Here is a 281292-nt window from a genome sequence, read left to right on the forward strand (position 1 = left end):
TCCCTTTCCCTTGCATTACTTTATTTTAAAATCATGAAAATATGGCACATTACCTCCATGTCAACATTTCATTTCCTTTTGAATTTTAGTTTTTATTAAAATCTGCTGCTAATGTTAGGAATGTCTCTCCATTCACAAGAAATTCTATTTTTCTGGGTCAAGGTTTTGTGCTGATGAAGATTGTTTGAACAAAGGCCTGGGTATTTAACACAAGTTGAATACAGCAGAGTGTGTGCCCCCCCCCCCCCCCTCTCTGTATTTGGACAAGGTTTTTGAGATGAAATGACAGCAGGCAATGGCAATAAGTTAGAAAAGGGACTCCTGGAGTCTTTGTGTGCACATTTGATGGTACTGGATCATATTCATTGTGCTGAAACTGTTCTTCGAAGAGGCTTACATTTGTATTTTAACATATTTAAGACTCTAATCTGTTATTCTGGAAAAACAGCCTGCAGAGGCTATTCTAATTTACCCAATACACAGATTGTCAATGCAAGTTAATACAACTATTGTTTCATTGTTTTATTAGCTCCTAAAAACAAGAAAATACAGTTATTTCCACATTTCCTTCCTGCATCTGAGACTGAGCTTTTTCATCTGATCCTCTTCATTTGCCAAGGCCGTGCACTGCCACTGACAAATGTTCTCTCTAGAAGACGGTATTGAATGTACTTTAGCACAGCTGCCCAGAGAGAAAATAATGATATTTAGTTGAAATTCAATTGCAGATTTATCGGGTGTTGCTTCAGGGGAGTAATAAAAGAATCTCATCAGAGCTCATATAAACATGGCATTTCGACTACACGCCAGGCCAAAGAAAAGGATGTGAATGTACGAAGCAAGGCACAGGGCATTTACTCAGAGTCCTCACATGTTTCAGGGCCAGTTGGTCTTTGTTTGCTTTTTTCACTCTTTTTTTTCCGCTCAATAGATTGCAAATGGCACACAGGTATGACAGATGACGTTTGAATTCTGAAGAGACACATAGTCGAAATTCAATTAAACATTCCTGAGATTTCTGTTGTAAACAAAGCCAAGGTTTCTGATTGTACTAAACATTTCATTTCAACATATTCCTCAAAGCGATCCACGTAGGCCGTGGTTGTGTGCATAGATATATATAGAACACATATATCTATGGTTGTGTGTACATCAGACATGCGTATCAACATCATTACTGTCTGACTCTCACAATAACTGAGAATAATCATATACTTGACATTTTCAGAGTGCCATATTTAAGAATGTTTTTAAATTATAAATGCAACAAGAAAAAAAAGCAATATACAAAGTGTTTTGTTTCTTTCTCCACTTAGCTGAAAAAACACTTCTAAAATGAGTCCTGTTTTGGCTTCTAAAGACAAGGACAAAATGACTAATGTGTTTTCTATTGTGAAGTGAGCTACTGCAATGCTTCTGCGCGTGACATCACCAAGCTTCTGCAACTCAGCCGCAGTTGCAATGCTGCAACTTAACAATCAGGAACAAAATGTTCAATGTCACTTTTTGATGTAATGTAACAGCACAGGGTATGGAATCTCAGGTCGGACCAAATTCGTTTGAACACATAGCCTATACACAGAAAATAATTTATATCACTCGAATTATCTAGTCACACGTTAAGGTCACTTCAGGGAGTTCATGCAACTACATGTCCTGAATCATTACTTCCAAATCATTGTGATAATTGTGTTTACTTTTGTATGAAATATTATTAGCATTTTGTCCTTTGTCTCTTTTTACTTATCTTGGTTTAAAATCAGAGCTCAAGGCCATATTCAAACAGTAAATGCAACTGCAGTATCTTTTGGTTTCTGTCCTGCTTGCTACGAAATACAGGCAACTGGACACCGGATAAAATATTGATTTAATTAAGGTTGAGGTAGAGAAGAAAAGATTGATATCATATGGATGAGAGGAAAACAACTCTGTAAGCATCAGCCTATGTCCTAAGCCATTAGAAAAGGGACTGCTCATTATACACCAGAAAAAAAAAAAATGGTTGGTTTAGGTCCTTAACCAACAATTTGGTTTGTTTTAGGACAAGAGTCCTGTGTTTTATTAACCTATTTCTCCAAGAAACCATGTGATGAAAACGTGTGTGTGTGTGTGTTTTGTTATGCCTTGTGGTTCTTTCTGGTTTGATCACTTCCTCCTCCTCCATTTCAATATATGGGGGGAGAATATATTGGGGAGAAATTAAGGACATTTTAATGAGACCAATGTGGCCTCACTTGTGGCTTAAAAATAAGAAGTTATTACAATCTGGAGTTCAAGCTTTTATTTATTTATTCTTTTTTATTTAGTGTACATAGATTGACGCCTTCCTGGTTCTATGAGCACTAATCATGCATGTTTCCACAAATAGTCTTTTTTAGCGCACACAAGATGTCCTGCTTAAAGGTGAAGTGAGCCGTGATTTGCTGTGTTTACAGTTTACCCAAACATCCGTCTGTGATTTTTTTTTAGCTCCTTATATGTGTCAGGGTGCTAGGGGCAACAAGCAGAAGAGAAGCACAGATGTCCTGTTTTCCCAGCATGTCTCCCTCCTCCAGCCTCTCTCTGGGAATTTGAAGGAGGCAGAGGCGGTAATGAGTCCAGAGTGAACAGCATGCTTCTTCCAGGTGGGCAGCGTCATTAATAGGGAATGTCTAGGAGGCATCTTTTTCTGAGTGCTTGCACCACCTTATCTAACCTCAAACTCTTCTCTGTGCTCAACGCCATGTGTCTTGACAGTGAGCTCCTCCCTGGACTTTTTATAGCCGGGTGCTTTGCCTTATTGCAGAGCAGCAAACTGTGAGAGCTTGGCTTTGCTCTCCATCGTCACCAACCAATCTCATGCATTTCTTATAACTAGAGATACATGGTGTCGAGCTGTATTTATTGTGCCCATGTGTGAGACATGGGGCTTTTACTGTCCATCGGGAAAAAGGTACAGTGATTCGAAAATGAAACATTGTGTTGTGCCTGATCTCCTCACAAGCTCGTCATAATTAGCAACAAACCTCTCCTAATGTAACGAGGACCCTTCTGCAGACACCAAAGATGCACCTTAGTGGCAGTGAACTAAACACTGTCTAGACTTCAAATGCACCTTGATTAAAGCTTGATTAAGTTGTTGACATCTCTAATCAGGAACAAGCTGGATGTAATTAATACCAAGCATACATAAACAGCTCTGATTGGCTTTGAGTGTTTAATCAAAGTTCTGCTGTCTAAATACTGTCCAACTAACGCCCATAAACACAACATTTTAATTTCTTACCCATCGCAAGATCGCATCAGTTCATCTGTATTGCTTATTTACTACATTTTGATTTTCACTTAGCCCTCCCCTTTTTTTATGTCACAGTAACATTGTTCTTAGTCGGGCCAGGATTAATATTTTACACTATTTTACATAGACACAAAACAATGGCTGTTCTTTAAGCAAGACTCAGCATACCCCCAAAATCTCAATTTCTAGAGCACTTACACTTTCCATAATCCTTCTTAACACTATTCTGAAGGTTGTTACAGAAGTATTTGTTCATACCTTGTTAATTGTCTGATTTATGATACATGTTCTTGTTCAAAAATAAAGATTTTTAACTCTGGCTTTATCCAACATCTAGATTTTTGTTTTTTAAAGAGATGCAAATACATGCATAATAAGTTAAAACTGTTTACCCTATTCACCTGCAGTGTATCGCCCTGTGGCTGGCAGTAATTTAATGCACATGAATTACAGAAAATTAAATATGGAGGAAGAGACAAGCGTGGTCCTTTTTAAAATGAGAGAATAATTATGGCATGTTCCTTTTCTGCCAAAAAAGAGTAAATGGTATTGATGCACTGCAGACCACTTATGTTCACTAAAGCTGGGATCGATCCCACATCGACAGAGGTCACAGTGCCAACAATTTCACACTGGTCCGATGGTTTCATCCATAGTGTTTAACAGTACCATTAGCTGTGGTTGCCCTGATGGGGATTATAGCCAACACTTAACAATGAATGTGAGTGTTCCCAAAGCAACATGATAGTGATTTATTTTTTTACTTTAGTTCCTAATGACTGGATGCAGGAACACCATGAGAAGGACTGGATGCTCTCAGCCTCGGCTGACATATGAACGTACTACTCAAGCTTAGACCCGCTGAGTCAAAGTGACAGTGATTTTCAGCTATGGAATAGGTAAGAAAATGAAAAATTAAAAACAGTGGCATTTTACATGTCATGCCTGTTCTTATACGCTGACATCATTTGAGCAATTTGTGGAGTTGTTTTTTCTGTCAAGGAAATGCGCAGTGAAAGTGCGCGTGGGGCAAAACATAGTGGATGAGCCATCAAAGGTTCTAAATACCCTGCGGTACCGACAAATCACTGTGGAGGAGGAACAACCACCCAACCACCACATAGATAGACTGGACTTGCCTGGAGAGAGAGAGAGAGAGAGAGAGAGAGAGAGAGAGAGAGAGAGAGAGAGAGAGAGAGAGAGAGAGAGAGAGAGAGAGAGAGAGAGAGAGAGAGAGAGAGAGAGAGAGAGAGAGAGAGAGAGAGCGAGAGAGAGAGAGAGAGAGAGAGAAGCTTTGTGGGTAGCTCATAGATAGACTGGACTTGCCGAGAGAGAGAGAGAGAGAGAGAGAGAGAGAGAGAGAGAGAGAGAGAGAGAGAAGCTTTGTGGGTAAGCCAATGTTTGCCGTCGAACTAGAGCAAATGTGAGGATGGATAGATAATGGCCCACACTGAACAGGATGACTGAACCTCCGCAATGATCAATTTGTGTCCTTTTAAAATGTATTCTGACAAAAGCAAACCTCAAGAAGAGACTCGGGACAGCAGAGAACAAAGAATCGTGTATAGTTTTTGGACATATCCAACCATTCCTCACACCATCCTGATGTTTTTGAGAGGGGATGGTCATTGAGTCCAGTTTGACATCTTCCTGAAAGCACTGGATCTAACATCTCCATGAAGGAATAACTGGAGACTTGTGCGGTGAGTGTGCGCGCCCAGAGATGCCGTAGCTCTACGTGGAACGTGATAGATTGGGTACTTTTGTGCAAATTGCTTGGAAATTCAGCTGAAAGACATACGGCCTGCAATAATACAACACACCACACACGCACACAGAAAGGAGCCAGCGCCGGCGAGCTGTGTGTCTCTGCAATAAGTGGCTGATAAGAAGCAATAAATTCTCTAAGATAAATACAGGCATCCGGCCGTGCGCCATGGGCGACGAGGCGTCAAACTTCAGGGGAAGCAGCAGCCGGACCGGCGTCTCATCACCTAAAGCCAGGACTGCTGAGGACCACGGCAGAGCGGAGATTCTGGGCTGAATTAAAACTGACCACGAACTGAAAAAGAATGAGTTTAACGATTTTTGGACGACTTGTGAGGATACCACTGTGACAGCTTTTTCCATGTTATTCAGAAAACAAGACTCAGATCTGGGCTGTGAGCTGGACTTGGTCACTTTGATTTGTTCGCTCGGAGATCAAGTGGCAGAGAGGAGGGACATGCACCGTGTTTTGTGCTTGAAATAAACGAATACAGCCATATCATTCAATCAATAAGTTATAAATATAATTTTATTATTTTCCTTCTTTTTTTTGCACTATGATGGAACCACCACCATACCCGAAGAAGAAGAGCCTGTCTTTGTCGCTCCCGGTTCCCAGGGAAGGACAAGCGACCCTGAAGCCTCCGCAGCATCTTTGGAGGCAACCCCGGACCCCGATCAAAATCAAACACCGGGGCTACTCCGACACAGACCGGCATCACGTACGGCACATGGAGCGCTCCGACGCCGTGGATACGAGCGACCGACCGGGGCTGAAAAAGTCACGGATGTCCTGGCCGTCCTCCTTCCACGGGACCACAAACACCTCCATTGGAAATTGTGTCGGGAATAGACGGTAGGCGAGAGAGAACGGTGCATCATGTGCATTCCAACCATCCCAATAAAAGCCTATGACAGCCCACAAGGCATGCGTAAACAGGAGGTGTGTGTGTGTGTGTGTGTGTGTGTGTGTGGGGCTGTTGGTGCATTTTAATGAGTGCGTAATAACGCAGTGTGCCTTAAGGGTTAACCGAGATAAAGCGCTTTCTATCGGGAGAGGCGGGACGCGTGGGCTTTTCGGTGCTGATGCGCTATGCGTCTTTGGATAGACTCTAGATGGGTATAAAGCGCAAAACCAGTCCGCCCACTCCAAGCGCATGAGCAGCATCTGTAAATACCAGTGACAATTCTAAAGAGCGTCCACACATGTTACACGTAGTTGATAAGGGGACACGAGGCGCAGTCGTTTTTTTAATGGCACCAAAGGTCTAGTGGGTGCGTTGGAGCGTGCAGCTCTGAGATATTGCCACCCAGGCCAGGCCTTTATCAGCTTGTTTGCAAGGGGGAGGTTTGGGGGCCCTGTGGGCGGAAGGACCAAAAGTTAAAGCTCCATCTTTTTACTAGAATTAACCTGGGTGAAGTGCCCCTTTAGCAAGGCAGTACGTGTGTAACTCCAGGGGTTTTGATGCTGACCTCTGACCCACTATAGACGTGGTGGATGGGTTTGAAAAGCCTACCTCTCCCTGTGGTATAAATAAGACGTGACAAAAGTACTAAGTGTTACCTGCTTGGACTGTCACACAGGAGGCTTCATACAGCATCTAATTGGTCCAGCGTTGGCTGCTCTCTGGTCACATCGGACAGTAAAATATTCACACTGTTTAAAGGAAGTGCACATGGACTGACACTGGTGACCAACAGCCTAAATTACATGATACTTAAAAACTCTTCCAGCACTGAAATCAAATTACACGATGCATGTTGATCAAGCAGATTAGATTAAAGATTCCATTTCATTAAAGGACTCATGGAACAATACCATTTTTATGCGATTACTACCTTACACATCCTTTATCCTCTTAAGAAGACAAGTGTGAATGCAGCACCTGGCTTTTTCGGGGAGAGCGGGTACCCCCTGATGAGTCACAGGGAGATAAAAAGTCAAGGCTATAGTATAGTTGCTGGTTTTCCCTGTCGCCCCTGCATACACTTTGTCCTTTTTGTGACCTGAAATCCCCAGATGGTCCTACGAGTGTAAGAGTTTGTTCACATGTTGGACTGTTTCTGACTCTCTCATTATCTCCCTAATAATCCCACCTTCCAAAAATGTGCTTCTTCCACACGAGCGACACATTAATACAGGGGGATCATTAGACTAATATAGGCTAACACATCCCCAAGAGTGTTGTGGGTCTCAAGGGGACTGCTGGGGCCCTGTATTTTTTTAATTTTTAATTTTATTCCTGTTATTGTATGCCACAGAAGGCCTTCCCCACAGGCCCCTGGGACAAGGGCCAACTCCAGCTGACTGCAGGAAGGGCTGATTTGTATTTTAGTCCTCGGGACATGCTCTGAGGGCCGTCCAATCTCGAGTGCACTGGGACTGACTGACTCTGCGTGCCCTTCTCCTTCTGTGGGCGGCAAACCATGAGAGGGCAGAGAGAGAGAGAGAGCGAGAGAAAGAGAGAGGGATAGAAAGATAATTTGAGTCTGACAAGAGAGAGTACACCAAGCTGGCTCCAACTGTGTGTTTGTGTGTGTGTGTGTGTGTGTGTGGGTGTGTGTGTGTGTGTGTGTGCCTGCGTGCGTGCGCGCCTCAGCAAATCCATGAGGCTATGTGTAAGATGAGATCTGTGGGTGTTTGTACTACACACTGTTCAGGAAGGAGGGTGCATGGAAGAATGGAAGCTGGTGGATAAACATGTGTCATGATGAGTGGTGAAATGCCGCGTTCACAGTGAGTGTAGGTATTTCTGACTAGGTTAGTGTCTGACCTGTAGCCGGTATGTTTTTCAATAGGCTTTGTTCTATCTGTTTTTCATATCAGTGGGATTTCCGTGGTGTTGATATTTTTCTTCATTCGTTTCACATATTAGAGTGTATTTGGCCTCCTTACTTATGTCCGAATGCCTCGTCTCCTCGCTGGGGTTTATCAGGCTTTATTAACATCTATGTGGATCCAGCAGCTTTGTGTTTGTAGCTCAAGGCGAACTTGTGTTTGAGTGCGGTCCATGGAAGGCAGATTCATGCACGCTTGCTCTCACTACTGCTCTGAAGGAAATATAATTTGGCTGAACCCGATATGGAAAGAGACAAGCCATAACTAGGAGTTGCCCCAAGGTCCTGCTCTTATTGTCGCCAACAGTTTCAAGCAACTAAAACAAAATAGGCTGAATTCTTTTCCTGAAGAGGAAAATGAAGCAACTCTGTTGTTGGAGAGTGGAAAAAAGTAATTGGTCTTTGATTGGTTGGACACCGATCGACCCGGTGTGTGACCTCAGTGTCTCAAGAAGGCAGAGCGTTCAATCACTGAGGAGTCAGTCAAGACCTCATCTAGTGGTGCCAAAGATCAATCATCTGGAGAGCTGCTGGGGAAATTAATTGAAAAAAACAGATTCTACCCTCTTACTTTAATTGATCTCTTTGCTTTGGAGAAAATGGAGCCCTGAAAAGTCAAAAGTCTAGGGACGGATGTCAAACAAGAGAATTTCTGGGTGTTTTTTCCTAAAAATGTATGAAGAAACATTCTCTCGGCTGTTTTCACTAGTCTATTTTTGTTAGTATGTCCTATCCCACAAAGTGGCAGTCTTAGTGGCAATCAGCTTCCGCCCCCCAAGAGTGTCAGTGTGCCTCCTCTTCACACCCCCAGAGTCTTTTGTCAGTCGGCCTTTTGTAAGATGATGCTAATATGAGCGTATCAGTCATCAGGTCCCATGCCCAATGCACTCTGGGAAGTTCCAACGCAAATATGAATGACTGACACTGAACAAGTAACAGCTCTTCCCTCAATTCTGTTGCTATGGTTACTTGTTTTGTGGTTTTATAGAATCGATTTATAGAATCGACCATCAAGAGCCTTAAGGCACTTGATGGTCTTGACTGTATAATCTGTCAGTACGTAGCGGAACCCACTGGATTTGCATCCTGACATCTGTATTTATGAGGAGAAAACATGAATGCAAATACACCTCTGCTGATGGCTGCAGTCTGCTGATACTTTAATCACAGCACAGAGACGGTTCCCTGTTCTGGCCACTGCAACAGTTTCAAACCAAAGCCTCCCTCGCTCACCTACCACTTCATACATTCTTTACACCTTGTGTTCCCCCCCACAAGCTGGGATCCAGGGCTGATTTGTAAGCTGGAGCTACTCTCTTGCCTGCCTGCCTGCCTGGCCGGCTGCCTGCCTGGCCGGCTGCCATAATAATTTAATTCGTAATGAGTTACAGCTCCAGTTAATTACCGCAACAGCTGTATTTTGTTGTTGATCATACACATTTCTTCAGTCTATAAACGAACACGTCACAAGCAGAGAGCTTTCAGGAATTATCCCGACAAATGTGTTTTAATAGCGTTAAGTAATAGACCTCTTATCTCATTTGTGCAGCGGAACCATCTGTTTAAAAGCTACAGATTGCGCCCCTCTGTGAATACATTGTGCTTTTTCTCACTCCTCTTAGAACTAATTAGTATATCTGGAGGCAGTTCATGTACTAGAACGGTGCTCACCATTGGTTGGCTCAGTAAAAATCCCAGATTGGTTACCTGAGGCAAATCCCGCTACGAGATCTTTTAGCAATGACACCAAACAGGTTGTTCGCTTGCAGGGTTTTGAACGCAGCTCTCATGCAAGTTTCCTCTTTGTGTGTGTTTCTCTTTTCCATCGCGTTGTCCCATTTGGTGGACTCACTAGGATGACGCCAGTTTGTAAAGGAAGTTCTTTCGAGGTTAGAGGTCAACTCAGGTGGAAAAATATTTCAGGAGACTTGGATGAATTTATGAAGCAATATTTATTACAGGCTTGGCCAAGCAGAACCAGACTGCAACTCGGGTGACTTGCGATTCAGTTCTGACAGACACTTCCAAAAAGCAGTGTATTAACCTTGTGCTATCTCTACCACCTTCCCGGTGTTTTGGGTCAGAGCTGAACACAGTGAACCATAACATTCTGGAGTCTAAGGAGATGAGACTTTATCTATACAGCTGGTCGAAGTGTCTCCTAACAGGCTACAAGGCTGACCTAGTGTCTGAGAGATAGACAGACACACAAGACAGGCTAAAATTAACTTTTAATCCTTTACATTAATATTAACTATACTAATGGCCGAAAATTCCCTCCCAAGATTCTCAGGCCAGTGGTAACTACATTTGGCACAGTTGGTTGCTTCTTCATGAATCGACTGGAGACCTTGGGCATTTTTTGCATTTTAATTAATTTCACACCGAATCCTTTCGAAGTGGTGATAGGCTAGTCAGTCATTTCTTGTTTTTCCTTTTGTTTGTTTGCCAAAGGTTCCCAGCAAGAGAATGCGAAATGAGTTGCGGCATGAACAATCCAAGTTGCCCAAACAAGTCCACCTGTTACTCACGGATATCTCCCGGATTGCAGGAATAAGTCTACTTAACATTGTGTCAAAACCCAGCCCGTGTTCCATTTTTTTGTACATAAGATCCCCTTCTTGGAACCTTTCCAGGGCAGTTTATTGCGCAACAGTTCATCTGCCTCTCTCAAGATGTTCAGTGTGATTGTAATAGGCCTCATGCTGGCCAATTCTTTAAACATTTTTTCAACCCTTCTGATCTAATAATATTACTTGAATAGGTCTTTTCTTCCATAAAAAATTGCAGTATTTCATCCTTTATCCTCACAGCACTTCATTTCATCCCAGTGCAAATGGAGAATATTGATTTCCTCTCTATTTCTGTTCTCCGCTTTGTTCTTCTATTGTACAGCCCGTCTCGCTGGTTCCCTGTAGTTTCGGGGGATCACTCTGATAGCATTGTGCTTGCTTACAGCAGCATTACGAGCACATCTTCTCTATCACAAATCTTTTGTTTCAACCCACTCTCAGCTGCTTGCACAAGTCTCTTCACCCTCAAAGTCATATCTGAATCTCAAACCTTCAAATTCCCACTGGTGGAATGCACTGCCCACCCACCACTGACGGTGTGCAGTGTGTCATCTCTTTCTATATACACCTCTCCTAACAAGGTATTCTACACAGATGTCATTTTTCGTTTTTCATGCTCTAGCTACTGGAAAAATCACAGACTTCAAAGGAACACATTTATCATATAAAGTAGCTGGCACTAAGTTGCCATTTAATAATCATGCTGTGTATATTCAGAATTAACCTTGGATTTTTTCAAGGTTTTTCCTTCTCCTGACACAAAAATTAAAGCTTTTTAGAAGTACTTATAGTCATTTATTGACTTGGACAAGCCCATGGCTAGAGGAACTAAAAGGAAAAAAGCGTTTTAATGTTATAGAGTCGCATCCCCGCACAAACTGAGGAAAAAGACCTTCAGTGCTGAGACTCGGGAGAATTTGAATGTGAAAATGTACGACGCAAACAGCTCTGCTGGAGTGTAAACTCCAATATGGTTTACGTTCCGCTCATTTCCTCAAGGTGGACGTGTGAAATAGGTATTTTCCGGGAGTTGCATCCCGAGTACACAAGACAAATCACAATTCGTGTGATGCGGTGGACCAGAGTGACCCCACTGAGAGGACGACCCTGCTAAAATGTGCTTCAGGATGCTGTCTGAGCGCAAGGTTGACTGACACACACACACACACACACACACACACACACACACACACACACACACACACACACACACACACACACACACACACAGTGGAGCAGAAAGAACAAATAGCATACAGCTGTCGAGCAGCAAAGCACCATGTCAGACGAGGTATGTCAGGGGTTCATATCAGTAACTCCCAACGAATCAGAGATAGAGAGGATGGAGGAGTGCACTCGTAGACCAAACTTGCCACAGAAGGACAATGTTGATCCTGCTTGCTCATTCAACTGCCTGCTGCAGCCCGCTGTCGGTGCCAACAGCTCATCTGAGGTATCACTCTCAGACCTCCTGCCCCAAGACAGTGACCTTGCCAAAAAGTGCTGGCAGAATGTCACATTCGCTGGCTGATAATGAAAGAGTGACAGTCCTGTGTAGTGGAAAGCGACAGATGGGAGTAATAGAGGAGGAGCTCCTTAGTGTAGACTGTACCTTGGTCCCAGAAAAATCAGACAAAATGCTTTGTTCAGACCTTCATTTTTATTCTGTTCACAATATTTATCATACCCGAGATATGCCTGTGCAATATATCATTTCATGGTCAGTGTTGACAGGCATAGAGTGCACCAGAGATGACTACAGAATGGTTGCGTTTTGCCCTTTTCTGGGTCTGACTCAGCTCCACTTCTCTTGTGTGTTTTATTATTAGAAGAAACATGCCGCAAACCACATCAAACGGTATTCAGTTGCTATCAAAACAACAACAGCACAGGGCTTGCTAAATAAGCCAGTAAATATTTCATAGTGTGCTCATTTGGAAAAAAAGAAAACCAAATCAGCCAGCAGCAAATAAGCACTATCAACTGCTGTTGGAAACAAACATGTTTGCAGTGATATTGCAACTTTTACCAAAGTAAAAGTTGCAATATCACAATACTTTTTCAATACTCGATTACCAGTAGGGGAGAACGGGGTAATTTGTCACACGGGTTGGTTGTCACAATCGTTATATCTCGGAACCAGAAGGCGCTGTCTGTGAAATTTTGGTATGCAAATATCCAGAATTGGGATCAGAGGTCACCTACATAGTCTTCCTTGGAGTTAGACTGCTGAATTTGAGGTGAGACGACTGTTTGTGTTTTTCATGTCAAATTGAAAATATTTAGCTCCTCAGTATTTTTCTTCTAGGCTTTTACACAATGGGTTTATAACAAAACACTTGTTACCCATACAAAGTGTGAAGGGTAAACTATAGTTTAGATTGTGGTTAGCAAGCTAATTAGTTGTCAGATGGTTGTTGGCCTTGATGCTAGCAAGAAATTCAAGTTGGGGTTGGTCGTCACATTTTTTGGGGGGTTGGTTGTCACATGTTATCTCAAGGCTGCAGCCAGAAAAGGAACCCAATAACGAAAGAAATTGTCAAGCTGTATCCTCACTGACACCCCAGAGAAGGAAAGAATAGAGCAGGAAAAGGCAGCTAGCATGCAAAAGAAAAAAGGGCAACAAAATCAAAACAACCCAGTGCATCCCAAACTAGACCAGCTGCCAAGGCTACAGTAAGTTATGTAGGCCTATTTATCAACTTGACAATGCAATTAAACTTTCAAATTTAGTTCTACTTTCTTGCCTTCTTTTTAAGATTATTCCCATTAAGATAACATTGTGACAAACAACCCCATAGTGTTTGACAACCGACCCCTTGATGGGGTTGGTTGTCACAATGTGTAAGGGTGTCTTTGATGATTAATTTCTTCTTTATTACAATAAGATAGAAAAAGTGAGGGGTACACATTTCAAGCCAACACCTTAAGCTTCAATTTAATGTAGGAATGACTATTGAAAGATGTTGATGGTGATGAGCAATTCTCACTAGAGTAAAAAGTGTGCCTACTTACCCCGTTCTCCCCTAATTGAGGCCTGCAATCAAATAGTAAAAGTGCGTAAATGTTATTAAAAAATGGCTCCTGTGGGTGTTATATTATTATGTATTATATTAGTAATACTGGTGATTTAATGAGTAAGCAACATTTTATTGTTGCTTATTTTATTGGATAATTTTATTAGCTATTTTTAGTTTTACGACAATAAATTATATCATATGAGATATTTGTTAATAAAAATATACATTTTTAAAGTAACTCCAGTTGTCAAAATGTAGTGGAATAAAGAATACTATATATTTGATATTTACCTCTGAAATGTTGTGGAGTAGAAGAATAAAGTGTGCAGGAAATAACAAAAGTAGGCTTCTATTTTAGCTTCATGACATAGCAGCTTTGTAAGAATCCAGAGGATTTGGAAAGAGGTTTGAGAATCCCCTCGGCCAATAGACCAGCATTTCATTCTGCAAGTGTTTCAAATCTTTTTCCCACGATTGAAATTCTTCAGTCCCTAAAATTAGTGAAACTGTGTTGGCTTTAAATGAGAGCAACATGTATGTGCAATGCACGGTGCACGTGTGCTCACCACAGTGTATTTTTCTTCTTCTTCTTCTTCTTCCTTTTTTTTTACAGTACATTGCTGTTGATATGTTGATGCCCTATGGGGCTTGTCCTTAGGAATGCTTTTTGCATGTTGCCTCCTGCCTTAAGTCAGGGCAAAACCATTTGTTTTACTGCTACTGAAACAGAAAGATCCAGTAGCCAACACAAATAGAATAGATGCACTAGGTTTGTGTGAGGAATATATACAGTATATAAGAAAAATAACTACAGCCGCAAAGAGGTTGGTGTGTACACTGGAGGACTTTACATAATGCATGAAGCAGCTAATGATTTATTTGCACACCTTAGTCAGAAAGAGAGCTGCCGTAATAGCTCCTGACCTCCGCCAGATCAATGTGTTAACAGAGCCTGTCATGTCAAAGCAGTGAGCCTGTTTGTATGCCATGTTCATGTTCACACATTAACCACTCACATTAAGACTGTTGGAGGGCAGAGAGGGAGGGGGAGAGGAGGCGTATCGAGGGTTCAGGTACTTAGTACTTCTATTTGATGCTCTACTTTTCAGTGTGAGATCTGGATGTTTTTTTGTAAGATTGCACAATCATTGCATTTATTTCCTATTGAGCCAGGTCCACAGCAAGAGGTTTTAAGTAACAACATCATCAATTATACACTCTGCCTAGATGGGATTTCTAATGAAGCTGACGCAGACATATATATATACAATCATATGAAAAAGTTTGGGAACCCCTCTCAGCCGGCATTATAATTGACTCTGCTTTCACAAAAAAAATATAAAAGTGGTATGTCTTTAATTTACCAGGAACAGCTAAGTACTGGGATGTTTTCCAAACAAAGATTTTTTGAAAAGCAGTATTTGGTTGTATGAAATAAAATAAAATGTGAAAAACTGGCTGTGCAAAAATATGGGTACCCTTGTGGTTTTGTTGATTTTAATGCATGTAACAGCATGTAAAACTGATGAATTTAAACACAAAGTTGGTTGGATTATGTTGTTAAGCCTTGAACCTCATAGAAATGTCTGTTTAATCATGAGAAAATTTATTTTAGGTGCCTAAATGCAAGTTGTACTTCTCTTTGACTCTCTGCTGAAGTGAGACAGAATGGGATCATCAAAACTGCTCCCAAAAGATCTTAAAAACAAAGATTATTCATTATCATGGTTTAGGGGAAGGCTACAAGAAGCTTTCCCAAAGGTTTCAATTGTCAATTTCTACTGTAAGGAACGTTGTCAGGGAATGGAAGGACACAGGCACAGTTGCAGTTAAACCCAGGTCTAGCGGACCAAGAAAAGTACAAGAGCGGCATATGCGGCGGATTGTGAGAATGGTTGCACACAACCCAAAGATCACCTCCAAAGACCTGCAAGAACATCTGGCTGCAGATTGTGTATCTGTACATGGTTCAACAAATCAGTGCAATTTGCACCAAAACATCTGTATGGCCAGGTGATGAGAAGGAAGCCCTTTCTGCGCCCACGCCACAGATACAGTTGCATGGAGTATGCAAAAGCTCATTTAGACAAGCCAGATTCATATTGGAAGAAAATTCTTTGGACTGATGAGACAAAAATTAAGTTATTTGGTCTTTATAAAAAGCAGATGTTTTGGTGCAAATTGCGCTGAATTGTTGAACGATGTACAGATACACAATCTGCAGCCAGATGTTCTTGCAGGTCTTTGGAGGTGATCTGTGGGTTGTGTGCAACCATTCTCACAATCCTCCACCTATGCCACTCCTGTTTTTTTCTTGGTCTGCCATGCCTGGGTTTAACTGCCACTGTGCCTGTGTCCTTCCATTTCCTGACAACGTTCCCTACAGTCGAAATTGACAATTGAAACCTTTGGGAAAGCTTCTTGTAGCCTTCCCCTAAACCATGACAATGAACAATCTTTGTTTTTCAGATCTTTTGGGAGCTGTTTTGATGATCCCATTCTGTCTCACTTCAGCAGAGAGTCAAAGAGAAGTGCAACTTGCATTTAGGCACCTAAAATACATTTTCTCATGATTAAACAGACATTTCTATGAGGTTCAAGGCTTAACAACATAATCCAACCAACTTTGTGTTTAAATTCATCAGTTTTACATGCTGTTACAGGCATTAAAATCAACAAAACCACAAGGGTACCCATATTTTTGCACAGCCAGTTTTTCACATTTTATTTTATTTCATACAACCAAATACTGCTTTTCAAAAAATCTTTGTTTGGAAAACATCCCAGTACTTAGCTGTTCCTGGTAAATTAAAGACATACCACTTTTATATTTTTTTTGTGAAAGCAGAGTCAATTATAATGCCGGCTGAGAGGGGTTCCCAAACTTTTTCATATGACTGTATATATATATATGTCTGCCTCATATATATATATATATATATATATATATATATATATATATATATATATATATATATATATATATATATATATATATATATATGTATATATATATATACATATATATACATATATATACTTATATAGGTGTATTTTACCCGCCAATCAAAGGCAAAGTAATTATCACCATTGAAGCCCTATTTCAAGTTATCTATCTCTTTCGTACCAAGGCCGTTTTCCACCATTATTATGGTAACACTTTAAATGAACACCATTTACTAATTACCTGACACCTCAGTTAACTGTTAACTAATGGTGGTTATTATGCTTTTGTTTGTTTATTTAGGACAACCCCAGGAATTCTCTCTCTTTCATTGTTGTTGTTGTTGTTGTTGTTGTTGTGTGTATTTAGGGGCATATTGGCTAATGTCTTGTGTTAAATCAATTAATAAGTCAGCCTACTACCACCTTAAACACATATCAAGAATTAAAGGGCTTATGTCTCAGCAAGATTTAGAAAAACTGGTCCATGCATTTATCTTTAGTAGACTTGACTACTGTAACAGTGTCCTTGCAAGCCTTCCAAAAAAATCTATCCGACAGCTTCAGCTAATTCAGAACGCTGCTGCTCGAGTCCTCACCAGTACCAAAAGATTGGATCACATCACCCCAGTTCTGAGGTCTCTAAACTGGCTTCCTGTCACTCAAAGAATTGATTTCAAAATATTGATGTTGGTTTATAAAGCCCTAAATCTAGGGCCAAAATACATTACTCATCTGCTGATACGTTATGAGCCGTCCAGAGCCCTTAGGTCGTCTGGGACAGGTTTACCTACAGTCTTCAGAGTTAGGACTAAACAAGGAGAAGCAGCTTTTAGTTTTTATGCACCAAAAATGCATCAACTTGAGGTCTGCTGCAACTCTCAGCTCTTTTAAATCAAGTCTGAAGACTTTTCTTTTTCCATTTTAGCCTGTAATTTTAATTTTATTTAAATGTTCTATTTCTATTCATTCGCTCTTAAATGTTTTATTCATTCACTTTTCTAATGTGTATTGTGTATTTTAATCTTGCCCCTATAAAGCACTTTGAATGGCCTTGTGTCTGAATTGTGCTATATAAATAAACTTGCCTTGCCTTGCCTTCATTGGGGGTTTTGTTGTGAGAGGTTTCCTTAAAGATATTCGAAAGTGAGTGTTCTGTCACTCCCTGCAGCCTTCCAGCAGAGCTCCTCGTTGTTGTAAGCATTTTTTAAGAACCTCAAGAGGATGTTGGTGCAATCCACAGAACTCACAGTTGGCCAGAATTATTTTCAAAATATCCCTGAGAAAGAGTATTTGTATCAACATACTCTTTAGGCACAGTATACAGTGGCAAAAATGTGCCAAATCCATCCATCCATTTTCATCCTCATCCTTAGTTTAGGTACGATAGAATATGAGTGAAACATCACTTAACACAGCAGAAGAAGAAGAAGAAGAAGAAGAAGAAGAATCAGAATCAGAATCAGCTGCGTCCCCTTGCACACTGACACATCTCCTGCTTGACTAGAAGACAACCCCATTCCTTTGCATCACACAGGTGGGACTGAGGACACCAGGGAGAAGGTGCGACGATGAGACAGCAGAGGAACAGAAGGTAAATGTGGCAAACGAGTAGGCACGCATGTGTCAGGAGAATAGAGAATGAGGCCGCTTGTCTTCACAGATCACTGGCAATTGTGTATTTTGTCACATCAAATTTGATGCGAGACCTGCCTGTGATTGGTCCATGTCCCTTGCCACTCGCGGCCACAGTTGCACAAGCCAGTGAGCTTGTGTACGGGAAGGCCAGCCCTCCTCCCTCACAGGGTGCTATAAATAGGGGGAGAGAAGCCTCGGGCTCTCGCTGTAATGAGATTAAACCAAACCAGCCTCAGCACCCAGTGCTTTATTGAGCTTTATTTCTCACTCTGTATTTCAATATGTAGCTATAAGGCAGATATTGAGTGTGGCTGCTTCTGCGTGCTAGACCGAGTCCATGCACGAACATTATGTGAACACAATGTGAAAGACTAGTGTGAGTATGTGTGTGTGTAATGTCCTCATTTTGCTCCCCGTAGGGCATGGCACATCTCCTAAAGACGTGTTCATCATGATGGTAAAGCGTTTGTCACCATAATGTCGTGCCCGTCACGAAGCTCCAACCGCTGGCTGGAAGTCATCCAGAATTCCCTTACTTTTCTTCCCCAACTTTTCCAGCAGTTTCCATATTATGCACGTGAGGCCCGGCTGTTGCTGCCAGCGGAAAAATGAGAGTTAACCGCAGTGCACAAGGCTTGTACGAACGCTATTGTTCAATCCGGGTCTGTGAAAAAAGGCAAGAGATGGAGCCGCTGACACTGGCACAGCAAATGTGGCTGAGCCGTCATGTGCATCAGAGCATGTGTGCTCGTGAGAATGCTTCTGCGAGACGGACTGAAGTGTCTGGGTACATGCAGGAGTGAGAGACGTCCATTCTGTTTGGACATACTGCCGATTCTCACAGCCCATATTACCAGACTCTCTTGTTTCGGAACGGTCCGCAAGACTCGGCTCAGGCCTCATTACCCAATCACAGCTTCTTCCGCCATCATTTTGCCATCAGTTAGGTAGCACTTGGCTCCCCCAGGTTCACTCAATTTTCTGCTGCATAACATATCGGGCATACTTCTCCTGCTACTGTTTCCATTAACATAACATTATTGACATCGTCTGCACCTCTCACACTCGTCCTATAGAAACACATTCATCGGTGATCAATAAAAGAGAAAAACAGAAGTTGATGATGAAAAACAGCAGTAGCACATCCTCTTTGCGTTTACTACGGAGGGTGTATCACATACATCCAAAAGCAGGATGCATCCATCCTTAACAGTTTTGCTGACACGTCATCTTAGTATTCATGTCAACACAGCAGCCTTTACAGATGCCTTTAACTATTGAATAGAGTGGGGTAGGACATGTGATTTCTTTAAAGTGGGGTCTGGCCTCTGCAGTGTGTAAAACCAGACAGAATGCCGAAAAAGTTCAGGCTGCTGCTGGCGTGACTTGTCGTGAAGGAAGCTAAGGGGAGACAGAAAGGCTGCATCTGAATTGGTGGAACATTTCTGCAGTCTTCAATTATACTGCTTAGGTTTTTTTTTCTAAACGAAGCAGAACGTGGGGGACGAGAGGGCGAAAAATCACATACGGAAAGAAATGACAGAGTGACTGACTCATCAGACAAGCAAGTCGCACTCACTGTCCCGCTGCAAGGCTGTGGCCCTGAGGCAGGATCAGGGCAAATTCCTGCGTGCGCAAGACATTCGGGCATTTTTCTCACTAATGGTATCCAACTGCTATCGAGGATAATCACACTGATTTTCTCATTGTGTTACATGATTCTGCGGGTTAGCGCCTATTATAATAGCACTATAATTGGAGTACAGTTTTGCCTCGTTCTTCCATATGTATAATTTAGGGATTTCTTTTCCTCCTGGGATGTCATTCACTTAAACATAAAATACTCAGCTTTTGATTCTGCAAAATTGATATTATCATCACTGGTGGTATAATCTTCGGTGTGCATGATAATATAATTGTTATCAAAAAACGAGGTAATTGAAGCGGATATATCTGATTGTTCTATTATAGTTGGTAAAATGACTATGTGTAATGTGAAAGAGCTAATTTGACCTGCCCTCTGAGGTGCTTTATGGTGTTTTTATCAGATGGTCGTTTTGGGTTTCCCAGGCTGGTTTCCCCCCAGCTGTTCTCATGGCATATTTTTATTAGCCGCAGCTGTTTTAAACAAAAAAAGCCTCCAGAAGGCAAACTGAGTGCCCCCTTCTAGTCATATCCACTATAGTGCGCCCACTTTTGTTCAGCCAGGCTGTGAATGCATTACAGTGCAAATTCAGAGCATCAAGCTAATTGGACCATTTCACTGTGTTACACTCCCTCTCCCCTCTCACTCAGCTGCACCGTGCTCAGCATTTGTCTTTGCACCACATTATATCTGTCATTATCTATCATTCCAGAAAAACACACAGCCAACCGTCTTTGTGCTGGGCAATATGTATTACGAATTGGATGGCAAGACTGTTTATTAGTCTGCATTTCACCTCTAGATTGCATTAAATATGACAGAATTTTAAATAAAGGAGAGTAGATAGATAGATAGATAGATAGATAGATAGATAGATAGATAGATAGATAGATAGATAGATAGATAGATAGATAGATAGATAGATAGATAGATAGATAGATAGATAGATAGATAGATAGATAGATAGATAGATAGATAGATAGATAGACTCTTACATTAGATGGAGATGATGGAGGGAAAGATAGTGTGATATTGGCAAGATACAGAGCCACAGTGACACAAAGGTAGCTCTGGATGACTCACACTTCTATTTCTCTCTTTCTCTCTATCTCTCTCTCTGGATTAAAATAAAAGAAGCCCAACAGCCCCAGAGAGAGAGAGAGAGAGGGAGAGAGAGAGAGATGTTCACTCCATCTCAGAGATAGGGTTATGCACTAAAAATACCACTCCTTGTGTGGGCTTGTTGGGGAGGGAGGGGTTGTCCACACCACGGGGAGGGAGTTTTCATGGATTTAGTAGGGTGTAGTAGAGATGCCAGTACTTTCCACAGTCCAGCTCGCTCGCATTTCAAACTCTTTCTTTTCTCACCATCTCTGCTCCCCAGCCGACACTAATTGGGTTTTTGTGAGAGCTTTCTAGGAATGGTGCTCAGTCAGTGCAATTAAAAAATCTAGTTCATTAAGCAAAATTCAGCTGGATAACCTTCTTATGGTGTTGACCCTATTTCTCCTTCTACCCATCACACCCAACTCTGCAAACATCTCCCGTCTGAGAAACTCCATTAAACATCAGAAGCGAATCAATATCATTCTTCTATTACACACCCGCGTTGAGGAGTGTGTGTCTCTCAACTCCTAATGTATCTGGATGCGTGCGGCAGGAAACTAAACAGAGCAGCAATTGAACACGTCTCCCCATCTGTCAGCTCTCAGGACGGTTCGCTGTGTCAGCGGATCCATCTGTTTAAAAACCAGCCTCAGTTTCCTCAACAGCAGAGGGGAGGAGAAAAATACACCGGAGCTCTGGCAGCTCAAACCTAAAAGGTGCTTTTTTAAAAAGGGGTATCAATGTTCATTAAACAAACAGTTCCTCTGGTTCCACCCCCCTGATGTGTGAGAATTGGAACTCTGTTTATAAAATGAGTTTTGGGAGTAAGGATTCTTAAATTCCTACTTTCTTCACACTGAACTGCCTCTGGGGTCCAGGAGGAATTAACATATTAAAGAGTGAGGAGATCCGGGGAGCAGGAAGAGTGAAAAAGAGGAAGAAGAAGAAGAAGAAGCCGGAGAAATATTGGTTTCTGCTGCTAGCACCGTGTCAAATCTCAGTTGTAATTAATCATTTTGCATGTGAGTTAGACAGTAGAGAGAATGAGAAAAAAAAACACTGAGATAGGCAGAGGGATCCATGACACAAAAGAGAGTGAAATTGAAAATAATACAAGCTGTGCTGACCTCGTTGCTCCCTGTTTCTAATACAGTACACGCTGCGAAAGTGCAGCCGACAACAGCAAAATACTGTGCAGAGATAAAGTGGAGTTGGAAAGAGGGTTTTCATTTTTCATTTGGATGTATTTTGGGCAGTTTAAAAAAAGTTTTAAACTAAGGCCTGGCCACGGCATTCATCTGACATCAGTCCAACTGAGCATGTGATTGACTTTCCCTAATCTCAGATTGAAGGCAAAAAAAGCCATAAAACAAGCAAGAAGTGAAGATGGATGCAATAGGCCTGGCAGAGATTTACAAAGGCAGAAGAGATTTGCATCAAAATGTAAATTACTCTGATGGTTTATTCTGACCAGTTAAATGACTTTCGGCCCCCTAACATTTGAAGAAAATGTAGGACTGTTTGTTTGATACATGATGTAGACACCCAGATACTGATGCTTGCAGTTGAAACGCATTGGTCACTGTTTCAAATTCAAATATAAGTAGAGAACCCGCACAATTCAAAGTGGATACAATGATTCTGGAGAATAATGGATGTCAAAATCAGTAAATATCTCCTCACATTACAGAAAAATCTGGTGTTTAAACACAGCCTAGGCTTTGTAAACAAAGGGGACCGACCGTAGCTAGCAAAATACCCGTTTACTGAGCCTTAGCTGTGTATTAATACTGGATTCCTTTGTTGCGCACACAGAGTACGGAGAGGTGGGGGTTTGTGAGGAGATATTCGCTGATTTTGACAAAAAGTGATTTTTAAAACAAGCCTTCTCCATAACTGCTGACTCCACTATTAACACGTGACTGTCCTGTAATACATTCCCACAGCACAGTGTTGTTGCATTTTAAACGTACTATAGATCAGCCTTGTTGTGCAGCAGGCCGTGTTATAAGGTCGCATCAAAACAGAGTGAAAAGTCGAGCAACACGAATAGCAGACATGGCATTGACAGAATGAGTCTTTCTGCACCTGAAGAGAGACTCCTGTGATGGTGATGTGAACTGACGGGCGCCTGTAATGGTTCATGAAGAACACAAATGTAAGACAATCCACTACGCAGCAGAGCCCAAAAATTCCTCAGGTGAAAGAAAACACGGGGCTAAGAGCTCTGAGTGCCTAACGTGAACCACTCAATCCGGGTGGAATGTATTTTGTACAGTGCATTAATAGATTAAAGAGGGCTGGCCCTGGCTGTCCTTTCACAAGGCCTTTTGCCGTGTGGAATAAAGGGCGGCTCATCCTGTCTAGTAGAGCTAGAGCCCATAAAATAAATCCCTTCCTGCGGTATTTGCCAGGTGTGAGGTTTCGGCCAATCCCTCCGGGCTTTTCCAAAAAGGCATGTGTTCTGCACTTCAGAGGCTGAGGCCAGTTCTCTCTGTGTTGGTCTACTCTGAGTTGGCTTGGTTATCCTGTGAGGCAGGATAAAACGCTGTAATCCCCAGCTCTGTGATCAGACCACAACGTGGCAAACTGCTGGATGGGTGGCAGAGGCGATGTGGAGAGGAGGGGGGTAGCAATTAACGCAACCCTCCCGAATTAAAGATACACCTGGCCTATAAAATGCAGCCAACCAAAGTTCAGTCATTTTGTTTTGAGACAAATTTGCTTTATAGTTGCATCCGTCCTTTCAGTATGGATGGAGTTATTGCTGATGCACAGTAGTAAGTTGTTTATATTTTCTTATAGTGCACGGCCACGTTTAGTCCAGTATCAGTAGCCTACTTCCATCTGGATCTCTCTGCAGCTCCAGTGACTTGAGAGTGTGGGGGGTAGGGGCTGTATAGGATTGGAATTTTCATCGCATTCATCATTGTTTTCCTTTTTATCTGAGAAAATATCGGTGACTCATCCGAGACGCATGCATGAAAAGACTCATAACAAGCTTCCGTTGTGCCACTGTTTTCAAATGGGATAGAGGAAGAGCTTAACATAATGCAGGCTGGGAAGTATGCTAATACGATAACAATATTTCATCATTTGATGAGTTAGCAGAGCGTTATGCAGCCAGGTTGCAAGAAGTCACGAGGCCTGAATTCATAAATATGAGTTCTGAAATGGTTCTGATTGTGATTGACAGCAAAATTGAGTGTTGGCCAACCTGTCACTGTCGCATCGGCAGTTTTCTCACAGCCCTTTCCATCAGTTCATTCTTGCTCCAGCATCCTGTCTTGTATTTTCTCCCTCCTCCATGTATGTCATTGCATTATCCTCATCCAGGCTCTGTGAATCCGGTGGCCAGATGCTCTCTTTGCCCATGTGGCGTGGTGCCAGCTCTTTCCCTCCAGAGCTTGGGCTTCTTGTGCATCCTACTGTAAATGTCGACATTAGAGTGGAAGCAGGCTCGAGCGTGCCTCTATCGTTCTCTCGTTCTCTCTTTCTATCTTGTGATTGCCTGAGAAGCGCAAGGGGGCAAGCTGAGGCAAGCGGAGATGGCAAGTCCGCTCTGGACATGTCATTTGAGATGTGTCAGTTATGGGCACGTTGCCCTACAAGCATGCCCCAGCCTAAGAGTGCTTCATATTAATAAAAAAAATGCCTTCAATAGATCTGTGGATGATGCAACCGCAGCATCGAGTACAGCTGTGATTATATGGTCAGCCTATAAAAGTATATCACCCTTTTACCAATTTGCAAGTCCCAACTTCTCTTCCCTTAATCTCCCCTCGCTGCCACCCCCACACTGGTAGCAATCAGCCAGGTGCTAAATGCCTGGGTGAGGCACAGCTCATGGGTGGGTGGGGGGGCCAGTAGTATAGTGGATGGGGGTTTGAAATTGCACGTGGAAATAAGCATCTGTGCTTGCTTGGCAGAGGAGGAAGCGGGGGCAGGAAATAACTGTCATTCTCTACTGAGGCTGAGAGAGAGAGAGAGAGAGAGAGAGAGAGAGAGAGAGAGTGTGTGTGTGTGTGTGTGTGTGTGTGTGTGTGTGTGTGCGCGTGCATGTGTGTGTCGTTGGGAGGGAGAGGGAGAGGGTGATGGAGTCAGGCAGGTTAATCATTAACTTTGTGAACTGAAGGGGTCGAAGAAAAAGGGATCCTGGGAAATGGGGTTGGCTGGAAGTGTTTTTTTTTTAGCTTGAATGAATGATGGTGGTCTCAACCTCCCTTCAGAATGGATAGATAAACAGCAGAATGGAGGAAGAGTTGAGCTGACACCATCCAGACTGTTGGGAAAAAATGCTGATATGGCAGCAGCTAGCCCCCAGCCAGCGGCTTCCTCGTCGTGATGACTGTTAATGAATAATCGATGGCAAGGGGGGGTCAACGGAGGAAACGTGTCTAAATCTCCTCTACACTCTCATACCGACTTATAGGTTTAATTAAACTAATCTCTGCATTGACTCGGGGCTGCGAAAGGCCTTTGAAGCCTGCCGTGCTAATGACACAAAATCAAGCTCCCCCTTTTGTTGCAGGAATCTGTGCAAAGAAGACAGCAAATGAAGAGCTGTAGCAGAGCAGCCATATTCCCCCGGCTTATTCTGCACCCATTGACTGTCTGTGAGGAGATGAACAGTTCTAATTTAATGACCACACTGGTACTTCGGTTATACCTTTGTACTCTATTTCCTGACCAAATTTCATTTCAGCTTGACGTTACACAGCCACTGCACATGCAATAAATGAGCTTTACATTTTCCGAGTCAGTGGCCACATCTCCCAGTCATGCAAAATGAATCATAGTCGGGTTGTTGTACATTAAATTAGGTATAGTCCAGCATTCTTAAATAACCTCTTGTCCTTCACGTTTGTTCATTGCACAATGCGATTTTTTCCCCTGTTAGTTATATTGTAAAACCAAATTGCTTTTATTTTGAAGGAGGCGAAAAGACACCTTGACAGAGTAAAAGTTTGTAGAGAAATGGATGTCTGTCAGTTCAGTTTCTGAACAACGGTAGACCCAGGCACGTAAAGCTAGAGAGCACCTAAAGATAGACAATCTCGAAAACCAAATTGCATGTCTTATAGACAAAATATATATATATATATACAGTATATATAAATTCTCCTCACTCCGTCTAGGGAGACAAGACAGCTGCTTGAAAGTCTCATCTTAAAGTCTACACAGTTCCCGACAAACACTCTGATGCTTCATCGCAACAGCTAAAAGAGCAGATGCTGCAGCAGCAAAGGAAGCAGAGCATGAGGTGTTATTGGAAAGAAACAAAAGTAAAGGGTCCTCGGGGAACGGCAAGAGAGAGAGAGAGAGAGAGAGAGAGAGAGAGAGATCTTAAGGCTAGACAAAGCGTTCAGCAAACAGGCACTCTGGCCAAAGAACACTGAGGGATTGAAGCCTGATTTTCTACATGCATGTCAGGCGGGAGCCATGCTTTCACGTTAAAGGTCTTGACATTTGAAAACACTGTGAAGAAAATATGTAACCACCAAGTCACTCACGCTGTATAAAGAAAAGCAGTGAATTTCAGAGCTTCAAGGATTTTGCTGCCTTCTTCGTGTTAATGAAATTTGAGTTTGCATGTAATCCTGTAATCCCCTTACACACTCTTCGCTTATCTGAATAACCTACAGAGAAACGCTATACCTTAAAGAAAATAGGAATAAATCCAGTGGTCAAGATACACAGACAGTGACATAAGACTGCAACGTTAGAGCAGTGAAGTAGAGATTACATGAAGAACATGATGATTATTTAAAATAATTAAAAAGTTGACTATTAGGGTAGGAAGGTATTCCCCCTGCTGCAGAGTTTACTACTCGAAGAAAACAGAGAAGCTCTGTGTTGTTTTTATTTCTCTGAAAGAGGACTTGAGCCAAAATGACAAGCTACTCTCGGGCCCAGACATGATATAAATCTAATCAGATTCAGGCTGCACTATACTGCTAATGTGCGAAGATGTTTCTTCAGACCCGTTGACAGAGACTCTTTGAACTCGCCTGCCATGAGTCTATATTGGAGAGAGCTTTAAGGATCTATTGGCTTATTACATTTGACACCTTCAGATATATTTTATGACTGAAAGATCAGCCAGCAACATGACCTGCCGTGGCATTGTATTGACAGTCGCCTTCCTTATGGTCAATGGGATTTTTTTTATAACCCTAAGTAAAGTTTTTTGCCTTTATTTCGATTGACTGACTTAAGGTACATGCATGGTGTAAGTGTCAACACGGTAACAGTATGACACTGTTTGTCAGTATTTTGTTTCATGTTGTGTGCAATATTGAGCCAAATTTGAATTCCTTCAAGTTTTTTCGGGCGTGGGTAGGGTAGTTCCAAACCGCAGTATTATCCTAATTCATGACTCATTCCCTGATTAAATGGATCCCCTCATGGGAATCACTGACTCCACCTTCAAGTTCAATTAAAACTTCATGAGTCTGTAAACAGTTAACTCACTTTCAATCTAAGGTTTATAACACACGTCCCAGAGTTTAGGTTGGATATTGATGGAGGCTTTTTCAGGCTATAGTGATATACAGTATATTCCATCAGGATGTCAAGGGAAGGTAATATGTTGTTTGTTTGTTTGTCGTCTTAACTCTTACGACGTGTTTTTCGAGCAGTAGCGTGCATCACCAATAAACCTTCCGTGAACCATTAGCTGAAGGGTACGGCCATTATTCAGGCTTCAGTTGTAAACATATCCATTACAATAGGTTAGTCTGTGGCGTGCTCCAGTGAGTTAACAGCGCGGGGCAGTTCAGGTAGCGCGGCCTCGTGAGGGAGAAAACAGCTTTAATGTACTGCTCTACATGCACAGACAGAGAGACGGTGTGTTATCTTCCACAAGAAGAAGGAGTCACTCGGCTGGAACAAATCCCCATTCCTCTGAACCCTCTGATCATCACGTCATTGTCCGCAGTGATACACTCCAGGGACTCTGCTTTCACATAATGAAACAGAGAGATGCCCACAGCCCGCCTCATAATCACCCTGTGTACTGTGTGCGTGGTGTGTGTGGATCTGTGTGTGTACATGCATCTGGTTTGCCTCTTTATACTGTTTGAGTGAGTGTGTGTCTGTGTGTGTGTGTGTGTGTGTGTGTGTGTGCGTGCGTGTGTGTGTGTGTGTGTGTGTGTGTGTGTGTGTGTGTGTGCGTGCTTGAGTGCAACATGGGGGTGTGTTTCTGCTAGTGTGTGTGTGTGTGTGTCGACATGTGTGTGCGCATGAGTCACTTTGAGAGGTTCCACCAGCTATTATTGAGCTGCGAGTCTGTATTTAATAGGAGCCAGAATAATTGTCTCTTCATCAGCTCTCCAGAGATTTCAATAGTAACTGTCGTGTGAATTCGAAATTTCTTGATTCTTTCCAAAGTCTGTCTTTCAAAGGCGCTGTTCAGGCAGGCAGTTTGTGTGTGACTTTTCCAAGAGGAGCTCTACCATCCATCCCCTGTGCGTCATAAACAGATAGTTAGTCTCTTATCAGGTTAAGCAGGGAGGGAAAAAAAGATTCAGAAGAAAGAGTAAACTACATGCGGAAGGCAAGAAACAAGGAGGAAAAACAGCTTGACAAGGCATCTTATCTTCACTGTGTTCTCTGCTGTGCACAGACTTTAAGCTGCACGCTGAGAGATGGAACACTGAATTCATGCAGCAATTTTTACTTTGCTTTTTTAAAATATTTGCTAGCCGCTCTTCAGGCTGAAAGGTTGAAAAAAAAACTGTTACTATTCACAAGTTGTCTTATTTGTGCTCTCATTTGGTATGTGCAGCGGGTGTATTATTCCGACAGTGAAGAAAGTTTGAATATCTTTCCTGTTTGTGTCTCACGACAGTCGCTAATAAACACACGAGACGTGCCAGCACACAGATTCCATCTCTCTCTCCCTCACACACACATGCACAAACACACACACACACACACACACACACACACACACACACACACACACACACACACACACACACACACACCCACACACACACACACACACACACACACACACACCAGTTAGTATTCCAATCTGTATTCCAAAACGGTGACAAAGGTTAGCCCAACTGCCAACAACACAATTTGTTTGGAGTGATTTTTCCACTCAGACGAGCAGAAATTAAGAATTAGATTTAATTAAGAAGCAGCCATGATGTGCTGCGGAGTGTGATCTCTTCATATTTATTTTTCAAACTTCAGAAGCACATCATCAGGCAGTGCTGCAGAAATTAACATCATCCGAAGTGTTCTGTTATACGCTTACGGGTTTGAAATGCTGCACTGGAACTATACCTATAATTAATAGTATTACTATTATTCAGATTTTGAGGCCAATCAAGACATATTTGTCTTCAAATGACATCTATGACTCGAACACAAATGGACTATTTGAAATTGAACTTACTCAGTTATGTACCTATAATAACTATATGAAGTTAGATCTTTTATTAGACAGTGCTATGGCAATGTAACACGGTGAGCCTTGCAATCATTACTGAGAGTTTCTGAAGCAGTACTTCAATAACTTGCTAACCACTTCTTCTTCATTTCTCTCTTCAAGGGAAATTGCCACACCTGGCAGTGTTGTTTCCAAATGCCGTTTAGGTCATGCAGAGGTTAATGAGGTATAGTTTCAGTGCTTATAATCTAAACCTCCTTTTATAAAAGTGATAAATGAAACCTAAGGAACTGTCAGCGAACCTGCAGTAGTTCAAGGGCTCCGACACATTTTGAGTTGCAGTGTGTTAATACAAAACAAAACAGCCATGTACTGTTTGAGAGACCATATTATGTGTAATGTTGAGGCTGTCTTACATTGCCATCTCAGATGATATCACTGAATTAGTTGTTGTTGACCTAACATGCCGTGTTTGAAAGATTTTTAATGGTCTTATTGTCGCTCGTGGAGAATATTACGGAGCCCCTAAAGGGACATGGAAGAAAAAAAAATTTGGTTGAAAAAATTAATAAATAAAAAATATGATGAAAAAAATATATCGCAAAACTCTTTGCGAGATAACGCAATCCAACTTCCGGGTAAGATTTTAACTTCCTGGTCAGAGGAATAACTAACAACCATAACAATGGAGCGCACACACCCGTGTGGGAGATTTATCGATGTTTATTTTGAGCTTGAGCTCAAATATTCGGACATTAAATCAATTCTAATTGTCAATACACACACGTAGGCTACACACACACGCAAAATAATATAATTTTTAAATTTTTTTATTTTTAACCAAATTTTTTTTTCTTCCATGTCCCTTTAGGGGCTCCGTAGAATATTAAGGTAACACTTTCTGCTCACATCTAAAGGCCAAGGGAAGTGCTGTTGGAGGCTGTTGATGTCAAAATACTAAATGTTTTGGGCGCAAACTTTCATGCTCTTTAGCAGTACATGTAAACATTTACACACGGGTATGAGTCAAGCCGTTTCAGCCTGCCTTCTTTCCCTCCCTTTTCTCCCCTTTTTTTCTTCTTTTTTAGCTTTTCTTCAAGTTCTCATTACACAGACTCTGGGTGTTGCTCCATAGTAGCGTGTGTTGTCTGTTGGTCATATTGATTAGCCTTCCTGTTGCTGCAGAGGAACTGTGTGTGCAGTGCGATAAGGGCAGTGAGAGTACATGCTCGCATGAGGCAGGCCGGTGGGGGGAGGAGAGAAAAAGTAACAGATACAACGTGAAGGGCGAAAGGCTGACTACCAAGGCCATCAACAGAGATCATAACAGGTCTATCAGTTGCTTTCTGCAGCCCGGGTGTCACCAGGGTTGTGACTTGAGACGTCATTGGCCATATCAACCAGGAGGCCGGATGGGGACAGAGGTCTAGTTTGGAGGCGGGCCAGTCCCAGACTCAAAACAGAGCTGAGGTGGTGACATATCAGAAGAGCTCTGCTCCGGAAGGATGCCAGTGCAGAGGAATAGACAACACCAAAAGGGTTTAGGAGACCTTCGTAAATCCAAGGGAACAAAACTGAGGATGTGAGGGGTGAACTGGAGTTCAAGCATCCAGGATCACTGCACAGGACATGCATGCCGATGCACTTTTAACTCTCCGGGCATGAGACACGTGCAAGAGGAGGAGGATCAGGAATGTGTTATTAGCTCTGCTTGCTCTGGATTGTGGACAGTTTGCAACACGCCCGTCAGGTGCTGCAGCTCTGCGAGTGCCTTGGACGCTAGTTTTGAGGTTCTAAAAAGTCGACGAGGGGGACTGCGTGGGAGGGAGACAGCCAAACACAGCGAGACAGACAGTTTTAAGTGGAGTCTGGGGGAATTCTCTGGTTAACCTGGTCGGCTCCATCAGGGCCAGAGCTGGCAGCCATGAGTCAGAGGAAGCTGACACGACAGCTGACGTTGCCGGAATGTCCCGAGGGTCCACCTCCGGCGCCCTCACTCACCTCACCGGTGTCGCCGGTCGATCAGTCTCGAGCAAATGTGGGCTCTGCTCTGTTTCGCCGTATGAAACTCAACCGCAGTATTCAGGAGCGCAGACGCTCGTCCCACTGTATTCACAGGTACACTTCTGCATCCAAACCACTGATCCTTAATCTGGCCAAATCCTGGGACAGATTATGCTAAACAGGGTTAGATAGATTAGATTTTGGGCAGTGCTGGATTTTGAATGCTAAAGTGAAGTCTCATAATTTTCTTTTTAATATTGCAGAAAAAAAATGGGATAAGTGCATGCAGCTTGCCGAAGATCCCCTTGGCAAATATTTCTGATGTGTTTTTCATTACTGGGGAAAGTTGTTTGATGATAATTTGATCTGTAGCCATATTCACAAAGCCTTCTGGGGGAGAGGAGTGGCTTGTAATTGGCCAGTCTACTGTAGAAGTACATTCTAAAAATACCAAACTTCACGATGAATTTAAAGAAGTCAAACTGAAAACTGTTCACAACCGTCTTGACGACAAAACTTTGAGCGGCGGGGAGGTGTTGTAGAGATCAAAGTGATCCTACATTAAAAATAGATAGCTGCGGGTGCACTCTGCAACCTGCTTCTTTATTGGTACTTGTCATCCAAACATTTGACTGCAGCCTGAAAGTGACAACCCTTTAATCCAAGTAGCATACCTCTTCCCCCATATGTTGTCTGATAAATTGGCATCGGCCTGTACTGTTTCTGCAAAATGGGTCATCATTTCCTTTTTATATGCTGCCAAACGCTGAAACCCTATTCAATCAGTTTTTCTTTGCTGCAAGATTCTTTTCATCTCAGAAAAAAGTTGGTCTGAGTAGTTCTGTTCGAGGGCTGCTGCAGAGTAGAGGCGTCACGACGGCAGGTGTTGGTGAAAATGAGAAGAGTGTAACCTGAGTAGTGTGTTGCTGTGTCCCCTTTGGCAAAGCTCGTCTCTGAATGGATCTGGCAGTTTAGTTTCAGGCCGTGTGTTTTTGGTTTAATGTTCAGCTTTTTACTGAATCTTGTCTGTTTGAGTATGTATATTTCTCCTATACACTCATTTTCAACTGCCTTCATCTCAACATTAACTTTGTAATACTCTGAACCAAAATTCTCAACTTCTAAAACAGCTATATCAACTAAACTTTCCATTGTCATTCTTAGAAATGTTTTTGAGAGATAAAGATTTGAACTCTGGCTTTATCCAACATTAAGACTTTTGGTTGTTAAAAAGATTCAAATGTAGACATTATTAGTTAGATATTGCCAAATTTGAACAATCCTGAAATAATTTTAATACAAAAAACAATTGTTTTAACATAAATAATCAAAGTTTCACAATGATATCTATACGTTAAATATTTTACCCTATTCACCTGCAGTGGTCTTTATAATGGTTTAAACACAGTTTGGATTTTTACTTCAAATAGATCTGAATCCATATCAAAAATCCTGATCATTCACTTTGTCAGACAAACAGCTTTGGCCCTGAGATAATCTGCCGTTCACGTGGCTTATTTTGCTCACTTAAACACCACTTCCTCTAAAATATGTCTTGTCAGTAAAGTGTGATTCTCAGGGCTGTCTGGTGGCAGTCTGCCAATCCACCATAGCATCACGGCTGCATGGGTGTATGCTGTAGCATCTGTCACATCTCTCTTTCTACAACTCCCTCTCTGAGAAGCTAGAAACACTAAAGGAGGAATGGTGTTTAGGAAGATTTTGATGCTATTTGTCGCCGCTGTGCGATCGACAAAGCAGCAGCAGCTAAGCAAATGCCCAACTGAAATGTACAAGATTTAAAAACCTGATTTGCTCCCTGTCTTCTCCAACCCCTTCAGCTTTGATTCGGAAAATGGTCCCTCTCCAGGACGCAGCCCCATGGATTCGCAGGCGAGTCCTGGGCTGGTGGTCCACCCTTCGTTCCCCCAGAGCCAGCGCAGGGAGTCTTTCCTGTACCGCTCAGACTCTGACTACGACACATCCCCCAAAACCATGTCACGCAACTCCTCCATCAACAGTGAGGGGTAAGCATGAAGCCAGCATCCTCAATCCAGCACACACGGCAGATGGATTTTAAACATGTTTTTTTTAATCCTGGCGTGTCCACTCACTCACTCACTCACTCAGTCACTCAGTCACTCACTCAGTCACTCACTCAGTCACTCAGTCACTCAGTCACTCAGTCACTCACTCACTCACTCAGTCACTCAGTCACTCAACCACTCAACCACTCACACACACACAAACACACACACACACACACACACACACACACACACACACACACACACACACACACACACACACACACACACACACACACACACACACACACACAAACTGTAAGTGCATATTCTCCCAATCAACACAGCAGCGGAAGTGATTGTAATTATACAATCATTATGCAAATGAAATCATGATGAATCCCTCCTAGTATTGGCAGTTTTTCCTCGGTTATCTGGGCTGATTTTTTTTCTGTGTATTTCAGGACTTAGTCTCTGTTTAGATAAACATAGGTCTTTGTAAACATCCAGCTCACAGATAGAGCCTCTCACATAAACACTAATACCGTACACCACAGCTGCCAAATATGCTCACAATCGTCTCATTTTCCGTTATTTTATTATTTCCATCTATGGTCCTGTAGGCACGCCGAAGACATGATCGTCACCCCTTTCGCTCAGGTAAGTTTTCCCTAGGGCACTGTGTTTGACATGTTTAATTGCTGTAAAAGCTTGTAATGTAAATGTAATTGTAGTGCAGTAAACTTGTCCCCCCCCCATCTCTCCTGCTCTCTCCCTCCCTCCCTCTTCTTCCTTTACCTCCTACGCTGTCCATCCATCCCCCAGGTGTTGGCCAGCCTACGAACCGTAAGAAGCAACTTCACCATCCTCGCCAATGTCACAACACCCACTAACAAGTCAGTATCATACTGTCAAACACCCCTCCCCCCTCCCTCAATTTACACTCGTCACGACTGCCCGCTCAGTCAGCAGTGTGTGTTTGCAAACGTCTCCCTCTCAGTGCTCCTGTGGGAAACACTTTGGCCATGATAGATAACCAGTTTATGATGGTCAGACTATATGCTCAGGGAAAATATGATCTGCGTTATTTGGCAAGTCTCCAACTCACTGGCTGAGGACTGACTGAGTGCAGAGAACACAGATGTATGTCCCTGACTCTGTACTCAGACGGTGGGAACGGTCAATAATACTAAAATTATTCTCCTTTGTATTGCTGCAGACAGGAGAAGCTCGAGTTGGCAGGCTTTTAGCTCCACGTCAATACGATATTTAAAGCAATGCACCACAGAATAATCAGCCTCTATAATTATGCATTGTTGTGCCCTGAAAAGGCCCCCCTCGTCAAAACAATTACGAAACCTCGAAGGCTACTTGAAAGAGAGCAGTGCTCATCCTTTGTCTTTAACTATTTTTAGATACTTGAATATTTGAAGTGAATCAAGGGAATTTTTATGCACTTTAAAAGCTGCACTTGCACTAACCCCTTTGTCTCTTCCTAGGGGCATATAAATGAATAACATACATAAAAAAAAAGTATAACCCCTCTATGAGCGAAGCCTTCTGTTGCCTTATCATGCAGTGCTGAATCTGTGTTGAACTCCAGCAGATGGCAGCCGTGTGAGCTTCTCCCTCTGATGTAATGATGTGTTTGTCCACAGGAGGTCACCAGTGACAAGCCAACCCACTGTTCCCCAAGCTACACTCTCTGGTATGTTGTCTGCTAATTAAAACTCTTAGTCCAAAGATCCCCAAAGTCCCCTCACACGGCTGTAAGGACTAGCAAAAGCTCCCATGCTCCCCAAATGCATCATCAGTAAGAAGAAAAATGAATGCAGAAAAGCACAGAATATTATGTGGCTATTGCAAAAAATATACTGTCATATACTGCATAAAGCAAAGCAATATGTCTAACTCTTTTAATTAACCCTGCAGAGTAAGATGTTTCAAGTGTAGACCACCTAACATGACAATTCTCATTTAGTTTCAACTGAATGCTTAATATTTGGTATAATCACTAATTTCTTGACCATACAATTAATTAAAGAGTGCGATCAACAGATACACTGTACAGTATATGTATACATCATACATATTTTTGTTACTCAGCATTTAAAATGTAGCCCAATTTTACTGTGCACTAGAGAACACATACAATAATAAATAAATAAAAAGATTAAGGGAAGAACAAGTGTAAAGAAAATATATTTTATGTCTTAAAGGGTCTGTTGATCAATTTGAGACGGAAACCTATTATATTTTGTATTCAAATGATAATTTTTGTGTTAGTTAATCATAATCTGAAATAGACCCAATGAACTTACTTAGTTAAATTAAATGTTGAGGTATCAGAAAATACAAATAACTTAAATTGTTATCCAATGTTATTGTGTCAATTTAAACCGGTCAACCAAGAGTGAAAGCTATATGTTTTAAATTTAAATTACAATTGATGTGCTTGTCATAATTTGAAATATAGATACTATATTTTTATTCTTCTACATAACATATGACCAGATCAAAAAAACACAAAAAAACTTTGACTCCATACAACATTATAAATGCACACACTTGCTGCCATAGGTGGCCAGCTACTGTAAGCTAACTGGGTTACAGAACGGGACCTTAACATTTCATTCTGAATGGAGGATGATCTATCAGGTCATCTGTGCTTTTACACCTTTTTTTAAATTTGTTATTTATTTGTGTGTGTGTGTGTGTGTGAGTGTGTGTGTGTGTGTGTGTGTGTGTGTGTGTGTGTGTGTGTGTGTGTGTGTGTGTGTGTGTGTGTGTGTGTGTGTGTGTGTGTGTGTGGGGCTGTCCTTCCCAGAGGAGACATACCAGCAGATGGCTCGGGAGACTCTGGAGGAACTGGACTGGTGTCTGGACCAACTGGAGACCATCCAGACGCACCGCTCAGTCGGCGAGATGGCTTCAAACAAGGTCCACACCTGTCCACACAGTCACACACACAAACATATTAATTTTTTACTTTCACTGTAAACCTCTAGCTCAAAGTGAACTCTTCTAGATAAATTGTTAACTGTTTAAAACCTATTACATGCCTTTATAAGAAATGATTATTACTGGGTTGTCGTTGTGTCCAATAGTGTAAATAATGAATTGCGTCAATTTGTAGAGAGGTTTTAATAAGAAGTATGTAATCCTGAAAATATTGTGTCCTGGTTTAATTTGCAATCCTGTGGTAGTAACAGTATTAAAGAATAATGAATGTGGGTGGTGCCACATGTGTGGTCAACCAACTCTGGGCTTTTAATGCTGTGGTTTGTTCGTCTAAATCCATGATTATGGTTTGTGAAGCATTTGTGTTCATAACTGAAAAGGAGAACCCAGTTGTATTACATTTTGTGTGCATTTTGCAGTACTACATCGACATGCCTGAATTTGTCCACATGGCTAGGCTTCTTATGCACGTGTTGTGTATTTTTTGGGGCATGGTGACAGATAGTGAGAGAGAAAGGAGGCAGGTTGATGGTCTCTGTGTGTATGGAGGACATGAGAGGGAGGGGGAATGGGCCCTGATGCTGATGTTGCTGCTGTAACCTTGGTTGCTATCGAACAGCAGCAGGGTCTGCCCTTCCCTTTTTTCATTGGCTTTCCACTCTGACCACAAGCCATGTGGTTTGGGCAACAACCAATGAAAGACAAGCGATGCTCCTTTAATAGTTCTCTGTCTTAAAGAGACAGCATCGTGTACCCTGTTTGTTTAATTCCACCATTGCTATTATTTAATGGCAATGTTATTCGTTTTTAAGTTCAGTCAGGCTTATGATGAAAGGACTGAGGGAGAGATAACAGCTCAAAGGACATCATTTATGTGTGTGTGTGTGTGTGTGAGAGACGTCTCCTTGAGAGACACAGAGAGTCTCAGTGAATATGTCGCTGCCTTTTTAGCAGCCACCACCAAAGCCACAGAAATCCTCCACACTGTGCCAACATGAAGGGTACACAAGAATATTCCCACTCTCCAGTTTCTCACTCTTACTCACACCCTCGCTCACACACATATTTTCAACAGACGTACATGCGGTCTTGTTGCACATGCGCACTCAGGCGGCGAGCAGAAGCAAGCAGAGACACACAGACACACACACAGACACACACACATGCATGCGCCTGCAGCCACACTGCCTGATTAGCTTGCGAGAGCTGTCTACAGCATCCAGGGAAATGGCGCAAGAGGCAGAGCAGTGGAGGAGGAACGGCAGCCTAAAGCGGCAGGATTAGACCTCTGGCATTTTGGCCAGCTGAGGCATGGATTGACTTGGAGCAGGGGGGACAGGGCTACGGAGCTATCGGGGCGGCAGCACTGACTGACTGTGGACTGACTGTGTGTTGCCGGGATCGGGGTGAAATGGCACAGGCAGGCTGCTGATGCACCGGTAGGGTCTCGGCCGGGCCTCTGGATCCGTACCGTGGGGGAGGGGCAGTCGACGCAGGGACAGAGGGAGCCTGTTTTTCCAGACCACAGCTCTGGTGTGATTCTTCAGCCTGACCGTCTGCTACAGGCCTGCCTGCATCGCTGTCTGTCTCTTTCTCTCTCTTCCTCTCCATCATTGTTTTTCTCTTGCTATTATCATTTGCTTCTTCCTCTCCCGATGTTCCTGCTGTCATCCAAGCAGCCTTTACCTCCATCACTTCAAACTACGGTCATCTCTCTGTCCTGCCATCACCATCACTCCATCCCTCTCACCTCCATCACCTAAATATTTGACAGTTAATCAAGCATCTTAACTCACTCTCACAGTATTGTCTACATTGTTTACATCTCTCTCACATTCCCCCTCATTTCCTCCATCGGCTCCTCTCCGTGCCCTTCAGACGGTCTCTCTCTGTTTCCCTCCATCTTCCTTCTTTTTCGGCTGCCTTCCACCTCTACCCTGCAGTGACTGTACTTCTGGGGTCAGAGTGCTCAGCAAATGGGATGAGATGTAGTCTCCACAGTAGCCGGATCCAGGGGGGGCTCCTGGTCTGCCCATCAAAGGGGGGGGGACCCTCATCCCTTTGGGACCACATTGAGGCTGGAGCCTGACTCTGGACTGACTGGGTGGCCTGATTTGGGGTGCTGCATGTAGGCAAGGACAGTCTTTACCAGCAGCCCCCTACCCTCACCCTCTTTCCCCTGTTCCCCCCCTCTCCCCCCCATCGAGGGGCAGCCGTCACTCTGGAGTGTCCCAGCTTGACTGGCTGTGGCCTCTCCCAACACGCCCTGACGACGCCCTCATGCCACTGGGACACCCACAGCGCGCCCACCCCGCTCCACTACCGCACCTCCTGCCTGTGCCATCGACCCAAACCCCCCAACAGCCTCAACATGGGTGTGGTGGAGGCCATCGACCCTGTGCCGTCCCCCTGCCCCTCGCCTGTACCAGGGGGCTACAGGCTGCCCCGCTCCTCCAGCTACAGCCCGCTGCAGGGGAGGGCAGGGGCAGAGCTGGACCTCGGTGCGGCCACCGGAGGGGTCCTGGAGGGGGGGGTGACAACAGCGGAGCGCAGGACGCCCTTTGTAGACCTCTTCTGTGAAACCTGCTCCAGGCCCTGGCTCATTGGCTGGTGGGACCAGGTAGGGGCTCCAAGGCCTGACAGAGGCCATCCTGGATAGATGTTGTAGTAAACTCTTCCAAGTGTTACTGCAGCATTAAATCATGCATTAACAATTCATCCATTTGTGTTCCCAATTTATCTATGTGTGCTTTCTCCAGGTTATTATGTTTCTTTCATGGGACTAGCTCATGATATACGGAACTGATGTGGTGAGGGAAGTTTTTTGTCGGCTTGTTTGATAGTGGTTTTGTGAGAAATTGTGAGGCAGAATATTGGGGAGTGTGTTCCTGTACATAATGTATATACAAATCCAAAGGAGTGGTACAGTGATAAAGACACAGAGTTTATTGACTCCACTTGTTGTTTTCTAAATTGCAGCAGCACTGTACACAAAAATACAATATCAATCTCATTCCATCTTCTCATACCTCGGCTATGTATCTTTCCTTTGAGAATACACCAAGCTGCTAACATTTTGAAAAATAGCGTTGGGACTTCAAAAGCTATTTCTCGTCGTTATTGCAGGTACGTTTCAGTGTCACATAATGTCCGTTTCTATTCTCCACACCTGCGTCCCACATCCCTCTCTCTCCCTCTTGCTAGCTTGATGCTGGCCTCAAAACACACTCAAGGAAGCCAAGCCTATTGTCACTGAAGGACAATGTTTATTGTCTCAGGACCAAGTAGATGTGCTAACATGCTACATACATAAAAATGTCCAAAGTTTTCTTTGATATGTCAGGTTTGCATTAGCTGTACGCTCTCACCGTGATACCAAAACAAATCCTGGCCTGTCTTTACTGTTCTCTTGAATGACATTTGGCACATTTGGGTAATCAAGTTGCTTCTCCGTTGTTTCAATAAAATATTCATGTTATTGTTCCGAGGAGGGTCACATTTAAGCATGTTTGGTATTTGGCCATTAATGTATGTCGTTCATGATCAGACAACCCTCCTGGGTCCCTTGCATATGCAGGTGTATCAGTGTGTGTGTTTGTGGTTTAGTTGTAATGTCGGTGCAACGTTCACATGTTTGCTTCATTATTCAGTGTCAGAGGAAGAGTGTTGTTTGTCCTGGCACTTGGACTGGCACCGTGGAAGTGTTAGTTGGCAGCTATGACTCAGCGTTACAGCATTAGTGAAGGAGAGAACGAAAGACAGAGAGAGAGGAGGAGGTTTGGGCCCAGCCTGCTGCCTAAGTGAGCCACTAGGCTTGACTTGCTTTCCCTGGATCATGATGACTGATTCTGCTTGTCTGCTTCTCAATTTGCTGTCAAAGTACCAATTTGTTCGGCCTATCGTGTAACGAGCGACAGGTTGGATGGGGCCGAGTGGACAAAGAGAGATAACTGAGAGGAAAAGAGTGAAAGATCGGGGGGAATGCATGAAGCGGGTGAGATGGCAGGAAGGCAAAGTATAGCCTGTGGCAGAGGAGGATTTTGGGGGCTGGAGGGCAACAGAGAAGAGTGTTGTTTACCTCGAGAAGGAGGGAGGAGCAGATAGGAGTAACAGAGAGACGTAGGGAGGAAGACAGCAGACGAGGGGAGGGTTGACCTTGGTAAAGGTCAGAGACACCTGCCTACTCCCTCAGATTGTCACCGGAGCCACTGCTCTCACATCAAGCTGAAGGACTGACTGTGTGAGGAGGCAGTTGCCATGGCAACTGCTCCGGTTGCCATGGAGATTGTTATGTGTGAAAGATCAGTCAGTAAGACACAGACAGAGGGGTCTAGTCCGAATCACATTGTCCCTTTACATGCCTTGTGCGACAGGTAAATAGCAATCCTCTGAACGCCACCTTAATCCATAGGGAAAAAAGTGCATGAAAGCAAAGAGAATGTTCAGGAGCAGTGTTTTCAGTCTGCAGGGAATGTATTCACTGAATCACATCTGTGCTTGTACGGTAAGGACCTGTAGACTGGTTGTACGTGATTGCCACTGTAGATTTGAGGAGGAAAATATGTATAAACACATGCCACGTGACGTTACTGCAGCATATAAAACACAAGACATCAAAATGCAGGCACACTAAATTGGTGTAATGAACAGTATGTTCTCACAAAGAGGAGTGATTATTCAGAATTGATTTTCTCATCCTTTAGAGAATGAAACCAGACCAGACACCCAGGGGGTGATAATTAATTTTCTCATATTTTACTCATTTGAATGTTTCGATAAAGGTGGAATATTAAAGGTGCACTATGTAACTTTGGGTGTGTCACAGAGGTTAAAATTTTCTTAAGTATTTTCTTATCACTGAATAAAAAACTTTCTTCACAGGAAAATGTGACAGTTTTGTTTATAAACATATTCCAGTCTCACGTTTGGTGCCAGGTGCCTCAAATAATTTTATTTTGGTAAATGAAAGAATTATTCAATACTAAGAATTGCATTTAGAGAGGTTTTTTAAACTGTCTACAAGCTCTGCAAATGTAAACAAATTCCCCTCCCCAGAATTGTAAAGTGCACCTTTAAGTAATATGTTATTCATTCTTATGTCAGTCTCTGTATGTTTCTGCTTTGTAACTACCATTCAAATCACTCAGGTTCTGTTTCTGTCTCTCCTCCCCTCAGTTCAAGAGGATGTTGAACAGGGAGCTGTCCCATTTGTCAGAGATGAGTCGCTCAGGGAACCAGGTGTCAGAATACATCTCCACTACCTTTCTAGGTAAAGCAAACCTGCCCTCCATTTGTGATCGACCACTGTAGCAAGTCCCCTTTAAACTTGTATCCTAGGTCAGGCACAACCTATAACTCTCCATCCTGGCTGAACTCTGACTCTTGTATCCCCCCCTAACAGACAAGCAGAATGATGTGGAGATCGAATCCCCCGAGAGGGAGAAGCCCATGTGTCACATAAGCGGCGTGAAGAAGCTCACGCACAGTTCCAGCCTTTCCAACTCCGCCATGCCTCGCTTCGGCGTGAAGACAGAACACGAGGATGCATTAGACAGGGTAAATATGTCTGTAATTGTCGGACTTGTAATGTACACATTGATTTCTGAACACATTTCCGTTGCTTTCTTTGACAGTTACAGGGAAAGACACTTGTCATACACTACACAATGTGATAACACTAATGTCCGTTGTTCTTTCAGGAGCTTAATGACTTGAACAAGTGGGGCCTTAATATCTTTAGCGTGGCAGAGTTCTCCAACAACCGACCCCTCAGCTGCATAATGTTTTCAATCTTCCAGGTGAGAAACAGAGAGACTGAGCTTTTACTAGCAATGAATGATATACTGTAGTTTACCAAGTACCGTAACCTTAAACCATGACCCTTGTGGACTGTCTCTGGTACAGGAGAGAGATCTACTGAAGACCTTTCGGATCCCTATGGATAAATTTGTCACCTATGTGATGACCCTGGAGGACCACTACCATGCCAATGTGGCCTACCACAACAGCCTCCATGCTGCAGATGTCACTCAGTCTACTCATGTACTGCTATCCACGCCGGCTCTAGATGTAAATACCTCTACTAGTCCGCCAATAACAAAGACACAACATCACTACAAACACCTAATACACATCTAACTCCACGTGCACACACTTCACAAATACTAGGCCCGCAACAATGTGAAAGGCAAACTGTAGACTTAGTTTGACTGATTATTTTCCTCTTTTCTCATTTATTCTTCTTTTGACAGGCTGTGTTCACTGATCTAGAGATACTAGCTGCGCTATTTGCTGCTGCCATCCATGATGTGGACCACCCAGGAGTGTCCAACCAATTCCTCATAAACACAAGTGAGCCAAAATGAGATTAACAGACACACAAACACACACACACAAACAAACACAAACACAAACACAAACACACACACACACACACACACACACACACACACACACACACACACACACACACACAAAAGTATGTTTTTCCTGAAAATGCATATGGTTCAGGGTTGAGTACACCTGATATGTGTTGCATTTAACCAATACAATTAAGTCAAAGGAAGGTATGAAGCAGTAAAGAAAATAGTATAATAATGATAAATAATAATAATAATAATAATAATAATAATAATAATAACAACAACAGGTGTCATCTATAAATGTCTCTGATATCAGAAATAGCCTAAAGACAAAACCACTAGTAAACAAATCTATGTTTTTTTTTAAAATCATGTATGTATGTATTTTTCTCTTTATTTGCACAGATTTTTCCTTTCATCAACTTGACAGTGCAACCAGAGTCTGATTGTAACTCTCGTTCTAGGAGCATGGTGATGCTGAAGAGGTGATACATTTGCCTTATGTGTTTTTGACTTGCGTGTGTTGTACGGTGCTTCCCTCAGACTCAGAGCTGGCCCTGATGTATAATGATGAGTCTGTGTTGGAGAACCATCACCTAGCTGTGGGCTTCAAGCTACTTCATGAGGACAACTGTGACATCTTCGAGAACCTCAGCAAGAGGCAGCGACAGAGTCTGAGGAAACTTGTTATTGATATGGTGAGTGCTGCCTGTATCATAAGGACACTATACCTTCCTCAATAGTTCTGCCTCATTTCCCACCACTTTTCTATAGGGGAAGGTGGGGTGATTTGTGCAACTTTTTACTCAAAGTGATTTTAAAGTGAGGCCTTGACAGTTATGTCTCCAACTCAAATATGTACATATATTTCAGGATGTTGTGCATCCCTGGCAATAAAAACTTTGGATCTGGAATAAACTGTTTAAGAAATATGGCTTTCGGAAAAAAAGTTGTCTTGTCGCACAAATCACCCCACGTAGTGGGGTGATTTGTGCGTCATTGTGTCACAATGACAAAGTCACCATCATCATCTTTCTGGCCATCTGAACTCTCATCAGTGGTGTCGTTAAGTGGAATTGAGATGTCACTCTCTTCTGAGCTACTGTAGACAATCACTTTCTTTTGGTGACCAGCGTATACAGCCATGCCACTGGCACAACTCTCAGAAATGTACTTTGCACTAGTTGCTCCGTGCTTGTGGAACCAACTGCCACCTGACAAATGTGATTCCCCCTACATTTCTGCCTTTAAATCAAGGCTCAAAACCCATATGTACACCCTGGTGTTTCCTCCCCATTAACTATCTTACCTCTGCACTACTATCTGTGTTTATGTGGATGTATGGGCTTTACGTCTTTTATTTTGGTTATTGTTATTGTACCTTCATTGTTTACCTACTGAATGCACTATGTACAGCACTTTGGACAGTGCAAACTGTCATAAATGTGCTTTTATAAATACATTTTACTTACTTACTTACTTATAACTCACCCAGGCCCTTGCGCACAAATCACCCCATCCCCAGAATTTTGGATAATAGGCATGATGCAGCAATTTAGGGTTGACATTGTGCTAACTATATAGACTCAAAGTGTAGCATACCAAAGCACTAAAACATGTGTCAAATGTTTTCAAACGTGTCTATAATTGTTCAGACACAATAATCGAAAAACCTTGATCATGGAAATTTTACTTTGAAAGGCAAAACACAGTTTTTTGAGCTTAAATGTGCTTATATCTTATTCCTTGTGTCTCCCTTCTTTACAGGATGAGTCAAATGGATGGCTCTTCTTAAATATGTGGTCACATTTCCAATTTCTTCCACGGTTTTCTAGAAACAAGGGGTTTTGCAACTTCCAAAATGCACAAATCACCCCACCTTCCCCTACGTGTTTTTCTCAAATGCATTATTTTCAAATTGCCTTCCCAGGTTTTGGCAACAGATATGTCGAAACACATGAGTTTGCTGGCAGACCTCAAGACTATGGTGGAAACCAAGAAAGTGACAAGTTCTGGAGTACTGCTGCTCGACCACTACAATGATCGGATACAGGTGAGATGTCGTCGTCCAGATAATTTACAAGTGACAATTAAGTCACTTGTAAATTTATGTTCCATTAAGAACTGAGCATAACTGTATCATGTATAGGACGTATTCAATAAATGAACTGTACCTAAAAAGCAAAAAGGAGTATGGGTTTTGGAGAGGAAAGTTAAGTAGGTTGGAAACGTTTCAGGACATGGTAATCCAGCATTATGCTTAAGTATTTGATGGATAAAGCCGATATTACTTCATTTTGTCAATGAAGACAGTGGGATTTTGTGTGGGGCAAGATTTTGAAAAAAGATAACATATGCCCATTTAACACAACCTGTTACATTTATATAAACTCACAAAAAAATATATAGGATTTTAACATTTGATTTCTTAGCCCTTATTTAAATGTTTGCATCGACACCATTTCATCTTTAGCCAATGAATCGATATATCAACCTTTATCAATGTATCCTTAAACCCCTAGTTAGCATGACCTCCTTTCAACTTCTAAATGTTATTTTGTTTCAAACACCTTCACACTTGACTTTGAATTCAGTGTTTATAACTTTGCGTTTGCATAATATGGTGTGTATGTATGTATGTGTGTGTGTGTGTGTGTGTGTGTGTGTGTGACACGTGTGATTGTGTGTTGGTGCAGGTGTTGAGGAACATGGTGCACTGTGCTGACCTGAGCAATCCTACCAAACCCCTGGCTGTGTACCGACAATGGACAGAGAGAATCATGGAGGAGTTCTCCAGGCAGGGTGATAAGGAGAGAGAGCGGGGGATGGAGATCAGTCCCATGTGTGACAAACACACTGCATCTGTGGAAAAGAGTCAGGTACATAATTCAGCCCGGACATATATACATGTATGGATATCTATATTCTAAATACATAACTGGATACATGCTAATGCTGTGGGTGGGGGGTGATAACTACAGTGCAGAGAGTGATCTGTTATCTCTGATTCCAGTAGTTATCCTCTTACATTTTTAATGTGACCTGTAGGAAGTGAAATGACACCACTGTGCTAGTTCATATGATGTCAGTCATACTCGTTTTCCCCCCTGTATGCAGGTGGGCTTTATTGACTACATTGTCCATCCGCTGTGGGAGACTTGGGGGGACCTTGTGCACCCGGACGCCCAGGACATCTTGGACACTCTTGAGGACAACAGGGACTGGTACCAGAGCACTATCCCACAGAGCCCCTCGCCACCACCTGTGTGCCAGGACAAGGAACTAAACGCCTGCATTGACAAGTTTCAGTTTGAGCTCACCCTGGAAGACAGCTCTCCAAGAGAAACAGGGGACGAGGAGGGGAACGGGCAAATGCTGAACCACGTGGAACAGGACTGCAGTCAAGGGGAGGAGGAAGAGGAGGGTAAAAAAGAAGAGGAAGATGAAGAAATAATGGCGGAAGAGGAGAATGACATTATCGAAGAGGAGGATGAGGTGGCAATGGAGCAAGAGGAGGCGGAGGAGGAACTGCCCAAAGCTCATTTGGAGGTGAGATCGGACAAGGAGAGACTTTCTGACACAAGTCCTGTAGAGGAAGAGGAAGATTCTTCTTCCCAAGCCGAAGATACATGAGTTCTGCTCCTGTTTTTCTCCCTCTTCACTTGCACACATTACCTTGTTCATCCTCTCAATGGCCAAAACCAAGAACAAATAAGACTGCAATGACAATACAGACCTTTAAATATATTTTTCAAAAAGGGAATAAATTAAAAAAATCGCTTAAGGGAGATGGCAATTACACAGCAACTGTAGATTTGGAGCGGTGACAAGTCCTCAGAACCGATTTCATAACAAACTTTAGACTAAGAGGAATTACGGAGAGCATTGAGGATGAAGACATCGTAGCACTCTGGGACTGAAATGCACACACATCAACACATACAAAGTGGCACACACACCAACAATGCAATGTGTATGTGTATGTGTCAGTTATGCAGTATAATTGGAGCCAAAAGGAACCCCCCTCCTTTTCTTGCAAACACAACGGCACACCAACACACACTTTACTGTATGTTTTGTGTGTGCATTTACATGAGGGAAACTGATCAGTAAGGAATCTCTTTGGAAAAAGCCATCTCTTAATGGAGTATTAACTAGTGTTCAGTCAGTATTAGTAATTCATGCTCGTTAGATCCTCGGCAGAAACTGTTCTTCCTCAGAAAAGCTACACATCAGTCAGAGTGACTTTTTTTTCCATTTCTGTCGGAAAGAAATTTAGGGAAATCAACAGAGTATGAGGCGGAGAGAGGAAACTATCGAAAGGATGGAAGATGCTGCGATGTAGGGACCGCCGGGTCCCATACCCCCTTTTCCCTTTACGAGGAGAGTGCTACTGGTGCAAGATGGCTCGGTGCCTTTCTGAAACATCAGCTTCCTGATTGGAGCTGTCGTGAAGCAATGCATTGTGGGACAGGAGTGTCTAATTTTGTTATCATTTTTGATTGTCTCTTGTTAACGATCTCTCTTTACTGTTCATGGTATTGTGGTGTGTATCTCACACGTACAGTTTTTTTTGTGGTGATATGTTTTAAGCTGTAAGTCTTCCTTTGTTGCTCTTCTGAGAATATAATAACTCAGAACTCTAGATGCAGAGCAATCACTACCACCGCCACAGCCGCCAGTGGGCTCTTTTCAGCTTGTGGTTTTTTCTTATTAGAAGGATTTTGTTTTTTTAACTTTCTGAGAATAAGCCATGTGATGCTTTGAAGCATAAGTTTTGCCTATTTTCTATTTAACAGTTGCTTAATATGTTGAAGAGATACTGTATCATTTCATCAGCAGAACAAATAACTCTTGCCATCTTACACTCACTTGCACTGTGCGTTTATGTCTCCTCATACATGATTCTCACCAAAGTAAAGGAAGAGGAACTGCAGTGGGTAAGGGGATATGTAGGAACCCAGACTAAAGAGAAAATCAGGGAGGCAGAATGTCAGGGGAAAGATGTGTGACTTGACCAGTCCCTAATCATCCTTGTTATGTTTGATGCTTTTTTGCCTTAATGTCAGATGCAGGATACACACCTGCCAGTATGTAGATTTATAAGATATATAATATATATCCTAGTATATTTATATCATGTCCGTATGCTTATTTCTGTGAGTATCAGTGCGTCTATACACAATGTATCCAGCATTGCATTTGGAGGGGAAAGGGAAACATTGCTGCCAATTAGTTGTTATGTTGTTGCTGTGCTTGGACCAACATAAAGAATGTGTTGTTTTTTTAATCAGGATGGTAAATGACCATCTTACAGCTACCTGGAAGCATGCAGAGGAAATAAGAAATGGGAGTTTTGCAGGTGATGAGAATGAATAAGGGTGTCTGATGATATTGATTTGTTGCGTATGTGTGTGTGTGTGTGTGTGGGGGGCTTAATGTGTGGTGACGAGTAAGCGAGTGAGTAACAGAAAGAGAGGGCAGGATGCTCAAGATGTCGTCATTTGTGTCATTGTTCCCTCGCCGGCATTGGCACTTCTTTCTGTATGTTGTTCAGGATTTTGATCGGCACAGCTTAAATAGGTCACGGTTTGTTTATGTGTTTGTTTTTTTCACAGGGTAAAAAAAAAAAAGAATTATAAACAAAAGAACATGGGTGTGGTTCTTTTGAAGGTAAGAGCAAGTTTCTGCAGGTCAGTAACATGAGCTTATCTGAAGACACCACAGCTCGGTGCAACAGAAGCCTGTGTGTTTGACCTGCTCTGTCGCAGGATGGAGCAGAGCTGCGGGGCCACCACACAGGCTTTCATCTTACCGAATGGGAATCCAGGAATACTATCGAAGTTACTTAAATAAAAAGATTCCCATATGCATCGGCCTTTTACGTTTGAGATGTTGCTTTGTTTTTGTGGCTTCTTGTTATGTCATAAGCTATAAAAACATCAATATTTAATTGCCATACAAACACAATACTGTAGCAATTGTTTCTTATTAAAGAAATTATACAATTGATTGATTGCTGCCATTCTTTTTAAATGACGAGAAGAAAACCATTAGAAGTGTTTTCTTTGAACAGTTTGTGTACAGTTTATTTTTATATCATTCTGGTGGAAGGTCTGGGAAATGAATCATGTGTTGATGATATAGCTATAGGCATTACCACTCTTGTACATAATGTAATATTTGATTGTAAATGATAAAGTTACCCAAGTCATAATAATTTGACAAATAACAACTTAAGGTTATTAACTGAACCACTTAGGCACAGCAGGCCACATCCCCAGCTTTTCATTCTCTGATTATGTTTTTGCTCATTTGTGCTAAGATTCTGTCACATTTTTTAAATTGTACACATTTATTGTGAAAACAAAAAAATATATATATTTGTACCAGCACTTTATTTCATCAGGTTTTGCAGCAGACAGTGTGTTTCAGGTTGTGTACAGTCTGTGCTGGTGGTTTGGTCATTGGCAGTCACCTATTGATTATATTCCATTGGGCCAAATCACTTAGAAAAACATTATTGTGCAGTAGTCTATGTAAACCCCTTTTTTAGAGGCATAATAAAAAAAACTATAGTCATTCTCTATTATGGTCCATGTAAGATTGAATTTATTTGACTGATACAGTCAACTGATGTAGTCACATAGGATGTGACAAATTCAAAGGAAATAAGTGTGTCCTTATCTAACTTGGCCATTTATATTACTATCCTCACTTCTGTTTCTTAGCAACGTTAATCACGAGCCTGACAGCCTAAATGTCCGTCCTATGGTGACCTAAATAGCTGGTTCCCAACAGGTTTTTGTCGGGTGACTTTGTCGCAGACTGACTCCCTCTGTGAATAATTCTCTGGGCTTTAATTCATGTGTTTGTTCACAAGTAAGAACAATTATTCAAGGGAAAAAAACAACATGAAATGATTGTAATATTTGTAAATGATCTTGCTGTAATGTGTAAAATGTGTCCAAGTTATTTTTTATTATATTATTTTTATGAAAGTTTTACCTCTAACAGAGATGAGGTGTCATTTTGTGAATAAATGCATTTAATAAGCAAACATCTATATATAAAACAATATTATAGTATATAAGTATATTTTCTTTTATTTCACTGTTCGGTACTGTAAAGTGTGTTAAGAATACCAATAAAGTAAGTTTTTTATATTAAATGCAATAGTCATGTTTTTTGTTATCAGTTTGGTGGTATAGCAACTGTGAGCATTATGTGTTTAGACCTACTGTTTGCATTTATAGCCTACTAATAGGGACTTATTGTGTAATCTTACTTCTAACTGTAGAAAGTTGTTAATCGGTCCTGGTTTCTAGCTGTTTTTTTTACCACTCTTCAGTCTATATCTATTATTTACTATCTATGGTCTATATGCAAGTAGCCTAAACTTCATGTAGCCTAAAAAAAAGAATATTATATAAAGGCTACAAAGACTTATCACATTTGATTTAATTAATAGTAAGCTATGTTCAAAGACCACGCACGGATGGTTGTTTAAGCAATTTTTGTGACATTTAAGGTCAGTATTGAAATAACATTCGTCCACTCGGACGTTATAGATATGTTTGAGTTGACGATAATATGAAATGCGGTGTAAGGATAATAGTGTACTGTAGAGAGTGGTGGATAGCTACCTGCACCTGTGACTTTGGCATGAGATGGCTGCATCCCAAAGTACACCGAGAATAGGCTCGTTCGACCTGTCGCCGTCTTGCTAAGACCTGCGCAATTATGACGCTCGTCTTGCTGAGCGCACTGCATTATGGTTAGACTTTTTGTCCCACTTGCACCCGTGGCTGGCTGCGGCTCGGCTGCTTGAGACTTTGAAGTCCCGCGGTATCAAGACGGACACAGACACTGGAGCAAGTCGCTGCAGTTGCTCCCCACGGGCTGCGGGAGCGAAATGTCTGATGGGAAACGTCTTGCTGACAGGCGGAGCTGAGCGCTAATTGGGAGTTTAAACCCCGTGCCTTTGATGCGTTTCCCCAATTGGTTAGGCAAAAGTCTGACATCACCGCTCAAAATTAAATTACGATCCATTCTTTTTGATTTTAATTTATGTTTAATCATTAGGCCGCCACAATATGCATTTAAGCAGAAATGTACTTAATCAGAGTTAAACCTCCACTGATCTGAACCCTTGACATAGAAATAATTTGGATGTGTAACTCTCCTGTATAGATATATTTAAAAGTGAACACAAACTTGAGTCACATAAGATCTTGGTGAAGTGATTTTTATACCATTAAGATTAAATCATAGGCTTATTTCAAGTGATCTAAATGGTCTGGGAATTGTATTTTACATGTAGCCTAGTTTTGCAAAGCCAGACCAAAACTACAACAAGTAGTTTGTTTGTTACACATCATAATACAGTTCATCATATCCATCTCTACAATAATAATAAGGGATCTTTTCTTAGACCTTCTTTATTTAGGCCGATCATATTCGTTATGTGAAGGGAGAAATACTAAACCTCCTTTATTTGGATTTGTAAATTATTCGTAAATTAGCCTATTCAATATCACTTAAAAGTAGGTGTTCTAGTAAAGTAACAAGAAAGATAAAGATGTGTGGGGAATGGGGATATTAGCTTATATCTCGTTTCTTGTTTTGAAAATGCCCCTCGCTTTTAAAGTGTTTACTCGTCTTTGTGTTGTGTTCTGCTTCTAATCGGTTGTAGCATGTGTGACTCTCCTGCGAATATGTTTTTAATAGGCCTTCAAAATAAAACTAGAAAACGAACTGCATCCGCAACAAGGACGCTACTTCCGACTCGGAGCTGTCCGGCTTCAGTCAGGCATTTTAGTCACTCCCCCGACTGCACTCGGCTACTCTCGTCTACTTTCCAGACGAGCTGAAAGTTAGGTCGAACGAGCCTAATGACTTCCGAAGGGGGCTCTCAGCCAATCAAAAAGGCTTAACCAAAGTGTCGTCCAATCAGAGTGAAACAAGACAGCGGGTCTAAATATACGCATGCGCATTTCATTATTACGGAAGAAGACATCGAATTGACCGGTAATGATTAGCTTGTTAGCTCGCCTGGGCTACGATGAAAATACAAACAAATTAAAATATCCTTATTTCTTTGCTATTTACCTTGTACAACAAAGGTTATCTGATGTTATTGTAACGACAGGGATAAACGTGGTATTTTCTATTTACCTTTTAAGTTATGGTTTGCTCTTAGCTACATTTCATTCGTTAGCTTTTGGCTAACTAACAAGAAGTTGTATCCTGTTCAGACGTTACTGATAAGAAATTGCGTACTTAATGTATATATTATTCATGTCGCTTTTCTGAGTAATAACGCCTACAGCCCTCTCTCTACGTGGATATAGTTGTTCGAGTGTGATATTTTACATTCATGCGCTCATACTGTATAATTGAATGTCGGTTTCTGTGCTGCAGTGCAGCTCATTTTTTGCTCAATCTTGAACCAGTGTTGAGCTGTGCCACCATGATGTCCTGTCACTACCTCCTCCATCTCCTGCTGCTGTCGCTGCTAAGTGTTGGAGTCTCTTCGGTGGAAATCCAACGTCCTCGCGGTGTTCCTCTCTCAAGTAGGCAATGCATGGTGTAATCACATCTAATAAGACGAATTCATGAGCAGTATGGCTGTGTATTGTGCGCTTTGGTGAAGGTTCACAGTTACTGACTCGTTTCTTCTGTTCAACTTCAAAAGAACGGCAGTTCTATGAAGAGGGCAAGTCTTTTACTTGCCTGGATGGCTCCCGCACTATCACCTTTGACAGAGTGAATGATGACTACTGTGACTGCGAGGACGGCTCCGATGAGCCAGGTGTGTTTAACTGTCCAGTACTATTTATTTTTCCATATTGCATTGATATAAATAAAGTAACCTAACCAATTATTGATCTCCTGTTTTTTTTATATTTGCAGGCACTGCTGCTTGTCCCAATGGCAGCTTCCACTGCACCAACGCAGGTTTCCGACCGGCCTTCATCCCTTCCTCCCGAATCAATGACGGAATCTGTGGTATGACTTTAAAATTGTCTATTTCTTTTCAGATTCATTGTGTGGTTTAAGATCGTGTTTAATGTCTGTGTTTTCTGTGCAGACTGTTGTGACACAACAGATGAGTACAACAGTGGTGCTGCCTGTCAGAACACCTGCAGGTGGGAATATTTTTTTGATTATAACTTTGATAACATACAGTTATCTTTGCAGTTATGTGTTTCCATAGAAGCCTATGCTTGTGCTTAAAATACAGATTAAGGTACCAGAGAATATAAGCAAAATTGAGAAGGGATGTCTTTTTTTTTAAACATAATGTGTGATTTGCAGGGACTTGGGTCGCAAAGAGAAGGAGAGCCTGCAGAAATTGGCGGAGATCTCCAAGGAGGGCTTTCTGCTCAAACAACAACTTATACAGGAGGCCAAGAGAGGGCTAGAGGATAAGAAGGTGTGAATGACAAGTAATATGTTTGTGTAATGATCAAGCTCTACCCACTGCACAAGTGCCCCTTGAACAATTTTTTCTTCTTTTTTTTTATACATTTATGAAAGATATTAGGTCTTTAAATTGACAGTAATGTTGTTGTTTTCACACTGTTATTGTTCCCTGTTGCCTTTGTGAATTATGTTACAGTAGCTTGTTTTGTGACCAGTGTCTTGACTGCTTCTGACAGTTGTTTTTCTCTGGAGTAGATGTTAACTTGAGGCATAATTTCAAAAAAAATCTCCGGTGTTTTGGATATCTTATATGGCTAGATTGTATTATTTTGATTTGTTTCAACAGACCAAGCTTGCAGAGGTTCAATTGGGTAAGAAGGATCTGGAAGAGAAGGTGGAGGCTGTGAGAACTGTAAAGGAGACTACAGAGCAGCCAGAGAAAGAAGCCAAAGAGCGCCATCTGAAGGCCTGGGAAGGTAACTTACGATGTGAAAGTATATGACCATCTACTGTTAGTACAAAGCATCACAGACAGTATAGAATTTTTACATGATTTATACTCAAAAAAGACTTCTTCTGACCCAAATTGATTCTATTTAAACAGTTAGTGACACTGTATAGATGAATGTGTTTGATCAAAATCGTTGATAACTCAACAGAAAGTAAAACGTAATTTTTGTTTCAGATGAAAAAGCTGTTATTCGCACGCTGAAAAACCAGGCTAAAATGAATGAGGTGTTTCTTGAGCTGGATGATGATACAGATGGCTTGTGAGTATCAGCACCGGATTGAGATGTTCAGTCTTGTTAAGCTTATTAAGGGCAACCTTAAGAACATAGTTGAATAAAAACTAGTGCGAAGAAGTATTGCAGCATTTGTAAATCTCAACCCATATTTATTTTAGATGCTCTGTTCCTTCTGTAATGGGAGTTCAAAATGCAACAACAGAACTTAACATTTTTTCTGGCTCTGGTTTATCTCAGCGTCTCAGTGGGTGATCTTCTGTCCCATTCTGAGCTCGATCCTGATTCAGATGGTTCATTCACAGAAGCAGAGGCTCAGGTAAATGTTTGAATTGTTCCTTCCATGAAACGCCGCTGTTTAAGTTTTTAATAATCAATAAGTAAAAATTGTGACACATCCTATGTCCCATCCACAGTGCTGTTTGAAAGTTTGTGGACCCCTGGAGCATTTTGGAATGTTATTGTGTTTAACCATTATTAATTCATTTTTATCAATACCAGTATTTTTTATATGAAATAACAGATGTTTGTTTATCAATTAAACATTTTTCTTTTCCAGAAATCAATTGTTAAAAGAGATAAAACTAATTATTTGCCAACTGTTGTATCTGCAAAAGTTTGTGAACCCTGAGCTGCATTGCTTAAATCGAGCAGGTAAACACAATCAGATGGGCCAAATTGAGTGATGAAATGGATCAATGTAGCGAGAGATCTTTAGGGAAGAAATTGGGCGGCACTAGATAAAACCAGGTCAGTTTAGGCTCACCAAAGTGAACCCATACAGGTCAGACATGCTGAAAGGGAAAAAAATCTCTGAGGATCTCGGGAATAGAGTTGTGATGCTGCACATTTGTCAGGAGACAGCTATAAATTAATTTAAAAAAATTTGAGCTCCATCGGTCCACTGTGAGGCAAATCATCTACAAATGGAGAGCTTTAAGAGTGACTGAACATCTGCCTAGAAGTAGACTTCCTTCAAAAATATCCACAAGCGCCACAAGAAAAGTGATTTTTCAGTTAAAAGCCAACCCAAACATTACATCTAGTGATTTGCAGACCTCTCTTGCAGCATCTGGGACAGATGTGCATGGTTCCACAATAAGAAGAAAACTCAGTCAAAATGGCTTTCATGGGAGGGTTGCTGAAGAAGCCTCTGCTCTCAAAAGAACAAAACTGCTTGTCACAACTTTGCCAGAGAGCACATGGAGATACCTGAAGTCTTATTCTGTGGACAGATTAGTCCAAAATTTAACTGTTTGGTCATAACCAAAACCACCATGTTTGGGCAAAAACGCTACTCTGCCTACCACCAAGAGAACCTTCTCCCAAGTGAAGAATGGTGTTGTCAAATGGTCTGCAAATCTCCAGATGTAATTTTTGGGTTGAAAAATCACTTTTCTTGTAGCGCTTGAGGATATTTTTGAAGGAAGTCCACTTCTAGGCAGATGTTAAGTCACTCTTAAAGCTCTCCATTTGTAGATGATTTGCCTCTCGGTGGACCGATGGAGCTCAAATTTTTGTATATGAATTTATAGCTGTCCCCAGACAAATGTGCAACATCAAAACTCTATTCCTGAGATCCTCTGAGATTTGTTTCCCTATTAGCATGTCTGACCTGTATGGGTTCAGTTTGGTGGGCCTAAACTGACCTGGTTTTATCTCTGTTTTATCTAGTGGCGCCCAATTTCTTCCCTAAAGATCTCTCATTACATTGGTCTATTTCATCAATCAATTTGGCCCACCTGATTGTGTTAACCTGCTCGATTTAAGCAATGCAGCTCAGGGTTCACAAACTTTTGCACATACTACAATTGGCAAATAATTTGTTTTATCTCTTTTAACAATTGATTTCTGGAAAAGAAAATTTTTTAAATGATAAACAAACATCTGTTATTTCATATAAAAAATACTGGTATTGATAAAAATGAATTAATAATGGTTAAACACAATACAATTCCAAAATGCTCAAGGGGTTCACAAACTTTCAAACAGCACTGTATGTGGCTGAACAAAAATTAAACAGGAATATTGTGTGTTGTTTGTATAGGGATTGTTGGGAGGAGTGGACAAAGTGGACAACATAGCATTTGAGGCTGTTTGGAATAACATTAAGGAAAAATACATATCAGAGGTGAGAAGGTGATACTTTTTCTAGCCAACTCAATGCGGGAAAGAGTCTGCTCCTCTAAATGTTCAACTTTCTTGGCGTCAGGTCAACGCTGACACCCCAGCACCAGTGGAGACCCCACAGGAGGAGACGAGGGAGCCAGTCCCCGACAATGACTCCGAGCAGTACCCTGAAGATGACATCCCAGAGGAAGAGGAGGATGATGAAGAAGAGGATGAAGATGAGGACCCAGATGAGAGCGACTATAAAGTAAGCCCACTGGGTTTCTCCATCAAACTTAATGCTGGAGGGTTATCCAGTTGATTTTAGTGAGTCACTCTTCTCTGTGTTGTATGTGCAGAGCCCTCCCACACCACAGACTCAAGAAAAGAAGGATGACGATGAAGAGGGAGCTATGCCACCCTACGACGAAGAAACGCAGAACCTCATTGATGGTAAGTGTGTGAATAAGGAAGTGACTCAGCTATGAGTGAGTCATGCTGTGAAATACCAAAAAACTAAACAAAGCACAAATGTGAGTGCATGCCTATTAGTTTGAATGTTAATAAAAGTATTTAAGTCTGGTTGTGCAAATATATTGTTTATCAACAGAAGAGTTATTCATTGAACAGCTGTGTTGCTTTTATGAAAGAGGCATATTACTAGTACTTGCCTATTTAGAAAAGCTTCAACAGGAAGGTGTGTGTGTGTGTGTGTGTGTGTAAGCCCATTTATGCTTGCTTGAATTTGGACTGAACTTACTTTAATGGTGTATTTTATTGCCAGCTGCTCAGAAAGCCAGAGATGAGTTTAATGAGGCTGAGAGAGCGCTGCGGGAAGTGGATGATCAAATCGGGTAAGTACTAAGCTTGAAAATAAGGGAGCTTCTTTGTCAGTAATGAAATCAGTGTTTACCAATCTTACATTCAACCATTACAATGGATGATTGACAATAAAAAATAAATAAAAATTATTACATTTTGGCTTTGCCTTATTTGTCTGCAGGAACCTTGAGAAAGAAATCTCCTTTGACTTTGGACCCAATGCTGAGTTCGGCTACCTCTATAACAATTGTTATGAGTTGTCTACTAGCGAGTATGTTCATAATCTGACTTTGATAAAAAATCTATTTTTTTTGTTAATTATTGTATGTTCCTACTTCTGAAGAACTAAGTTCTTTGTTTGTTTTCAGATACATCTACAGGCTTTGTCCGTTCAACAGAGTATCCCAGAAACCCAAGTTTGGAGGATCAGAAACTAATCTAGGGTAAGAGAATATGCAAGTTTGTCACTGTTATGAGTTTTGTGTCATATTTTTTTGTCCACACTTGACTCATGTACTTTTTATCATTTTATTTCTGTAGAACATGGGGGAAATGGTCGGGTCCTGAGGACAATATCCACTCTATGATGAAGTATGAACAGGGAACTGGGTGCTGGCAAGGCCCCAACAGATCCACCACGGTGAGTCTCAGTCCTGATCTTTTACTTCACCTGATTTTTCAACCCAGTTTCGGTGGAAAAAGCATACAACAAAGATATTCTTTATCTCTCAGATTAAGTTAACTTGTGGAAAGGAGACAGTTGTGACATCTACCTCAGAGCCCAGTCGCTGTGAATACTTGATGGAGTTCACCAGCCCTGCTATCTGCCAGGAGCCCCCAAGCGGTTCACTTCCTGGCCACGAAGAGCTTTGATCCACTTGATTAGTGAGTAACACCTAAACACTAAATTAATTCAGATAGTCTCTCAGTGTGTAGTGTAGGGTGCATTTAACAGTATGTTCAGCTGCAATATATTTTCCCAAATAGAATCTTGAATTGGTCCTCTAATTGGGCCACGATTGCTTAGAAGAGTCCCAGGTTTTTGAGCAAAGAATATACTGCACCTGCACTGAACAACTGATCAACATATCTAAATGGTGCTTGCTCAAGCAAAATAAAATTCAGTGACAGTTAGAGCTGCATAATGTGAAGGTTTGGCGTTTCAACGTTTGGCGAGGGAGAATCCTTTTCTGCAGCTTCAGCCTCCATTTTATAAGAAGCGCAGGACAGCTGAAAGAGCAAGGTAACTTAATTTGAGATAATTAATGTTGGTAAGTTACTTTAGGATTTAAGAATGAATAAATCATCAATAAAAATGTTATGATGCAGTAGACAGGTGACACAAATGCATACAGCCATATATTTTGGCTTATTTTCTGTGGATATAATATTGATAAACTAACCACAATGTTATGATGTATTTTTTTTTTCTTAATGGTGCAGACATCTTAACTTTTGCAGGCGTTAAGGTGTTTGCAACCTTTTTGTTGGATATTTTGACTCGGCACAGACTCCTCAATGAGGCTATTTGTATAAAGTTGGTAAATAAAAAGCATTTGATAATTGTAGATATAATATTTAGAAATAACAATAGGTTGATATAGTAAGAATCAGTAGTATAAATGCTTAGTTCTGGGAAAATAAACCTAAAGGGATTAATTTCAACGAAATTGCCCTTCCCTTTAACAAATAAGTAGTCCTGATACAGCAAACACGCCATTGTAATGAACGTATGCACTCACTCTTGCAGGTTGATCTTCAGGGACCACAGTCACTGCAGCAACAGGAAGTTGCCATGTTGTGAGCGGCACCTCCTCTGCATGGGTTAACAATCAAGAATAACTTGTGGAAATTCCAATGAGTGGTTATGTTGTCTGCACATCCAATATCCACTGCTACCTATTGTGTTGTTTCTTTTAAATGTTGTGTCAAATGCAGTCATTCCATTGTTTAAAATAAAGTTAATTTTATCATTTAACAAACTTGTGTCCTTTTTAATTTTAAAGTCCACTATAGCCATTTTGTTTTAACTTAGCTTTTGATCAACACTGGTAACTTCAAAATAAGGTACATGCAGTTTGTTAATTATAGAATTAGTAGTAATAGAACAAGCTTCTAAAACATACAGGAATATAAAACGTGTAGAAAAGTATGTTATTTTTGGAGCAGTAATGTATTCCTTATTTGGTGTTTACTTTCTCTCAAACCATTTAACCGAGTTCCTAATCTGCTTGAATTTTATGACTATAAAGTAGATGGTAAAGAAACATGCGGCAGTGGCGAAGTGGGTAAGGAGATCGCCTCTGGAGTGCAGGGTCGGAGGTTCGATCCCCCGTCTCCCCGCCACATGTCGAAGTATCCCTGAGCAAGACACTGAACCCCAAATTGCTCCCGATGGTTCAGAGAGCGCCTTGCATGGCAGCTACTGCCTTCGGTGTATGAGTGTGTATGAATGGGTGAATGTGGTAAGATATGTAAAGCGCTTTGGGGCTGAGAAAATCGGCTAGAAGGCGCTATAAGTCAAGTCCATTTATCATTACCATTTACATGTTGGTATTGTAATCTCTGTACCAACATTGTAAAAGTGAATACATGATGGAAAACATTCAAAAGTGTATCAATAGTCAATAAAAAGTTAGTCACTCAATATTTGTAACTTTTATTTTATTTTTTTCTGGCATGTAAAGTACAAATAATTAAACAATTCCATGAAAAAGTCTTCAAGCGTCTTCAGCTGAAATCCCAGTAATAAATATCCTAGACTAAACTGAAAGGTTTATTTTTTTTCTTTGTTCAATTTTGTCATTGTTCATTTGGTCATGTTTGGAAGTATGAGATTTTGTATTTCTTCCACTAACATTGGTGTCAGCAGAACTGTTTAGATAATTTTCACCTTTTGATTTGTTCTACCATTCCAGGAAAATGTAAGAAAAACATCACTAAGTTACTGCATCCCCTCTTCTAAATAAATAGACACAAAATACAGTTGGTTGAGAAACAGAAGGACCACTCACCCCTACTACCCTAGGGACTCCCAAGAAAACCTTCCTGCAGCTTTTAGGAGCTCTGCTATATTTTGCCGGAGCTATTGGCTAGGTTTCCAAATGCCAATTGGTGCTAAAGATCCTCTTTGTGTCAATAGCCCAAATTGATATTGAAGTTGATACAGATCTCTCATTACAATGCTTTCACAGAAACAGAACCCTTAGTATATTTTCTTTTTATATTTCAACCCATCAGCATTAACAGGAAAGCGTCTTGTGAGTATATCAAACCTAGGACATCCCCTCTATTCCTGGCTAATTCCCGGACCTCAAATGGGCCAACACCTTGCTACAGGGGCTGTCCCACGTCTCAGGGGTTCACAGAGTGGTTAAAAAAAACAAGACTGTGATTAGATTAAATAATTAAAAGATTTTCATTTAACAAGACAAACAGAACACAGGCAGTAAAGGCATAACATCTAGCACACAGCATGTATGTTTATACACTTCAATTAGTTAAATATAGCAGTGCATTCTTTGACTATGGAGAACGTTTCCAAATCGTACTTCTAAAGCTGTTTTCTATTTGTCCCCCTTTTTAAGAAACAAAATGGTGTAACCACAATTTTGGCAAACTTAAATCTTTTAAACTTGCAAATATAATGAAAGAAACCATAAATATACACAAAACATACTTTATACGAGGCAATAATAATAATAATAATAATAAATAGTTTTTAAGTTAACAATAAGTTAAAACTACAAGCTTAAAGTCGCCCAAATAATACAAGTTTGTTGGCGCTATTTTGAATTTTTTCTGTTTAAATTATTTTATGTTGCAACAAAAGCTACCACAGACTTTTACAAACACAATTGAACACAGTTTGATTGAAATAAAAAAATCTAACTAAGTCTAAAATATGCATACACTGTAAAAACTGCAACTAATTAAATAATGGAAGTAAAAGAAACGGTACCCAATCAATGCAACCAAACATAATCTTTGACCCATGTGTGTTCTCTATGGCAACATCAACAACACAAATACGCTAATTTAACAAGTGAGTCTTGATATGTAAATGAAATCAATAATACAGGAAAAAAAATATTTTAAATTGACATGGGCTAAAACTGATGATATATTAGACAGTATTCCTTTCAAGGTCATTGACAATTGCTCTATTATGTCAGCCAAATATGCAGTTTGTTTGAGCTTGCATGGTCAGAGCACAAATTAGGGGTTGATGTGATCATGGGAATTTATACATCAGAGCTCTCATTTCTAGTTTGATTTTCTTAATGAGTCTGTTCATTTGAATGTTTTTGTCTGAACTTTTGCTCCTTTCACCATTCCGCAAACTTTTTCAGTGTGACGTTTAATTTCTTTTTTTAAAAATATATATCATTTGTTCTCAGTCAATATAAAAACAAAGCACATTGCACTTACTGTTCCATAGGAAAGTTTTTTTGTCTTTTTAAATGATTATTGTTGTTGCTCAAGCAGTGTAGTACTGTTTCCTGCCATGGTCCTTGGCTCTCTACTGTACATCAGGTGTAGTCTTTGTATCGACTGTGTGTGTGTGTGAAAGGTCATTACTGGCTGTGGGTATGGTTTGTGGGTTGACTGTACTACATCGGACATGGCTGGGTAAACATCTCCAGCTGCAGTTCATCCTGGCCTGTTATCTTAGATATTCCTAATGTCTATCACTAATCTCACCAAGTGCTCCGTCCTACGGAACTATCACTTGCAAATTTCTCGACCCAAAATAGCTAGATTACTCCATTTTATGTGGTCAGCTCTGGATGCAAAAGCAACAATCATTCAGTTTATTTCAGGGGCTGAAACAGTATTTCAGATCGAAAAAAATGCCAGAGTAAGTGGTGCAGCGTTAACAGTTTTAAAAGATTAAATTGGTCGCAAGACAAAGCAGATGATATAAATGTTGGGGGGAAATAGATGATAAAGATACGTACAAAGTTTCCTTTGTGAAGAGGTGAACTGATTAATAATTTATTTTTGATATGCATTTTCATTGTTCTGTGTCTGCATTAAATGTGTGCAAATGGGATCGCTTGCAGCGGTTTCATTTGAGCATTTGGTTCAGTCGTTTCAGAAAATTAACAAATGCAAACTGATATGCGCAACTTAGATATTCAAAAAAACAATAACTGAAATTGTAGAGGGTCCTCGTTCAATAAATAACATAGATTTGTACAGCAATTACTCAGGGAATAATATAGTTAGTCTTAATTTATCCGTCTTGGTACTGACTTGCAAAGCAATTCTTTGGCAAAAATCAAATCTATCTATTCATAGAGTCATGCTCAGTGTTCGTCATAAATCTGCATCACTTTCTCAATCTGTTTTTTACCTTTTATATTTGCAAGCAGCTATTCAGTTTTTCAGCTGGGCAATGAGTGAATGAATTCACTTCAGCTTTGTCTGGGATTCTCAAGTCAAAGAACTTCACTACCCTGCACCATCATTGAAGCAACACTGTACACAACTTCTGGATAAGAGATGCGAGTCTGTCTAAGCACTCCAAAGTACGGGTGTGTCATGTCAGGTTGAACCCCTTAATGTTTAATTTTCCTGATTTTTTTTTTTTTTACTTCAAATATGTTTTATGATGTGTTTCAATTGTTTATATGGTTACGTTTGTATGAGATACGATATTCCTTTGCCCCCTCCCTAAATCCCCACCCAAACACCGCATGCTTATTCTCCCTTGCTCTACAAAGATCAGAGGGTTTAAAATAAAGCCATGCGATGTCCCAATTTTTTCCAAGCTTAAGAATCTGTAAAAATTCAGCACAAGGTCTTGTTCCTTTGTATGTATAAAAATAGATTTATCTCTAATGTAATCCTTTCAAAGAGATCGTCCTCTTTGGCTAACACAGCGTCATTTAGAAAAGCAAAAGCAAAAAAAATGTCTTGAATATACTTGACCTTTTTTAATCTATCATCATGTGCATATATCTCGACATTGAAAGACATGTGCTCCCCCGTGGTAAATCGTAACTCTGGTCTGTAAAAGACATTTCAACTAGACAGACTGGCCTTAATGTTTCATCAGGAGTGCCATAGATAATTTCCATGCAATTGGGTTGGGGATATTTTGAGAGAGGCTATTTTTGTTGTTGTGCCAAACAGATATAAGCAAATAAATAATGACCTCTCTGTTGTAAACAGAAGTATTATCATGACACTTATTTGCAGGCTTGATGTTGTACAGTCATCTTTTGGAAGGGCAGGAGTTCAATATTTTCTAGGAAGCTTTAAAGAGAATAGAAGATTAAACAAAACTGAGGAGCATTTGACAAAGCTAAAGGAACTTGTAATCTTTCCTCCCCATGAAAAGTGATACTTTTAACATTCCCATTTCATTGCTCATGCATGTGTCATTTGGAACTGCAGTCTTCCTAATCTGCTCTATGCACGGTGTTTCTGTAGAGCCAATGTGTTGTACTAAATGTAAAACGTTGACCTAATTTTTTCGGGGAGCTTCTATCCGTGCACTAGACGGACGAATAATACCGGTGCTCTTGAGTTTTTGCTCATCTGTGTTATTTCCCTACAGACCTTTCTTGAACATTGTTAAAAGGGTGTGTTGTTTGACATTTTCTCCTAAATGTCTTTTTTCAGCTACTTCCATATTATTTATATTCAAACTATTAAATTCCCTGCTTCCATTCATCAAAATGAATTCTGAAGACATATCTTGAGGACAATTAAAAATTATAATCAAATCATGTTGGCAAATCACACCGAATTATGGCTGACAACGCCATTAAAAGTGAAATGGCCTGTGAATAATGCAACATACAGGTGCAATGAAAAGATGCAAAAAGTAAAAAAACACCGGTATTTTCCTTTTGACGCGGCTGTGTTATGATGAAACTGTTTTCCCCTTGCACTCCTCGTGCTCTTGCTCAGCGGATAATTACTAATGAAACACTGTCACCATGGGAGCACTGCCACTCTGTACTGAGGTCACAGACAGTCTGCTTGAGTTGAAGGATAGATTAGAAGAAATACAGGAACATTTTGTTTGTTTTTGTGGACTAAATATATGTATATATACTGTATATACACACATATATATCTTCTAGTTATTGATCTGTGTTTCTGTGATAAATAAGTGTACTTTTGTGTTTGTCCAGTGTGAAACTGAGAGGGAGAGAGTGATTCTGATGACCTTCGGACTACTCTTCTCTGTGACCAGAATTCAATAGTTAACCTAAGTCTCATTGGGTCTGAGCTCTCAGATCACATGGGGTAGAGAAACTGCCATTACGCTAGGCACCACCTAATGCAGGTCAGGAAACAGTAGTCAAAGTTTCTAGAAAATGCTTACATACTCGGCTATTATAACCACCTTAAATATTGAATATATAGTTATATTTTAATAGACGTATATAAGAGAACACTGTTTTTTTTTTAAATGTCATTTTCCTTGATCTAAAAAATCGCTGATTCAAAATGCCCAAGTGTAAAAAAGTGACAACATCCTCTCCAGCAAGAGGGAGATATGGTGGGGTAAGAGTTTGGGTAAATTGCACATATTCGCTCATTTAAATTTTTGATCATTTTTTCATCACTTGTCATTATTTGCCTGAATTCAATCAAAGCACTCAGTACACATTCTCTGTCACATTCGTTAGACTGTCTCCTAAATAGATAGCTCTTACCCCTACCCCACAAACCAGCTACGTACCCCTTCTAATTCAATCCAGGCAAATGTAGGGAAGGACTAGCATGTTGTGTAAAGAGAAAAGAAAAAACTCCACTAGTGTGTTTGTTGTTGAAACTCTGACTTGTGTATGCCTGCGTATGGATATGTTTGGCTATGTGCGTGCGTGTATGTGTGTCTGCATGTCTGTGTCTGTGATAATATACTATGAATTTGTGTGAGAATGTGTCAGAGAGAGACTCAGTCCAGACCCATGTAGAGTGATGGCACAGGGAGCTCAGGTGGCTCTCCCTGTAGGTCGAAGGAGCTTGTTACAGCAGCCTCTCTCTCTCAGGCCTTGTGTTGCTTGCTGGTCTTGAAGGAAACCTGCAGCACGCGGTCACCCAGGCGGTAGCCATTAAGGCTAGCAATAGCCATGGCGGCTTCATCGTAGTTGGTCATGGTGACAAAGCCAAAGCCCTTACATTTGTTGGTGGTGAAGTCGCGGATGACCTTGACATTGGTAACGGCGCCGAAGGGCCCGAAGAGCTGCCACAGGACGCTCTCGTCCGCCTCAGGGGACAGGTTGTATACAAAGATGCACCAGCCGGCTCCTGTCGGACCGGTGAGGTTGACTCCGGCCAGGCTGGTCATGCTGTCGATGGTGATGGGGGAGAATCTGGGGAAGAGAGTAGGAGAGCTACCATGGGTGTCATTCTGAAGTTCAACACAGAATTCAGTGCCCTATACTATCTTTTATGGGCATGTTTCTCAGTGAGAATTGATAGTTGTCAGTTATATGGAGCCCCATCTCCATCCCTTCCGCTGTACAGTAAGTAGTAAAATATGTGTGGGCACCACAGTGGCTCCAAACTACCTGCTTTCATACAAAATGGAACTGTGTGCCCTGAGACACAAACAAAATGTGCATTTTCTCGGCTGGCCAAAGCCTCTGAAAGAATTGACCACATGTTTTACAATGTTCAAAGAAAATCACAGTATTGAACAAAACACAGAAACCTAGAGAGGGATGAAAAGCAAATTGGATTCAAATCATACACAAACTGGAGGAAACTGAGGAGACGCAAACGGAATCTGGTATGTCCATGCTGGTGAAAAAAAGGGGACATTAAAGCAACTGAAACTGATAATGTTAGTTCATAAATAAAGACATGTAAATTATTTCTATTAATCAAATCAAAAGAACGAAAAGGTTAAACAAAGCCGTACTAGAATACCCTGCTGTTAGAAGGCTGCACCCTTGCCTATTGCAATTACAGATAGTATTTTGCTGTCTGGGCTGCTTCTGTAACATGGTTAAATGAACGGTGGGCATTAAGAATTGTGGCCATTATATCTAATTTTGAGATGATTTCAGCAGGTGGTATTCCAGGCACTTTGTTTGAGGTTTTATTTTGGCATGGATGCTTTGGAATGTACACCTTTGGCATTTACCTCTTGACTCCGTAGCTGGCGTTTAGTAAATTGTCGAGTCTGCAACGCAAGAGGGAGAATGAAGGGGATGCAGAAGTTAGTTATGTGATCTACGAGGAAGGGGGCTTTCAGTTAACAATTTGCTGCTTCACCAGCTGGCCTCCAGAGGGCATCCTTCACTGCAACGCTGTCCCAATCTCTCAACCTCAAACTGATGGCGTGTCAAATAGTCTTGCGAATATGTGTCTCAGCTGTCATTTATTATTCATTCTTGCATAAGCTCCAAAATAGATTCCCCTTTTATAGTTTACATGTAAGATAAACAAATTGTATCCCATGTCCTTTCACATTCACTAATTAAAAACATTATCCATACGGAGTTTGTGAGCATTCCAGCTTGAGAAGATAACTACAGTTGTTTGTGAGGTTATGTGAAAATATAGATGTTGAATTTTTCAAACCCTTCCAACCTTTATTCAAAATTACCCATGTAGATGCGGCCAACATCTGCCAATTCTACTCTTTCTGATGCCCGATTGCCTATGTAGTATAGGCAAAATGGTTCACTGATTCTTTGTTAACCAAAATGTATTAAGCTTTAGTTTATTTATTGTATTTGGAAAAATCTGGTCTCTTACATTGGTTTTGAGCTGTTATTTGGATCTGGTCCCTTTCCAAGTGAAGGGATCATGCTGCAGTTTAAAAGAAAGTCAGAGAAAAAGAGTGAGAAGGAGGGACAATGCAATATTGCCTATTCCTTCTGTACTATCAAGCAAAAATATTGCTTAAAGGAACAGTTTACTAAAACGTGCTTATATTGACAGAATGTTTTTTTTTTGTGTTTTTGATCATACATTTTTATAAAACTAGACCACATTTGCTGTTGAGGTGTGCCACTTATAATTGTCTTGTATATTTACTCTTAGCTAGTCTCTGCTGTAGTTGAAGCTTGATTATTGCCACAAAAAAAGCCTTTTGGAGACTTGACTGTTGACTCAGTTATGAATCCCATATCATACTCAAACAATGAAATGTTGACATTCTTAACACTTGTCATTGTAACATAGTGGGATATTGAGTTTGCTTTAAAAAGGCAACACAGCAGGATGACATGTGATTTGGTCTGGTAACAGTAGCTTTTCAAAGACTATCTACTGTAGTCATTAACTCACACATGATGTGAGGTAGGTAAAGGTTCAGTACCTGAAACGCTGAGTCTGGTGGTGCAGGGGCCCTGTGTAGCGGCGGGCAGCAGTCTGGTACAGCTGAGTCAGTAAGGCCTGGCCTGTCTTCTGGCTGGGGTTGTTGGCGAACTTGACAGTGATGGGCTCGGCAGCACCCAAAGGCTTCTGTCCGTTCAGACCTTTGATGGCCTCCTCTGCTTCGTTTCGCTTGTCAAACCGGATGAAGCCCACTCCTCGTGATATGCCTGCTCCGATTGAGAAAAACAAACTAATGTGACTACCTTGGAGTCAAGGTCTGCTCCTGCCTAACAGTCTTCAATTAGGAGAAATGTTGCTTGCATGACAGCATGAGCAGTGAAATAAGGCTATACCTGTGACTTGATCCACTAGGATACGGGATGTGATGATGCGACCGTATTGGGAGAAAAGCTGTTCCATGTCTTTCTGGCTCATGGTTTTGGGGAGTCCACTCACGTAGAGGTTGGCATCACGAATAGAAGCCGAGCTTGGTCGGGCATATGATACCTATAACACACAAGTTAATAGTTCAATAGATTAATTATACTTTTATACCAGAAACAGATGTTTGTTCATCTCAGAACAAACAAACACGTCAACTTGAGGAACGTGTTCAAAACACCTGATACTAGCAAGTTCATAACATATTTTTCTTCTATACAGCTTCTGATTTCTTCTCATTCAACATCTCCACAGTCCTAACTGTCTTTTGTCACAATGAGACAGACGCACTATGGTGACTGTAACAATAACCCAAACTGATACCAGTCTTCAGTTAACAAGCCCAAGGGTCAGGCTTGTTTTGCACTGAAAAACATTATTCTTGGTTGATGTGTTTTCTGGAATTCACTGGTGACTTAATTAGTGCAAGGACATTTTGGTGTATTTATGTTTATATCCCTTATGGTTTTCTGTTAGTTGACTTTTCATGTTATCTAGTATTGCAGAGAAATATATGATTGGTTGTTTAAAAAAAGAAATTATGCACATATTCTTGTTTTTGTGTTCATATGAGCATGTGCAATGGATAATCTAGTTCAGTGTGTTGTAGGCAGTGCTTTGTTTGTGTGTGATGGAGAGACAGAGTGAGTGTTGTCTGAGATAGGCAGAGCTGCTCTCCCTGCCCCGCCTGCTTCCTTTGTCTCTATCCTCTTGGGGAGACCAGCTCCACTGGCAAACAGCAAACAATGCAAGTGCATCACAAGACTTAAAGGATCCTTGACAACTTATAAACACACTGTTCACACAAAACGCACATACATTGTTAATATACAGTACATATGTATTTGTATGATAAAATAAAATCTTCCCAATTCAACTAATGTTTAAAAATATTTCTCGCTTTTAAGTTTTGCTTTTTGCACTGGCACAAATAAAGCTGTGAAGCAAATTATCAGGACTTGTAAACTAACTGTCAAATGAATACAGGTGTAGTGATTTTATCCATCAGTACTAAGCACCAGTGTCCATTGTGTACACAGAAAGACTGTATGAGCAGGAGGGTTGTGTGGTGCAGTGATTAGGGTGTTTTCGAAGAGTCAGGGGGGAGTTTCTGTGTTCGGGGAGCAGAGGCTGCCCTATAATTAACCCTCTCCCTGTCGCTCCCACAGTACAGATGGTGCCTGAAGCCCATATGGCCTCTAATCCTGTCATTGGCATTCTGCTCTCCGAACTACCCCCTACCCTTCTACTGCTGCCCCCTCCTTCACAACCTCACCCTTCTCTATTGAAGCCTCATGCAAAATCAGAAAGATAAAGCTATGGTAGTGACCAGAGGAGTTATCTTTTAAATTTTTGAATAAATTATCAACAGGCTCTATGAAGTTAGTGTTCTATGTATAGATGCGTCAAATAATTAAATAATGTCATCTCATGATATCAAAAATATATCATAATAGTTGACAATCAACACCCTTTTTGCATGGCTGTTCAAGAGTAAAGAGTAATTTCTCTTGTGGGTTGGATTTGCAAACTGTTATATGACATTATACACAAATCAAATAAACACGTGTTTATTCTTCCCAAAACAAACTCGACTATTCCTGCTTGTGGCTTGTTGTTTGTTCAGACATTAGCTGGATTTAACATCCCTATTAATGGGCAGCTGTTGTAAGATCACCTCCTCTGCGCTTTCACAGATTCGATTTTCTCAATCCAGTAGTTTGTCTTCTTTGAACCACTTTGATCAGGTCTGGGGGGGTGGAAGGAAGTGGCGTTTTAATAATATGCCCCCTTCTTTCCCTCATCTGATTTTGGGACAAAGAAGCCCCCTAATTAGCCTAGATTGGAGGCAGATGGGATAACCTGGACTGACCCTTGTACACCACAGTCAGGCTTCCTAATTACATTTCCATCACAATAACCTCTGCATGCTGTTCGCCCCTTGCTTTCTGACCTCCACTCTCCTCCTCCTTTCAGTCTTTCTCTCACTGGCTTTGTTCTAGCCGGTGCTCCCTTCTGCCTTCTCCTCCCCTCCCTCTGTCACGTCTACCGCCACCTTGCTCAACAACCCCCCTTGACGGAAAATCTCCACTTCCTTTCTTTTCGTCTAGCCCGCTGTCAAGAATCACAAAATGAAGACTGAATATTGTAAAGAGTAGAGGGCCTGCTCACCTTGATTGTTTTAGTCTGCAGTTTGAGGCCATTGAGTGTGTTGATAGCCTTATCCGCATCATTTGGATCCACGTAGTTAACAAAGCCATATCCCAAACTCTGACCTGCAGACAAAGGAGGAGCTATAGTGAAGTCAGTGTTTTTTCCATTGAAACCATTTGGGTTGATAATATTTTTTTTTCTCAACGTTGACAAAAGGACTGTACCTGTTATCTTGTCTCTGACTAGCTTGCAGGACTCGATCTCCCCAATGCTTCCGAACAAACTTTTGAACTCTTCCTGGGTCATGTTCTGAGGCAGATAGTTGACGATCAGGTTGGTTTTGCTGTCATCCGTGGAGCCGTTGGTGCTAATGACTGGACCGTTAGGCAGACTGGTTCCGCTTGGACCGTTGGACACCTGGGTTTCCATGGTGCTGATTATCTGCTGAGGAAGAGGTTGGAGTTAGATTCATAATTCAGAAAGAAGCACAATAGGACACAGCCTCGATGTGGCTGTATAAGTGTGCTTCTGCTTATATTTAACATACATAATACATGCTAAATTTATATACACAATGCATACAGGCTGTCCACTTTGTCACTGTCAGAGAGAAAGGTCAGGAATCAGTGCTGCTTAAAATGTAGATAGATACAAGGTCCAATTTATCATCTCCCCTCCCCCACTTTCACCCCATCTTTGCTGCTCTCTTGCTCCCTGCCTCTGGTCTTGCAGATGTCACAGTCCCTTTTTCCTTACTCCGCCCCTCCCCCTATACTCTCTTCCTGGGTCAGAGACCATTACATCATTACATAGGGCTGGATAATAGTGATGGCGGTGTGTGAGGATGGGGGAGTTTGGGGTAGCAGGGTTCGAGACGACGGACAAAAGGGAGCGTGACAATGTTGACAGGATTTTGTGCCGCAGTAAAGGATGAATATCGCGGTTTGGTAGAAAAAGAAGTTAGGATTACACGTTTGTTCTTCGGACTTTGTTAATGGTTCTTTTGTGGTCAAGGTGAAGTAAGGGTGTGGGTTAGTGTGTACAGTATGGTGTTTGTGTCTCCTGTGTGGTTCTAGAGTGCACTGTGTTGCCTAATTTGATCCACAGGGTTTTGTCCAGGAACATCTGTGCGGTCAGAAACACTGTTTCCTGCTCTATTTTCACTTTCCTCACATGCAACAACTTATTCTTTGTGTCTGGGTTTCTCTGTTAATCTTCATGGAAAATCACTTAACGTGTTGTGTAAACAAACAACAACAAATGTCAAGTTAAATTGGTTAGGTTGTTGTTGCTTAGTGTGATGCTGATGTAAAGTATGCACTGAAAAGCTGCAGTATCTCACTAGGAATTATTTTGATTTTACATCCTATTTACATAGGATATATACATCAAGCACATGTTGAATTTATTGACATGACCTTTCATGTTTAAACATCATTCAATTAAATATTAGATTTATTGCTGAAAATGTAAACCGTTATGTCAGATTATGGTTTTGAGCTGTTTCAGGTCTCTAACTGGTGAGTGTTATGAATGTCAATAAGGCTAAACAAGTCTCTTCTAAAGCTCTTTGGGTCTTGCAATGTAGTCAAAGCAAACAAGAGACTTAATTAATGAAAATTAATATTTTTTTCAAAATTATATTCAGGTAATTTCCTGACATGATGGAGAAAGACTGTAGACGTCACTAAAACCTTTACATTATTTATAACATTAATATTTACCTGGTATTAACCCTGGTTGTCTTTTTGGATTAGGTCTTCTTATACAACCTAACCAGCTTCATTTTAAGAGGGTTGAGCATTTTATGATCCCTTAGGTATTTTTCTTTATTTGAAACCAAGGAATGATCATAGGCAGAATGGAAATTATTCAAACAGGAGACAAGTTTATGTCAGGTTTTTCATTTCATTGATTTACTTCACTGCTCTCAATATAATTTTTGTATTTGTACAGGCCCCTATCTGTGTAACAATCACATTACTAAAACAATTGATTTCTTCAAATCTGGTATGGCATTTCATTTGTTCTCTCCTTTTGTAGTGTCTGCGAGTGGGTCTGTCTAACCTGCCTTTTATCCCTCGTCTCTCTAACCTGCTGTCTCGCTGAGAGCCTCACCTCGGCTTTGGTTGCCCAGGTAACAGCCCCTCAAAGACTGCATTGTTTCTAATGGCTGGATGGCTTTCTTACTTCAGGCTCGGTGTGTGTTTGTGTCTGTGCTTATTAGGAACAGATATACAGGTCAGACAGTTTGTGTGTGTGTGTGTTGTATCAAGCAAATTGATAAGGACAAGTGCCTAAGGAGCACAGTGACTTAAGACAGCCTTAAAATAAAATACTTTAGACACATCTACGCACAAAGACAGTGCAACGTAGATAGCAAACTGTCAAGATTTGAATGCACGACTAAAAAAAAAATGCCTGCTGACACGTTTATGATATGATTTACAGGAGTTGACAAAATAGGTGGAATGAAGCTGTTATGTTGGATGTGTTGTAATGTTTGCCAAGTACATTGTTGTGTTATGTGAAGAATCTGACTAGCAGATATATAGGCAACTGAAAGTGTCCCAAATATGACAAAAAGATTTTGAAGGGGAATAAAACCGGCAAATTTGACTCGCCAACTGAAAATAACCGTCAGTGTGGCAGAACACACATCGCCAGTGAACAGCGGGAAGTTATATAATTCACAGACTCGCTGATTATGGGCCGGGCCCTGAGATTGGCTGACACAAGCGGCAACAAAGATTAATATTTTCATACAGGAATGGATAGAAACGTCAGGCTTTGAAGTAATTTGAAAACAAATAAAAACCACAGAGGATTGTTTCATCTTTAGGCTGCCATATTTCATTTTGTATACCAAAAAAACCTCAAATTGTCTTGAGTTTAGTTCACACTCACAGTAACCCAATTTCTATGACAACAAGAGACAATAAATCACTGTGATGTTGCAGGAAGAGGCATGAACTACAAAGGCATGAATAATCACAATACGCCCAACATAGATATACTCTAAATAGGCTCCAGATATGAACGACTACTGGAGACAATAAAAACGTTCCAGGTGTACCTTGTAACCTTGACGAGCTAGGATTTTATGTGGCCTTTGTTCTTTGCTGCATATCCCTGCCCCTGTTCTCTCAACGCATGTCTAGTTAGAAATCTTGTTTTAAAATTTCAGAGATTCCGCTGGCTTGGACAGCACTATGTGTCCCGAAAATGCTTTTTTCTATTTTGGGGATCTGTGAGATCTCCCTTAATATTTAATGCACTGCATCAGCATCGCCCACACATGGTCCCAGACTTGCACGCAAGCAAGAGCCCTGCCTCCACTGCCAAACACATGAACCCAGACTTGCACGCAAACAACAGCCCTTCCTCCACTGCCAAGCACACATACCACCTACACTGTGCAGAATTAAATTTCAAAACACAGAAAAGCATTACATGACTAAATGTAAATGCTGTCAGTGTTCTCTGCCTTCTGATGCCTACAAACAGCTTTCCCAATTCATCTCTGCTGTCCGGAGGCTATAATGTAGAAATTGAAGTCATAGCATTCAAGATTTGCCATGTTATGTGACAATGCTGTGAATGTGTATCTCAATATTCAATTTGTAGGTGAGATATAACAAGAGAAATTCATATATCATATTTTGTGTTGGCATGCACTGCTCTCCCAGCAAAATCGATGTAATGTTTGAGAAATGTCAGGCTTAGTGTAGATTTATATTCACTATGTGTGAATTATGTAATTTGGTTCTCTTCGTATAGACTAAACTATTCACCAATCAAAATGAGCCCTATAGGAGTCCACGTGGATATTTTCAACTAACAATTATGACAATGATACCAATGATTCCCTTCTTTTAATATATGACGTAGGCACGAATCAAAGCTGTCTGACTGAAGTGTAAATGAGCCCTCTAAATAACACAGATTACGGGATTATCCCAAACAAAGGGCATTAGCCACACTCTCTGCAGTTTAAGGGATCACGATGGCAGCTGTAAAACAACAGGGCGACAGGAGTCACAGCTCATGTCAGCCACGCACTGAGGCTCCCCTCCTATTCATTCGCTCTGCAGACTTAGGATAAAAGATTTCTGAAAGATTTCAGCTCTCTTGAGTGTGTGCCGCCTTGATAAAATGGGAGCAGACAACGTCAAAGGCTCGGGGAGACAAATCTGTCCTGCAAAATCCTGGCAGCATGCGGGGCGCTATCCAGCGTGCTGAAAAAGGGAGTGGCTTTCGTTTTGGACAGAGGCCCCTCAATACAGCAAAAACCACCGAGTTGAATTATTTTATTCTTTGTCGACTTTGAAAACGTTTTAATTCGAGGTATTAATATATAAATAACACATGTGCTTATTTTGTTACAATTTTTTTTTAAATTCGTATATGTCCCCGCTTCTCTTATTTAGCCTGCCCCCTTCTTTAAAAAAAAAGAGGCAATACTACTCTGCAGGCATTCATGAAGCGGAGCGCCTTTTTGCTGAATAAACGTATTGAAACGACCAAACAAAAGAGCCACCCGTTCCTCCTCTTCTCCCTCGCAGAGGCTATGGCAGCACTATGAATATTAATGTAAACAGTGGCGCTTTGTGTCGTGGCCAGGGGCTGCAGGACTCTCCGGGAACAATGGCTGTTACAGTTGCAAGCTACAAGTCAAAAACGCCATGATGAGGTTAAATACAAAATCACCAATCTGAGATATTTATTTGCTATTACGAATCGTGTTCCCAAAACTGATTTTATAGACTTGTGTTTAGTGACAGTTTTAATTAAAACTGGCGAGCATGGGCGTATTGGCGAATGGCCACTGTCGTAAAAATTGTCAGAGAAAATAAAAATGTTACTCACTCATCCATTAATATTAGTTTTATATTCCCTGCAGAATGACATAAAAAACATGGTCGTAAGAAAAAGAAGTCAAAGAAATGCATGTTGCATTATAAGGCTCTTTCTTCCAACAGGCATTTGTTGCTGACAAGTAGGCTACATGAAGTCAATGGCAACAGGAGGCAAACAACCGCTTAGGCTACATACCATATTTGCATTTAACCTGTCATTAGTTAGTAAGACGGCCAATGTTTTAATTGTTAAAAGAAATATATAAGCCAACAGAAGGCGAAGTCTTAGAATCAATGTTTACAAAACAAAACAGCGTCTGACCTTTGAAAATCCTCACCAAAAATATTATTTGACTGCTTCGGCCCAGCTTTTTAAAATTTGAATATTATTTATTATCATTGTTATTATTTTTGACTAAACACCAGACAACTGTTCAGACTGGTTTACAGTGAGTGAGGGCCTCGGCTGCCCTTGTCCTTGAATTGTGTAAGTGCCTTGGATAGGTTATCTGACTCAACGCTTTTATTTGCTTGGCACTGCGGTACAGGCATGGAGGACTGCGGACCATGTGGATGGGGGGGCCACAGCCTCTGTCGGTGTGATTATGTCTCGGCATGCAAGGGACAATAGGTGATGTACAACAAAGACAGTCCGAGCATCACTTATGACGAAACAGCATGCTGTCCACCTCCATTTTGCACACTGCCTCGAAGCAATATTGTGACCATTTAATTTGCAACGAAATGAGAACTTTAAAGTTGTTCACCTATTTTCTCAAGGACAAAATATATATCTCATCAGTTCACTCTTTTCATGTTAATGATTTATTTTGTTTTGTAGCCGGCATCTTACTCGTTGACTGAACAAGAATATTTATCACTTGAAGATAAAAATCTTAATTCTAAGAAATAATTTCCCCAAACTAAATTAATAGCCTATGGGCAAAAATACTTTTTTTAAACGTCACTTTAATAGGCTGGGTTTTTTAACACTTGCATGTGTGTGTTATGTTTGGATCGAGCAGCAACCACGTTGATTATTTCTGTCTTATTATATTTCCTGGCTTCTATAATTTTATGTTAATATGTCTGTTCCTAATTCGTCTGCCAACAATGTTAAGAGGTAAAGCGGTGTAGGCCTTTTGAGGCTTCAGGGCCCTCATCGTTCGGTGCTCACGTCCAACAGAGAGACACGCCCAACCCTGCCGTCGGCTCAGCGCAAAGCTAATTCATCACCGCTCACGTCTCCTTTCATCCGACCAGCGCAATGCAAGCATGGCCATCTTGTGCGTATACGCGATGTGATGGCTACTTGGAGGAAATGCGCTTAAAATGGAGATGTCCGTGCGTGTCCTTGCTGTCACGGCCTCCGAGCTTTTTCCAGCCCATTTACTCGGTTACATCGCAACGAGAAACCCTGAGGAGTGAGGAATTTGGACTTTGTGTGATTCAATGCAAACCGATGGATGCGTAATTTCCCTCCTCCCCCTCCCCCTTCTGAGTGACTCGACCCTTTTTTCTCCTTTGCCTTTCTGGATGGGCCCTCTGCCTCCGAGGCATCCTGTTTTGTCTAAGAAAGCCGTCTCCAGCATCCTTGTGCTGCACCAGGCAAAGAAAGAAAGCCCTCCCCCCTTACGGAACACAGCGCCTCACCGCCTCTCTCCATCCCTGTAGCCCCGTGGAATTCCTAAATGTTGACTCCTGCATCATTTAGCAAATGTAACTAAAGCTGCGACATTTCGACAGCCGGAGTGGCTGTAATACAGAAACGTAAAAGCTTGTGCTATCTAAAATGGCAGGGAAACGACTTTATGATGATGACTGCAGACTGAAGCGCATGCATGGCGCATCACTCAGTATGAGATGGCTAATTACCCCCATCGATCGTTAGGCTAATCTTATCATAATAGTATGGCATTATTTGAGAAAAACATAGGACACTATTCCCAAAACCATCTGTTTCAGCATGTGGGCATAGCCACGGAGCTCAGTTTAAAATGATAGTCTCCAGTGAAGGTACTTTAGCAGGATTAGAAATAAATCTGTATATGGCTAAATCACGTGTGTATTGTAGGGCATAACAAAAACAACATAACAAGACTCATACAGACTAGGCATGCTGCTACAAATCCATTCACAAATATAAGAGAAATAGAGTCATACGTACAGTAACCATTCTTGACGTACAATGAAAGAAAACTAGGTCCCTCTTTTCACTGGTCTTAAAGCTGAAGGCTGAGTCTCTGTATTCTCTTCGGCCTTTATTTGATATGGCCCGCTATGTTCTGTCAGTTGTCCAAATGAAAAGAAAAAAAAAGAAAAAAGGAAAAAAAATACAATCTTCGCCAGGGAATCTCAGCCCTCTGAGATGGTGAGTGTCCTCTTTAGGATGAAACGGAGGAGAAAGGGGTTTTCTACTGGATGATGATGAGGGAGAGCGTTCTCTCCGAGTGGCGTGGGCGATGGTTCAGAAAAAAAGAGAAGCAGTGATCCTCAGCAGGGTGTGTCCAGGGGAGGGTGTTCTGGTTCTGCTGTTTTTACGTGTAATTCCCTGCTCCTCGCGCAGTCTCCTTCTGTGCCTCTGCTGCAATGTTCTTCTTTTATGCGTCCTCCTGGCTGGCAGAGCGCGCTGCTGATTGGCTAATTGTGCAGGGAGGGTACTACATGGCAGCCATTGCAATGCGCTCCTTTCCCATTATCCCCTTCAGGAGAGATCACCAAGAGTCCTCCCCCCCCACATACACATACACACACACTCTCCCCACCCTCCCTTTTCCATCCCTGCCCTTCCATCCATCCACTCCCTATTTCTAGCTGCCCTTCCTTTCTTCCTGCCCCCCTCTTCACACACACACACACACACACACACACACACACACACACACACACACACACACACACACACACACACACACACACACACACACACACACACACACACACACACACAGGGCAGATTGAATAGGGTTCCACCTGCACTTTCAGAACAGATGGGTGCAGCAGAAGACAGCAGACTTGTCTCTCTCTCATTCCCCACACTTTGCACTCACTTCTCCCTCAGCACAGACCCTTCCTTTCTCCCCATATTCTCCATATAGGCCTATTTAAAACAATAGCAAACAACTTCCCTCCTTAGGCCTTTGTCTTTGCAAATAAAAGCAATGCTGAGTGTAGACGTGCACACTTTCTGAGTCCACATTCTCGGCTAATAATCACAGAGTTAAAGCAATGGGGGGAAGAGACAAATTGTTTGCAATAATTGAGTGGGAATTGTGGTTAGAAACAAAGAATTAAAGCCACAATACGACTAATGAGTGGGTGATTTCTGGACCAGAAATATGCAAGGCAGATGGCTAGCTATATAGGGTCAGGTGCAGACATGAGAATAACAAATGAGATGCCCTCTGAATAAATTCATGTCTATTCAATGAAAAAGTTGATAAAGGTGCAATTGTAGCTCTGACCAGGCTGCGCTGAATGATCTCTTTTCTTTGCTTTACGAGCATAAATGTGGCCAGCAGTGATTTTTGTCTTACATTAAAACCTCCCAGTATTCCCCTTCCTAAAGGAGTTTTCGTACCTCTGCCCACCTCCTGCTACTCCCTCATGTGTCTAGCTGTGTGGTGAGTGCTCACTGAGACATGCTGTTTGGGCTCATCTATAATGCATCCCCTGCCCCGGGACATCATGTGTGACAAATGACCTATTTCTGTGCAGACCCCCACAGGGCCTTGACCCGGGGGGGGGGGGGGGGGAGTGGGTGCGTGCAAGTGTGCGTAAATCAGTGTATGTTTGTTTATTTGTGTATGATGAGTCTGGGGTTTGCCGTTAAACATGAGGAAATAAGATGCTGACGGGAGGTTGGCGCTTTGTATAGAAATAATGTCTCCTGTGTGTGTTTTTCATCTGTTGAGTGGTGCTGATGTGAGCTCCCCTGCGACAACAATCAGTCGCTCTGCATTGCTCTCCCTATCTGACCTTGAGGAGTCCTCAGACGTCTCTGGCAGTAAGGAGTGATGGTGTGAAGGGAGGAAATTGTTTGCATTAATGACACTGACCACTTGCCTTTGATGGATCTTTGAATTAATCTCTGCCTATACGCAGATGATGATATAGTGCTCTACACACAAGGAGATCATTTCCTCACACTGTATATCTCTTATTGTTTCTCCCATCTTCCAGTCCGTCCGTCCTTCCCAGTCAGTCTTGTGTACCCCCAATTTCTTGCTGTCATTGTCCTGCAGCTGATCCAGTCAGATTTGGAACATGGGCCCTGTCTGATATTTTACATAATTGCCTTACATAAGTAGCAAGCTCGGCTCAGAGCTTCGATGATATTAGTGGAGATGAATATTGCATGAGGAAAGCACTCGTTAAGCGTTAATAAGAGGATAGAGATGGAGCCCCACTGTCAGTCTGTCTTAACCCCCCACCCCCACCGTTCTGTTGAGCAGTGACTCAACTCAGCCTGGCTGCCTTTGAGTCAGTTTGTTCGAGAGGGAGGAAGAGTGTGTGTGTGTGTGTGTGTGTGTGTGTGTGTGTGTGTGTGTGTGTGTGTGTGTGTGTACGTTGTGTGTGTGTACGTTGTGTGTGTGTACGTTGTGTGTGTGTTCCTGCCGGCATGTATGAACATATGAGAAGGGAGAGAGTGAGATTCTGTCATTAGGTGCTTGTGTTTTTTTCCGTCTTTGTTTGCTGAATAAAAGTGGCTCTTGTAACACAAAGGCTCCCAGGTTCGTCAACTGACTGCAGCCCCACTTACAGTTCACACTTAATGTGAATAAATGGGCTTAATTGTGGCCCCTCATTAGAGCCGTGGTTAGCATCGCGGCAGCTGAAGCCTTCCTGTGGGTAAGAGGACATTTGAAGCGCCCACTGTACATTAGTGATTCAAAGGATCAAGCATTGGTTTTTGCTTAAAAGGCTTTTTGTTATTCTACTGCTTATTTTCTTATTGTTAAGGGTTTCTCCAATAGTGGTGATTAGGAGTCTTGTTGCAGTGGTCCTTTTCTCTTGGCGTATCATGGAATTCTTCTCTGTGCCAGAGGGACCAACTCTAAGCATTTACATAATTAGTTTACTCATTCTGAAGTTCATCAGCCCACACAGTAAGCAAACAAAGCACCGCTGCGCAATTATCACATAAAATACAGAAGAAGAAGCATAAAAATTGCATACATTGTGCATTGCATCTTTTAATTTTCATTCTACAATTTGGTCAGCACACAACAACGGCAGAAATACAAGAATATGCTATTTGTAGTATAGGAGTTACAACGGTACTGCACAAAACCTTTAGTTCTGAATTACTTAGCCTAGCATTTTCTGTTCCTCATGTCTTTTATTCTCGTAGTATTACGTCAAAAATGAATGCCTGTTGCCATTGCCCTGCGGTAAAGTGGCAGCCGTGTGTGTGTGTGTGTGTGTGTGTGTGTGTGTGAGAGAGAGAGAGAGAGAGAGAGATGCAGAAGGGAGAGAGAGAGAGAGGGTGAGCGAGTGACACTATGACAGTGTATCTGGGGGATGGGTAGGAGGATGATTCAGCCTCAGGTCTGGTTAATTCAGTGGTCTCTCCGCTAGGCCTGGCTCTTGGCAATTCAGGGTTTTGTGGCAGTAGCAGCGAAGCAGTTATTGCTTTCAGGAAAGGATCCAAAATTTAATTAGCCTCTTTTTAAAAGGACATTTGTTGATAATGGCAACTGGCCTAATGCAGCCCTTTATGTATTATTTGGCAAATTTCTTGAGGTCTCCCTCGTGGGTTCACTATTGCACTTTCTCTGTGTCTCTTTTTCTCTATATCTTTCTCTCCCTCTGTCTGTCTGGATGTGTTGTCTCTGGGCTATTATTAGAGCAGACACACTGGTGGGAGGAAGTCTCTGAAGTAGACCCTCTTGTCTTCTTTTTATTTATGGATTATATTCTGTTTAATTCTCTGAGCAGTTATTGGTCTTTAGTTTGTATGTATTCAGTGCTGTATGAGATATGTTTAACCCTTTCTTGGCAACGTTTACGTGCCACTTTGTTAATATTTGATTAAAGAAAAAAATCACCCACAAGCTGGTATACTATATATATATATATTAATACGTGTTAGTCGTTACATTATATGTATGTTGATGTGTGTGTATGAATGTTCATGTGGGTTTGAGGTTGGTCAAGTCAGAACCAACCTCCTCTACAGAAACCTTTTTACATGTAAAGCCGTGGTTATTAATCTTTCATTTTGTCCTGTCTGACTCGGTATCTAGGGAGAGACCTTAAATACACACAGCTCTTAAACATTCTCTTTGTTTTTCTCTCGCTCCTTTTTCCTGCTGCTCTCTCTCTGTATGCCATGGGGGAAAAAAATGCAAGTGTGACGCGTGACAGACATGGAACGAATACAGAGGTGTTAGTATGCCTGCTCCTGTTAGGCTGAGATGTTTTTAGCTTCACAAACATGTGTAAATGCCCAGACTTTTTATGAACAATAAATAATACAAAACGCTCCTCCAGCCTCGACTTGCAATGTCCCCATTGTGCTTTCATGTTCAGTTTGTTCCATATTTACTTGAAAAATTCACAGGTTTAGTCATTGCACTCTATTTTCCCCCCTCCATCTTCATCCATCCTCCTCTCCTCTTACAATCTCTTGCTCTCACTCCCTGTAGTCCAGGCTCTCTCCCCTCCATGGCCCTCCCTCGTTTCAGTAATAGGAGACTTGAAATCAATAGCACATTAGTCTGGCCGGAAAACTCTTGTGGAATTAAATATGAATGACTGAGATTGCAGCTATACCTGCTGCTGGGCGAGATGCATGATGGCTCTTGGGGATATGGGTTCTTGTTTTTCACTCCTCCCTCCAGTAAACAGTCAGGACATTTTGTGCTGGTCTTACAGCTTACACCAGATCACCAAGCCCACCGTGTTTTGTCGGAGATTGGCGTGTGGCACCGTGAACTTTCGATAGGTATTGTCTGGGTTGTCATTTTGTCGTCTGCTTGTCATACAGTGACCAGTCCCATAGCATAATGTGATCGAGCAAATGGGATCGTGTACGTCACAAAGCCGCGACAGCTCAGGAGGCAAGAAGAATCAACCGGCCACACCCATTCCTCCAAACACAGCAGTAGCAGCACCATTTCAATATGAAAGCTCCGTGGTCATTAGCAGATTGCATCTTACTTTTTTTTTTTTGTATTTCCTTCAAATCCAATATGTGCTTTCTCTTTCATTAAGCATCCAGGTCCACTGCACATTCATTCTGGAACTTTTTACATGCAAATGTCCTGACTTGGTACTAGTCTTTAATTTTCATTTACTGGTTCGCTGTGTACAGTGCAATCATTTCTTCTAACATGCTGTTTGGCTTAAAAGCATAATTTGCAAGGTGGTTGGAGAGTGCTGACTGGTGGGAGGAAGGTAATACGAGACAAAAAGCCACCGCGTATGCTTCTGGGAATTGGTAGAGGCTTGGGCACCAGTAAGCTAATACACATAGATGATATAGAGGTAGATGCATTTGTGAGCTATATTTCATCCCATCAGAGATGAAACGGTTTGTGACAGATGGAGTGATATTGTTCCCCTGTACTGCCCATGAGTGTGGCCCCTCCTGCTTTCCCTCCCTGACAGATGTAGGGGGAGGACCACAGTGCACTCTTCTTTCTTTCAATTGATTTGGGTGCTTGAACCCTCAGGGACTGGAGGATGGGGGTAGTGGTAATGGTGATGGGGGTTTAGACGTTTCCTGCTGCACATAACCTGTAAACAGTAAAAAAGCAAGTGCTGTACAGAAGCCATAAACATATTATATGCATATATCTGCATATATTCAAACATGGAGCACACACTAATAGCAGTGCACACTGAGTGGAGCTGGAAAAGGGAACATTTCCATAAATCTTGGTTAGTGAGTGACAGCCTTGAATGCAGCCATGCATGTAATGTAGGCAGAGGAGAACGTGTGGCTGTGCATACTGGTGGCGGAGCCTTTTGTGCGTTGCCGTCAAAGATACATGCAATTGAATTTTTACAGTTTATTAGCAAACAAGCATAGAAATGCAACACAATTTTTTGTTTTAGCCGAATTTAGTGTTTTATGACTGAATGAGATGTGAGTAACAAGAGAAGTGGGATTTGTGTCTTTTGCACCAATAAGCAGTTTTTAAGTGATTGACCAATGATTACGTTTGGCACCCGCAGCCCCCAACCATGACTGCAGGATGGACATTAGGAGTCTTAACAGCTGTCTTGTAGCAGATGTGTCCTGTTGCTTCACCTCACTCTCTGTCCCTGGAGGGAAAAGGTCAAGACAGGGGTGGAGGTCGAAGGAGAGACCCTCTTGAAGATGCTACATGTTGATGCTTTGAAAGAAACAAACAAATTAGCATCTGCCTTTCCCTTGTATAGGAAAACACCACAGGATGGAGATTATAATTAGCATTATTGATGACAATATTCAGTCTGGTGTAATTCCTCCATCCTTTTCATAACAACTGAACTAGGAAGATCTGTGCAATCTTTAATTTCTTAACTTCAAGAATTTATTATATCACATATTCTTGCAGAAAAATCACCATTTATCTTATAGTTGTTGTATTGTATTATTTATTTTTGATTCATTGATGGCTTTTATATACTATCTATGGTTGCTTGTATTTTTTTTTCTTTTAATCAGATTGTAGGTTTGCCCTTCCCTTTTAGGAGTTAATGTTGTTAAAGTTTTTACTGCTTGCTGAGTATAGTCCTGAAAGCAGACCCCAGTGAAAAAAGTGGTTAATGATTTTAATGGGACTCCCTGGTGGGGCGGGATAGAAAGGGGATGTGCCCTGGCCACGGGCGCGTGGCGGCGGAGCAGGTGGATGACGAGCAGCTGAGTAGTGGGCTCCAGTGGGAGGGGGGGGGCTTCCATTTTGAAGGACTCTTGGGGTTGAGAGAAACCCTGAAAAAAGAGGCAACCCCATCTGGAACTGAGGTGGGGGCTCTGGTGTGAAAGAGATTTAGTGGGTGGTGTCTGACACTCTCTCTTTTGTTCTTTGATAACACAGCAGTGATGGTGGTGGTGGTGGTGGGGGGGGCTCTCCTTGCCGTGGGGGCTGGGCGCTCAAACAATAGTGCCGATCTAGGAACTGAGAGCCTTCGATGAACAGAAAAGGCAAGGAAGCAGGCTGGGAAGGTGTGGACAGACGGATAAAGCGGGCTTAGGGTTCAGCCCCCTTTGCAGTACACTGCAATATCACACACACACATACACACACACACACACACACACACACACACACAAATTATGTTTACTCAATTAATTCCTATTGAAATGTGCATGGGAAATACTTAGAAATATACTGTATTTCTTATTTTATTTTGATATTTCTGAGATGTGTCTGCATAAATGCTGGAGAAGCACAATATTTTCATTAATAAACAAATCAATCGTGAATAGCGCCATTGCACAATACATTCGAATTTGCTGAACCTCGGAGTGCAAATAAAGAAAGATGAGTTTTTGGCATTTTGATAGAAGCGTGCCTGTAAAGCAGAGACATGGAGGGCGTGAGCGTCATTTATTTTCATTAGCGGCGTCTATGGGCCAGACTCGTGCCTGCTGCTAGCTCCTATGGTGCTCTGACTGCTGCTCAATGCATAAACATATATCCCAGAGACGTCTGTCGTTGCTCAGCTACAACCAAATCTCTGTCACACAAGGTTAATTCCCCCCACTCTCTCCATTTTCCACATCTCCCTCCTATACAATGCATGCCAATCATCAGCCTTTGCACATAGTATGGCCCGAGTACCTGCAGCAGCTCTCCAGGGTGCTGGAAAGGACGACTGTGGGGTAGAAGGAGAGAGCAGTGGGGGGAGGGCTGCAGCAGCCAGCATTTTATTACAGCTTCATAGTAGGCATTGGGGGTATGTATGTAGTGATTGCAGGCAGGGAGGAGGGAGATGGAGACCTGCCTTTATAATACACTGAAACACGTCCTCTATTATACTAGCAAGAGTCGCTGACAATGTAATTTCTCATTTGCACAGACAGGGAAAGGGGCACTGCCAAATATGCTATGTCTGACATATTTGTTTAACTCATCATACATAATCCATTGTATCATTTTATGGCGTCTTGCTTTAGAACTGTTACATATTTATTTTTATCAATTGACTCCCTTAACCTGATTCACATTGACGGTTAGGCAGTAAGCCAGTAAACACGCTATAGTTATTGCTCATCTCCTTGTAGAGGTCAAATCTGAGGACTGAATTCTCCACAATGGCTGGAAAGGCAAGGGTTCGTTCTTTCTTTCTCCAATCACGGTGAACAGCTCCACCTGCTGGTGTAGTCACGCTCTGTTTTCTTGTGGATCCATGATGTAGTGCAAGCAGTCCTCTAGATGTCGCTTTTGTGCGTTTTGTTTTTCTTCTAATGAGATTAAACTTGGCATTAGTAGGCCGAATAGGCAAATCCTTGTGAACTTAACCTCTTATAGCCTAATAGGCCTATGTCCGTCCATGAAGGTAACATACGAAACGTAACATATGAAATCCCCCTTCAGTAGTGGGACATTTCATGCCTCTTGTTTTTTGAGTTCCAAAGTCCCGCCCTTGTGAAAGTATTGTTAGAGGCTTGAAACTTTTTTTTGGCTTCGTTCCTATATTTTACACAGAAATGAAACTCTAAACTGAAGAGGATATGCGCCATTGCCAGGTCACTCTAAACCGGTCAGGTGAGATTTCTGCGCGAGCAGTGTGTAAATAGCCACCATGATAGCCACCTAAAACAAGTCTGTCAAACTAAGCGGAAACAAAATAAGAACGGAAATAAAGGGATGACTATTTCATTTAAAATACATAAATAGGCCTACGCTGATTCGAAGTGGCTACATCTGTATAGAAACACACTTTGGAATAGGTGCTACAAAATACATCTGCGCTGGTTGTGTATAACTTGGTGTACAGTTTGTTTTCAAAGCCAATATGATTTTATTTTTAAGTTTGGCCGGATGTAGTACTTGTATCTTCGCTGACTTGACACAAATGGCCGCGGTTCAGCTCCCAGCCGCTAGGAGGAACAAGGAGGGATCCCTGCCCAGTCCCGGCGTGGAGAAGGAAGCGGTCTGAGAGCCCGCATCCCCACTCAAGACGGGACATAGCCAAAGCATAGGAGGAGGAGAGTGCTCTCAGTTTGATTTCGAAGAGCTTCTTTACATGGAGACAAGAAATGACATCTACCGCGAGCGAAAGGAGGGCGTTTGCTCATAAAATCAACCGGTGAGACAGTGACAGAAGTTATTGTTTAACAACTACAGTTGTGCCACTCACGGTGCATGAGAGTGACCTGCTGGACGGACGGTAGCAGACGTATAGGCTAGCCACTATGCTAGGGTTTGTTAGGTATCACTGATAACAAACCGCTCACTAAAACACAACCTCACCTCTCTGGAATGGAACTAATGTATTTTGAAGCAGTTTTGCGCTTTCATGAATGGTCAATGACATTTTGAAGAGTTGAATATGCTGTTATAATGTATCGTTATCGTAGCATCGCATTGTTATCATCAATGATTGCGCTACTTCATGATAACATCATGGTGGAGCTGATGGCTAATCTAGTCACTGAGATAAGTGATTTGGGAGAATTAAAACGTAGTAAAGCCGATGGAAATACGTTACATACTTCAATATAGTACCAAGTGACATCTATCAGGTTGTTTTGTTATTGTGTCGTGAGAACGCCTCGCAGCATAACTGTAGCAACCTGTTTCCACATGTTGTAAACTGGTTTCCACTCTTTATATAAAAAAAGTAACAGTATTGCATGGTCTTGAACGCTTGTGTGTCCTGTTATACTAAATCATAATGGATCAGAAATGTCCTAACTGTCAAGTGGCTCAGGCTCTTAAAAAAACAATAACAACCCTGGTGTGTGGGGGTTTGCTACAGTAGATCATTGTACAAATGATAATCTCTGAAACCTTGTTTTTATTCCAATGTTGCACTTTTAGTATTTCACCCCCAAATCACTCCACAGTTTATTTACATTGTGTTTTTCAATAACAAACCAAATAAATGACAGATTGTTATCATTGGCCTGCAAGTGAAACCTTGCTGAAAACATGTCTAGTGGTTATATAGAACACTTGAACAGGCTCAATAACTATAATATAATAATAATTTTTAATAGTGTATTGCACTATTGGCCGCCAGTCTCTTTCTTTATGGCCGTTGATCTTCAATAACACATCCTGTTGAAACATTAGCTTTATCGAAACAGTCTCCCATTGCATTCCCCAAGTCTTGTCTGTCCTCTCCTTAGTGGGGCCTAGACCATTGTTTAGTGCCGGATGCAGGAAAGGGTGGGAAGGCGTGTTCTGGCTGTTGCCCTTGCAGTCGATAGCTTTCCTTTTTCCTGTTTTAAATTGAGGTGTACAGAGCTGCGTTTGTTTCCACATCGTAAAAGCGTAACATTTAAACATGCGGGAAAAAAAGACAGATTTGAAAGAAGGCTACGTCGTCAGCAGGAAGTGAAAGAGTCTGGCTACATCTTGGAGACAGCAGAAGAGGTCATAGGTTGTCTTCTCTGCTTTGGTATAATGAATACATGAACCCTAACTATGTAATCATGAGAACTATTGTCTGGGACATGTTGAAGCCTTTGCAGCTGTGTATATGAGGGAAACAGACATTTTGTGGTTCTAGAGGAGCAGCTGCTTGCTGTCTCTGTGAGAGGAACTTTTTTTTTCTTTTTGCTTTGTCTCTCTTTTAAGCCTCCCATTTGCCGTTAGACCATAAAGGCCGGGGACATAGCTCTGGCTCCGTGCCTGCTCCCTGGAGCCTGTTTGCCACCATCTCTGTGAGAGTCACTATTCAAAACAGCTGCTGGCCTCAGCATCACTATAACTACCACAAGATGAAAACTCACTGAAAGGAGGAGAGCTTTGCAGATCGTATAGGACATGTCAACAAAACGTTCATCCTGAGCAATGCAAGTGCAGATGGACTTGGCACTTCCCTAATTGAGTTTTAAAACAGAATATGACAGCTTTGAATAAGTTTCAGTGAATTATTTGTTCATGCAGATTTCTATAGTATGGCCTTGTGTCTGTGGCGTTTTCTTTTTTTTTTTTTTTTAAACTTCTGGGAACTTGATGTCATTTGAGTATGAATGAACACATAGGCATGGTAATATGAGAGTAATGCTTCTACCCAAACCAATCCCCTTGTATTTTATTAGTCTTAACAGTATTTTTACAGCTAGTTTTCATCTCTGTAAAATGTCTGCTTTTGTTCTGTGAATGACTTGTGAGTAAATCTTTTGTATCCCTCTCTTGCGCAGGACGATAGCTGCTGAGGTCAGAAAACAAGTGTCCAGAGACTATGGCTCCCCTCAGCTCACCAAGAAACGAGGAGGCGCACATCAACCTGTGAGTCACCCTGTGGTTAACCTGCTGGGGTTTCAAGCTAGCAGGTTCTAAGCTCCAATTAGGGAATTCAAAAGTGGATGGGTGTGACTTTGTGAATTACGTTTTCGTGTGAGATGAAAGGAATGCAGATGAGTGTAGTTTTCAATCATTGGTGATGGCAGTCGTGAAAGGAGTTGGCTTTGTAACATGATATACCTGCTCTTACTCACCTGGAGTGTTTGACAGCCAGGCAAGGTTCCTGCATGGATGATCACCCAAAATAGAATGAGGAGTAGTTATTTAAAGTGATGTGTTTAGGAAAATGTCTGTTGTCACTTTACAGTGATGACGGTGGAGTTTTTTATATTAGTCCAGCAGACATGTGAATATTTTTTGGACTGGGTTAACTCAACAAACCACACAGACATAGGTTGTTGAATTGAGACCCAGTGCAGTCCAGATATGCATAAGAGAAAATCTGGTTTATGTTAATATTTCTGAGACGATGTTATAAACATATAATTGTGTTAAACCCCTAGTGGTTCTACGTACAGTAAGTAAGTACATATATACCAGCAGTAGCAGCTGTGGCAGAAAGTGAGATGTTACCAGCTTAACCCCCTATACAAATCCCAACTTAAGCCTGTACACTTCTTTACTTTACATTAACACGTTACTTTCTGTGACGCATTTTGATTTTCGCAAATATGAATATTGTTTTTACATTAGCTACCCTGTTTTATTTCCACACTTCAACACATTATCCTGTGTTTTTTTGTATCATATGTAAAAGCCACTCTCTCCAGTACCTTGTAAATCCTTCTGATCCTGCTGATCAGATTAGAATGTCTCATTAACCCTGTCTTGGTTCACACCAAAAGCATTTGTTATAGAGCTTTGCAGATACAAGTATGATAAAATACACCTAGTTGTAAACCTTTTCAAGTTCCCACTGTTTATTAGTGTATTAATTGTGCATAGGCATATTCAATCCCTTTAATTCTGCTTCGGCGTTGTTGCTCCTCATTTGGATAAAGTTCTGCTCTGCCCAACTTTAGTTTGACGCTTAATGGGCGCTCAGATCGCTGCAAATTTGTGCTCGCCGTCGCTCTTGGTTGCGAGTGTACATTGAAAATGAATAGCGACCGGCTGCCAGTGTCGCTCATGATGCTTTTGGTGTGAATGCAGAGTAAGGCCATGCCATGGTTCTTGGTACATAATAGTCTAATGTTGATTTCCAGTTGCCCCTGACAGAGGTGGTTGAGCCGGTGGACTTTGAGGAGTATGTGAGCAGTCATGCTCCCGGGGTGGAGCCGGGCCCCCTCAGACAGCTAATGGAGTTCCCCCAGGACGACCTGGAGCTCCTCCACCTGGACAAAGAGTGTATCACACTGGAGCCCCCACTGCCTGAGGAGGAGGAGTGAGTCCAACGGCTAATGGCCACACAGAGGGATCAATATTACTGTAATGGAGGACAAACATCAGTACAGATAGGAACAAAGGCTTTCTCTGTCTGTGACACTGAATGAACATGAATATTCAAAGCGTACTTTGCTCAATTATTAATGTGTTCTTTCATGTAGCTCGCTGGATCCCAGAGTGAGAGATGCCTTGGCAGTCTACACAGATGACTGGCTTGTCATTCAAAGAAAGTAAGTGGTGTTATCAATCAGTTTGACCTACATTATGTTTTTCATGTACCGTTCAAAAACATGCACCACTTTCCCATGCATATTGCTGCGGTGATTGACAGTAACACCATTACTGGGACAATAATTTATTCCTGTAGATATCAGCGCTACAGCACCACATACACACCCCACAACTCTGAGCGACAGCGGGAGAGGCAGCGAGGGCTGGTCAAACAGACCTTTGAGCTGGATGAGGCTTCTGCTGCCGAGCGCCAGGATGACCAGGTAACTAATGGTGATGTTCAAAGGACACGTTATCTTAAAGCTGCGTGACCATGCAGTCCATTCGGGTTCATTTACACATTTTATTGATCTACTGTACATACAGTGTTGCCAGGAGCAACATTTGAGAAGTTTTTTTAACGTTCCTAAAACTTCTGTTGGCAGAGTGAGAATGGGGGAAGGCAGTATGAGTTTAATTCTGCTCAGCGGGTTAATCCTATGGGGAATGAGTAATAGATAAAAGGATACACCTTGTCCATTATCCATAACACAGTTTCCATATGATTCATATTACGTGGGTAATAGGATCCACACTTTATGGTTCTTTAAAGGTATTGACTTAAACCTGGGAGAAAAAAAAGAGAACACACACAATCTCCTCACCTCTCTCCTCCTAACTGTGCCTTGCTTCAGGATGACTCAAAGCGGCGGTCAGTGAGCCTTGATGAGACTCCCCGGGGCAGCTGGGCCTCCAGTATCTTTGACCTGAAGAACTCCTCCCCAGACGCTATCCTGCCGTCTGTGCTGGAACGTACAGCTCCAGAGGACATGGACTGCCGCAATACTGAGGCACGCCAACAGGGGCGCCACAGTGACCTGCTCGGCCTCTACCCTCCCCCTGATGAGGTTTGTATTGAAGGAGCTATGTGAAAGATAGGTATTGTTCAGTTCAGGAAAGGATTTTGGCTCATGGCCATAGTCAGTGGGATTTTCTGTGAAGTATAATATTAAGTTAGGCAACAATGAGCTGTGACACCACACAATCACACAGCAAAGGGCGTGCAGTTAATGAGTGAGGTTATTGTCGACGGTTGACCCTCATCACTAACCAATTTGCTGGCGGTAGAGATTTAATATATGCATTTAATGATAAAAATCAATGGGCATGTATGTTTTTACTAAGGAATTCTTCTGGTACAATGGAAATGATGCATTTAAAAGCAACAAAGGTTTCTTTAAAACCGATTAATGAGCCACTTAGCAGTTTGCATTTACAGCAATAAGCACCATGGCTTAGCTAGAGGTGCTCGGTGCATGTACAAACAAATCTCTCTCCGCAAATCTTAAAAAAGGGAAGTGACTGAATCAGAAGTTCCTTGATAACAGCTTTTTAAAAGATGAGGAAAAGCAACAGAAACAAGAATAATCTGATATCTCTGTCGTAAATAACAGGCTGCAGAGCTACTAACCTTTACAGTTATTGTACAGGCTTGCTTGGAATGGCGAAAGGACATCACAGCCATATACTTTTTTACGTGCAGAAGTGCCTTTGAACGGTGACACATTCACCTACTGCCGTGCATACTGACGTGCTTAGGAAAAAAGTGTATCAACCACAAAGAGAATACGAATCTTTGAACTGAACGAAGAGATTTTGTGATTTCTACAGTTGAGCTGAACAAAGTAAAGAGAGCAATCTATAGAGCGCTTAACGTCATCAACAGAAAATGAAAAGAAGAGGAGTTTTGAGCTGTGACCACACAGATTGATTTTAATTTCATCTAAGTGGTCATTACTTGAAACTGGAACCAGCAAAGCAGTCGGTTGGTAAATTAAGTTGCCATTTGTTCAGCTCACTGGAACATTATTGAATGTTCCCATGAAGGGAATGTCCATAATGTCTCCGAACACAGCCTCTTCCACAGAGCTGTTTGCTTTTCTTTCATCTATCTTTTCTCCTTTTCTCCCTCATCCTTCTTTCTTTATATCTGTGTGTGCACACAGTCGCTTCCTCTGCTGCCACGTTGCCATGACATCTGTGTAAATGTTATCCTTGTGTGTGTGTGTGTGTGTGTGTGTGTGTGTGTGTCAGGATGAGGCAGTAGAAAGATGCTCTGCCATCGAAGTGCCCAAGGAACACTGTGGCCAGAGGATCATGGTCAAATGTCTGTCTCTAAAGTGAGTAACATTTGGAATAGTACACGACTGACATTTACTGTATGTCTTCACGCTCTGATTCATTGATACCTAAGATGCTCTTCATATCTATATTTTCTAGGTTTGAAATAGAAATTGAGCCCATTTTTGGAACACTTGCCCTGTATGATGTCAAGGAAAAGAAAAAGGTATTGTTTTTTTCCGTCTTTATTTTTTATTTTTTTGGTCCAGTGAGTAGTCTCCCAAAGACTTTTACTCTGTAGAACCACTTACGTAATGATGAGCTCATTCTTAACTAATCGAATTTCCCCCTTTCTCAAAAAGGTCTAAGTGGTCTTGCGGTTGAGATCACTGAGTCAAAACTGAATTATAATCCCTTGACGTGCATTTCCATTATCATCTTTCTTCCCCCTCCCTCTGCTGTTTCCCGCTTATCTCAAATCTCCCCTCCGACAGATCTCTGAGAATTTCTACTTCGACTTGAACTCGGATCAGATGAAGGGGCTGCTTAAAGCCCACACACCTCACATAGCTATTTCCACATTGGCCCGTTCTGCCATTTTCTCCATCACCTACCCCTCCGCTGATATCTTCTTGGTCATTAAGGTACTGAGATAACCCCCTACAGATGCACAGAATAAGCTTCCTTAATGTTAATGGTATACAATAAGTATTTCTTATTGGTTCAGACTTAAGTTTACCTTTTTTGGGGGGGCATTTAAAGTGCTACTCAAATATTATTCAAATACAAACTGAAATCAAGTTCAGATATTAATAGTGGTGAAAAGAGGCGTGCTTTAATGTGTCAATCATGTGCATGTGTTTCAGCTTGAAAAAGTCCTTCAACAAGGAGACATTGGCGAATGCTGTGAACCCTACACAGTCATGAAAGAATCAGATTCCTCCAAGGTAACGGAGCCAAAAATGGCTTTCAAACTGTTGCAATGTTGTCTAGTCACATAAATCAATTCTGCCTGGGTATCTGCAATATTTGCTATCCCCTTTGGCAGGTCATCTCTGTTGATATTTCAAGCCCTCCTTATCTTTTGATAAAAGTCATATCTTGTTTACTCTTTGTGTCAATGCAGCACAAGGAGAAGCTGGAGAAGCTACGCCTGCAGACGGAGCAGTCATGTAATCGTCTTGGGCGTTTTCGAATGCCATTTGCCTGGACGGCCATTCACCTTCTCAACATTGTCAGCAGTGTGGGAGGTCTGGATCGGTCAGACCCCGACTCTGATTCTGGTACTGCTGACTTACTGCAAACGTATTCTTCATCCTACACAGTGGAACACATGCATGTAACCCAGAACATTCAACAACTTACACGGACCAAAGTATTGCACACAAGGACACATCCATGCACAAGCCTCTCTGATATCATGTGGTTTTTCTTCAATCCAGAGCGAAAAGGTCATGGGACATGGAACGAGAGAAAGAAGAAGGGCTTTGAGCGGATGAGTGTCGGAGATGACATGTGTAACTTTGCCACTTTCCGTCCAGCAACACTGACTGTCACCAACTTCTTCAAACAGGTCAGACATTGTGTCTTCCGGTAATGCTTTTGACTCATGTTGTAGTTAAAGCTCCTTTAAACCCAGATCCACAAACATCCTTCTAACTAGGTCATTTGGGGAATGAGTTGCCTAATAGTAAGCATCTGAAAAGAGTTAGGCATTTTTGTCAATCCAAATTTAAGATATTGTCATTCAAGTTGACAGAAATTCAGTGTCGATGAGGCAGGCTATGCTTTGGTTCTTATTACACAATAGGTATTTTGAACTGATCACGGAAGTTCTCTGTCCGAAGTCCGAACTTTCTATAAAAAATCCATGACAGAAGAAAAACTTTTTTTTAAACTGAGTTTTATGATATTTATGAACATTCATTTCCAGACAGATTTTTGTTAAAGCTTATTGAGACACCCAACTTTGATATCATATATTGATTTTTACTATTTTAGACCAGGTTTCCCCAGAGGCTTTAATGTTGTTAATAGTTATCCTGTTATGTAATAATTGCAAAATAACTCATTATTTTACTGGTGAAGCTTATTATTGTAAGTAAGTCCAGATAGAGACAGAGGAAATTACACAATTTAAGATGCATTCAAAGTACTTTGGCCTTTACCAAAAATGTAAGACCTCACCGTCATGAGATCAATGAGAAGAATTGGTAATCAGAAAGTAATATTTATTTTTAAAGAAAATAAATCTCGCAATAGTTTTTACATTTGACTTGTTTTTCCATTATAATCCTTCATTGTTTTTTGTAGTTTTATTACAGTTTCCCCTAAAACTACATTTTCACAAATGCTTCAACCTCATATATTTCTATAAAAGTATTTAATTTTTTATGTTGTTCAGTTTATTTTGGTTTTAACAACTATAACTTTATTATGAGATTATTGTAAAATATGTGCTCTTTTGGTTAACCTGCTACTACTCATGAAGGAAGGGGACAGACTGAGTGATGAGGACCTCTACAAGTTTCTGGCAGATATGCGCAGACCGTCCTCTGTTCTGCGACGACTGAGGCCTGTCACAGGTAAACACTATTCCAACATAGTCAGGATACTCACCTGAAATTCTTCCGAGTCTGAATTCATGTGTAAAATGTTGTGATTTGTGACTAACAGTCTTTCTGTCTGGTTGTGTGTCCATGGTTTCGTCCCTCAGCCCAGTTAAAGATCGACATCTCTCCAGCTCCGGACTCGCCTCACTACTGTCTGTCACCAGAGCTGCTTCATGTCAAGCCTTACCCAGACCCGCGCGTTCGCCCAACCAAAGACGTGCTGGAGTTCCCTGCTCGCTATGTATACACACCACACACCACCTATAGGTGAGTCTACGCCTGTTGCACACACACACACACACACACACACACACACACACACACACACACACACACACACACACACACACACACATTAGGGCGTGTTCACACCAGCTTTGTTTAATGTGTTTGAAACAAACCCTGAAGCGTTTAAGCCCTAGGTGCGGTTCATTTGGGTTGGTTTGAACGCAGTCCAAGACTCTAGTGCACACTAAACAACCGGACTCTGCTCTGCTTGAAAGAGATGTTCTCGGGCCGCTTGCAAGTGAACTCTGGAGCGGATCATTGCTGGTGTGAACCCCATCCGCACTAATCACAAGAAGCGTAGTACTTGCGCATCTTCTGCAGCCTTCTGCATAATGTTTTTAATTAGGTGCAAGTGTTATTAAGTTATTTAGCGCACATTGTCAGAGCATACGCCCATATGCTCTACCTGCTACAGTCTGCTGCTATTGTAACGTGGGCTGTCATATGGAAAGTAGCACTATATTTATTAGATTTTGGCTATTACAATATGCGCTCCACATTAAGCATGAAAATAACCGGCCGATGTTCTGTGATGAAGCAATAGTAGAAATTGTGATTGAGTTACATTTTGTGCCTGACAGCATTTCAATGCACGTGACTTTTGTTTACAATATTTAGTCCGTTTAAGTTTTGCCTTGCCAATGTATCTGCTCTCAACTGGTGCGCACCACAGAAGTGGACTATTAGGTGTCAACCTGACCGTAGACTCATAGTAAGTTGACCTATTGTTTAAATATAAATATACCCCCTCATTGCATGTGCAGCATATCGATTTTAACAGAGGCAGAGTTTTTCTGCCTTCACCTCACTTTGTAGTTTTTTATTAGCAAAGAAGACAACAGGTTGAGTTTAAATTTGAAACACATTTTTATTGTTATAACGTATAATGTATTTTAAATACATAAATACAAAAAATAGCTATCATTTCTCAAGCTCGATGTGTGCTTACAAATAATTCAAGATATTGTCTAAACTTTGATAATTTAACAACAATTTATATAACTCACTATATATTATTACAACTTTAAAAAAAGAAATACTTAGTACAAAAAAGTTGAGACAAACAAAGTTGATACAAAAAAAATGTTACATGGGAAATAGATAAGAGCCATAACAAGTAAATAGGAGTACCAATACAGATATGGACTGGCCATACAGTAGATGTATAGCATACATAGCAGTGTTAAAAGGGAGTGCAGTGAAGTTGTAGAGTTGGGATCTGGGCGGACTTGTTGCATTCAGAGCTGCACAGACCTGGAAACCTTAGAAGGACTATGTCATATCTTCACTCTGGAAGAAGGAAAGGACATGGTCAATGTAATTAAATGAAAACATGAGTAGTGCTGAGCCTCAGATGTGTTTTTAAATGGTGACCTACCATCTTCTGCAGTTTGGAGAGCTCCTCATTCTGAGTCTCAATATTCTCCTTTTGGAACTCGGTAAAAAGCTGTAAACTTTTCACCACGTACGAGTGCTCCGCCGCTCTCTCCTAAAAACAGGAATAAAGTGTGAGTAACCTATTTACTTCATGTCAATAAATCAGTGACTGGTATGTATATATACTGTCTTAATTTTCCCCTCTGCCTTTGCCTCAACCAAAAGCCAATGTTGACAGGATGGTGTGACATAGAGAGGTTTTCAACTGTTCTGTTACCTGCAGTTCTTTGATGCTGGTGGATGCGGAGTTGTTGAGATACATCTCCAACCTCTTCACCTTTGTTCTCAGCTCCAGCTCTTCTTGCTGCATGCTGGCCAGCCAATCTTTAGTCGTCTTGGTCTGAGCGTCTTGCTTTGCCATCTGGGCCTGTCAAAAGAGCATCTGTCCATATTATACTCTGCCCTTTGACAACGAGCCCAGTGCAGCTGGCAGCTGCCTGCCCCACAGTGTGACATGCAGCTTTCTAATGACACACACTCACTCTCTTGTCACAGATCTAAAAACAGATTCATCCAAATACATCAGGAAAATTAAATAAATGTCAAAAAAAGAAGAATTAATTATTAAGGTTAATGTATCACATTATGGGCATTATTGTGTTTAACATTTTTTGAATTTTCAAAAGCTACTTGTGTATGTCTGTTCTTTTGAAAGCTGTGTAATCTGATGTAGACTGTAGACGCCTAACAACCTCTATCTTTCTCTTCTTTTGCATGTTGTGCCTTTTATATCTGTTGTCTGATTGTAATTCTCAAGGATAATCCCTCTTGTAATAACACAACCATTCAACAGCACACGGAGGAATTTGTTGTTTACATATTTCTGTGTGTTTTCTTACCTGTAGCAACTGTATCACTTCTTTGATCTGTTTCTTCACCTCGGCAGCCTGCTCAGTCTGCCTTCCCAGCGTTTGAAGAGTCTCCTCGTGGCTCTTCAGAGTCCGCTGGATTTTAGCCATCTTTGCCTCAGTGGTTTCATAAACGTAGTTAATGGATTCACTGAACTGTATGACGCCAAACATGAGCACGTTGACATCTTCCAGTGGGGCGGCCTTGTCATTCATCTTTCCGGTCTTCCTTATCGGACCTCCGTGCACTTCTCTTAAACCCCCGGCCAAACACAGCAGGCACAGGCCCCAGATCAGCTTCATAGTACCAGTCACTAACATACTCACTTCTATAAAATTATCTATTCCACACAAAATTATCTATGTTGTCTGAACGTTTGTGATATCTTTCTCCAGCTATTTTGGTTGTTAAGGAGATAGTTTGTTTGATATAAATAAAATAAAAACTGGAATGAATCCTCTAAAAAGGAATCTGTCTTATAACAGCTGTGCAGAAGTTGCAGCATCAGTTGGAACCCAGTAGACAATGAATTTGGAGGGTGGTCAGCGCCCCTTTTATCGGGTGTAGAGGCAATCCTATGGTTAAACATTAGCTTGGCGGTAGTTCAATATCGGGTCTTGCACGTGGGCTTAGTTTCAGTGAACTTTCCTCAACGTTTAACCCCTCAGATACTCAGTTTGTCATTTAGGTCACTCACACGTTATTTACATAAGAAATGTATGTAGCACTCTTATGTTTTATACAGAAGTATATGATCAGTTTCATAATCTATGCACTAAATGTTACTTTATTTTAATGATATGTGATTTGGTGTTGCGTCATTGCCTCCTGACTGGTGCATAAAATCAGCTGTTTCCAAACTTGAACACATGTAACCTCTAATGTTTGTCTTGGATTGGAGTTGGGGTGACTCTCACCAAGCAATCCAATATTGGGTCAGACTCTTCCCACGTGCACATGTACATACAACTCTATATCTTTTTATTACATCAGCACCAGAATATGACAGTGGTTTGCAAAAAAAAATCATACCCCTTGAGCTTTTCCACATGTTGTCTTTTGAACCCTTCACTTTTCAGTTTTTTATTTATAAAAAAAATGGAAACCATGTATTATTTCAATACACTTGACAGCTATGCGCCACATAAATGTACATGTTTGGTTGTAACGTGACACAATGTGGAAATATTCAAATGGTATGAATACTGTTGCAAGCCACTGTATATGGTTTGATATGTAATAAATTATACAGAATGCTGTGTGATACTGGTGACAAATGGTGACAACATAAGCTTTAACCAGGGTGTCATACTGCCTCACCACAAAGTTTTCATATTATGATTCTGAATGTCAATTGAGTACAATTAACCATAAAACATATATTTTTTATTATTTATTTATCCTGACCTGTGTCATCTTTCTCTCCCATTTCCCTCTCTTTGCCTTTAGGAACTTGCTCTATATTTACCCACAAAGTTTGAACTTCAGCAGTCGTCAGGGCTCAGTGAGGAACATTGCTGTGAAGGTTCAGTTCATGGCAGGAGAGGATCCCAGTCAAGCTTTGCCGGTGAGTCACGGTCAAGGATAGTTAAGAGAGGTGACTGCGATGCTCTCAGGAAAATGTCATTCAAGTCACAAAGAACAGCTTAAGGCAGTGACATACAATATGATGAACATCTTCAAAGGGGAATATTTTTTGAGCCCAAAGGGAAGAAAAGCTACAGCAAATATTAGGTTACTGAATATCAATTGTTTGATGCACAATTTGCCTTATTTAAGGAAATGCTCCACCTAAGATTTGTAACTTTTGGCTTTTGAACACGCACCCCTGTGTGAGTGAAAGGAAAATTTGTAGTTTGCTTTGCAATTGATTACACGGCCGTGGTGTGGTTGCAAGTCAGGACAGATGGTGTATCAAAACCTCCATAGAAACTTGTCCACATGCTTATTTATTCAAAACATTCACTATTGCAAAAACAGTGTTAATTACTGCTTGGGTATTTGTATTTCAGTCTTTTCACAACTAACTTTTAAGTCCATACATGTACTGTGGAGTGGAAAAGAATTTCCCCTAGGGGACAATAAAGTCTAAAGTCTACATGTATGAAATAGTTAATACTTATCTCCCACGAACATTTTTATAATTTGACCAATGCAAACAAGCCAAATATACCTATTAATTAATTATTAATTATACAGTATATAATATAAATGCTTGCTAAATTCCTTCAAAGTCCCCTCCTCTCACAAATGGTTTCTCTGCCTATTGTTAGTTCTCCGGGATGTATGACAGAATGATGTTTATGCAGAGCTTGACACTAAAAGTCGGTCTGTTAAACGTTTAAGATGAACTAATGCCATAACACTTTGACAGATATGAGTATAAAACTGGAAAAACATCTGAACAAACAAAGCTTCCAAAACAAACATGAATAAAAACCCTTGTAATAGCCAAACCTAGTCAGTAAAACTCCCCCCCCCCAAAAAAAACCACACCTGAAGCCAAAACAAATATTACCCCAGTTTTTGCTTTTCTTAATTTGGTACTTTTTTTCTATAATTGTAATGTATAAATGGTTTGCCCTACACAAGTTATAAAGCGAATAAACCTATTTAAAACAAGAAAAAATATGATTATTTCCATATTCCTGGTTTCTGTTACAATGAAGGTGAAGGTCGGTTAGGATGTCATTTTAACATTTTTGTGGGCCTTTTGTTAAAAGAGTTTCTACTGTTGGTCTTGGAACAACTACATTTTTTTACACTGCTTTTTCACCAGGTCATCTTCGGGAAGTCCAGTTGTTCTGAGTTCATGAAAGAAGCGTACAGTCCTATCATCTACCATAACAAGTAAGGCTCTTTCACCTGATGACCCTGTTTTTTTCTTTGGCTGTGTCCTCCCTAAACATTGTGTTTAACTCTCGCTCAAAAGGTCTCCTGAGTTCTATGAGGAGATGAAGATGAAGATTCCCGCCAACCTGACAGACAACCACCATCTGCTGTTCACCTTCTACCACATCAGCTGTCAGCCCAAACAGAACACTCCGCTGGAGACGCCTGTGGGCTACACTGTGAGTACACTACTTCAGCTGGCCCACATTTGATACCCTCCACCCCCACACGTTCTTCTTTGAAAGTTTCTTCTGTTGTCTCGCCATCGGTGTGAGAGATTGTGTGTCTCGTCTTTTCCGCCTGCAGTGGATCCCTCTGATGCAACATGGCCGACTACGTACCGGCTCCTTCAGTTTGCCCGTGTCAGTGGAGAAGCCTCCAGCTAGCTACTCTGTACTGACTCCTGACGTAAGTGTGTTTTTAAAGAGATTGTGGGAATATCAGTTTTCCTTCCACGACCTACTCCTTTGTGATGTGACTTGAGTGTTAAATGAATTGAATGTCACTCGCGCAGGTTCAGCTCCCAGGCATGAAGTGGGTGGATAACCACAAAGGAGTGTTCAATGTCGAGGTGACGGCGGCTTCCTCGGTTCACACTCAGGTAAACAACCGGGTGCCTTTTCCTCCCGCTTTTCAAAAGCCTTTTATACATACATTATAATAGTGTTATTGAGGGTTGTTCTGCATCTAGTGTTTTCATCTATTGAAATGTTCTGTGAAAATTAAATGATACAACTGGAGCATTTTTAAGACATTTGAGATACCAACAGTTATTTCAACTACATCTTTACTGTGTACTCAATTAAATTCAACAACTTTATTAATCCCACTACGGGCAATTGGTAATGAGCAGATTGTCTTACACACACAATACATGTCATAAGAAAAATCAAACATACACCAAGAGGCTTCAATGTTGAATAATCTATAGATAAGTATAAAAAAGGGGGAAAAAAATAAAGAAAAATAATACATAGTGTTAAAGTGTAACTGAACCCTTTTACTTGTTTTTTGAGATAGAAGCTGAATTAAATCACTATGTTGTTTAGGAACACATATATGCTGGTGTTAATATTGAAAAAAATTGCAATATGTTAAATATCGGCAATTTAAGAAATGTTTTGTTTTGTAAATTATTTTAGAACTTTACTAAGATTTGAAAATAACTTTTTCCTTCGGGTTCGAAAAATGACGTACATGACTTTTTTGACCCCATGTACGTCATCACGTCGCCGCAAAGCCGGTCACGCTCTTTACAGGTCCATGGCTGGTCCATGAGCTACTACTGTTATACTGTCCCTCCAAGGATGTTACTTCGGGGGTTAACACCCTTAACTTCTATCGGCAGTGTGTCTGCATGATCTCGCTTGTGCGCACACACACACAGACCCGGACTCGGACTCGTTCATTGCTTCACTTTATTGACACGCTACCGCTCGCTCTCCTCGCTCACACACACACACACACACACACTGCCGCTAGCTCACTTGCGCTACTCTGTCTCCTAACACTACGATAGAGACACCCGCAAACAATTTAAAATAAGAAAAGTCCTCCACCTCAGACGACCCATCTGTGTGGCATATGAGCTCACATCGTGTAGTGACAGAGCCGTTAGACTTTGTGTCACTCGATTTTTCAAGGAAGGCATGTAATTCAGATCTTCCTGAGTGACAGCTAGCAGCTAGCCCCCTCCTTCACAGACACCGTGCGGCCCCCTCCCTCCTGAATGTCGGCCGGCTGATGTCGGAATGTTTAAAAACAATGGTTCTAAAACAGAATTCAGAATCCATGGTCTGAAAGCATTTTTCAAAATCGTGCAGTATGCTCAAACAGGGGGTGCAGTTACCCTTTAATAAGGGATACACATCACTTAATTTTTTTTTTAAAGTTATAAGTTATGAGCTTGAACATTAGACGTGACTAAGCGTAATCTACTATCAGCACTGTATGCGTGAAATGCCAGAACACTTAATATTCAGAAAATCACAGAGACCCCATTGTCTTGTCCCACACGTCAATTGGATTTTTAACCATAATTGGAGCTTTTATTGCAAAATTGCAGCTAATTGAAATTCACCGTGTTCCAGTGATACTTAATACTCATGCTGTCGGTAACTGCAGGACCCCTACCTGGATAAGTTCTTCACCTTGGTGTATGTACTGGAGGAGCACTCCTTCCCCTTTCGCCTGAAGGACGTCATCATTACCGAGGCCAACATGGAGGGGGAGCTGAAGGCTTGCATGGCTGCACTGAGGGGAGCACTGCTGGATACCTGCGTCAGGTTCCTGCACCAGCTGCTCAACAAGCTCATTCAGCTCATCGTCTACCCACCGGTCATTGCGGGCCAAATTGGTGAGAGCGTTTTCAAGGACAGCTGCTGTTTTACATCCAGTGTACTTCTGGATATTAGAAGTGCACTCATCAGAACAAAGCCACAATGCTTATCATGATAGTTGGTAATACTTGATATATGCTATTGTAGATCATTTGATAATGGGTAATCATTCCGGTTCATAATGATTTGTGAAATACACTTTTTTTTTTTTTTTACTTACTGTACATTCAAATCTTTATTATTTTCAAATTGCCATGGATGCATAATGATTCATTTGTGAAGAGTAATTCGTACAAATTAGATTTTGAATGACAGTCTACAACTATATATGGATATTTTTCCATCTATAGTTTAAACGTCTGCCTCCTGCTACTCTCACTTTGAATCCTTTTTGTATTTATTTGCAGTCAACCTCGGCCGGACTGCCTTTGAAGCGATGTCTTTATTGGTCAACCAGATCCACAAGAACCTGGAGGGAAACCAGGACCAGCACGGCCGCAACAACCTGCTGGCGTCCTTTATCCACTACTGCTTCCGCCTGCCAACCGCTGAGCCTTCAGCGCCCCCCACAGGTGAGAAGCAGAGTAGACAGCCTTTCACAGAAACCCAAGCCTGTCCACTGGTCATATGATTGGCCACATGGCTGTTGACCTGTTAATATCTCCCATATAACATCTCTATTTGTCATTCTCAATGTGTAGGTGGCACACAGTCCTACGAGATGCCTATGCAGTACGCCACCGTATCAAGAGCAACTGGCCGGCCAAGCAGCCTGAACCTGGCCCGCTCCAAGAGCATCAGCAACTCCAACCCGGATTTGGCCAGCACACCTGTTTGTCCTGACGAAGAGGTGCAGAGGATCGTAGGAAGCAAGGTGCGCTTGTCTTTCGAAATGTGTTATTTCTAATAGAGCTGTACCCCTATTGCTGTAGTTGATGTGTAGTTGAAGATCTGGAAAAACATTTAAGTTAACTTTTTAAGTCATAAAAGCATTAAAATTCTTTCTATTCAGTTTTAGATTTTACTACATGATGCAGTTTGTGATGATAAATCTGCACCAGTGTATTGGTTATAATGTGTCTTCCTAAGCATTCTTTGGTTTCATTTGCACATTTATTTCATTTGCAAATTCCCTCTTATCATTTTATTTTGTCAAGCTTTATAAGTCCTGTGCTTGAATAATGACTCACCATCTTGTTGTATCACATATTTTTCCATTTTTATTCCCCAGTAGATAAAAAAGAAACAGCAAGTCATTTTGGTTGTAATGATAGTGTCTGGACTCTCAGCTCTGTCAACAGTTAACGATGTTGCTTATTTCAACGCACAATTATGCTTTGTGCCTTTTCCCCTTGTGTTTCAAACAGTACCTCCCTTCCTTTGTTTTGTTTCCCGTTTTGCTTTCTTTGCTGATTCAAGCTTCATTTTCTACTCTCCTTGTCCCTTACTTTCCCAGTGTTATCCTTCAAAAAATCTCTTGTGCTGTGCTGTGGTTACCTTCCCTTTTACTTACTGTGCCCTTGCCTCTCGCCACGCTACGTGTGTTTGTCTATGTGTTGTGTGTCTCTGGTGGCTTATGGCAGGGCATTGACCGCTCCCACTCCTGGGTAAATTCTGCTTATGCCCCCGGGGGCTCCAGATCTGTGCTGCGCCGGAATCCCAACTCCAGCTGTGAGCTAAAGCAGGTGCCAAATCCCTCCTCCTCCTCCTTCTCCTCCCCACCTCATCCATCCTGAACCATCTGTGATTCAACTCTCCCGGGTCATTTTCTTCCTCACATCTCAGGGGTTGTATGTGTTTCTGTCACCTTCACACTAATCTTTGGCATTTTCTATCCGTGCGCATGCCTTGTCTGTCTTCCACATTTCATCCCCTCACTGCAGCATAACAGACCAGTCTGTCTGTATCTGTTTCTGCCTGGTGCTGGTCAGGTTTCCTACCTGCCTTGCACTCTTCATAGAGAGTTCTCTGCCCCCCCCCCCCCCCCCCCCATTGATTTCCAATCACCCATTTTCACATCACTTTGTCCTCATCTCTATGTGTTCACCTCACCGTCACTCCATGTCAGGCAAACGACCGCAGTGGCAATCGCATGTCTGCCTACCTGGACAGCGTGGCCTTGTTTTCAGTTCCCACAAGGCAGATTACCAAGAAGGTAAAACTGATCTACCAGAACAAAGAATAACAAGAGACTTCTTGATAACTCACACATTTTGATGTCCTAACAATCATCAACTTTCAGCATCATTAACATTTGTCACCATTCTTGATATTTTAACAATTGTGTCTGTCTGTAAGGTGGTGTGAAAATGTATTTAATGACACTAACACTAAATAGAACTAAATATATGACAAAGGTACTGAACACTGTGTTACATTTATTTTGACTTAAAACGTTTTTATAGTAGCTGTAATCTGCGACTTTGAGTTATGTTGTTTCTAGTGGCCGTAAATGTAATAGCAGGCGCTTCTGGACCGGAGTTTGTTTCAAAACCAAACATTTATTGACTGTATGAAGTCAGTCATTATATTGGCAGTTCTTACCTGTGCAAAGCTATCTCTGTGTATTCTGATCCAACATTGTGATCCAGAAGTTATGAGAAGTACAGACAGAGAGTTAGTGACAACACTCGTCCAAACATTCCTTCTCCCTTCGATTGTGCGCGGAAAATCTGGAACTTTAGACACGGCAGCACATACAGAATGACCTTTTCATCAATTTTGAAAATGTGGGACCTCCTAGGACCATGTCTTGTAGAAACCATAGACTGTTATAAAAGATAAAAAGGAAATTAAAAAGACTTAACAGATGTTAAAATGAACACTCTGTTGGCTTATGTGTAGCTGCTCCATGAGGAGCTGGCATTGCAGTGGGTGGTCAGCACCAGCACAGTGAGGGAAGCGGCGCTGCAGCAGGCCTGGTTTTTCTTCCAGCTTATGGTAAGTATTACTTTTTACATTTATATTCATTTTACACCACTGTGAGGATCTGAAATCATAAGAATCTAAGGGGAATACTACAAAACAAGCTTTAAAACATACTTACTGTCGGAACCATGATTTATGGCAGGCAAGGGCTACATTTTCATGACAGGATTATTTATCTTGCCCTCTCCTCTAGACAAAAAGCATGGCCCATCACTTATTCATCACCTCCAAATTGGACGTTCCTCGGCGCCAGCGTTTCCCAGACCGCTTTGTGGACGACATCGCTGCACTCGTGTGTGCCATCAGTGCAGACATTGGCAATAGATACCACAAGGTACCATAAAGGCAATTCAAAACATTAACTGCTGAAAGTCTGTTTATTTTCAATGGATGTATGAAAGTATTGACTAATAAAACACGACCAGAGATGATGGAAGATTTAAAGTGTTTGTCTAATAGAAAGTTGCAAGTTCGTCTCTTATCCAATGATTGATCTTGATTGCTATTGTGGATTTGAGTTACCCAATGTACAGTGACCAGAAAAAGTCATTCCCTCCTGTCCTCTCCTACCTCTCTCTCTGTCTCTGTCTCTCTCTCTCTCTCTCTCTCTCTCTCTGTCTCTCTCTCTCTCTGTCTCTCTCTCAGGATGTGGAGCTTGTGGAGAGGTTAAACAGCAGTCTGGCTTTCTTCCTGAATGACCTGCTGTCTCTCATGGACCGGGGCTTTGTGTTCAACCTCATCCGTTCCTACTACAAACAGGTGCCCTAAAGCCCCCAGCCTTTCCTTTAATATCAAACACTTTTAACCCCCTTGCTCCCACGCGTATTTTTAAAACAGCTCTTATTGTCTCTGTTCAACAGATTGCCAACAAGCTTCACACAGCGCAGAACCCCAGCTCTCTGAATGCCCTGAGGATGGACTTCACTCGTATCGTCTGCAGCCACGAGCACTACGTCATCCTCAACCTGCCCTGCTCCACTCTCAGCCCCCCAGCCTCCCCCTCCCCCTCCACCTCCTCCACCACCTCACAGGTACGGGAGCACAATATCACTGCTGGATATATTCTATACTTATAATATACTAATGTACTCTTCTATCCTTCAATCTCATCTTCAACTCCCTACCTGCTGTTGTATCCACAGAGTTCAGCGTTTTCCAGCATGGTGCAAGACCAGGGTGTGGCCACCATGTTTGAGCTCTCTGTCCCTTTCCGCCAGCAGCACTTCCTGTCTGGCCTAGTGCTCGCCGAGCTCTCTCTCATCCTTGATCCTGAAGGAGAAGGGTAATACATTTCAGACTTAGGATTGTCATTTCAGTTCAGCCACAGGGAACTTCAGAGTTTGATTAGATTCGGCGCAAGAAACACAACGAGTGTAATGAAAGCTTTCCTCCTTCTACAGGGTGTTCTTCCTTCATAAAAAGGCCATTTGTGCTGTCCACTCCCTGCTGTGCAGCCACGACGCAGACCCTCGTTACACTGACCCGCAGGTCAGAGCCCACGTTGCTCAGCTGTACCTGCCCCTCATCCCCATCGTCATGGAGACGTTGCATCAGCTTTACGACTTCTCTGGTCAGCAGCAACCTATATGCCACCCACTGATGATGTTATAGCTCTCTGCCTCCTACGCACACTTATTTCATTTGCACATTTCTTGCCCAGTCATATTGCACCTGAAGAGCTTTTCCTATTCCTCCGTAGACTCCTCGCCTGCGCGGGTCCGCCATGCCTCAGCCCACGCCGACGATGCCGACCCAGACGGCGGCAACACTATCAGTCAGTCTGTTGCCATGGCGATCGCCGGCTCCCCTTTACCACATGCCAAAGCCAACCCGTTCGCACTGCCCACCACGGTGAGTGATAGCGTCAGGGGTCAGGCTGTTCCCTAGAGGGGACTACAGACTGACAGCTCACACATCTCTCTCTGTGTGGGAGGCTGCTACTTCACTGTGTCAGACCATCACCCTGGCTTTTCTGTTACTCTACTCCACCCAAACACTCATCACAACATTCTTCCCATTTTGTTCTTCTTTTCTGAAATACAACTGCTCCCTTTTAGCCTGTAGGTGGCTCCCTGTCCTTCTTCTGTATAACACTGTGTAAACAGCCATTTTGAACTGTAGCATATGGAAAGACTGGCACTGAGTTTTTGTGTTTGTGTTGACCAGGCCGGGCGCCAGTCCAGCTCTCTGTCTGCAGAGTGCAGCAGGACACTGCTGGTGTGCTTCCTGTGGGTGCTGAAGAATGCAGACGCAGCCCTCCTGGAGCGCTGGGTGTCTGATCTGTCTGTACTGCAAATCAACCGCCTGCTGGATCTGCTGCACCTCTGTGTCTCCTGCTTTGAATACAAGGTACAATAACCAAACCAGGCAATTCATTCCCCCTATAGAGGTATTAACCAAATAACATTAATTAGGTTCGATGTGGACATGCGAGCGCTACAGTACATTATCACAGACATATGCCAGTAGTTATTAATAGAAATTGACCTGTCTATTATTAGTGGTTTATGCTTTTTGTGTGCTTATACAGTACAGTGTTTGTATTTTTAATTTCAATGTTACTGATATATATATATATATATATATATATATCTTTTATTACTTTTACCTGTATTTTTTTTTTAAAGGAGTGTTTTTTGTCTATCTTAAGTTAATTCACAGGGGGGTCCCTCTCACTTCTGCTGGAGTTTGTCTTGGCTTTCCCGGGCCTCCTTAGTTAATAATTTTTGTCTCTGTCCTCTGATTGATGGTTGTTGTTTCAGGGGAAGAAAACTCTGGAGAGGATCAACAGCCTGACATTTAAAAAGTCTCTGGACATGAAGGCCAAACTAGAAGAGGCCATACTGGGCACCATTGGGGCTCGTCAGGAGATGGTGCGCCGCTGCAGAGGTAAGTAACAATAGAGAGTAATGAGCGTGTGTTTGTTTGGGGTGTTTCCAAGTTTGTGTTCATGTAAATTGCAATTCTGTTTTACTCTTCCAGAAAGGAGTCCCTATGGCAGCCAGGAGAACGTCAGGTGGAGGAAAAATGTCAGTCACTGGAGACAAAATACTGACAGAGTCGACAAGTACGTTCTTTGCATTAAGTACATCACTGCCAACTACAAGCAGTCTTAGCAAATGTTTGCACATGTTATAGAAATAATCATCTAAAGGATCTTGTTTTAATATGCTGCGTATATGTGATACTGATGAATGTGAAATAACGCCTCTTATAGGACTAAAGCTGAGGTGGAGCAGGAGTCTATGGTCGATGGCAACTTAGCTACTGAGGCGTCTCTGATTGTACTGGACACACTGGAGATAATAGTAAAGGTGAAGTGATGGAAAAAGAATGAACATATTGTCATTCCCTTTTTTCCAGCTGTTATCCCACAGTACTGTCCATTTTCTGTAGAATGACTGTTGTATTATGTTGTGTCTCTGTCAGACTGTGGTGGCATCAGAGCTGAAGGAAAGTGTGCTGGGTGGGGTGCTGAGAGTTCTCCTCCACAGCATGGCTGGCAACCAGAGCGCCCTCTTCCTGCAGCACTGCTTCACTACACAAAGGGCTCTGGTATTCAAGGTACAGTAGTGAAATGTTTCTTTCACTGAGCAATCTTATTTTAATTGTCACAATAACTGAACATACATATTATTTGTTTCTCTACTTGTAATCCCTGTCTCAAACCTGCTGACTAATTTCAAACCAAGATTTCCGGGAAAAACAAATAATAAAATGATTTCATGTGTATTTACTTCCTCTAGACTCCGTGTGTTATTGTTGTTCAAAGAACTCTAAAGCAACAACTCGTACAGAATGTATTTGTGTAAGGAGTATACAAAGTGAGAGAGTGTGTTTGTGTATGTAGTTCCCAGAGATGCTATTTGAAGAGGACACGGAGCTGTGTGCGGACCTGTGCCTGCGTCTCCTGCGTCACTGCAGCAGCAGTGTTGGCTCTGTCAGAAGTCACGCCTCTGCCTCTCTTTACCTACTCATGAGGCAGAACTTTGAGATTGGAAATGTAGGTCTACACACACACTGTCTTTGCATTGTAGAGCTTTCCTATTGTCATGTTCTTGCTACAACCAGGAACATGCAAGTAAAGACCATATATTAATATTGGATTGAATGACATCGTCTGTCCTAATTTTTTTTACCTTGGACCAGAACTTTGCACGAGTAAAGATGCAGGTCACCATGTCCCTGTCATCACTGGTGGGAATGTCCCAAAACTTCAATGAGGATCATCTCCGTCACTCGCTCAAGACCATCCTGACGTATGCTGAGGAGGACTTGGAGCTGCGCGAAACGCCTTTCCCAGAGCAGGTCTGTAACGGCCTTTTGTTCATAATCCCATTTGGAGCTGCTAGAATGGATGAAACTTTACTAATGTGCTGTGTGTGTGAAAAAAAAACTGCAGGTCCAGGATCTGGTGTTCAACCTGCACATGATTCTTACCGACACGGTTAAGATGAAAGAGCATCAGCAGGATCCAGAGATGCTCATTGATCTAATGTACAGGTACTGTGATGCATGTTTGTAAAGCCTGCATATAACAATGAAGTGTCACAACCAAATACATTTATAAAAATCTTCAAATCAAATCAGATTTATTTATATAGCCCAATATCACAAATAGCCATTTGCCTCAGTGGGCTTTAAAGTCCAAACACTATGACACCCTTATACTCTTAGCTCTACTGAGGAGAAACTCCCAGCAAAAAAAAAATGTAGCGGTGGAAAAAAATGCTGAGAAACCTTTAGGGAGAGTGACAGAGGAAGGGATCCCTTTCCCAGGACGGACAGAAATACAATAGATGTCACGTGTACAGAACAGGCCAATTGAAAAAATAACAAGGGAGTACAATCATTGGACAAATGTTTACATGCCGATAATAAAACATGAATAGTATGGACGCAGGTGGACCTGATATTTTGTCTTTCTTTCAGGATTGCAAAGGGCTACCAGAACTCCCCTGACCTGCGTCTCACGTGGCTCCAGAACATGGCAGGGAAACACAGTGAGAGAGCGAACCATGCTGAAGCTGCACACTGTCTGGTCCACAGTGCAGCGCTGGTGGCGGAATACCTCAACATGCTGGAGGATTGCCGCTACCTGCCTATCGGTTGTGTCACGTTTCAGGTCAGCAGTATAATTTGGTGACTCATTTTACTTACAAACATTACGTGTGGGCAGAAGTATGAGTGAGAAAAAGAGGTAGTCCCAGAGCTGGAGCACCAATACTCTACCCTTTGATTGTTAAAGGTGCACTATGTAACTTTGGCTGTGTCAGATAAGTTAACATTTTCCAATGTACATTCTCATAATTGAATAAACAAACTTTCATCGCAGGAAAGTTGAATCCCTGTTACAATGTTTGCAGTTAGAAAGCTACCTTAATACTGTTGTTATTTGCAGCAGAAGGGCAGTGTTTTTGTTTACAAACATATTCTAGTCTTGTGTTTGGTTCCAGGTGCCTCAAAATATTTATTTATTTTATGTATGATGATATAATTATTCAATACTAAGAATTACATGTAGAGTTGAATGTGTTTTGTAAGCAAACTGCAGGCTCTGTAAATGTTAACAAATCCTCCTCCCCTGAAACCGCATAGTGCACCTTTTAATCCAAGCAAATACTAAGATTTTATGATCGTTTCTTCCTCAGAGTATTTCATCCAACGTATTGGAGGAATCGGCGGTGTCCGATGACGTGCTGTCTCCAGAGGAGGAGGGGATTTGTGCTGGGAAGTACTTCAGCGAGTCTGGCCTGGTGGGCCTCCTGGAGCAAGCAGCTGCCTCATTTAACATGGTACGAGTCACATTCTCCCACCACATGGTGACAGACTGCATGTTAACAAAGCACAAGGTTATGGTCAAGGGAGTGTTATGTGATCGGGCGGTATGTGTAAAACTGGCTTTATATTGTGCTATTGTAACTCCAGGCTGCCATGTACGAAGCCATAAATGAAGTGTACAAGATTCTGTTGCCCATCCATGAAGCCAACAGAGACTTTAAAAAACTGGCTACTGTCCACGGGAAGCTTCAGGACGCCTTCAACAAAGTCTACAACCAAGTGAGTTGTCAGTTTGATTCTGAAATCTCCAGTTGGTATCTGGGCTGTTAAAAATATATTTTCCCTGGATTCCTTCTTAAATGTTTTTTTTTTTCCTTTCAACTTTTCCAGAGTTCAGGATGGGAGGTAAGATGTTTGTCACGTTGACTTAATAGTATTAAGTAAAATGATTAAGGGATTGTTTTCATTTTGTACTGAAAATGTTTTTTTCTTCCCCATTGCTTGCTCTCTTCTCTCCTCCTGTGTGAATGACATTTAACTGGTGAGTGATACAAAACTCGTTTTTACACTTTGACATAGTAAGGTTACAAAACAGTTTCCATTCCAGCCCAAAATATATATTTTACCTTTGTCCTGCAACAGTTGCTCTACTATTGCCTATTGCCAAATGTTCTGACATATTTCTACAATACCAAAATACCAGTCACTTCAGCCTTTTCCTCTGTCTACCCTCGATGTGTACCTATTTTAAGAATAAAAGATAAAAAAATGTTGCGCATTAGATTTTGCAACACATTGTTAAATCTGGAAGAAATGTACATAATAAAACCATAAACCCAAGCATTCCAGGCTGCTAGAAAAGTATCTATGTTAGATATTGATTACATAACCTACAAGGCATCTGATTTGAATTCACTCAACATCTGCACTCTTAAATCATGTCATTTTTTTTTCTTCCCGTCTGTAGCATTTAGAGAATGTTTGGGACATACTTCCGAGTGGGTTTCTATGGCTGCCACTTTGGAGACCTAGATGAACAAGAATTTGTCTACAAGGAGCCATCAATCACCAAATTAGCTGAGATCTCCCACCGACTGGAGGCATGTTAGCAACTAGTCACAACGATAATAAAGGTGTCATCTGTGATTTATGAGCGACATATTTCTAAAGATGAATCTCTTTTGTGCACAGGAGTTCTACTCCGAGAGGTTTGGGGACGATGTGGTTGAAATTATCAAGGACTCCAACACAGTGGACAAAAACAAACTGGATCCAAACAAGGTAACATTATATGGATATACAGCATGAGGCTAATAATATATTAGTACACATTTTGAAAAAGTAATTATAGTAGCCTACTGATAACTGCTTTTTTTCCCAGGCCTACCTCCAGATCACCTATGTGGAACCATTCTTCGACACATACGAGCTAAAGGAAAGAATTACTTACTTTGACAAGAACTACAACCTGCGCACCTTCATGTACTGTACTCCTTTCACTCTGGACGGCCGAGCCCACGGCGACCTGAACGAGCAGTACAAACGCAAAACCATCCTCACCACATCTCATGCCTTCCCATACATCAAGACACGCATCAATGTCATTCACAAGGAGGAGGTGGGTGTCTCTTCTGGAGCATGTTCTTATATGAATTAAGTCCATGGGAGAGAGAAAAAAAAGTCATCTATTTCTGTTGTTTTTGTCTATTTTTTTCCAGATTATTCTTGTACCCATGGAGGTGGCCATTGAAGACATGCAGAAAAAGACTCAGGAGCTCGCGTTTGCCACAAACCAAGACCCAGCAGATGCTAAGATGCTGCAGATGGTGCTGCAGGGCAGTGTGGGCACCACTGTCAACCAGGTTAAGATACTTTTGAGCTGATGATGTTATAACCATAATGCATTTGAAATCATACCCCTCTGGAATATTAATCCCATGATCCAAATGGGTTTGGAAGTCTGGGTTACGTAATGACAGACATTCCTCAGCAGATATGTAACTGTCTCTCTCCCCCCTCAAAGGGCCCCCTCGAGGTGGCGCAGGTCTTTCTCTCAGACATTCCGGATGACCCAAAACTGTTTCGCCATCACAACAAACTGCGCCTCTGCTTTAAAGACTTCACTAAGAGGTGATGACACACTCCCCGGCCCCAGACACAGACTATTGTGCAACTAATAAAAACAGCCGTCAACTCCCTGTCTTCCTCTCTGCTCTCTTTCATGCAGGTGTGAGGACGCCCTGAGGAAGAATAAAGCCCTGATAGGCTCAGATCAGAAGGAGTACCACAGAGAGATGGAGAGGAACTACAATAAACTGAAAGAAGCGCTGGGTCCTCTCATCAACCGCAAGATCCCCCAGCTATACAGAACCCTTCCAGCTCAGGCTGCACAAACACAGCGGTAATTTGAGACATAAAACACACACACACACACATACGCCTACGCACAGAAACACACAGAATGAGATCATGCTGCTTCTCCAATACCATCAAACCGACACAAAAGCCAACATAAAACCAAACTGTTTCATCACACTCCAGGTCATAGACTCGTACAGTCTGTGGTCGTCACCAAGTGAATGGAAGTGCACACAGAATTCACTGACTTCAAAACTGTCACATTTCTCAAAGATTTGACGTTAATTTATCAAAGGAAGCCAGTGCCGGTCTTGAAGTTTTAAGACCTGTTTGACAATGGAAACTATTACCATATGGCTTTTGCTTTATGAGCTTTTGGCATCAGCTTTGTGTTTGCACGTGAAAACTGCTGGGTTCTTAATCATAAACAGAGCTACCGTCAGCAGCACCTGCTTCAGTGATACTTTAACACTGGGGACCAAGGCGTATTTTAGAAAGTAGTTATTTTCCAGACTTATTTGAATAAATGGAAAAAGATATTTGAGCATGTTATTGTCACTTAGTTCGAACAATATATGAACAGATACTCGATACTAAAGAATATGATAAGGTGGTTCTACCTCATTCTTACCCTTCATGCCGGCTTATATTGGACACCGTAAATAAACACCAGCTTTCACATTAATTAATTTGCTCCCTCAGGGGGAATTTATTCCTGAAATAAATGTAATAGAAACAATTAATTCAAAGCTCACAGAATTTAATATCAAACTTAAGTTGATTTTGCAGATTTTTTAAATGTTCTTTTTTTGCAAAACTATACATAGTCGCCCTTAAGTAAAGCCTTCTTTATGGTCTTGCTTTTCTCTCGCAGGAACTCCTACAGTAGGTCCAGTCTCCGCAGAGTTGACTGTTGAGGCAAAGCAATTGGGTAACAACACAGGAAGACAAGCTTTGAGAAAATTAGCCACATCTCATCAGCCCGTCTGTTCCCCCTCCCCCCTCCGCCCCACGCTGTATGGCACACACACCAACTGTCACAAGCACACATACCTCCCAGTAATGCCATAATCCCCCCCCCAACCACTGCCATCACACACAAGCAAACACACACACACACACTTGTCACCTCCTTTCCCTGCTAAGAACATCTCCCCCGTCCATCGCCACCTCTCTCACACCTCTATAGGAGAAAACCTCGGATGTTTGTACTGGAAGGTTATCTGCACTGTAAACATTGTCATTTGGAGCAAAGCTCCAGCGTGTCAGCGTTTTAAACCAAGCTTTCAGAAGAAGTCCTTGCAGTAATCTGAGCTCGATCTGGTTTAAACTTCACTTAATACAGGACTGGAGCTGCCAAACACTTATCCATATTGGGAGTTATTGTTTGGGAGGCTGCTCAAGAGTGTATTTGTTTTCCTTTTGCTTCGAGTGTTTGCTTTTGAAGAGGCTTTAGTTGGCCTGTTTTGTGTTGTGGCTTTGTTGAATTTGTAAGATATTTTTTCTAAACTGTGCCCTGGTAGTAGTCGCTGCCAGACTTGGTTATTAAATAGTCCCAGGGAGTTTTCTTTTGTTATCAACAGACCAAATAACTGACATTCCTTCGTCCTCAAGTTGTCACATTTATCTGTGCATCTATCCTTATAAGAATTCATTACAGAGTGGAGGTGGGGTCATTCTGTTCATGCTCAGACCTCCGTCCTAGTTTAGTAGGAATCCACTGTAGCAGCAGTTTAAGAAGGAAGTGGATTGTTGTAGGGGAGTAAATGCAGGATGGGATGTTAAAATGTGTTTTTTTTTTAAACTGTGAAAATCTCTTGTAATGCACTGCAGTCTCATAAGATATCTATAACAGAATCACTGCCCTCCGCCAGGTCGTTCCCTCACCAAGCTGTGACATTTACCCTGCAATACAGTCTGATGAGTTCAGCTTTGCCTGTAAGGCAAGTCCTCTTTTCACTGTATTTGACTGCTGTCAAAAAGCACTCCAAATGTCTTGTATGTGTCCAACATCCTGGTTGGGGAAGATTTATATTATTCATTGTAGCCAATTCCAACTACTGTGTCTATTATATTGCACTATTGTAAACAAACTGCAGCACATTAACACTGTAACTACTAAGATATCTGAGCTTTTGTTATTTTACAAGGCTGGAAACTGTTTTTACCAATATGATAAACATTTTGTTTTATTTATTTACACTGTCTTTTTTACTGCCTTCTATTAAATTTCTCTTCTTACACTCTGGTCAGCTTTTATTTGTGGTACTTCAGAGCTGAACAGTGTTTTCAAGAGACAAAAACTAGAAAAGGACTTTTGTGGTTTAAGTCTGTGCCCCTCAGTAGTGACTCCAAATAATTGGTAACACAATATAATAGGCGTATTAAGTATTCCAAATGTTAGACTAAAGTAATATAAATAAGGGACATACATTTTCAAGATTAGTCTGTATTATTTGTCTAGTTGATATTATACTATTATGGACATAAGTGCAATCAATTTTATTTTTTGTCTAAACAAACAAACCAAAAACAAACTAATAAAAAGAATATGAGAAATTTAGACTTACACATTGTATCACCCAAAATAAAGTACAACAATAGTTAATACATTTAAAAAAAAAACTTAATATACAGGTTATTAAAAAATATATATACTATCCTTTCCCATTGTACCCTATCTCTTACACATACACACACACACACACACACACACACACACACACCAGCTCTTTACTTAACTCTTGATTTCACTGCTTAGTTCACCAAATGTAGTTTCGGTCGACAATAAAACATTTAGGGCCCACACTGCTTTCTACATTGACACAGGCCTGCTGTTTTAGAGACGAGGCTAAGATGTATTTGAACCAGATGTCTTCCTGGCCTTCCTCTTCCATACCATTAGTCTAATTTCCTGTGGCGGTAGGATGATCCACATGATAGGCTGCAATGTTTGTCTAATTCACCAGAACAAAGGGCCTCGCGTTTATAATCAGGCATTTTACAAAGTCTTTGCAGTGCAGTTTTCCATTTAACAAGATCACTCCGTTTCACTTTTCCACGTGTACTGTGGAGACACAGATGACAAGGAAATGGAAGATTACAATATCAGCCTTTGGGATTTAAAAATTGCCTCAAGTTACAGCAGGCCCTCGGTGGTAAAAATAGATACATATGAATGAAACACTTCTAAAATAAATAAATAAAATGAGAAGTTGTATGTAAACGTGAGCACACTTGAAAGATGCTTTAAAACCCTTGAAATCCTCAAGTGTCATGGGGATCTGGCAGCTCAGTCCACCGAGGATCTTTGTTGTCCATGGAGCCCCTTTCATAGGGGGGGTCATGCAAAGTAAGTACATTTACTCAAGCAGCCTACTGTATTTAATACAAGTTTGATGTAGGCCTACTTGTTATTGAATTTATATTGTGTCCTTTATGTTCCTACATAGGTCTGCAGTTAAATAGAAATAGTGTAGGACCAATTTGAATAACTTTAACCAACAACCATATCACTTCTTAGTTTAGTTCAGTTTGATTTGGATGGTGTTAAAGAGGAATAATTGTACCCTGATGTTTTGCTATTTCTCCTGAAGTAAAAGGTCGAAACACTTCTACCACTAGGCCTTTACCTTTTCCTTGTTTGGATTTTGAAGGGAACTTATTTCTTCCATTGACCCGATGGAGGCAAACGAAGGTCTGTTTCGAGATGACTAAAGATCCACAGCGAGTTGTTGAGAGGTCCAGTGTGAGCTCCCTGCTCTGCCTCGTGGCGACTGGCCCTTTAAGAGCAGCGGGAGGGGGGGGGCGCGGAGGAGCATCTTGGCTGCGGTGTTTTTGTCTCTCTGTCAGTGAGCGCTCCTGGGCCAAGGCGGCTGAAGGGATTTCCAGAAGGGCAGGTAAGAACAGCGAATAACTTATCACTCCTCTTTCTGAAATCTGTTTCTTTGTAGAACCTTGTCTTAACGCGCTTCGGACGAGGCGCCTTTTTATGAGTGTGACTTCTTTTGTGAAGCGTCGGTCCTGCCCATTCCCCCGGTCTTCTCTCTCCGAACTCACTGGTCCTTTATCCTCCGAAAAAAAGACACCACCGCTTCAGTTATACCCACAATAATACCTGCTGCTAGGACTTAAAATGTTTGATAATCCAACACTTGCATATATTTAGCTTTTTAGTGGACTGTTTAACTGAGTCGCTCCTCCAGTGCGTGCCTTTTTGTTCAGAGCATCACTGACTGGAGGCTATTCGCGCTGCACGGCGGCGAGAGGCGCCGTTAAGGAAAAATCTCTATAATAGCCTACCATCATAACAATAATATTCCTATATTATTTGAACGTTGATGTGTCAAACCGAAGTGTGAGTTTACAGTCGCCCTTTATTTCACCGGGTTTACTTATTATAATATAGAGAGCAATTGTGCCTGCGAGCGCTGTGCATTTTCTATACAGTGTCCCCGTCCAATTGATCGCGTACAGTCTGTATTGTTATCATCGCAGACGGCTCAGAGAGACGGGATCGTGCCACGCGGCCTCAACTTCGGACTTCATTGATTTAAAGCAAGAGTTTCAGTGTTGCGACTTTCTATTCTACTGTTTGTTTCATTGCCATTTCTCAACGAACCTTTTGTTTACTGTTTTCCCTTTATTATGACACCGCCCAACCCCCACTCATAATTCCTCATACGTGATCTATAATTTCTATTATTCCACCGTTTGGAATTATATATAGAAAATGAAACGCTCAGTGAAGAATGAAGACTCAGGGGAGAGGGTGGGTCCGTGCATTCTGCAAGTTTTCATTACTTCCAGATGTTCGTAAGATTTTCTTTTTGCCGCTTCTCGCCCTCAGAACTGCTCTTTTCCTCGCCTGTAGCTGGTCAGCGGTCAGAGAGGGGAGTTCATATGACTCTAGAGATGAGTCAGGGTTGATGGAGTTGTGTGTCAGCCGGGCAGGGGGAGGATAAACCAATCTAAAACTCTATTTAACCTATAGCCTACAACTTTAAAGCTATAGTGCGTAACTTTTTCATATAACTGAATGTCGGTTACATTCAAGACATTGTCAAACGAGTTGACACAAAGTTGATTTAGCCAATATCAGCTCCACAAAACTCTCTCCGTATTTCTCAGTATGAAAGCATTTAGAAACTGGTGTCGCCCCCCGACACTGGTGTGGGAGCTCAGAAAAGTCCTAAGAAGCGGCCAAAGAAATGTTTCAGTTGTTGATTCCACTTCTAAGCAAAACCTGGATGTACAGCAGAAGTATTCAAATCCATTCGCGATCACCGAAGGCTTTCCTGATGTAGATTCGCCGACACTATTATTATTACTTTGTCATTGGGGCGACAGGAGTTACGCACTATAGCTTTATAATTTTTTTGGTAATGCAAAAGCTATTAGGGGCGTTTGGTCTAACCTCATAGACCTACTTTATTTCACCTAATAAATAAATTAGCCACGTCTTATTACGCAAAATGCATAAATGGATGTTTCCTCCTTGAATATATCATTGTGTTGTGTTATAATAGAGGATTGCTTGTCTATCAATTAAGTTTATGCCACAGGATGTCTCGTGATCTGGGTTGTAGATTCATCAGTAAACACATCAGATGTTGTTCTGATGAAAGACATGCAGAACTTAGCAGGATGTGGGGGTGTATAGTCATCGGCCTGTTACACTGCATCATACAATACACCACTGTCCGTCCTGCTGTTGTGTAATGGGCTGCTGGCTGTATTAAATCACCTACCAGCGCAGCGAATAGTAGCCAAAGATTGTAGCAGCTGCATGGCGTTACATGGGCATCTTGGTGATTTGTGGCCCCAAGGTTTAGTTTAATATTGAGTTGACCAGTCCAATACTGATGTAAATTGGGTGAACAATATATTATAAACCTCTTGATGTGATGCACCTCAACTATGTCCTTACAAAGTGTAAAATAAAAAGAACATTATAAGGTTTGTTCCCCTCATAAACTCCCAACTCTGGGATAATAAAGTATACTTAGACTTTGACTTTTGAATATTTCCTTATTGTTTTTAGTGAGTGTAATAATAGTGAAAACCGACTCTTCCTCATTTTTGTGGGAACCCGGGTGAAAATAATCCGAGACCCCTGGGAGCGGCCCAGACTGTAATTTAGGAATCTCTTGTCACGTTTTATCGGCAGTTGGAGTTTCCTTCAACAGTTTTTTTTTTTTTTCAGAGCTGGAATGTGATTGTCTCATTACAGCATATGAACCCAGGGGTGCTGTGGTGGAATGCAGGGTTATAAACCCCATTTGCACACTGGGCCACACGCCGGGCATTTAAAGGGTTTTTAGCAGAGCTAATGAAATTACACCCTGAACCTGCATGAGACTGTCTGTCACTGACTAGGGTCTACTACTGATTACCAAGTCTGGACAGTTTTACTGTGCGATGAATTATCTCTTTTGTTTAAACAATACAAAGTGATTGTTTTCAACAGCCGGCAACAAGTAATCTATTATTTCTTTAAAAGGACTTTTTCAAGTTGTGTTGAGAGCAGCCTATGAAGAAAAATAATTTTTTTAATGATCGTTAAACCCAAAGTACTTAGTGGTCTTTCAGTTTGATTAGTTTATAAAGTAGAGATAAACACAGTATTGCAGACTTGGTATCAGCCTGATTTGGTCAAGATTCCTACTTAACTATATTGAATGGGACAACCAGTGCGTGATGTTTTCAGTGAACATATGCTCTAATCTGGCTTTTCAGGTATTCCGAGGACAGTAATTCATTATCTGCTTGAATAAATCTGACTTGATCTCTGTTAATACGTTAATTGCACAGAAGCAAGATGGGGACTTTTTTTTTCATGTCCAATAAAAAAACAAAAACACATTGGAATAGTCAGTGTTTTGGATGTTTTTCTGGCCCTGTTGTGTTGTCTTTACACCCACAGAGTCTTTTGATGAGCAGCTCTCATTAAATCAGGCAGTAATTGATGATATCCTAAAAGGGGGGAACCGCTTAAACTACGTCAGCGCTGCAAAAAGATGACTTCCTCTGTTTTTGCTGCGCGGCGCGCTCTGTACCACAACACATGCTGACCTGAGCTTTTAACCCCAACACTGCTGTGATGGGCTCTCCACCACCACCCGCCTTACTGCCGTCTGGACTTTGTCTCCCAGCCCCACACCCTCCCTTCCACAGACCCCACGGTTTCCTCTAAACAGTGCAGCGCTCTGGCTTCTCTGCTCGGCATCATTCTTAATCCCCACCTCCACAATTGCACAGGAATTTTCTCCCAAATGCCCCTTTTTTTGGGACTTTTTTTCCCCCCGACCGTTGCCGCTCCTTGCTGCTCGGCCCCACCCTTGCTAAGTTTCCTGTTGGAGGTCAGCACAATGACCAATAGCAGCCTTGGCGGGTGTTTACACTGCTCTTGTTCCAGGAGTAATGGGAGCTGGCCAGGCCCCGCCCCTTTGGCCGTCCCTGAGCCAGCAGCACCAGACTGACTGCTCAGCCCCTTGCCGTCTGCTCCTCCATAACACCACCACTCCTTAATGTAAAAAACAGGCTCAAAGGGCAGAGAGTCCCGGAGAGGACGTCCCACTGGGTTATGATTTCACTGTCCTGACTTTTAAAGCCCAAATTAGTCAAAAACCACATGTCCACCAGCAGCAGCACAAGAGCACACTGTATTGCCATGTTGATATGAGATCATCTGGCCTCCTTCCGCATGGTGACGGCTCCGTCTGTCAAACGGTGACGTAAACCGTTTCGGCCACATCATGCTTAGTGACAAATTGATGTTGTTGTTTCTTACTTTGGCATTCTCTAGCTGTCCAGGAAAGAGATTTGTTGTAATTCATTTCTGATTTAGTATTTCATCTGTGCTGCAGAGTGAGAACCAGGACAAAGAAATCTTTGTAGATGGATCCGCTGTCGTGTCCCTTGTTATGACATTTATGTCACATTTACAACCCTGCCAAATGTCTATCTTAAGGTCTCTGCGGCCTCATGGTCGGAGAAAAAAAACTTCCAAACAACAATCAGCTTTATGTAGTTAGACAGTCAATTGCAGCTTCTCGTATAGGGATTCTCTATTGTCGGTCTATTTTTAGGGGAGGAATGCACAAATGATGGTAATCTTCTAGGCGGAGCCGGTTAGGATTATGAGGGAAGGTCCTTTGAAAGTTTATATACTCATTGTGAGGATTTCTTTATGATGGTCTTCCAGTGTCACCAGCAGAAGCAGGCTAGCCTACGTTCACTCCTGGTCTTCTCATTCGAGAAGTTTCCATCTAAAACTCTTCAGCAACAGCATTTCTTCTTTCCCCCCCCCCCCCCCCCCCTCTTGCAGTTTTGCCTTTCTTTCCTCGGATTCCCACCCTTCTTCACATGCTGTGCTGCTCTATTCTGCTCTCTCTCTCTCCCTCCCTCTCACATATCCCTACTTTTTTCATTTACCCTCTCCTCCTTGTTACTCTTTCTCCTGGGCTAGGAGGAAGTGACTCGGTTGTTTCTGGACCCTAGGGGAATAGAGAGATGGAGCTCCCTTTCCTGTAACCCTTTCTCGATCAGACCTCAGACTGTTGCAACACACCGTCTTCTGTTTGGCCACATTTTATTCTTGGTGACAAAGGGTTAAATATAGTTTGGGATCCAGACACAAAAACAAAACAAACAAAAATAGGGCCATTGTTACCTGGGATATCCAGTGATTGTAGATATTAGCAGAACATCAATTATCCTTATCCCGGGTAGGACCATCATGTTATTCTTAATGGCAAAAAATTATCAACAGGTTTTTAACCCATCTGACAGCCTTACTATTTTGTGAGCAAACATGATGAGAAAAAGGTGCACTTTTATCATCCGTTGTCAAAATATTGCTACTTAACGGGCAGAAAATGAATCAGAATTGTTACATCATGAAGACAGACAAATTAAAAACAACTAAATCACTTGGCTTTCATATCATCTGTTGCCCTTAACTGAATAAATCAACTTAAAAGCTACAGCTGTGTTTGCTGAGCTGTGGGAGTCTTCAGGCCTCAGAGGGTGTTGCTGTGCTGGAGGATCTGTGTGTTTTCATCTGCGCCGTGTGGGAGTCCACTGGAGTCCAAGTTGTCTCCTGTAACGTTTGGTATTTGTCTTACAAAAGTATTTACCCTCTGCACCGACATAGAATTATAACTAAAACGCTCCACAAAGTTCACCGTCTTTAAGCTTATCCTTGGAGATTAGTCTTTTGGCATTGACGTATACATTTTCTAGGATAAGGCAGGGAAGCATTCATAATATTTTATTATCTTACACCATTAGCTTCACAGATAGACATTCATTTTGTTACTTCTGGCACTTCCAGATCTGGATATCAATCACTTGGTCCTACTACTTGTATTTCAAGTGTATTGTCAGTATGTGGGTCCATAACACCACTTCATCAAGTGTTTGTTTGTTTTGAGGCAAATTTACTTGCCACACACTCATACAAACACTGTTTCTGTACCTCTCTCTCTCTCTCACTCTCTCTCTCTCTCTGAGATGCCCCTCCTCGCTTTATATTAGAACCAGCTGTGGAACTAGGGGCTGAATGAATGGCTCTTTGTGATTTGGCTGACTTTCCAGTCCAAAAGGTCTGTTCTCCCCCCCACTACCCCTACAACCTCCCTGGTATTGGCATGACGACAATATGAAACAATGGCCTAAACAACGGCCAGTCTTGTTATGATATTTTGCAAAGGTCACCACCAATCAGTGTTCTTTAGTCTGTAAGACCCTCGGACAAAATGTCGACCAAACTTTTACACAGCAGCAGCCTGACTCTGAGCGCACGGAGCTAGATTGTGAGAATCAGCAGTCACAGTCATGCTGCTTATCTGCTGGACACACACGCAGTAGTAACAACGGCGCACAGTTCAACTCTGTGTTATCCATAGCGGGAAGGCATCACAAGGCTCCTTTAAATCTTTAAAATTGATCTGTGCAGATGACAGCCGTTCCCACAAAAACTGGAGGGCGTGTATGTGTACCAGTGGATTTGAGAGTGTGAGTCACAGAGGCAAGAAAACAGAACAGATTGCCCAATCACATGGCAGGGAGGCGCCCAGCCTTGAATTGATTAGAGAGCCTGAAATTGGAGAGAGGAATGGGGTGGGGGAAAGTGTTTCTAGAAAAAGTGGGAGAGGAGGACAGCAGCTATACACGGAGGTCAGAGAATGATTGGGATTTCATATTGTTCACATCCGGCGTGTCAGTCAAAACCACTGGAATGTTTTTGAATGTTTTTTTCTGGCTTTGCAACCTGTGTTTAAAGTCATGCGGGAGACACTCTAACCTGTCATGAGGGTGTGTTTATCTCTATGCCAACAGATCTACACATCTCAATATGACATCCCCTGATGACTACTTTGTCTTGATCTTTCTTTTATTTTCATTTGATTTACATTTTGATGGGTTACCACCACAAACTGCTACAATCAGAAGCTGTGACAGCCAAAGTTCCAAGTTTCCTCTACTCTCGTTTCCCACAGGTGCTGACTGTTAAGAGTGCAAGCAAAGGAAGGGAGAGCAAAGGAGCCTGGGGAGGAGAGAGCCCGTCCTTGCAGCGTAAGCAGCTGGTATGAAGCGGAAAATAAAATCCCTCTTTTCCTAATTCACAAACCATTCCCAAGCTTGAGCAGAATAGTAATCAGCAGAGGCAGTGGAAAAATCCATAAAGATCATCTCTGGGTGGCGGGACAGCGGTATTTTTGACTAAGCAATACTGAGGTGACGTCTAATCCTTTGCAATGGCAATAACCATGAGGTGACTCAGTAAATGGAAGCAATGAGTTTGAAAAACTTGGGGAGAACTGACCTCGAAATGAAGCCTGGCATCTTAAATTACTTTTCTGGGTGGTCTCAATCCCCAGATGAACCAAAGACACAAGAATCTATACACACACGCTGTAAATCAAATCCACTTTTTAATCCTCCAGACACTAGCATGCAAGAGTTTAGTTGTAAATGAATAAACCTGAAGCCTGCTTGTATATACAACATGTTGTACTGGTCACTGCGAGAAGTCAAAGAAGCTTAAAGTGTAATGCAGTAATTAGCCCCTTTTACACAGCCAGTGAAAGCCGGGAATATGCCGGCCTTTCGGCCCTCCCCCCAGCTGTGTAAATGTGACAGTTGCGGAACGAGGGAAGAAAGGTGCGAGTGATCGTTCCGGGAATTTTACTACCTCGGGGGGTAGTAAGATTCCCGACACGATCAGTTCCGCCTCTCTGTTTAAATGCTCCAGCTTGTTGTTGCGGAACAGGGGGGCGTTTGACGTTCCATAGTCTACGTTCTAAACATGCGACCATGTTAGCAGTTGAAGGACGTGTGTTTAACATTAACCACGGCGGCCTGATGTCCCGTAAAAATCACCAAATAAAAGGAACGGTGTATAATCTAGCTGATCATAAAGTCCGTTGCTCAATCCAAACCCCCGCGCTTCATTTTGCAGAGTGTATGAGTCTATTTCTGCCCAGGAGAAGTTGTACAATGGAAAGCTAGGCTAGGCTAAGTAAGGGATAAAGTATAGCGAACGGGTCACTTGCTAGAAATAAAGACCGACAAGCTGCGCGTCGGGCTCTTGTTCAGTTTGAAGGTCGACCTAGTAACGGGGGAATAGTCTGCTCGCCCCGCTAGACTGTCTGCTTCAGCTGACTGAAGGCTCCGGCTCAGCTGTTAGCCACAGAGCTACTGTTTTGCTAACACATTCCGCCGCCACTATTATTATCCTAAGTCTGAGCGTATATCCACACTTTATTTCTGTCTACAGTAACGTGACTTCACACACTGTGTGTATGTCTGATTGGCAGATCGCTGCCCTCACAAAGAGACTCGCTCACAACCAACCTGTCACACACACACATACACACACACACACACACACACACACAGAGGTGAAGCGGTCGGATTGATTTAGTCAGTTTGGTTAACTGTCCCAGTGATGTTGCACTCAGCGCGTAGCGAGATCAACTGGCACATCGTGGGGACAGTAAAATACGGCCCTCTTACTGCAAGCTCCAGCACTTCTGCTCTCAATTCACCGGCCATTGTTGTTGTTGTAAAGCAGCTGACCGGCGCGGCGCTAAATGTTTACGTCACACCTGACGCTGTTTACAAGCACCTCTTTCGTTCCGGAGGCTGTGTAAAAGGGGCTACTGATGCGCCAGCAGGCCGGCGTTGCTTGGTTCTGTGTAAATAACACAGAAGCAAGCAAAGCCGGCATATTGGAGTGATGTTGTTCCGTCAATATGCCGCAATCTCTGTGTAAAAGGGGCTATGGTCATGACATCTTACAGGACATACCACAGACGTGTAATTTGTGCTGGATGACCTGCATCTTACCCCTTGAGGGTTGTCTTAATCTTAATAGCAGGGAAAGGAGGGAGTCGACCAGGCGATGTTGATTTCCGATAGTATGGAATGCAGCTAGCTGTATGGGGAGGTAGTGGGGTCTAACAGGGGGGAAGGCATTTGTCCTGGATGAGGCTGGCCCGGGGAAAGTCGACTGAAGAATGGTAGTGTGGGGTTGGGAAAGGGCGCACACTGGTTTCTGTTCAGATGTCAACTCAAAGGAACTCTGTTTGAGAGCCGAGAGAGAGCAGGAAGGTTGACCACTCCAACCTTCCCCCACCACCCCCCCACACACACACACATAACACACGCTCAGAGGGAACACACATGCACACACACACACACATGCCAACACATCTGAAACACCCAATGAGCCGCTGTTGGAGAAGCAGATGTGGAGGCCCGGTGGCGTGGGCGTTTTTGAGGGGGTGACGTGGGAGGAATGGCACCCAGAGAAGCAATAAGGACAAAGGCATATGAAGCAGAGAATAATGTGTGAGTCTGTGTGTGTGTGTGTGTGTGTGTGTGTGTGTGTGTGTGTGTGTGTGTGTGTGTGTGTGTGTGTGTGTGTGTGTGTGTGTGTGTGTGTGTGAAGATATGGTCTGGAGTGTAGAAAAACCAACCATTTAAAGAGGAGTCAAGTGGACAGTGTCAGCCGCGATTCGTCTGCTGGGCTTGGATGTTTGGAAGCTACACTGCACTTTCTAATTATATCTCATCAACTGTCCCCTGTCGGCGCTGTCCTCCACCCTCCTGTACACGTACTCTTCTTCTCACACCCAGTTTTCTTCTCACACATACAGTACATACACATGCTGGCTTTCTCCCAACCACTCCCTGTCTCTCATGTAGTACATGTAGTCCGACCTAGATCGCACTGCACAACATGCAGCACATAATTAATGCAACACTTTCATTCCATACTGGGAAAAAAAACAGACACAAACTGTTTGGTATTTGTCAAGTCCCTGCATCTTCCTTTTATTTACAAATCTAATCTAAGGAAGTCAATTGATATCTTGGACTTCTGATACATTCCTGAACTGTAGGCTAAAATGTACATCGTTGGCTTAGTTTCAGTGGACTATCATTTTATCAGTGTGCTCTAGTGTTCTTATCACAATGTTATGAGGAGTACATTTATTTATGTCCACGTTAAAACAAGTCTGTATGTGTGAATGCATACTGTACGTGCAGTATTTTCATGCCTCACAGTGTGTGGCTATCCTTGTATGACAGGGTGATGAAGGGGCACAGATAAGGGGAATCGCACCAAGACATTAAACTGACTACGGGACTTCAAAAATACCAATTCAGTTAGTCAGTCTTTCCGAGTGTCCTACTTTTCACAAACGAGCAAGCACCAACCTAGGGTCACGAGATAGCCAGAGAGAGGGAGAGAGCGCTCGACTTAGAGTAGGGAGACTCAGCTTGGCTGAAGAAACAGAAAACCAGCTTTAAATCGAAATGATGACCTAAAAAAACACCGGGGAGATTTGCAGTCAGTCCAAACTTTCTCATCTTGGTCCTTTAAAGTAATATAACAAGCTTCAACTGGCTAACACTGTGGATGGCTTAAACATTACATCCCCAGTTCCCACAAAGGGATGACCTAGAAAGTTAATCTTTTATCCAAGCTGAAACAAACTAAGATACGGTGGCGGTGTGGGCGCTCTGTTTTGTTGCTGACACTGTGTTGCTCTCTGTGGCAGGAAATAAACACAATATTTTAGTTTAGAGGAAGTCAAAATGCAATATCTCCGGTATGAAAAAATGCGTGGAAGTTCTCAGAATTACGCTGTGCTTTGCTTTCTGTGTTGAAGTAATGAGCAAGTGAATGTGAAGGGATTGAGAGAGATAGTCAGTGACCAGTGGAAACCTCCTGATAGTCAGCTGATGTAGAGAGGGGGGGAAAGCACCAGAAGAAAAAAAAACATTAAAAAAATAGGACAAATAAAAAAAGGAACTGAAGGGGGAAGATGTGGAGTGAGTGAGGGAGAGAAAAAGGAGAGAGTGTCTATAAACACTCAAAGGAGAGGCGAAGTTAGCGTGCACCAATGATTCCTAATAAGGTTGTAACTGGCAGTCTTAAACCTCTGTCATGGAATTAGCTGCCAGGAAACTTTTCCCCCTGTAACTTCTCTCCTCTGAATTCTAAGAACAGAAAGAAATACACAATCGACCGTGACACACTATGCTCCGAAAAATGAACAGATAAAATTAGAAAAAGGGCGGCAGAAGGGGGAAGTAGTGAAAGAAACCATTGCTGACCATCACACAACAAGAACAATGCGGTCAAATCATAAATAATTCAATTGTGGGCTGTGAAGCATACGTGTTGGAGTACTCACATCTATTTACTAAATGCATGATATATATATATACACTGATATTGTCAACCTAACCCCTGTCTTGTTATTACTGAAAAACATGCAGCTTTTGTTCATTTCTAAATTCAGCTCTTGTCTCTCCACAGGTGAGAGTACGTGGGTGACTGTCTGAATTGCCGCCACAGGCTCATTATGGCTCAGGTGCTGCATATGGACCCCGGGTTCCCAGGTGCAGATTCTGTTTACTTTTACTTATCTATACTCAAAATAATGTTGTCCTTTTAAGATAGTTAACTATTTCTGTTAGATTTAAACTCTTGGAGAGCTTCAAAGTCATTTTAACAGTTGTACTATCCAGAGACTTTACAAGGTCAGGTTACAGTTACTGTGCGATTACACTTTGAGCCTAATTTGGTGATTTAGTTTCAGAGTACACACAGGAATAAACAGTAGCCTAGAGTTAATACCATTTTCTAAAGTCTGAGCCCAAGATTAGACGCAGATTTCCGTTTGTTTAAAGTTGATTTCCTTCCCGCCTCAGGGAAACTCAACCCGCCCGCTCCCCCTTCCCTGCACGGCAAAGACCAGGAGGCGCCCTACTCAGTGGAGACCCCCTACGGCTACCGTCTGGATCTGGACTTCCTCAAATATGTTAATGACATAGAGAAGGGGAACACTATCAAGAAGGTATCGAGAAGGCCCCGCTATGGCTCCCTGCCCAGGGGCTATGGCTACACGGGCTCCTGGTGGACCTCCACAGAGTCTCTGTGCTCCAACACCAGCATGGACAGTCGGCACTCCTCCTTCTCCTACTGCGCCCCGGGCTTCCACACGTCTCAGAGGCCCAGCTTCAGCACCGCCCGCGTGGAGAAGACCCTGTTGGACGCACGCAGGAAGCTGGAGGAGGAGAAAGAAGGCCGCCGATTCTCCAACCTGGGCAGCATGCACAGCAGCGTGGCGGGCTCCAACACCTCTATCAGCAGCGCACACAGCTTCAACAGAGCCCACGGGGGAGGTGGCTCCTTCACCCCGCTGAGCTCAGGCCTGTCCACGCCGGTCACCCCGACACCGGCCCACCTGCAGCATGTCAGGGAGCAGATGGCCGCGGCCCTCAGGAAGATCAAGGAGCTGGAGGAGCAGGTGAAGACCATCCCTGTGCTGCAGGTCAAGATGTCCGTGCTGCAGGAGGAGAAAAGGCAGCTGAGCGTCCAGCTGAAGAGCCAGAAGTTCTTGGGCCACACTCTGGGCTTCAGCAGAGGTCGTCCCAGGGGGGAGCTCTACATCGACATCCCTGAAGAGGAGGCCAGCGCCGGAGCTAACGGCAGCAGCAGCAACAAGCAAGCAGGGCCACTGTCTCCCACCACACCCGAAGGCTCCAAGCAAGACTCAGGGTGTGAGATCGAAGACACAGTGATCGTGGGCGGAGCACGACCAGACGCAAAGAGGGAAGTGCGCACCGTTGGAGTGGGCCCAGAGCTCTCGAGGGGAAGTCATCATGTGGGAGTCGGGGTTCGGGAAGAGGATTTGGGGCTTCTTCCAGAGACACAGGCTCTCAGGAATCAAGTGGGTCAGCTGGAGGGCCAGCTAAAGAGGACGATGGAGGAGCTGCAGACGGCGCAGCAGCAGGTTGCAGCAGTCCACAAAGGCCCGCAGGCAGAGCATCCAGTCATGGCGACCAGCATGGGCTGGCAGGAGCCACAAGGCTGCAGCCTGCACACACTGGTCAGCTTCACACAGATGCCCCAACAGAGGGAACAGAGAACTGTGGGAATCCAGGTGTACACACTGGAGCAGCCTACTGTGGTGGAGGTGGGCACTCTGCTCAGAGCAGAGACCTGCAGCTCGCCCTCCCCTCAACTAGCCGCTGGAATCGTGGAGGGACAACACAGAGCTGAAGGTCTGAGTTCAGCTGGTAGTGTATAACCAAGGATGCAGAATTATGAATGTAGTACCTTCTCTGTCTTATGCAAGAGACATTTTTGAGCATATAATATTACATATGTGTTAACTGTCTCAGAGAGGTCTTAAGTTTGTTATATTGTTGGTCACTTGCATGATAATTGCATGATAATGTGAATGCAAAAACATTAAACATAAGAAATATGTCCCAAGACTTATTGAACTACAGCACTACTAATTGTAGCCTGAAACATACTACATAGCTGAATCAAAACCCCTCTCACTCTAAAATAAAGGTTATAAGCCAGTATTTATTGTATTACCATGTACTGGATTGCATTAGATGGAGCAATGATAACTAATTAACTGACCACTCAGGGTATATGAACTTCTGTTAACAACCTGGCATGACAAATGTTGGATTACTGTATGTAGTTTACAATAATTGATTAGAAAAGTCTTCTCTCTGTCTCACAGATGCTCCAGTTGAGTTGCCGATTGCAGTCTGCTCCAAGCAGGTGCGCGATGTTCTAAAGAGCGAGTTATCCACTTCGGTACCTGTTACTAATTCTGTCATCACAGTGGGCACGTCTGCTAATCAGATTAGTCTGTTGCATTCTAAAGAAGCAGAGACACACCTGCATACATCCACAGAGGCTGTCCAGCCACAAGAAGACCCTAAGACGGGTAACGGGATGCTTTAAAACACCCTTGACCAATATTCTAATTTGTTTTAACCACATCATGTTCTTACTGTATGTATGGTCTCTGGTATATTTTCCAGCCTCATCTCCACAGTCCTCTCTGAGGTCAATCATGAAGCGGAAAGCAGAAGGTGAACCAGGTTCTCCCTCTACAAAGAAAAACCTGCAGTTCATTGGAGTCAATGGAGGGTAAGTGTCAGTCATTGCAGAGTCAGCCCACCAGGCAGTCCACAGCACTTTCATCCACAGAGCGCTGTGGCAATGTCCCTTTCCTGGTATGAGTCTGTCCTAGACAAGCGTATACCAAATACGCATTAGATAAGCATTGGATTTAATATTCTCAAAATAAAGCCTTTAAAGTATTGAATTTCCTTACAAAGGTCTTACATTTGTTTGATTGCCCTTTCTAGGATAAAATAAATACTCAACGTCAGAAACTTGTTTTCCACGTAAGGCCATGGTGAGGGGTCGTTATGTGACGATTAAGTACCTTTTGATTTTCTTACGAAGAGTATACACACACTTCACAAAGCTATTATAATGTGAATGTGAGTTTATAATGCATTATAAATGTATTTAAAAGTCTCACATTTAACTTGGAGATTCCTGGGGTACCCATATTGTCAGAGGTAAAAATGCATCTGTATTCCTAGCTTATGTGCAGGGATAAAATATGTCTGAGTGTATAATAATTGAATAAGTGAAATGTGTTCCTGTATTGCAGCTATGAGTCCACATCGTCAGATGATAGCAGCAGCGAGAGCTCAGATGAGGGGAGTGACTCCAGCGAATATCATGAAGCCAGAGAAAAACTAGCGGAATCAACGATCCAAAACCAGCAAATAACCCACAGCCAGGCTCCCCAGCCTCCAGAAAGCAACAGTGTACCTCAACAGGCCGCCGTCACACTACCAGCCGTCATTCCAGACTCACAGCAGAGTCCAAACCAACCGTCTGCAACGACGGGCATCACACTGCCACCCAAACCCCCACGGACACCAGCCATGGACACTGTAGTGCGAGAATGTGCCTCACAGCCACCAGCCTCCGACTCCACCCTTACTCCTCCAGCTCCAGCAAACGATTCTGCCTCTAAGGAGACTGTCAACCAGTCAACAGAACAGCACACCGTCACCCAGGAGATCACCTCCGCATCCACCAGCACTGAATCCACTCCTGAACAAAGCTCCATAAAGTCCTCAGTTAACTATTCTTCGCCACTGTGTGTCACTAAAACCACTGAGATTGCAGAGCAGCAATACGCCGTCCAGTCAGAAACAATCATCGTCCAATTAGAGTCAACGCCAGCCGCAGATGACGCTGCCAAACAAGTCAGGTAATAATCTCAGCTGGTTATCAGACAGACTGATGTCTTTGGAATGGTACTATGAAGCATGTGTATGATCATCATCAGTGACTGATGTTGTCTCCTTGTCTGTCTCAGCCTGGAACTCAGTGACAGCCTGATGGCAGCTCTCCATGCCCTGCAGAAAGCCCTGGGTGAACCCAATGCCTTCTGCCAACAAGGACCAGTAGGTGTTCATTTAATTCACTTCATTTACCCAGCATAATCCACTCAGTTTCCAGGAGTGAGTGAGTGAGTGAGTGAGTGAGTGAGTGAGTGAGTGAGTGAGTGAGTGAGTGAGTGAGTGAGTGAGTGAGTGTGTGTGAATGTAACGTATGTGTCTCTAAAACATCCTCATTGTGTCTGATCTCAGAGGGCAGCCTACACCAGCGTGCTGCAGGAGTGGCTGCGTGTGTCCTGTCACAAAGCAGCAGACACGGCTGTGGTCCAGGCCTTCATGAACGCCTTCGCCTCCATCTCGCCGCAGCTGCTGGAGTTTGTGATCAACATGGCGGACGGCAATGGGAACACCGCGCTCCACTACACCGTCTCCCACTCTAACTTCCCTGTGGTGAAACTGCTGCTGGACACCGGTGAGCTGTGTGTATGGCAGGGGGATTTCAGGATATGGGCCCTAAATGTCCATATCCATAAGTAAAGATATAAGTAAAGCTTTCAAACTCACATATGTAAAAGTTAAACTCCTTTTTTTGCCATTGAACCAGATGGATAAGTATTTTCCTGGATTCAGTCATAAGGGTTTGAGTGTCTCCATGATGTCATACTTCCCTGTCATTGTCTGTGCTGCTGTTGTCACCTGCCACACTGATTGCCCTATATACCTGACAGGCCTGTGTAACGCTGACAAGCAGAACAAGGCGGGCTACACGGCCATCATGCTGACCGCTCTGGCTGCCTTCCACTCTGACAGTGACCTTCAAGCCGTCCTGCAGCTGCTGCGCACAGGGGACGTTAACGCCAAAGCCAGCCAGGTGCGCCCTCTATTGCTCATTTGCTTTTACTGCACCTACACACAGCCAACCCCATGTACAGTATGAATTGGACTTAATCACTTATGTGAATCAGAATCAGTGTTATTGTCACTTCCCAAATAAACTCTACATAGAAGCAAAATAGACAAATACATGTTAAAATGTCATGAAAAGGAGCAGGATTAAATCATAAAAGAGCAGTATTTGGTGTCAGAGTTTATTACTGCCTCACTCCGCCAAATGTAAACAAATGTTGTCTGGACTACAGCCATTCAAATCTCATTAGATTTGTATGTTTGACTAGTTATTCTTATGCTTGTTTTGTAGGCCGGTCAGACGGCGCTGATGCTAGCGGTCAGCCATGGTCGAGGGGACATGGTGCGGGCGCTGCTCTCCTGTGGAGCTCAGGTCAACATCCGCGACGACGACGGCTCCACAGCGCTCATGTGTGCCTGCGAACACGGCCACGTGGACATTGTGCGTCAGCTGCTGTCTGTGCCAGGCTGTGATGCCACTCTCACTGATAATGTAAGCATATATATTGCCTCTTTCTTTCTTTCTTTCTTTCTTTCTTTCTTTCTTTCTTTCTTTCTTTCTTTCTTTCTTTCTTTCTTTCTTTCTTTCTTTCTTTCTTTCTTTCTTTCTTTCTTTCTTTCTTTCTTTCTTTCTCTGTCTCTCTCTTGTGTTGCTCTAACCCATCTCACCATCTCCCGTCATCCTTTAATTTTTCTCGCAGGATGGCAGCACTGCTTTGTCCATTGCCCTGGAGGCCAGCCAGAACGACATTGCCGTGCTTCTGTATGCTCAGCTCAACTTTGCAAAGCCTCCTTCTCCGGTGAGTAAGACTTTGATACACTGCTAATACGCTCACTGGCAGTAATACATTCTGGCATATGTAGGGTATCACTTACTGAAGAAGAGGAAGATGATGCAGATTAAAGGTACAGGAAATAAAGAACATCAGCTCAAGCAAAGCTCCTGGATAAAGACTTAACATCACAACTTTAATGATTACCTCGTCAGATACAAGCATTGACAAACCTGAACTTCAGATTTTCCTTGAAAGCCTGAGCTGTGTTTTTTTTAAAGCTTTATGACAGCTGTGAGTTTGTGAGTTTAACTGTCCAGTACAAGTGCCTTGTTTTGCTTTTAAACCAAGATTTTAGTTTTTACTATAGCTCATATACAATAAAGACTTTATCTTGTATATGCTGTTTTCTTGGTCCCAATTTGTGGTTTTCCAACAATAAAACCTTTTTTATAATTTTTTGTATACCTTTTTCTAGGTTTCTCCGAAGTCTCCTCTCTTGGGCTCCTCTCCTCCTGCTGGTGACTCAAAATAAAGCCTTCTCCTTGTGCAGGTGACAGCAACTCTACAGCCAATCCACATCAACTACTCATATTAGTTCATTGTTAATATGAGTAGTTGTTGTTTCTTTCCATCTGTTTGTGCTTTTGCTTCCAGCCTCAATAATTGAAGTTCATTATAATTTATAGATCATTACAAAACCAGAGCTATCCATTACTTATCATACACGGTGGTAGAAAACATGGATTTCTTGTGTGGTACAATCTGAAAAACTGAACATCTAGTGGCTGTGTAGACATCTTTCCAGTCTTGCAATGATCTGGGTGATTTTAGTGGCACTTATAAGTCAAAAATGTTCACTGAATAATGTTATCCAATTCATTTTTATACACTTCTTGTTTTATTCCACATGAATCTTGTATTAGTTGCTAAATGGAGCAATGTGTTTTCATTGTAATGTGTACAATAGCGCTTACACAGTAGCATCATAATGTGTGTGTGACCACCACAGTCGTCTTTGAATAACAAAAGCCACCCCTCTCATGGATAAGTGTCCTTGCATCAACTAGTGCATTGGTGCTACACAATTATAATACAAAAAACTCCACTTCAATAGTATATCAAGATTTATACACAAGCTTTATTTACTCTAGAGTATTTTTGATATTGTTTTTTTTTTTGTAATTCAGACTTAAGTCAAGACCTCGACGGATTTTTTCATTTTCCAGACAGTGGTTAACTTAATACACCTTTTTAACCTGAGAACAAGAATTTATTTTATGTGTCGACCACATTTCCCAAAACAAACCCAAAGATGTATCTCTCCTTTCAGCTCTGTGACACTGTATAGTGTGGTGATAATATAAACACAATCTTGAGATTAGAGTGAGGGAAGAAAGATTTCAATTATTCTGAAGGCTATGGTACTAGGGTCATTGTATTTTTATACTAGAAGGTAATTTTGGATGGTTGTAAGGAAAGATAAGAGTGTAACTGTGTTTGCAATATTTTGTGCTTATAAGATTTAGAAGACTTTGTTAGGAAAAGACTGAAAGCAGCGGTGAAGCCGTGCTGGTAAGATTTGTCAGGGAACCAGTAAGTAACTGATTTGGGTGTTGGGAAGATGTGAATATCAAAATAATATATGTCAAAATAAACTGGTAGTTATTATGCCTAAAATCAATTACCTTGAACTAAAGTGCATAACCTATTGATGTCAAAATTTATATTACTTTTTAAAGATTGTTTCCACAGTTTTCATATTCACTTTTGAACAATTGAATTTTTATAAACTTTCAATTTTTTTAATTTAAGTATCTATCTTTTTATACATTTTGAATTTTCAAGCTCACACCTACTTTATGTAACCGCACAGTTCTTTAGTTTGTTTTATGAAGGTTTATGTAAAGTTATATATTGTGTTTCTCAATTAATTAATAAATGTGGACCACTGTTGCTTTCTCATTTATTCACTTTTACTCTCGTCATGTAATAAGGGGTAAAAACATTTTGTGCCAGCCAATGTGCTACCTCATTGCAAGTTCTAATAAAGTCATGTCACTCCTGATGAAAATGGATCTCTTAAGGGGAAAATGTAGATTAAAAGATCCTTTTGCACATTTAAAAAAAAATGTACATGCTCGAAGTGAACAAATCCTTCTTGTAATTGTTGCACTTAAAGAAATGTCCACTAGGTGGTGCTCCGAATCAAATAGTTGGGGAAATTCTTCCCTCTGCATCACATCCCTGGCGTAAAACAGCACTGAATACTAATTTAATGGCTCACCAGCATTACCATAAAGCCCCAAACCTCATTGTTTTTCTAGGTTAATCAAAACTCACTGTTATTATCCGATAATACAACAAAAATATGAATTCGGTTTACAGAGGGTTAAGATAAGAAAATGAACGCGAACGTCAGTTACTTCACAATGTGGTATTAATATAATATTGAAGACATATTGTAATTGAAAACTTACACACACCAACAACAACAAATACTTAAATCATAGACTAAAAACTTAAACATAAAATCCCTTTTTTGAGAATAACTGTAAGGTTATCAGCTAGGTAATGTTGTATGTATACTGAAGTTCTGCCTGCAAGACTAGGATGCTGTAGTGCAAATGTAATACATATTTATTCCTCTATGTAAAGGTAGCCTTACATTACCAATGCAAATGCCCTACAGGATGATCCTTGTAGTTTACATACACACACATACTGATAGTACACTCTTGTGCATGCTTTGAAACAGCAGCAGCACTAAAACCTACTCGTCAAAATCATTAGTTATACTTGAGATAGTAGAGCTGATGGATCATGTCACGGAAAGCAGCAAAAGGGGGTTTCCACAAAATACTGAGTCATTCAGCAGTGGTCTGTGCCAGCATCAGTGTCGCTTCAATGGGCACCATCTTAAATGGAGCCTGGTCCAGTGCCTTTAATAAGCATGGAAAAATCTCACTGTGAAATTGTAGCTGGACACTGAGAGATGGTTGAGGCATAGCTTTTTAACGAGTTCATGTCTGGAAATATTAAAACGTGTGAATACAGGGAAGGTAGACTGCCTGTCTACCTTAATTCCTGATACAAACCATCTGGATAGGTTAACATTTCCAACTTGAAATACCAACCCCTTGCTGTCTGTCTAACAGCTCTGTAATGGTGCTGATGGTGTTGCTGTTTCTACCACGCCTCCATAATGATGTTCAGGCTAGATTGATGGACAAGCACTGCATACAAAGCCCTTTTCTCTAGCAATTGAAAAGGTGCCACCTTCAAATATTAGAAACTCAGGCCCATCTGGTCTAAAGGGTTTTATACATTGTCTAGATCAACCTTCAGAACCAGGCGAGAAGCAAGAGGCCTCAGCTACCGATCACGACTCAACAATTGCTCAACCGGTTGATATATCTATACCCACCAGTTACGGCTTGCAGTGATCGAGGATGCAACCAAGCCTACCTGGAGCTGTTTTGAGCCTTCAGGCGGCTCCTGCAAGAAAGTAAGTATCCCTGCAGGTGCCATCCTGAATTAAAGCTTTAGTTCTAGATGAAGTCTGTTGGTAAATCTAGAACCATCCTGAAACCATCACTACAATTGAGATTAGTTTGCGTTTCCACGTAGCATTGTGTCCGGCAGCATTTTAGATTTTAAATTAAGAGAACAAAGCAGAGATGTTACAATTTTTCAAAAGTGCGGAGCCGAGTTTGGACAATTTGAAATGTTGCAAAATTGAAAAAAAAAGAAAAAAAATGTACATGCTTTGCAGAAAGGCAATGACGTGCTGCAGTTTAAAAGTCGTCACTTGTCACAATCTCACAGAAAACATTTGTCAAAGCAACAGCTGCTTGTGTTTGGGAGGAGTTGGTAAGATAACTCTATCAATCAATCTGCCCCACAACAGTGCAGCTGTGAACTATGTTTAAGACAGTGCATAGTCTTACTGGACACCTACCAGCCAATCATGAATAAGCATGAAAATGTTCTTTCTACAGGTGCATCTTGAAAAATTTAATTATCAATGAATAGTGCAATTTTTTCCGTCATTAAATTAAAAAAGTGAAACTTGGATATATTCTAGATTCATTACACAGAAAGTGAAATTGATCTAGAATAACCATACTTTTCAGAGGTTCTATTGGGTGTATTGTGAATAATTTTTTGATCGGTTTTATATAATATATTTTGAGATATCGGATTTTTTTATTCCATGCGCTGTAGCTATGTTGTCACCATCAAAATTGATACAAAAGAAAGAACTGATATATTTCACTTTGCGTAATGAATCAGTCATACATGAAAGTGTAACTTTTTGAATTAACTTTTGCATGATTCATTTTTAGATGCACCTATATTGTAGCATATATGGGCCCACTCACTTCAGCTTTGACTGTCAAGCAGGCACACCACCTCAGTGATTCGAACTTTGTTATGTGACTGTGTGTCTCAGAGAATTTGATGATACATCACTTTTCTTACAATTAAAAAGTTCCCTTTAGCTCTGAACTCTATGGCCTTGACTATCTCAACATAGTGACTCTGCTCATTTTGTCATATGTTGAGCCCTGGTTATTTAAGCCAGCAGCTAATACCTTTTCTCTAGAAGTCAGCTGAACTACACACTGATAAAATGTCTTATCTCTTTGTTGTTTTGAGTGGATCCACCCGTACAAACACTGTGTTGTGGTGTAGATAAGCCTAAGAAACACCATGTATTTGGCAGGAAACATAGAAAATGACTTTAGCCATGATGTTGGAAGGTTTCTGACTGATAAGTCTATTCATATTACTTGATTTCAGAGCCTAGATTTTAAATCTGTTTGAATCAGACCTGTTTTGTCTCAGCATGTTTTAACATTCAGAAAAAAGGAAGGCCCAGTGTTAGATGCTACAGTGAAATCATAGCTTTGAAAAATATCCATGACTTCACACTGGAAGAAGTTTAAATACATCACAGCCCTAGGCAGAAATCTAGATGTGTTAACAAAGCTACTTAGATAAAGTTGTTCCAACTGCTGAGTTAATTTCAGGAACTAAAAAGTTCCAATTTGTTATTAACAGGTCAAAATTAAGCCAACATTGGTATTTATATAACATTTGTTTAAAATTATAAAAACAAAAAAATATTAGATGAATAGCCCTGCGCAATGCACATGCCTTCCTAGCGGTCAGGATGAAAGAAAAAGGGGACATACAAATGTGAAATACAATTTAAAACTAATTATTTTACTTTAATGGCAACAAATGATTTTTGTTTGCAGTTTCAGTATTTAACTACACAAACAAATGGCAAATTAAGTCATTTAACTTGAAATACCTTAATCTAGCCGACTAATTCCATGTGCACTACACCCTAACACTAAGGGTGTATTCACACATGCCGTGTTTAGTTCGGTTGAAACGAACTCAGATGCACTTCTGCCTTCGGTGCGCATCTTTCAGGCAGGTGTGAATACAGCAATCGCACTCGGGGGCGGACCAAACAAACGGACCGAGACCCAGCTGAAGAGGTAGTCTCGGTGCGTTTCCAAACGCACTCTGCTGCAGTTCGTTTGTGGTGTGAATTTGTCCGAACTCGATCCGACCCAAATGCAGGACGCACTGTGCCTTTTCTTTCTTTTCTTTCTTAATAAATTGCAGTCAGCTTCACATTATGGGAAAGTGTTGTTGTCGCCATTGTTAGGACGATAAGTTGTGGTTTGACCGGGAGCCCAGAACAATATATTACATTTGATCGAGAGGACACGTAAAAATGCTGTATGTGTTCAGCGATCAGATGAAGGAGAGGGGAGCGTCTCTCGCACAGTGCCAACAGGTTCACGCTGCGCAAGAAGTGTGTTTTTATTTTGCTTCCCATGTACGGGACCGTCAATACTATCCCCGTGTCAGTTTGGAGCTGAACTGCGCCGACCCAGCTGATACACAGTTTAATCAGCTGAGTGTCAGCTTGAGCCTATTCTTCTCGCGAGCCGCGCGTCCAGCACCAAAAATACAGTAAAAATTACGTTTCATATCGTAGGCTACAAGCCACATAACGTGGCATTGACATAGGGCTACATATTATAACCATATGAAACAACAATAATTTGATGTTTTTCCTCTTTATTTATAGGTTAGATGTAGGTATTTTTTATTATTTTTAACCCCATATTATATCAATGGTATATTTCGCAGTTTTAACTTCGTGCTTCCTGCTTCTCTCCACCCCAGAATGTCTGTCCAATGAATGAATGACCTCAGATCACGTGTGGTTTTGCTTCGTAATGCTGGTTCACTTGCAAAAGGGGCAATATGAAAGTGGACCACACCAAACAAAAAGAATCAAAACTCAATTTGGTCTGGACCAAAGCAAGTGAACTAGCGGACTTTCCCAGTGTGAATACACCCTAAGACCTTTAGTCTGACAAAGCAGACAGTAGATACTAGAATAAAACCTTTTTTTTTATTTCATTTTTAGAATAAACGACCTTGTGCTTTTGCCTGCACACATAACATTACATTTGAAAAATGGGCTATTTTAAACACATTGTTCTCGTGTTTTTTCTTTAATCATTACTAACCGGAATGATTCGAGGTCTCATTCCACAGTAAGATTTTTTATTATTTTTTTCACCTCAACGAACACCGTCGCTTGAGCCGCCTCCTATCTTTTTGGAGGTGGTTCCGGGCGTGCTCATGCTCTGTGCTATGAATAAAACACAGTTTGGGTCCTTCACTGCAGTCAATAGTCAATCCAACGGACAAGATGACCACTCTCTCTGCAAAGGACAAGAACACAGTCAGAGCCTTCTGGGCTAAAGTGGCTGGAGCTGAGGAGGTCATCGGCAGCGATGTTCTGGCCAGGTAAATATGAGCAAAAACTGACTAGTGTAACTCGGAGCAAGATTGTTGATTATTTTACTCAATCAAATTTTTTGTTCTTTTACCCAGGATGCTGGTCGTGTACCCGCAGACCAAGACTTACTTCTCCCACTGGAAGGACATGAGCCCCAACTCCTCCATGGCGAAGAAGCAGGGAGCTACTGTGATGTCTGCAGTTTCAGACGCTGTTACCAAAATCGACGATCTGAAAGGAGGTCTTATGACCCTCAGTGAGCTGCATGCCTTCACTCTGCGTGTGGACCCTTCTAACTTCAAGGTGCAGAGCCACAGGGATTAAAAGATTATAGCCTGCAATTTATGTCAAGTGTTCGTTAAATTTATGTTACAAACATATGTAACGTCTTTATGATTCTTTTCACAGATCATTTCCCACAACATCCTGGTGGTCTTGGCCATCATGTACCCCGATGCCTTCACTCCTGAGGTGCACGTGGCCATGGACAAGTTCCTGGCTGCTGTGGGTCTGGCCCTGGCTGAGAAATACCGATAAACAGCAGCAGAAGATGACGGAGAGCAGCACAAGCTTACGATGCAAAATGAAGAAATAAATGCATGGATGCAAAAAACAAAGCAATGTTTTGTGTGGTTCGTTTGTTTTAATTTGTTTCATGTATGAGAGAAGATCAAGTTAAAAACTGAAGCCCAAAGAAGAATTTCCCACAACATTACAGTTGCAACGAGTGGTCGATTCATTTATTAGTCATTGATAAGAAAAAATTATGAGTAAAAAATAGATTAAAAAAAAATGTAAGCATTAGAACAACAATAGGCTGTTTAGATTTTTAGAATGAGGATGAGTTTCAGAAACTCTAAACTAAACGATATAATAAGCGTATACTAAACAACAGTATAAAAATGTACATCGGTATGAATATCAGTCATTTATGGCATGAATTTTCATCGGTATCAATATCAGTAATTTATGGTATAAATTGTCATTTAAACGATTGTTCTCTCTTCTTCCATTTAAAATATTGTGAATTGAATATCGTTGGAATGTTTGTTGGACCTTTTCATTAGCTACATCTATAGACTGAACGATTAATCATTCATATTCTAATTAATCGTCAGTTACCAATCATAATAAGGATTGTTGCAGCCCCACTTAACATGATGATAAACAATAAACATACGGGTCAAATGTGTTAGAATACACAAAACAGATAAATAAGTGTATAGGCTATGTATCACCTCTTTGTACAAATCTCAAAGATTACAGATATTTTTTTTTCTAATGTTATACTCAAAATATTGAAACAAATGTCTGTGGCGTTATTAGTTTTTTCATTAAACTTTGTGATGTGGCTTTTGTTACGTCACTTGCAATGAAAAAAAGCAAACAAAAAAAATGTAGAATTTAAAGGATTTTTTTTTTTAAGTTTTCAGGTTTAGGCTACTGTACACTGGTCACAGCTTTTCTCTGTAGGTAGCCAACTCTGTGTCCTCTGGAATCATGCTAATCGGTCATCATGGTGGTTCATCTTCCATAGCTCATGTTCTTTTCTAGAATATCTTTTTTTAAGATAACATCCACTGTTACCACCTTTCATCAGCACAGCTTTAGTATGAGTATAAAGATTTCATATTTTTGAGCTCATTCATTTTCACGTTATTAGGATATCATTACAGACAAAGAGCATGTTGAATTTGCTTATTGTTTTATTTGCTTTTGACACAAGAAACAAATAGCTTTTGAAAAAATGATGAGCATGTGATGGTCGTCTGCTGCAGCTCTCTAGTGGTACTGTTTGCCCAGGGAGGACACCACCACGGCCAGGAACTTCTGGAAAGCTGCCTGCACTTCACCGGTGAACGCTGAGCCAAATTTGGCGGCAACCACGACGGTCAGGCAGTCTGACAGCAGCTGCAACGAAACGAGCATCAGAAAACATCAACATGAGAGGTGAGGCGCCATATGTGAAAAATAGTAGTGAGATTAGTTCCATAACCTTACCTTGAAATTGTCAGGGTCCACGTGCAGTTTCTCTGAGTGCAGCACGCTCAGCTCTGCATATTCGTCCTTGATGTTGTCCATGTTCTTCACAGCCCGGTCCAGACCGTGGAGGATGGTGGTTCCGTGTTTTGCAACCAACGGATTTCCCTGGATAGCAGCGGCGTTGTAGAGGTTTCCGAAGTTACCGAAATACCTCTGAGTCCAGGGGTAGACGACCAGACACCTGAGGAAACATGTGAAAACATGTATCTTACAAGGGGAAACCTGTATGTCAATAGCAGAGAGATCTGCAAGTGCGCACTTAAGGAACTAAAAAGGACTCGGATGTCTCACCTGGAAAGAGCAGCAGGGCCAACCACCTCATACTCAAGCTTAGAGAAGATGTCTGCGATGGTGGCGCGCTCGAAGTCTGTCCATTCAACCATTTTGCCGACTCTAGTTTTCCTGTGGGGTTCAGTGAATCCTGTTCTTCTCAGCACCTGACGCTACTTTTAAAGCAGCCATGCTCCCCTCCCAGAAGCAGGCGATTGGTTGGGCGGAGGGCCTTAACAGTGATAAGCGAAGGGCGTAACTCCATCGCATCGATTGTGTCTGATAGCCTACAAAGGAAATATTGTAGTTTGCCCCCCCCCCCCCCAGACCCACTGGCCCCCAAGTATGCAACGTGATACAAGGAGCCTCACAACGTCAATGATTTATGACAGAGTAGTTGTCAGGTGTGTTTCAAAAGGTTAAGGTGTAAAAACTGCTTTTAATCTTCACTGAGGCTTATTTTCAGTAGCCTATATTTTTATCACAAGGGCGCAAATCCAAGTCGTTCAGTCGTTCATAACCTGAACGCAGCATCAGTGTGAAAAACAGCGGGTAGCTCCGAGAGATTCAACATCACATGAAGTCTGGGTATCAGCACCTTGGACAGTTACCTTTAAACTGGCCGGCCAAATAGGCTATTAAAGATCGAATATTTAAATAATTTAATTTAAAGAATAGGTTTGATAAATAAAGTCGAATAGCCACATCCTGAACAGGGATGGAGGGAGGAGCAAACGTTGTTCTATTAATAGTCTTTAAACATTATCGCAGCAGAACATGCTAATTTTTCTCATCTGTTTCTCAGTAGGCTACTCACGGTGAAACAGCGCTAAACTAAGACCTATCGTACACGAACATGTTTAACTATAGAAATAAATTATAGGCCTACTCAATTTCATGATGATACAATATGAAACCAACTTTGTGCCCTTAACATCCAGGTGCTAGACCGACAAAAAAGGATGTTTTCTTCGCACCATCACTTTTTACCTTGTGATACTTTTTACTGCAGCATCCTTCAAAATAAAAGCACCAATGTATTGTAATTAACTGTGCACAATTAACACATCTGTAGGAAAACACTAAGGCCTATTCAGAATGACAAATAATTAGGTCTATTAGTATATTTGACCATGGATCATTTACACACTGCTCTACCAGCTTAACTCGTTTTAAAAAGAAAGCTGAGTTTCCCCTATAGCATTGTATTTCAACATACAGTAAAAACTTTAGAAAATCAACTTGAATATTAAACCACTCTTACAGCATGGCTATAAAGAGTAAGCTGTGTGACTCAGTTCTGATGCAGTGGATAAGAAATATCTGTAGGTTATCCCTTCTCAAATAATGTGGCCTGTCTTCTAAAGCTAGTCTTCATCTATGAGTTATGTTTCCAACTGTTTTTTATTTATTTCATGCATGATAAAAATTATCCTATGAATCAGGTGTGGTTGGACCATCCTTAAACACAGCAACAAAAGTCTTGATCATTATTTTACATTTTATTCTATAAATCATGATATTATTCATATGGTGCTTTTATGTTCTTTGCTTATGCGAGTAACATTACGTCCTCATCCGATTTTCTCATTTGTACAAGCATAAATGCAGATGATTTGCAAAGATCTTGTCACTTTGAGGCTGAGCTGAAACTCAAAGAGGCCCCAGAGGCCCCATGAGATGATTTGTTTTGTTGATTATCTCATGGAGGCTGCAATCTCACGTGGAACGCCTTGTGGTGCCTATCTTGAAGGAGGCTCAGGGTGTGTCCATAGTCTGCTACAAGTATAAAAACCCTCAGGGTTTGTGCTCATCACGGCATTCAGCCTCTCTCAAACTGACAAGATGACCACTCTCTCTGCAAAGGACAAGAACACAGTCAGAGCCTTCTGGGCTAAAGTGGCTGGAGCTGAGGAGGTCATCGGCAGCGATGTTCTGGCCAGGTAAATATGAGCAAAAACTGACTAGTGTAACTCGGAGCAAGATTGTTGATTATTTTACTCAATCGCATGTTTTGTTCTTTTACCCAGGATGCTGGTTGTGTACCCGCAGACCAAGACTTACTTCTCCCACTGGAAGGACATGAGCCCCAACTCCTCCATGGCGAAGAAGCAGGGAGCTACTGTGATGTCTGCAATTTCAGACGCTGTTACCAAAATTGACGATCTGAAAGGAGGTCTTTTGACCCTCAGTGAGCTGCATGCCTTCACTCTGCGTGTGGACCCTTCTAACTTCAAGGTGCAGAGCCACAGAGATACAACTATTATAGCCTTGTCATTTAAATCAAGTGTTCCTCAAATGTATGTTATAGACATAAAGTATGTAACTTCTGTGTGATTCTTTTCACAGATTATTTCCCACAACATCCTGGTGGTCTTGGCCATCATGTACCCCGATGCCTTCACTCCTGAGGTGCACGTGGCCATTGACAAGTTCCTTGCTGCTGTGGGTCTGGCCCTGGCTGAGAAATACCGATAAACAGCAGCAGAAGATGACGGAGAGCAGCACAAGCTTACATTGCAAAATGAAGAAATAAATGCATGGATGCAAAAAACAAAGCAATGTTTTGTGTGGTTCGTTTGTTTTAATTTGTTTTATATTTGAGAGAAGATCAAGTTAAAAACTGAAGCCCAAAGAAGAGTTACAAAATAAAGTTACATTTCCCACGACATGACAGTTGCAACCAGTGGTCGATTCATTTCTTAGTCATTGATAAGAACAATTATAGGTAAAAATAGACTTAAAAAAAGAATTTAAGCAATAGAACAATTAAATAGTATTTAACAGTACTAAGATTGTTAGGATGAGGATGAGTTTCAGAAAAATTAAACCATAGGCTATACTAAGCGTATAGTAAATAACAGTATAGATATTTTTACATTGATATGAATATCAGTCTTTTATGGCATACATTGTACTTTAAATATGTATTTAGACGATTGTTCTCCCTTCTTCCATTTAAAATATTGTGAATTGAATATTTTTGGAATGTTAAGAGACTTTTGTTGGAACTTTTCATTAGGCTACATTTACAGACTGAACAATTAACTATTCATTTTCTAAATAATCGCCAGAGTTACCATTATTAAAAATGATTGATTATTGTTATTTGCAGCACCACTGACCATGATGATACACTTACAGGTTCAGTCAGATCATTCGTACCATTTTAATATTTCCAAATATGTTAGAATATAAAAAACATTTAAATAAGCCTATAGGCTATGTATCATCTCTTATACAAATCTCAAAGATTACCCTTTTTTTAAATGAATGTTATACTCAAAATATTGGAACAAATGTATGTGGCGTTAGTAGTTTTTCCATTAAACTTTATGATCTGGCTTTCGTTTTGTCACTCACAATAAAAAAATAAAATAAAAATGTAGAATTTAAAGGGAAAAAGTTGAAAACATTTCAGGTTTATTGTATCTAAGGTCACAGCTTTTCTCTTTAAGGTAGCCAACAACTCTGTGTCCTCTGTAACGGCAACACTAGCCTATTATAATCAAATCATTGTTTACTTTGTTTTAATCATAAGTTAGACAACGGTGGTTCAACTTCAATAGCTCATGTTGTTCTTCTAGAATATCTTTTTTAAAGATAATGTATCCACTGTTACCACCTTTCATCAGCACAGCTCTATTATGAGTATAAAGAGTTCATATTTTTGAGCTCATTCATTTTCACGTTATTAGGATATCATTACAGACAAAGAGCATGTTGAATTTGCTTATTGTTTTATTTGCTTTTGACACAAGAAACAAATAGCTTTTGAAAAAATGATGAGCATGTGATGGTCGTCTGCTGCAGCTCTCTAGTGGTACTGTTTGCCCAGGGAGGACACCACCACGGCCAGGAACTTCTGGAAAGCTGCCTGCACTTCACCGGTGAACGCTGAGCCAAATTTGGCGGCAACCACGACGGTCAGACAGTCTGACAGCAGCTGCAACACAACGAGCATCAGAAAACATTAGCATGAGAGGTGAGGCGCCTTGCAACATATAAACAAATGAGTTACATTATTTCCATAACTGTACCTTGAAATTATCAGGGTCCACGTGCAGTTTCTCGGAGTGCAGCACGCTCAGCTCTGCATATTCGTCCTTGATGTTGTCCATGTTCTTCACAGCCCGGTCCAGACCGTGGAGGATGGTGGTTCCGTGTTTTGCAACTAACGGATTTCCCTGGATAGCTGCGGCGTTGTAGAGGTTTCCGAAGTTACCGAAATACCTCTGAGTCCAGGGGTAGACGACCAGACACCTGAGGAAACATGTGAAAACATGCATCTTACAAGGTGAAATATGTGAGTCAATAGGAGATCTGTAAGTGAATAATAGGCCTACTAATAGCACATAAAGAAGAACTAAAAAGGACTCGGATGTCTCACCTGGAAAGAGCAGCAGGGCCAACCACCTCATACTCAAGCTTAGAGAAGATGTCTGCGATGGTGGCGCGCTCGAAGTCTGTCCATTCAACCATTTTGCCGGCTCTAGTTTTCCTGTGGGGTTCAGTGAATCCTGTTCTTTTTCGGCACTAGACGCTACTTTTAAAGAAGCCCTGCTCCCTTCCCAGAAGCAGGCAATTGGTTGGGCGTTTTGTCCAACCATTGATAAGAGAAGGGCGTAACTCCATCGCATTGATTATCTCTGACACAGAGGAAACATTGTAGTCCGGCCCTCCACCCCCCCCCCCCTCCCCCCCGCCCCCTCACAGATGCACCGGGCCCCAGGTAGGCTATACAACGTGATACAAGGAGCCTCACAACGTCAATGATTTATGACAGAGTAGTTGTCAGGTGTGTTTCAAAAGGTTAAGGTTTAAAAACTGCTTTTAATCTTCACTGACGCTTATTTTCAGTAGCCTATATTTTTATCACCAGGGCGCAAATCCAAGCCGTTCAGTCGTTCATAACCTGAACGCAGCATCAGCGTGAAAAACAGCGGGTAGCTCCGAGAGATTCAACATTACATTAAGTCTGGGTATCAGCACCTTGGACAGTTACCTTTAAACTGGCCGGCCAAATAGGCTATTAAAGATCGAATATTTAAATAATTTAATTTAAATAATAGGTTTGATAAATAAAGTCGAATAGCCACATCCTGAACAGGAAGGGAGGGAGGAGCATACGTTGTTCTATTAGTCTTTGAACATTATCGCAGCAGAACATGCTAATTTTTCTCAGCTGTTTCTCAGTAGGCTAGGCTACTCAAAGATGGTGAAACAGCGCTAAACTACACGAACGTTTTTAACTATAGAAATACATTATAGGCCTACTCAATTTCATGATGATAATATGAAACCAACTTTGTGCCCATAACATCTAGGAGCTAGACCGACAAAAAAGGATGTTCTCTTCGCACCATCGCTTTTTACCTTGTGATACTTTTTACTCCAGCATCCTTCAAAACAAAAGCGCCAGTGTATTGTAATTAACTGTAGGCTACACAATTAACACATCTGTAGGAAAACACCAAGGCCTATTCCGAATTACAAATAATTAGGTGTATGTGTAGGGGAGAACGGGGGAATCTGAGGCATCGGGTAATGTGAGCCACCCCCTGTATCTAGGCAACGGAAAACATTTATGGGTCAGATATATGTTTTCAAGCCCCTCTCATTTCCCCTTGGCCATGAAAGAGAGGGCCTCATGGTGCTGTGGTAAGCATGTTTTTTTCACCAAAATAGGTATTTTGCATGTAAAAGTAAAGTACATGTTCTTGCTGTCAACTTAATCAACTGTTGTGCCAAAGCAAATGTATTCACGTAGAAAAACTTCTATCATACGTGTTGATGAACTACCAACATATAAAAACCATGTGATGATATTAGCTAAAGATTAGCCTGAAATGCTAAGAGAGGTAGTTTTTTCTCAAATTGTGGTGGTGGGGGAAAGTGAGATAAAATGCTGTAGACAGTGTCTCACTTTCCCCACCATGAGGCACAAGTTAAGTTTAGTCTTAAACATATTTCAATGTAATATTACATAACATATGTTTTATTTTAATGTCATACACATTGTAGAAAAGAGTAGGCCTAGTTGGTTGTAGAGTATGACAGGCTGATGTTATAATCCAGTTGGGTCTTCTCCTGTGTTCTGAGTCCCAGGCTGTCTCGCTGGTTCTGATTTTCCTATACTTTGACCCCCAGACACAAGCTGGCTCTAAGGGTCCTGTGTTCTGACCCCCAGACTGTGTTCTAATCTAATCTTATTAAAACCTTTTGAATTATAATGTGTTGTATTTGATTTTGTTCAAGAGTTACTTTCAAGTGTTTAGAAAATTTGCTTTGCTTAATTGACCAAACCCCATCATTCTTTTACTAGTCCGACATTAGTTCTGGAATGTGTGGCTAGCTTTCAGGATTCTAACTGTTACAATATGTGTTGTTATGGTAGTTTCAGAGTGGGAAAAGTAAGTGGTTCACTTTACCCCCTTGATTTTTCTGGTCTGTCTCAGTTTACCCCATAGCTGGGGTAAAGTGAGCCACATGACAACTTTTTTTAAAACAATCATATTTTCACTGCCCTTTGTCTTGAAAAAATTCTGCTAATGCCAATTTCTATGAAACATCCTGAATTAATGGGAAATGTGTACATTTGAGTGATAAATCATTTTAGCCCGCTTAGAGGGGAGCAAATGTAAAAAGTGGCTCAGATTACCCCGTTCTCCCCTATATTTGATCATGGATCATTTATGAATAATTTTTCCAACTGTTCTTTATTCATTTCATGCATGATAACAATTCTCCTATGAATCAGGTGTGGTTGGACCATCCTTACATACAGCAACAAAAGTCCTGATCATTGTTTTACATTTGAGTCTATAATTCATGATATTATCCATATGGTGCTTTTATGTTCTTTGCTTGTTCGAACGTCATCATCCGATTTTCTCATTTGTACAAGCGTAAATGCAGATCTTGTCACTTTGAGGCTGAGCTGAAACTCAAAGAGGCCCCAGAGGCCCCATGAGATGATTTGTTTTGTTGATTATCTCATGGAGGCTGCAATCTCACGTGGAACGCCTTGTGGTGCCTATCTTGAAGGAGGCTCAGGGTGTGTCCATTGTCTGCTACAAGTATAAAAACCCTCAGGGTTTGGGCTCATCACGGCATTCAGCCTCTCTCAAACTGACAAGATGACCACTCTCTCTGCAAAGGACAAGAACGCAGTCAGAGCCTTCTGGGCTAAAGTGGCTGGAGCTGAGGAGGTCATCGGCAGCGATGTTCTGGCCAGGTAAATATGAGCAAAAACTGACTAGTGTAACTCGGAGCAAGATTGTTGATTATTTTACTCAATCGCATTTTTTGTTCTTTTACCCAGGATGCTGGTCGTGTACCCGCAGACCAAGACTTACTTCTCCCACTGGAAGGACATGAGCCCCAACTCCTCCATGGCGAAGAAGCAGGGAGCTACTGTGATGTCTGCAATTTCAGACGCTGTTACCAAAATCGACGATCTGAAAGGAGGTCTTGGGAACCTCAGTACGCTGCATGCCTTCACTCTGCGTGTGGACCCTTCTAACTTCAAGGTGCAGAGCCACAGGGATACAACTATTATAGCCTTGTCATTTAAATCAAGTGTTCCTCAAATGTATGTTATAGACATACAGTATGTAACTTCTGTGTGATTCTTTTCACAGATTATTTCCCACAACATCCTGGTGGTCTTGGCCATCATGTACCCCGATGCCTTCACTCCTGAGGTGCACGTGGCCATTGACAAGTTCCTGGCTGCTGTGGGTCTGGCCCTGGCTGAGAAATACCGATAAACAGCAGCAGAAGATGACGGAGAGCAGCACAAGCTTACATTGCAAAATTAAGAAATAAATGCATGGATGCAAAAAACAGAGCAATGTTTTGTGTGGTTCGTTTGTTTTAATTTGTTTTATATTTGAGAGAAGATCAAGTTAAAAACTGAAGCCCAAAGAAGAGTTACAAAATAAAGTTACATTTCCCACGACATGACAGTTGCAACCAGTGGTCGATTCATTTCTTAGTCATTGATAAGAACAATTATAGGTAAAAATAGACTTAAAAAAAGAATTCAAGCAATAGAACAATGAAATGGTATTAACAGTACTAAGATTGTTAGGATGAGGATGAGTTTCAGAAAAATTAAACCATAGGCTATACTAAGCGTATAGTAAATAACAGTATAGATATTTTTACATTGATATGAATATCAGTCTTTTATGGCATAAATTGTACTTTAAATATGTATTTAGACGATTGTTCTCCCTTCTTCCATTTAAAATATTGTGAATTGAATATTTTTGGAATGTTAAGAGACTTTTGTTGGAACTTTTCATTAGGCTACATTTACAGACTGAACAATTAACTATTCATTTTCTAAATAATCGCCAGAGTTACCATTAATAAAAATGATTGATTATTGTTATTTGCAGCACCACTGACCATGATGATACACTTACAGGTTCAGTCAGATCATTCGTACCATTTTAATATTTCCAAATATGTTAGAATATAAAAAACATTTAAATAAGCCTATAGGCTATGTATCATCTCTTATACAAATCTCAAAGATTACCCTTTTTTTAAATGAATGTTATACTCAAAATATTGGAACAAATTTATGTGGCGTTAGTAGTTTTTCCATTAAACTTTATGATCTGGCTTTCGTTTTGTCACTCACAATAAAAAAATAAAATAAAAATGTAGAATTTAAAGGGAAAAAGTTGAAAACATTTCAGGTTTATTGTATCTAAGGTCACAGCTTTTCTCTTTAAGGTAGCCAACAACTCTGTGTCCTCTGTAACGGCAACACTAGCCTATTATAATCAAATCATTGTTTACTTTGTTTTAATCATAAGTTAGACAATGGTGGTTCAACTTTAATAGCTCATATTGTTCTTCTATAATATCTTTTTTAAAGATAATGTATCCACTGTTACCACCTTTCATCAGCACAGCTCTATTATGAGTATAAAGAGTTCATATTTTTGAGCTCATTCATTTTCACGTTATTAGGATATCATTACAGACAAAGAGCATGTTGAATTTGCTTATTGTTTTATTTGCTTTTGACACAAGAAACAAATAGCTTTTGAAAAAATGATGAGCATGTGATGGTCGTCTGCTGCAGCTCTCTAGTGGTACTGTTTGCCCAGGGAGGACACCACCACGGCCAGGAACTTCTGGAAAGCTGCCTGCACTTCACCGGTGAACGCTGAGCCAAATTTGGCAGCAACCACGACGGTCAGGCAGTCTGACAGCAGCTGCAACACAACGAGCATCAGAAAACATCAGCATGAGAGGTGAGGCGCCTTGCAACATATAAACAAATTAGTTACATTAGTTCCATAACTGTACCTTGAAATTGTCAGGGTCCACGTGCAGTTTCTCGGAGTGCAGCACGCTCAGCTCTGCATATTCGTCCTTGATGTTGTCCATGTTCTTCACAGCCCGGTCCAGACCGTGGAGGATGGTGGTTCCGTGTTTTGCAACCAACGGATTTCCCTGGATAGCTGCGGCGTTGTAGAGGTTTCCGAAGTTACCGAAATACCTCTGAGTCCAGGGGTAGACGACCAGACACCTGAGGAAACATGTGAAAACATGTATCTTACAAGGTGAAATATGTGAGTCAATAGGAGATCTGTAAGTGAATAATAGGCCTACTAATAGCACATAAAGAAGAACTAAAAAGGACTCGGATGTCTCACCTGGAAAGAGCAGCAGGGCCAACCACCTCATACTCAAGCTTAGAGAAGATGTCTGCGATGGTGGCGCGCTCGAAGTCTGTCCATTCAACCATTTTGCCGGCTCTAGTTTTCCTGTGGGGTTCAGTGAATCCTGTTCTTTTTCGGCACTAGACGCTACTTTTAAAGAAGCCCTGCTCCCTTCCCAGAAGCAGGCGATTGGTTGGGCGTTTTGTCCAACCATTGATAAGAGAAGGGCGTAACTCCATCGCATTGATTATCTCTGACACAGAGGAAACATTGTAGTCCGGCCCTCCACCCCCCCCCCCCTCCCCCCGCCCCCTCACAGATGCACCGGGCCCCAGGTAGGCTATGCAACGTGATACAAGGAGCCTCACAACGTCAATGATTTATGACAGAGTAGTTGTCAGGTGTGTTTCAAAAGGTTAAGGTTTAAAAACTGCTTTTAATCTTCACTGATGCTTATTTTCAGTAGCCTATATTTTTATCACAAGGGCGCAAATCCAAGCCGTTCAGTCGTTCATAACCTGAACGCAGCATCAGCGTGAAAAACAGCGGGTAGCTCCGAGAGATTCAACATTACATTAAGTCTGGGTATCAGCACCTTGGACAGTTACCTTTAAACTGGCCGGCCAAATAGGCTATTAAAGATCGAATATTTAAATAATTTAATTTAAATAATAGGTTTGATAAATAAAGTCGAATAGCCACATCCTGAACAGGAATGGAGGGAGGAGCATACGTTGTTCTATTATAGGCCTTTCACACCGCCGCAAAATCGGAGCTAGTTCTGGGCTTGTTCGGAGTTAGAGCCAGTGTTTTGGTTTCACACCGCCAGAGAGCCTGCTCCGGGCCGTAAAAACCGGGGGAACTCATACCCCAGGATTGAGCAGGGTTTGATAAGAACTGCTTGCGCGAACGGTTGGGGGAGGGATTATCCTGACCAACCAGAGCAACTCAAACCTCATGCCCGCCATATTTAAAAACACCGCTACTACGAGACGTAAACATAACATAATTACCGAACGTAGCGATCAAATTGACCGGCGAGAATACGCTGTATGGGTCCTGTTTGCTTAAGAAAGCAAAGCGAGAGCCAACAAGTGTAAAAATAAGACGTATTCGCCGCTGTTGTTGTGCTTAAAGCTAGCGGTAGCTTTAGCGTTAGCCACAAGAGCAGCGGCGTCGGGTGACGTACACACACGTTTACAGTGACGTCATGACGTTGCTCTCTTGCCGGCTCCATGGCTGTCTCCGGTCGATGTGAAACCAACCGGTTCATAACTGGGATAAGGCTGTAACCAGTTTTGAACTGACCCCAACACCAGCCTGGAACTGACTCTTGGTTCATTTTGGTGTGAAAGGCCTATTTGTCTTTGAACATTATCGCAGCAGAACATGCTAATTTTTCTCAGCTGTTTCTCAGTAGGCTAGGCTACTCAAAGATGGTGAAACAGCGCTAAACTACACGAACGTTTTTAACTATAGAAATACATTATAGGCCTACTCAATTTCATGATGATAATATGAAACCAACTTTGTGCCCATAACATCTAGGAGCTAGACCGACAAAAAAGGATGTTTTCTTCGCACCATCGCTTTTTACCTTGTGATACTTTTTACTCCAGCATCCTTCAAAACAAAAGCGCCAGTGTATTGTAATTAACTGTAGGCTACACAATTAACACATCTGTAGGAAAACACCAAGGCCTATTCCGAATTACAAATAATTAGGTGTATGTGTAGGGGAGAACGGGGGAATCTGAGGCATCGGGTAATGTGAGCCACCCCCTGTATCTAGGCAACGGAAAACATTTATGGGTCAGATATATGTTTTCAAGCCCCTCTCATTTCCCCTTGGCCATGAAAGAGAGGGCCTCATGGTGCTGTGGTAAGCATGTTTTTTTCACCAAAATAGGTATTTTGCATGTAAAAGTAAAGTACATGTTCTTGCTGTCAACTTAATCAACTGTTGTGCCAAAGCAAATGTATTCACGTAGAAAAACTTCTATCATACGTGTTGATGAACTACCAACATATAAAAACCATGTGATGATATTAGCTAAAGATTAGCCTGAAATGCTAAGAGAGGTAGTTTTTTCTCAAATTGTGGTGGTGGGGGAAAGTGAGATAAAATGCTGTAGGGGAAAGTGAGACACTGTCTCACTTTCCCCACCATGAGGCACAAGTTAAGTTTAGTCTTAAACATATTTCAATGTAATATTACATAACATATGTTTTATTTTAATGTCATACACATTGTAGAAAAGAGTAGGCCTAGTTGGTTGTAGAGTATGACAGGCTGATGTTATAATCCAGTTGGGTCTTCTCCTGTGTTCTGAGTCCCAGGCTGTCTCGCTGGTTCTGATTTTCCTATACTTTGACCCCCAGACACAAGCTGGCTCTAAGGGTCCTGTGTTCTGACCCCCAGACTGTGTTCTAATCTAATCTTATTAAAACCTTTTGAATTATAATGTGTTGTATTTGATTTTGTTCAAGAGTTACTTTCAAGTGTTTAGAAAATTTGCTTTGCTTAATTGACCAAACCCCATCATTCTTTTACTAGTCCGACATTAGTTCTGGAATGTGTGGCTAGCTTTCAGGATTCTAACTGTTACAATATGTGTTGTTATGGTAGTTTCAGAGTGGGAAAAGTAAGTGGTTCACTTTACCCCCTTGATTTTTCTGGTCTGTCTCAGTTTACCCCATAGCTGGGGTAAAGTGAGCCACATGACAACTTTTTTTAAAACAATCATATTTTCACTGCCCTTTGTCTTGAAAAAATTCTGCTAATGCCAATTTCTATGAAACATCCTGAATTAATGGGAAATGTGTACATTTGAGTGATAAATCATTTTAGCCCGCTTAGAGGGGAGCAAATGTAAAAAGTGGCTCAGATTACCCCGTTCTCCCCTATATTTGATCGTGGATCATTTATGAATAATTTTTCCAACTGTTCTTTATTCATTTCATGCATGATAACAATTCTCCTATGAATCAGGTGTGGTTGGACCATCCTTACATACAGCAACAAAAGTCCTGATCATTGTTTTACATTTGAGTCTATAATTCATGATATTATCCATATGGTGCTTTTATGTTCTTTGCTTGTTCGAACGTCATCATCCGATTTTCTCATTTGTACAAGCGTAAATGCAGATCTTGTCACTTTGAGGCTGAGCTGAAACTCAAAGAGGCCCCAGAGGCCCCATGAGATGATTTGTTTTGTTGATTATCTCATGGAGGCTGCAATCTCACGTGGAACGCCTTGTGGTGCCTATCTTGAAGGAGGCTCAGGGTGTGTCCATTGTCTGCTACAAGTATAAAAACCCTCAGGGTTTGGGCTCATCACGGCATTCAGCCTCTCTCAAACTGACAAGATGACCACTCTCTCTGCAAAGGACAAGAACGCAGTCAGAGCCTTCTGGGCTAAAGTGGCTGGAGCTGAGGAGGTCATCGGCAGCGATGTTCTGGCCAGGTAAATATGAGCAAAAACTGACTAGTGTAACTCGGAGCAAGATTGTTGATTATTTTACTCAATCGCATTTTTTGTTCTTTTACCCAGGATGCTGGTCGTGTACCCGCAGACCAAGACTTACTTCTCCCACTGGAAGGACATGAGCCCCAACTCCTCCATGGCGAAGAAGCAGGGAGCTACTGTGATGTCTGCAATTTCAGACGCTGTTACCAAAATCGACGATCTGAAAGGAGGTCTTGGGAACCTCAGTACGCTGCATGCCTTCACTCTGCGTGTGGACCCTTCTAACTTCAAGGTGCAGAGCCACAGGGATACAACTATTATAGCCTTGTCATTTAAATCAAGTGTTCCTCAAATGTATGTTATAGACATACAGTATGTAACTTCTGTGTGATTCTTTTCACAGATCATTTCCCACAACATCCTGGTGGTCTTGGCCATCATGTACCCCGATGCCTTCACTCCTGAGGTGCACGTGGCCATGGACAAGTTCCTGGCTGCTGTGGGTCTGGCCCTGGCTGAGAAATACCGATAAACAGCAGCAGAAGATGACGGAGAGCAGCACAAGCTTACATTGCAAAATGAAGAAATAAATGCATGGATGCAAAAAACAGAGCAATTGTTTGTGTGGTTCGTTTTTAACTATTTGTTCTAAACGTGAGGAGTTAAAAATGTATAGCCCAAAAAAGTCACATTTAACACTTAACATAAGGCCTACAGCTGCAACAAATGGTCGATTAATGTATTAGTCATTAATGGAAAATGAGTTGGGATCTATTTTGACCATTGAATATTGTTGTACATTATTGGCAGAAACATACTCGTAGAAATATATATTTTTTCATTGTCACACAAACGATACTCAGTACAACGTTTACAATAATTAGTTGCCATTGCTCCAGAATTAATCTAACAAATAGAGAAATACAATAAAATTAATCTGCAAAACAGAACATATAAAGATACAAATAGATACAATAATCTATAGAGTTGAAAGAATGGAACAATATAATAGTATAAACAATGTGATTCTTTTTAGTGAGGATGTGAGATTATTTTTTATTTTTTATTCTCACGGCCATAGCACAAACCATAACCAAACAGCGCATATTTTGAGATGACATCAGTGTGACAGGCATGATGTATAATTATTATTCTCATTTTATTTTTAAGAATTAGCTCGTATCCTCCTTTTTATATCATTGTGAATGGACTTGTCCGATAAAACGAGACATCTGATTGACTTAATTTCACAGCCTAAACGATTAGTTGATTAGTTTTCAAAATAATCTTCAGAGTTACCAAAAGTTATCATGAGTTGAAGCCCCATAATGTTAATCCTATAGAAATATTTGGATCAGTTGTATCCTTTTAATATTTCTCAGTTTGTTAGGAAATAAAAATAGCATAGTTGATTATTGTCTCTTTGTAGAAATCTTAAAAACAATTAAATAAAATCCAACCTATTAATGAATAACTCGTGACCACTGTGAGCCACAAAAGATAATAATATTCACTATTGTTGTTGTTATCTTTGTTAAATTCAAAATGAGATATAAGGAAGAATCAATAAACTTGACAGAAAAACTTAAGTAGCCTACAATATACTTTACACGTTTTTCTTTCAATTCTGCTCTTTTTGTAATCGTTTGAAGTGACGAAACAAAGGCCACATCATAAAGTTTAATGAAAACAATATTTTCTATGGAGCTGTCAGTCACACTATTGTCAACCTTAAGCTTATTAATTTCTGTGTTATTTAGTTAGCCTATTTAATTACAGACAAAGCGCATGTTGAATTTGCTTATTGTTTTATTTGCTTTTGAGACAAAACAAAACGCTTATGAACAATGATGAGCATGTGATGGTCGTCTGCTGCAGCTCTCTAGTGGTACTGTTTGCCCAGGGAGGACACCACCACGGCCAGGAACTTCTGGAAAGCTGCCTGCACTTCACCGGTGAACGCTGAGCCAAATTTGGCGGCAACCACGACGGTCAGACAGTCTGACAGCAGCTGCAACGAAACGAGGATCAGAAACGTCAACATGAGAGTTGAGGCGCCATATGTGAAAAACAGTAGTGAAATTAGTTCCATAACTTTACCTTGAAATTGTCAGGGTCCACGTGCAGTTTCTCTGAGTGCAGCACGCTCAGCTCTGCATATTCGTCCTTGATGTTGTCCATGTTCTTCACAGCCCGGTCCAGACCGTGGAGGATGGTGGTTCCGTGTTTTGCAACCAACGGATTTCCCTGGATAGCTGCGGCGTTGTAGAGGTTTCCGAAGTTACCGAAATACCTCTGAGTCCAGGGGTAGACGACCAGACACCTGAGGAAACATGTGAAAACATGCATCTTACAAGGTGAAATATGTGTGTCAAGAGCATATCTGAACGTATACAAATCGCACATATTAAGAATATTAATTAATTAATTAATTAATTAATTAATTAATTAATTAATTAATTAATTAATTAATTAATTAATAAATAAAAAGACACTGATGTCTCACCTGGAAAGAGCAGCAGGGCCAACCACCTCATACTCAAGCTTAGAGAAGATGTCTGCGATGGTGGCGCGCTCGAAGTCTGTCCATTCAACCATTTTGCCGGCTCTAGTTTTCCTGTGGGGTTCAGTGAATCCTGTTCTTCTCAGCACCTGACGCCACTTTTAAAGCAGCCCTGCTCCCCTCCCAGAAGTAGTCGATTGGATGGGCGGAGGGCAGGCCAAGTAACTACTGTGTCATGGACAATGATAAGGGTATCTGCACGGCTTAGATTGTCTGACAGAATTAGAGATGGCTTGGTGGATGTGGTTAACCGTAACCACAATAGTCGCTGTGAGTGCTGTGTCAACATGCAATTTATGGTTTTGTTCTGAATAGTTGCGGTTTGAAACATGAATGGAAATGGAAACAAGACTGAAGGATCGACTGTAAAAGCCACAACAAGAATGCAAAAGCCACAAAACCAAAAGCCGAAACAGGAATGCGAGTTCCACATCGGAAGTGAGCAGCAGTCCCACTCTCACACTTTAGCCACTACCGGCTGCTGATAGGTAGGCTAGGCAACAAATTGAATGATATTAAATCATAACTTGAATTCAATAGGCCTACACTGTATATTTCTATATTGGCGACAGGACACATGGCTATTGATATATATGCATTTTATTTGTGTAAAGGTTGTATAAATCTAACTTAAGTTTCCATTAAGTAGCCTACAGATATGTATGATATATTTCCAACATGGCCCCGCCTATCTTATGTCCGACCCCGCCCCATTCCGTGTTCTGCAGTCAGGGCTACTACGAACGTTATACCATCCCCTGCCTACCAAATCACATAGCCTACTTATACTAATGTACAGAAGAGTTTTAGGGCTGCAGGAGAGGGGATAAAAATCTGATAAGAAAGTTTTTTTTTCATTATGTCGAGAAATGTGAAGAATAAAGACTAATACTCCAAAATGCTATTGGAGTTAGTGGGGCATTTATGTATTTTCAGCATACATTTTTTTTCTGGCATAGCCTACTAAATAGTAGGGAAGTATGGAGATTGGGCAGGGCATGATACCTGGTGTTAAGCCATTTCACTGATGTAGGCCTAAGTGATACTGTTTTTAACCACTGGGTGGCGTGTAGCGCCCACACGAAGTGATAAAGATGAACTCACCAGCACAGGTGGAGCCGAATAAGGCTGGAAGCAGGGGCGTTGCACCAAATTCTGGGCCCCTATACAGGAAGTCCTGATGGGCCCTCTGAGAGGCGGTCTTACAATAATGGGGGAATGGTCCCCCTGAAGAATTATTTTTAAATGTTAAAGTAAATTTCATCAATCTGGTGCACTTTGAGAAGAAAACTAAGGCTAAATCAACTGTTTCCTATGTAAGCTATTTAGTACTATTTTCTGGAATAATTAATAGACACAGAATGACCAAAAAGCAGAAAGAAGAAATGTACATGTTTAAAAAATCCAGTCAGCCTCGGGAATTTTTTTAATGGCCCAATATAGTCCCCTGATCTTCGTAGCCCCGAACAATGTTATTTAAAAAATAACAAAAATGTACTGACGAATGAAAGGCCCCTGATATCCGTTTTTTTTCTTCCTAAATAACATTTTTCTGGGCCTTCAAAGATCAGGGGCCTAAATTGAGCCAGTATAAAAAATAAAAAATACAAAAAATACGTTTTTATTTTTTTTGGTGCAGCCCCCCTCTGCCTTGGGCCCCCCAAGCCTGTCCGCAGTCAGACGGCCCTGAACGTAACTGACCATCGTCAGATGCTCATAATTACCGAGTAGAAGTTGAATGCGTCATAATACAATTCAATGCAGCCTCTGAATGGGCGCATAGGCTACTGGAGCACTGTCAGACAGTAATATGTGTGAAACACATTGTCACTGTAGTAGTAACGTTCAGTTATAGTTACTGTAGGAACCGTTGGTCTACAATGAACTGGCGACATTTTTTTTCTTTTTTTTTTAATGAACTGGCGACTTGATCAAAGTGTAGCGTGGCCAGATGACAGCTAACGTAGGATTCAGTCTGCGCCCTGTCAAAGGTAATGTTATCAATGAACAAGTAGTAGGCTAATTGTTTCAGCCTCCCTCTGTAGTTTTACTCTCACCATTCTTAGAAAAAAAGTTTTTGAAGTCCTGGGCCCCTGCTCTGCTGCTCATATCCTACTCCTGGCCTCCTTCTCAACTCTTTTCTGGTGTGCGAATTTGGGCTTTTTCGGGGGCATCCTCGCCCTGCTTGAGTTCGCTCGCGCTCACTTAATTCCAATGAGGAAGAACGAACCGCGGGGTGGACCAAACCATTTTTTAAGAAGGGGCCCAGGGGGTTATTGAAATGATTAAAACTAGAATATTGTATGACTTGTGGCTTTCTTTTAATTCGGACTCATTCCTATGATTATATATTAGTTCACTGTATGCATTATCATTTTGTCGTAGATTCTACTGGGGGCTGTGTGGGCCCTAGCTGGCTGTGGGCCCTTATAATCGTCATAACCTTTACCCCCTATACGACGGCCCTGGCTGGAAGAGCAAACATTTTTGACCGTAATACTGTGTGGAATGCACCCGTTTTTTAATCCATAAATGGAGAATCCCAAGTGAAAGAACGTAGTGGTAATAATGATTGAGTTCACGCGTTCAACTAGGCTTTAGCTGAACCAGTCAATATATCCCTCGGATACTTTATTGGAAAATGTCACCAAAATAGTATTTGTTTTACTACCACATCACACAGGCAATTTTAGTTCCCGATAATCAGGCAAACTGACTGGAATACTCCAAGTGCCCCTGACTGCAGCTCGCAGATCGAGGAGGGGCATAAATGTATATGCTTTCATGTCAAACCACCAGAAGAGGGCGCTGCACTCGAGGAAACAAGCTTCCTGAGTTTAGGATGCAACATTTACAACTGTCTTTTATTTACAACCCTTGCTTTTCTCTTTTAAAGCATAATCTTTATTATAATAATAATAATAATAATAATAATAATAATAATAATAATAATAATAATAATAATAATAATAATAATAATAATAATAATAATAACAAACAACAACAACAACAACAACCACCACCACCATCATCATCATCATCATCATCATCATCATAATAATAATTTGTGTTATTATTATTATTATTATTATTATTATTATTATTATTATTATTATTATTATTATTATTAATAATAATAATATTATTATTATTTATTTGAACTTTGGCTGTTAGTGATCTGGTGATGCAAATGTTGTGATTTGGACACCATGTTTTAAAAAAAATAAAACATTTGCAGCTACTTTTCTGCAACTTTTTTTTCATCTGCTGGTACGGTAACCTCACTGTCAAGGATAAAAATTATTTTGGGAAAATTGTTAAAACTGCCTCTAAAATCACTGGTATCCAGTTAGAGAGCCTCGATCCGTTTTACAATAGACAGCTGCTCAGGAAAGCTTTTTACATCCGACATGATAATACCCATCCACTCAACTCAGAGTTCATGTTGTTGCCATCTGGCCTTCGTCTGTGTGTACCCAAGATCACCAAAAACAGATACAAATACTCTTTCATCCCATCATCCATCCGGGCAATCAATGCGGCCAGCAGCAGGTAAATGCTGCTGATGCTGATTTTATTTTTGTGTTGCTGATGACTTTTATTTTTATTTATTTTTATTTTTATATCTTGGGTTGTTGATGACTTTTATTTTTATTCATTTTTTTCTTGGCACTTTATTTTTATGCACTTTGTGTCTCCTCAGGCTTGTGTATATATTGTTGTGTTATTGTGTCCATTGATGTCTTGTTTGTCGTGTGTCTTTAAACTTCTCCTGCTGTACACTAATTTGCCCTCGTGGGACATTTAATAAAAACCTTGAACCTTGAACCTTGACGGCTTTCCCCACGCCTCCCATGATGACTGCGCAGTGTTGTATGCCTACTACTTGTGGGGATGTAGCAGTTAGATCCGAAACCCAGTGCGAAAAGTAGGACTTGGTCTGCGGGTAAGCAACCAACATTCTAAAATTAAAAAGAGTTGGAGTGGGAATAAAGAGTTGTGATTCACACATAAGATGTGTTTAATGCAGCTATCTTAAAAATGTACATACAATCCCCTCCATAAGTATCGGAACGGTGAGGCCAATTCCTTTATTTTTGCTGTAGACTGGACACATTTGGGTTTGACACCAAAATATGAATATGAGACCATGGATCAACATTTCAGCTTTCATTTCCAGGTATTTACATCTGGATCTGATACACAACTGAGAAGATAGCATTATTTGGAAAGGAACACCACATTTTTAGGTGAGCAAAAGTATTGGAACAGATAGACTTAAAGTACATTAAAGTGAATAAGACTTAATATTTTGTTGCAAATCCTTCACCTGCAATAACTGCATCACGCCTGTGACCCATTGACATAACAACTTTTGCATTCTTCTTTTGTGATGCTTTTCCAGGCCTTTACCGCAGCCTCATTCAGTTGCTGTTTGTTTTGGGGGGTTACACCCTTCGGTCTCCTCTTTAGCAGGTAACATGCATGCTCTATAGCGTTTAAGTCTGGTGATTGACTTGGCCAGTCTAAAACCTTCCATTTCTTGACCCTGATTAACTCCTTTGTTGTTTTTGCAGTTTTTTTGGGTCATTACCTTGCTGCATGATGAAGGATCTTCCAATCAGTTTGGTTGATTCTTTCTTTAAATTGGCAGACAGAATGTTTCTGTAGACTTCTAAGTTCATTTTGCTGCTGCCATCATGTGTTCCTGTGTTGTTGTCAAGATGAACCTTTACCAAAGTGATGGAAAGGCTAAAGTTTGGAGAAAGAAAGGATCTGCTCATGACCCCAAGCATACAAGCTCATCTGTGAAACATGTCATGGCTTGGGCTTGCATGGCTTCTTCTCGGATGGGCTCATTAATCTTCATTGATGATGTAACACATGATGGCAACAGCTAAATGAACTCAGAAGTTTACACAAACATTTTGTCTGCCAATTTAAAGAAAGATGCAACCAAACTGATTGGAAGATCCTTCATAATGCAGCAAGATAATGACCCAAAACACTGCAAAAACAACAAAGGAGTTAATCAGGGTCAAGAAATGGAAGGTTTTAGACTGGTCAAGTCAATCTCCAGACTTAATTGCTATAGAGTATGCATGTTACCTGCTAAAGAGGAGACTGAAGAGAGTAAACAAACGTCAACTGAATAAGGCTGCGGTGAAAGCCTGGAAAAGCATAAAAAAAGAAGGATTCAAAAGTTTTGTGATGTCAATGGGTCAGAGGCTTGATGCAGTTATTGCAGGTGAAGGATTTGCAACACAATATTAAGTCTTATTCACTTTAATTTATTTTAAGTCTGTCTGTTCCAATACTTTTGCTCACCTTAAAATGTGGTGTTCCTTTACAAATAATGCTATCTTCTCAGTTGTGTATCAGATCCAGATGTGAATACCTGGAAATGAAAGCTGAAATGTTGATCTATTGTCTCATATTCATATTTTGGTGTCAAACCCAAATATTTCCTGTCTAAAGCAAAAATAAAGGAATTGGCCTCACTGTTCCGATACTTATGGAGGGGACTGTACGTAACCGAATTACCTAGGCCTACCTAAAGATTCAGCACCAATCCTGCTGGCCTTTCGCTCACATTTGGCCCATAACTTCTTCACCGTGTCTTTGTCTTTCGCAGAGACTCACGGCTGCCTTGTAGTTTACAGCAAGTGAGGGAAAAGTGGTTTAAATGAGGTTGCTGTTGAAGTTTTTTCTCATAGCGTCTTTATAGTCTAGGCTACCAAACCATATGGTGCCACGCCCGTGTATCAAATTCAAACCACACCTCCGATAAAGAAACTGCTAGAAGTTTTCAGTTTTGATAAAAGTCAACACTCCTCAATATTGCCAAGTAATTGGTGATACTTTGGATGGCATGCTGGAATAGTGTCTTGTATTGTGGATGTGCCTGCAAAATGATTCATGTTTCACTTAAAAACAGGATTGAGTGATGGGGCCTTGTTGAAAAAAAAATAAGCTTTTGGGAGATTTCGATGCAAAATAATATAATATAGGCCTAATATATACATACTATTTGAAATAAAGTACCTCACTACTAACCTACTTTTGTGGCAATAAAAATTCGTCATGTGCCTTTAAATTCAGCAATTATGTAGCCTACACTAAGACCAATACAATAGTTCTGCATTAAGTCCGTTATAATGCTTTTGTTGAAACTATTTTAGATAGGAGTTGATTCATGTAGGCCATTTATTTTTTTGAGTGACACTGTATTTGAAATCTCGTTAAAATAATAATAAATATTTTTTAATCCGAAATTTTAGATGGTCTCATTTGAACCATCTAAAAAAATTAGCTGTGATACTTGCCAAATTCATTTATCATTAATCGGCAACTTGTCCAATCATAGGCTTCCTGGGCTGAGGGGCGGAGCCTTTAGTATTGTATAAAACGCAGACATAAATGTTCAGAAACAAGTCTATTGATCTAAGAAGTTTTTCGACAAACGTCAAAAGCTAATAACAAACCGTCAACATGGTCGAGTGGACAGATGCCGAGCGCCAAGCAATCAAAACCGTCTGGGCAAAGCTCGATGTGGCCGAAGTTGGAGGCGCAGCTTTGGCCAGGTAAACCTTGCTATTAAATGGTTCATGGGTTATTGCTGTTTTGGCCCTTTGATGCCTTTTGTTGATGCTAATGATTTTTGTCTCTCCAGACTTCTGATTGTGTATCCGTGGACTCAGAGACACTTCACCACCTTCGGCGACCTTTCCAACGCCGCCGCCATCTGCGGAAACGCTAGTGTGGCCAAGCACGGCGCAACCGTGATGAATGGGCTGGATAGAGCTGTGAAGAACTTGGATGACATCAAGAATACTTACACTGCACTGAGCAAGAAGCACTCTGAGGTGCTCCATGTGGATCCTGATAACTTCAAGGTAAAGCTCTGACACTTCCATGAATGATCCACTGTTTATTTTACTACTGTCACTGATCAGTGCCCCTTTATGTGATCATTATGTTTATTCTCATTTTAGCTTCTCGCTGTATGCATCGATGTGTGCCTGGCCCAGAAGTTCGGAAAGGCGTTCACCGCTGATGTGCAGGAGGCCTGGGCAAAGTTCATGGCTGTGGTTGTCTCTGCTCTGGGCAGACAGTACCACTAAGCATCTGGAGTGGAACATCACATCGAGATCATGTGCAGCAGCACGTACAAGTGTTTCCAAAATGTCTCAAGTAGGCTTACTGCCTTGACGTTGTTGCCAAATGCACAAAATAAAATTCTAATTAAATACATCTCTCGCTGTGATCAAGTTTTTCAAGAACTGCGTTCTTCGTCTAGCCTTGACTCACAATCGATTTACATGTACAAATGATTCAATGACAAGGCTCAAACCACTGTGTGTGGAGTCACTCACTCACTACATTTTTCTTGTGTCATAAAAATATTTACATACAAAACTCAATATAGCAAATTAAACAGACGCTAGTATTGGTGTGAAAATTACGATAAATGATAACAACCAACATTAGCTCATCATATGGGCTCCAACCTATGGACATTTCGTGGTCCAATCCTGTCGTGGTCTTACATCTCATGCAACTGCATGCTGCCGAACCCATCAGTAAAATAGCCTACACATCAAGGAGTGTTTACACACTTGAAAATAATACCTTTCATTAGTACCCCTATTCTTCGCCGACTTATTGTTTAGAGATATTTCAGTATGCCTTCTTTTTCTTTTTTCCCCTTTTTTTTTTACACATAATTCTGTCAAACGAATTTACCTTTTACAAATGACTCAAAGTATAAAGTGACTGTGGGGTTTAGAGTTTGTTTAGGCTTTAATCATATACATGAGTTATTAAAAAATAGGATATAGGCCTATTTATAATGTTTACACAGCTACGATTTACATGTTCAATTATTCTCAACAGCTTCTTTAAAACCACTACATTAAACTGCTGAATTGAATCTCCCTCTTTTGTCATACCACACATGTGGTCCACCCCGAACGAGGTCATCTTTGGCAAATTAATGTTGCTCATAAAGGGTGCGGTCATATTAATTTCGTGATAAATTTCTGTTAAGTATGTGAGGAAACGATAAAGAAAGTGGATGACGTCAAGAAATGAATACCAATATTTAGTTTTATTAGATTCCATTCAAATTAGGTTGCACTTTGCCATACACTTTTAATTAAATTAAATTCGATTAAATCCAATTACATTGAATATTTTTATAAAACACGTGATATGGGTTAAACAATGCTATCCTTTATCCAAAAGGCTATAGCGTCGTTGTTCAAAGGGGTTTTAAACCTACTCTACTTTCCTTTCCACATCGGTTTAGGACCAATAAAGCCCTGTAAGGCTGGAGTTTAGTGCGTCACACAAGCTTATTCATTGTGTCCCAGCTCGTTATCAACAAAGCAGCAATTGTCCATGTTTAATTTTTGTGGTTTAAAAACATATGATACTAGTTCATTTAGGGACACGAGATAAACGTGTATCACACACCCAAACTTTTGATATTAACTGGACCTGTTGATAAATGATTTGGGTGGAGGAAGCCTGAATGTTCAGATAATGAGGCCTACCTAATCTCTGTTTGACAGCCTCTGGCAAGTAACTTTGGATAGCATGACCAGGTGAAATGGGAAATAAACATGTTTTTAAGAAAAACATATTTTTTTGGGAATTGCCTTGTTACGCCAATTCATTTGCATTCCATGACAAGAATAGACATAGTTCCAGTGTGTGAGCTGCATATTGACACTGTTAGCTGCTCATCAGTGTAATGAAAATCGGCCTCTTTTGCCGTCCTCTGTAGGCTCAACAGAGCCGATCAATTCCCTGTTTAATGCTTGTAGGGAAACGGTGACTAATACATGGTATTATTCTCACCGACGTCATGGTTCAGTGGACAGACAACGAGCGCAGCATTGTCAAGGCTGTGTGGGAAAAAATTAATATCGATGAAATTGGACCAGAAGCTTTGAGAAGGTAGAGAATGGGATGTATCAACTTCATCATAGGTCATATGTGTTGCTTTTATTGTCGGGGACTATCGGCTTGTTTTCATTTTATCTTTAAAGTTTGTTTGACCTTAATATTACAGGATTTATTTTGCAGTTTGATTGTTTAAATTCAAAAGAACACCTCCTTATGGACCCCTTATTTGTGACGGATTGAAACACAAGTTTATTGTGTTCATAATGAGGTATTGGCCTATGGCAAATCTCTTTTGGTTAGCAACCGAGTAATTGAGTGTTCGACAGAGTGATGCTAAACTTAAGTGATTCTATTTCTCTCTGTTAGTTTATTATACCTAATTTCAGCACCAGGCGCTGTTCTTTTTTGTCTTCTTCTTTAAATAAATACATAACCTGTTGACCTATAAATAACCTATTGCAATCAAAATAACTTAATTCCCCGCATGACAGGGTTCTGATTGTCTTCCCTTGGACGGAGCGGTATTTCGGTACTTTTGGAGATATCTTCACTGTGACTGCTATTCTGAATAACACCAAAGTAGCAGCTCATGGCAGGGTGGTGTTAAAGGCGCTTGAAGAAGCAATAAAGAACATGGACAACATCACTGGCACATACGCTGATCTGAGCCGGATTCACTGCGAGAAACTCAACGTGGATCCCGATGTCTTCAGAGTAGGATAACTTATTTACCATTTTTTTGTTAGCACTACGCCTACTGTTGCCTATGTGTGTGAGCCACCTACACGGCCTGGATCCCTGATGTTTATTTGTTTTGTCCGCAGCTGTTGGCCGACTGCATCACAATTGCAGTCGCCTGCAAACTCAAGAGCGACCTAAACCCTCAGATGCAAGCTACATGGCAGAAGTTCCTGTCTGCTGTGGTCGAAGCTATGAGCAGTCAGTACTCCTGAAGAGCTGAACAAACTCTGCAGGGAGAAAAGATAAAACTCATATGAAATACATTAAATAAATTACAGAAAAACGTTTTTGTGTTTGTCTCAGTTTTATTTCCTCAACGTCCATGTGTGGCGAATAACCTGTAGTGGTTCTTAATTTGGAGTTTGGAGGCCCCCATAAGGTCCTAAACGGAACAACAAGTTATTTCCAGTGTGGTAATACATTGCATCTTTTATAATATAAATACATTAATAGTTCAGTATATCTTCGGAAAATGGAATTTCTGAACTGAATTATACAACAAATAGCCACTCATCAGAGTTCCCAGGAAGATGCTTCCCAGTTAGATATACTTTATTCATCCCAGCAGGGAAATTAGGTGTTCCAGCAGCCAGCATACACACAACACATATATACATACATATGCATATCCCATATGCACTAGTTAATAATATGGTTATAACAACAACAGCAACAGTCATATCAAAATCATCTTTATTAGCCATGCAATTATGTGTTAACATACAAGGAATTTGGACTCTGGTTATAAGGATGCTCTCAGTGTACTTTTACACAGAACAATTGGCATGACAGAAATAGCCACAGCAAAAAACAAGGACAACAATGCTAAACAAAAATAGGTAAATCTAAACTTCACATTTGTGCATTGATCTATTACATCTTCTTGAATGACTGACGGACATTTCTGTCACAGAGTTTTTTCAGCATTTTTTAATTGTCCATCGGGTGATTTTTTTTAAATTTTTTTAGTTTAGTTTATTAGTTTATTTGTCAGGGACCATGTACAAAGTAACATTAATCTCACAGAGAAAAGATGCATTGTACCAGATTATAGCAGTTTGCTCATTTCCATCTGCAGTCCCTGTGCAGTTCAACACAGAATACAACAACAATATACAGTATATAAACATATCACATCACTATATGGCACACATGAAATCACCATTTTAAAATTACACTGAGATAAAACTACCGTTAAAACGAGGAATTTTAAAGACTAAACTAATGCGTGCAGGTTTGGTTATTGACAATCCATTTCTTAAGTTGGCCTGCAAACAAGTGAAAGTCTGCCAACACTTTCAGCTCATTTGGTATGATGTTCCATTCTTTTATTGCTCTGTAGGAGAAAGAGGACTGACCAAATGTTGATTTATTTTTTAGGGACTCTATACTCCCCCCTAGTGGTGGACCTTGTAGTTCTACAGGTAGTTTCAGAGCAGAGCTTGACGAACATTTTCAAGGGAGGGGGAGCACTATTGTTTAATATGTTTTGAACCATACGGATATTGGAGTACCTGACGAAATTCTCAAAGTTTAGTATGTTGTAATGGGAGAGTATTTGACAGTGGTGATATTGTTGGGATTTTCTGTCATATATTTTAAGAGCTTGTTTGTGGAGACTTTCAGTTGATTTTAATGTTGATTTGTTTGCCTGAGACCAGCAGGTTATACAGTAGCTGATACGAGACATAATCATAGCATTAAGAAATATCATAGATGCCTCCGTTGTAAGTGACCCTCTGATGTGTCTGAAATTGGCTAAATTAAATTTCAAGCTTTGGTTCAGTTTCTTAACATGCTTCTTGAAACTCAGTGTGGGATCCAATGTGATACCCAGGTATTTAACCTCTTTGACATGTTTTATGATTTGACCATTAACAGAAATGTTGGGCATTTCACCATTGTATCTTTTGTTTGAGAAAAACATTGTGACTGTTTTATCCACATTTAATGTAAGGTATGAATCATGTAGCCATGCTGAAACTTTTTCCATTGCATTTGACAGTTTTGCAGCAACATCAGCTGCGTCCTTGCCATAAGTATGGAGGACTGTGTCATCTGCATACATCAAAGCCTCCACTCCATCACATGCATCTGGGAGATCATTGATATAAATGCTGAATAACAGCGGTCCTAGGATGGAGCCTTGAGGCATGCCCATTGTGCAGGCTTTTGATGATGAGGTTATATTATTTATACGGACATGCTGGGTACGATTGGAGAGATATGATTCAATCCAGTTTAAAGTATTTGAGGACAGCTTGTTGTTGGACAGTTTGGATAAGAGTACCTGGTGGTTAACGGTGTCAAAGGCCTTGCGGAGATCTAGAAAAACGGCTCCTACCACTCCTCCTTTTTCCAGGTTTGCTTTTATTGATTCTATAAAATAGCAACATGCTGTTTCAGTAGAGTGTTTTGTCCTGAAACCAAACTGCATGGGATGTAGCAGGTATTATGCATCAAGATGGGCTACCAGCTGTTCTGCAACCACTTTTTCAAAGGCCTTTGATATGACAGGCAGTATGCTAATAGGTCTATAGTCTAACGTTTGGATAATATTTTATTTAACTTTAGCTCATGGATACACTCCAGATTCATGAAGTCACAAGTGTTTTTATTTGAGTTTTTGGGAGGTTGGGCTGGTAAAAATTCTGCACCAAGTTCCAATACAGAATTTACAAAATAATCATTAAAAGTGTTTGCAATAGTGAGGCTATCTGTGATTTGTGTTCCATTTGAATTTATCTGTATGGTCCGGTATTCTGGATGCTCTTTTCCAGACAATTTGTCTACGGCTTTCCACAATGTTCTGTTATCAACTTTTGCATCTTTAATTATTTTAAGAAATAAATTCGCTTTGGCCTTCCTGAGCTGTGATGTAGCTTGATTTCTTAGGCCTTTATAGATCAAGCGATCAGTCAACAATCCAGACTTTAAGGATTGTTTTAAAGCAGCGTCTCTTTTTTTCATTATGATCCATAATGAGGCATCAAACCAGGGGAGACTCTGCTTTCCATTTGCTTTGCAGGGCATTGTTTTAGTAAATTTACAGATTATATCTTGAAATGTTGACGTGAGGTCATTACAGGTTTGCTCACAATTTTTTCCAGATATTATCTCATTCCATTTGGTGCCATTCATTTCTTTCTCAAATTGTTCTAGATCTTTCTTTGGGATAAATGAAAAGACCATTTGACCTTCCTTTTTGTGTTTAACTCTATATCTATTTTCAGCAACTTTCTGGACACTAAGGTGAGGTTGTGATCTGATAGCCCAGTGATGAAGTTATATGATTTGTTTATATGTTAATTTTTATTTGCAAAGATTTGGAAGACTGAGTTATTCTGGTTGGACCATTTACCATTTGTTTCAACTGAAATTTGTGAGCAATGTCCTTTAATTTTTTCCTGCGTTTGTTGTCTAACCAGTTTAAGTTCAGATCCCCCATTAAAAGGACTTCTTTACCTTCACATGCTTTGAGTATTTGGCTTAATTGAACAAAGAAATCATCTTTTGCAGTTGGCGGTCGGTAAACTACAATTACAACAAAGGGCATCTCAGGAGATAATGTTATCGTAACCCCAATGCACTCTGCATTGTTTTCAGGAAATGAAATTTGGTTACATCTGAAGTTTTCTTTAACATAAATCATAACTCCACCCCCTTTGCTGTGTGTTCTGTCCTTCCTATATATTGTATAACCAGGAACATTAAAAATACCTTGGGGGGTGGTTGGGATCAACCATGTTTCAGACAGACATAAATAATCAAGATTAGAGTTAATCAGGAGGTGTTCAAGCTGTTCTGCTTTAGATATTATACTCCTTATGTTCAAGTGTCCACCAAATATTCCCTTAGGTTTATTGTTTGGGTTCCACAACACTTTTGCATGGTTTACAGTCTGAAACATTTTTGTAGCATGTTGTTTTTGAGTAACAGCATTCAAAGTCAACCTTGGCACTTTTTCAGTAACTGGAGGAAGTGTTTGTTTATGTGCTGTAGTAGGTTTAGCAGATACAAGCTCCATTCCTAGTGTTTCCGAGGTAGTTGACTTATTTTTTAATTGTCCATCGGGTGATTGGTCCATGCAGATGAGAGTCTTGCACCATGTTAACGTATGTGAAACAGAATATGGCAACACACATCAGATTAAGTCATGCTCAGTGATACTAGGTCCGTGCCTGTTTAGTGTTGAAATTATGATGGATGTCATGAGGTAATTTCATTACAAGACATACATTTTGTGTAAAGCCATGATAACACATTCGGCTGATTGTCCTCAGTGTAGAAAGCCTGTATGTCAACGAACACATTGTAATGACAGGTAAATGAGATGTCTGCAAGTCAGCCTTAATAATATAGCCATCATAACACAGCCCAACGACAAACTGATAGATATAAAAACCTATTCTGGGGCCCTTTTGTGTTGCCCACAACGACATTTTGCGCTTTTCAGTTAACATTGTGAATTTATATTTGCATATTGTATGCACAGATTCAGTAACAGTCTATATAGACAAGAGGCTAGTGATGGCTTTAAAATAATCTGTGTTGTCTTGGTAAAAAAGAAAAAAAATACGTGAATCACAATGATATTGCTAAAAGCAAGTAACATGGCTGCTTTTGTTTGGATGAAACCCAAATACCAAGGAATAATGATATCTTTAAATAGAAGAAAAAGAGCGTATTGAATTGGCTTTCGCTGCCCTCTAGCGGTTACTATTGACCCATGCACTGACAGGGACTCAGCACCTCGGATAGCTCCACGTGGCTGCTCCCAGCTCCATCGGGACCCAAAGTGGTCCTCTTACACGTTATACTTCCTTTATGTTCATAGTCATGCGATTATCTGGGATATCTAAGTTGTGTATATCTGAGTCGTTATAGTCATGTAATTAAGGACCACGACTGCTCTTCCAATATTTGCATGCACGAATGATGATGGAAACAAGGTAGACCTCTAGTGGGCGCTCCAGGTTTACCAATTGAGTAAGGTGTGGTAAGGGTTCAGCAATATACTGTACAGTAGGCTAAATCCTGAGATTCATTTTTGGCTTTTTCAGTTTTTAGAGGATGTGGTTTACACCCACATCGAATCCAACTCATTGGCTAAACGTCTTAGCATATGTTGTCTAATGTTGTCTAAAGATGTAAGATGACCTTTATCACGGTAAATGTATTGACACAACTCCACACCACAAAGGTTGATTTATTTTACATGAACTTGATTTGTATCCATCTGCTTTAAGGGTAGCCTACTTGCATGTGTTGAACTTTCAAAGGGCAACTGACTAAATCTAGTCACTCTATACCTCTAAGCATACCAGAACGATTATAAAGAACTTCCTTCCTTAATACATAATCATCTCGCTATTGTTTCATGTTGTCCTTAGAGAAGTGGAGTTTTTTTTTAAGTGAGATATTTCGCAGGTTAAATTTACAAACTATAAATAGTCTACACTTAGTACACTGAGAGGATAGCACTTGGCTGGATAGATTTAGTTATTTTCCTTCGAAAATAGGACCGATCCGTCAGAACTCTGAAGTGTGAAGCTCAACATTATCTCTCCATTGTGACAGTGCATTTCCAGATGTGAACAGATCAATCCTATTGTTATACCGCCCCTGTTCTCAAGTCTCCGCCTCAGTTTACCGAGGGGAACCAGCTCGTTGTGTTGGAAACTAACATGAGGATAAATCTGGAGAAAGGAATTTAAACAGATTTTTATGATTAGCAACACACAACCCACACGGCTTGACCTAGGGAGAAATCCAGTTCGGTTAACTAAAGCGACTTGAAATAAAGTAGTTCAAACGACTTTCTAAATGATCAAAGTAACAATGTTCATTTGATATGAAATTCTAAAAAAATACAATATAAAAAAGTCACATGCGAGAAAAAAAAATGCCATAGTTTATTGAATAATCTAAAAAGGGATAATCTCTTCATCAGAGGTCATACATAAACCAATAAATATCATAATAACATTTGTTAATAAATTACAAATTAAAACAAAAACCATAAAAAATATATTCACAGCGGCCATGGTGACAGAAAAAGGGGACGGGGCTTGTCAGTGGGGGTTCAATAGAGATTTGTAAAATAAAAAATAAAAAAATTTAAATTCCTATATGGACTTCATATAAAAACTGTTTGTAGTTTATTAACTACACAAAATATGGCAAAAAAAATCACTATGCAAAAAATGAATATGACTAGTTGAACTACCAGCTACTGCAAAATAGTGACACTTATAATTAAGTTTGATAACATGTAGTAGTTAGTTCACTACTCTTCATCACTGGGAGTAGAATTACTTCACTGAATGCTTATTAGACAGCCACTAGACTAATCTATAAAACCGCAGTGCAATTAAGTCAAACAGACAGTGAAGTAACTCTACGGCGAAATGTCAATCGTGCTGCAGCCTGTATCAGCTGTCCCTCTCGTAAGCGGATCCGCCCTTTGAAGTTTTCTTCAGATAAGCCAATGCACTGGCAGCCGACCTCACCGCGAATGACCCCAGTCTTCATGTTGGTATCAGCTGATAACCAAATCATTTTAATATTAATCAATTGCAGAGCCTTGATTTCAAATCCGTACGCCTGCACTTTCATCTCACGGTCACACCATAATTTAAACTTTTTGTACGCCCATGTTTTTTGTTTGTTTGTTTTAACATATCTGCTAGGCCTGTATGCAACCGTTATTTTACTTTTAATGTAGGCTATATTGCAGTTTAAATTGGTGATGTGCTGCAAATGATAAAACCAAAAACAACGTTGATATCAGGAAAAAGTAATAAAGTCATTATTTAGGAGAAACATAAAGTCACGTTTTTGTCTCGATTTATTTGACCTAGAATCAAATAATTTGGGATTTGGTCCAAATTGAACGTTATTTTTAGAAGTCCATGCCACTTCAGGCTTGTGTTAACTCTACCCATTTTCTGTATGCGCACAAAGTTTATTTCCAGTTGAACACATCTTCAAGATATTAAGCTGGCACGCAGGGACCCATATTGTTCATGACCAATAATTATTTTGAATGTTAGTTTGAAACCATTGTGTCCCTGCCAAGGACAGTTTGTCATTCTCAGTGGCTATCACTGGAAATTTGTATTTTAAAAAAAAGAATGCACATTGAATGCATTCAATTAATTTAGTTTCATAAATTAGGACAATTCAAAATGACTCATTATTCATTGAGTGTGTATTCCAAACCAGCCTTGGGGGCCATCATGAGATGTTCCTTTGTGTTTATCTCATGCAAGCTGCAACATATCACTTGGCATACGTCCAAATGCCACGTGGTCTATCTTTTGGGGGGTGGCCCGGGTGTGCCCATGCACTGTTTTATGTATAAAAACCCCCACGGTTTGGCATTGGACTTCAACCAAACATTCAGACAAGATGAGTCTCACTGCCAAGGACAAAGCCGCCGTCAAGGCATTCTGGGCCAAAGCCTCTTCAAAGGCTGAGGACATCGGCTGTGATGCTCTGTCCAGGTAAATGACCAAAATCTGCCTCTAACATTTAGCCTATATCATTGTTTTGAATCTATTTGTCCATTTATTGACTTATTCATATTTTTCATCCAGGATGCTGGTCGTGTACCCGCAGACCAAGACTTACTTCTCCCACTGGAAGGACTTGAGCCCCGGCTCTGCACCAGTGAGGAAGCACGGAAAGACTGTGATGGGTGGAGTTGCCCTTGCTGTCTCCAACATCGATGACCTGAACGCAGGTCTTCTGAACCTCAGTGAGCTGCATGCCTTCACTCTGCGTGTGGACCCTGCTAACTTCAAGGTGATGACTGACTCATGGCAATATGCAATTTGTGTGCGTGCGTGTGTGTGTGTGTGTGTGTGTGTGTGTGTGTGTGTGTGTGTGTGTGTGTGTGTGTGTGTGTGTGTGTGTGTGTGTGTGTGTGTGTGTGTGTGTGTGTATTTTGTCTCGCTGTGGCTTCTTCAGCACATTGGATTTGGAATGAAACACTTTGAAATAACAAGGATAACTCAGTTTAGAGGGCCACTTGACAATCTTAGCCCTTTGAATTGCGTTCCTGATGCTTGTTGTAAGAGTTAAGTTACAAACTCTTCATCATTTTTAGTAACAATTTTTACCCCCATTTTTTTGGCAGATTCTCTCCCACAACATCCTTGTGGTCTTGTCCATCATGTTCCCCGAAGACTTCACTCCGGAGGCGCATGTGGCCATGGACAAGTTCCTGGCTGCACTGTCTCGTGCCCTGGCTGAGAAATACCGATAAACTGCAAACAGTAGCAGCAGCAAATGACAGCACGACATCAGCATCTGCTTTGATTGGTTTTGTCTGTCTAAACATGAATAAAAGATCAAATACAATGAAACGTTTGTGTGTGTGGTGGAGTACATTCCATAGTAAAGTTATTGATTTAAAATGCGTTTGAGCCATGTCAAAGCAAAGCATGAAATGTATTTGCGAAATACTTTTAAATCCAATAATACAAACGCATGCTATTCAAAAAGTATTTCATACATCAAACAATGGCATAATAGTTTTTATGAAGGGGTGTTAAAACAATTAAACACATAAGACTTTTAGAGAATTCATAAACAAAATAATAATAAACTTTCTCTCCATAAATACTTATACTTAACTCAATATAGACTATTATATACATGATGTTCTGTCTACTGTTCAGTGGTACGACGAGCCTCAGAGTTGCAGGTTGCAATAACTCAATATTAAAATAAGACAAGATTGCCCTCAGAAAATGTCCATTAAACATAAGTTTTTTTTTTCATCGAACTTTCAAAATGTATATTAATTGTATGTTATTATAAGTGAACGTAGACTTTGGCATATAAAATAAATGTATTTATTATTGTATGAATGTTTTTATTATTGTATATTAAATGATTATGTAAGTGAACGTTCACTGATGCCTTGTAGAGTATAAATATTATTGCATATTATAATTTGAATGAACGTTCTCTTTGGATTAGAAAATAAATGTATTTATTATTGTATAAATATAATAATTATTGTCTATTATTATTATATATTATTTGTATATATAATACATAAAACGTACATATTAATGTATATTTTACTGTAGCACACATACTACTACTACTACTACTACTACTACTACTACTACTACTGCTACTGCTACTACTACTACTACTACTACTACTACTACTACTAATAATAATAATAATAATAATAATAATAATAATAATAATAATAATAATAATAATAACAATAATAATAACAATAATAATAGCAAACAAGCATTATTAATATTTTTATTTATTTACTGTTGCACTTAAACATTTTTTAGAATGAAATAACAATAGCCTATTAATAATATTTTCTAAAAATATTATGGTGGATGCATCATAATTAAATTCAAAGATCTGAAATGCATAATATATCATAAGCTCACATTTATATATAATATAATATATTCAGGAAATACCCCTGCTTTATTCAGACTCGTGTAAGCATACGGTGCTCAATTTTATTGTTTTACTTGAATATTGAGTTTTATTTGAATAAACGTTTTAATCTCCCGCCCTACACTAAAGAGGGAAACGTATAACGTATGAGAGTGTAATGTGTTTAATACATTAATACGTGCTAACTGTTTTCCAAAGTGGTGATTCACCATATTCTAACGTGGGTACTTGTGCATTTGTAATGCACTTTTACTTAAGTACAATTTAATTTACGATTTAAATAGGCCTAGCCTACTTCTCCTAAGCATACAGAATTAGGCTATGTAAAGAAAATGTTTACACCCTCCTGATATGGACAAGCAAAAAACATACACCTTGCCTATATGCTTACTGTCTTATTTGTTTAGGTTTATTGTTTTTGTTTTGTTAATACTTTCAAGTACATTTTCGTGCTTTGGGGGTATAATTATAGACGAAGACTTTGTTGAATTTGCTTATATAGTTTTATTTGCTTTTAAGACAAAAAACAAATAGGTTTTAAACAAATGAAAAGCATGTGATGGTCGTCTGCTGCAGCTCTCTAGTGGTACTGTTTGCCCAGGGAGGACACCACCACGGCCAGGAACTTCTGGAAAGCTGCCTGCACTTCACCGGTGAACGCTGAGCCAAATTTGGCGGCAACCACGACGGTCAGACAGTCTGACAGCAGCTGCAACACAACGAGCATCAGAAAACATCAGCATGAGAGGTGAGGCGCCATATGTGAAAAACAGTAGTGAGATTAGTTCCATAACTGTACCTTGAAATTGTCAGGGTCCACGTGCAGTTTCTCTGAGTGCAGCACGCTCAGCTCTGCATATGTGGCCATGATGTCGTCCATGTTCTTCACAGCCCGGTCCAGACCGTGGAGGATGGTGGTTCCATGTTTTGCAACCAACGGATTTCCTGCGATAGCAGCGGCGTTGTAGAGGTTTCCGAAGTTACCGAAATACCTCTGAGTCCAGGGGTAGACGACCAGACACCTGAGGAAATATGTGAAAACATGCATAACTCACGAGTCTTCATCTAGGCATACTACATGCTGTGTCAATGCACAAATGGCTTTTTTAAATGTTTAATTGGAAAATTAAAAATGTATGTCTCACCTGGTAAGAGCTGCAGGGCCAACCACCTCATACTCCATCTTGGAGAAGATGTCTGCGATGGTGGCGCGCTCGAAGTCTGTCCATTCGACCATTTTGTCGGCTCTAGGTTTGTTCCACGAGTCTTGCTTGGGTCAGTACCAGATGCAACTTTTAAATGACTCGTTCACCCCTCCCAAAAATATGCCATTGGATGGATTAGGGCAGTGGGTTGGCCAAGAAGCCTATTGCTCTACGGATTTGCAAAAATGATAAGGAGGGGGCAAATCTGCATTGCTTAGATTGCGTCAGAGGCTGAGGAAATAGATAGGCTTTTGCTGGTTGTGTTCTGCAATTGCATTAGAAAAGTGTGTGCCATGAACAGAATTCAAGTACTGCTTACCATGTGCAGTTAAAAGAAGACTCAGTTACAAAATTTCTGCCCAGGATAAGAATGAGAAAATAGATAATGCATTGCAATTTACCCACCCCCTTTATTTTATTATTATTTATTATTATTATTATTATTATTATTATTATTATTATTATTATTATTATTATTATTATTATTATTATTATTATTATTATTATTATTATTATTATTATTATTATTTTGTTTATTTGACAGGGACAGTGCATATTAATAAACATTTCTGTAAATATGACAGATTTTAATTAAAAATTGTCATTGTTATTTATTTACTTTCTCTTTTTCATCAAACTATATATATACTGTATATATGTGTGTGTGTGTGTGTGTGTGTGTGTGTGTGTGTGTGTGTGTGTGTGTGTGTGTGTGTGTGTGTGTGTGTGGGGGGGGGGGGGGGGTATATTGGTATATATATATTAGTAACAGTATTGGGAATTTGTAAATATACATACTTTTTTACATACTTAATATATAGATATATATTTACTTATTATGTTTTATTTATTTTTTATTATTAGCCTACTTATTTGTCCTTTGTTGAAAATGGAAAACTCAATAAACACATTTTTTATAAAGAAAAATAAGTCTTACACCAAGATATTATTTAAATTATCATTTCTTCCGAAAATTACCAATTTAAGGCCTAGACTTTAAATAGGATACTTTCCGTTTAGTTTACTCTCAATATTGTAACTTATTTCTACAATGATAGATTATTGTTATTAAACCCGAGAATTAATTAAATCAGCAACTTTCTATCTGGCAATAGATATCAGCATAAGCCCATAATGTAAATCTAATACATACTTAAATGGTGATGTAGCACGCTATACTGAACCACATCCAAACCAGTGTTGAAAAGAATCCAGTAGATGGCGCTCCTACACATCCGGAAGCTCTGACCACTTTATGGCTGGACTTGATGCATCAAACTGCTCATGATGAGGATAATGCAGATTGTACCACTACAGCGAATTTAAAATGGTTTTAAAAACAGATCCTATAAATGACCTATTTTGGATCAAATTGAGCCCATGAAGGCTATTTATCAGTGAGTGGCATGCTAGCATACAGTTTACACAATAAAAAACGAACTAATGCATTTATCTCTTCGCCTAGTGTAAGTAATAAGCATAGGCTACTATTTCATTTCATCGTTCATAAGCCCTGCATAGTATGTTGTTATAACGTCATACAGACAGGGTCTCCTTCGACGTTAGGCTACTAAAGGCAGGACTTGTGATTAATGTGCTATGCAAAAACTGCTTCTGAAGAAAATCCTACAGCGCCACACATCCAGACATTAAAGGCTATTTTAGTGATACATTCTGGGGCATGGACTGGCCCGAATTTTCCTTTTGTAGCAGATTGTTGGCTTAGTTTATACTTAGTTTTAGCCACCTATATTAGACATGGATAGGCCAAGCCTTCTGTTAATTGTGATGCTGGGCTATAGGCTAAAGGAAGAACACAATATGAATGTTATGGGGGAAGTGACAAAGTAGCCTATCGGATGGACTGCAAGTGCGTCCGTCGAAATTTACGAGCACGCGTGAACGCACCACTGCAGCGACTATCTCTACCGGTCCCGTTTTTTCAGCGCCCAACAACAAAGCAGCAGCCAGACTTTCTGTGCTGTGAGCAGTTTTCCTTGTGTGAGTGTTCCTTTTCAATTTTTCCATCAACACTGATGCAGTGAACTGCAGTAAAGGAGAAAACATGCCATCAGTAGGCCTAGGTCAGATAATACAAATATGATCAAAGTTTAAATTACAATGATAAAATGATCAAACCCAAGCATATTGATCTGTAGCGGTCTAAACTGACGAGGTTTGAAATAATGAATACTAGCTTGCAAAATGTAGATAGCGTAGCCTGTAAGTCTATTCAGTAGGCTACATTTGTATTGGCCATTGGCGTTTACGCACGTGAGGACCAGTTACGCTCGCGCCCCACCGGCCTGACAACTGCATTAACGTCAGAGCATTTTTCTCGTGCGTAAAAAACGCATCTGAAACACTTTTGGTGGCAACTATTGGGCCTGATGCACAGCTCGGGTCTGTCCCTGGTAGGCTATACTCACCCCTGAGGCCGTGTTTACTTGTTTATTTCTCACTGACTATTGAATAGCCTATATTAATAAAAATAAGCCAGTTAGGCTTAGGTCCACACGTCATGAATAGTGGTTGTATTACATTTGAACGTCGTCTACTCTTAATATTAAATATCTGCTGTCATAAAAGCCAAGATAATGAAGCAATATTCAATGTGACGAATTATTAATGATATAGTATAAAACGTATGTGCTATGTAGGTTGCATGGGGGGAGGGGGGTCATCAGATTATGAACAAGGGACAAAGAAGAAGAGACAGACATCTGGAACTTTTATATTTCATTGTTTTATTCAACAAGCCCTTCTATTTGAAACAGGATGTGGACATTGTTGGTGACGACATGCTGTGTGTATGCAGTCGTTGCTCCGGGATCGTTGAAGTTTACCGGTATTTCTCGGCCAGAGCCAGGGCCAGGTTGGCAAGGAACTTGTCAACGGAGACGTGTACCTCCGGAGTGAAGTCTGCAGGGTAGTACATGGCCATAACCACCATCATGCTGTGGGCTAGAATCTGGGATTGGGCAAAATAAGTATATTGTAAATATATTGTCAGCAAAGAGGCGAAACACATATCCTGATTGCCCTTTAGGCTATATGGAAGGTTAACTAGGCTACCTAGAACTTTCCTTAAAATGAACATATTGGCTAATGATACATTTTTTTATGTCTTCTCGAATAATAATGGTTTGAACACTGCTACTTTGGGTTCACACACTAAACTTACCCTGAAGTTGGCAGGGTCAACTCTGAGCTTGAAGGCATGCAGCTCGCTGAGGCTGGCCAGACCACCGACCAAGTCATCAATCTTTCCAACAGCATCTCCAACGGCTCCCATGATGGTTGCACCATGCTTCGCCACTTGAGGGGAATCAGGTGCCACAGAAGACCAGTGGGAGAAGTAGGTCTTGGTCTGCGGGGAGACAACCAGCATCCTGTAAAACAAAGATGAAGTAGAGAGGAATTAATGACGAAAAATACATAGGATGTACTTTTAAACAATTACAAAAGAGAAAATAAGAAAATAAATCTTACCTGGCCAGAGCCTCGGATCCAATCTCAGCGCTCTTTCCCGAGATCTTCCCCCAGAAGGCCTTCACGACAGTCTTGTCTTTTGCAGAGAGACTCATGATTGCTTTTTTTCAGTATTTTTTTCTACTGAAAAGAAATATGATCATGTGAGGACACTGGTGGTCAGTCTACCTTTTATATCAAACGAAATTGCACCACACCCCAGTATCAAATCGAAACCACACCTCCGTGAAAGAAATTGCCAGAAGTTTCTAAGACAGTTTTTGAGATAAAAGTAACCACTCCCTGTTTGCTGTTCGCACGTATACTTCGATGACTTAGGCCTTATTATTTTATTTAATATAAAACATAGCAACGTGTGCTGAAATAAACAATAATAAAAATAAATCCAGTTAGACAAATGACAAGACTTTGTGATTTGGGAGTTGCAAGTTTTGCTGTGCACAAAGATATCTTAGAATAGACAAAGTTATTGTGATGCAACATCTTATGAAATAAAACCTCATTTATTAAATTGTTTAGTTTTTTTAATTACTTAAATTAGCTATACTCATTTTGGTGATTAACCTACAGTTTATTGAGGCAATTTATATTTATTTCAGTAGGAATATTTCTGCATTATTACAAGGGTTTAAAACATTTTTACCATCATTTGAAGCTCTTTGAAAAGACTATAGCCTATTGTTCATGTCCTTATAATTAACAGTGAATGTAACAGACTTGGGATAACGGTACAGAAATGTGCTGTGAACCCTGAGAGTGTGAAGTTGGGTGTACACTGTCTTGGCATGTTGGCGTTGAATAAAGAAGATTATTCAAACAGAAATCGTAGCCTGAAGAGACTCAACCAAGAAAATAGGTTTAAAATAAGGCTACTCGAAAATAACTAAACCCTGTTACAAACACACAAATTAACCTAGAAATGGGCAGTCTGCACTTTGATACGTAGGTTTTTAAAAGAAAACGTTGACAACAAAATACATAAATAACCTAAATAAATAACTGCTTGAGTAAAAGGAACTTGGGAAATGGAAATGAAAAACAACCGTATGACCGAGTCTTGCAATCTAAAAGTGCATAACATTGAGACCTAAGTCTGTTTATTTATTTATGTATTTATTTGAACCTATTTAGCCTGTGTTTTCAATGCAATGTAGGCTAAACATGATAAAAGTGCAAGATATTTGATGATAGCCTGTCTCACTTGTAACCTTTACGGACGAATAAAGATGTTATAGGTCTAGCAAGATTTTACAGGCTTTTTTTCCGGTGCTGAGTGAGAATTGATGTACATTTAGGAATTTAAACAAAACTTAACCTTCATTATGATAGGCATTTAATATTAAATATTAGCATTTTATAGTTATTGAATTATGCTTCATAACTATTAATAAATCTAGGTGATATTTTGCAGTTCATTCTTATCACTTTTTTTTTTGCAGTAGGGTAATAGAAATTACCCTATCTTGCTGTTCATCATAGGTAGGCCAAACAACCCTATATTTCGTCAGCTCTAGTCCAATGGGAGGCTTCCAGGGCTGAGAGGTGTGGCACTGAGGTATTAATAAAAACCTCCAGGCTGGCAGTTGGAAAAGTTTAGATCAAAAACATCTTAACGTCAAAATGGTCGACTGGACAGATGCTGAGCGTTCCGCTATCGCCTCCCTTTGGGGATCGATCGATCCTGCAGAAGTTGGACCGGCGGCTCTGGCCAGGTAAACCTTGCTATTAAATGGTTCATGGGTTATTGCTGTTTTGGCCCTTTGATTACTTTTGTTGATGCTCATGATTCGTGTCTCTCCAGACTTCTGATTGTGTATCCGTGGACTCAGAGATACTTCACCGCATTTGGTAACCTTTCCTCCGCCGCAGCCGTCCTCGGAAACGCCGATGTGGCCAAGCACGGAACGATCGTGATGAATGGGCTGGATAGAGCTGTGAAGAACTTGGATGACATCAAAAATACTTACACTGCACTGAGCAAGAAGCACTCTGAGGTGCTCCATGTGGATCCTGATAACTTCAAGGTAAGTAAAGCTCTGACACTTCCATGAATGATCCACTGTTTATTTTACTACTGTCACTGATCAGTGCCCCTAATGTGATCATTATGTTTATTCTCATTTTAGCTTCTCGCTGCATGCATCGATGTGTGCCTGGCCCAGAAGTTCGGAAAGAGGTTCACCGCTGATATCCATGAGGCCTGGTCAAAGTTCATGTCTGTGGTTGTCTCTGCTCTGTCCAGACAGTACGTCTAAGCGTCTGGAGTCGCAATTCCCACATTTTGCAGTAGCACGTGAAAATGTTTCCAAAATGTCTCAAATATACTGCCTTGATGCTGTTGCCAAATGCACAAAATAAAACTCAAATTAAATACGTGTTATAATTTTTTTTTCAAGTGTTTTAAAATTTGGTATTTATTTTCATCTTCTGAGAACCTCGACTCAATAGCCTCGTTCGACTTGGAGCCGTCTTGCTCAGACCAGTGCAACCATGATGCGCGCCTTGCTGAGTGCACAACAAAAATGCTGCAAAAATGCTGTGCGCTCAGCAAGCCGAGAGTCATAATTGCGCAGGTCTTAGCAAGACGGCGACATCTCAAACGAGGCTATTAACTATTATTTTGCAAAGATTAAAACAAAACACACATAGCCTATGAAAAAGGAACAGTGAGATACATATTTCAAAATAGCTATATAATAAAAAGATTGTGTGTGTGTGTGTGTGTGTGTGTGTGTGTGTGTGTGTGTGTGTGTGTGTGTGTGTGTGTGTGTGTGTGTGTGTGTGTGTGTGTGTGTGTGTGTGTGTGTGTGTTTGTTTAAAATACTTTGAGCACAATGTGGCTTTTATTCTCCCCTTGATGATCAGGGGCCTATTACAGGTATAGCTGGTTTGGTAACACTTTGGTTTTCGGTTACAGAACAGTGGATCAGCGTTGGGTCAATCAACTCTGAGCGTGTTCACTCTGGGTGGAGCGTGTGCATAAAAGCCATCGTCAATGGATCGCTGATAACATGATTCGCATGGAAACAGAAGAAACAAATGCGTGATCCTCCCACTTCTCCACTTCTCAACAAAAAAAAAAAACTTCTCCGCTACTCCCACTGGAGTTAGAAATATTAACAAATGAGTTTATGGTAGCCTATGGAGAAGAATTAACGGGGATATTGTCACATAACTCTGATCTAATCTCCTCGGCAATTCAGAAAAAAACAGAGCAATCATTTCGCTTCCGTATGAGAAGCCATAGTCTATTTTAAAAAGTTACGCATATCAGCAGTAAAGTAATAAAGCTGGCGCGGCACAGCATTTCTTTATACTCGCTGTATAATATGTTGGGAAGCTATAGCCTAATAGCCCACTGTGCAGTAAACAGACTGTCGATTCTTTTAAATGGGGAGTGAAAGACATTAACGTCTGACACATAAGGTGACAGTTTCCATTGAAGAGCCTGATTGATTCATTACCAGATCCATTTTCCTCAAGTGATCACAGTTTAAATTATTATATCATTTTTATATTCATATTAGGCTATTTAACGAGGCTCGTCTGTGACTTTAGGATCGCACAAGTGAACAGTAACAATCGCGTGCAGCCGCAGCGTTACATGAATCCACCTGACATAAATCTGTTCAGTGGCACAGACGTTAAAAAGCATACACTACAAATAGGTTTATTAATCTGAATGTAGAGCATGTCACGATGTGTAAGGTGGCCGCCTATATGAACGGACCGAGGGCTGAGAACAAGGCTACTGATCAGATAAATGATCGGTCAAACGTAAAATCATCAGGAAATGATAAAAACATCACGATGGAGATTTCTATGGAGTGATTTTGCTTCAAACTGTACAGGGACGCGTGTGACAGTGACACTCTTTCTTCAGTCGGAGCTGCAGCGTAAAGTGAAAACAAACTCAGGGTAGGTCTAACCACCTATCCAGCAGGTTAGACCCACGGCGTATGTTGCCGCAGTAACTGACTCTCGGTTGCGCTGAACCTGCTACCTGAAACGGAAAACCCAGAGTTTCCACTAACTCAGAGCGAACAAACTCTGGGTTGCCTCAAAACCAGCTACCTGAAATAGGCCCCAGTTCTCTCATTTGGAAATTGGACTATACCCATGAACTTAATCTTAACCCACTATTACAGTTTTAGGTCTCATATAATGTTTTTGCTTGATGTATGGAACTAAATAGTACACACATAGCATACAGTATTTAAGTGGGTCAGTGGTAAATTAAAATATTTGCTATCTATTATGACATATCTTTGCTCGGGCAAGTATAGGCCTAATGTGCCAAATGTGCTACTTGATACAAATGGGTGCGGTCATCTGAAATGAATGATAACAGGTCATCAAAATACTGTATCATGAGTGCAACACATTTTGCAACTGTTGCCACTCAGCGTCAGTAGGTATATTTCTTTTTCCTGATGGAATCGTCATTTGCTTTTGAGTCTAGAACTTATAACAGCCTAAGAATTGACTAGTTTGCAATAAGATGGGTGGATAGTCTTATTGTTTGATTTAAGAACTGTACTAATTGAATAGGTTTACCTTGTGCAATACATTATTTGAATACACATAATCAAAGCAAAAAAACGTAACACGAAGCTATGCAAGTATACCATTCATCCTTTATTCTTACAGTTTTTCTCAGTCGCTTTGGTGCTTTTCTCAGATCAGAATGAAAATTCTCATAACTATTAGTTCAACCTCCGCAACATTTAGTCATTTGAGCACATCATAGTAGCAATTTCTCCTTCCTCTGAACAAATTGCAAATGCTTTTGGACATGTATCAGTTGCTTTCATACAATTCTCTGCTGTTTTATAACATTGTCATTTGCTTATGTCATGTCAGTCAAAATGAACTATACTTATGGATGCTGAATAGTCGTTCCCAATAAAACTAATAGTCTTCATTTCATTGCTTGAGTCATTACTTACAAAATTGTTGAACTAGTTATCAAATTCTGTCAAGGAGATACTTTACTCGCTGCATTGCAAGGGATAATATCCGTTGTGATGTAGATGAAAATATGTGGCCAGACAGACAGGAACGTCTGGATGTGCCAGAATGATTTACCTATATATTTTACAATATGTCCTGTTATATTATTCACATTTGTGCACAGCTCTACCAAAAGGGTGTTTTTCTATGTTTGTTCTAAATAAGTGACTGAAGTGTATTTTTCTTTTGCACAAAGCTGTAGAATTGCAAAGAGCATATACAGTAAAAATGTGAAACATATTCAGTGTCTTGTACTCACTTACTCCCCTAACTACAGCAATGTGTAAGTTTACTGTAGTTTTCAAATGGCTGTACACATAGTGTATAGTGCTGTCTTGAGCATTTTCAGGTAGTGTCACCTTTTTTTTGCATTGGAAAACACTGAAAGAATAAACTGTCATAATGAAAACATGACAAAGCCATTTGACTATCTTGTTCAAAACGATGGTGTCAAGACTTTTCATTTTGATGACACTGGCAGTTTCATTGACATGAATACTTGCTTTTGAGGAATTGACTATCCATTTTGAGCAAGTGACGTACTTTTGCAGGTTATCCACTAGGTTTTGCAGTTTGCACTAATTGTTTTGAGAAATGCACTAACTGCTGTGCAAATGTTAATAGTGATGTGAGAAAAGCACCAAAGCGACTGAGAAAAACTGTAGATTTTCTTGTTTACACAGGCTGTGCGTTGCAACTCCAAGTGCATAGCCTAATTGCACCACTCACTGAACACAAAATTGCTCTGGCATTTTAGATTTTAGATTAACCTTATGAATAGGTAAACAATCAAATCAAGAACAGTCTGATAGATAGATAGATAGATAGATAGATAGATAGATAGATAGATAGATAGATAGATAGATAGATAGATAGATAGATAGATAGATAGATAGATAGATAGATAGATAGATAGATAGATAGATAGATAGATAGATAGATAGATAGATAGATAGATAGATAGATAGATAGATAGATAGATCAAGGATCCAGGTCAAGCCACTTTTGAACCAGAAACAGCGGCAGAAGCGCCTGACCTGGGCAACAGAGAAGCAGCACTGGACTGTTGCTCAGTGGTCCAAAGTACTTTTTTCGGATGAAAGCAAATTTTGCATGTCATTCGGAAATCAAGGTGCCAGAGTCTGGAGGAAGACTGGGGAGAAGGAAATGCCAAAATGCCTGAAGTCCAGTGTCAAGTACCCACAGTCAGTGATGGTCTGGGGTGCCATGTCAGCTGCTGGTGTTGGTCCACTGTGTTTTATCAAAGGCAGGGTCAATGCAGCTAGCTATCAGGAGATTTTGGAGCACTTCATGCTTCCATCTGCTGAAAAGCTTTATGGAGATGAAGATTTAATTTTTCAACAAGACCTGGCACCTGCTCACAGTGCCAAAACCACTGGTAAATGGTTTACTGACCATGGTATTACTGTGCTCAATTGGCCTGCCAACTCTCCTGACCTGAACCCCATAGAGAATCTGTGGGATATTGTGAAGAGGAAGTTGAGAGACACCAGACCCAACACTGTGGATGAGTTTAAGGCCGCTATCGAAGCATCCTGGGCCTCCATAACACCTCAGCAGTGCCACAGGCTGATTGCCTCCATGCCACGCCGCATTGAAGCAGTCATTTCTGCGAAAGGATTGACCAAGTATTGAGTGCATAACTGAACATAATTATTTGAAGGTTGACTTTTTTGTATTAAAAAACACTTTTCTTTTATTAGTCGGATGAAATATGCTAATTTTTTGAGATAGGGATTTTTGGTTTTTCTTTACTTTTTTGCCAAAATCATCAATATTAAAACAATAAAAGGCTTGAACTACTTCAGTTGTGTGTAATGAATCTAAAATATATGGGAGTCTAATGTTTATCAGTACATTACAGAAAATATTGAACTTTATCACAATATGCTAATTATATGAGAAGGACCTGTACACTTTCCAAAGATTGACACAATGACGTGGTGGTACACCTCCCAATATAGGTTGTTTCAGGTCTGACTTTTATCTAACTTTAATATAATTAAGTATAGGGGGTGAGTTGCCCCTTATGTGGGACAATTTTTTGCAATTTCTATTTATGTACAATATTAATATATGAAGCCAATACATTTGACCCATACATGATACCATTCTGAAATCCCCAAGATGTTGGCTAATTAAAAAAGAAGAAATAATTCAGATATCATACTCAAAGAAATAGCACATATATTAGTGGTCCATGTGCAAAATTGCTCAAGAAAATGTGTTTGCTCTAATCTGGGACAGTCTCTATGCATAAAAAACAATATCCCCTTAATTAATTCAAGTCAAATGTATCTGCTCATTAACACTCATGGTCTAAGGTACATTACTCAGGTTTGATGGTTTCAATTTTAACAATATTTTTCTTGCCCTGGCTTCATATCCCAACTCTGCGCTTTGCCATTCCTAACCTGTATTGCATTGATATAATATGATATGAGAAAATGACTATTTCCTAGGCACAGGATTGAGTTAATTTCTATTTGCTTCAGGGATGTTTTCTTTATAAGAGTATTGGACCTGTAAACCTTGAATAAAATTCATATTGCACATTTGATTATCCTACATGTGTATTTCCCCAATTTAAATGACTGTCCCAGATTAGGCAAATCATGCTGTCCCACTTTCGGGAAACACCTTTCTGAATGAGTGACAGCTAAAGATTGTTTGAAGAAAAAAAAACTTAAACACATTTTCCCAATATTATTGCATACTTTGATGCATAATTGTATCATAAACATAATCTGATAACAAGTGGGAACATTGTTTTTTTAATGACAAATGTAAAGCCTTAGCATTTGTCATTAACTTCATGTGGTTTACTTTCTTTTTGACTGTTTCCCCTCCACTCTATTTATAATAACATTTGTGAATTCATGTCACAGGGAACCCCTGCTTGGATTTGCCAACAATAATATCTATTAACATGTGTCAGAAATAAGAGATAAATGCTCTAGACCTTAGGTGTCCCACATTAGGCAGTGTCCCACATTAGGGCAACTCACCCAGAGTTATACGTTACAAATACAGGGCAACTCCGAGACTTGCCTGATATGGCAAAATACTTGACCAGATCAAACTATGGCTTCGCACAGCAACATATCTCACATAACACCTCCATGATTGAAATTAAGATTAGTGAAACATTTTGTTTGTTCTGGCTTTTTATACAACAATTTGTTTTTCTCCCTTCTTGTTGGCATCATTAACCATGTGTTATGTATATGAACTCATCGGTCACTTTATTAGGTACAGCGGTTCATTTTCTTGTTAACACATATGCTTATCAGTCAATCACATGGCAGCAACTCAAAGCATTTAGGCATTGTTTTATTCAACAAGCCCTTCTATTTGAAACAGGATGTGGACATTGTTGGTGACGACACGCTGTGTGTATGCAGTCGCTGCTCCGGGATCGTTGAAGTTTAGCGGTATTTCTCGGCCAGAGCCAGAGCCAGGTTGGCAAGGAACTTGTCAACGGAGACGTGTACCTCCGGAGTGAAGTCTGCAGGGTAGTACATGGCCATAACCACCATCATGCTGTGGGCTAGAATCTGGGATTGGGCAAAAGAAATATATAGGCTAAGTAAATATATTGTCAGCAAAGAGGCGAAACACATGTCCTGATTGCCCTTTAGGCTATATGGAAGGTTAACTACCTAGAAATTTCCATATTGGCTAATGATTAAAAAATGTTATGTCTTCTCGGATAATAATGGTTTGAACACTGCTACTTTGGGTTCACACACTAAACTTACCCTGAAGTTGGCAGGGTCCACTCTGAGCTTGAAGGCATGCAGCTCGCTGAGGCTGGCCAGACCACCGACCAAGTCATCAATCTTTCCAACAGCTTCTCCAACTGCTCCCATGATGGTTGCACCATGCTTCGCCACTTGTGGGGAATCAGGTGCCACAGAAGACCAGTGGGAGAAGTAGGTCTTGGTCTGCGGGGAGACAACCAGCATCCTGTAAAACAAAGATGAAGTAGAGAGGAATTAATGACGAAAAATACATAGGATGTACTTTTAAACAATTACAAAAGAGAAAATAAGAAAATAAATCTTACCTGGCCAGAGCCTCGGATCCAATCTCAGCGCTCTTTCCCGAGATCTTCGACCAGAAGGCCTTCACGACAGCCTTGTCTTTTCCATTGAGACTCATGATTGCTTTTTTTTCAATATTTGTTTCTACTGAAAAGAAATATGATCATGTGAGGACACTGGTGGACAGTTTACCTTTTATATCAAACAAATTTGCACCACACCCCAGTATCAAATCGAAACCACACCTCCATGAAAGAAATTACCAGAAGTTTCTAAGACAGTTTTTGAGATAAAAGTAACCACTCCCTGTTTGCTGTTCGCACGTATACTTCGATGACTTAGGCCTGATTATTTTATTCAATATAAAACATAGCAATGTGTGCTGAAATACACATCCATTGAGACAAATGACAAGACTTTGTGATTTGGGAGTTGCAAGTTTTGCTGTGCACAAATAGAATAGACAAAGTTATTGTGATGCAACATCTTATGAAATAAAACTTCATTTATTAAATTGTTTAGTTTTTTTAATGACTTAAATAGCTATACTCATTTTTGGTGATTAACCTACAGATCATTGAGGCAAATTATATTTATTTCAGTAGGAATATTTATGCATTATTACAAGGGTTTAAAACATTTTTACCATCATTTGAAGCTCTTTGAAAAGACTATAGCCTATTGTTCATGTCCTTATAATTAACAGTGAATGTAACAGACTTGGGATAACGGTACAGAAATGTGCTGTGAACCCTGAGAGTGTGAAGTTGGGTGTACACTGTCTTGCCATGTTGGCGTTGATTAAAGAAGATTATTCAAACAGAAATCGTAGCCTGAAGAGACTCAACCAAGAAAATAGGTTTAAAATAAGGCTACTCGAACTAAACCCTGTTACAAACACACAAATTAACCTAGAAATGGGCAGTCTGCACTTTGATAGCCTACGTAGGTTTTTAAAAGAAAACGTAGACAACAAAATACATAAATAACCTAAATAAATAACTGCTTGAGTAAAAGGAACTTGGGAAATGGAAATAAAACAACCGTATGACCGAGTCTTGCGATCTAAAAGTGCATAACATTGAGACCCAAGTCTGTTTATTTATTTATTTATGTATTTATTTGAACCTATTTAGGCTGTATTTTCAATGCAATGTAGGCTAAACATGATAAAAGTGCAAGATATTTGTCTCACTTTTAACCTTTACGGACGAATAAAGATGTTATAGGTCTAGCAAGATTTTACAGGCTTTTTTTCCGGTGCTGAGTGAGAATTGATGTACATTTAGGAATTTAAACAAAACTTAACCTTTATTATGATAGGCATTTAATATTAAATATTAGCATTTTATAGTTATTGAATTATGCTTCATAACTATTAATAAATCTAGGTGATATTTTGCAGTTCATTCTTATCACTTTTTTTTTTTGCAGTAGGGTAATAGAAATTACCCTATCTTGCTGCTCATCATAGGTAGGCCAAACAACCCTATATTTCGTCAACTCTAGTCCAATGGGAGGCTTCCAGGGCTGAGAGGTGTGGCACTGAGGTATTAATAAAAACCTCCAGGCTGGCAGTTGGAAAAGTTTAGATCAAAAACATCTTAACGTCAAAATGGTCGACTGGACAGATGCTGAGCGTTCCGCTATCGCCTCCCTTTGGGGATCGATCGATCCTGCAGAAGTTGGACCGGCGGCTCTGGCCAGGTAAACCTTGCTATTAAATGGTTCATGGGTTATTGCTGTTTTGGCCCTTTGATTACTTTTGTTGATGCTCATGATTCGTGTCTCTCCAGACTTCTGATTGTGTATCCGTGGACTCAGAGATACTTCACCGCATTTGGTAACCTTTCCTCCGCCGCAGCCGTCCTCGGAAACGCCGATGTGGCCAAGCACGGAACGATCGTGATGAATGGGCTGGATAGAGCCGTGAAGAACTTGGATGACATCAAAAATACTTACACTGCACTGAGCAAGAAGCACTCTGAGGTGCTCCATGTGGATCCTGATAACTTCAAGGTAAGTAAAGCTCTGACACTTCCATGAATGATCCACTGTTTATTTTACTACTGTCACTGATCAGTGCCCCTTTATGTGATCATTATGTTTATTCTCATTTTAGCTTCTCGCTGCATGCATCGATGTGTGCCTGGCCCAGAAGTTCGGAAAGAGGTTCACCGCTGATATCCATGAGGCCTGGTCAAAGTTCATGTCTGTGGTTGTCTCTGCTCTGTCCAGACAGTACGTCTAAGCGTCTGGAGTCGCAATTCCCACATTTTGCAGCAGCACGTGAACATGTTTCCAAAATGTCTCAAATATACTGCCTTGATGCTGTTGCCAAATGCACAAAATAAAACTCAAATGAAATACGTGTGTTTTAAAAATTTGTATTTATTTTCATCTTCTGAGAACCTCGAATCATTAACTATTATTTAACAAAGATTGAAACCAAACACAAATAGCCTACGAAAAAGAAACAGTGAGATACATATTTCAGATTAGCTATACAATCAAACGATTGTGTGTGTGTTTGTTTAAAATACTTAGAGCACAATGTGAATAAGGGGCTTTTATTCTCCCCAAATGTGCTACTTGATACAAATGGGTGCGGTCATCTAAACTTAATGATAACAGGTCATCAAAATACTGTATCATGAGTGCAACACATTTAGCAACTGTTGCCATCCAACATCCAATTGTTAGATTTTAGAACTGTACTAATTTAGTATACCTTGTGCAATACATTATTTGAATACACATAATCAAAGCAAAACGTACACAAAGCTATGCAAGTATACCATTCATCCTTTACTCTTAATATCCGATTTAATTCTGTAGATTTTTTTGTTTACACAGGCTGTGCGTTGCAACTCCAGGTGCATAAAAGTGCACCACTCACTGAACACAAATAGCCCTGAAATTTTAGATTTTAGATTAACCTCATGAATTGGTAAATAATCAAATCAAGAACAGTCTGATAGATAGATAGATAGATAGATAGATAGATAGATAGATAGATAGATAGATAGATAGATAGATAGATAGATAGATAGATAGATAGATAGATAGATAGATAGATAGATAGATAGATAGATAGATAGATAGATAGATAGATAGATAGATAGATAGATAGATAGATAGATAGACATTAATAAGCAAATCACTGACTAATGCTGAAGCGGGCGGAACCTTGTGGCCGTCTCATGTGTTCCAACCGTATTGTTTTCAAAGTGACACAAAATAATCGCAGCAGTACATGGATGTGCGCTACGGAGGGTTTTTCAGTTTGGCCTCCAGACTGTGATTTATCCTGGGTCGGTGTTTTGTGTATGACATGCTTTAATACTCGAATACGAGCTTCGCCTGGAGCAAGCTCACATTGACTGTTTGGTCGTAGCTAACAGCTCGCGACCGACTTAATTGTGTCGCAGCTAACGTAAAGTTAGCTACAATGCTAAAATGATGTTCAACCCTTCCGCCGGGTTACCAGATGATCGAAAATCCATGTACAGTCAGTCACAGCAAAGCGTGTACAAAACTGGTGATAAAACCAGCCCTATAAGTGTCATACTGGTAAGCTCTGGCAGCAGAGGAAACAAACTGCTTTTCCGATACCCTTTCCAAAGATTGGCCGAGTGTCCGTCATCCCTTACAGGTAGGCTTGACCTTATTTGCATTATATCTGATCACCTATACGCATGTATGCTGGACAAAATGACGTACACCTCTCCCAATATAGGCGGTTTCAGGTCTGACTTTTATCTACCTTTCTCATAATTAAGTATACAGAGTTACAAGTTACACATACAGGGCAACTTAGAGGATTGCCTGATATGGCAAAATACTTCAGCAGAGCAAACTATGGCTTCGCACAGCAACATATATTACGTAACACTTCCATGATTGATATAAAGATTATTAAAACATTTAGTTTGTTCTGGCTTTTGATACAACAATTAGTTTTCCCCCATTCTTATTGGCATCAATAACCATGTGTTATGCACTGTAGCCTATATGAACTCACCGGCCACTTTATTAGGTACAGCGGTTCATTTTCTTGTTAACACATATTAGGCTACTTATCAGTCAATCACATGGCAGCAACTCAATGCATTTAGGCATGTAGACCTGGACAGGACATCAGAATGGGGAAGAAAGGGGGTTTTAAGTGACTTTGAACCTTGCAATGTAGATTTTTCAGAAATTGCTGATCTACTGGGATTTTCACGTACAACCAAATATCCAGTGAGCGGCATTATTGTGGACGATAAGGCCTTGTTGATGTCAGAGGTCAGTGGAGGATGGGCATACTGGTTCAAGATGAGAGAAAGGCAACAGTAACTAAAATAACGTATCATTACAACCAGGGTATGCAGAATACCATCTCTGAACGCAAAACACGACCAACCTTGAAGCAGATGGGCTACAGCAGTAGAAGACCCCACCGGGTGCCACTCTTGTATAAGAACAGGAAATTGAGGCTACAATTCGCACAGGCCCACCAAAATTGGACAATAAAAGATTGGAATAGTCTTGCATGGTCTTATGAGTCTCGATTTCAGTTGCGAAAGTCAGATGGTAGGGTCAGAATTTGGCATTAACAACATGAAAGCATGGATCCATCCTGCCTTGCACCATCAACCATGCCACGTTAAAAGTCGCTTAAATCCGCTTTCTTCCCCATTCTGATGCTCGGTTTTAACCTCAGCATGTTGTCTTGACTACGTCTATGCCTTAATGCATTAAGTTGCGGCCATGTGATTGGAAGATAAGCTTTTTGTTTTTATAAGCAATTGAACAGGTGTACCTAATAAAGTGGCCGGTGAGTGTATATAAGTAATTATATTATTTCTTTCCACAAGCAAAACAACGCAGTCCATATGCACAGAACACGACAGGGGAAGGTCTTGAAGATCAGGATGGTGATTCAAGGTATTTTTCTGGTGTTTATTTAAATTACTGGGATAATGACTTATTTCTCGGGACACTGACTATATGTGTTAAGATGTGCAGCAGCTACTTACTCTAATTAGGTGTTTCCTTCCATATTGAATTTTTTAATAAAACCTCATACATTTTTCATGTCCCATGTTAAATTTACCCTTTGTGGTTATGCTTCATTAAGCTTCTCAAAATTAAGTTGAGGAAATAAACAAACTGCTCTACAGGTTTCAATATAAAACCTAAATATATCACCTCACTATGTGTTTAAATGTCCCATATTCCCAGCTGCTGTTTGAATAGGCTTGTCTATATATAAACTGTTTACAAACAATCCAATAAACCTTCACTAGAGATGATTACATTGTGGTCAACTCTAATTTTTTTATTTAATTTTTACTTTTTTTACATGCTTTCAATTCACAAGTTCATACAATGCATTGTTAAACCATGTCAGACTTTCTGTAGACATAACCATGAACCTTGGGAAAAGAAACAGTCAATCATAAAGAATGGCAGACATGAATGTAATTTATACAACAGCAGGATGGTGGCAGAGCTGCATCATTTCATGGTTTTACAAAGTTAAGAAATGAAAGAAAAAGGGATGATTTGTCTATCCACTGAGTAAACAAAACAAATGCTTTATCTTGATGTTGCAGATATAGCAATTGTTAGGTTGAGTAATCAGATCAGTCCAAAATCACTTCACCTTGCATGAAAATTAGTTTTTCTTTGAGTATGTTAAACTGGGCTTCGTCAGTTATAGTATAAGCTGTGCTGACGGTGAGCCACGCGAGAACAAATTGAACCACTGAAATAAAGGTTGAGCAGTCGGCAATGACTGTGGCAGAAGTTGAATGAAACAGAAACAGACTTTTCAAACTACTTCAGCTCCTTCCTGTTTGCACACTCAAAGATGTTGATGTATGTTCCAGCAAAATACAAAAATAACAGACAGGAAACCTTTCAGTCTTATCTGTTGTTTTGCTGCCGCTCTATGGAGGATAATGCTGGACAGTCGTTGGTTGAAATAGCTTCGGTCACAGGGCTGTATGAAGAAGCCACGTCATTCAAACCCATCTGATTTTCAAATAAAACTGGCACAAGAATATCAAATCAATTTTGTCCTCTGCTCAGATTTTGCCTAATGACTTCACTTTCAACTTGCTTTTATTGTATGCACTCCGTTTTTTTTAAATTTTTTATTATAGGACTGTTGATTAATTATATAAGAAATATGTAATATGTCCTGGCATTTTTGTCTTGGTGGAGAACCTGGCAGCAGCATGTTGAACAGTTTGTAGTCATGCAGTTACTGCTTTATAAAGACCAGTATAAGGTTTTGCAGTATGTATGTGGCTGGTTTTGACTCCATACAGGTGTCAACGTATCTTAATACACGGTAAACTGGTCATTTGCTTGAATCCACATGCAGACCAGCATTTTCACATCACAGTATCACTTGTTTGTTTGGGTCGTTTTGATGTCCATTTAATACATTCAGCCCAAATGTGTGTTGCATTTTCCCTTTTGTTTGCTTTTTTCTTCTTTTTTATGGCCCAATTCCCATTTCAGAGAACAAACTCCACTAACTGACGAACAGTTGGTAGCAGGGTAAGATCAAATCATTCTAAACCACCTTTTCCTTCGCTTAGATCACCCCTGTCTTTTTATCCCCTTCTTTCCTTTTTTTGTGTCCTGTATGGATCCCGAACCCCAATCTCAGTCAAATCCTTGTAAGTCACCAGTAGCAGATCCAGTGAATCAGCGCTTTGGTTAATTCTGGACTTCAGTTTCGCTTTTCTCTGTACTGTTTGCCTTTTGAAAGAAAAGAAAACTGTTTTAATTCATGTTGATTATACTAGTATGTTATCTCGGCATTACAAAACAAATGCACACTACAATAAGTCTACTACTGGACTTTCTTTTTTAAATTGTGTTGGTGGGGTAAGTCCATAGCCGGTTTCATTTTATTTATTTTTTTCTGAAAGTTAACGCCTTGATTTTTATCCCTTTGATTGCAGCATGAGTTAATTAAAACAAACCAGCATGAGTCTTTCACATTCTTCAATCATACAGCGACTTCACTGTTTCTGCAAAGAGGCCTCTTCCTCTTTTCTCCTGTCCAGTAGCCACACAAGCTTTTTTAATTTATAATGTCATTGTTGAATTGTATTACAGGCAGATGCATCTGATTTAGGCAACCGCTGTTGTTAACAGGAATGTGAAAAAAAGAGTAAATAAACGGGACCAATTTAAACTTTCTCACTTGTCCCAGCCGTTTCTATGCTGTACTCTGTCATCTCAGCCCGCACACTTGTCTTATTGAGTCTGCACTTGTTTCTTGAAGGTTCTCGGACATCATCCTTGCCACCATCCTTGCCACCAAATCTGATATATGTGGGAAAAAGTTTGAACTGAAAATAGACAATGTTCGATTTGTGGGCCACCCAACTCTCCTTCAACATCCTCCCATTATTCAAGTAAGGAACACAATGACTTCTACTACAAACATGTACTGAAATGTTATTTTTTATGAGCTGAAGTTCAAGTAAAGATAAACAAGATTTCATGCAATTTCCCTGTCACCCAGCTATTCCATTAGTATGTACAGCCATTCAGTTAAAAGGTGAACAGTGCCAAATTTTACTTGATTATTAATAATATTTTATTCATTTATATTGCCATTTGGCTTTGATGAGGCTATCAGGCCATTTCTTATTTGGTCATGACCTTTTATGTTAGCTTTTAGCTTTGGCTAAATAGTCCTCACATTCGCAGTGCCCCCTACTGATGTTTTTTTTGTCTGATGCTTCACTGCCCCTGTTGAAGGGGCGGATCTACAAGGCAATGGGTGGGGGGGCAGGCAAAGAGTGTAGTGACTGAGCAGCCCAGAGCATCTGAAGGTGAAGTCAGTTTCTCCTGGTGAAGTTCAAACGCACCAAGTCAACTTAAAGTTAAAATGTTAATGAATTTTATATATGCTAAAGGTGATTCAGCAATAAGAGCACGTCCATTAAACGTTACCCTAAGTGAAATTGCTTGCTCGTGAAGTGTAGGAACATTTGGATTACTTTTCATTTTAGGAAAGACAAGACGATACAATTTGGCATGTTTGCATCCATATTGTTTAACAGGGTCGCTGTTTCGGTTACATCTTACTAGAGAGGGACAGTATAGGGAGACATAAATACATAGAGAAATCAATGAAGGTTAAGAGGAAAAAGAAAAAATAAATGCTAGGGATGAAGAGGAGTTTCAGACTCAGAAAGAGGGACAGAGGCAGGAAGTGATCAGGAGGATGACAGGGAGGCTCCTACTGCAAATCCAGCTGGACCACATGGTATGCTTTTATTCTCCCTGCATATACATTCCAGTACAGAAGCATAACATATCATCTCACTCAGTAAAATAACATGTTTTCAGTTATTGCCTAGTTTCTGTTTATACATTTACATACTGTATATATGGGGATTCCCAGGCAGGTACCATCCTCCCATTCCACCCTGCCAAGACCTATTTGCCCCTCCATGTAAATGTTTCTATATCCACCACTGCCCTGTTGCCAAAATTGAGGTATTTCACAGAGACAAGAATATATAAAAAACTTTGAGATCCAATATCATATTCTATTACATGCTGCTTTTGTCTAAATAACAGGAATAACTTACATTGTACTTGACTACACAACTTAATTTAAAACTTCTGGCACAATCAACAAAAACTGAACACTTCAGGTTGTTCTGTTATTTTCTATGTTTGTGAACGGACTGCTTTTTAAATTTAGTATTTATATATAATTTATGTGAAAAAAATGTTTCTTTCTGTGTAGGTTTCTAAGACGGACCCTTCACCAAAGAGAGAAATGCCTACGATGATCTTGTTTAATGTGGTGTTTGCACTAAGGGTATGAAAAGATTTTTCATTTGACTCTTCCAGTTAGTGTGTAAATGGTATATTGGTATTGAAAAATGTACTTGATAGCTTTATTTTAAATGATGACTCAATGGAGTCAGGTGGGTGTGACATGTAGATTTGTGTTCTGTTGATTGGAGGGGTGTGTGTGAGTGATAATATTCCTGTATACTTTATCTGTGAGAGCATGGCACATCAGAGCGAGGAGGGACCAATTTAAAAATGCTTAATCATGCCGCCCAACAGGGCCCTGCCTGTTCTTGCCTGTGCTGAGTCATTGTAACCAGAAAGTCCCAGTACAGCAGAGAAGGGGCGAGAAATGCACTGTCATGTTTCGTCACCGATATCTGCACAGCAACAGTTGTATTATTACCCTGGAAATTTCCATAAGCATAACCGTCCCAGTAAATAACACATAACACACAAGTAAATTATTGTATATTTTTTCTACACTGTTCATTTGTATATATTATTTCCACAAAGATGTCCCTTTTAGTGAAAAACATATTATCCTACCTAACATGATGTATGTAAATTCATTGGTGCTCATTGATACAGGGTAAAACAGATTCTTAAACACAAGGTGTTAGTCTGTGTATTACGTGTCATAGATATATCCCCGTATACTGTATACCACATCCGGCCTGTTAACTGCATTTCTGTCACTACCACATTGCAGCCAAATAGCAAAAAAATTCAAGACTTTTGTTTAGCTTTTGTATGTTTTAAAGCTATTCTTACCTTTGTAGAGTTTTTACACTTATTTTAAATGACTTTAAAATGGTATAAATAAGGTTTTTACACTCTAAAATGCATGGTAGACCCAACAGGAATAAAAAGAAACAATTATTTCAGTCTCATAATATTAGGTGAAAACTACAACCAATCAAATCGTTCGGACCGAACGATTTAATTGGCCGACAGACCTGTCTGTTTGCCGTCTGCTTGTGTACCGCGCATTCGTGCACGCGCGTCCTCAACGAAAGGGTTTGTTTTGATTCCACGGCAGACAGTAGCCTAGCGAGTAGCGACCATTGTAGAAAAGGTTACAGTGTTGTTATTTCTTGTTATTTCTTACAGTGTGTTAAGCTGTGTTTTAGTGTTGGGCCGTGACGTCAGTCGGCCAGAGAGCCAGTTCAGTAAGTTTCCTTTCGCTTCTCCCTCGGTGAGATGTGTGTGAGCAAGTTGCCACAGTAAGCCATCATTCGTGTTTATCTGAGTGTAAATGTGAATCACCCGTGTGTGAGTATGTACATGTAGTCCCGATCGCTGTTATAAGTTATAGTTTGTGCATGTTATTAGCGGCTGCGATTCGCGAGTCGCAACAGCTGTTCAAACGTCTCCTCACGAGCGGAGTTTAAGCCTTTGTTCTTTTTCCGCGATCTATATGCGGCTGTGCCTGTGAAAGAAGGAAAATAAAGAGCGGATAAAACCCTACTCCTCCTCTCATTATAAGCATAAGTGGTGTTCTGGCCGACATATCTGAAGTGAAACCAGTGATACAAGCAGATCAGCGCGGTACCGGTAGCCTACTACAGCCACGAGTTTCTTCAGCCACAATATAACTCACTTTGTGCACGGAGACAGTATTAAGCAAGTAAGTCTGCTTGTGTAGCCTAAATTAAGTTTCTTCAAAAACAAAACAAAAAAAACGGGGATAGGAATGAGGGGGTGGGGCTGCATTGGAGGAAGGCGGGATATTATGATTGTGCTGAAATGCTCAAACTCAAATCCATCCGAACTGCTTTAATGAAAGGATTGCAAAAAACAAACAAATGAAAATGATTTTTAACATTACATGTGTTTTTTTAATTCAAAATAAGTTAACCCTCTTTTTAAGGATAACATAATGTTAAGTGACTATGTAATACATCTGTTACAAAAACTAAGTTTTGAAGAACCAGTCTGGTCTGGTTTAAATAAGACTTTATGAATGAATAAATCTTAACTGAACTACACATTTAAACACTGATGTTGTATATACACTGTAAAAGGTAATATCTGAGTCGAAACATATAACTATGTTCATTGCATTATGTGTGAAAATTATACTTTAAAAAAAGGTCTCTCTCTCTCATCTCCAGGCGAATGCTGACCCGTCAGTCATCAGCTGCATGCACAACCTGTCACGCCGCATCGCGATAGCCCTGCAGCATGAAGAGCGGCGCTGCCAGTTCCTGACCAGAGAGGCCAAACTCATGCTGGCCGTCCAGGATGAGATTACCACCATGACTGAGAGTGAGAATCATGTTTGTCACAACTCACTGTTGAGAGCAATGTCCTGCTGCATCTCGGTCAATTTATAGAAAGTCATAATTCATTGTACATATTGGCATTTCTATGATAGAAAAATATATACTTGTCAGTATATTAACACTTTGATGATGTATTATAATTAAGATTTGAAAGTGTATTTTGACAGTGTTTTCTGCTTGTCCTAAACTAAGCGGATGGAAGCCCCCAGTCTCCTTTTAGACAAATTCTTCCCAAATGTAAGCTGGCCAGGGACCTGAAGGAGGCTTATGACAGGTGTGTGATGAAGAAAATTATAAATTGCTATTTTGGTTTTGTTATTTCTCCCCTTTTCTTCTCCTTTATAATGTGTGTTTTTCATATGGCTGACTCTTATATTCATGTGTTTGCAGTCTCTGTACAACTGGTGTGGTGCGACTACATATTAACAGCTGGCTCGAGGTGAGCTTCTGTTTACCACACAAGATCCACAGGATCGGTGGCAAGCATATCCCCCCAGAGGCATTAGAGCGCAGCCTCAAAGCTATAAGGTGTGTTTTTACTTTTAAGGTACAGTGTCTCTTTATTTTTGAAACTGTGTATGTCTTGTACTCAAATATAAAAGTCGGGCAACAACCCAATCGGCAGCAGTGAACTGACTTTGAAATACCACAGATAGTCTACCCCTTTCTGGAGACACAAACAAATGCAGGGAATGTTATCATAAGTAACAGATGAATCCCTTTTCATGCTATGTTTGAGATGGTATTCGTATACCACATACAATTTACCACATTTATTTACTTTGTTAAAGAGGTATACCATTTACTTTAAGTTGTATGTATGGTTTCCTTCTTTTCTGCTCACAAATGCAAAATTTCTTAGGGATAGAAGAAACATTTCACAGCCTCCCATTGACCCTCATTTATATATTGTTATTTCATGATGAAAGGTAACTTGCCCATGTCTCTACTAGTTAATCGGATTTTGCTTCAAGTCAGTCAAAACCATGTGAAGTTTTCTGTGGGCCATACTGCCACCTATTGGCACTTCAGCGTACTTACATCAGAGTTGTGATCAACTTTTACCGCTCTGATTCCTGTACGCGTTTTCAGAAACACTATAGTTATGTGTCTATACTATTACTATTGATATAGTTGTTTTGTACATACATGCATGTTCTGACTTCTACTACATGTGATTCCTTCTGATCTCTGTTGAGAAGGCAGTATGTTGATTTAGAGGCTATATAACATGTTGTTTTGTGCAGACCCTATCATGCCCTGCTGCTGCTGGAAAGTGAGAAGGCACTGCTGAGCCAGCTTCCTCTGGACTGTTCGCCTGCCATGGTGCGCCTCATCAAAACCTGCTCCGCTGTGAAAAACCTTCAGCAGCTCGCTCAAGATGCTGACCTGGCCTTACTTCAGGTGCGAAACCATCACACCGCCTGCATCACCACTGCAACTTAAAACGCCAGATGTTATTCTCTGATCTCAAAAGTAATTTATTTTAGAATTTGAAGAACTTTTTAATTTCAAACAAAAATAATGTATAACTTGGATTGATATCACATTGTATATATATATATCTTAAAAGTAAAAGTTGTTTACCCCAGAGAGACAACTGTGTTGATGGTGTTTTACTGCCATCTAGTGGACACCATATGTACTTCCAAAGCCAATATTTGACACCACAGAAGTCGGAGTGATTCCTTCTACAAACTGTTTTTTTCAGTTGCAAAGAATATTGATGGTCTTAAATCACATCATTTACATTATTTGTGAATTCTTCTCTCTGTGTCAGATCTTTCAAATTGCGGCTCACCTGGTTTATTGGGGCAAAGCGATCATCATCTACCCACTGTGTGAGAACAATGTCTACATGCTGTCTCCTCATGCCAACATTTGCCTGTGAGTGTTCATGATGTGATGTAAGCCATAAGGCTCAAAAACACATATTTGTCCTTATTTATTACAGATTTTCCAAGCCTTCACTGTTTAAATCATCCCAAAATGTGTTCTGAAAGAACTGGATTGGGCAATTGGCAGCACAAGTCAATGCATTTCCTGTATAACATATTGGAAAAGGAATTTAAAAAGCTGTGTTAATGGAAAATCCATCTACTGTAGAATAATGTCCGTTATCTGTCTCTGGATAGATACTCGCCATTGGCTGAGCAGTTTGCCCAGCAGTTTCCTGGCCATGATCTGCCCTCTATGTTAGCGAAGTTCTCGCTGCCTGTCTCGCTGTCTGAGTTCAGAAACCCTCTCGAGGCTCCTGCACAGGAGGTAAGATAATTGTAAAAGTAAAAATACACAGCAAATTATCTAACCTCTCCACAGTGGAAAAAACAAACACACACTACACATATATTTACCATAAGCTAATGGGGCTTCATTTAAAAAACTTTTTTTTTTAAAGTAAAAAACATAAAATAAACTATAGTAGTGGAATGACTGTGAAAAAGTGATCCAATCCCCCCGTCTTTCAATATAAATCGACTTAATTTGTGTATTCCATCTTTATTTTTTATGTTTTTTTCTCAGAAGAAACAAAAAACAAGAACATATTAGCTTTTGTTTTGTTCTAAAAAACGAAATAAAAAGTTAAAAAAGTATATTTAATTTTATTATTTTTAGTGACATTTTTAACATTATTATAATTTTTTTATTTTGTACAAATTAAAAGCTAATTAACATGAAATAGAATTTGCCTGGTGAATCCCTATTCAATCGCTATTGCTGGCAGAGTTGGCAGAGTTCAACTGATGAATTATAAATGGCAAGGGGAGATCAGCTCCAGCGTCTGCAGCCTCCATTTTTCATGAGCACAAGGTCTTTCTTTTGGCTCTATTTTGAGCTTGTATCACAAGTGACCTTAGGCTGATGTAAAACATATTTGACCTGATGAGGGACACGAGCGTGTTCAGCTGTACTTGTTCCTGTGCTCAGCTTGTGATGCTGCTCTGCTTCCTGGCCAGGCCCAGCTGATCCAGATGGTGGTATGGATGCTGCAGCGCCGCCTAATGATCCAGCTGCACACTTACGTCTGCCTGTTGGTGCCGCCCAGCGAGGACGAGCCCAGACTGAGGGATGAAGACCCTCCGCTGGCTGCCCGAGTAGGAGGCCGCAGTCTCAGCACCCCTAGCGCCCTCAGCTTTGGTTCCCCAAGTATGTCCTCACTTTCTCAGTTCTCTGAGGTTTCCATGGTCATGAAATTCCTGGAAAAGTTATGGAATTTGAAAAAAAACTTGATGGCTTGGAATGATTCAACTGAATGTTTTGGAAAAGTTTTGAATTGTATGTGTGTTTAATAATGGTTCAAGAGAAACACAGCATTATTGAGCCATATGATTGTGAAACAGAATGACCTCCTTAAAGCTTCTTAAATATAAGGTTATGGAAATTGGAAGTTTTCAAAATTAATTGGTAAAAATGTGTGGGAACCCTGCTCATCTGCCAAGCTCTCAGAGGTATAACATGGTGATAGATTATCAACGATCATTGATCTGATTCCTGTGTATAGCCAGCAGTGACGACATGACCCTCACCAGCCCCAGTATGGACAACTCCAGTGCAGAGCTACTGCCTGGTGGGGACTCTCCACTGAACAGGAGGATGACAGAGACGCTGCTCGCCAGCCTTTCAGAGCACGAAAGGCAGGTAATCCTTAACATCCCTGCTGCACAAAATCCAGAGGATCTGCGGATGTTTGCCAGGTAATTAACCTTGCTTTAACACAAGCCTAGTGCATGTTCTGTGCTTTTTGTAAGTGCATTGAAGGATCTCAGCTCTTCATTGCTCTTTTCATTTAGTCATTCTGGCTACCTCTACAATAAAAGGCCCTTTACACTGTGTGATTTTGGTACATCTGAGACAAAATTCTGAAATATAGAACCAAATTTACAATATACCCACCAATCAGAATACGCCATGAAATGATGCAGAATACACTGTCGATTGTGTTTTTATTATGTTTCATTACAGAAGTACCATTTTTTGGGTTTGGGGAGAAAATCTTGTTAATTGTTCATTATTTACCACACAGTCATTCCACAATCTTTCTCAAATTGATACTGCCCGGTTGGACACATATTTGGATAGGCTTTAGTAACTCATGAGTTTATAAATCACTATTGAATATTGATTATTAGTAAATAAGATATTTGTAGATTTGTTTGGAAATTAAGTTAAATTTGATTACATTTGCTGACTATTAATTGGAAAATATTGACTGGAGAGTTTGGATTATTTTCAAGCGGTTTTGTAGCCTGGCATTCCCAGACCTGCCACTAGGCGCTGGCAAATTAAATTTGCTGCGCGTGTTGGTCTGGAGACGCTCCGTTGAAGCTTATCAAGACTACCAGAAATCTGGTATAACGTTTCAATTGGTTCTATCTAATATGGGCGCGCCAGAGCCCTTTATATGGTGCTCTGGGGAGGACGTAACCGGATGACGACAGTGACGTGCATGCGACGTCGAAGCTGTGATAGTAAACATCAAAGATGGCTGCGGATATGTTGTGTGAGTTTGAGACTGCTTTGGCCTCGACCCTTAACGAATTGGAAGACGGGACTCATAGCTTTCACTAGCAAGTAAGTGGAATGTTCTGTTTTGCCGACCGACAACGGCAAACGTTTAATTGAACAGTTTAACAGCTGTTCGCTAAACGAACGGGGCTTACGTCACTTGTGCATCGCTCTGATTGGTTGTAGTGCTATCCAACTGCGTGCAGTGGCATTTGAAATGCACGAGTAGGAGCCGCCCCTAGAGTTGGAAATTACTATTGATCGTCGCCAGACCCTCTATCGTTCAAGATATCAGGGTCAGGATTTCCAGGCTAGCGGTTTTGTGCAACGGAAATATAAAATGCCAAAAAGTTCACCCTCTAATGATCAGTGTTTTGTTTTGTATAGCACACACTTCTTCTTCCCTGTAATGAAAAATATCATCAGAGCTACAAAAGTCCTGTCTCATGGTTGTTTTACACAGCTAGTGAAATTCTAAACCCACTTTTCTGCCTATTATGTTGACTGCTTCCAGGTTGCTTCACTATTTCCGGGGCCATCACCACCTGGAAGAGATAATGTACAATGAGAACATGAGGCGCTCACAGCTCAAGACACTGTTTGACAAGTTCCGCAGTGTCCTTGTGGTGACCAACCACGAGGATCCCATTATTTCAATCTTTCAGTCACCCATGGAGTAGTGGCACAGAGACGGTATCAGCTCTCACCAACTGGAAAAAATGTCAGGTTGAGAGCATAGCCCGCTGTGCTCATATCTAAGTGCTATTGCTTAACAAAGTGATTTTAACCCTCCTGCTGTGTTCATTTCATGTTAACGACACAAAAGTATTGACTATAATTATTGCAAACCATATTACCTAAACAATTTTGGATTTTCCCCCGAGTCATGATAAAATATATGATTAAGAATCTCAAGATGATCGATCAGATGTATAGAACCGTCGTTTATATAACATGGAATCATACATACTGTAGAGTATGTACGAATGCATTGTATAATAAAATTTGTAATTATGAGTGTGTGTGAGAGAGAGAGAGAGAGAGTGTGTGAGAACGAACATGTGTGAACATGCTGAGGTCTAGGAGTGTGTGACGATGAATGGGCATGTATTTTATTCACATTGGAAGAACACAACAAGAGGGTTAAAGTGAAGTGCCCCATTGACGTGTTTGTGTGCAGATTTACAAAATATAGAAACTGTTTTCTTTCATGAGCCAATGCTTGTTTACAATATTAAATTATTTTGTACGTACCAGAAATGTCTCAAGTGTCTACTCTAAATATTGGTGGGGGTTTAACCTGTCCTCCCGTGTCCCAGATGTGTTAGATCATCAGTACTGACCACAGAGGGGCACATTGAGTAATGATCATTCCAGACCTCCAGCTACCTCTCCTCAGGAATCCCAGAGGTGGGGAGAGAAAGACAGCAAGAAAGGGAAGACACTGAACAGCAGACAGGCTGTTTCTGCTTTGAGGGAAGCAGAGCCTTCCAAACATCTGTGAAATCACTGAGGAGAGAATTTACCCAAGTACCAATGTTTATTAAAGAACACAGATGTAAGACCTAAACAACAACCCTCATGAGTGGGTGAAGGTACGTTTTAGAACTTATTTTTATAGGAACTGATGAACCGTGTTTTACTCTAGCTTACTTCAAGTCTGTTCTATTTCTTTTCAGTACAACTTTGTAACACTACCACACTGTGTCGGAATGAGTAGCAGTTTAGATAAATGTTTTGGAATATTTATGCAGATAAGAATTTAGACTTTCAACCAGGCATGGAGTTATTTTACTATTTTGACTTTCTAATAACTAAACAATTAATGAATTATATTTTCACAAGTGTAAGAAGTAGTTAATCCCAGAAAAGCAAACAGAAGATGCCTATGTTTTATACAGCCTTAATAGTGAAGTCCACAAAGGGAACAGATGGCAGAGTAGTTTTAAGAATATTCCTGTGAAGTCCTTCTGACATGGTGTCAGGCTGCACATCTGAGGGACCTAAATCGTTCATTTCATTTCCAGACAGAGACTGTCTTTCTGCCTCTTTACTCACTTTGCTAACACAGGGGTGTCCACAAAGATAAAACCGCCAAGGCTTCTTGGCCCACTCCCCATGGGACTCAATTCCAATTCGTGGGGCCGACACTATATTGTGGGGTTCTGCTGGATTTACGCTGGGGTCCCTCTCCAGCCACACCTCTGGGTCTGAGGCGAGGTCTCGACGGTCAAAACAGCGGGTTACGTTCAAAGCCTGGCACAACTTTGATGGCCCGTTGCAGAGCTCTTTGTCCTTCAGTTGTCGGGCTCCCTCCTTGCGTCTGGCTGCCCTCAGCTGCCTCATAAGGGGCTGACCCTGCAGAGGCTCAAGGGAGCGCAGCAGCACGGCAGCACCCTCGCCTGTGAAAAACAGTACACAATATGTATCAGTCAGCAAGGCTCCACTCTGTCTCCTTCCTTTTGCCATACAGATGATTAAATAAAAAAACCTCTGTATTGATTTACAGTTATATATCACAAGGAGGAAGGCACATGGAAAAAAGACTAAGACTTGTTTGCATGCATCAGAAGGCAAAATGGTCATCATAAAGAACACCTTTGCTGGGCAATGCTTTTACCTTCACTGGACACATTCATGCAAAGGTAGATGCCATAGATTTGATACACATAGATTGTGCCAGGCTTCATGAACATGGCTGTATTCCTCTCAGTGCGTTTGCCTCCTGCTGAGTGTGAGGCTTTGTCCTCCCCTCCAAGGTAGGCTTCAGTTTCCACTATTCTCCCTCGCAGCTCAGTACCATCTGTACACCTGTGGACCAACACCTGCAGGGATAAGGAACAAGAAAGACTGGCTGAATCCCAAATGGCATACTACCTACTATTTAGTATGTAACATAGTACATACCAAATAGTAGTCCCATATTAAATACAATACTAAATAGTAGGTAGTATGCGATTTGAGATCCAGCCACTGATTCAGAGTCAATTCATTAAAAAGTAATTCGTCAAGACGTCCATTAGCATTACATATGGCTTTCAGAAGTCCCGACAAAAAATGTGAGGTGAAAGGGCAGCTCTACCTTGCCGAGGAACGCTTTTGCCAAACAGATGCAAGATTGGTTGAAAAAATCCTCTCCCAGTCTGTGCTGCAGGTCATTGTTGATGAAATAATGGCTTTGCTCGGTGTCAGCACTTTCCCACTGAATGGGCTTCTTCAGCTTACCAGGTGAGGGTTGAAGTTTCGTGTCACCTGCTTGTTCAGGTGCTGCTGCTGATGCTGCTGTCAATGTGGCCAACTTTCTTTTTCTTGCTGCCATTATGTTACCGCAAAACACAAACTAAAAGAAAAAAAAGAGAAAGAAAAATCTTCACGACATCGTCACTGTCTTTTTTTTAATAACTTTGGCGACCCTTTTATATATTTTTTTCACAACATGCAGGCCTACTTCATAATTAACCCGAGTGACTATAATGCTAGCGCTAGCATACAGGAAGTACATTATTGTTTTGTATCAATTAAAGGGACCGCGCACACTTCCGGGCTGAAGTACGTCATATCAGGGTTTTGGCTATTAATTAATGGTGAAGTGAACGATTTATTTGTGTTAATATGTTGCAGTAACTGACAGGAAGTTAGCTAAAAGAACCATTCCGCTTACAGCTCCCTTAAGCCTATGTTGCGATTTACACACACACGCACGCACGCACGCACGCACGCACACACACGCACACACACACACACACACACACACGCACGCACACACACACACACACACACACACACACACACACACACACACACACACACTTCTAATTTTTTTTTAGTTTGCACTATTCAAATGTTCTTCCTACCAGATTTGCTGGTAGGAAGAACCTCCCAAGCAGTGGCCTTTTTCCTACTGCTGTCTTATCGTTTTAGCCTCATTTGAAAACAGCCCGCTCTAATAAGAAGTTATAAATAGAGCTGGTGTGCACTGCTCATGCCTCCCTGCCTGCCTGTGCCCAGGAAGTGGACGGCGCCAGTTTGGCCCCAGGCACTGTGGGTCCATCCCTGTTGCTTTCTGGAAGACATTAACAGTGTGTGACAAGGTGCCATGATGCCACAGACTATAACTCTATCAGCAAAGTGCACGTTTGCTGTTCTGGTGTTTGAAGCACTGCTGTACCTTAATCTCATGACTGCATGCATTGCCTGATATGAGAATGGATAGATGGGTACATTATAAGAAGGTAGAATAAACCTTAGAATAGGTTAAGTGATGTTATGTTTGAAAAAGATTGATTAAACAGAACATATTCATTGATGTTTTGACATTACAGAGGTCTTAATTGTGCTTTGTGTTAATTACATGTTAGTTGCTAAACTAAGTACACTAACCCCTAGATAAATGCACAGAGGTAAAAAGAAAACTGACCAGGAGAGCCTGTGTGCTTCAGTTGGGGGCCCCTTACTCTCCTACTGATGGTGTGTTGGTTATTTGCTGCTTCTTCTTGTTCAACTTCTCTATTATCTCTCCTGGAAGAAGAAGGCCTAGTGTTACAGAGGACTTGATTCACCAAAGCTGTCCAAAAATGTATAGCAAGCCTTTTATGTGTACCAGTGCCCTAGAGCTGTTGTTCATAGCCTACCAGTCGAAGACTGCTTTAATCAAATTGGTTTACTAGTGTGCACCAGGAATTTGAGATACAGTTTCTTAAACCTCTGTAGAGTACCAGAACAAAAAACAGTTTATAGTGATATATGTGACTGTGTATACATATCCTGACTGAAGTGTCAACAGAAAATCCTTTATCATTTCCATTTGTATTGTGTTTATATGTAGCTATAATGTTTTGCAGATACAGTTCTACATTTATCATTATAAGGATTTCAAATAGCATCTTTGTTTATGTATACATTTGAAGGAAGAAAAAATAGAAAAACAGACAGCGAAATTACAAAAAAAAAAACTTCTCTCCCCACAGAAGCCTCTCTCCTTCAGTCAGTCGGATCTTTGGAGTGTTGCCAGCAAGTGCAGCATGCTTGTGAAGTGGCAGCCTTATGCGTGTGTGGCATAGCAGGAATAAGTGAAGGGCGCACATCGTTGGAATTGAAGGTAAGTTGATATACTGCAGCAACATAAAAAAGGGCCGTAAAAGTTTCAAGTTCAAATATTTGTATGGCTAGTTATTTGATGTCATTAAACTCTCTCTTGCTTTTAGTTGTCAAAACGGCAACACTTTTCAGTGTAAAATAAAATGCCTAAATCATATGCTACATTTTATATTTATTTTCTAACGATATATAGATATGGTCAAATCACAATTAATTGGTAACAGTATGCTACCACACCAGGATTGGAGAAGCCGCATTCGAAGGGACCCAGTTGTGTGCAGTAAATATGGGCATGAAGACCTGGACTGACTTATCGTAGCAGGATATGATCCAGACAGAAATCTGCTGAGCATGTTCAGTAGAACAGGGCCCGGCATGATTTGTTGACTTTGTCTCGGCTGGCTAGATTGGTGAAGGCCATTGTTTGCTTTGACTGTGTTTCCACTACCAGTCAGCAGTGATGGTGAAGTCTGGGACCGGACAGCTTACATTGTTGCTGCCGCTGATAATCTCAGCAGCCACAGTTTGTCTGTAGTGTTGCATTTTGGATCACTTTCAAGTCCAGCAGCAGTCACCAGCACCGCAGGTATAGTGATGCTGAGCAGGGACGCCAGAGACTGGTTACAGATGGACGAGCAGAAGGCAGGCACACTGAAAATATCTTACTACTGCATGAGTCAGAGAATCAAATGAAGAACAAGGGATGACCTGCTGCGTATAATATCCTCTTGCCATGCAACGTTCGGAAAATAATTAGCTCCTTAGCCTATATTTGTTTTTGGTCGGGTTTGACGATTATTTTTGGTTTGAGTCTAACTTTTGAATCTGGGAGTATATCATGTTTATAGTTTCAATATGTCGACAGAAAGGCATTTTTCTATTTTTGGTTTATAACTGGCTGTATAAAAGTATTACATCAACACATGACTGAAATGGATTGACCAAAATACTATTGCTATTTTGAGACGCTGTGTTTATGATATCTGAGGTCTGAGTGCCAGTGCCATCAGTGCAAAAGTCAGAATGCTCTCACTAGAGTATATTGACACCTTAAAGGAGATGCAGAAGCAGCTTTTTCCTTAATGAGTTTTTCTCTGGTAAAAATCTACGGTATTGCAAACATAACTGTGTGAGATTTAACTGCAGCATCTCTTTTATATGAGGATTTATATGAGGATTTTAAAAAATAAATATCTGTTCCTTGTTGTAAATAAACACGGCAAACTATAAGTGGTAATGTGTCATAGATTTTGATCCGTTGAGATACACTCTTGTTTATACAGTGTTTAAATTTGTATTGCTCAGATATCATCATATTTATAACAGATTTTAGTGTTAGCAATCCTGATGCCTTAAGAAGGTGTGACAATAAACAGTCTCATTGCCATAAGATACAGTATGTATAAATGGTCATTCATAGGATAAATTGCTTTCTTGTTTTATATAGTCTCTTTTCCATCATTTTCTTATGAGGACCGTATGTAGGTAAAAGGCAAATTGATTCATGGAATAATATCAAATCATAAACAGATCCGCTTTAAGATTTTGGTCAACTTTTTCAATGACAAATATTGCATATCAGTAATGGCTTTCAAGACACCCTTCCAGTTGCATATTTAACTGCAATCATTCTTTCTCACAAAGCAGAACCTAGTAGTTATCTCATCTGCATCTGTTTGTTGGGATTAATCAATCATTTATGACAATGAACTATTCATGAATCTCTTTGTTGCACAGGTGGCTTGCTTCTCATGGGGGAAGCAGGAGGATGGTGCCAACAGAAATGTGCTTATGTAAAAATAGGATTTTCTTTTTCCACATTTAGTTTCTCATGCCTACAGGTTTTATCAGATGATATAATATATATATATATATATATATATATATATATATATATATATATATATATATATATATATATATATATATGCCTGTTTTCCTTGTCTAGTCTATCTGTCGAGTTGAGCATATGGTTCAGAGTTTGGTGTGCAGCTATTCAGCAGAGACTAATTTGAAACATGAAAACAAATCTCTAGAATACATTTTGAGTTTATTTACTGTTTACTTGCTAACATTAATAGACCCATAGTAATTTGTCATTATAAATGAGAGTCAATAACAGTTTGAGGGATAATTAAAGGACAAAAATCCAGCCCCGCAGCTGTTTGTTTTATTGATTGAGCCTGCACTAAAACCTCCAGCCCCCTGACCTTTCCCGGTCTGCTCTGATAACAGTTTCCTTGTCTCGGCTCACACCTGTGGCTCTGGGAGGCACAGAGGGAGGGAGGGAGGCAGGGAGGGAGGGAGGCAGGCAGGGCTGTCTGCAAGATCTGACTCTTATCTCAAAAACAAGGGAGTACAAATCTGCTCAATATGACCACACAGCAAAAGCTTTTCTACCCTCTTTGATTTCTTTAAAAGCCTCCCTTTGCGGTGGGATTTTGCAGCAGTATACATTAGTCGCCTTTTGCCAGTAATGCGCAGGGCTTGGTCTCTTATCGAATGGAAACCAGCTGGCACTGTATTTTAAAACCAGAAGTTAACAATACATCCGGTACCATTGTGGATTGAAATGTCCAGTCCTGTAGGCAAGCAAAGCATTAAAATCCTTTTTGGATATTTCTTTGGTATGGTATACCATATCACCCGTATGCGAGCAAAACCCTGTCTCTGGTTTTAACCCAGAAATGTTGTTCTTCCCCCCCTTCTTCTCAGCTTGGTTGAAGAAAGAGGAAACGGGTTTTGGACCATCTGACGATGTCCTTTTGGTTAAACATTACCCTTGCACTCGAACCCTTTTATCTGTGTCTGATTGATGGGGCTTCAGTGGGCCTTGAGTGCTCCTACAGGTCCCGTGTCACTTCCTAATTGCTGCCTTCGCCTCAGCTTCAGCCCTCTTATCTCAGGGGAAACGTCACCATTAATTACTACATCTTCATGGTATATCAATCAGATAATCCCAGTAGGCCACTGAATGTTCCTTGCAAAACTGGGAAGAGGTAAAAAAAAAAAAAAAAGTTGACAAACTCATGTATGTGGTGGAAATAATAGTATTTTGCAAAATGTAGAAGCATGTCTCTGAATCAGCTCCATTTGCAGTGTGGCTATCAGTCACGCTGGCAGGGATGAGACCCGTGGGTGCAAGACAGAGAGGAGACTTGAGCTGAGAGCAAGCTGTAGGTTTTCATGCTGTGAACTACTAGACCATGTTGTGAGATCTGTCTGCTGTGTGTGCCTGCTGTATATTTACACACCTCACATTTGAAGTGACGTAGTCTTGATGTAGTGATTTGTTACACACCAGCTATTGATGGTGTTTAGTTTCGAGGAAACTGATGAGATGTTGAGATGAGAAAACCACACTTCAGACACTATACTATATTTCCTGTAGCAGAGTTTTGTTAGTTCTACTAAGTTTGTTAATTTATATTTATTATATATCTCAAGGATTAGCATCACTTTCAAGCAAACAAAACATTGCTGAATAAGGATGGGCTTCTGCTAAATACAAGAATATGAGGGTACTGTACAGTTTTAGGCATTTATACTTAGCTTGAGTGTTTATATTTATACAGTTACTATATCTATCTATTCAGTTATTTTATTTATAGGTATTTTGCAGATTAAGAATTTATATACAAAACGTGTGAGAAGATCGTAAAATAGGAAGGATCATTATCAGTCTTTGAAACTTTAAAAACTGTTCAAATTGGCTTGACATTGGTGCACCACCAGGATTATTAAACCAGTAATATCAAAGTACACATTAATATAACAATCTGGAACCTGCCCTTCTGCATGGTGAGTACCTTTACTATGGATACTTTTACTCTAGTTTGCTGTTAATACCAGTGTACTCTTAAGTAAAACCTGGAACACTGGACTTTTATTGGAGTATTTTTGTGTGGTATCGCGTCCACAAATACACTACCCACCCTTTCAGAAAAAGGGGATCATATTATCATTTCCTTTAGTGAAGTGTGTCTTAATCGAAAAGTACATCAAAGCAACCATGAGGGAGACTTTTCCTGAACCGCGTGTTCCCCCCAAAACCTCATCCGAGGAAAAGTGCTGCTTCGTGCCCCCTGTCAGCACCTCAGAAATCTTTTGCTTCCTAGCATCCATCTCTCCACTGGAGAATGTTCCCATGTGGTTCTGGCCTTTCAGTGAAACCATGATGGAATGCACTGAAATGGTCTTTTCATTACGTGGAGCGTCAGCATTCATTACCTGACGCAGTAGAGGAGCTCCCTTTTCTCTAAAAATCTCTTCTCTTTACAACTCAAAGCTAAATGAGTCTGTATTGAATTGTTGCATCCTTATTCATCTGTAATTCTATATAAACATTGACTTTTTAATGTTAATAACCCAGACACTAAAGGCACTCTTCAAAGGAAAATTGTCTGTCGTGCTGCCTGAGTTTTCTTGAATACACCCTGAATGTATAGATATGCAGTCTCACAGCATGAAAAGGTTTGTGAGGATTGGATGTGAGGCATGTCTGCAGAATCCCACAGGCCAAGTATGAGAGGAATCTCGCCAACCTCGCCATATTTGGCACGCCAATGGCATACCAAACATGTGAAACTCGCTTTTGTGAGCATTTGTTTGTGGATGGATACCTGAAAAATGCTCATGAATCCCTTTGCATTTCATCTTACTATCTAACGTATACAAGCTAATAAAATAGTTTTAATTTTTTTTTATTTCGAATTTTTTATCTGATTATTTGCCAAATTTTTTGGCCTACTTTCATGGATAAATTATGAGACAATGGGCCCCAGGGCACGCACATTGAAAAGCCCTCCTAGATAGGAGCAGGCCATCCAAACAGAAAGAAAATGCAAAGTGACAAAGTACTTTCAACAACATTCTGCAGGTGAACCAGATCTCTCACGTGGTGCTGTTTGTTCAAAAACTAAAATGCTACAGCAGTTTACTGTATAACGAATGAAAAATGTAACAAGAACAATTATTATTATTTGGTGAGCAGCAGATAACATATCTTGACATCAAGAATATTTTCTTTATTGTTGCCTTTGAATTACGGATGTTCTATTCAGAGGTCTTGACTAACTAAAGAAGAGACAGCCGTATTCACAACAGCAGACCCAAACCCTAGTGTCATATGACACTGACGTCATATGCAGTATGTGGATGCTCATTGATTTGAGTTAATAGACAAGCAGTTTCTTCATTTGCTCAGTAATAAAGCAGGACTGTATAATTCAGCAGAAATGTCCCGCCAGCAAAGGGTTTTTTCTACTGATCATTGATATCATGTGGTGTCAAAATTATTATCCTGTCATGTGCCAACATTGCAGGGTTTGTCTAAAATTGACCTAAAATGGGGAAAATAGGAAGTTTCACATAATACATTTTGTAATGGAGTCCAATGACCTGTAAAAAAGTCCTTTGACCTGTTTGCACAAGGTTTGTATCAACATTTATGTATTAATGTTTATTCATTTCAGCTATAACCACTACACCACGAGCGCCAATTTTCAATAACCGTTTTTGTAGTAAAATGCAAAGACTGATGCATACAACTCAGGTGATTTGGACAAGTTATTAGTAGTGCTAAGAGACCATGGAGACAAAGTGGAGTCTAACTTCTAACTTCCAGGGCTTCAACTCAAGAAACATGTGCTCTGGACTCAGAACCATCACAAACAACAAAACAAAAACAGCAGGGAACGTTTCTGCATCTCTACCAGATGACCTGAACACTTTCTATGCACCTTTTGAGAACAAATCCATGGCTGAGGAGGTAAAGAGCCCCAGGACCCCCAGTCCACTAGTAATAACTTGGGCAGATGTGTGCAGATCCTTCAAAAGGCTTAATCCACACAAGGCTCCTGGACCTGAGCTCTCAAGGCGTGTGCAGATCTGCTGGCAGATACAGTATGTTCACGGACAACACATTAGTCCCCACATGTTTCAAAATGTCCACAATTGCCCATGTTCCCAAAAAGTCCAAAACCCTCTGCCTGAATGACTACTGCCCAGTGGCACTCACATCTTTCATCATAAAGTGCTTGAGGCAAGTTATTTTAATCATTCATCTCATCACCTCCTCCCTCCCTGGACCAACTTACATTTGCATACACGCCAGACAGATCTGACACCCTAACCACTGCCATATCCCACCTGAACCAGGCAAACACATATGTTTGAATGCTGTTCACTGGCTACAGTCCAGCATTCAATATATTGTGCCCTCCATACTTTTCCTCAAGAAGGACAAAACCCCACAAGCATTAATGGGACTACAGTGGTCAGCAACTTCAGACCAACACCTTCACTAAAACAGTGCAGCGTTGAACCTATCCTGTGTATCGGTGTACATACCCGGTTGCATTGATGACAAAAGTTGATGATGGCAAAGACTGAATTAAAACCTCTTACAGGTATTTTGACATATTCAGTGTTTCTGATATACATTTTTTTACAGAGCTCAAATCTAATTGGTCAAGCTGGATAGACCTATCTTAATCACAGTGACTTCTGAACATCCAGGAAATAAAATCAGCTGCATCTTGGACAACTTATTTAATATATGTTGTTTTTAAATAAATTACCCTCCCCTAAAGGTTTGTGTGAGTAAACCAAAGCAAACATCGAACTGATTTGGATTTACGTTCCTTATATTCATCCCACTGCAAATTCCGAAATACTAGTTATTACATGATAATTACAAATTATTGTCAATTTCATTAAACCTTGAAATGTAGCCACTAGGCTAAACATTTAATCAAAGTGTAGCCTATAGCAACGCACGGATAATTAGTATAGATAAAGAGAGTTGATCCCCGGTTTCAATAATCGGACTCCACTCTAACTGAGGAAGCGCTTAGTCACCGCCGTTAACCGGGAGAAGCCGCGCCTCCCCGTGTGCGCACCCATTGGTTCGGGTTCCTGACGGGTTTGCCTTCGCCACAGACAGTCTTCAGTACAGGGCGGGGCCGACCCTCCGCCAAACTGAATTAGGCTACAACCGGCAGAGGGAAACTTACCACGGGTCGATCCATGGAGCAGTGTGGGAATGCTCTATCCGTAGGTGGGAAGCAGAGAACCGGACGGAAGCCACATATCGGCCACATCACCCCGGACTGCTTCTGCTGCTGTGGTGCTCAAGAGTGACCAGATTTAACACCACGGCACCGGGCTTGGCTTATAAACATCTGCGGGGTGTGAGAAGAAGAAGCGCGTTTATTCCTGCGCCGCTATTGGGATGATGTGACAAATCATTTATCTGCTCTCTGGGGAAAGAATCTGTGAAACCGGATTTTTTTTTTCCACCGCTGGAGATCATCTGAGCTCTGAGCTGGTTGTTAGAAGGGTAAGTTGTGTCATTATTTCGTTTCTGTCTCGGTCTCCTGTGGTCGCCCATACGGAAGGCAGTTCAGAAGCGCTCGCGGGTCGTGATCGAGGAGGATAAACGAGCTTTAGTCGATTGAATTATGCTACTTGACTATTGGTCAACAGGAATCCTTCACCTGCAAACTGGACATGGTTAGCAGAGCTGCATTTAAGAAACAGGGTGCTGTGCCATTTGCTCCGCTTTTAATGGAGTTTCATAAGGGAACTGTATAGGCCATTTAAAGAGACTGTGGAATCATTGGGACTATTACCTTTAGGACTAAGCACCTTTTTAAAGTGTGAAATACCCTACACATTTTAGAGATCTTGTAATGGAATAAATGAGATGTGAAATGAGCGTTATGTCCAAAACGAGACACCAGCTGGGAAGCTAAATTACTTTTTTTTGTTGTTTGTTTGTTTTGGCCAAATAATGGAGAGATTACTATCATTAAAACCACACTGCATGAGCCAAATAGCATGGTGGTTTAATTTCAAGTTCAGGCAGCATAATCTCGTGCTGTTTGAGGCTGATGGAAGATTTGCCCTAATTGTAATTTTCGAGAAAGGAATTAACCTAAATGGCAACACATCACACATTAAGTCACACTATGACCTCCCCCATTCTTGTCGTTCGCTCACTCCTCCTCTTCCTCCTCCATCCTCTTCCACCTTCTCCTTGTCATCAGCTGCATCACCACCATCTTCCTCAAAGTCAGTCACTCATGAGTCTTTCTGCATATTTCTGCAACACAACAATAGCAGCATCACACATTTGCTGTGCTATTATATACTGCAGATGAGATGGCTATACAGAAATGTTACATATATCACAAAAATGTGGATAAAAGGGAGAGCTGACGCCATGTGCTTCTCAAATCATCTCCCTTTGAACCGGAAAGTCTTATTTCTACCTTAGATCTTTGTTTTCTTTTGAATTGTGGTTTTGGTGAGTCACTTACTGGCAGTGACTCAAAGTGACCCATGGCAGACAGTCACAAAAGGGCGCAAATTCCACAAAATGATACGCATGGCGGGGCTACCTTAACGTCCAGGTTTGACTCATCAGAGGTCAAAAGCTCCAGGACGGCATATTAACAAACTGCAAACTTGTTGACATCGGAAAGGTTACGCGCTCCAATGTCCCACAATACCATGGGCAGACTGAAGTGAAACCGTAGACATACTGTATTAGAAACTGCTGAGTTATTTTGGCAGACAGGACATAGGAGCACATGGCCTGGTTTGTGTGCCCAGTGTTCCTGAAACCTTATCACATGGGGGGGGGGGGGGGGGATCATCACTCGGGGTGATGTAATCTCACCAATAAAGCAGGGCCCTGATGTGTGATAGTGGCAGTTATGCTCATCCTCTGTATCTACTCCAACTAGACCCCATGAGAGAATATTCCTAGTGTGTGTGTGTTTGGATGTTTATGTGGGTGCATGTGGGTACGTGATACTTGGAAGGAGCTGGGAGTAGCTCTGCTGAGGCAGGTGGACCATCCAGGCTGGCCTGTGTTGACTGGCTGGTATGTGAGTTTTTCGGGGGGGTGCTGAGGGGGCCACGCTGTAGTCATGCCTGCGTGACTCATGGCGCGCTATCTGGCTGTCTGTCAGTCTGGCCAAGTGCACAGTCCTGTGCAACTGAACTGCTTTATGGTGTTGGCCATCAAAAGAGCTACACAGTGGTATTTTACGCTCAAAGATTATGCAATACCTTTAAACCATTGCCATTCTTCAATAGACATTTCTTTCCACACATGTCAGACCACACATCACTATGCTTTAGCACCATAGGGGTGTTTCTCGTATGTGGCCTAATCACTTCAAGATGATGCATCTACAAAAAGGACACCGTTTTTGAGCCCAGAATGAGCTCTCTTAGTAGATTTGATGCTTTGCTGATGACACGACGCAGTGTTTAGTAGGACTACAAAGAAGCTATAGATTTCCTGGAAAAAGTGTGCTCCCAAACATGGGTGTATTCTCTTTGATTGTTGGACATTTTACTTCATTGTCTGGACGGAGCATTCTTTAGACGAAGTGAGAGCGTCACTGGGCTGAACAGACCCATGTGTGCACTGCAGAGCACATGCTTCTCTAGATAACCTGAGGCTGTTTCACCCAAAAAAAAACACATCTGCATAAAGACTGAAAAAAACATTTGTTCACTTGAGGATCCTGTTTTGCTAAGTCACATGAAGTTTTAATGTTTTACTGACAGGATAGAAATTTAGAAATGACTAAATTGTAAGGCAGTATTACACAATGTTCTAGCTGCTGTACTGAATTTATTTTCAAGTCTTTCTCTATCTATAATATTTAATGGACATGTATTTCTTACGGGAGTACACTTGATCAATTTCTATTCTTTGGGTTCATCTTATAATTCTGCATTCTTTTCATTTATGCAATCACCTACAGCAGTGGTTCTCAATTATTTTCTGTCATGCCCCCCCTAGGGGACAGACATTTTTTCGCGCCCCCCCTAAATTGAAATACTATTGAGAACCTGCTAATATTTATTTATTTATCTGTACAAAACCACTGTATGAGTTTCTGGCACGAGCATTCTGCATACAATCACCTTATTATCAAATTAGATAACAAAAATTAGCTGAGATAACTTCTGCAGCAAAAAAATTCAAAGTGCAGTTTATTAGCTCAATTTGTAACATTTAAACAAGACTGCTCAGTCTGTGTGAATCTCAGGACAGAGAAACAAGAGCAAATGATTCACTGAGGTTTGCATTTTATTCAAAACATTTTAAAACTGTAAACATAGTTAAGATGGTGTTTTTTTATTATTATAGGCCAATAGGCCTTCTGTGATGCGATAACCAATAATTCATTAATGTTATTATTAGTCTACTTGCTTGATTTCTTTTTGAATAGCGTACAGAGACACTTGGAGACACATGTGGACATTTATTTACTGCAAATCGCGGCCTTTCGCGCGGATATGACCAAGCACACATCGCGCTTGCTAGCACTTTGCAAGTTGGAAATCAAGGCAGCCCGCGCCCCCCCTGACAACTCACGGCGCCCCCCCATTTGAGAAGCACTGACCTACAGTATGGTTAACCCCTACAGGATGCTGATTTAGCCCTATGGGTTCCCTCAAGTAACTTTAAAAGCACACACTTTATAACAAAAATACATGACATTTGATATTCTGTATCTGCCGTATCAAAATATTAAAAACCATGACATTATGTTTTTTTTATACAGATGAACCATTGTAACACAGGGTTAAAACAGTGCTTGTCGACTCATCCTGTATTTGTAATGATCAACTTGCTCCCAGTTAGTGTAGTGTTGATCATTATGCATTGTTTGTAAAAGTTTAATGAATGTAAGTGTTATAAAACTGAACTACATATTTCTTTGAGACTGACATGACAGCCAGCCTCTGCTCTTTGTGAAATGTGTTGAAGTGAGGACTGTTTCCTGGGTTGATTTGTGAATGTGGGGCATGGCAGCAGTATCTTGAGAGGTCAAACATGTTAACCAACTTGTTCTGCTACTTTATGGACAATACACATGGATTCCTGCTAATTACATTGGTTCCAACTGTTCCCACAACTGAGCTCAAACAGACATTATAGCTTGAAAAGCATGTCAGGTATGGTTTAACGAGGGATTGATGGGTTAGAAAGCCCACAGGCAGTGTTTGATCTATTCCTCGCTGATACTTTTTCAGCTTGTATCTTTTTACTTTGATGTGGTTACGGTTTTGAATAAGTTGTCAAGCGGAAGGAGCAGTGATTTTTCTCGCCTGTCAAATAATGTGGTATTTGTGGAAAAGAGACAAAGAGTTGTGTCTTTAGGGACTGCCATGTGTATGCAATCAGGAATGTAATCAGATACATTCTGACTTGTTATGAGAAGAAAAATCCAAGCAGCAAAACAATCATGTTTAGGTTGTGGTGAATTGGTTTTAATTATACAGGAAGTGGGGTGTGTGTTGCTTGTGCTGATCCTCATCCTATGGCTGCTTGTTCCTCTGCCTTGAAAAGTACAGTACACTGAGTGTGGCATGATCTCAGACTGCCACGGCTTGATTGTGTGACTCACAGCCGTTGCATTCAATTGTTCCTGTCCCATGACATCTTGACGGAGGCATGATGCAGCGGCAACCATGACGGTGAAGTCAGTTGTGATGTAATTCTGTAATGCAGCAGCGGTGCTATTTCAGGTCTACCTCTGAGCCTCCAAGGCCTCCATCTGCCAGCACAACACGTTGCCCTTCTCTCAGTCAGCACCTCGTCTGTCATCAGACCGACAGCCATACGTGAACCGGCATTCACAAAATGTAGCCAGAAACCTTTTGATGCACACGTTTTGTTGAAAAGTCTGATGCACGACTAAATTGAAAATACAGGTTACTATGATGAATTGTTTCGCCAGTTATTTTGTTAAGGCCAAGATTAGGCTATAGCAGAGATGAAAACTTCTAATTTGGGGTTGGTAGTTACAGGGCCCTGTAGGTTGTGTTCTCACTGACATGGTGTATTAAACTGCTTGACCTCAGGACAAAGCTCATTTTCACGGCTGTGGGAAGGCTGTGTGTTTTTCTTTTAGAGGGCTGGTGCTCATATACGAGCTGCAGTGAACTTTGATCTTCCTCTTAGAGTGTGAAGAGCTCTCAGAGGGCGTGTCAGCAGGAAGCTAACTAAATATTTCCTTTACCTGGAGCCTCAAGACAGAAATATATCAGTCCGGTATGTTGCAGTTGTACGTTCTCACATGAGTTGTGTTACTAAGCTTGTATGCATGTTAATAAGTAGTACTACTTGATGGTCAACTAGTGAAAAATCAATGCAGTTTCTTTGTTAGAAAGGCATTTAGTTTTATTATATTAGTGTTTATATTTCTTTACTTTAATACAATTGTATTTAAGGAGTTAAAAGCTACTTTAAAAGCAATAGTTTTTCTTGAAGCTGTTACGCACTAGTTATGATGATATTTCATAATGATAAGCCAAAGGTTTCGCATGTGAATGTTTTATTACTGATAGCTAAAAAATATTTGAATTGATAAAGGAGTTTTGTGTGTATTGATAATCCACACTGGATAGTGTGACGCCTGCAGCACAGGCTGCTGGAATGGCAGCCCTGTGTTATGACTGTTTACTTTTTTCAGATCATTGTAAGGCCAGGGGACCAACTCAAGAAACACCCTGACTGATACAGTATCCCGTCCCTGTTACAGCGGCTATGAGAGTGCAGTTTTAAATAGGATAGCCCCCCCCCACCCCCCATGCCCCCTCCACTATCCCAGTCCCTATATCTTTGGTACATAGTCAGTCGTCATACCCAAGGGCTGTGAATCCTCATTGTGTACAACGACTGCTAAATTCAAGTTGACTGTTCCCTGAATGAGACTGCGCGCACACAGTTATATCTGGATAGTTTCAACAGTCCCACCAAAATCACATACCATGCGCCAAACGCACTCAAGCAGCTTTCCCAGAAATGAGGGTGTGTTTGGGCTCCTCTGTGACTGTCTTTCACTGGCTTTTTTTCGTAAGAGGTGGATCTTGGGCGTTTTGAATGCTCTTTTTCTTTTGACTTAGCTTGAACCATTTAAATGTTGAAATAACAGTGCTTAAAGGTCACCAACGTGTGCCTATGGTGCAATTTTAGTCCTATTTTAGTTGTACTTTGTTACATGCATATATATTTTGGTTAATCTTTTGGACTGGTTTTAATATTTGTCAGTCAGACAGACTGATGTGGTATCAAGCCAGGCTGTTGGCATATTTGAACAAGTACCTGATCCCGTAATTCTACGCTTTCCCTTTCTATTGCCTCCGTTTCCCTTCTCGCCGTGCCAACTTTCCCTTCCATTCGCCAGTTGACAGTGCTAGTAATGCCGCATGCCAGGGAAAATGATGTAAAGCCTTTCGTTTATAGTGCCCAGTTGATCACGCCCAGCTATAGTGAAGGCACCATGCTCGAAGCCTAATGTGTGTGTTGGTGAGGCATATTCCCTCAAAGCGAAAACACACAATGAACAGTAATGCAATTCAGAAGAAGTCATTTATCCCTGGAGGCTGTGAGGGTTTGTACTCCTCTGTTAGTTTCACTTCTCTCATCTTGTCTGAATTAGACATTCTGTCTCCTCACCAATATTAGCCTACATTACCCATTCATTTTCCCTTTATGCTGGACAATATTTGCCTGGTGTGAAACCATGAGCAGAGTAAGGAAGTGTCCCTATTTGTGTGCTGCTGTGTGACTTTGGGGGAAAACTGACTGTTTTTCCATAGACAAAGAGTCTGTGTGTTTTCTTCAGTTAAATCAGGACTGAGGAGACCTCCCCCTCGCTGGGCCTGTGACTGTCCCAGAGGACCTGCCCCAGCCTTTCCACTTTCCTGTGCCTTTGTCGAGAGTTTTCCACATATCTCTTGGCCCAGCTGCACAGCTTCATTCTTCCTCCTTCCTCCCCATCCTCCTTGCTTTTATATCTCTCAGACCCCAGCCAGTAGACCCAGGCTGAACCTCTGGGAGTTCCCCTGGATGTCCCCACTCTTCCTCAGAGTAACTTGCATCACAGTCTATTCGTTTTGACCACTGATTTTCAGTATGTGCTGTTGTGTGATGTGCAAAGAAATTATTGTCTCTGGCAAATTTCTAAAATAAGTGAAATTACACTTAGCAACCGAAATCCTGTTATTTCACCCTTAAGTCTAAAAAATTCAAATGTTCAACGAAATGATTATGATAAATGTTATTGAATTGTAAAGTACATTTAGCTGCTATAAGAGTTGGTGCCATCATTATCAATCCAGTGCTATTCATGCAATCTATTTACCATGTACACATCCGTGATTTTTTAAGATTATTATCTGAAAGGTTTTCCTTAGAACTGCCTTTAAACACCAGTCAAATAAGTGGTGCTCCCCACTTGACACAGAGACCCAAATCTCACCTTTATCTGAGTCATTGCTCCACAATCTACATTGCTCACAGCATTGCTCTGCCTAAATGTACCATGACCCACATTTGTGTCCCACCACAGTGAGTGAGTAACCATCAGACCCACAGACATTTCTCCTGCGGGTTGCAAATGTTGACGACTGCATCAGAAACACAAGTTTAATTTGATTCCATTTTTACACAATAGATTGAACAGAGGGTTTGTTGTTGTTGTAGGTTTTGTATGTAAAGTGTGATTGATGTGTGTGCTATTCCCACTACATGCAGTGTTGGGAACTAGAGCACATACTGCTGTGAATAATCACTTGGTGAAACCGCTTTATCTTCCAAAAGTCATGCCTAAGTAGCCAGATAAACTCTGTGCTCATAAGACTTGTTTAACTGATGGCTCTCTGCCTCTCCAGCTTCTCTTTTATCTACATATTTGCCTGAGTACCAGATGAAAGAGATTCAAATATGGGAGCTTTATTACTATGACCTAATTGTTGTGGAACTGAAAACGGTTTCCCCTCCCTCCAATCCAGGGGGAACCTGAGGTCTATAGGGTAATATTGCCTCTTCCAAAATAAAATAAAATCCACTGTGACAGAATCAAGTTTTTACTGTCCTCCTAAACAGGAAGTCTGGCTGTATGTAACAGTGATATGGGACACAAAATGTGTTGTGAGAAGGAGGCTACTGGCCTCATTTGATATTCCCTGTCCTTCACTTGACTCTTAACTCAGGCTGTCCACACCTACACATACACACTGCACATTCATAGACACACATGCACATGCTTTCTTTCCAGCACGTCTGCATGTGCTCATAATATATTCACAGCATGCAGTGGTGAAAATCAATACAGTCAATAATCTGTACTCTGGGCATTTACGGGTCTGTAAATGTCTCACGAAGACATTTTATTGAAGTGAAATGTTTGAAGAATTTACAGGGCAAAAACCTTAATTAGAATTTGCTATTTATGTAAAGTCAGCCTGTGAAAACACGATAGAGGTTTGAATCAAATGACTATTACAGTAATGTGGTAAAGAATGAATGACTTCAGCATTGAAATATTTGAATGAATGATTGATCCCGTGTTCATGACTAGTGAATGTAAGCTTCATTTTATGCCATGATGGTACATGTGCTATGCATTTATTAATGCACACACTTTTTTTAATCTCACATCCTTGTTATTGGTCTTTCTCCTCTCTTGCTGATAAAGACTAACTTAAGTGTGCTTTTAGAGAGATTTAGCAGTGATTGTGGCTGTGGAAGACTAATAGCTGCTGTCATCAAGACAAAGAACTCAAGAGGGGGTTTCCAACTTGCTTAGTCCGGTTTGAGTTATTTCTGAAAAACAAACAAACAGCAGTCTAGTTTGTTGTTAAGTAATAGTCCTTTGCCAAATCAGTTACATTTTAATCTCAAAAACCCAAAAATTGAGGAGTGAATATTCAGTGTAATCGTGAGTAATATCATACATCATGTTGAGCAGACAGCCTCAATTCTCTCCTCTGTTTAAATCAATGCTAATATGGCTCACTTCCATTGTGCCAGTGCTACAGGCCACACTTCATATGCTCCCTTCAATAGAATGTGTCAGCTTCAATGTCACACTGCACTAAGATCTCACTCTGTGGCTGCTCTGCGCGATGCGGGAGAGGGCTGCTTGAGGCCTGACTCAAACCAGGCCTATCATTTTCTACGTGTGGTGACGTAGTGTGCTTCATCATGGTCGCGGATGGGATGTGTGTGTTTACATGGGCAGTGTGGATGTGTTCCTGTGCATGTGAGCAAGTGTATGTTGTTTCCGTGGTTTTTTTGGACCGGACATGGAGAATGCGCCTGGTCTGCGGCGTGTTTCCTGCCTTCGTTTTGCACGTCTCCCCCTCCTCTGCTCCGCACTTCCTTCCTTCAAGCGCTCCTGGGTAAAATAAGCAGTAACCTGACCTCACTCCATGCTGGTGGTCTCCCACAGAGGATGTGAGATGACAGAGCTGATGGCTCTCTTTTGTGAAGTATTTTTAATCCTAGTGATTTATTAGATCACATAGATAAACCTAAACAGTTGTGACAGTGACACAACACTGTGGGCTGTGTTCTCTGCTTTAAAACCTATGTTTACCTTGGATATAGTTTTCGTCTATTAACCATACATGCCAATACGTGGTCTCTGATAAGCCGCCATTGAGTTAACTCGACTTGTGCCTCACCCTGTGTCATATTCTCAGCTGGGAATTTGCTTAGTGCACCATTTCCTTTGATTGAGAAATTAAAACTTGAGCCTGCTCTTGTTTTTTTTTTGACTACCATCAGGCTGCACAATGACCGTTGTTCAGGCCAGTCCACACCAGGCTATACAATGCAGCCTTTTGTAGGCTTGATTCAGGCTGATATCATGCTGGAAACTATTTAGATGGGGATCACATGTTGTAAGAGCATGCTGTTTCTGAGATTCTCCTCTTACTCACTTAACGATAGAATGTCAAACCTCCTGCAGACAATGAGGTGCTTGTTTATAGTCTGAGGACACATTTGGGAGGACTCCGTGTTGCAAGAAAAATGGCTGATTTCTCTGTGTTGTGTCAAGTATCTTCCCTTAGTAAGCCATACATCTAATGTGTTGACCCATGGGTCAAGGGGTTAGAAATCTTGTCAAAATGCTGCCGCTCATGTTATTGATCTCCTGATTATGTCTGGTCGTGAGGACTGCAAATAAAGATCTTTGACATTTACGTCTTTGACATGGGTTGTCGAAACCAAACCAAAATCCTCAGCACTTTGGTTCACAGCCCTTATCTAATTTGGAAAATGCAATATATTTCCTTGCTTTGGAATTAGGCATTTAGTCCCTGTCATTAATTCTAAATTTACAAATTACTCAACAAGCCTTTTGAAAAAGCCTTTTGGAACCAATTCTGTTAATTTCATCATAATTATTCATCACTTATAATAGGCAGAGCAATCTTAGCTTAATCAAATTGATTCTCATCCCTCTCAACCATATTAGCAGAATTAACTATAATATTATACATTAGTATACATAATACATTATCAGCATTTCAAAAATAATTCTGCTGTAGCAGAACATTTTAACATCAAACACAGTTTACTGTTTGCCTCTGACATGAGATCAGGCCCTCTGGAGTATCACAGCCCTGTAAAATTGAATTAACTGTCCTTGTTTGTTATGCACATTGCCCCAGTGTGGAGTTGTGCAGTAGGTTTCTGGGTATGCTGAATTATCCCACTCTGGGTACAGCTGTAGATACAATAAGTTAAAGATAATTTTCTATGGTAAAAACAAAGAGGTTTCAGGTCTGGCAGCTGGAGACCCAGCCTTAAACTGATCGGCTTATCAACTGCTTTTCCCCAAAGTGGTGAAGGCCGTTCCACTGTGAACCAATTCAACGGGGAGTTACCTGAACTAAATGATGTCATGGAGTATACACACAACTCTTGTGTTATTGTATAGAAAGATATCTTGTTGTCTTGGCCTGTCTGGTACATGTGGTCCATGGGAGGGAGGTTTTACTGTCAGCTTCTATCCCAAGATTAGAGATACAAACACAGCTCTGGACTGAGAGATATGTCAGATTTACTAAGTGAGCCTTATTTTTCCACTGAAGTGACAACAGAACGTACCGTTACTATCTTTGTTGATATGAAACAGGCCCGCTAACAATCGTGAGAAACAAAGTGCTTTGACTAAGGTGCCTCTGTCATGTGCACAGCACAGCAGCTCCAGTATGGGTGGATTAGTAAATAATTCAGCTGTACAGAATGACTTAGTTATTCAAGTGTTGAATTAGCTATGCCTGTGACAATGTTTCACCTGTGTAGCAAAAGTAAACGCGACTTTGTACCAAGCAGTGGTTATACACTATACGTATAATGGCTAAAATTATTTTTGTAAACACACTGAGATTAAAGTAATTGAATATCTTGGTTTCGGTGTTCACACACCTCACCCCCCTCCATATTGATTTCCTGTGCAGGATATTACTGCACGTAGAAAGGCCGGCTCTTGTGCTGATAAACCAACCATGTGCAATTTTCTGGCACCTGCATTCGCCCGGCAATATATTTTAGGCTTTGTAGAGGAAGACAGGAAGCATTGCAGGCAGTATGATGGTGGTACAGATATTGCTGCTGGCGTTGGTTATTTTTAATACACAGAGATAAATGGATGAATCCAGTTTTAATAAAACTAATTTGATGTGCACAGCTTTCGAGAGGTGTAGTCAGGCTTTTTTTATTGAAAACAGCCCACTGCGCAGAGATCTGGAGCAGGATGTTTTTTATGTTGGTCTACCGTTTCATCTAGACGTACATTTGAAAAGTGGGCTCTATAAATACGGCACATGCACCCAGCCCGCTGTTAGGAGGCCATTTATACTTTCATGAGCTATTCCTATCTCTGGCACTGGATCCTGTCATTTAGTAAACACTGTAATGACAGTGAGGGAACCTGGCAATAGACCCGCTACAAATCTGTCACTCCAGACTAAAAGCACTGAGAGTTAAAGGTTAAGTCTCCATTGTAAAATCACCACCGAGTGTTGACAGCCAGAGCTAAAGATCTGTGGAAAACATGGGAAAAGGCATGAGTCGCTCCACCCTTCTTGGCCGGGTCTGTCAGCCATGCCCACCCTCAAACACCAACCTTGCCAGTCATAGCAGCCCTGCCCGCCCCTCAGCTAGCTGTGACACCTGATCTCAGGGTCAGCTGCGACGGATATTTCTGCTGTGTGTGTTTTTTAATGTTGTCAGGGCTGGTTTGATGTGACAGCCTGTCACATGTCCCTATAGAGTCAATTCAAATTACTTCAGCTTTGCTGTAGCTCAGTCTCACTTCACTGACTCTCTGGCCTGCGGGTGTTTTTTGAGAGTATTTCCTTCATATAAGATTGGCAAAAAGAGAGATGGAGAGAGGCTTTAAGCCTAGCCTGTGGACCACATCTCAATTTTATTTTTGGTGAGGAGCAAGTTGTTTGTGGAAGCCATGTGTTAAAGTCACTCTGTTCTGTTGTTCATAGTCACCAGAGCAGCCAGAAATGCAGAGAAATGCTGTAATATATTTCCTGGGTGTTATCATAAATGTAAGTCTTTATACAAATCATCTTCCGCAACTGGTTAAGTCACCTGGCATCAATTTTCTGCTCTGCTTTGTAACACGTTTGTTTAAGTACCTGATTCTGTGCTCTGTTCTCCTGCTTTGAAAATAAATGTCAGTAACTTTGTAGTTTCGTCAATTTCTTAATTCATACCGGTCGGAAGCACAATGTGCTATATAAAGATCAAAAGCATTGTTCTACAATTAATGTGCAGATGGGCCTCAGATGCATGTAGAAACTACACACAAGACACATGTGCTTGCCGTGTTATTAAGTGCAAATTATTTATTAGATCTGTTGCTTTTTCATATTGTTTCCCACATACCCCACCCATTCACTAGAATGACAGTGTGGTCATGAGTTTCCGTTCATCATTACGAAATCCAACTTAAGGGAACTGCGGTTTCTGTAAACCAAGGTTGATTTCACAATGGCTGCTTTAAAACCTCAGACTTCAGACTTCTTAAAAGCATATAAAGCCTTTAGCAAGAATGTTTCTTGTTATGTTAGTAAGAGAATAATTTAGGGAGAGTGAATGCCTGAATAGTGTAGTTTCCCTCCATTGTTTCCAGTGTCAAGCATTGCCTCCAGCATGGAGTGAAACATAAGGAACAATATGCACATTTATAGTGGATGACTAACTGTTGGAGCATGAAGAAAAGCAAACATTACCTGTTGGTGCCATTACGTTAGACACTAATCTGTTAAATATCATTACACAGAATCTAAGCAACATCACTCACTATTAGAGAGCTTGCTAATACATGCAGAAATGTTTACCTAACACTACACTGAAAATGTGATCTTCAGTGATCAGAAGTTGATCTGTAGTGGACAAAGAACAAAGCGAAAGCAAAGGGAGAGAGAGAGAGAGGATTAAAGAGGAAACGGAGGAATGAAGGCCTGAAGCCAGGAAGCCATGCAGCTCTCAAAGATGAGGTATCATCAGGACTTCTCAATACCCACATCAATGAGGTCATCCATCATGGCGCCTGCCCGTGCATGCTAGCATCAATTTCTCCTCGCATTCTGTCCACCCTGACTCTATAATCCCTGCCAGGAGCAAGCAAGAGCCTATACCTGGCTGGAAATCTGAGGCTTTCTCAGCCTCAATGACACAGCTTTTCAGGCACCCTCTTCAGTGTGGCTGCAGCTAGCATGCAGAGTACAGACAGTACTCGGAAACCAGCCAGCTCTGGTCCATAACGGGTAGACTTCATGTGGTTTCCATCTTTCCTTGGTTCAGTTTCAGCCAGATATTTTGAGGAATGTGGGTATGGCATGCACTAAGATTAGAAATGGCCCTGGATAGAGAAGATTTCAAGAATTTGCAAATATTTTGAAAGAATTGAACAGAAATGTTTAATTCTTAAATTGTTTTCCTTAAACACGTGATCTGGTAGCATCATGTGCACTTCGTAGATAATGTGTTCAGTTAAAAAGACGTCTCTGTCCATTTCTCTTCGTGTACAGCAGTCAATAGGGACTGAAGAATTGAAGGCATCTGCAGAAAAAATGACAGAACCATTATAAAATGGGCCAAGGCCAGATTACTATTTTATTCATGATGAATGTGAAACAGGAGGACAACCTCTTGCAAGCCTCGCTGCATATTTGAAGCATAAGAGCAGTTGGAGAAAACCAGTTATTTTGTGCACAACGGACAAGCACAAAATAAAGCAGTAGCATGCCCCCCCCCTCACCATCACTAAGCTTTTTTTTCTTTTTCTATTTTACTCTGGATTGAGTGTGTTCAAGGTGGCACTTAGATCTCCATCTACTGAGGCAGTCTTCTGTCTGAAATTAAGCCCCATGTGACAGCTGGGCCTCATGTTGTTATAAGCAAATGCCTTTCTTCGCATGACTTCAGACCATTACAAAGTAATTATATTAAAGGGTGGCATGGATAACTTCACTGGGCTTGAGTTGGTATGCAGAGCGTATTACAATAGATTACAGCTCAGAGAAAGAGAGTGCTGGTTATGCCTGTCAGCCCCAGTTATTATGGCCTGCTGGACATCCCTGCACCTGGAGAGACATCAGCTTGTCCTCTGTGTTTTGTTTGCCTGTCTGTCTCCCCTGCCTAATGGAGAGAAGAAGTGACCTAGTGAAGCAATGTCAGCCCCAGAATGTAAAACAATCTATTCAGGGTTGTCATGGGTCATGTGATTGAGAAGGAAGTGTCAGATTCGCACAAGGACCAAACGACGGCAGGAAGCCAAACTCGTGAGGCACTGTGCAAAGTAATGGGCGTGGGTGTTTGCCCTCTTTTAGATGTGGATCTTGACGTCTAAACAAATCCTTTTGAGAAACTTGATTAGATCACGGTGGTTGAAAGAATGTGAGCCTCAAATCAGTGCTGGGAATGTAAACAATGAGGGAAACTATTACACGCTTTGAATTGTTACCGACCGACCGTACATACAAGCTCTCAGCCAGAAAAGGGCAAGATCACCTTGAGGGTAGGATAAGGCATTGTGGTGCATTAACTGAGCAGGTGGTCAGGTTGAATGAATTCAGTAGTGTAATCTCTCTAACTATACCATTGCTTTACGACTTGATTTTCTTTTTCCATCAAAACTTGACCATGAACAGATAACGTGCATTGTAAAGGGGACAGCTAATCCTCCCGCCTGGATGATTGCCAAACAAAGAATTCAATCAGCTCTACTTCTCCTCAAGGATATCGGTCTTTCTGAAGAACTTCCTGCCTATAAAAAAACTCATCTTTCTCAGACAGGGACTGGCCTTGAGTCCTACCGGCTCTGTGTAGTGATTTCTAATTATCACTTGACGGAAAGATGAGCGACAGTTCTTGTACCTCATCACTGTGCCAAATGAGTCGGTGGCTGCTGTAGCCATGCTTGCGACTGTGCCAAGTGTTCCAGCTAAACTCCTCCTCAGACCCATGCCAGTTCAGCTGCCCTGTTGACTTTGGACGTTTTCCTTGGGCTGTGACCAAATGTTAATAAAACCCACTGACCAGCATTGAATACAATACATACATAATGGAATACAATAACAATAGCTGCGTTAATCAGTGCGTTTACATGCAGACTCATAATCGGGTAACTAAACGAATAAGACTTCAACAGGACTTTTAAACTGCATGTAAACACCTTTATCCGATCTACTTCGCACACAAATCGGCACAATAACGGACAAGAGATGTCGGATAAGAACACCTAGATAAGTCGTTCGTTGTCGGCATTCTCTCTGCATGTATACAGGGATCGGACATCGCTTATCGGACTTCTCGTTCTGTGCTTGTGTGCCTGCGCGTGATAGGCTACACCATGGGTTATTGACGGAAGAGAACCGGACGTGGCTCTTTCAACACTTGTTGAAAGCATGGTTGAAAGGGCTACAGCGCCACCTAGCATAGTGGAGACAGCCATGCATTGGACATTTATCCGATATCTGAAAGGCCATGTAAACTCAGACAAGTGACACGGTCCGTTCGAGTGTCTAGTTCGATATATGTGATAATCTAATCTAGTTGTGCCATGGAAACGCACTGAGTGTATCAAGATTTACTGACATATTATGCTAAATTACTTTTATACGTAGCATTGAAGTGTATTTGTCAGTATTTAGAAAACAGATTTTTTTTTGCTGCTGTGTGAGATACAGCTGTTTAGTAAAGGTCAAGCTGTCCAATATTTCAGTCACGCTTCTCACTGTCTGTGGGAGTTAAATCTAGCTGGCAAGTAGACAGCAGGCATAAAGAAGTGATAAGGCTGTAATTGCTTGTAAATGCCAATCACTCAAACGGAGACCACATGCGAGTATAAGGACGAGAAGAGTGGGAGATAGGCAGGGAAAAAAGCCGGCGTAGAAGGAAGTGCAACGCAGGAACAATGAGAGTTCTTTATTTTGCTTCCACTCGTCCCTCTTTCATTATCAGGAGACAGAGCAGCATCAATACAGCATTCAGGGAAAACAGAGAAAGAGTGGGAGGAGAAAAAGCTCTAGCTATCAAACAATCTTTAGCACGGAGGAAAATTAGGTTCCCTTGTTGTCAGCTTTGAGCGCAGTCTCCGTATAGAGTATTCCAATCTGCAACCCTGAAGCCAGTGCCCCCTCCCATCACTGATCAGCTCTTTATCAGGAGCTCTGCTGTGAGAACTAATGGCCAAAGTAATTGAATGGTGTGTGTTCTAGCCCGAAGCAAGAGAGAGGGCGTTGTGCACAAGCAGAAACACTGGTATCAGATTTGAATTTCCCTAATGTATAGAGAACTACTGCTTCACCAGTTGCTCGCTGGTCCATGACAGAGATACAGTGATACATCTTTTCTCAGCGCATTTACGGGGAGATGATTTATCTTTCTTTGGTCATACAAAATACATCTAGTCATGTTGAGACCAATTAAATGGGTTACAGTAGAGCAGCAGAGTTAAGCTAAAAGTGTCCCCTCTGTTTACTGGTCCTCATCCACTCGTCTCTCTATGATTCTCTAGTTTTAAAGTCCAGACAATGTCACTTTAGGTTGAACAACAGTCAGTATACCAGCCTATATAGGGGAACAAGGCCAACACCCTGCAGACTGGCCTCAAATGTTGCTTTTATTGTGTTTTTTTTAGGATCCCCATCACTGCCAATTTACAGACAGCTAACTCTATTCCTCAGGACTAATGAAAGATGAACACTTACTATAACAACTAACGATGCACACAGCTGTTTTAGAAACATCACATCTAGGTTTTCAGCAAACAAAAGCTAATAAATGTCAGCATATGATATGATAACTACACTAGTGTCCTTATTTGAACTGTTGAACAGAGAAATACCTCCAAGCAAGAGCTAGACTATGTTTCAATAGTATCACATTGGTGATGAACCCTGCTGCCCTCAGTCTGAAATATTTCTTTCGGATCTGCTGAGATCCACTGTCAACCCTTCCCATCATCACTAAAACAGAAGCCTGTGGTGTGTTAAAATGCCAATGAAAAGCAGATGTGGCCACCAGAAGCTGTGGCTTTTGTTTCAAGGAGCCAGATCTGTAACAAGAGAGGTGAGGACCTGATCTGTTGTGACTGCTGAAAGCCCAAAACCCCTGATGTGGAGTGTGTGACGATGTCATCTTGTAAGGAATTTTAACTGCATCGGACTCTGAAACATTACTAACTTAAGGAGGGGAAGAGCATTTTTCAAATTCAATTGGTTTTGTAACAGCTGAGGAGACACCCTCTTACACAAGTTGATACATTTGTGCTTTCCATAAAGGCACTCCCTTTGTTTGCAAAATGAAAGATTGCTTTAATCATAAATAAGTCCACAACTATGTACACATACATATTTGTACATATGTATTCATTGGAAGTGAAAATAATGGCTGTGTGTACTGTGAGGGGGTATTGGATTTCAGTTTTCTGTGGGAATGATGGGAATTCAATTAAGAAAATGACAGGAAATGAACCATCAGGCTTAGAGTAGTGAGGTTAGATGGCAGGGCAATAAAATGAGGGTCTGGTGATAACTAGGCTGCAGCTACAGGCAGGCTGTCTGGTGGTGTTTACTGTGTACCTCCCTAAGCCCGCAAGGCTCGTCATGGGAATGCAACACAGTCATTAGTCTCTTATACTGTAGATGTATGCTGGAAGCAGAGCAACTTTTAACCATACATTTGGATTGAGGTAGATTTTAACTGTAGACTTAAAGTATCACCTGTAAGACTGCAAACGTCCTTGCTCTCCAGCACAAATATTCATTGCTTTTTTTACATGGCTAGTCTGTGAACTTTTCTTTTTCTCAGGGATTGGGTAATCAGGTTTAGACTGTTCTTTGTGGTTTCCTTTTTTACCATAGCAAAACTGTATGTGAGAGCCCATGGCTTAATCAAATAAGGGGCCTTAGCACCCTCTTGTGAAACAAGTTTGCGACACAAAATCATTGCTATCATCTTGCTTTTGTCTGCAAGCAATAGCCTTACATTTTAATTACACATTTTAATGGAGTAACATGCAATTCATTAACACCATTCCTACTTGTCTTTCTTTGCAGCTGGCAGGCCTGGGGTGGGACAGAGAACATGGCTGAACCACGGCGGGAGAGCACCAGCAGCCTGCAGAGGAAGAAACCTCCATGGCTCAGACTGGACATTCCCTTGGCTCAAATGTCACTGGACGAGCCTCCCACTTTTGTTCAGGTGTTTTATTCTTACTGATTCCCCTCGTTTTTTGTTTGTTTGTTTTATTGATCCCTTTTTCTCATTTCTTCATGACTTGTGTTCACACTTTTTCCAATGCTTGGTTTCCTGTGTAGCCGGTGAAGAGGCAGGGGTTCCTGCGTAGTATCAGCATGCCAGTGGAGACCTCTCATCTACAGTCCCCACCCCGCGACTTCTTTGACACCCGGCGGCCTGTCTTACAACGCCAGTCATCCATCACTCAGACCATAAAGAGGTGAAGGCAGTTAGCAATACACTGGATTTATACATTGACATTTTAATATCCAGTAAGAAGGTTTAGCATGCCTCAATATAAAGAACCTCTTTTGCAGGGAAGCATGACATTTATTTTATTTTAGTTTTACCTGATAGGCTACACTGTTTGTGTCCATGTTGCACATTATCTAATTAAATGCTTTTTAATATAAGCAGCATGCTTACCGTAAATTAATTGGTTCAATGGGGAATGTTGGCAGCCTGCGTCCTCTTTCTTTCCTTACCTTTTCCTAAATGGCATGTCTGTCTGATTAAGCATTTTGAATTAATCTGCCTGATTATAACTTTCCTAATATTGTGAATCTCAATAAAAATGGCTCCTAACCTAACAGTCTGCTTTGCTCTGTCTGCAATGCATGATGGCTACAGCACTGTCCAGCTGCACTTTTTCCTTCTCACTGCCTGTTGTTGTCTTTTCTCTTTCCTTCTCCTTCCTTCTGTACCTTCTTCTCGACACCTTGTGGCCCCGCTCTGCCTGGGGACAGCAGCAGAAGGGTGCACTTTGAGCGGATTAACACAGTGCCCATTAAGGGGCAGCGGGCTGCTCGCCGCAGCATCAGGAAACACCACTCGCTCTCCAGAACCCTGCTCAGGTACGGCAGGAAGTCCCTCACATAACTGCAAGTGTTATAGGGTCTGGAGTCAGGTGTGTAAACTCACTTATTTACTATGACAACATAAGTGAGGATACTGTATGTATGTTTAGCTTTAAATGTTAATTCTGACGTGATTTTGCACATGTTGCTTGAAAATTTTGAATTTTATTCAGTGTCAGTATTACATTTGAGACACTTGTCACAAGACTCACGCAATTTTTTTGTTTGTCACTCAGTCACAAGCTGTTTCAGCTGTGAGTCATGTCACTGCCACAAAGATTTTATTTTTATTTTTAGATAAGTCATTAGAGGATCCGAAACCAATAGCTTCTGTTTCCTTGGCAACACATCAGGGTTTCTTCTGAGGGGTACTTGCTGGTGAACCAGCGTTTTAAGGCTGACATGCCAGGTCATATGGGTTATATGGTGGGCTCTGATTAGATAAGTCTGGGCCTTGCCATTATTTAACCATACTTAAAGATATTACTATTTCCAAGGGTTTGTACAGCTAGAATTTTAGCTGTACAATCATATCAAAGACATATATTATGAGAGCAGAGGACCAGGCAACCTGCAGAGCTTATTCATTAAAAGGAGTGAGCGGTTCTTATTAGAAATAGCAGAACTTTACTGAACATTTACTCTGCAGCTGGTAATTAGTGTAGGAACAGCTAGCCTGCCTGGACTTTCTCTTTGAAGAATGTTTCCACTTCCACTTCCTGCCCTCGGGGTGTAGTAACATTGTTTGCTCTGGTACTTATTAGGCTTCGACTTCAACAACGTCATGTCATAAATATACATAAAGGTTTGGTTTTGAATTTACCAATGTGGAGAGAGGAGTAGGACTCAATTAATACCCCAGAAATAAATCCTTTATTCTCTCTTAAAGGCCTACTTCACCGGTTTGAATATGAAGGTGTATTGAATTCTGAGATCCTATGTAGTATGAATGTGCAAAAAAAAGTAAAATCGGTTCATCCTAGCCTGAGAAAAGGCAGAAAGAGTGTTACTGTAAAAAAAAACTTACTTTGTAAATATTACTGTGATGTCTTTTACTGTGACATCACAGTAATATTTACAAAGTAAGTTTTTTTTTTAACCCTATATTTCTTTTTCTGTGATGTCACGAGAAAGAGAAATATAGGGTTAAAAAAACACTCTTTCTGCCTTTTCTCAGGCTAGGATGAACCGATTTAAAAAATTATCGCACATTTATACTACATAGGATCTCAGAATTCAATACACCTTCATATTCAAACCGGTGAAGTAGGCCTTTAATTGATTTTGCTGTCTGCTTGTTTCTGTTAATATGAGGGAAATCTTGAGATAGAATTTATTTTTCAGCATCAGGAATCCAGTAGTCCCTCTTACTCTCTTACTTTGAACATGTACACTTTTGTGACTTTCCACCATCAGTGTGTGTATGTGTCAGTGTTCTTTTGCATGGTCTGGACTTAAACATGCCCAGACTTGTTCCCTCTACTGTGCCTATTACTCGTACTATCTAGGGTCACTATTTTACATCCCGGGAAGTACAGTCTTATCAGTCCTTTGCATGTTTGCCGACCCATTCCTCCATGTACAAGGCTTTTCAAATGGGTGCCTTTCAATCTTTAAGTTTCACCTGACAGGATAGCTTTTACCATCTCTCTGAGAGATTAAGCATGTGTGTGAGTTTTGTGATCCAAAACTGAAAAGTCAATGTTTGCGGTATTAGGGGAACAGCGGACTGGTTTGGGGTCAGTAAGGATGGCGATTCCACCCAGAAATGGCAGAGGAAAAGCCTACGCCACTGCAGCATGCGCTATGGAAAGCTGAAACCACAGGTGATCCGGGAGATGGATCTCCCCAGCCAGGACAACATCTCCTTAACCAGCACTGAGACTCCACCTCCTCTCTATGTGCCCAGCTCACAGCATGGCATGCAAAAGGTAAAAAAAAATATATGTGGTGCTTTGTTAAATGCTGTTCTTATTTGAATCCATCTTTAAAAAAACACTTGAGCAGATGGTGGGCAATCATCTGAAAAAGAAACAAATTGGATGCTTGTAAGAGCCTTTAATGTAACAAAACCCAAAATGTAATAACTGGTCGATAATGAAACAGAATGGCGAGCCCAAAACGTAATAGCTTTTTGCCCATATTGTAACAACTTATTGCATTTGGGGTCAGTTATTACATTGTGGAGCGAGCAAAATATGTTTCTCCTAATAGTTTAATAATTTTAATACATTATGGAGTGAGTCAATTATTTATTGATTAAAGCGGTTATTTCTTCAATGTAGAGTGTACTATCATGCACAAACACCTGTTGTGTTTGGCTCTTTTTAACCCCTTGTTAAACCCATTGGACCCCAGATTGTGGACCCACTGGCACGAGGACGAGCCTTCCGTATGGTGGAGGAGGTGGATGGCTACAGCGTGCCTCAGACACCCATCACGCCTGGGGCCACCTCGCTGTGCTCCTTCACCAGCTCCCGCTCAGGTCTCAACCGGCTGCCTCGCCGGCGTAAGAGGGAGTCTGTGGCAAAGATGAGCTTCAGGGCCGCAGCAGCACTGGTCAAGGTGGGTGAGAGAGATGAGATCTAATAATCGGATTACATTTTTACAGTAAATAAACAGGAAAAGAGGTGTACCAAAACACTCATTTTCTGTACTTTATTGGACAGAAGCTTTCTAACTTGCTGTGGTAGAAAGAATACAGCTATGAGTATGTACAGTATACTGTATGACTGAATGAATGAAGAGTTTCTTGTCGTGTCATGCCACACAAGTGGCTCATACCATAGGCATACACAATCCCAATACACCAATCGTAATATTATACATACGGCACTTGATAAACCAACTACATATACAGTCATATGAAAAAGTTTGGGAACCCCTCTCAGCCGGCATTATAATTGACTCTGCTTTCACAAAAAAAATATAAAAGTGGTATGTCTTTAATTTACCAGGAACAGCTAAGTACTGGGATGTTTTCCAAACAAAGATTTTTTGAAAAGCGGTATTTGGTTGTATGAAATAAAATAAAATGTGAAAAACTGGCTGTGCAAAAATGTGGGTAACCTTGTGGTTTTGTTGATTTTAATGCCTGTAACAGCATGTAAAACTGATGACTTTAAACACAAAGTTGGTTGGATTATGTTGTTAAGCCTTGAACCTCATAGAAATGTCTGTTTAATCATGAGAAAATGTATTTTAGGTGCCTAAATGCAAGTTGCACTTCTCTTTGACTCTCTGCTGAAGTGAGACAGAATGGGATCATCACAACTGCTCCCAAAAGATCTGAAAAACAAAGATTGTTTATTGTCATGGTTTAGGGGAAGGCTACAAGAAGCTTTCCCAAAGGTTTCAATTGTCAATTTCGACTGTAGGGAACGTTGTCAGGAAATGGAAGGACACAGGCACAGTGGCAGTTAAACCCAGGCATGGCAGACCAAGAAAAAAACAGGAGCGGCATAGGTGGAGGATTGTGAGAATGGTTGCACACAACCCACAGATCACCTCCAAAGACCTGCAAGAACATCTGGCTGCAGATTGTGTATCTGTACATCGTTCAACAATTCAGTGCAATTTGCACCAAAACATCTGCTTTTTATAAAGACCAAATAACTTAATTTTTGTCTCATCAGTCCAAAGCATTTTCTTCCAATATGAAGCTGGCTTGTCTAAATGAGCTTTTGCATAGTCCATGCAACTGTATCTGTGGCGTGGGCGCAGAAAGGGCTTCCTTCTCATCACCCGGTCATACAGATGTTTTGGTGCAAATTGCACTGAATTGTTGAACCATGTACAGATACACAATCTGCAGCCAGATGTTCTTGCAGGTCTTTGGAGGTGATCTTTGGGTTGTGTGCAACCATTCTCACAATCCGCCGCATATGCCGCTCTTGTACTTTTCTTGGTCTGCTAGACCTGGGTTTAACTGCAACTGTGTCTGTGTCCTTCCATTCCCTGACAACGTTCCTTACAGTAGAAATTGACAATTGAAACCTTTGGGAAAGCTTCTTGTAGCCTTCCCCTAAACCATGACAATGAATAATCTTTGTTTTTAAGATCTTTTGGGAGCAGTTGTGATGATCCCATTCTGTCTCACTTCAGCAGAGAGTCAAAGAGAAGTGCAACTTGCATTTAGGCACCTAAAATACATTTTCTCATGATTAAACAGACATTTCTATGAGGTTCAAGGCTTAACAACATAATCCAACCAACTTTGTGTTTAAATTCATCAGTTTTACATGCTGTTACAGGCATTAAAATCAACAAAACCACAAGGGTACCCATATTTTTGCACAGCCAGTTTTTCACATTTTATTTTATTTCATACAACCAAATACTGCTTTTCAAAAAATCTTTGTTTGGAAAACATCCCAGTACTTAGCTGTTCCTGGTAAATTTAAGACATACCACTTTTATATATTTTTTGTGAAAGCAGAGTCAATTATAATGCCGGCTGAGAGGGGTTCCCAAACTTTTTCATATGATTGTATAGTGACATCTTTCTGTTAGCCCACGCCTTTTCAATGAAGTCATCAATTACATATGTTATATTTTCAAATAGCCAAGCTAAAATATCTGTGTCCTGCATATAATGATTTAATATAATTATTTTACGTAGGCTTTCTCGATTGACCTTCTCAAATCATGGTAAAATAGACAATACAAAATAACCATATATGTGTGTTTTTGTCAGGGGCGCTCATTACGGGAGAGCACTCTGAGACGGGCCCAAAGACGCAGCTTCACCCCCGCCAGCTTCATGGAAGAGGACATGATCGACTTTCCTGATGAACTGGACACATCTTTCTTTGCCAGAGTAAGGAGGGAAAAACAACAATGCTGCTATGCTGTTGTTACTATGTAACCATGTTTATTTTTGATTTAGTAATAAAGCCTATTGCCATTCTTTGCACCTTTACTCACCATTCTATTTCGAATGTGTTCTTTCTAGGATATTCTGATGCAGGAGGAGTTGTCCACGTACGCAGACGAGGTGTTTGAGTCCCCGTCCGAGGCGGCCATGATAGAGGCAGAGACCAGCGGCAATAAGGATGAGCTGGAGCTGACTGGCAGTGCCCTAGATAAGACAGAGCTGGAGAGAAGTCACCTCATGTTGTAAGTTAATGTACTGTGCATAGCCACAGTCTTAGTCATACAAGCTGTACAGTTACCAACATTTAAATAATGATTAACACCCATTTGGACAATGAGATGTTCTGTTCCAACTAAGATGGTCAGCCTGAGTAAACATAAGAAAGAGGGATAAATTAATATTCATTAATATTATTAATCTTATTGGTGACATGGCCAGATGATAACCCTAAACCAGGGGTCCCCAAACTTTTTTGAGTGACGGCAACATGCTTTTGCATTTCTCTGTTTGGGGGCTGTAGTTTGGCGACACCTGTGCCCAAACCCTTAAAATAATTCTATTTAAAAACTCCCAGATAATCGATGATATGATGAAAAAAACGTATACTGTAGATTACTCTTTCACTTCCTTTCCTCTCCTCTGCTAACCCTTCCAGGCCTCTGGAGCGAGGATGGCGTAAAGCCAAAGAAGGAACTCCAGGACCACCAAAGGTGCCCTTGCGTCAGGAGGTGGTGAGTGTTACGGGCCAGCGGCGTGGCCAGCGCATCGTAGTACCTGTCAAGAAGCTTTTTGCCCGGGAGAAGAGGCCTTATGGACTGGGCATGGTAGGGAAGCTCACAAACCGCACCTACCGCAAGCGCATCGACAGCTACGTCAAGAGGCAGATAGACGACATGGATGACCACAGGTACTGCACCTTTACCACATATCTGACTAATGAGCACTTTCTCTCTGCTCCTGTCAATGGATGACACTGATGGATCTTTTTTTTTTGTCTTCTTTTTTTTTAAATACATACTCTCTGTCTCCTCTAGGCCTTTTTTTACATACTGGATCACCTTTGTCCATTTGCTCATCACTATACTGGCTGTATGCATCTATGGAATTGCACCAGTGGGTTTCTCCCAGCATGAGACGGTTGATTCTGTGAGTCGCGGCTCAGTTGTGATGAGCGTCTTTGTTATCACACCTAAATAATAATTTTTTTTAACCTCATTACGATTAATTTCATATTGATTGTACTCTTTATGATTTGGATGTCTTCCAATTTAGGTTTTAAGAAACAAAGGTGTCTATGAAAATGTCAAGTTTGTACAGCAGGAGAACTTTTGGATCGGGCCGAGTTCGGTAAACACTCTTCTCCTGATCATGTTTCATAGATTTAAGAAAATGCAAACAATTGTGTTAATTAAAAATAAAATAAATACTTACTTTAAAAACATTTTTAACCAATGTTAGGAAGATCTGATCCACTTGGGGGCCAAATACTCTCCATGCATGCGGCAGGACAAGCAGGTGCATGATCTCATCAGGGATAAGAGAGCAATCGAACGCAACTCTGCCTGCTGTGTGCGGAACGATCGCTCCGGCTGTCTTCAAACCTCAGAGGAGGAATGCTCGGTCTGTAAAGTTAACCCAGTTCTTATTTGTGTTCCTTGACCTTTATAATATAAACTAAAGATAGAAGCTGCGGGCACTTCTAACCCCCTTCTGCGTATGGTTTTCTAGAGTACTCTTGCTGTGTGGGTAAAGTGGCCAAAGCATTCCAGCACTCCCCAGTTAAATGGTCAAGACAGACAGTATGGCTCTGTGTGCCATCAGGATCCCAGGTGAGGCACATTTTTGCACACTGTACATCAACTAAGACTGGTTGGTAGATATAATATGTTGATGTATTGATTGTCTCATTAAAGGATATGTCTAGAGCCTGCCTCAGTATCACCTCATGAATGGCCCGATGACATCACCAGGTGGCCAGTGAGTACAGTAAAACCCTGTCTGATATCAATACATAAGGAGGGCACTCGGGCAGGTGGAGATAATAGTTCAGGCTGTCTGAGAAGTTCTACCGCCCTCTATTGCGATCACAAAAAAGTAGATAATTGGCCATTGAGTAGTGTTACCAGTAGCATATTTCGCTCTCCTTGCTCAGTCAAATCTAGTGGTAAGAAAAACATCTCAATTATATGTTAATGCTGTATTATCTTCTCTATAAAATACAGTTTAGAGATTTCACATTTTCCACACAATGAAGATTTAAACCTTTAAATAGCTGCTGCTGCTGCTGCAACAAAAGAAATCTGAAGAAAACTGTGCTCTGGCTTTTAGATTTGTACCAGGTACAACACAGGGAACCACACCAACCTGCCTCATATAGACTGTACCATCACTGGCCGACCCTGCTGCATTGGAACCAAAGGGAGGTAAGGAGATACAGTATAATCAGCATTTATCCTGGACTAGTAAGACTCATAATGTATGACTAGTTTATTCATTCCTGAGTGTTTTTTTTTAAGGTGTGAAATCACATCCCGGGAATATTGTGACTTCATGATGGGCTACTTTCACGAGGAGGCTACTCTCTGCTCTCAAGTAAGCCAATCCCGGTTATACACATTTATTTAGACATTTAATAAATAAGAAGTTGCCAAACGTGAACATTTCATTTGGACCTAATATGTTGTTATTTTTAATCTTGTGCACTATTTTGTGTACCTCCTGAATACCAAAATGAAGATTAAGCGAGAGCTAACAAAACATTTCATTGTTGGAAATGTGTGAAGTTTGTCTCTGTTATTTAGCCTTGCCTTGACTTATACTGTATGTTTGTGGTTGGTAGTCAAATTTGACTAATGGACATTCAGTAATACACATGTATGCTTTATTCCTCTCCAGGTGCACTGCATGGATGATGTATGTGGACTGTTGCCTTTCCTCAACCCTGAGATCCCAGATCAATTTTACAGACTCTGGCTCTCACTTTTCCTGCATGCTGGGTGAGTCAGTAGCTGTCAGGATCTTGAAGTAGTTTAGAAAGTTCTAAGATTTCCCTGGCAAAATAAACACACAAGATAGGAAAGGGGATGCCTTTGATAGTTTTCAAGGACAGTGTGTGCACCCAGCGATGAGGATGATTGTGAAGAAAAATGTATCTGGAACTTGGTCATGGTCACATCACAACAAAACAGATGCACGGATAGATAAAGAGAGTTAGGAGAACAAATAACAAATACATAACATTAGAGCCATACATAACATAACAGCACAAAGAGCTGACCTTGATGTTAAGAGGAGCAGTGATTGGTCTTCAGGCTGTCTCTTATCTGCCTGCTTGGTAATTAAACAGAGTGCCCTACCTATGTGAATTCATTAAGCCTCAGTGAGTTAGTCGATCGGGGCTGTTGAGGGTTTTGCTTCTTCTACACAGAGGAATTATCCTCCCAACACGTGCAGCTTTTCTACCCACTTACACACTTACATACTCCATATTTCACACAATGGCACTTCATTTCTGTCCTGATAGGATCCTTCACTGCCTGGTGTCAGTGGCTTTCCAAATGACCATCCTGAGGGACCTGGAGAAGCTGGCAGGCTGGCTGCGCATCTCAATCATTTACATCATCAGTGGCATCACTGGCAACTTGGCTTCAGCCATCTTCCTGCCCTACAGAGCAGAGGTGATCACCGGTGCACAGAATATGCATGAATGAGTTATATGTGTGTCAGAGATTTCCCCGTAGGAGATCACCGTACAATGCAAATAACCACAAATTTAAAGTTTTGTGAACGTGTTTGGTAGATTTAAATCCTCTTCCCCGGTTTTTGTCTCTGTTTTAGGTGGGGCCAGCCGGATCACAGTTTGGGATCCTAGCCTGCCTGTTCGTGGAGTTGTTTCAGAGTTGGCAGATCCTTGCGCAGCCCTGGAGGGCCTTCACCAAACTGCTGTGTGTGGTGCTCTTCCTCTTTGCCTTTGGGCTGCTGCCGTGGATCGACAATTTCGCCCACATCTGTGGCTTCATCTCCGGCTTCTTCCTGTCATTCGCCTTCTTACCATACATCAGCTTTGGGCGCATGGACATGTACCGCAAACGCTGTCAGATCATCATGTTCCTGCTGGTGTTTGTGGGGCTCTTTTCAGGCCTCGTGGTGCTCTTCTATGTCTATCCAATCAAGTGTGACTGGTGCGAGTTGCTCACCTGCATCCCCTTCACGGACAAATTCTGCGAGAAGTACGACCTCAACGCTCACCTTCACTGAAGTCTGGACAGTGTGAGCACAACAGGAAGGCATCAGGTCAAAGGATGGGGACTGACGGATGACATCATCAGCCAGTCTGTCTCTCCACTCGGCCCCTGTTGACTAGGGGACTGTCCCCCTCTCTGTGAACAATGACAATGTACTTGTGTTTTTTTTTACTCTGTCAGTATGAATATCTATGCCACCCATCTTCAGCACTTACTTTAATCACATCCCTGTTCAATGGTCATTGTCACTCCTTTACTGTCCAGTGAAACAAGCGTATGGCACTTCTGAACCTCATTACAAATCACAGATGCCCTCTACATGTGAGGCAGCCACCGCTGGTACTGAGAGAAGGATTATCTCTTTTTACAGTCACACTCCGGAAATAGAGTTTATTATTATTATTGTTATTCAGGCAACCTCGTACAATAGCAGGGACAAACAAAATCAAATATTGATACCTTTGGTGCCTTGTTGATAAATGTACCAACTACTGCCATATTTTTGTTACATTATGTTGAGCACTCAAATGTTTTCTTTTCTTTTTTAATTGCTTCTCAAGAAGTGATGATTGTTTTGAACACGGTAGTGTTTTAGCTACCTGTCTACTCACATGTAACTGAAAACAACAGTAAAAAAAATCTACAAGTAAAAATGGTTTGCGACTTTTTCTCAATTAACAGAAATTAACCGTTGACGATTGTTTTATAGTTTATTCAAATTATACAAACAGCAAGTTAACTCACTTTTACAGTAATGGCAATATGAATTCAACACACATTTTGATATATAACACAGAAAAAAACAACAGTATGTTTAATGAATGAAGATAATGATTCAACTTATTACCAAACCTAATCATTCGTCATGCCTACTTATATTAAGTCAAAACATTCCGTGCTGTCTCAGACTTGATCTCTGATAAATCAAGTAAACAACTAAAAAGCTAATGTCCTTTTTGTTGTTGCATGAATCATCTCTTGGTCCCCCTCTCTCTCCACACAGTGCTCACTCCATGTCCAGTGGGATACTATGAGGGGCCAATGGTGCATACAGCCCTGCACCTCTATCTGTTCATCTGTTGGTTGTCTATTGTCAATTTTGTTTTTACCCTGAGTACATTTTAGAGGTGATTAAGTTGAAGGAGGTTGGAAAAGTTGCTGATGGACTAGCAGCCACTGTTTCGCCTTGCATACGCCTGCCCGCCGAGCGTGTATTCCATCTCTTGGAAATGCATGTTGGAAACAGAGATAGCTGATGGCCCTTTTTCCTTGAAGCCGGCCTTGAGGTAGAAAGGCACTAAGAACTCTTCGCATATCAGCAGGGCGCGGCGAAGGCCCGCAATACAGCGCAGGTACTGCAAGTATCGCCACAAGAGGATGGAGCCCTTGCCTTGCTGGCGACAGTGGCGATGCACTGACAGCACATGGATGTGCACAGTGGGGGTTTTGGAAACATGCTGAGTCAGGGCCTCCTGGATGAAAGAGATTACATTAAAGCGTTAAAGATGTCTTATCATCCGTGAGCAAAAATGGGCACGCATCATGGTCACTTTGTCAAAATGTGGCATTTGCATGGAAAAGCAGGATTGGTCATATTGTATATTGTGTATTATTTACACCCTTTCTATGTTTTCTTACCTGTGAAAGCCTCTCCTTGTCCCAGCCAGTGCCGATGATGAAAGCTACCAGCTGTCCCTCCTCAAACCAGCCCAGAGACAGCTCAGGGCACTGGCTCAGGAAGTTAAGCACTTCCTCCAGGGTAAGTGGACACTCTCCGGACACAGACACAAACGCTGAGGGGTGTGAAAAGAACAAGTTCATTCAGTGGGTCATGGGAGTAATGATGATGCAAACAAGATGAAATAATTTTTTTTTCTTTCAAGTAAAAACTGGCTCTGAGATAATAAAAACCCAAAAGCATTCGAGATAGACTATACTTATTTTTTCCCCCAATGACCAAGGGAAATTTTAGTGTATCCCTTTTTCCAAATACATGCAGTGTCAGTAAAGTTCTTAGCAGAAAATACATAGTTAAAACACACACCAGGTTGGTTTCTTGACTTACCTTCTCTCTCAATCTCAAACACACTGATGGCATCCTGTGGCGTGAGGTTCCTGAACTCACTGGCAGGAAGTGTGTGTCGTCTCTGTCTCAGGGAGCTCACCCTTCTGCCAGGCGACTTCAGAAAGAAGGGCTTGAGGAACGGTGAGCCACTGACCAGCTGTGTCATGATACCTCAGTAATACAAGACAGGAGCTTCTTATTGTTTGTAAGGACTCTTGTAAATACAAGAGTATCCTGCTCTCTTCTTTTCAAGCCTTTTTCAAAATCAATGTTATACTGATGCTGTAGACGGTGCACTCAGTGTTAGTCAAACCCTGCCAAATAAACTGTGTTCTCTGTTGGTCCTACAGCTCTGACTGTCATGTATATACTGACCGTCGTGGCTCTCCTGCTTTCTCCTCCTCCTCCTTTCTGATCTCACTCTGTAAAGTAATCGTCTCAAAGTAGAATAGCTGTCTCTGCACGTGTCTCCAAAGTCTCTCAATCCCCTGCTTTCACGTGCTTGATATGTTTTAAATATCCCAGTTTAGTTCAGAGACAGACAATTCTGTAGTTGCAGCTTTTCCCTGTGATTATTACAGAGAGACATCATTTAGATAAAACTCAGCTCAGGAAGTTGACAGCAAATGAAACTTTCCCACACCTTAATTAAGAAAAATAGTAGTTTTGGATATTCATTGTTGATGATGTGATTTTATGCCAGATCTGATGAGTGAATAACAAATTTAAACAACAGTATTAAAAACAACAACCAAATATTTTCACAGGTGAAATTACAATCCACCTTCCTGGAAGGGCATGCCTTCACAGCAGTCCAGGTGAAAGCAAATGGAAATGGGGCTTCAATTAGGGAAGCAATGTTAAAAAATGAATTTCTTTCTTTTTATGGCAGTTGTATTGCAGATTATATTTTCAGTAGTTCATTAAATAACAAATGGCAAAAAGGGAATTTAAGTACTTGAATCAATATGCAAATATGTTCTAGTTGAATTACCAGCAAGCTCCTGCAAAATGTAGTTAAACCAATCACGTGTAGGCTAGTACACTTCTCCCCAACACTGCTTACTGGACATTAAGGTCTGTGTTTTTTTAAGGGTGGGTGTGAGCGGGGTTGTGATATAAATGTTTTCAGAGATCAAGGCCGTGCGGGCTAATTTAACTATACTGAGTGAGGGGGGGATTTGTGAGGATTTCTGGGGGGATGATTTCATGCCTCAAAGGGGTTTAGCACAAACTAATTAAATGAGAGAGCACTTGCTGTAACTGGTCTAGGTATACATGTTTACCCTTCAAATTCACTATCAACTAGCTATTTAAAGCTTTTAAATTCTCATATTATATAGCCATTTATTTTTATTCATTTATTGTTTATAATGATTGCGTAAATGTTTTATAGTTTAACATAGCATTCTTTGTCCATATATCTTTTCTAGAAGATTTTCTTTCTAAAGCATCTGCATATTATTATTGAACTAGTCTTCTTTGCAGAAAAAAACAGGTGTTGCTCCACAGTCTCCTGCCTTGAGGCTTAGCCCAATATCGTGTAGCTTCAAGCGATCAAACTGTAATTGAGTTGTTTTAAGGATTATTGTTTTACCCCATGCAGCCTTCAGTGCAGTATTGAGGGGTAAGTCTCCCTTGTCATCCACACAGCTGGTCAATCACAAATAGGAGAACATGTTTGTACAGGATATCATCAGATCAGAGGCAAATGCATATATGGTTGTCCAGAGAGATTGAATGACCTTACCTGATCTGTAACTTTGTCAGCCTGTGTGGTCAGTGAAGAGAGCCAGTCCTCTTAAAACCGCCTGATATAGTGTGTGTGTAAACATATATACTTGCAAACATATTTTCTCAGTGTATAATGTTTTTACAGGCAAGCTCGAGGCCACAGTGTAACTGAATCCCCATTAAACATTACACTGGCGTACAGCAGTTGGCCCAGCTGAGCATATAGCAACAGTTAACCAATACTGCAAAGGAATGTCATTATGTTTGAAATCTGAAACACCTTACATACTTCCATAGTGCAATAATAGAAAATGTATCCTGTAATGAACTGTCACACAAGAGCAGGCTATTTTATGTGTGCTTCATCTGCACTAAATCATTCTTGTTTGACGATGAGACGACCTAATTATAAAGAGACCATCACATACAATAAAAAATGTCCCCTTATTTAATTTTTGTAATATTTACATGTATAACCTATATCTATAAATAACACAATGGTTTATCTACCAGCTTTATTTTCTGTACAAATTGACTATGAGCATAAAACTGTGCTTTCAAAAACGGCAATTTCTACACTCTGTTACACACAAGACCTTTCAGGTGGAAGATTAACTGAGAGCCTGACTTCATTGTTTTACAGCTGTCCAGGGTCCATGTATGAGAAACTGCAGTGTAACCCAAATCCACAGGACAGTTTTACCAGCAGAGGGCACTGATCATCCTGATGCACTCGTCTTTGCCATGTGGACACCATGTTATTTAATAACCTCCAATATCTTACTTACCTTGCTATACTTTCCTTCTTTTTGTTTAACTCATGGGCAGATTTACCAATATTTAGCATGCATAATACCTACCCCTACATACATCCAATTATTTCCAAAACGTCTTAGCAATTCCCCTCTATCATTAAAATGTATACCCAAAGTTCAATATAAATCATTTAATCAAATATATTATTGCAGTAGATTGGAAATGATTGGAAAAAAAAAACTGTAAATGTTGTAATGGATCAGGAAACTGGCAGATGAAGTACTGAATATTTGTTTTTTATTGTTATACACATGCTGCTAAACTTTACACACGAGGAAAGACGAGTATTGATTTTACAGAGAGCCACAAACCACCTACTGTAGAGTTACCCTGGATACCAGGTCAATAGTGGTCAGATGGGGAACAGGAAGGCACAGTGTCAAGTTGAAATGGCACAGAAGAGGACAAAGGGGTAGAGACAAAAGAATGTAATAATATCACATAAAAAGAGTGAGGGGTTAAAGCCTCTACAAACACATGCAAATTTTAGCCCACTTATTAAAAAGCAATGTTTGCATTTATTGCATTGGTTGTGTTCCTTGCAATCAAACGTACATTAAGAAAATCCACTTGAACCTAAATACTCAGATTAATGCATAATTGATACATGGTCATAACATAGTAAATTAACAGTTCAATTAAATATTGAAATAACAATACCAAGATACATTTAGCCAGAAGCATGAAGTTGGCGATAGAAAAAAAGAAAGAAAAAAAAACGGTTCTGTACATAAGCATAAAAAATCCTGTTTATGGGCTGAAAACTGTTGTATTGTAGCATTTAGAAGAACATTAATGTCCAATGCAACAAGCAGGCAGCTATATCAAATCAAGGCACATATATCTATATGCATGACGCTACACATACAGGACCAAGGTAAGTTAAGGAGCTGAAGCCGAAAACAAACACCTGACCACCTTTTCTTTTTTTGCAGCTACATCACATAAGCAGACACCGGCATCGTCCCAAAATGCCACATCTAGGACAGGCACACTTACTGTGCCATACTGAGCTATAGCACACATGTAGCTGGAGCGTCTATGCTTGTTGCAGGCTTAAGCTATCTTTGAATTTAGCTGTTAGGATGTTACTCTGATCGATTATCCAAGTCCTTAAATAATTTGCATGTTACTTGAATCTAGTTCCATTACTTCAATATCAGGAAATTCTTTAACAAGTATACCACTTTGGAGGTAACTAACTACACAGGATTCTAGTACAGTTATGATACAAAGATAACACATCGTTTGAAATAAAAATTATATGAAATGTTTCAGACTGCATACAACCCAAAAGTCTCTTCATTAACTCTTCTCAGGAATGGATTATAAACGATTTTGTCTGGAGTGTAAAATCGCCTCAAATGGACACTTTTGAATTTTTTCAAATAACTATTCATGACCAAAAAATAACTTGAATGGAAAAGCAAGTTCTCAAGCAATTAATGAATTCCACTGATCAATAACATTTCTAAACACAAGCTGTATTTATACATTATTCTGAATTTAGTGTCAAGCAATTGATACAGAGTTCATTTAAAATAAGTGTGCTTAAAGCACCACCATGACAGGTAGTGAAATATCTATAGAGTCCACATTACTAGACCACACGTCTGGCCAAGACACACAACTGCACACCATCTGACATAGTTAATGAAATGTTGGGAACAATATCTTTCTTTAAACGTTATATATTTAGTGTTAATGAGTTATTATTATTTTTTTATAATATCAAAGACATTGATAGAATAAACAGAGTCCTTCCTCATCCTTTCAGGGCTGTTATTGGCTCTGAGCACAAAAGCGTGAGGCTGGGTTGAGGGGTAAAAGGATGATCTTTGTAAAGCATATATCTGTTCTGATGGATGGGAGGGAGGGAGAAGGCTGGACAGGAGTCAGGGGCTGAGGTGCTCATCCTCCATATGAAGGCTGCTAGAGGGACACAGGAGAGGCTGGCTGGAGCAGTTTGTGCTCTGACTTTTCAGGCTTTCTGTTGACTCTGATGACCCTGGATAGGGAGAAACAACAGATCAGCAACACGGCTCAATGAAGCCGTCAGTCAGGCTTCACATAAGTAGAGCAGGGCATAAGACACAGTGCTCAATCTTGATACAGGGTTCTCACACATTTGCAAAACTTCCCCATAACCTTATTTAGGCCTACTTCACAATGATATGGCTCCATAACGAAAAACTCTTACTGCATTTATCTTGAGCCATGTCTTATATTTTGGCCATTTGTTCTTTACGGGTCATACATAAACTAAGAAATAGTTTATGTATGACCCACAAATAACGTGTTAAAGCAGCTCCGAGTAACATTTAAATATCTTTTAAACAGCCTCATGTTTCCTCTGATAATCATAAATTACCTTTAACAGCAAACGAGACCATCAGTGCAAAGAAGGACGTTTTTATATAGTTTTTATTACTGCTTTTGGTCTGGTCGCACACCCAGTCCGATTTTCGGTTCGCACGTGCAGGCTCTATTGTCACATATCCGTCGCAGATTTCAGTGTGGTGCAGCAACGCAATTTGAGAAGCCTATCCCTCCAGGTGAGGGAAGGGGAGCGGGAGCCTTGTTTGAGACAGTTATTTGTCGTCATAATGACTGATAACGGGGCTGAATCATCAAAGAAAAAAAGAGAAAATGCAATGAAGAAAAGCTAAAAGGGAGAGTGATAGGCGGGCGGGAGGGCGTTGCCAAGCAACATATACACAATTTCACGGGAGCGAACTGCAGTGTTTACTCCTAAATGAATGAGCGATAGCCTACTAAAACAAAGTTTACTTTGCCTCACCATCATCAGATGACCATTATTCATCTGAAATAGTCATTATTTACAACAACATAAACACATTACCTCATCGTGATCCATACTAACTGCCGTCTCTCGTTCATTCGCTTTCTGTGAGGACACGCAATCTTTCAGCTCCGTGAGAGTAGTTAGTGACACTGCATCAACTCATTGCAATCAGGTGTGTGTGGCACTGATAGGCCTTTCACACCAAAATGAACCAAGAGTCAGTTCCAGGCTGGTGTTGGGGTCAGTTCAAAACTGGTTACAGCCTTATCCCAGTTATGAACCGGTTGGTTTCACATCGACCGGAGACAGCCATGGAGCCGGCAAGAGAGCAACGTCATGACGTCACTGTAAACGTGTGTGTATGTCACCCGACGCCGCTGCTCTTGTGGCTAACGCTAAAGCTACCGCTAGCTTTAAGCACAACAACAGCGGCGAATACGTCTTATTTTTACACTTGTTGGCTCTCGCTTTGCTTTCTTAAGCAAACAGGACCCATACAGCGTATTCTCGCCGGTCAATTTGATCGCTACGTTCGGTAATTATGTTATGTTTACGTCTCGTAGTAGCGGTGTTTTTAAATATGGCGGGCATGAGGTTTGAGTTGCTCTGGTTGGTCAGGATAATCCCTCCCCCAACCGTTCGCGCAAGCAGTTCTTATCAAACCCTGCTCAATCCTGGGGTATGAGTTCCCCCGGTTTTTACGGCCCAGAGCAGGCTCTCTGGCGGTGTGAAACCAAAACACTGGCTCTAACTCCGAACAAGCCCAGAACTAGCGCCGATTTTGCGGCGGTGTGAAAGGCCTATGACTGGCATTAGTTGATGCTGTGTCACTAACCACTCTCACAGAGCCGAAAAGAGTCCGGTGCCCTCACACTTTCAACACACGGACATGCACTATATTGCTTCCTGATCATTTGAATCTCGCATGCCCGGCACGAGCTAGAAAACAGCTTCACACGACAGCTGGCGTCGTAAAAATACTACCGCTTTTCTCCAAAGGGGCCGCCAACGGACAAAGTTACTCGTAGTGGCTTTAATAAATAACAAATACAAACAAATATATAAAATACAACCAAATATTTTCACAGGTGAGCTGACAATCTTCCTGGAAGGTGAATAGCCCTGGGCATGCCTTTAGAGTGGCCAGAATGAAAGACGGGGATGAGGCCCATCAATGATAATTTAGGAAAGAAATTGTAAAATGAAAATGAAAACACCAGCCGCGTCTTTTTTCTTCCTCTTCTAGTTGTAATGAGATGAGAATGGATCTATTTGTGGAGAACAGGATTGGGTGGGAGCGATAGAGCTCGTACACAGAAGCAGAGCAGACAAGAAAGCCTACATACCACAGTTATTCCTCCATGCCAATAGAGCAGGAATCAGGACCCAGAGCTGCCCAAAGTGAGATGGGACGAATAGCCAGGATGGCAGGGAAAAGGAGAGGAGTGTTAGGGAAGAGAAAGGCAGAAGAGCACACAGGTTAGATGCAAAGCACACAGAATCAGAGCCTCCAGTGTCGAGTCAAGAAGAGAAACGTAAAGAGAACCAGAAGAGATTCATCAACGAGCAGGTAGTCGAAAAAATGAACAAGAACCAGAAAATCTGTTTTGGACAATACTACCAATTCTAGGAGCTACAGTGGCCTTCAACATTTTTCCTGACAGCCTGCTGTGTGTCTTCTTTGTCCTTGGCAAAGGACTTTCTCACCTGGCAGAGACAAGTCGCCCGGTGGGTCGCTCTCGGTTTTGGTCAAGCTGCTGTGTTCACTGCTGCAGTCCTGAAGGATGTTTGCCCCAGAATGCATCCTGTCCTCTCTGTCCTCTGGATCACCCAGGAGAGCAAACGTCAATGTATCTAACTCTCAAAACCAACCAATCTTTACATAATCCACTTTATTAACTTTTCACTGAGTGACAAATGAGAAAAAAAAACTCACCATCATCTGGAGACAGGGATTCTGCCACGTCCTCTGCAGCTGTGGCCTGAAGGAACAAAGGTCTTGTTAAAAGCTTTTAATTGCAGCAGAGTGGAGTGTGATATGTGAGGTGGTGAGCTGGCAGCTTACGTCTGTAGGCGCGGGGCTGCTGGACAGCAGTGTGTGTGGCTGGGCATCAGACATCTCAGACAGCTTCTCCTCATCTTCCTCCTGGATGGGAGAGGAGGGAGACCTAAGCGTACTGGAATGGGGGACAAGGACATGGGAGAGTACCATCAATACAGAAAGTTACAAGTAACACAGGCCATTTATTATCAGTTACAGCTACCTACATGGACAGATTGTCAACCCAATTACACCACAACCATTAACAAAACATCATAATGTCCACCAGATGTTGTAGTTTTACAAATATATATATTTGTTAAATGTCTTGGGGCAGTAGCATGTAGAAGGCGCTGTCTACAATTAGTTCATGACTTCATTGTCTAAACTGAGTTAACTCTGCAGCAGCCAGGCCAATGTGTATCCGTAGTTATGACATTACCTGTCTGGTGACTTGCTGACTTTGCCTTTCTGCAGACTGCCATCACTTAAATGCTCTGGGGAGCTCAGCTGTCTGCCGTCACCTCCCAGCCCGCCAGAGAAGTTGATGTCATCGTAGAGTGGGGCAGCGGGCACGGCAGGAGACACTGAGCACATGCCGTTCAGAGCCTCCAACAGAGAGATGGGCTCAAAGCCGGGAGGAACCGAGTCTGTGCTCTGCAAAGAAACAGATGGTAAATGGTAAATAGACTTGACTTATATAGCGCTTTTAAGACGATTTTATCAGCCCCTAAGTACTTTACATTTCTTACCACATTCACCCATTCACACACACACACACTCCGATGGCAGTAGCTGCCTTGCAAGGCGCTCTCTGAACCATCAGGAGCAATGTAGGGTTCAGTGTCTTGCCCAGGGACAGTATGACATGTGGCGGGGAGACGGGGGATCGAACCACTGAACCAGTGGATGACCGCCCCTGCCGCCCACACAAACAAGGATAGCCGACGACAAGCTGATGAAATGGCTGCATAATTATACAGAGCACTATTAAAAAAGATAAATAAAAGACTATTTAAGTATTTTATTCAGAGATGCGCTATTTCCAGTTCAGGTGTTTGATCCTTAGCTAGTATTAGTCTGTGCTGATAAATTAGTCTGATGCATTTACCATGAACAGTTGCTGGGTAACATGCCTTACTATAAGCTGTCATGGCAATATCATAATGAAGTGCAAAAAAAACGATACAAATCTAAATAGGTTCTGTGGAGAAATGAGTTATCTTTTAGTGGCTAATACAATACTTCTCTGTCACTCCTTAACACATTCATTCAGCAGTCTTTGTGCCTTCCTTTCATCATAACATAGGCCTAGACACAACTTTACAGTTTTTTACTCAACTTTGTAAAAGTTGGTCTAAATATAGCTCGCATTCCTTGTGTTTGACTTCTTATCGAGTTATCATTTTAAGGTATAAAATTGACTTAATGGAACACTTGGGAATTTGAGCTGTTCAAATACTGCATCCCTTGCAATGATTTTACTGTAAAACTTCATATCACAATAAAGACTGTGTTCTGTACTTTTGCCCAGTTTCCCCTTGATGTTGCTGCAAATCTTTTTTTTTTTCAGATTTGACCGGTTATACACAGCTTTTGCATCAGACTTACTGAGTGCTCGTCATGGTCCATAGTCTGAGCGAGAACAGGGCTGAAGGACACAGGGGAAAGAGCGCCAGGCTTTTTCCTCACAGCTCTGATCTGCAGCAAGGCTCTGAAGGCTGAACACAGGGTCAATTCAAACACCATTATTATAATGTCAATTCATTATTTTAAACACTGAGTTCTCTTTCACATAGCATCCACAAAGCCTCTTTGTGAGCTGCAAGTAATGTTACACTTCTTACGCAGCCGGCAGATGGGACAGTTGTTGGCCTGGTAACGCAGAGTGTCTGCGCAGGAGTTGCAGAGACACAGGTGTCTGCAGGGCAGGATGAGTGTGTCTCGCAGGTCAGACAGACAGACAACACACTCGTTGCTGTTGTCACTGTTCTCATCATCTGATGGCTGGAGAAAGGAAAGCTAATCAAATCACAAGTCTTTCAGGTCACACAAATAAAACATGAACTAACTGTTACACAGCATTGGGTTTCCTGTACAGTAGGTGATAATATCTTCACTGGTACCTTGGTTTCTTGGTTGTTTTTGTTCTCGATCCCATAGATCTCCTGTAAGAGGTAGCTCACACGGTCCACCTAAAGATACAGCAACATTAAATATAACATTCATGTGTAACGAGGACAATGATTCATGTATTTCATCTGTGAGAGTTAGTTTTTAAACTTATAATACATCTTTTTGAACACATTCTTGATAAATCCCAATACTGATTTCACATCTAAAAAAAAAACACAGAAATCTATGCAAAATAACGTATGCAAAGTTCAACAGCTACTGAAGAAATCTACTTTATAGCCAGATTCCCAGGGGTCTCGGCACAGATTTTTCAGAGCTACAGATGATTATGAGGGCCACAGACGCTCTGCATAAAACATGCTGTAGCTCGCATATGGTCTTTACCCACTTGGATCTATTGTGAATTAAAACAAATTGCTTGAAGCAAAGTGAGGATATCTACAATAGGTTCCTCTTCTAACTTTAAAACTTACAATTTGCTTCTGCTTCAGCGGCTTGACAGAGAAACTGCCATCAACGTGCTGGAAATGAAAGAACAAACAAACATGTTTTAGCTCATATTTATAAAAAACTGTTTTATGACTGAAATGATTTGCTTTTTTTTTTTTAGACGTACACCTACTCTTTCAAAGGCTGCCAGAAGTACATGAGCATGTCCAAGGCAATCTTGAAAAGAACCAACAACATCCGTGTTAATTCAAATGTGTATTTAAGCTAACAATTCAAACTGCTAACAACATATCCTAAGTTAATATCTCCAAAATATTCCTTTTACATATGTACAGCCAGTCCCAATAGAAAAGACAAATCGTCCTGACTGTTATACAGAAACCTACCATCCCCTTCATCGACCACAGCTTGGATCACCATGGGAAACACTCCTCGGTCCAGATCAAAGTTCAACTTTACGGCAAAAAAATACACATGTTTTATTAATCACTTATAAACAGAAGACATGATGCACACAAAACGTGTAACGTGTAAGTGTTAGCAGAGGATGAACTAACACTAGTGGGGACTAGTTGTGAAACTGCTGTTGACACTTACATCTTCCTCTTTCCACTCGCAGAAATCTATTTTGAACGACGGCATGGAGAACTGTTGGCACACCCCTCGCTTGTAATGCACAGTTTCAGAGACCAATGATGGATTCTTTGGGCTGTACCTGCACACATTGTGTTAAAGAGAAAAACTGATCAGTGTGCACTGTGCAGGAAGATGAAGAAAACGGGATAGCAGACAACAAGAGAGGCATTGTTTGATCTTTATGATTCCAATACAATGTATTATCTCTCAGTCTCGTCGCAATAACTTCAAAACTAACAACTTCTTTCATCTGCTATAAGTCAAGTGTGCCGTATCCATGGCGACTAGTGGTTGCTAAGCACACAAGGTCTCTATTCTAGTCTTTGTGCTCTGAGGTTTGAATATAAGTTCCCATAAAAGGAGTTTAAATGTCTTTGGCACACTGTTTATCATCCCTCGTGCTGGTAATAAGTAAAGATGTGACTCATCCTAATATAAAAAAAGAGCCTTGAGATCCAATTCTTACACTGCCATCCCATTGGAGAACTCCTCGAATGCTTGGCAGTAGAGAGTGATGGCCACGCGGGCATCTGCATCAAAGGTGAACTCCACACCATACTGAACCTTTGGTTTTCCACCCTCCTCCACCGGTGTGTCAGAGTCATCTTTGTACCTACAGTATAACATTTGACAAATAGTTTTTTCCTTAGAACAGTTCTTAATTTTCACTGTGTGCATCATGTCATAGTATCACATTCACCGCACTCTCTTTACCTGACCAAACGCAAAGAATCCTTTCTGATATTGACCAGACTCCTCAGGGTTTTCACAGGCTCGTGGGGTGCAGGCGTCACATACGGAAACTATTGAAATAACAATAGCAATGTGACCGATTATTCTTGATTATATTTGAAATGTACAAACACAGTTTAACTAATCAAATGAGTAATTACTGGTGACATAAAATATAATGAAACCTCAGATGATTATACAACTAGGATAACGAAACATCTGTTCTCACCTGCACTGGCCTATTTCCAAGAAAATTCAGGTCCATGTTCTCTCCAAAAAGGTATCCCTCGGGATGTGGCGTGTCGAATTTCTCTCCTCCCATGAAGAAGTGGGTCGCAAAGTAATTCCCTGAGGACAAGAGAGACAAAGATGAATAAAAGGCAATGCAAGCAATTTACTATAGTGACACTGAACCTTTTCTTTAAAAGGTACCTCTCTGTCAGTGGCAAAAATAACTCAATTTAAATACAGTTACTTCTGTGCAGTCTGCAGTAATATCAAAAAGCAGGAGCCTCAAGAAGACTCATCCCCCATCTATAATACGAAAAAACAGGAGTTCCCACCAACCCATAAACCAGTAACTGTATTATCAATCCTCACCGGGCTCCGTAGGTTTACACTGAGATACAGGAGATTATACAACAATCTCTGAAAGGCCAGCTGACAATGCAATGTCTGCTGGTTTTTATGGGCTTGAGTCAGATTTATTGGCCGCATACACCCATAGCCATCTCTCAATACTGCGTTAATACTGTTAAACTATATATTAAATATCTTAATAACAAACGAATGATCAACATGTAAGACTGAAACGTACATATTTTCAAAGCTTCAAAGCTGAACACAAAGTGGAAAATGTACCTTAAAGGTTATTGTTTTGGAAACTAAAAATGTTTTTCAAATGGGAGTCTGGACTCTGGATGTCAGCATCATTTGTCCCTCAGATCTATTTGCATCAATTTAATGCGGATAAAACACTTAGTAGAAGTCTGTACATCGGGTGTTTGTCGATGGAGAAACACAATCACGCTTTATGGATCACGGTGCTGTAACTAATGCTAACAGGAAATACAACTTGATTCAATCTGACAGTCCTCGGCAGAAGCTCGATGCCCAACACAAAAGACTACTGTACAGATCACAAGACATTCTGTATAACGTGACTTCTCATCTCTACTCGTTGATACATTAACAGCTATAAGACAAATAATTAAAAAATGTGAATTCAGATAAAGTAATTGGCCATTACTTACCAGATTTGGGTGGAAATCGATAGGCCGAGTTGGCCTGGATATCAATATCCTCAACACCAGCGATTCTACGACTCAGGATGGACCCCATCTTTCTCTGCTTACACTTAGCTAGCAGCTAACAGTGCGTCGGCAGCTCCACAAAGCTCTGCCTTCAGCGTACACGAACGCCAAAACGCAGATAGCGTCGACCCGAAATACACGTGTTCGTTAATTTAACATTTTACACGTTCTGTTTATATCGGCGGTGGCTACTGTGTGGATGCTAATGCTAACAGGAAACAAATTCAGGCGAGCTGTTGTTTTTGCCAGAGCCAGAGCTGTGCTAACAGGGAGGCAAATCTGATTGGCTACCCCCGAGCGTTCCAGAAAGTCGGGGCGTTCGCTGTGAGTGATGGGACCGCCCGGCGGGGAGGAGACCAGGAGGGGAGGGGGTCTGCGCGAGAGGGTGAGCTGGATTTTTTTTTTGTAAAAAGACGACGATGTATTTTTATATTGATAGAAATGATAATTTAGACCTGACAATAGCTCATAAATAAATATCTTTATTCAACCTTTTTTTTAGTACGTTTTTTTATTTTAACTGTTGCAGTGTCTGCCGTAGCACTCGGAGGCACTAGTTAAAAGTTGATTTAGAAAGGTGCATTTACTGTTACTCACATTCAAGAACTGCAACATTACGTTTATGGCACGTAATCCTTTACATACATATGAATTCATCCAACTTATTATTACCGTAGCTAAATAACACAACAGCAACATCAACATTGTTAAATATTTTCATGTATACGGTTATTTTCATAAGGTTTTTGGGTATTGCAAACAAGTCTAAAAACTCAGCAGAAGTGCCAGCTTCTCGGATGTGTGAGGTTGACCAGCGTTCACGCGACAATTTCTGCCCTCTAGCGGTCAGAGTGAGAAACTACACCACATTCCATTTACCAAACTAGCGTCATTGCAGACTTGGAGAACTTCCTGTAAGCCCTTTCAAAATAAAGTAAACACAGACAAACCGTCAACAGCAGAACATAAAATCGTGAACGCTACATCATTGAACACATTCGGTCTATTGATACGTGGCTTACGCACAGGGTAAATATTTGTATTATTATTATTAGCATCAATAATAGTGTTGCTAATAATAATAACTGTGATGGCTAATTTAAATGTTATACTGTGTGTGATATCAATATGCAAAATATTGACAGCACCAGTTTAGTTGATAAGTGGGAGATAATGTCACCAATCAGACCAATATGGGCAGTGATGAATCCGGTTGAACTCTCTTATTATCTCGCCCTCCCTTTCGTTTTACCTTGGTCACATTAGTTTGAAAGTATTTACCGGAAATGTTGGCGTTGTTTTATTTACATTTAAGTGATTTTGACTAATGTGATATCATATTGCAGTTCGTCACCTATATACAGTATGTCTATGGCAGTTCGTTACTGTGGCCGCTAGAGGGCAGCGAATTCCATGATTCAACAGTCTTTTCCCGTTACTGCTAGCTGTAGTTTGGTCTGGCTGTGAGAGCAGTGAGAGACTCCCTTTTTTAACAGTTGTATTTATGAAATAACTAACAGTATTTGTGCTTCCGTTGTCAATCATAGTACCTCCGCAAATAATCTCAATTCTTATTTTGTATTAAATTATATTGCTTCAGATGTTAGCGGATTCCAAATATACACAGATCAAACATCACCTCACTATGACCTCACACTAAACAGCTCATTAGTATTATTGTCACAGAATGCAGTAGACATAGTCATGAGTCGTGTAGAGGAGCACCAGTAGGCCTAATAGTAGAAAAAAAAATCGTCATAAATTCACATAGACCTTCAAGCTAGCGCCACTGCAGTTGCTTATACCTCCTCCGGTAAATACTTTCGAAATACATTAATTGATTTTGTATTTGTTTTTATTTTATACGGTTATATTACGTAAGCAACTTTAATAACAAAAACAGCGTGTTTTGATTTGAATAAAATAAGGTTTGACTCACGATTCAACTTTAAAAGCACTCTTCAAACTGCATAAACTGGCTTTTGTGGATGTACAATATTAGTGCTTTCTTGTAGAAGATTTAATTATATACCTTTGCCACTTCTCAGATAAGTTTTTTAACAATTTCCATGTCTGCTAAATCATGTTTAATGCTTTCGGGATGTAATCCGTGTGAGCGGATGTTGCCTCTATCGGAGGCTCGTACTAGTACTAACGTCAAACAGCTTCAGTGACACTGCGGCCAGGCTGCGTCTCCCATAAAATCAGGTAATTTAGCTTTCAGCTCCCTGACAGCTGTATCTCTACAGTCACGAGAAGAAACAACGTTTCACAAAGCTATGGAGCGGACTATTGGTCCAATTGGTTGGTGTCGTGCTTTATCCTCAGTCTGTTGTTATTGTACATAGAAGGGCGTCGCTAGCAGGCGAGCTAACGACAGCTAGCAAAACATGCATTGCTTTGGTTCATCTAAAAATACTAAAACAAACCACATCTCCGTCGTCAAAATGATCAAGCCTAACTAATTGAAAACACTCATTATCAATCGTTTCTTGATTATATTCATAATAATTAGGTACGATGGGATCTCTGCATGTAGCATAAATACCACTGCGTTATTTATGTTAGCTAATGTGTCAATAACCTGAGATATACAGATATTTGTGTAAGACATGAGACCCAGTTTAAGTTGACATCATTTCTCACTGCTCACTTCCTCCATTACGTAACTAAATTCTTCACGGTTAGTTGTGCAAGTAGCGCTGAGCTGGATTATCTGGAGGATTTAAATAAATACACAGTCTAGCTACCTAGCTAGCTAGTGAGCTGGGAAGCGTTAGCGTCATATTGATAAGGGTTGGTTGTTTTTATCTAACAGCCAGGCATCTGCATCAACACTAAATGTTGCAATGATGTTTCGGCTTTGTTTTTAGGTTGTGTTTATAGGTTGTGTTTACTTTCCGGTGTTCTGTGGTGACACAGCCAATGGAGTGACACTATTATTGTTGATTTTCTGGGAAATTAACTCCAGTATATTTTTAGAATCCCTTCTGTGTATCTACTGTCCAGGTGTATTTTATTCTGATCTTGCCCTTTTTGCAGATGTACTTAACGTGGATATTTTATTTATTATTTGTTATTACAGGTTTCTGCCAGATTCACTAGGTGGATTCTTTCTTTTCACATTGCAGGTAGTGTTTTTTGTCTTGTTAACCAGTTATTTGTGAATATGTTGAGAAAAACTGAATGAACCTCAATCAGTTTCCTTTGAGAAACACAGACATGCGGTAACATGCTGCTCTTATTTTACTGTGTTCAAATTTCCCTGTGGCCCTCTAAAATAATATAAAATAATTTATTTACTGACATTTTTTGAACATTATATTGTGCTGGGCATATGTTATTTAGTCAAACTTAAAATCCTGCTCTAGCTTATGTTGTGGATTTATTCACATATATTTTTTCGTTCAGGCATCTAAAGTTACAACATATTTATCTTAAAGATCCGTTTTGTCAACGCCTCCTTTACTCTAATAAACCAGTAAAAAAAGAAGACCACTATCAGTCACTGTTTTCCATCACAAAGTCGCTAAAAACAACATCACTGCACTTCTGAAACTTATGGTGCGTGTACAGGCTGGCGTCAGCAGGTACACAGAGTACTTAATTAGCCCCTGTGACTGTTGTTAAGAAACTTTTTATGACTTGGTAGAAGTCTGTGTCAGAAAGTAACGAGCCAAAGGTCTCAAACTGTGTCTGTTTTCTTTTTCTTCAGGATAAAAGTCAACAGGAGAGTTCCGTGTCAAACCCCTTTCCCTTTACAGACATCCGGCCAGTATGTCCAGTGACCCACCTCCTCCGTACCCCGGGGGTCCCAGCGCCCCACTCATTGAGGATAAGAATGGACAACCAGGTAATACAAGTAAACGTGCAGAACTGTTGTGAATAGGCCCTCACAAATACAGTATTTGAGGTGACTTTAATTCCTACTTTTAAATTGAGATCAATTCAACAACAAGCAGAACGTCTCTCGCCATGGAGATGTAAAAATAGTCCCAGTATTTGTTAAAAAGTACACTTGTGATTTGCTAAAGCTCTGAAACTCTTATTAAGAATAAAGTGTCTTGAGTAATAAGGTGAAATAGCCGGCGCCAGAGAAGCAGGGGAGTGTGACTTCTATAATACAATTTCCATTAAAACACAACACTCATTTACTTAACAAAAATCGCAAAAGCAAACATGTGTCTTCATTGCCATTCTTTCTTTTATGTGTGAAACAGTTCCCGTGAGAACTGCTCCAATACAGGGACAGCCGCTGCCTCCAGACTACGGTCCTCCGCCCTATGAGGCCACAAATCCGGGCTTCCTTCCCCCACATGTCCCCGGAGAAGGACCTATGCCCATGCCCATGCCCATGCCCCCACCAGGTGCAGCACACAGTCTAATTTGTAAATAAAAAAACACACACACACACACACACAGCGAGCGATTATGTTATTAGCAAGCAGTTCCACTGTTAGTCCGACTCTGAGAAACATTATTTTTAATTCAAGTCATGTTTTTGGCCCTTTGGCCTGATGTTATCCCAATTTTATATTCACGTTTAAAGGTGCAGTGTGTAATATGACATCATCAAGAAAGTTCTACAAAGTTCTAGAATGCAACACTCCCTGGGTAACCCCACCCCTTTAGAATAATAACAGAAGCTACAGTGGCCTTCAAGGACAAGAACAATTCTACATTTTAAACAATGCACCTGATGACATTCCAACTATGACACTTTCAAGATGGCGGCACTAGGCCTTGGTCCAAAATATGCAGAAATATGGACATATATGAGACCCTTTCTAAGGGAGAAAAAAACATTCAAAACAATTTTTTCAGCTATTATGCACTAAATTAAATGTACTTATGGATATTATAATTACTTTCTACAAAATCTGCTAGGAAATAAAACCCAAAATTCTACACACTGCAGGTTTAACCTCAGTGTGTTCTTAACAAATAAGTTTCTTTTTGGAAACCCTGAATATCTTTATATATTTCCAACCATATTGGTACAAGTTAAGCTGTGTCTAAAGTTATAACAATACAGTATATTGAATGTCAGCTTGTGTGTCTTTTCCAAAGGTGGCCCCTACCCACTTCCACCCGGCCACTTCCCTCACCCAATGCCAGGACAGATGGGTCCTGGTCCCAGTCACTTTGTCCACATGGGGGGCCACACAGCCACCGTCCTGGCCCCTCCAGGAGCAGCCACCACTGTGACCGTACTGCAGGGGGAAATGTTCCAGACCTCACCGGTGCAGACCGTCTGTCCGCACTGCCAGCAGGCCATCATCACCCGCATCTCCCACGATGTCGGCCTCATGAACACACTCTTCTGCCTCTTCTGCTTCTTCGTAGGGTAAGTAGATCGCACAGGTCACAAGTCTAGTAGAGAGAAGATCTGATATTCCACTGATTAAGGTCGTCTAATAGTTGTTAGTGGTAGGTTTTGTGCAGGCATGTTCCCAGATAGGATCCAAGGGGGGATTCAGCCCCTGCCCTTGTGACAATACCTGCCCTATCAAATATAAAGAAAGAAATACAGCAGTATCCACGAAAATGATGTCTTATAAATTTAGGAAGAACCCTGCATGCTTTGCCCTCTTAAATTACCTTTGCAACTTATCCTTACTTGTTATGGAAAGCACGCATCTTTCCATCCCCACCCGTTTAGTTATAGTCAATGATATCACTCAGGTAGGCACTGTTTTGATTATGAAACCAGCCCAAACAACAATTACTTTTTATGTTATCTATAAAAAACTAAAGTCAGTAGGACTTTGTTGTTATTTCCTCATCATTAACCTCTGTAGTCTGTACCTCCTAGCAATCAAGCCAGTCTAATTTGCATTAAAATTCCCCTGTCACACAGGGAAATGTACAAATATGCAGTTCATTTCTGAAGCAGATGGTTACGTTTTGCATAGTTTTAGCCCCTGCCCCCATCTGTGCACAGCCCTGGTTTTGTTCCATTGTTGGGCTCCTGGATGAAAGAGGTTTTGAAGGCTGGCCTTTTTAATCATGTACTTTTATCAAATTGTATAGCTTACATTAATGATATACGTATATTTTTCTCTCTCAAGAATGTTAGAAAAAAAAAAGTTAGTTTAATAATATCATTGAGGCTTTTCCTCAGCCAAATGCCGGTTCTCTCAGTAACCTGTTCACATGCAAACCCAGTGCACCTGTTTGTGGTGTGACACATGCTAATTAAAAGCTACTGTGGAAGACAAACTTAACTCTAAATATGCAGACATGTAGAGTTACAATAATTTCACCAACATGTTCAACATGTAACGTACACAGACCACATTCAAATCAGTAAATGAGCAGACACTCTGCCTGTCCCAGCGCAGGGAAAATACACTATAACAATTTAGGCTTTAGTTGCTGTTGTCACATGAGCTATGCTGACTCCAGATGTCTGCATGATTAGAAAAACTTTTTAATTCTACTTCATAACCACTTCTTAATCTTCTCTGGGCAAATGACATGTATAACCATGTGCAGGTGTAAAGATTTTGTCTGTCTGTTCCTCATTTTCAGGTGTGATCTCGGCTGCTGCTTGATTCCCTGTCTGATTGATGACCTCAAGGATGTGACACACACCTGCCCTTACTGTAAGGGCTACATTTATACATACAAGCGTATCTGCTAACCACCGACGGCTGTATGCAACAGAGACATGTACGTGTATACACATAAACTCACAGCTCCTGCTGCTGGTAGTGACAGGCTCCCGCTCCCCATTTTTGCAAAGTGTTGTGTAGCCCTCTTTAATTGTAAGCACAGTTTTTCTCTTTAGTTCACAAAATATTTACTGTATATATCTTTCCGCATAATTATTTTATGTATAAACATGCATTTGAAATGTACAAATCTCACTGAACTAGGGAAGATGTAGGGCACATAAACCTCCACAGAGATGGATAATCAGCAGGCACACAGGTGCATCTGCTCCTGTATGGAAACCTGGAGAAAAGGCTTGTGATGCTACTAATGTTAATGAAGGAAATAATCTTTGGACAGACAGCCTTAGTTAGAGAAAGCTGTACAAACGGTCACTTTATTTATTTGAAATCATCTGTGAATCATGCTGAGAAGCAAAGGTACTGAAGTCAAATATGCTTTTATTGTTTATTTTTCTTTATTTTTAAATATTCTACTATTTTAACAAGTTAAGATTGACAACTGTGAACATTTTTCGTCCGTGTCTGATAATAATTTTGTTCTTACAGACCTAGTTTTTCCTTTTATCATGATCCCTTTACGAATGTGAGCAAACTAACGAACCATTTTCAGCACGATTAGCTGACGTATTTGCTTGTTTGTTAAAACCCAAGATGTTAACCGCTATATTTATTCATCTTCTGTGCTTCAGTCGGAGATTTTTGGTTGATCTGTTATCGCATTAATGCTCTCTGTCCATAATGCATTTCATTTTGATAATAAAGCCAAGATTTGCACTTTAAGTTTGAATTCACATTTTCCTCTCCGATGCATTCTTAAAAGCTATCGACCTCAGCATTCACCATGGCATTTGAGAGGTATTAGCTTTGGGGAAAGGAATGTGACTTCTCATTAGCAAATGCAGTGTATAATTTTGGCTTTCACTTGGATTCGTTGTTAGCCGAGTGAATGCCACCATACATGCACTTCTTCAGAGTTTGATAGACTCAATGCAGAGCTGGCAGACATTGGAGACACACTGCATGACATGTCAGTAATCGTGTGTCAGTCTGATGAGGCTCCACACACTAGATTATCTTCCCACCGTTACTGTTGGCTGATTGTTTTTTGGCGCCACAGTAAACGGCTAGCTAGTTTAAAAAAGAAAAGTATTCTGACAAACAAATGACCAGTGGTGTCACCATCATCACATACCACTGTTTAGCCTGCAACCCTTCCAATATGGCGTCAGCCCTTAAAGATTACCTGCATTGCTCAGATGCATGTTAGATGAGAAATACAGATGTCTTTTGACTAATACTTAAATAGTGACAACTCTGCTAGGAATAAGCTTTAAATAAATTATTGTATCAAGACATCTTTGAAAATGACATTGTGATTCCATTGAGATTACTACTAACAATGAAACAACCATTGTTCCAGCACAGCATGCCCAACTGCCATTCAACTTCACTCACCAGGTGCAGAGTTTGTCTGCATGACATCAAAATGAATAATTCTTACTGGCTAGTTTCTTGACTAAATGTGCATTTGTTTCTTTCCTTGAGGCTAGCTAAGCTGTGCAAAATAAGTTCATTTTAAGTTGAAGGATTGCATTTAACTTTTATTACAAAGTACTGTATGCCATTGTTGTGGATAATGCTGGTCTGCATTGCTCTCTAAATGTCCGTGATATGTATAACTATGTAAGTCAAAATTTGTTTGACTGTTGTATACAGGTACTATTTTATCAATAAAAATCATAACATGATTCTTCATTGAAACTGGTTTTATTGTTACGAAGAAAATAAACTACGCCTGTAAAGGGAATACTGTGTGTGAATATGGTCTGCAAAGACAAAAAGAAAATTCTAATTATTTCCGTTTGGTCCACACACAAACAGCAGAAAAAATAAACTACCAGAGCCTGTTTGCAATATATGATTTCAAAAGGGATGACTGGAGTAACCTATGCTGCAAATGTCCAAAGTTCAAAGGTTTCAGTCTCTCCATCTGTGTCCACATGTGACTTTGCAGCATTTGTAGAAAGTTGTCATTGGTTCATCAGCTGATCTGGTTTGAATCTGCATGAAATATGCCCGTAGATGGCCACACTTGGGACAGGTTTCTGTGAACAAATACAAAGTAAGTGTCAGTTTGGAGCAAAAACCTTTTTTGGTATATGCTTTGTAAAGCAGGAGGCATCATATTCGACGCAGTTTGAAAGCCCATGATTAGGTCTAAAAGTAATGCAAGAATCATCCCCAACTAAACAACTTCAAATATATGGGAGAATGAAGCAAGAATGTCATATTTTAGGAAAGATTAGCATTTCAAATAAGCGCTAAAGTTAGACCGTTTATTAAATTAAATAATGCTAATGACAGATTGTAGGGTTTAGGATAGTTTAAATAAATAAAATGAGATCATTATCGACTGTGCTTTATCGATCTGACAAAGAGATTATTTATATCACATTTTTCCTATGACGACGAGAGCATGGCAGTACAGGTAATTGTCGAGTTTACAAAAAACACAAGCTTCAAATTTCTTCAGGATTCCTACAGCTTTAGGCAAGTTAGATTTAAGACTTTTAAAAACAATCGTGTGCCATGCCACTCGGAAATAAATAAAACAGAAATTGAAAAAAAAAGAGAAAAACAATCGATTTCTTTGGTTTAGGGACAATTTTAGATAAAAACATGACGACTTTGGTCCAGTGAAAAAGTAAGAAGATCTATTTCAAAACGTGTTTTTATTTGACATGTCATTATTGTATTTCAGGTCATTCAAAATCCACAACTTAAAGCCAATAATTATAACAATAAATTCATTAATAATGTAACTTAAATGTCTCAATGTGACCATATTGAATCATGCCATGCTGATTAGAGCTGCAAGGATTAATCGAATTATTGATTATTAAACTAATTGCCAACTATTTGATAATCGTATTGAGTAATCTTTTAATAGAAAATGTCCAAATTCTCTGTTTTCAGCTTCTCAAATGTGATATTTTCTGGTTTCTTTAATCCTGTTTTGACAGTAAACTGAAATATCTTAATGTTCTGGACATAATAATACATTTGAGGACGTCAACATGGGCTTTGGAAAGTTAACAGTGTTCACCATTTTCTGACATTGTACGGACCAAACCACTAATTGATTAATCGAGAAAGAAATAACCGTTAGTTGCAGCCCTAATGCTGATATGTGTGTGAGGCAATTCGTGAATAATGAATTATTAAATGATTCTACCGAGATTTTTAATTGAAACGTCAGGGGAAAAAAAGATGATTAAACTCTATTCCTGTCTAGTCAATGACATTTTAATATACATCATGGCCACATTTTTAAATTAAATGGTTCACTGTTTTTGCAGGTTTTTTAAGGATCTGTAAGAACCCTGTTACTAAGACAACGGACCCATGATCTCTTGTCAAATGTCTGTCCCTACTCCCTAGCCTGCTCAAGTCTACCATGAATTGTTTTATTGACACTTACCAGGTGTGGAGTCCACGTTTTCCCAAGCTGCCGCGCCACCAAGGACATCATCCACCTCTTTCAGTTTAGGATACTTTCTGTAATTTACCTGCCAAAAAGATACATGTGTCAACCTCACCTGAACTAGAGCAGCCACCGGTAAAAACGAGAAGTAGCACATTCAAGCCAATCCACTAAGACAGTAACGAGTAACAGAATAAGAATTTAAAGTGTCATTATGTGTGCCTTGATATTTTATCTCGACACTCACCTTTCTAGTGATGTTGTGTACATACGGACAGGTGTTGCAGGCGAACCTCATGCACTTCTGTCCTTCCTCGACAATTAAAACATTGCCGCAGGTTGGACAAAAAAGAAGCATGTTAGCCCGTAAATAAGGGTAACTGACAGCTACAAACTCAATATAAATACTATTTATTTAGAACTATTTACACTACTAGTCAACGGTTTCCCTGCTGTAAACACACCGGTGCATGTGGAGCAGCGGAAGAGAGGCTGGTGAAAACAGGTGCCACCACCTTTATCGCTCGACATGAAACGAAATAAAAATACGGAGTGGGTTTATATTATATAAACGAACACATCCCAAAATACTATCACCAATGAATAAATCAAATATTTCTTATATTTGTTTGTTTAAGAAATACATTTTAAGAAAATACTAAAGTGGTGTCTGAATTAACGTACCGAAAGCGGAACCATTTGTACTGAGTTATGGTTGCCCTCCGGTATGAGATGTGTACTGTGTACATTGTTTGTTTACTTCCTTCACGCCGTGAAATAATTTCTAGTGAAACACTTCGTCGACTGTAGTTGTTAAATCAGAATGAATGTTTAGTCCCTTTATTGTAAGTAGTTTTAACCATCCCTCACAAGCGGCTGTTTGTCGAATGATTGTATAGATTGTGTTGCCTGCTGGTGGTGATGATGGAGGAGCAGAGTCTGGACACTGTCGCAGGAGGAAAGTCTGTGAAGGATGAAGAGGTGGAAGACGAGAACCTGACAGAGATGGCAGACGCAGATGAGGAAGACGAAGAGACTCTTCCTCACTCGGAGATCCTGGATATTTTCGAAGAGGGACTCGCTCAACTTGTGCAGGACCCTTTACTCTGTGATCTACCAATCCAGGTTCATTCACAACACCTTGTGTCCACAAAAAAAGAAAAAAAAAAGATGAGAAGAACTAAGTTAGTAAATGTTAAAATACATGAATAAATCTCACATTTACTAACAGAATGCACTCTTTGGTGTGATTCTTCACATTAGATCTGTCCAGTTATCTCAAATCTTTCTTGATAGATTTTCAATGTCCACCAGGTGCGATTTCATTTATCTGGTTTGGAAATTCTCTCACTTGACTTTTCACAGTGAGTGTCAGAGCAACCTCTGAGAACAGAGTGTAAGGAACTGTGGAAAATAAATGTGTATGCACATAAGAGAATACTATAAAAGAGCTTACCGTTGCCACAACAGTTGAAGTTTACCATTTTAAATGATCAAGGATCTTCCTAAAGCCGGCTGCTCCTCAAGAAAAACAAAGTTAAAGTTTTCTCTGTAGAAATAGAATACATGCTAATTGGTACGTACTATGAACATATAACTCACATATTGGTGTCCTCTTATTCAGTTACATGACGTCATTTATATTTCCCTGAAACCTGATCTTCTTTCTCTTTAGGTGACTCTGGAGGAGGTAAACTCTCAGATTGCTCTGGAGTACGGCCAGGCGATGACAGTGAGGGTTTTAAAGGCAGATGGTGAAATAATGCGTAAGTGTTGAGATGTTTTTGTTGTTTCATATTAAAGCAACACAAAAGTTATACACAGCACATATTGTCTGATCACATACTACTATGCATTTTATGTAATTTGTGGACATCACTACACAATGTATAGTTGTATTATTGTTCATTTTTAATTATTATTATTTGAACATCAAAAATGTCCCTCCTTAGCCATAGTGGTGGTGCAAAATGCCAGTGTCCTGGACCTGAAGAAGGCCATTTGCAGATTCATGGAGCTGAAACAACAACGTGAAGGCGGAGTGAAACATGTCAGCTGGTAAAACAATATCACAAACACAAGAACATATCATGGATTAAACACTTTTTAAATGGCCAAAAACATTATTTGTTGTTTCCTTACTTATTTTTTTTATATACAGGAGATATGTTTGGAGAACTTATCATTTAGTATTTCAAGGGGAAAAGCTTGACGATGACAAGATGAGGCTTAAAGAGTAAGTGCATATAAAATAATCACCACATTTGCTTGTGATGCTCTTATCATCAGTGCTTTTTGACAATGTTCTGTATTCCTTAACATTTTCAGCTACGGCATCAGGAACAGAGATGAAGTGACATTCATGAAAAGACTGAGAAAAAAGTAAAATGTCACAGAAGACATGACATGGCACGCCAGGAGAAAACTGGTGCTACCTGTGAATTAAATGAAATTAATTTCACAAAGTATTAATGATGGTATGATTGTTTCATTTGAAGAGTTTTGGGGAAATCTCAACATTCCATCGATTTTTTTTTGTCTACATTATGAACCCTAAATATTCATCCAGAAACTCACATAACAAACTGAGCAGCTTCTCAAAGAGGCAAGATGTAAATAAGACATGTGAAGCTATGAAGTCCCCATGTTAATGCCAAATGTGTGCAAATATTTTGTATATCTTTCTGCAAACATTAAAATATATTGCCATACATTATTGTATGTGTGTTTATTTGTTTAACTGAACAAGAGCATTCAGTAAAATGTTCCAGGGGAGGGCATTTGTAAATGTAACCTGATGATTTGAATATTACCTGGTAGAAATGAACAGTACATGCCCTTGTTGTGCTAGTTTGAATGTGACCCGGACAGTATACACTTGGAGCAGCTGTGGGCATTAGGTAATGAACAACCTTTTTTAATGTACTATTCCTTTTGATGCAGTTTAAACAGGAGTTAATGTAATTAGAGATTGGGATGTTATGTAATGTTTTACCTTTTACAGTGTAGCATTGACTAGTGTGCAGTTACAGTTATGAGCACTTGACTTGAGATTTGTGTAAAGTGCTACCAAAAGTAATTCCAGCATTTTATCAACAAGTCAATAAATACATTTTTCCTGTTCAAAACCAAAAGGTTTTTTCTAGATTTTTGATTTAACTGATATAGTTTGGAGGAAAGGCAGTGTTTGACTAAATATTTAGCACACACTCTGTACAAAACAAATTAATATGCCTTCATGAGTTGTTTTAGAAGTAGAACTTAGCATGTAGTAAAGGTACAATCAAGTTTGTTAAATTGAAATCTATCGTTATTGCTGACAATTTGAAGATTAACAACAACACCTGAAGTGACAGAGTATGCTCATGAAATACTTTTGGCATGCCTTTTTTCTTGAATACTTAAACTTGTCTCTTGTTCATATTTAAAACAGAAGAGAAATGCCAAATAAACATGTTAATAGATCTTGACTGTTTGGGCACAAGAAGGAAATATTAACCCGAACGTTCTCTAGGATTTGATTTACTTGTCTTGGACTTACAGTATGAAACATTTTGTGCACCAAACAAGAAGGGACATCCAGTAAAGAAAATAACAGAGAAAGGCTAAAATCAATCCAACACTTTCCCATGTTTTCAGCATCCACCATGACTTCAGACAGCGAGCAAAAGAAGATCTCTACAGAGCTGAAACAGATTTTATTCAAGAGACAACAACTACTGGAAAGGAAAAAAATCCTGTGCATATTTCAGGAGTTGAGGATTCGTGCTGATTTTGAAACAACAGGTGACATGTTTTGAGAGCATTAGAGAATTCCTAATAAAAAAAGGAAGATATTTGCGAAACTATAGGTAAAAAGTACTGCCTGTATGTATGTTATATGTATTGTATTTATTTTTTTCAAGCAGAGGAGGCCGTTTCAAGTCAGCATGAGATTGACAGCATTGATGAAAACCTAAAAGAACTGTCAGACAGGATAGCTGAACTCGAAAAATGCCACGATGACAACCTCAATGCCAAAGATGAAAAGGAGAAAGGTGAGTCCCATATTTACTGCTAAATGTTTGCCCCATCATACTTTGGGTTTGTGATATTTTTTTCTTCTTCGTTAGAGGTTGGGTTTTCCTCTAGTGAGAAGACGGGTTCGAGTGGTCCTGAATCAAAAATTGTCTATGTTGAGGCTCCACCTTCTATCCCGGGTGAGTCCGTGCTGCACAAATGTTGACAGTTTGTCTTCAGATAGCAAGACCTGCACCCTATAGAGTGAATAATACACCCCTCAAAATGTCACACTTGTTGCTGTCACATCTAGAGTGAAGATACTTTTTGTACTATATGCAGTTTAGGGGAATTTGGTGAATTTGGCTGTCACCAATCAGGGATAGAGTAGGCCTACTACATACCCCATGATACTTCTTATTCTCTTGTATATAAACATATAAGCTTTCCTTCTTATTGCTAATGTAATTATTACTTAATTCACGCAACTGCTGAAACCTTTTGTTTGTAAATGTAACTGAAAAACCATTTGACCAATTTATGCCAAATGATAATTTTAAAAACCTAAAAAAGGTCCTATATAATCTTCATGTTACTGACACTTACTTGAGATTAGCCAAAGTATACTCAAATGTTTTCTAAATGCCTGTTCTTTTTGGGAGTTTTCCTTCAATAGAATGTAGTGAAATATTAAATAATAGTACTTTTTGAAACTCCTATTCATACAGCCCCTAAAGTGATTCTGGACGTGAAAGACCTTCCGCCGTGTCCATGCAAGACACAGTGTCCAGAGTGTGCGCAGTATGTCGTGACAGAGACTTATACCTCTGTCAGTAGTGTGACCTGGATGGTGTGTGTCATCACAGCTATGGTTGGGTATGACACCATTCCCTCCATTTGCATGCAAATATAGTCAGAACTTGTTGGGCCCGTTTCTATTTGTGCAGTCGGCGTGACAGCCACTGCAATATGCTTTCAGAGTTGTTGACATTTCATTTTGTTCCTGTTCTCTCTTTTACAGCTGCGTAGCCGGTTGCTGCTTCATTCCCTTCTGCCTCGATAGGTTCAAAAATACCATACACAGATGTCCTAAATGTCGAGCGTCAATCCATACGGTTAAGAAGCTCTGAGAGAAAAAGCAGGGTTTGTCAAATCAAATTTGACAATTAAACTTTCTTTAGAACTTTAGAACTCATCTGTATATTCAAATGAATACGGAGGGGGAAAAAATACAGTCCAGATTAGGGTCCAGCCTGCAGGGAAATGTTATAGATGTCATGTGTACAGAATAGACCAACATACCAATTTGATCATGAACCTCAACTTACAGTTTGAACATTTAGGACATTACAATTAAAATTAGACCGTAAACATGTATGAGGACTATGGATTCAGGAGGATGTCAAGCAACTTTGTGGTGCTATCAAGCATATACAACCTGAGCCACAAGACCTCCTCTCCATGGGACCTGGGAAGAGGACAGACTACATGGACACAAGTGTGATAAAGGAAGGATCCCATCACGAGAGAGGCAAGGACAACATGCACACAAGGGACAGAGACAAGTGGAGAGGCTGAAACTCGTGGAAGACATCTGGAAGGTGGCACTGAAAGCAAGGGTAAGAAGAGAGGTCCCTGGGCGGCCAAGGGTCCAGCTCAGATAAACTTAAATGAAAAGAGAAGACAAGGAGTAGAAAACCAAGGAGAGAAAGGGAGATGGTCAGAGCTGTGTCTGTTGGAATGATAAGCTGCCTTTACAAACACATACAGTTAACTATCATCGGCGTAGAAGTGGATTTAATTCCATGCTTTCGGATCATTCCACATTGATATGCAGTAATAGAAGCCATACAGCGAACCTAATGCTCAAACCAACCTACCCCCTGCCCAGAAACTATGCTGCTGTGTTGCTGCGTGTAGCTCGTAATGGTTTCTTTGAAACTGAATTTAGCTTGTGTCATACTAGAAGTCATCCATTTGCAAATTGCTACAAAAAAAAGACAAGTGGTAACAGACACTTTGTGCTCAGTTGTATAGATTTGCATATGGCCAGCAGATGTCACTACAAGGAGGCAAATCAACTGTAATGCAGTAATGTTATTATGGTATGAAATGGGTGAAAAACACAACTGAGCAATGATTCATTTAGATGAATATTGTAATTATTCTGTATCTGTCTGTATGTCTGTGGTTACAATGTAATGCTGTGCAGTGTGCACATAGATTGTGGTCTTGTATTGCATGCCATGCTTACACTTTTTCATTAAACTACCAATACAAAAGTTGACCTTAATTCATTCTGAACTTTCAACCCTTTAAGAGTCAATATTTTTTCCAAGAACAATTCATCACCATTCATTTGGATACAGTCTCGACATTGCAAAGCAGACTACTCTTGTGACTAGTTCCCCATAAATATAATTAACCATTCTCCTTTTTTAAGTTCATGGGACTTTGGTTTCCTAAAAACATGTGCAGTTTGTTTACACAGTGTATAGATGTACACAAGAGATGCAGCTCAGTGCTACTGGGTCTCTTTTTGTTGCTCATTTACACCATGATGAGTCAGTGGCCTCACATCAGGCACTCTGGTGTTTTCACATTCACACTCCCAATTCAGTTAAAACATTTGATTTATGCTTCACAATATACGCATACACAAAGGGAACATTAGCAGTTGTGTATTATAACCTGTTTTGATGGTAATGGTAACACTTTACAATAAGGGTACAATAATTAACTGTTAGTTAATGCTTATTTAATGATATTAACAGTTAGTTAATGCAAACTTAAAACTAATTAAGCATCAACTAACTGTTAATGATGAATTATTCACATTTAGTCAATACTTGGTTAAGCATTATTAAGCACTATGCTTAGTTAACTAATGCTTTATTAAGCAATAACCAAGCATAACAGTTAGTTTATGCTTAATTAATGCTTATCAACTAAGCAGTTCTTAGCGGTTGGTTAATGCTTAGTTAATGTTTATTAAGCTTTAACTAGGCATCAACTAACAGTTAATTAATGTACCCGTATTGTAACATGTTACCATGGTAATAATGGCAAGACAGGCTGGAATGTATTAGGCCTACATAATGAATCGCAGCGACATGCAGTTTTTGTCCATTTTGTTGTTTAACCAAGATTAGGACATTTTACTGCTCTTTCTGCCATGATCAATACATCACTGTACATTCATTAAAGCTGGGGTGGAGGATATGGGGAGAAAATGGCAGTTGGGATAGAGATTCGAATCCAAACACCTCAACCGCTCCACTTGTTCTCTTTGGTCCTTCCCCTATGGTCCCTCCCTGACACGCTCTACACCAACAAAGTCATGCCAAAGTGAATGGACAGTCCCAACAGCCAATAAGAACAGAGAGCCTCGCTCTGATTGGTCAAAGTGTACAGCTCATGTTAACTTTGACCAATCAGAAATCACATACCCCAGCTTTAAGATCAGTAAACAAAGAGAAAGCAATAACATGAAAACAGATTAATAACAAATAAGAAGCATAACTTAATATACAGCCACCATCATCTCAATCTGCCAGTACCAGTCCTACTATGTCCGTCTTCTTATACCCTCAGAGTTAAAATACGTTGTGGGAAGCAATGCATTACCATCTAAATGAACATAGCTCAATTAGATTATTAATGAGCTGATTGATATGGCCAAAAAGCCAAACAGAGCTGCCCAAAACTCCAAAAGCTCTTATTTTTCCACATAGGAAACAAAAGCAATCCTCCCTTGCATAAAAAAAAGTTAGTTTATGTAGGACGGTCTGATAGGTGTTAAAATTCACCTTGACAGAACTCAGTCCCAGGTCAAGGCTAGTTCATGGGAGTCCAGGAAGTCGGTAGAAAAGACGCCCACCGGCGCTGACATTTCCAAAGGGTTGACCCCCTCTGCTGGCACAGAAAGGGTAAGGTCCAGCCAATCCATATTGTCCATGTTGGTGCTGTGCAGGTTCAAAGCAGAGGGCAGTGTGTTTTCATGGAAGTCCACCTCCATGGTAACCATAGGTGAGTGTAGCTCCTCCGTCAGTTTCAGAGTTTGTTGCTCGATGTGAATGTTGCCCAGCGTGCCATCCAGGAGGGTTTTCAACTGGGTGTCAGAGGTCAGGGTTGCCAAGCTGTTTGAGGGGTTGAGCGATGCAGCAGGCAGCTGGGCCACTTGGACCATTGGTGGAGGGCGGGATAAAACTGTGTTGATAGGAAGGGTGGTAACACTGGCTGTCACAGGCAGAGGCTTGTCCAAGTTGGGGGGAACTTGTCTGATGAAGGGAGAGATCTCTGAAAAAAAGTACATAACATAACAATGTCAGAAGACAGCTATAATGAGCACTTTGTCTTATTTTACCAGGGCACCTAAAACCATATATGTTGCAGTGTTTCTTACCACCACTCTCAATTAACACATCAAACAGGTCATCCATCTGCTGGCTAGCTGCAGTGGGACCCTGGAGAAGAAATACAAATGTTTGTGTGTCAATGTTTTAGTGGCTACAGTAACAATTTAAAGGATATAGTGAACTAAGCAGTGTATTTATTCCTCACCTGAACAGCTGTCAGCATGCTCCGTGTCTGTTTAACTGCATCCTCATAGCGGGGTGGGTCTTTACACTTTGACACAAGGTCTGTGAATTTTGGCTGCGGCAAGATCAAAGATGGCTGGCTGGCTGGAGACTGTTATAAAGGGAAAAGACACCAGGCTGTTACATCAAATGAAAACTGCATACAACCGATGAAAAAAAAACATTATTCAACAGGAGTTGACACTGTCCAAATACAGTCATTAAATCAAATCAAATCAGAAGAGACTAAAGAATGTTTCTAGTTCTGGCTGGTTGTTTGGCTCAGAGT

The 281292-nt window shown here is 40.8% G+C and overlaps 32 protein-coding genes across 42 annotated transcripts in view; 18 read left to right on the plus strand and 14 right to left on the minus strand.

The window, feature by feature from the left end:
- Positions 1-4715: 4715 nt before the first annotated feature.
- Positions 4716-49691, plus strand: pde4a (phosphodiesterase 4A, cAMP-specific). Of its 2 annotated transcripts, none has more exons than XM_080043902.1 (15): positions 4716-5900; positions 33061-33246; positions 33870-33906; positions 34072-34142; positions 34905-34954; positions 36074-36186; positions 41383-41476; positions 41609-41763; positions 41907-42005; positions 42112-42276; positions 42459-42558; positions 43113-43267; positions 44500-44622; positions 45266-45448; positions 45687-49691. In XM_080043902.1, the coding sequence occupies exons 1-15, from the start codon at positions 5602-5604 to the stop codon at positions 46200-46202; spliced, it is 2346 nt and encodes a 781-aa protein (XP_079900028.1). In that variant the 5' UTR covers positions 4716-5601; the 3' UTR covers positions 46203-49691. The 2 variants fall into 2 exon arrangements, with proteins under 2 accessions (XP_079900028.1, XP_079900029.1); XM_080043903.1 differs by lacking the exon at positions 4716-5900 and adding an exon at positions 31017-31333.
- A 1896-nt stretch (positions 49692-51587) lies between these two features.
- Positions 51588-58643, plus strand: prkcsh (PRKCSH beta subunit of glucosidase II). 2 transcript variants are annotated; one of them, XM_080044432.1, is made up of 18 exons: positions 51588-51599; positions 51993-52144; positions 52267-52383; positions 52485-52580; positions 52663-52720; positions 52890-53007; positions 53344-53473; positions 53683-53767; positions 53981-54059; positions 55788-55871; positions 55953-56117; positions 56209-56302; positions 56634-56703; positions 56853-56942; positions 57040-57114; positions 57212-57311; positions 57404-57556; positions 58422-58643. In XM_080044432.1, exons 2-17 carry the CDS (start codon positions 52042-52044, stop codon positions 57542-57544), a joined length of 1605 nt encoding a protein of 534 aa, XP_079900558.1. In that variant the 5' UTR covers positions 51588-51599; positions 51993-52041; the 3' UTR covers positions 57545-57556; positions 58422-58643. The 2 variants fall into 2 exon arrangements, with proteins under 2 accessions (XP_079900558.1, XP_079900557.1); XM_080044431.1 differs by having other exon boundaries at positions 52025-52144.
- A 6039-nt stretch (positions 58644-64682) lies between these two features.
- Positions 64683-85548, minus strand: elavl3 (ELAV like neuron-specific RNA binding protein 3; the record flags this gene model as incomplete). Its single annotated transcript, XM_080044023.1, has 8 exons — positions 64683-65031; positions 65787-65825; positions 66404-66457; positions 66969-67197; positions 67321-67474; positions 69581-69684; positions 69787-70003; positions 85426-85548. The coding sequence occupies 8 exons, from the start codon at positions 85546-85548 to the stop codon at positions 64683-64685; spliced, it is 1269 nt and encodes a 422-aa protein (XP_079900149.1).
- Positions 85512-115278, plus strand: dock6 (dedicator of cytokinesis 6). Its single transcript, XM_080044264.1, has 49 exons — positions 85512-85668; positions 87734-87821; positions 89042-89220; positions 89384-89452; positions 89590-89716; positions 90128-90340; positions 91527-91612; positions 91713-91779; positions 92048-92197; positions 92420-92500; positions 92680-92836; positions 92996-93126; positions 94045-94138; positions 94270-94432; positions 98189-98306; positions 99519-99589; positions 99672-99810; positions 99938-100039; positions 100146-100232; positions 101756-101987; positions 102378-102542; positions 102672-102844; positions 104039-104125; positions 104815-104910; positions 105092-105232; positions 105544-105657; positions 105759-105929; positions 106041-106180; positions 106299-106468; positions 106598-106749; positions 107065-107247; positions 107661-107787; positions 107881-107965; positions 108116-108212; positions 108328-108462; positions 108749-108901; positions 109048-109206; positions 109301-109401; positions 109831-110023; positions 110550-110693; positions 110827-110958; positions 111070-111084; positions 111654-111779; positions 111871-111960; positions 112061-112297; positions 112398-112541; positions 112703-112809; positions 112907-113080; positions 113912-115278. The coding sequence occupies exons 1-49, from the start codon at positions 85619-85621 to the stop codon at positions 113952-113954; spliced, it is 6258 nt and encodes a 2085-aa protein (XP_079900390.1). The 5' UTR covers positions 85512-85618; the 3' UTR covers positions 113955-115278.
- Positions 95726-97041, minus strand: angptl8 (angiopoietin like 8; the record flags this gene model as incomplete). The annotated part of the gene is made up of 4 exons (XM_080043942.1): positions 95726-95743; positions 95832-95942; positions 96108-96257; positions 96730-97041. The coding sequence occupies 4 exons, from the start codon at positions 97039-97041 to the stop codon at positions 95726-95728; spliced, it is 591 nt and encodes a 196-aa protein (XP_079900068.1).
- Positions 115279-116857: 1579 nt separating the features above from the next.
- Positions 116858-135437, plus strand: kank2 (KN motif and ankyrin repeat domains 2). Of its 3 annotated transcripts, none has more exons than XM_080043179.1 (13): positions 116858-116936; positions 123543-123629; positions 127880-127962; positions 128275-129645; positions 130110-130319; positions 130417-130525; positions 131061-131672; positions 131781-131868; positions 132055-132274; positions 132531-132673; positions 133001-133201; positions 133410-133508; positions 133960-135437. In XM_080043179.1, the coding sequence occupies exons 3-13, from the start codon at positions 127926-127928 to the stop codon at positions 134014-134016; spliced, it is 3147 nt and encodes a 1048-aa protein (XP_079899305.1). In that variant the 5' UTR covers positions 116858-116936; positions 123543-123629; positions 127880-127925; the 3' UTR covers positions 134017-135437. The 3 variants fall into 3 exon arrangements, with proteins under 3 accessions (XP_079899305.1, XP_079899307.1, XP_079899306.1); XM_080043181.1 differs by having other exon boundaries at positions 128275-129630; XM_080043180.1 differs by having other exon boundaries at positions 116866-116936; positions 123543-123618.
- A 4795-nt stretch (positions 135438-140232) lies between these two features.
- Positions 140233-140868, plus strand: LOC307263497 (hemoglobin embryonic subunit alpha-like; the record flags this gene model as incomplete). Its single annotated transcript, XM_080044645.1, has 3 exons — positions 140233-140330; positions 140418-140625; positions 140731-140868. 3 exons carry the CDS (start codon positions 140233-140235, stop codon positions 140857-140859), a joined length of 435 nt encoding a protein of 144 aa, XP_079900771.1. The 3' UTR covers positions 140860-140868.
- A 1236-nt stretch (positions 140869-142104) lies between these two features.
- Positions 142105-142748, minus strand: LOC307262485 (hemoglobin subunit beta-2; the record flags this gene model as incomplete). The annotated part of the gene is made up of 3 exons (XM_080043375.1): positions 142105-142233; positions 142324-142546; positions 142657-142748. 3 exons carry the CDS (start codon positions 142746-142748, stop codon positions 142105-142107), a joined length of 444 nt encoding a protein of 147 aa, XP_079899501.1.
- A 1615-nt stretch (positions 142749-144363) lies between these two features.
- Positions 144364-145119, plus strand: LOC307263581 (hemoglobin embryonic subunit alpha-like). Its single transcript, XM_080044770.1, has 3 exons — positions 144364-144578; positions 144666-144873; positions 144985-145119. The coding sequence occupies exons 1-3, from the start codon at positions 144481-144483 to the stop codon at positions 145111-145113; spliced, it is 435 nt and encodes a 144-aa protein (XP_079900896.1). The 5' UTR covers positions 144364-144480; the 3' UTR covers positions 145114-145119.
- Positions 145120-146452: 1333 nt separating this feature from the next.
- LOC307262468 (hemoglobin subunit beta-2) lies at positions 146453-147117 on the minus strand (the record flags this gene model as incomplete). Its single annotated transcript, XM_080043357.1, has 3 exons — positions 146453-146581; positions 146676-146898; positions 147026-147117. 3 exons carry the CDS (start codon positions 147115-147117, stop codon positions 146453-146455), a joined length of 444 nt encoding a protein of 147 aa, XP_079899483.1.
- A 2521-nt stretch (positions 147118-149638) lies between these two features.
- Positions 149639-150407, plus strand: LOC307262829 (hemoglobin embryonic subunit alpha-like; the record flags this gene model as incomplete). The annotated part of the gene is made up of 3 exons (XM_080043824.1): positions 149639-149872; positions 149960-150167; positions 150279-150407. The coding sequence occupies exons 1-3, from the start codon at positions 149775-149777 to the stop codon at positions 150405-150407; spliced, it is 435 nt and encodes a 144-aa protein (XP_079899950.1). The 5' UTR covers positions 149639-149774.
- A 1338-nt stretch (positions 150408-151745) lies between these two features.
- On the minus strand, positions 151746-152410 carry LOC307262343 (hemoglobin subunit beta-2; the record flags this gene model as incomplete). The annotated part of the gene is made up of 3 exons (XM_080043189.1): positions 151746-151874; positions 151969-152191; positions 152319-152410. The coding sequence occupies 3 exons, from the start codon at positions 152408-152410 to the stop codon at positions 151746-151748; spliced, it is 444 nt and encodes a 147-aa protein (XP_079899315.1).
- A 3149-nt stretch (positions 152411-155559) lies between these two features.
- On the plus strand, positions 155560-156328 carry LOC307262905 (hemoglobin embryonic subunit alpha-like; the record flags this gene model as incomplete). Its single annotated transcript, XM_080043922.1, has 3 exons — positions 155560-155793; positions 155881-156088; positions 156200-156328. Exons 1-3 carry the CDS (start codon positions 155696-155698, stop codon positions 156326-156328), a joined length of 435 nt encoding a protein of 144 aa, XP_079900048.1. The 5' UTR covers positions 155560-155695.
- A 1350-nt stretch (positions 156329-157678) lies between these two features.
- On the minus strand, positions 157679-158394 carry LOC307262300 (hemoglobin subunit beta-2; the record flags this gene model as incomplete). Its single annotated transcript, XM_080043134.1, has 3 exons — positions 157679-157807; positions 157897-158119; positions 158303-158394. The coding sequence occupies 3 exons, from the start codon at positions 158392-158394 to the stop codon at positions 157679-157681; spliced, it is 444 nt and encodes a 147-aa protein (XP_079899260.1).
- A 6411-nt stretch (positions 158395-164805) lies between these two features.
- On the plus strand, positions 164806-165613 carry LOC307263256 (hemoglobin subunit beta-B-like). The gene is made up of 3 exons (XM_080044373.1): positions 164806-164943; positions 165033-165255; positions 165355-165613. The coding sequence occupies exons 1-3, from the start codon at positions 164852-164854 to the stop codon at positions 165481-165483; spliced, it is 444 nt and encodes a 147-aa protein (XP_079900499.1). The 5' UTR covers positions 164806-164851; the 3' UTR covers positions 165484-165613.
- Positions 165614-167091: 1478 nt separating this feature from the next.
- Positions 167092-168225, plus strand: LOC307263005 (hemoglobin cathodic subunit beta-like; the record flags this gene model as incomplete). The annotated part of the gene is made up of 3 exons (XM_080044024.1): positions 167092-167323; positions 167764-167986; positions 168097-168225. Exons 1-3 carry the CDS (start codon positions 167232-167234, stop codon positions 168223-168225), a joined length of 444 nt encoding a protein of 147 aa, XP_079900150.1. The 5' UTR covers positions 167092-167231.
- A 7201-nt stretch (positions 168226-175426) lies between these two features.
- Positions 175427-176285, plus strand: LOC307262908 (hemoglobin subunit alpha-1; the record flags this gene model as incomplete). Its single annotated transcript, XM_080043926.1, has 3 exons — positions 175427-175521; positions 175615-175822; positions 176157-176285. The coding sequence occupies 3 exons, from the start codon at positions 175427-175429 to the stop codon at positions 176283-176285; spliced, it is 432 nt and encodes a 143-aa protein (XP_079900052.1).
- A 1755-nt stretch (positions 176286-178040) lies between these two features.
- On the minus strand, positions 178041-178697 carry LOC307262906 (hemoglobin subunit beta; the record flags this gene model as incomplete). Its single annotated transcript, XM_080043923.1, has 3 exons — positions 178041-178169; positions 178260-178482; positions 178606-178697. 3 exons carry the CDS (start codon positions 178695-178697, stop codon positions 178041-178043), a joined length of 444 nt encoding a protein of 147 aa, XP_079900049.1.
- A 2704-nt stretch (positions 178698-181401) lies between these two features.
- LOC307262904 (hemoglobin subunit alpha-A-like) lies at positions 181402-182293 on the minus strand. The gene is made up of 3 exons (XM_080043921.1): positions 182158-182293; positions 181850-182057; positions 181402-181636 (listed from the first exon to the last, which is right to left on the minus strand). The coding sequence occupies exons 1-3, from the start codon at positions 182250-182252 to the stop codon at positions 181508-181510; spliced, it is 432 nt and encodes a 143-aa protein (XP_079900047.1). The 5' UTR covers positions 182253-182293; the 3' UTR covers positions 181402-181507.
- Positions 182294-183760: 1467 nt separating this feature from the next.
- LOC307262903 (hemoglobin subunit beta-A-like) lies at positions 183761-184512 on the plus strand. The gene is made up of 3 exons (XM_080043920.1): positions 183761-183869; positions 183959-184181; positions 184284-184512. Exons 1-3 carry the CDS (start codon positions 183778-183780, stop codon positions 184410-184412), a joined length of 444 nt encoding a protein of 147 aa, XP_079900046.1. The 5' UTR covers positions 183761-183777; the 3' UTR covers positions 184413-184512.
- A 5860-nt stretch (positions 184513-190372) lies between these two features.
- On the minus strand, positions 190373-191392 carry LOC307263105 (hemoglobin subunit alpha-A-like). Its single transcript, XM_080044159.1, has 3 exons — positions 191261-191392; positions 190953-191160; positions 190373-190748 (listed from the first exon to the last, which is right to left on the minus strand). Exons 1-3 carry the CDS (start codon positions 191353-191355, stop codon positions 190620-190622), a joined length of 432 nt encoding a protein of 143 aa, XP_079900285.1. The 5' UTR covers positions 191356-191392; the 3' UTR covers positions 190373-190619.
- Positions 191393-192835: 1443 nt separating this feature from the next.
- On the plus strand, positions 192836-193590 carry LOC307262718 (hemoglobin subunit beta-A-like). Its single transcript, XM_080043680.1, has 3 exons — positions 192836-192944; positions 193034-193256; positions 193360-193590. The coding sequence occupies exons 1-3, from the start codon at positions 192853-192855 to the stop codon at positions 193486-193488; spliced, it is 444 nt and encodes a 147-aa protein (XP_079899806.1). The 5' UTR covers positions 192836-192852; the 3' UTR covers positions 193489-193590.
- Positions 193591-194492: 902 nt separating this feature from the next.
- On the plus strand, positions 194493-208094 carry nprl3 (NPR3-like, GATOR1 complex subunit). 2 transcript variants are annotated; one of them, XM_080043497.1, is made up of 14 exons: positions 194493-194892; positions 196100-196169; positions 197757-197795; positions 198532-198664; positions 200014-200088; positions 202181-202334; positions 202544-202625; positions 202742-202879; positions 203599-203755; positions 204132-204238; positions 204487-204616; positions 205309-205498; positions 205854-206046; positions 207372-208094. In XM_080043497.1, exons 1-14 carry the CDS (start codon positions 194697-194699, stop codon positions 207535-207537), a joined length of 1830 nt encoding a protein of 609 aa, XP_079899623.1. In that variant the 5' UTR covers positions 194493-194696; the 3' UTR covers positions 207538-208094. The 2 variants fall into 2 exon arrangements, with proteins under 2 accessions (XP_079899623.1, XP_079899624.1); XM_080043498.1 differs by lacking the exon at positions 197757-197795 and having other exon boundaries at positions 207372-208093.
- Positions 207114-210321, minus strand: mpg (N-methylpurine DNA glycosylase). Of its 2 annotated transcripts, XM_080043501.1 has the most exons (4): positions 209940-210321; positions 209478-209682; positions 208916-209259; positions 207114-207402 (listed from the first exon to the last, which is right to left on the minus strand). In XM_080043501.1, the coding sequence occupies exons 1-4, from the start codon at positions 210174-210176 to the stop codon at positions 207313-207315; spliced, it is 876 nt and encodes a 291-aa protein (XP_079899627.1). In that variant the 5' UTR covers positions 210177-210321; the 3' UTR covers positions 207114-207312. The 2 variants fall into 2 exon arrangements, with proteins under 2 accessions (XP_079899627.1, XP_079899626.1); XM_080043500.1 differs by lacking the exon at positions 207114-207402 and having other exon boundaries at positions 208354-209259.
- Positions 210322-218958: 8637 nt separating this feature from the next.
- rhbdf1a (rhomboid 5 homolog 1a) lies at positions 218959-248173 on the plus strand. Of its 3 annotated transcripts, none has more exons than XM_080043502.1 (18): positions 218959-219296; positions 237374-237518; positions 237635-237774; positions 240129-240342; positions 240770-240976; positions 243108-243230; positions 243366-243529; positions 243943-244194; positions 244322-244433; positions 244560-244634; positions 244746-244907; positions 245016-245116; positions 245201-245264; positions 245616-245710; positions 245804-245879; positions 246183-246283; positions 246811-246964; positions 247125-248173. In XM_080043502.1, the coding sequence occupies exons 2-18, from the start codon at positions 237402-237404 to the stop codon at positions 247542-247544; spliced, it is 2577 nt and encodes an 858-aa protein (XP_079899628.1). In that variant the 5' UTR covers positions 218959-219296; positions 237374-237401; the 3' UTR covers positions 247545-248173. The 3 variants fall into 3 exon arrangements, with proteins under 3 accessions (XP_079899628.1, XP_079899629.1, XP_079899630.1); XM_080043503.1 differs by having other exon boundaries at positions 237381-237518; XM_080043504.1 differs by lacking the exons at positions 218959-219296; positions 237374-237518; positions 237635-237774 and adding an exon at positions 238319-238408.
- A 524-nt stretch (positions 248174-248697) lies between these two features.
- On the minus strand, positions 248698-249762 carry aanat2 (arylalkylamine N-acetyltransferase 2; the record flags this gene model as incomplete). Its single annotated transcript, XM_080044174.1, has 3 exons — positions 248698-249003; positions 249170-249324; positions 249597-249762. The coding sequence occupies 3 exons, from the start codon at positions 249760-249762 to the stop codon at positions 248698-248700; spliced, it is 627 nt and encodes a 208-aa protein (XP_079900300.1).
- Positions 249763-252641: 2879 nt separating this feature from the next.
- mgrn1b (mahogunin, ring finger 1b) lies at positions 252642-262505 on the minus strand. Its single transcript, XM_080043590.1, has 16 exons — positions 262201-262505; positions 261177-261295; positions 260930-261018; positions 260682-260828; positions 260177-260294; positions 259966-260032; positions 259752-259795; positions 259603-259650; positions 259120-259188; positions 258841-259000; positions 258605-258714; positions 257436-257650; positions 257018-257129; positions 256889-256934; positions 256660-256773; positions 252642-254154 (listed from the first exon to the last, which is right to left on the minus strand). The coding sequence occupies exons 1-16, from the start codon at positions 262286-262288 to the stop codon at positions 254042-254044; spliced, it is 1659 nt and encodes a 552-aa protein (XP_079899716.1). The 5' UTR covers positions 262289-262505; the 3' UTR covers positions 252642-254041.
- A 1916-nt stretch (positions 262506-264421) lies between these two features.
- cdip1 (cell death-inducing p53 target 1) lies at positions 264422-270491 on the plus strand. 2 transcript variants are annotated; one of them, XM_080043811.1, is made up of 6 exons: positions 264422-264468; positions 265346-265391; positions 265976-266113; positions 266481-266648; positions 267331-267607; positions 268795-270491. In XM_080043811.1, exons 3-6 carry the CDS (start codon positions 266038-266040, stop codon positions 268904-268906), a joined length of 633 nt encoding a protein of 210 aa, XP_079899937.1. In that variant the 5' UTR covers positions 264422-264468; positions 265346-265391; positions 265976-266037; the 3' UTR covers positions 268907-270491. The 2 variants fall into 2 exon arrangements, with proteins under 2 accessions (XP_079899937.1, XP_079899938.1); XM_080043812.1 differs by having other exon boundaries at positions 266481-266627; positions 268795-268922.
- Positions 270492-270912: 421 nt separating this feature from the next.
- Positions 270913-272893, minus strand: polr3k (polymerase (RNA) III (DNA directed) polypeptide K). Its single transcript, XM_080043813.1, has 3 exons — positions 272672-272893; positions 272422-272509; positions 270913-271045 (listed from the first exon to the last, which is right to left on the minus strand). Exons 1-3 carry the CDS (start codon positions 272780-272782, stop codon positions 270918-270920), a joined length of 327 nt encoding a protein of 108 aa, XP_079899939.1. The 5' UTR covers positions 272783-272893; the 3' UTR covers positions 270913-270917.
- A 295-nt stretch (positions 272894-273188) lies between these two features.
- On the plus strand, positions 273189-276090 carry snrnp25 (small nuclear ribonucleoprotein 25). 2 transcript variants are annotated; one of them, XR_013845271.1, is made up of 6 exons: positions 273189-273549; positions 274100-274190; positions 274377-274482; positions 274586-274660; positions 274753-274901; positions 276064-276090. XR_013845271.1 is itself a non-coding variant. In XM_080044195.1 (5 exons), exons 1-5 carry the CDS (start codon positions 273346-273348, stop codon positions 274808-274810), a joined length of 534 nt encoding a protein of 177 aa, XP_079900321.1. In that variant the 5' UTR covers positions 273189-273345; the 3' UTR covers positions 274811-275109. The 2 variants fall into 2 exon arrangements, 1 of the variants encoding a protein (XP_079900321.1); XM_080044195.1 differs by lacking the exon at positions 276064-276090 and having other exon boundaries at positions 274753-275109.
- A 214-nt stretch (positions 276091-276304) lies between these two features.
- Positions 276305-277566, plus strand: LOC307262646 (uncharacterized protein; the record flags this gene model as incomplete). The annotated part of the gene is made up of 4 exons (XM_080043597.1): positions 276305-276461; positions 276537-276623; positions 277152-277299; positions 277445-277566. The coding sequence occupies 4 exons, from the start codon at positions 276305-276307 to the stop codon at positions 277551-277553; spliced, it is 501 nt and encodes a 166-aa protein (XP_079899723.1). The 3' UTR covers positions 277554-277566.
- A 2674-nt stretch (positions 277567-280240) lies between these two features.
- Positions 280241-281292, minus strand: part of mrtfbb (myocardin related transcription factor Bb) — an 11080-nt gene continuing 10028 nt past the window's right edge. Inside the window, exons 11-13 of the mRNA XM_080043596.1 lie at positions 280987-281115; positions 280829-280889; positions 280241-280722 (exon numbers count right to left, since the gene is read on the minus strand). Of these exons, the coding sequence (XP_079899722.1) occupies positions 280244-280722; positions 280829-280889; positions 280987-281115 (669 nt within the window). The 3' untranslated portion in view covers positions 280241-280243. The remainder of the gene's footprint in view (positions 280723-280828; positions 280890-280986; positions 281116-281292) is intronic.

Source organism: Ammodytes marinus (genome assembly GCF_949987685.1).
Source record: "Ammodytes marinus genome assembly, chromosome: 16".
Taxonomy (NCBI): domain Eukaryota; kingdom Metazoa; phylum Chordata; class Actinopteri; order Uranoscopiformes; family Ammodytidae; genus Ammodytes; species Ammodytes marinus.

What these genes read in the sequence shown, in the direction of transcription:
- pde4a (XM_080043902.1), top strand. Translation starts at nt 5,602, where the DNA reads ATGATGGAACCACCACCATACCCGAAGAAGAAGAGCCTGTCTTTGTCG. An exon ending in TCCTCCATCAACAGTGAGGG is followed by an intron (nt 33,247 to 33,869) that starts GTAAGCATGAAG and finishes ATGGTCCTGTAG; the next exon opens with GCACGCCGAAGACATGATCG. An exon ending in GTCACAACACCCACTAACAA is followed by an intron (nt 34,143 to 34,904) that starts GTCAGTATCATA and finishes GTTTGTCCACAG; the next exon opens with GAGGTCACCAGTGACAAGCC.
- prkcsh (XM_080044432.1), top strand. Translation starts at nt 52,042, where the DNA reads ATGATGTCCTGTCACTACCTCCTCCATCTCCTGCTGCTGTCGCTGCTA. An exon ending in GGACGGCTCCGATGAGCCAG is followed by an intron (nt 52,384 to 52,484) that starts GTGTGTTTAACT and finishes TTATATTTGCAG; the next exon opens with GCACTGCTGCTTGTCCCAAT. An exon ending in GGATCAGAAACTAATCTAGG is followed by an intron (nt 57,115 to 57,211) that starts GTAAGAGAATAT and finishes TTATTTCTGTAG; the next exon opens with AACATGGGGGAAATGGTCGG.
- dock6 (XM_080044264.1), top strand. Translation starts at nt 85,619, where the DNA reads ATGACATCTACCGCGAGCGAAAGGAGGGCGTTTGCTCATAAAATCAAC. An exon ending in CAAGGCAGATTACCAAGAAG is followed by an intron (nt 104,126 to 104,814) that starts GTAAAACTGATC and finishes GCTTATGTGTAG; the next exon opens with CTGCTCCATGAGGAGCTGGC. An exon ending in TCCGTTCCTACTACAAACAG is followed by an intron (nt 105,658 to 105,758) that starts GTGCCCTAAAGC and finishes TCTGTTCAACAG; the next exon opens with ATTGCCAACAAGCTTCACAC.
- kank2 (XM_080043179.1), top strand. Translation starts at nt 127,926, where the DNA reads ATGGCTCAGGTGCTGCATATGGACCCCGGGTTCCCAG. An exon ending in CCTTCTGCCAACAAGGACCA is followed by an intron (nt 131,869 to 132,054) that starts GTAGGTGTTCAT and finishes GTCTGATCTCAG; the next exon opens with AGGGCAGCCTACACCAGCGT. An exon ending in TTAACGCCAAAGCCAGCCAG is followed by an intron (nt 132,674 to 133,000) that starts GTGCGCCCTCTA and finishes CTTGTTTTGTAG; the next exon opens with GCCGGTCAGACGGCGCTGAT.
- LOC307263581 (XM_080044770.1), top strand. Translation starts at nt 144,481, where the DNA reads ATGACCACTCTCTCTGCAAAGGACAAGAACACAGTCAGAGCCTTCTGG. An exon ending in GGCAGCGATGTTCTGGCCAG is followed by an intron (nt 144,579 to 144,665) that starts GTAAATATGAGC and finishes TCTTTTACCCAG; the next exon opens with GATGCTGGTTGTGTACCCGC. An exon ending in TGGACCCTTCTAACTTCAAG is followed by an intron (nt 144,874 to 144,984) that starts GTGCAGAGCCAC and finishes TTCTTTTCACAG; the next exon opens with ATTATTTCCCACAACATCCT.
- LOC307263256 (XM_080044373.1), top strand. Translation starts at nt 164,852, where the DNA reads ATGGTCGAGTGGACAGATGCCGAGCGCCAAGCAATCAAAACCGTCTGG. An exon ending in GGAGGCGCAGCTTTGGCCAG is followed by an intron (nt 164,944 to 165,032) that starts GTAAACCTTGCT and finishes TTGTCTCTCCAG; the next exon opens with ACTTCTGATTGTGTATCCGT. An exon ending in TGGATCCTGATAACTTCAAG is followed by an intron (nt 165,256 to 165,354) that starts GTAAAGCTCTGA and finishes TTCTCATTTTAG; the next exon opens with CTTCTCGCTGTATGCATCGA.
- LOC307262904 (XM_080043921.1), bottom strand. Translation starts at nt 182,252, where the DNA reads ATGAGTCTCTCTGCAAAAGACAAGACTGTCGTGAAGGCCTTCTGGGGG. An exon ending in GGATCCGAGGCTCTGGCCAG is followed by an intron (nt 182,058 to 182,157) that starts GTAAGATTTATT and finishes TTTGTTTTACAG; the next exon opens with GATGCTGGTTGTCTCCCCGC. An exon ending in TTGACCCTGCCAACTTCAGG is followed by an intron (nt 181,637 to 181,849) that starts GTAAGTTTAGTG and finishes GCCCAATCCCAG; the next exon opens with ATTCTAGCCCACAGCATGAT.
- LOC307262903 (XM_080043920.1), top strand. Translation starts at nt 183,778, where the DNA reads ATGGTCGACTGGACAGATGCTGAGCGTTCCGCTATCGCCTCCCTTTGG. An exon ending in GGACCGGCGGCTCTGGCCAG is followed by an intron (nt 183,870 to 183,958) that starts GTAAACCTTGCT and finishes GTGTCTCTCCAG; the next exon opens with ACTTCTGATTGTGTATCCGT. An exon ending in TGGATCCTGATAACTTCAAG is followed by an intron (nt 184,182 to 184,283) that starts GTAAGTAAAGCT and finishes TTCTCATTTTAG; the next exon opens with CTTCTCGCTGCATGCATCGA.
- LOC307263105 (XM_080044159.1), bottom strand. Translation starts at nt 191,355, where the DNA reads ATGAGTCTCAATGGAAAAGACAAGGCTGTCGTGAAGGCCTTCTGGTCG. An exon ending in GGATCCGAGGCTCTGGCCAG is followed by an intron (nt 191,161 to 191,260) that starts GTAAGATTTATT and finishes TTTGTTTTACAG; the next exon opens with GATGCTGGTTGTCTCCCCGC. An exon ending in TGGACCCTGCCAACTTCAGG is followed by an intron (nt 190,749 to 190,952) that starts GTAAGTTTAGTG and finishes GCCCAATCCCAG; the next exon opens with ATTCTAGCCCACAGCATGAT.
- LOC307262718 (XM_080043680.1), top strand. Translation starts at nt 192,853, where the DNA reads ATGGTCGACTGGACAGATGCTGAGCGTTCCGCTATCGCCTCCCTTTGG. An exon ending in GGACCGGCGGCTCTGGCCAG is followed by an intron (nt 192,945 to 193,033) that starts GTAAACCTTGCT and finishes GTGTCTCTCCAG; the next exon opens with ACTTCTGATTGTGTATCCGT. An exon ending in TGGATCCTGATAACTTCAAG is followed by an intron (nt 193,257 to 193,359) that starts GTAAGTAAAGCT and finishes TTCTCATTTTAG; the next exon opens with CTTCTCGCTGCATGCATCGA.
- nprl3 (XM_080043497.1), top strand. Translation starts at nt 194,697, where the DNA reads ATGATGTTCAACCCTTCCGCCGGGTTACCAGATGATCGAAAATCCATG. An exon ending in CGCAGCCTCAAAGCTATAAG is followed by an intron (nt 202,880 to 203,598) that starts GTGTGTTTTTAC and finishes TGTTTTGTGCAG; the next exon opens with ACCCTATCATGCCCTGCTGC. An exon ending in CCTCATGCCAACATTTGCCT is followed by an intron (nt 204,239 to 204,486) that starts GTGAGTGTTCAT and finishes GTCTCTGGATAG; the next exon opens with ATACTCGCCATTGGCTGAGC.
- mpg (XM_080043500.1), bottom strand. Translation starts at nt 210,176, where the DNA reads ATGGCAGCAAGAAAAAGAAAGTTGGCCACATTGACAGCAGCATCAGCA. An exon ending in CAAAAGCGTTCCTCGGCAAG is followed by an intron (nt 209,683 to 209,939) that starts GTAGAGCTGCCC and finishes TTATCCCTGCAG; the next exon opens with GTGTTGGTCCACAGGTGTAC. An exon ending in CATGAATGTGTCCAGTGAAG is followed by an intron (nt 209,260 to 209,477) that starts GTAAAAGCATTG and finishes TGTTTTTCACAG; the next exon opens with GCGAGGGTGCTGCCGTGCTG.
- rhbdf1a (XM_080043502.1), top strand. Translation starts at nt 237,402, where the DNA reads ATGGCTGAACCACGGCGGGAGAGCACCAGCAGCCTGCAGAGGAAGAAA. An exon ending in CCGCAGCAGCACTGGTCAAG is followed by an intron (nt 240,977 to 243,107) that starts GTGGGTGAGAGA and finishes TGTTTTTGTCAG; the next exon opens with GGGCGCTCATTACGGGAGAG. An exon ending in GAGAGAAGTCACCTCATGTT is followed by an intron (nt 243,530 to 243,942) that starts GTAAGTTAATGT and finishes TAACCCTTCCAG; the next exon opens with GCCTCTGGAGCGAGGATGGC.
- mgrn1b (XM_080043590.1), bottom strand. Translation starts at nt 262,288, where the DNA reads ATGGGGTCCATCCTGAGTCGTAGAATCGCTGGTGTTGAGGATATTGAT. An exon ending in CGCTGAAGCAGAAGCAAATT is followed by an intron (nt 259,189 to 259,602) that starts GTAAGTTTTAAA and finishes CTGTATCTTTAG; the next exon opens with GTGGACCGTGTGAGCTACCT. An exon ending in GGGCGACTTGTCTCTGCCAG is followed by an intron (nt 254,155 to 256,659) that starts GTGAGAAAGTCC and finishes CTCCCTATCCAG; the next exon opens with GGTCATCAGAGTCAACAGAA.
- cdip1 (XM_080043811.1), top strand. Translation starts at nt 266,038, where the DNA reads ATGTCCAGTGACCCACCTCCTCCGTACCCCGGGGGTCCCAGCGCCCCA. An exon ending in GGATAAGAATGGACAACCAG is followed by an intron (nt 266,114 to 266,480) that starts GTAATACAAGTA and finishes TGTGTGAAACAG; the next exon opens with TTCCCGTGAGAACTGCTCCA. An exon ending in CTCTTCTGCTTCTTCGTAGG is followed by an intron (nt 267,608 to 268,794) that starts GTAAGTAGATCG and finishes CCTCATTTTCAG; the next exon opens with GTGTGATCTCGGCTGCTGCT.
- polr3k (XM_080043813.1), bottom strand. Translation starts at nt 272,782, where the DNA reads ATGCTTCTTTTTTGTCCAACCTGCGGCAATGTTTTAATTGTCGAGGAA. An exon ending in TACACAACATCACTAGAAAG is followed by an intron (nt 272,510 to 272,671) that starts GTGAGTGTCGAG and finishes TCTTTTTGGCAG; the next exon opens with GTAAATTACAGAAAGTATCC. An exon ending in AAACGTGGACTCCACACCTG is followed by an intron (nt 271,046 to 272,421) that starts GTAAGTGTCAAT and finishes ATTTGTTCACAG; the next exon opens with AAACCTGTCCCAAGTGTGGC.
- snrnp25 (XM_080044195.1), top strand. Translation starts at nt 273,346, where the DNA reads ATGATGGAGGAGCAGAGTCTGGACACTGTCGCAGGAGGAAAGTCTGTG. An exon ending in TCTGTGATCTACCAATCCAG is followed by an intron (nt 273,550 to 274,099) that starts GTTCATTCACAA and finishes CTTTCTCTTTAG; the next exon opens with GTGACTCTGGAGGAGGTAAA. An exon ending in GGAGTGAAACATGTCAGCTG is followed by an intron (nt 274,483 to 274,585) that starts GTAAAACAATAT and finishes TTTTATATACAG; the next exon opens with GAGATATGTTTGGAGAACTT.